Source organism: Hippopotamus amphibius, chromosome 8 (genome assembly GCF_030028045.1).
Source record: "Hippopotamus amphibius kiboko isolate mHipAmp2 chromosome 8, mHipAmp2.hap2, whole genome shotgun sequence".
Taxonomy (NCBI): domain Eukaryota; kingdom Metazoa; phylum Chordata; class Mammalia; order Artiodactyla; family Hippopotamidae; genus Hippopotamus; species Hippopotamus amphibius.
The window spans coordinates 97,502,975-97,775,480 of record NC_080193.1 but is presented as its reverse complement, the minus strand read 5'-3'; the positions used below and the strand labels follow the sequence as shown (position 1 = coordinate 97,775,480).

General features: G+C 41.9%; 1 protein-coding gene and 1 pseudogene across 4 annotated transcripts; both read right to left on the bottom strand.

Moving 5' to 3' along the window:
* Positions 1-29,068: 29,068 nt before the first annotated feature.
* On the bottom strand, positions 29,069-31,024 carry LOC130858639 (heat shock cognate 71 kDa protein-like; annotated as a pseudogene).
* Positions 31,025-45,666: 14,642 nt separating this feature from the next.
* PLEKHM3 (pleckstrin homology domain containing M3) lies at positions 45,667-243,689 on the bottom strand. Of its 4 annotated transcripts, none has more exons than XM_057745975.1 (8): positions 243,563-243,689; positions 204,755-205,674; positions 184,466-185,401; positions 149,211-149,356; positions 139,719-139,912; positions 123,515-123,578; positions 75,431-75,588; positions 45,667-50,925 (listed from the first exon to the last, which is right to left on the bottom strand). In XM_057745975.1, the coding sequence occupies exons 2-8, from the start codon at positions 205,353-205,355 to the stop codon at positions 50,748-50,750; spliced, it is 2,277 nt and encodes a 758-aa protein (XP_057601958.1). In that variant the 5' UTR covers positions 205,356-205,674; positions 243,563-243,689; the 3' UTR covers positions 45,667-50,747. The 4 variants fall into 4 exon arrangements, 3 of the variants coding, with proteins under 3 accessions (XP_057601958.1, XP_057601957.1, XP_057601959.1); XM_057745974.1 differs by lacking the exon at positions 243,563-243,689 and adding an exon at positions 228,651-228,795; XM_057745976.1 differs by lacking the exon at positions 243,563-243,689 and adding an exon at positions 228,651-228,795 and having other exon boundaries at positions 204,755-205,618.
* Positions 243,690-272,506: the final 28,817 nt, after the last annotated feature.

Here is a 272,506-nt window from a genome sequence, read left to right as displayed (position 1 = left end):
GATCATGCTAAACGTTCCGTCTGGTAAGTGTGTGACATTTCAAAAGTTTCAAAGGATTGCTTTTGGATTTTGTAATTAGGGAATACTTAATGCATTTTAAATCTTACTAGACGTGTTGATTATACATGTATGGTCTGTTGAGACACTTGTGAGTTCAATGCTATAGGAATGACTAGACAGGTAGTCTCTGTACACACTTCAACATCTTGATAATCAAGCCTGGAAGATTATGCTGCCCATAGAGGCCTTCAATAAATATTTGTGCAATAAATGGAAGAGTAAATGGCAACTGAGTTTAACTTTTTAAACTGTAGCAAGTGGCATTGAATCCTTGGATAAAGCTTACTTTATGAGCTATATACATCTCTGAGGTTGACCACACCCTGTTAAATGCAGCATGAGTCCAAACCTTGGCTCTTCCTTTACTAGCTGTGCCACTTTGGACAAGTCACCCAACAGCTCCAGGTCCTTTTTCCTTATCTGTAAAGTGGAGTTACCCCTCATAGAGTTGTAGTGAGGGGTAAATGAATTTATATAGTAAAGGATTTAAAATCATGTCTAACACCTCATAACTCTATTTAAGCCTGTTACTAGTTTCTACTGGGTTCATCCTATTTTTCTGTTTTCCCCCTCTATTTTCTTTTTTGTATCACTTTAATAATGGGGAAAAAGTTACATTCTTTAGATGTATAGGCATACCTCAGAGATATTGTGGGTTTGGTTCCAGACCACTGCAATAAAACAAGTATCACAATAAAGTGAGTCACATGGATGTTTTGGTTTTCCAGTAGTGTCTATAAAACTTATGTTTACACTATTCTTCATTCTATTAAGTGTGCAATAGCATTATGTCTTTAAAAATGTGCATATTGTAATTTAAAAATACTTTCTAAAAAATGCTAACCATCATCTGACAACTCACAAACCTTCAATTTGTGAAAAAGCAATGTCTGCAAAGCACAATAAAATGAGGTATGCCTGTACTTTATGTCTGAGCACACTCCCAGCTGTCACCAGCTATCTCTAGCATTTAGATATTAGCTAGATTTTATGCCAAAGCAGGGATCATTTCACTTGCCCCAGATCAAAGTGCATACACCTGACATCAGCAACCAGCCCACAAGTGTGCAAGCGTGCAAAGGGCTGGCACAGAACAGATAGCCACAAGCCAACGTGAAATCCCTCACAACTATTTCCAGACCAGCTTTTTCCATGTCCTAGAGCATTTCTGATCACTCCTCTTCTCATCAGATCAGACATCTCTAGATGAGAAACCAAGACGCTAACCAGAGGATTAACATGATGAGTCATTTATCCAGGTTCATAATAAGAATGCCTTGTTCACATTATAAGTGGAATCATTCAACTATAATCTTTAGTCCTCTCCCCTCCCCCACTGTGGTGGAGATTATAGAAAAGTAAGAGCTTCTTTCTTCTTTCCCAGAGGCGATGGACGATGGACGTACTCATCTTTCCCACACTGAGCAGTAGCTCTCAGCTGCACGTTACAGTCACCTGGGGAGCCTTAAGAGATACTGATGCTTGGGCCCTATTGAATCAGAACCTCTGGCTGATGGACCCAGACATTGTTTCTTAGTTTCATTTTGTTTATCTTTGTTGCCGTTTTGTTTTTAACTCTCCAGGTGCTCCTGATTTTTGGCTAGGGTCCAGAGCCACTGACATAGATGGTTTTGTTATTTACTCAACACAGCCCCAAACTTGGGCCTAGCTGAATCTTCTGCAAAAAAGGGTTAGTCACATCACCATGTAGAATGGAACACCTCTGGAGAAAGAATAGAGAAGTGCATTCTAGTCTAATTGCATGTGAGTCTGTTTGGGCTGAAGGAAAGTGTATGTTTATGAGGTAAAAACTATGTAACAGAATTGTGGTACAGTGATGGCACAGTCAACAACAACGGGGGCCATAACAGCAGCTGATGGGTACTGGGCACGTCCAATATGCATGCACTGTGCTGAGCATTTACATGTATAATCTCTTTTACTCCCAAGAATCCTGTGAGGTTGATATTGTCATCCCCATTTTATAGATGAAGAGTCTGAGGTTCAGACAAGTTAGATAACTTGCTACACACCTTCCAAGTTGGGTTTGCCTCACTCCAAAGCCTATGCTGCCATTGATTGTAGGCCTCGTTGTAGGCACAGCAATAGAGAGTTCTGAACACCACCAGATGGTTAACTCTTGAGATAAGCATCTTCCCTTGTTCCTTATCATCCCTTTCCCAGGACAAAAATTTTCAATTCTGCTGTGGCCTCTTATGTGGGGGGCTAAAGCATGGAAAAGCCTAGGGCTCTGCATTCATTTAGAATCCAGTATACGTCTAGAGCCAAGGTGTTCTTTGTGCTTTGCAGACCAGGCCTGAGGTGGGGCACCCTTTAAACTAGAATTCAGGACCTTCCTGTATCTTGGCAGAGGATGCTTCAGTTTGGTAAATATTGATGCTGCACATGCTGTGAGCCAAGCACTGGTGCCAGGGGTGCAAAGATGAAGAAGCATGGGCTTACCAGGCAGGACATGGTGGGAGCACAGAGGAGGCACCTGGCCTAACCTGGTGGTTCAGGGAAGATTCAGGCTGTGCCTGGAAAGCTGAATATGAATTAGGTGATCTATGAGTCAGGGTTTAGCACAGGAAATGCAAACCACTCTAGGTGTTTCAAATAGAGAAAGATTTAATGCTGAGAATCCAGCAGAGGCTTACAAAGTTGATGGGCTGGAGGGGCAGAGCTCAGGGGGGTACCTCTGAGCTATAGAGTTCAAGGACCCACCATAGTAGCTATGTTCCAGAAGTTGGGATGGTGCTGCTGCAGCAACAGCTCTTCACACCCATGAAACTGGTGACTAGACACTGACACAGGACATCCAGTCCAACAGCATTAAATGCCTCTTAACTTTATTGCTCAAACCTTGCTTGCCAACAGCAACAGCAACATTCTTCTCCTTCCATCTGCCTCCAAATCTCATACAAGTGCACCTGATTATTATAAGTGACTGAACTTATTTCAGATCAAGACCCTAGCTGCAAGGGAGTCTGAAAAAATAGTTCTGCAGTTCCCAATCTCTTCAAGTAAATTACTAGAAGGATAGAATGGAGGCTGGAGAGGCAATCCCTAGTATCCACTACAGGTAAGAAAACTGAGAAGGACTTCCTAGACCGAAGAATCAGCACAAGTAAAGGGCACAAGGCCATGAAAGAGCAGGATACAACTGATGAACAGCTGTGCATGGCCACATTGTCAGACGCATGTGAATCAAGGTTTTTACCTGAAAGTGCACTCACGTCTAATCAACATATTTTTGATTAATTAGATTCATATGTACACTCTACACATAACACTCTTTCCTATTGATATAGCACTTGATTCATTCAACTGACTACTAATGTAGAAGGAGAAAGGAAAGGAGCAAAAAGCATGAAAAAGAATAAATTAAAATGTTAGGTAATATTCATCCGCAAAGAAAACAGAACCTTAACCTTCTCCAAGCCTAATGTTGCAAACACTGTTGATTACCTGCTGAGGAGTCATCTTCCCTTTCTCCTTCCTAACAAAACCCCAGTTATTTGTTTTGTTTTGTTTTGTTTTGTTTTGTTTTGTTTTGTTTTGTTTGGGAGTCCACCTTTTTCTGCATAGCTCTGTGCTTCAGGAAAGGCAGGAGTTTCAGGTCAAGCCCCAAGGAGTAACATGTGATTAGTCCAACTTCTCGTGTTGTTTTCCTTCTTCTTAGCAGCGTTTAGGTTACATATGTGCATGGGACAGTTCTGGCCAATAAGGGGTGGCGTGAGGGCCAATGTGAGGTAAGTCTTTTGGGGGCTTATGGGAAAGATTTTGTTCCAAAGGAGAAACAGTCCTCTCCCCTGCTGGCTATTGTTTTGTCTGCCTGTGATGCCTACCACTGTGGGCGCCATCCTGCAACCACAAAAGAGCTAAGCTGACCCAGTGAGGAGGGATGGCACTGAGGCTGCCTGAACTGTCAGCCTCCAGACTTCTTGTTACACGATACAATACACTGCTTATTTTTTAATCCATCTGAGTCGCTGTTTTCTTTCACTTGCAACCAAGAACATTGTGACTACTACATGCAATGTGTACACTTAGGGTGAGGATCTGCCCACTTAAACTTGGCTAATGGAAGTCTCTGGAGGAGATTTAAGGAGAAAATTTTATTCCCCTTTATTTTCACCAGAAAAATTGTTCTTTATCCTTCAAGAGCATTCAAGACCCACTCAAATGTCATTTCCGTCAAGCTGAGATCTTTGGTATTGCCTGTACTCCCACAGCCCTTCCGCTACTTCTCTATTGCAGCACTTTACTCGCCTACTCTTTCAACAAATATTTATGGAGTACCTATGTTGGGCTTGGTAATGTTTTAGGCACAGGGGTTACAGTAGGAAACTAGATGCATGGAGATTCCACTCTAGCAGAAGACAGAACACGAATGAAAAAATTTAAATGTGATGACTCTTATCAAAGGGAAAGAGAATTTTTATAAAAGAGGGGGAAATAACTACCTTGAAACTTATTTTGTTGTACGGTGATTATCTGTTCATACATCAGTTTTTTTCCACTAGATTTTATGTTCTTGCAACCTCACATCACCCACCCCTTCCCTGGGAGATTTGCAGTTTCCAAAGGTGGCTGCGAAAACCTCTCCCATTCCACATGTTTTTCTGCAATGTGATCTTGCCATTCCCCATAGGAGAGGGGTGCAGGAAGTCCTAAGTCTCCTTCTCTTGAAACTCAGTGGGCTTCTGATGGTTTTGATGCATAGACTATGTTGGAAGTGATGCTATAAGACTTCCACGGATAGGTCATAAGGTCCGTGTAGCTTCTACCTGGTTCTCCTGGGACACTTGTTTTTTGGAAGTGATTTTTCTTGGGATACTCCCTCTTGACACCTATATATAGATACTCCAGTTGACAGTCCCAGCTGAGTGAGCCTTCAAGTCATCTCAGGGTAGGTGTCTGACACATGAGTAAAGAAGCTTCCAGATGATTCCAGCCTCCAATCTCAAGTCACCCCTAGCTGTTCACGTCTTCCCAGCTGAGGCCCCAGATATCATGAAGCAGAGACAAGCCACCGCTGCTGTGCTCTCTCCAAATTCCTGACCCACAGTCTCCACGTGTAATAAAATGCCTGTTGGTTTACACAGCTACTTTGGAGTAGCAATGACAGGAACTCCTCCAAATCTGCCTTTCTGTGGAATTCTAACCCAGTAGACAACTTTTTCTCTTTTCACCTGACCCAGCTGGTGATCAACTTATGCACTGAAGCTTGAGAACTTTCATCCATCTTACTTTCATCCCATTGAGTGTCCCTGTTGATGATATGCATGTGAAATGTCCAATCTTTTAAAACACAAATCTTCACCATTGATCTTAATATCCTGCTGCAGTGAGTTCCCCAGGTCAATTGTGTGTAGTGGGAGAAAAGTGTCTCCTTTTATCCATTTTAAACATGATTCCTTTTCATCTCATCTTGTCCTCTTGTTCTTCCCCAAGTAAAGCGATTTCCATTTTGTGAGTACCTAGACGCAGAGAACTGAGTTGAGACAATAACCTCTCTTTGGTCACCCGGAAGGCCCTCGGACGTACTGCAACAGGGAACGGTGTATTTTAGCTGGTGACTTAAAGGTGGTGGAACACTGTATTCTAGTTAGTCACAAGTTTGGTTCCAAGCTTTCAAAAAATAGTCTAGATTCTGCAAGATGCAATGGGTATCTTCTTATGGTACTGGGAAATGGAACAGAGTATAGAGGGAAAAGCACTGGCCTGTACATGGGCAATCCAGATTCAAGTGTCATCTTGTGAGCCAGCTGTGTGCCTTTGGGCATAACACGTAACCTCTCTGATCCTCATTTTCCTCAGCTCTAGAGTGAGGAGATTCAACCAGAGGGTTCTGGAGCGGCCTTTTGCCTCTAACAGGCTATGAATTCTATGTATTTGGCAGTCATTTTGAAACATCTACTACATAAATCCATGGGAAGAAAAAGTTTATACTCTAAACAGTTTGCCTTTTTAGCTCGAAAGTGGAGCTGGAGAGAACCCCTGTCCTTCCTAGAAAACTCTCTAGTGTTTAGAAAACAAATGTTATCATTTTCCAAAACCAGGACCCGCAGTAGGTTTCAATTACCAAAAGTGTATCCTGCTGTGAGTGTTAAGTGACGGGTCTTGCAACCTGAGTATTTTTAGTTTGGGGGTGCACCCCAGGGCTCCCATCAGGCTTGTTCTCATGAGCCTATCAGGTCTCACAGTGCCACTGCTGGATGTTTGCACAGGGACAACTCCATGCTAAGCGATGAGAATGAATGGATGGGGTGAACTTCTGCTGCATGGCCACCTCCGGGAGGAAAATGAATCTTGCCCCAGTAGCAACTATTCAAGTGAATCTCAAGAACTCTGAAATCTCTTCCGAATCCCTTTCCTCCATACAGGAAAACAAACAAAAAAAAACAGTTACCATGTGGGGCTTGGAGAAAGCATACAGTCTCACTCAACATGGACTCATTTTACTTATTTTCTGGTCCGCTTAATGTTTCTTCAACAGTTGCAGTTCCTAGAACTTCATGGGCTCTCACCCAGTTCTTAAACTCTGCATCCTGTTTTGCCTTATTAAGTTTTCCCTTTCCACTCCCAGGTGGGAGAAATGCTTCTCATCTCTGATTTTAAAATTCATTGCAGAACCTGCACGATTGCCGTGCTAACCATGCGTTGAGAGCACAGATTGCTTTCACTGTTGGGTTGACAAACGCTACCAACAGCAGCAAGCAGTGTGACAGGGTCCTACTCAACAGAGACTCATTTGTAACGTTAAAAAAAAGAAACCCCCAGGTCCTTAGGCAAAATCTGAGGTAACAAGTAGGAAAATAATAGCAAAGAAAGTCCTAAAAAATATGTCTGGTGCCTAGAAAAGTTTTTTGAAAATATTCTGAAGAAGAATCCTCCCACACTTTCTGTGCTAAGGTATCTCATATAGGATCACACACACCCACTTCCTTATCATCAGCATCATGTGCAAGAACGTTTTGACGTTTTTGTTAAGGCCTTCAAGGAAGGCTTGAAAACATCACAGCAGAATCTATAATGAACTATACTGTCCGTGGTATCAATAGGGAAACTGAAGATCATGTAGGATGAATCACTTGGTTGTTATTTGCTCATTTAGGTTATTTGGGTAAAACAAGTCAGAAGTGTGGCTTGTCTGTTAGAGCGGCGCTACCTCCGCTAGGCTGCCTTCGTGTGTTCGACGACTCCTTTGTTGTAGCTCAAAGGGGGACCCGGTGTCCCACACAGCACATTCTGATCCCCTTTCTGCTGTTCCTGCACACACTCTAGTGGGGGGATGATTGTGAAGGCTTGTTGGCTTCAAAACCTTCCTGCCTCTATGGGCTAGGCTGCATCATGGCCTGTTGCCCAAAGGCGCTCTGCAAAGAGAATTCACTGGCTAAGAAAGCGGTACATATGGACAAGCAATGGGTTGCACATTTAAAAAAATTAACAGGCAATGATTTAGAGCAGTTTTAGGTGTACAGAAAATTAAGCAGATAGTACAGAGGGTTCCTATATATCCTCTCCTTTTCCCACTCACAGCTTCTCCTGTTATTAACATCTTGCATTGGTATGGTTACAGTGTGTTACAATTGATGAACCAATATTGATATACTATTATTAACTGAAGTCCATAGTTTGCATTAGAATTCACTCTTTGTGTTATACAGTTACATGGGTTTTGACAAATAAAGTCATGTATTTATGAGTACAGTATCCCACAGAATAGTTTCACTGCCCTAAAATCTCCTGTGTTTCACCTAATCATCACTTCCCCATCCGTCCTTGACCCTTGACCCCTGACTATCACTGATCTTTTTACTCTTTGAATAGTTTTGCCTTTTCCAGGATGTCATTCAGTTGGAGTCATTCGGTATGTAGCCTTCTCAGATTGGCTTCTTTCACTTAGCCATATGCACTGAAGTTTCCTTCATGTCATTTCATGGCTTGATAGCTCATTTCTTTCTTTTTTTTAATATCCTCTTTTTTTTTAAGAACAAATTGCAGATAACAAAACATTAGCAAAAATGAGCAGAAAGTGCAGAGACACAGAGACTTCCCATATACTCCCCCTGCCCCCACACATGCACAACCTTCCCCCATTATCAACATCCTACATCAGAGTGGTACATCTGTTATGATAAATGGACCTACATTGACACATCATGATCACCAACGACCACAGATTACATTAGGGTTCACTTTTGGTATTGTACGCTGTGGGTTTTGACAAATGTATAATACCATGTATCCACCATTATAATATCATAAGAAATATTTTCACTGCCCTAAAAATCTTCCATGCTCCATCTATTAACCCCACCCTTCTCCCAACCCCTAGCAACAATTGCTTCACAGTTTTGCCTTTTCCAGGCTATCATATAGTTGGAATCATACAGTAAGTAGCCTTTTAAGATTGGCTTCTGTCACTTAGTGGTATGCATTTTATGGTTGCTCTATGTCTGTTCATGACTTGATGGCTCTTTTCTTTTTAGCACTGAATAATATTCCATTGTCTAGATGTACCAGAATTTATTTATCCTTTCACCTACTGAAGGACATTTTCATGGCTTCCAAGTTTTGATTATTATGAATAAAGCTGCTAAAAACATCTGTGGTTTTTTGTTTATTTTTTGGGTTTTTTTTCCACACTACATGGCATGTGGGGTCTTAGTTCCCCACCCAGGGATCAAACCCACACCCCCTGCAGTGAAAACCCAGAGTCTTAACCACTGGACCCCCAGGGAAGTCCCTGTGTTTGGGTTTTTGCAGAGTTTTCAACTCAGCATAAGTTTTCCACTCCTTTGGGTAAATGCCAAGGAGTGCTGGAATGTATGGTAAGAGTATGTTTAACTTTGTAAGGAACTTCCAGATTGTCTTCCAAAGTAGCTGTACCATTTTCTATTTCCACCAGCAATGAAGGGGAGTTTCTGTAGATCTACATCCTAGCTAACATTTGGTGTTGTCAGTGTTTTGGATTTTGGCCATTCTAATAGGCATGTAGTTTTTGGTGTTTGTTTGTTTTTTAAAGTAAATTTATTTATTTTATTTTTTAATTTATTGGCGGTGTAGGATCTTCATTACTGCGTCCAGGCTTTCTATAGTTGCAGAGAGCGGGGGCTACTCTCCAGTGCAAAGCACAGGCTCTTGGCATGTGGACTTCAGTAGTTGCAGTGCATGGGCTCAGTAGTTGTGGCTCCTGGCCTCTAGAGTGCAGACTCTGTAGTTGTGGCACAGGGGCTTAGTTGCTCCGAGGCAGGTGGGATCTTCCCAGACCAGGGCTTGAACCCATGTCCCCTGCATTGGAGGGTGGATTCTTAACCACTGCTCCACCAGCGAAGCCAAATAGGCATGTAGTCTTAATTTTGTTTTAATTGTTTTAATTTGCAGTTGCCTAATGACATATGATATGGAGCTTCTTTTTATGTGCTTATTTGTCATCCGTATGTCTTCCTTGGTGAGGTAAGCAGAAAGTGCAGACAAGAGAAATTAGGGTCTTCTCTCAAGGGATGCAAAGCTGGGTTGCCTTAGGTGAGCCCCAACAAGGGAATACACAGATACTAAAGGCAGGGGCAGGCCGCTGTCCCATCTATGTGCCTTTGAGTCTGTGTGGTTGCAAATCAATGTGCAATGAGCAAGTCATTGATTACAACAAAAACTAAAATCAGTATCTCTTCCTTCCTTATTGGTTCAATACAAGAGGGTGAGTGGTAGGAGCAACAGCAGTGAAAATGTAAAAATACTGCCTAGCAGCTCTGCAGGAAATCTGAGGCAAAGACAAAGTGCCTTCTTTTGGGTCCTTTGCAAATTTGCAACATCTTATAATAATTGCTCGTATTTGGAACCCTCGATGCATGGGAAGGAACATCCACCCAACTGAAGTGGAGTCCTAGTGCGAGCTCCAGTTAACAGATGAGAAGGCAGCAATTCTGTGAGGTTATCTATGTGACTAGTCTAAAGTCTCTCATGTCCAGAGTGACAGCCAGATATTAAACCCAGATTTCTATCCAGGTCCAAAGCTGTTGTCCCCATAATACTACCCAATGACCTTTGGATTCGGGACCTGCCTAAACAAACCCCAGGTCAGTCCCACTGACTCCTGGCTGCTCCAAAGGCCCTTGCTATGATTGGCTTGAATGTCAGTTCCAAGATCTGGGCCCACTGTGGCCAGAAGAACCTCTGCCGCAGCTCTCAACCTTGGCTACATGTTGCAATCACTAGGGAAGCTTTATAAAATTGTTGATGCCAGGGTCCCACCCATAAAGATTTTGATTTAATGGTTCTTCAGTGCAACTTCAGCATAAGAATTTGTGTTTAACTTTTCAGTGAAATGTATTACACACATAGAAATGAGCATATACCTAAGTATACATCACAATTAATTTTTAAAAACTGAAGGTACCTGTGTAACCACCACCCAGTTCAAGAATCAGAACTTCACGAGCACTCTAGATGTAGGCATCATGCTTCCTTTTAGCTGCTCCCCTTTCCCCCCCACCCCGCAACCACTGTCCTGACTTCTAACAGCATAGATAGTGTGGGCATAGAGATTTTTAAAGTTCCCAAATGATTCTACTGCACAGTCACCATTGAGAATCACTGTCTCACTGGTAGAAAGTATAGGAGTAGGATGAACCAAACTAAATGCATAGAAACACGTAAACCAAAACGTAAGCAAATAAAAAGAAACCCAAGTTACGCTATGCCTCAACTCAGACTGCTGCCTCCCATGTTGCATATGTAAATCTGATTTCACATCAGCAAGCCAACAAGGATGAAAAAAGTTTTGTTTTTTTAAACAAGATCTTTCATTTATAAGCAACTTTTCTCAGCATTCACATCTTAGTGAAAGAACACCAGCCATCCCAAGCGGTGCCAAAATCACATTTGCTGATAACAATAAAAAAATGTATGGAGTGCCATCTACGGATCAAGTCCTTCATTAATGCCTCACACATGACCTCATTCTGTCCGCACACCTCACAACACCCAATGCTTATGGGTTCTCTTCTTTCCTCCATTTTGCAGATGAGGAAACCTAGGCATAAAGAGATGCGGTAACTTGACCAAGGGCACTCAGTTTGTAACTGGGACAGCTTAACCTGAAGAGATTTTTCATGCTGTATCACCATGGTGCTTTTTATTTTAAATATGTGTGGGGACTTCCCTGGTGGTCCAGTGGGTAAGACTCCGTGCTCCTAATGCAGGGGTCCCAGGTTCATTCCCTGGTCGGGGAACTAGATCCACATGCTGCAGCTGAGAGCCCTCATGCTTCAGTGAAGATCCCGCATGCCACAACTAAGACCCGGAGCAGCCAAAATAAATAAATAAATATTTTAAAAATAAAAATAAATAAGTAAATAAATAAACGTGTGTCAACCCACTTCTGCTATTAAATACCTGGACAAAGATTAATGCCACACTGATTTCATTCTTTCAATGTACAGTGGAATGAGCTGAGATGGCAGTAGAGAAAAATCACAGAATTACCTAGGTGTGCTGGAGTGGACCTTGATGGTCATCTATTTTTATTTTCTTCTTTACCAGATGAGGAAATGGGCCAAGAAAGAAAATTTGGGATGACTTCACAACCTGAATGAGAGAAATTCAGAGAAAGGCCAGACATTCCTGGGGGAGGGACTAGGTATGGCTTTCATTGGGCAGTTGTGGGCATTGAGCTCTTCCTCTAGCCCACAGAAGCACGTGTGTGGCCTTGGTCAGTATCACTTTGTGGCTAGTGACATTACTAGTATTATTTAATTTAACAAATGTAGCATATTCACATGTGAATGTTGTTATTTGTATAATTATGAAAGTCTCTGTATAGTGAGCTTCTAAGCTAAACCAGAGAACTGATGATCACAACGTTACCTGAGCTGGAAACTGGATCTTCTCAGATTTCCCTGAGTTTGTTCAGTTTGTTTGGATTTCATGTCGTAAGCTATTGGCTTCCTAAAGTATCTATTCTGGCAACAGAATGCATAGCGTGTGCAAGAAATCTCGTGCAGACGTTTTCCTTAAAAATTTGGTGTTACACGTGGAAGTCTTCCTTCTTGAGCCCTTCCAGAAAGCAAAACAGAAAGCCTCTCAGAAACTCTGAGGCGTGTTGCTTTTACATATTTCTCCTCTACAATTATTTCAGACTTTCTTGGTACTGTTCATTGTTCTCCCTGGTTTTAGATCTCTCTCCCCCACCTCTTGCTTCCGCCTCCACAGGGCACACACCTACCCTTCCAGGTCGCGGCATCCCCTTTCCTGCTTTGTTCAGTTTCCCTGGACTTTTGGTATAAAACTTCCTTCAAGCCAGAGTGTTTGGTCTGTTGTGCTCTAATTTTTTTTTTCAGAGCAATTTTCCCAATATAAATTACACCCTTAACTACTTTTCTCTTCCTAGAGCAGTGAATCACATTCCAAGAAGCCATTGGGGTGGGGGCAGCTGGATACAGAGCCAGGAGGCTGAAGCCAGTGCCGGCTTGTCACCCTCATTCTCTGTTGACCCTGCTGCAGCAGGTCAAAGTGTGGCCTTGTGCTGAAGTTACCAGCAAAGGAAGTGCTGTCAGAACCCATTCTTGCTACACTCATGTACTCTGGTACCTATGAGAAGGACAGACCATGCTTTAGAGCATTGGCCTGTGCTTGGGGGTATGAAGAAAAATTAGCTTAACCTAGGACGGCTTGATATTTGAGAGCTGGGAGATTGTATTAATGCCCCCAATCTTCATCTCTCCCTATATTTCTACCCTCTGCCACGTGACTTTGTAGTTCTTCCCATCAAGAGATAAGTATATTCCCCAAACCACAGATTTTGACCATGACGCCAGCTTTGGCCAATAGAATATTAGGGGAGGCTTAAACGCGTGCTTGTGTCATTGGACTTGGCCACTTGCATCTTTACTATTTCCATGAGAAGACCGTGCCAGGGCTGGCCCACTGGTCCCAGGAGGGGGATGAGAGATATATGGGGCAGAGTTGCCCCAAGGACACTGCCCCAGCCCAACCCAGCCTAGAACAGAGCGGTCCAGCTGACCCAGAGATGCAGGAACAAACCCAGCCCAGTTCAGCAGGTCTGCCTAACCAACCTTCACATGAACTGCAAACACAGGAGCTGCAGTAGGAAGTGACTATTGTTTTAAGCCTGTGAATTTTGAGGTGGTTTGCTCCCCAGCAATTGCGATGAGGCCATGCCCTCTGAGACTATTATGATGATTACATGAGCAACTAGAAACAAAAGCACTTTGCTCACATAAAATTGTGGGGAGTGAGCATAAGGGAGTAGACTGTTGACCAAGCTCTGGACCTGGAAACGGAAAACTTGAGTTCAGGTCCACCCAGACCCCAATTCACTTTGTAAACTTAGGCAGATAATTTAAAATTTCTCTGTCTTACCATCAAATTACAGAGCTGGCTTGCAGACTCAAAACCATGAGAGCTTGAGATTATATAGGAAAATTAATATGGGTCCCAGAACTTCACTGGTGGAGAATTAAGAAAGGGATAGGGAAGGTGGGACAGAGGTCAGAGAATATTTTATTTGGGTATAAATATAGTATTAAACCCAAAGGAAAGGGTCAGATCCATTGAGTTGGGAACTGGATGATTTTAAAGAAAAGCTTTGATCTAAGGCTAAGAGGTAGAGTTGCAGCCAAGATACAAAATCAAATCTCACTTCTCGAGAGAAAAAAACACTGTCTTAAAAGTGTAGGGGGCTTCCCTGGTGGCTCAGTGGTTAGGAATCCACCTGCCAATGCAGGGGACACAGGTTCGAGCCCTGGGCTGGGAAGATCCCACATGCCGAGGAACAACTAGGCCAATGCGCCACGACTACTGAGCCTGTGCTCTAGAGCCCGTGAGCCACAACTATTGAGCCCACGTGCCACAACTACTGAAGCCTGCTTGCCTAGAGCCCGTGCACTGCAATGAAGAGTAAGCCCCCGTTCACCACAACTAGAGAAACCTGTGTGTAGCAACGAAGACCCAACAGAGCCAATAAATAAATAAATAAATAAAAATAAATTTTAACAAAAACCATTGAATTGTACACTTCACATCAGTAAATTATATCTCAATAAAGCTATTACCAAAAAACAGTTTAAAAAAAAGTGTAGGATACCTGAATAAGCAGGAGAGGCAAGTGACTGCAAAAAACCTTATAGAAGATGCCTTTCTGACAGCTCTTCACTTGGAATAAAGCAAAGCTGAGGACAATTATGAAGTCTTTGGTCAGATAGAAAGATAACAGTCAGCTGCACCTGTGTGAGCTCCTGCCATGGCTCCCTTCAAATTTTCTTGGTCATTTGTTATCTGACCTTGGACAGGTCACTTACCTATGGACAAATGGAAATATGCTTCATTTATCCACTACATATTGAGTAGATGCTACGTCCTAGGAAGTGCTCTGGACACAGAGGATGAAACAGTGAGTAAGACATGGTTCCTGAGCTGGCTATTGGCTCAGGTTAGACGGACTTTCCTTACTTTGTCATTCATGTCAAAACAAATAATACTAGATTCTTTTTCAGAGAGGCAAATTATAACTCAGGGAGATTAAGTGGCTTGTCCAAGATCATAAAACTTAGAAAGATGAAAAATTACTCCTTTGACCCTAAAATCTGTGTTGTTTCTACTGAATTATGCTGAATCTTCTTGTTAGTTATTTGATTTTATTTACCAAAAAAAATGTTATTATTACATATTGTTTTAGGAGGGCATCCCTGTATATAAAGTAGAGTTAGGTGCTTGGGTTTTTATTGTTCTCTGGAGAAGCTGTGTAATTTATAAGTCAAAGGATCAAGTTCTCAATTTCTAGGACTATGGAAGCAGGTCTCTCTATTGAATAGGTACAGAGCTTAAATGTACAGAAATAACGGAATGGCTTAATCAAGTATGATCTTCTGTTCAATACTTTGAAAACATTAAATACAATGACTCTCAAACTTTATAGGTGGGGGTATAGACTGTTATATCTCCTCAAGGAGGGCAATTTGAAAATACATTTCAAAACTACAAATGAACATGACTTTGTTTTAACAATTTTAATGTAAGGAACTTGTTCTGCAGAAATATTCACGGATTACAAAATTCTTCAGAACAGCATTTATTCCTAGTAAAATATTGGAAGTAATCTAAATGACTATCAATAAGAAACAGTTAAATAAATTACAGTACATCCTTAGGAGAGAATAGCATGCAACTATGAGAAAGGTAGAAGAGAAGAAGGGAGAGGAGGAGGAGGAGGGGGAGGAAGAAGAGGAGAAGGAACAAGAGAAGGGGGAGGAAGAGGCTCTTTAAGTATTCACATGGAACATTTCCAGATGTTCTGCTAAGTGATGATGGCATCACAGTGCCCATGGAGAGAACAGACAGAGTCTCTGAAATTCCAGGAAGAGACGATCACATGACTTGACTTACTGGATCAGAGGTTGTGGTTTTCCTCTTAATCAACCTGTGCTGACTTATATTGACTATGTATCGTATGAAAGTGCTCAGGGATATTCTATAGAAGATATAAAATGATATGTACTTTCATCTAGTAGAGTCTAGTTGGGGGGTACATGATCTTTATGTATAAAAGATAACTAACAATGGAAACTATCACATGATCAGAGAATGAACGTGGAATCAATCTTATGTGGGGACAAGGGAAAGGTTTGGGCTTGAGGGGATCAGGAGTCTTCAGGAGAATTTCATTTGAAGTAGGGAAGGATTTAGATAGAACAAGAGGATTATGGGAGCCAGGCAGGAGACTCAGCAGAGGTAGAGTCTGGAATGAGCTAGGTGAGTTGGGGGCAAAGAGGACCACTTTGGCTGGAGACGGGGGATGGGTTTAGAGAGCGACTCAGTGCTAAAACCAGAATAATAGGTTGAGGCAACACGAAGGAGGAACTTGGATGCCAAGATAAAGATCTGGAATTTTGTTCAGGTATTTGGGCCAGGGGCAGTGTTTGGGGGAGTATACTCTGGCCACCGTATGACAAGTGGATTGTAGCAGAGGCGGTCTGAGGTTAGGAGACTCCTGGAGACCTAGATAGGAGTCCAGGGACAAGGAGAAGAGGCCCAAGCTAGCTCAGTGGCTGGAAAAGTAGAAAAAGAAAGGCAGACTCTAAGCCACTATTCCTCAGCCTACCCTGCCTGGACATGACTTTGACATTCCCCTGGCAAATCCTAATTGCTCCGACAGTTATTATGTTGAGTTTTACAGGTGTATGACACTGTCAATTGTGTAAGTACATCGAGAGCCAATGACAATTGTGTTCCATTGCATCTCTTCATCTGCAGGCTGCTGCTGCAGATTGAAAACTGATGTGGAGTCTGTCTTCCAACACATCCAGTGCTGCACCCAGCCTGCTGCTGTGTCCACAGCGAAATCGTAAACATAAATCCATTTCCTGAAAACAAAGGCTACAGGGTAAAAGTGATTCTTAAAAGTTTTTTTTCTCGTATTTGGTCAGAACTTTAATTGATGCTTTCATTAAAAAGGGGTTATTAAAATAACATGCCGCTGTTAAAAAAAAACAAAACTAAGTAGATTATGAGTACTATCGTGTAAAGGGGTCCATGCTCTATTGTTAAGTGATAAAAGCAGGTCTCCTGACAGTATCATTATGCGCTGCGTCTGCTAAAAGCATTATATATGCTTTAAGTGTGAGGTCTGGGAGGCCACGCTCCAGCTGGGGCACAGGGCATGTGGGGAAGGAGGGTGCAAGGAATGGGAGAGATGCTTTTTGCTTTGGAATATTTGGAGAATTTTACCAGCAGGTTGATGCTTATAATGAAGAGATTCTTAAAGGCATTTAGCACATCTCAGAGAAGGAGAACACCCACACTGCCTTCCTCAGGCTCAAACCTTTTATAGGAAAACAGATGAAAATGTTAGTTAGAGAAATAAATAGAGGCAGGGAGAGCGATGATATAGGTCATCCAGATTGCTTCTCCAGGCTGACTCCCTGGAAGAGTCCAGTGTGGTTAAAAGCCTGCACGTGTTTCATTGAGCAAGTTACTTATGTCTCTAGCCTTCAGTTTCCTCAACTGTAAAATGAAAACGTTACATAAAATGAAATAAGATAAACAAAGCCTTACTTTGCATACGGTGGCCAACACCTACCAGGCATTTAGTAATCGCTGGCTATTATTATTGTTATTGTCCACTTGACATTCCAGCATCTAACAATGACCTTGTAGTTTTCCTTGACTCTTTAGTTATTTACTTGCTTGACCCCCTACGAGAATGTGTACCTCAAAAGAAGGTTTTTGAAGTTGTTTTAATTGTTTTTCTCCTCTGTTGACAAAAATACATTCTTACCCGAAAAAAAAAAATCTAAAAATCTGCTTTCATCTCAGTCCCTAAAGATAAACACTGTAGGTTGTGGTTTCTATAGATTCCTGTAGAATAAATGTTGGGGCAACTTTGAGACCCCTTTTCTGTTATGGGCCAGATAAGTAAATTTTTTTGGCTTTGCGGCCAGATGGTCCCTGTGACAGCTACTCAACTTTGTCTTTATAGCAGCGAAGTAGCCATAGACAGCACCTAAACAAATGGGCATGCCTGTGTCCGAATAATGCTTTCTTTACAAAAACAGGCTTCAGCCAGATTTGGCCGTGAGACCATTGCTTGCTGGCTCCTGACCTAGAATAGCGCTTGATGTCTAATAGAAGTATGATGTGAACCTTATGTAATCTTACATTTTATTGTAAATATACTAAAAAAAATCCAGTTTTTAAAAAAACTAAAATCAATTTCAACATTATTTTTTATTTGATTTGATATATCCAAATGTTATCATTTCAACATATAATCAAAATAAGTAATTATTGAAATATTTTCCATTCTTGTTTTCATACTAAATCTTTGAAATTCGCTGTGGATTTTGTACTGATAGATTAATTCAGATTAGCCACATTTCAAGTGTTTAACAGCCACCTGTGGCTACTGGCTACCATGTTTGACAGCTCAGCTTGTAGAATCTAGATGGACTTTGTATATGTATAATTACACAAATTTCATAAAACAAAAGTGGTATAATATACATGCTTTTTACTGAATAATCTTTCTTGGTTATCTTTCTTTATCATTCCATAAAATTTATCTTTTTTTTGACAGTTACAATATTTCATTGTTTAGATTTTTCACAATCAATTTTGTCAGTTCCCCATTGGTGGATGTTTGTATTGTTCCTAATTTTGAATTGTTATTTAAAATAGTTCAGGGATTATCTTTTTACATATAAGTGTTGGTACCTGTGGGTGTATGTCTTTAAAATATATTCTTGGCAGTTGTATTGCTTAATCTAAGACTGTGATGACATATAACTTTTTAATAACTATTGCCAGGCTAAAGAGCTGGAATTCTAACTTGTTTTCATCTCCAGCATGTTGGCACTCAATAGATAATTAATTGTTAAATGAATGGATACATACAAATCTCACATCATTGAGAGAGAGAGAGAGACAGAGACAAAGAGACAGAGGGAGAGAAATAATATGGAATAAAGTGGGAACAAGTAATTGCACATTGAGTCACAGATGGAAACACCTGGGTTAGTGTAGTGAAAGGTGTTTGTTTAATAATCAGTTAAGCTCCTTCTGAGCTCAGCCCAAACTCCTATCCCTCTCAGAAAGTCTCCAGGCCTTGGGTCTCGGGCTGTGGCATTTTGTGTTATGCTGGGAAATTGTTCTCTACATTTGCTGTGGGCAGGACAGTTTCTAATTAAGGTAGGGTTGGTGCTGCCTTCTCCCAGGGGCAATGGGAAGACCCGTGCTTTCCAGGTTCAGACCCAAGCTTCCAGAATTCCGGGTCCGTGGGGGTCTCTGACGCCAAACCTGCTGCCCTTCTGGAAGGAGAGGGGGCTTCTTCCTCCGGGCCAAGCAACCCTGTCACCATGGGGCAAATGAGATTCTATTTTCCCATGGCCAAGTACAGGGAGACAAAATCTGACAACAAAATTTGACTTTCTTCTAGGTCTTGCCTGTCACCCAACCTGCTGAGAGTTCTCCCCTGGCCTGTCTCCCGCACCAGTGCCTCTGGTGCTCTCGCAGCCCTGCCGGGTCCTGGCAGGCCTGCCTCCCATCCCCCAGGCTCCCTCATCCTTCTTCTCCAGTTCACCCAACCCTCCTCCCTGCCCCCCACCACCAGCTGGATCTGAAGCCCTGGCTTTTCTGTAGCCCTCTGGAGGGCAGAGCCTGGCTTCTTTTCTCCCCAGAGGCTACCTGGCATATAGTTGGCACTTAATACATGTTAGTTAAGTCAAAACACAAAATAATCCCCAGAGTTTTTAATTTGCCTTCCACGGCTCTCCATATGGAGTAACTCATTGGACAAACATCAATTTGGCGCCAACTATATGCCAGGCACCCTGTCAGGTAAATAAGACAGACGGGGTTCCTAATTTCACAGTAAGTCGCTCAGATCACAGAGCCGCAGTCGTGAGTGGGGCTGGCCTTCCACCCCAGGCCTGTCTACCCCCTGTTCATCTTGGAGCTCCAGGCCCTGGCCAGGAATCCTTCAACCGTACAGGATGAGGGAAGAGGATTCCAGACCAGGTGCACCGGGAGCCCAGTGGGAAATCACGGGATGTGAGTGAGTGTGTGTGTGTGTGTGTGTGTGTGTGTGTGTGGGTGTGTGTGTGTGTGTGTGTGTGTGTGTGGTCAAGGGGCTGTTCTGTTTGGCTGGGGAACCAGGAAGGCTGGTGAGAGAGAAGGTGGGAAGAGACAGGAAGTAGCAGGGTGCGGGGTTCTGTGAGTTGCTTTTCTCTGCGGCCCTGAGCCTCCGTCCTCAGCACCCCTTGCTGTGATTTCTGAGGACATGCTTCTCCATCTGTTATCTTGCTGCCGTCCCCGGGTTTCTGAAGGAAAGCTCCCTGCGGCGCCCGGACGTGAAGTGGCTTGTCCAGGCTCCCCCGGTTAGCGCTGGCCAGGACTGCAGTCCGAGGAACCTGAGCTTACTTTCCAGGCTATGCTGGTTTTTTCTTTTTTGAGACAAAATCTAAGTCCATGTTGTCATCGCTCCTTGGGGACTGCAATCAGAGGGGCCTCGGCGTCTGTGCAGGAGCTGCGGCCGGTGTTAGCATCAGGCTTTTGCCGTCCCTCCTGCTCCTGTGCTTTGCGCAGCTGCCAAACCGGCTCCCTCCCAAGGCCGTGCCTTCGGGAGCGAGGAAAGAAAAGCAGATCATTTTGACAAAATAAAAGTTAATAGATCCAGGAGAAATTACTGTGATCAGAGCCACCGACACTCCACCGGGCAAGTGGGGAAATGTGTAAAATCTCAACGCTCACATTCTCCTCCCTTTTCCCCGCCCCCCTGCCCTAAGGTCTGCTTTGAATGTGTACTTTTCTGCCCTGATGATGTTTAAGATCTTGCCAGAGGCAGGAAAACAGGGAAAATATTCTTGCCTGTAAACAAAGGGGAACATTTCATGGAAGAGACTTAGAACTTTGAGACTTACCTTGGAATGGGTGGCAGGAAAATCTAATGCTTGAGAAATAATGATCCCAACGTTAGGTCACTCAGGCAGGGCAGCCATCCTACATGGCCTTAAAAGTGTCGTGTCAGCACAAGGATGGTTCGTTCATTTATTCAATAGTCAATGGACGCTCACTATTTCCAGGGAACTTGATGAGATATGAAGTGCAAACACAGCTCTCCAGCCTGCTAGGAAATCGTAGTGCAGCGGGGAAGACCAAACACGTGCAGGACGTGGCAGGTAGTGATCGCTGACCCACCAGGGATCTTCTCACAGCTTCTGCTGTGCTGCCTGCCCCGGGTCCAGGGCTGAAGTCTCACCGGCAGCGCTCCCCTCGATAAGCACGAAAGGGCAACCCTGTACTTTCCTCACTCATCCACACAGCACGCCCCACTGCCATCAGCACCAAGTTCATCCCACTGGAGAATTTAGATATTGGCATGTGAAATCTGGGCTTGGACCCCCTGCTCTGTTGGAATGCCGGGGAAGGAAAAAGAGGTGCAGAAAACAGGAAACTGGCCTTGGGAAGCTGTGAGCTGGAGACCACGCAGGCTCATCACGCAGTCTTTCTTCCCCAGCCACATCCAGAAAGGCACGGTGCACGGCGTCTGTTCCTCACCTACATTCAGTGATGGGGATGCTGACCATGTTTTCCTACCTCAGAGAGCAAGAGGTCTGATCATGACCCCTCCCCACATTCTTGGTGTGTCCACCTGAAAATGTCCCCTCCTACCTTCCATCTCTAGCTTTATCACTCCTCTTTTCCAGATGAGAAACCCAGGACCCTGAGTAGTTGATTTTTTTTTTTTTTTTTTTGGCCCCACTGCAGGGATAGAACCCGTGCCCCCTGCAGTGGAAGCGTGGAGTCCTAACCATTGGACTGCCAGAGAATTCCCCCTGAGTAATTGATTTGCCCAAAGACAAAGAGCCAGTTTGAGGCTGAGGTCTCCCAAGTCACGTCTATGGCATCTTCTGCCTTAAAATGCCACATCGTCCTCATTCCAGATTTACTACTTCCCCCCTCTCTTTGCCTCCATTTCATCCTGGTAGTGGCTCATGAGGTCCTGAGGAGGAATGCCTAAAGCAGTCAGCTTTAATCCAGCAATTCCACTCCTAGATATTTGCCTAAGAGAAAGAAAAGGCTTCAAAAAGGCTTGGACGTGAAATATTTTTTGTGTCTTTATTCACAATAATAAAAAACTAAAAACAACCCAGGTGTCCAATGACAGATGGCTTCATAAACTGTGGTTTATGTCATGGAATATTACTCACCAATAAAAAGGAATAAAGTACTGATAAATGTGACCACACAGATGAATCTCACAGACATGATGAGTGAAAGAAGGCAGACATGAGTATGTACCATATGGTTCTGCTTATGTGAAGTTCTAGAACAGGCAAAACTAGAAATCAGACCAGCATTCTCTTACAGGGACTGGAAGAATGGAGGGACAGAAGGAGTGTAGGAGGAGAAGAGGATTAACTGGGGCAGGGTGTGAGGGAACCTTTTGGGGTCATGAAAATGTTCTGTATCTTGATGGGGTGTGGATTACATGGGTATATGCATTTGTTAGAACTGATCAGTCTATATAACCGTGCACTTTAATATTGTAAGTTATATCTAAATTTGAAAAATAGAAAAAAAAAGTAGTCCGTGATTGTTGTGAGACTTTATACTGAAGTAATGAAGTTAGCAAAAATTATTTTCTTACATCCAGATTCTGCACCTCTGAGCTAATCGCTATTCGCTGTTTCATGCAGTAACCTTCCAGAGACTGTTTCTAGGTGTACACTTCCACATAAATGCGCTCCCCCATGGGGCTGTACCCTGCTTCATGGCAACGCACAGAGCCAAAGGAAGGCTTTTTGTGCCTTAAACACCAAGATAGAGACGGCCGTTTCTGAGTGTCAACCATTTCCTGTTTTCATGTTAAATATTGTTTTTCCATGTTAGAGTGCTTAGAAAGATTTCGTGGACACCACTAAGGGGTAAAAGAATGCTCTGATGACATCATATTTTTCTAAATAGTTAGTTTTCTCTTAAGGGAGGTACACCTTCCCATTCTACCTCATCCCAGCCTCTCTCTCCTCGACATCTAAGGTCATGTTGTTTGATCCCTATTGCCTTTTTTCCCCATCTCAACTGTGTAAAACACTCACCTTTCATGGGCTCGAGCCCTCTTGAGGTACATGGAGAAAGTGCTGCTCTCTCAGAGGCTAGATCAGTGGTTCCCCAGGAATGGGGACCCCTTCTTAAAGTCTAAACACCTCAAAGACATTCCCTATGACATATTTAATATCTATTGAATGAGAAAGTACATGGAAAGGAAAAGCTACTCTTAATTAAATGTACTGTCTTTAAATGGATTTGCATTTTATTAACTATGACAGACTCTACAAGCATTAAAATAATAATAGCAGCTGCTACTTTTTCTTTTTGGCCGTGCCTCATGGCCTGCATGTTCCCAACCAGGGATTGAACCCATGCCCCTTGCAGGGGAAGCATGGAGTCTTTTTTTTTTTTAATTTATTTGTTTATTCGGCTGTGCTGGTTCTTAGTTGCGGCACACAATTGCTGTGTACGGGATCTTGGCTGTGGTGTGCGGGATCTTTAGCTGCTGGATGTGGGATCTAGTTCCCTCACCAGGGATTGAATCTGGGCCCCCTGCATTGGGAACACAGAGTCTTAACCACTGGACCACCAGGGAAGTCCCTAGCAGCTACAATTTATTGTGTACTTATTATGTGCCAGGTATTTTGCTAAGTGCTCTACACATATTCTCTTTCATTCACCCCACAACTCTATAGAGTGGAAACCGTTGTTATCCCCATTGTACAGATGAGGAAAAGGAGGCTCAGAGAGGTTCAATAACTTGTCCAAGCTCACACTGATAGGAAGTGGTGGCCTGAGAACTCCAGGTCTGACAGGCATGAAAGATTTAGTGCTACTCCATCCTGCCTCTTTTATTTACTTCTTCTGTGGACAGTGATGGGTGTGCCTGTGAACCCTCCACCCTTGGCTTAAACTCAGGCCCTCCTAGGAATCTGAGACCACCAGGAGGGGGCCACACGCCATTTAGGAACTAACATGGGCACCACGCCCTCAGCTTGGAGTTGAGCCTCAGCCTGTTGGTTAGCAATGGGCCCTCCTGGCTCCAGCCCCATTCGTTTAGCATCTCTCGAGCCCTGAGCCCCTGGTGCCTGTGTTTGCTACGGCCCAGTCCGGCTTGGCCCAGTGCCCCCAGAGGCTGGAGGGCTTAACAGTTGAGAACCTGTTTGCAGACCATTAGAAGCAATAATCACCTTGCTGCGTAACCTGATCTACCTCAAAAGAAGGGTCTTGATTTTAGCAAACAATTTAAGTGGCCTCTGTGTAAAGTGGAGGGGTGGAGCAGGCCTGAATCAGCTTGCCGAGAAAGTGCATTTCTTCCGGGCAGTTGGAATTTGTGTGGTGATCAAGGCAGGCCCAAGGGCTAATTTCTGGGCCTCAGTGGCTGAGCTGCCACCCTTCTGGCTGCTGCTTCCCCTGGAATTCTGAAAACAGCTCCCCTGTATCTAATGATCTGATACAAGCTCCACATTGCTGCCTTCCCTGCTCAGCCAGGGGGAGCAAGTAACTATTTGATGTCCACCCAACCAGGTACATACACTGAATCTTTACTGTGTGCTCAAGTGCACCATCTCCTTTCACCCTCACCACTAAGCGTTATTGCTATTCCATCTCCCATTTCACAGGTAAGAAAGATGAGGTTTAGAGACAGCTGTGTGCAAGAGCCAGCGCGGATTGGTAAACTTTCAGGAATTTGGCAAGCTAGTGGTTAAACACGACCATTATTAAAAATTAAATACGTAAATGTATAATTAAATTATATTAAAAACAAAGGTAATAAATACTCAAAATTCATTGCTTCCTAATTATTTTATTACTTTTCACTAGCATCTGTGCTTTGGAGGTAGCTGTGTCTGTTGTACCTACATGGTGGAAATGTTGTGCAACAATGTGCTGCTGTGGACTTCTCTTCCCAGCTCTCCATTCTGTGACTTAACGTTTGTGGCTTGAATTGGCCATGGTGGGGGCATTTACACCACAGAAATTGGCAAACGTACAAATTAGGGCTTGTACCCTACCACCTCGCCAGACTGGCTGTTAAACATTGACCAGTACCTCTGTGCCGATGGAGGCTGACTAACTTGGACAAGGTCACAAGGCTTGTGATGGAGCCAAAACTCCAGAGAGGTTACCACTATGTTCTTCTATCTCTTAAAAAATAATAGAGGTCCCTCCGCAACTTAATTGCAAGGAATAAAAGAGTTCAAGGAATGTTAATGGTTAAAGATTAAAAGAGAGTTAAAGACCTATCATACAGTCACAATACGTACACCTTATTTGGATTCTGATTGAGGTAAACAAACTAAAAAATAATTATGACATTTATGGCGTATTTAGAGATTTGAGCTCTTACTAAATACTTAATATATTAATGCGTTATTATTTTTCAGATGTGAGACTGGCATTGTTTTTTAGAGCACTGAATATTTCAGAGGAAATGATATGCTGTCCTAGATTGGTCTTAATATCAGAGGAAAAAGTGAGTAGGTATAGAGATCAGTGGTTCTCAAGATGTGCTTCCCTGACCAGCAGCATCAGCACACCTGGGAACTTGAAAATGCAAATTCTCAGGTCCCACCCCAGACCTACTGAATTAGAAATCCTGAGGGGTAGGGCCCAGCAATCAGTCGGTGGTTTAACAAGCCCCCCAGGTGATTCTGTTGCCCACTCAAGTTTAAGAACCACTGGTTTAGATGAAACAAGATTCACCATGAGTTCATAATTGTTGAGGTTGACATGGAGGGGTAGGGGTCATATGGATGCTTGAAATTTTCTGTAATAAAAAGTTTTTAAAAATAATCAAGCATATTGGATGAAGGGAGTGTAGGTGCGACGGGGGAGGGGTCATAGCTGCACGGACTCTGGATATAGAATGACACAAATGGATTCTCTTGGATGTTGTTCACAGGCCTTGTACTGCTGCATGTATCTTTCCTGTCTTTTGAATTAAAACTCCAGGTTAATGTCTCCCTTAGCTACTGACTTTAAGAGGCCCTCTTCCTCCTCCCTGCCAACCCCCAACCCCACCTCCTCACGTTTCTCTAATCAACCCGCCCCCTTCATTTGAAGCCCTAGTGTTAATAGGGTTTGCCTCTGGAACCTCAAATCTCCTGGAGAAGCAGCTATTTTAATTTTCAACTTTCACCTAAAGCTATGTGACTGTAAAATAGCCACCCACCAGACCTGCTTTATCAGCTACAGCCGTGACACAATTAATTAATTTTATGCAGCCTCTCGCCACACAAGCTGCTTAACTTCTAGCCTGTTGTAGTTCTAGTTTACTTAGCAGATAGGGCCTAAGAGCCTGTAACTGTTTACCTCGCTCTGGAGGGGCCGTCCTGGGCAGATGAAGTCATTAGTTGGTGTTTGCAGAGTGGTGGGAAACCAAAAAAAAAGCATTAGGTGAGTTTTTATTGTTATTTATTTATTTTCTGTTAAAAAGGTAGTGAAAAGGGCCTGAACTCACGTCCCAGTTATGTTGGTACGTCCTGCAGTCATCAGTTTCCTTCCCTCCCCATCCTGAGCCCCCGTCCTCCAGCCTGTTTTTTTTTTTTTTTTTCCTCTATTTCTCATTTCTGATATTTCTTGTAACTGGAAAACTCTGGTTTTTCTCTCAGGGGATGGAAACGTTCTGTCTGCCCATCAGATGGGACATTTAAGGATTTTTAGGGTTTTTGTTTTTTGTTTTGGTTTAAATGCCAAAAGCTTGGAAATCCTCTGCTTTCTTCTCCCAACCCCATCTCCAAGAAGCTATCCTTTTTCCCTTCCTTCCTTCTCCACTTCTCTTACCTCCCCTCCCTTTTCTTTTAAAAACTGTCCTGTTAAGACTTTGTCAAGAACTAGCAAGGGCATCTTTTCTGGAAACTGTACTTCCCAAAACTCTGGAGAAGGGAGAAGGAGTGACCATTTTGTTGTAGAGAAGGAGGGGAAGACAGAGTAGGGCAAAGAACATTTGGGTGGGGAACTCTGCCTCCCCTTTTTCAAATATTGCTCCCAGAACAGGGTTTCTCAGCTTCACTTTATACATCACCAAAGGTAAAACACAGATTCTGGGGTCACACTCCAACCCGAATGGATCACAATTTCTGAGTATGGACTCTGGGATATTTTTTTTTTTTTTTTTTTTTTTTTGCCGTGCGACATGTGGAATCTTAGTTCCCCAGACCAGGGAGTGAACCTGCGCCCTTGGCAGTGAAAGTGAGGCGTCCTAACCACTGGACCACCAGGGAATTCCCCTGGGAATCTGTATTTTTTTTTTAATATAAATTTATTTATTTATTTTATTGGCTGTGTTGGGTCTTTTTTTGCTGTGTGCAGGCATTCTTTTTTTTTAGTTGCGGTGAGTGGGGGCTACTCTTAATTGCGGTGCGCAGGCTTCTCACTGCCGTGGCTTCTCCCGTTGCGCAGCAAGGGCTCTAGGCGCATGGGCACATGGGCTCAATGTTTGTGGCGCACGGGCCTAGTTGCTCCACGGCATGTGGGATCTTCCCGGAGCAGGGATCGAACCCGTGTCCCCTGCATTGGCAGGCGGACCCCCAACCATTGCGCCACCTAGGAAGCCCCAGGGAATCTGTATCTTTAACAAGCTCCTCAGATCATTCGGATGCCCACTGAGGTGTGAGACACACGGATCCAGGGGGAAGGCCCCGGGTTCTACTTATTGACTGCCTTCTAAATGCCAGCTACTGTGCAAGGGAGAGAAATACAGTAATAGATTTGGCTTTGGTTTTTGAGAGGCCTTAACTCCAAGTACCCTTTTAAAGAAATGAGACTTCATTATTTTATATTAATGGTACTTACTGGGTGCTTGGTATACGCCAGATGCTTTATAATCCCCACCCCCTCCCCAAATCTGTATTTTTGTTATACCCATTTTACAGATGAAGAAACCAATGCTTGGGGAGGTTAAATAGTTTGTCTACTTCATACCAGTAAAATGTATATTTAGACTCCTATATTTCTGGCTCAAAGCTGAGCTGTTACCTCCCAAGTAGAACTGCGATGAATGTTCGCCACACTGAAAACTGAAATTGATGACTTCACAGATTTGCTTTTATTTTTATAGACAATGGTTCATGATATTTGCAATCAGAATGGTCTCCTTATATCCCCAGCATGCAGTAGCCTGTTTTGCACTTTGTGGGATGTTATGAAAGTCAGATGTGGCAGCCCGAGGCCTCACTTGCCAAGCCTACTGGTCAGAAGACCCCAGCCTTCTTCCCAAGTACTGGGAAATTATGGATCTATTTTAAATTATTCAACAATAAAGATAAATCAGGAGTTCCCATTTATCTCCCATTCTCCTCCTCAGAAGTAACTTTTTGTAACCAGTTTGGGGTGTTTTCTTGGAGACATTTCTCTATCCTTTTATACATATGATGTGTTTCTTTTCCTTAATATACATAGGGAAATACTATATATATCAAACTTGCAATCACCCTTTTTCACATAATGATTTACCTTAGACCTCTCTTTGTCTACCTTGTTCTTTGTTTCTTTCCTCTTGCATTTTTAATAGTAAAGGCTCACTGCAAAAGTTCAATGATGGGAGGGGAAGGAAGAATATCATGTAAGCCTAAGTAAAGATTAAACAAATATAGTTATTTTGGAATCCAAGTTTAGAAGTGCTTTTAAAACTGTGGTTGAATATCCATAACATAAAACTGACCATTGTAACCATTTTTAGTCAGTGACAGTAAGTCCATTCACATTATTGTACAGTCATCACCACCATCCACCTCCAGAACTTTCTCATTTTCCACTGAACTCCGCACCCATGAAACACCAGCCCCCCTGTTCCTTCCCCTTCAGCCCCTGGCAATCACTCTTCTACTTACTGTCTCTATGAATTTGACTGCTCTAGATGCCTCATGTAAGTGGAATCGTACAGTATTTGTCCCCTTGTGTCTGGCTTATTGCACTTAGCATCGTGTCTTCAAGGTTCATCCAAGTTGTAGCATGTGATAGAATTTCCTTCTTTTTAAAGGCTGAGTAACGTAGCCCATTGTGTGTATGTGCGTTTTGTTTACCTGTTCATCTGTTGATGGACCCTAGGGCTGTTTGTACCTTTTGGATGCTGAGAATAATGCTGCCATGAACATGGGTGTGCAGGTTTGAGTCCCTGCTTTAAATTCTTTTGTGTATATACCCAAAAGTGGAATTGCTGGATCATATGACAATTTTATGTTAACTCATTCTTTTTTTGTTTTTTGCCAATTTTAAATACAGTTTTATTTAAGACATTGCATTTTCCACTTACAATACAGTGCTTGTAAAGTGCAATGTTATTTCCTTCCCCTGTGCACACATTCCATGTTCAACTATCAAGAATGCCCAGTTTACTATAGCAGCTCAACTTTAAAACTGCCACGGAATTTGCTACAAATCCGGGTCCTTCAATGTTTTGTGCGGAACAATGCTAAATCTATGCTAGGTTGGCTTAATCAACCTCTTCAATGGTGGGTCCAGAGAAGGCACCACCAGATGGAGGAGCCCCACCACCAGGGAAGCCCCCGGGCATTCCTCCAGGCATTCCTCCTGGCATGCCTCCTGCACACTGGTACAGCTTGGTAATGATGGGGTTGCAGACTTTTTCCAGCTCCTTCTGCCGATGTTCAAATTCTTCCCTCTCCGCTGTTTGGTTCTTATCAAGCCAGTTGATTATTTCGTTACACTTATCAAGAATCTTCTGTTTGTCCTCATCAGAAATCTTGCCTTGAAGTTTCTCATCCTTGACAGTTGCTTTCATGTTGAGAGCATAGGATTCAAGCGAATTCTTAGAAGACACTTTATCCCGCTGCTTCTCATCCTCAGCTTGGTACATCTCTGCTTCCTGAACCATGCATTCAACGTCTTCCTTGCTCAAACGGCCCTTGTCATTAGTGATGGTAATCTTGTTCTCTTTCCCTGTGCTCTTATCCACAGCAGAGACATTGAGGATGCCGTTGGCATCAATATCAAAAGTGACTTCAATCTGAGGAGCACCACGGGGGGCAGGAGCAATGCCTGTGAGTTGAAGCTTGCCCAGCAGGTTGTTATCCCTGGTCATGGCATGCCCACCTTCATAAACCTGAATGAACACACCGGGCTGGTTGTCAGAGTAGGTGGTATAGGTTTGCGTCTGCTTGGTAGGAACGGTGGTGTTGCGCTTGATGAGGACAGTCATGACGCCACCGGCAGTTTCAATTCCAAGGGAGAGAGGGGTGACATCCAACAGCAGCAGGTCTTGAACATTTTCAGATTTGTCTCCAGATAAAAATGTCTGCCTGGACAGCTGCACCATAAGCAACAGCCTCATCAGGGTTGATGCTCGTATTCAGTTCTTTCCCACCGAAGAAGTCCTGTAGAAGTTTCTGAATCTTGGCCATGCGGGTTGAACCACCCACCAGGACGATATCTTGGATCTGAGGCTTTTCTAGCTTGGCATCCCGAAGGGCTTTCTCCACAGGGTCCAGGGTGCCACGGAACAGGTCAGCATTCAGTTCTTCAAATCGGGAGTGGGTAATAGAGGTATAGAAGCCGATTCCTTCACAGAGGAAATCAATCTCAATACTGGCCTGGGTGCTGGAAGAGAGAGTGCGCTTAGCACGCTCACAAGCAGCATGGCGGTGACGAACAGCCCTCTTGTTCTCACTGATGTCCTTCCTGTGCTTGTGCGTGAACTCTGCAATAAAATGGTTGGCCATTCGGTTGTCAAAGTCTTCTCCACCTAAGTGGGTATCTCCAGCTGTAGATTTGACCTCAACGATTCCATCCTCAATAGTGAGGATTGACACATCAGAAGTGCCACCACCTAAATCAAAGGTCAGCACACTTCTTTCTGCTCCAACCTTTGTGTCTAAGCCATAGGCAATAGCAGCGGCAGTTGGCTCACTGATGACTCTAAGCACATTGAGACCCGCAGTAGTTGCAGCATCTCTGGTAGCCTGACGCTGAGAGTCACATTAAAGTAAGCGGGGACTGTGACAACAGCATTGGTGACCGTCTTCCCAAAGTGGGCTTCTGCGGTTTCCTTCATCTTTGTCAAAACCATGGATGACACCTCCTCTGGTGTGAAACTTTTTGTCTCTCTCTTATATTCTACTTGAACCTTAGGCCTGCCTGCATCATTCACCACCATGAAGGGCCAATGCTTCACATCAGACGGCGCAACAGCATCATCAAATCTTCATCCAGTGAGGCGTTTGGCATCAAAAACCGTGTTGGTGGGATTCATTGCAACTTGGTTCTTTGCAGCATCACCGATCAATCGTTGGGTATCAGTAAAGGCGACATAGCTTGGGGTGGTCAGGTTCCCCTGATCATTGGCAATTATTTCCACCTTCCCATGCTGGAAGACACCCACACAAGAGTAGGTAGTGCCAAGATCAATGCCAGCTGCAGGTCCCTTAGACATGGTTGCTGGAGCGGAGGCCCCTCTAATGGAGGAGAAAACAGCCACCTGGTAAGGTGCCACTGCGTTCAATCAACTCATTCTTTTTAAATACTACATAATCTTCTATTGTATGTTTCATGTGTTTATCGGCAATTTAAGTTCTCTTTTCTGTAAATTATTCATTCTCTGGTATGATTTTAGTGGGATTTTAGATAATATTTATATACTCTGGATAGTCTTTTTTTTAATCTGTTGTATATTTTGCAAATTATACACATTTAAAAGTAAGTTTCTACATCACTCCAGATCCAAGACCTTGTCCTTATCTCTTTGATTATTTAAGCAATGATCATTGATAAGAGTTTTTATTATAAAAATAAAAGCACACAGGCAGGCAGCCATCTGTATGCAGCACAGGACCTCATAGTAGGTGCTGCATCAGCATTTACCGAATGACTAAATTCCTTTTGAATAGCACATAGTTTCATTAGTGTATCTTTTTAGGACTATGATCAGTCCGGTCCAGAAACTGAACGAAATTCTTCCTGTTACCTCCCAGCACAGTTTTCCCTAAGTTTAACCTGGTTGACCAGTCTCAGAAAAAAAATGAAGCCAAATTGCTCTGAAAATAGTAGATGATTCAAGTTTCTGCTATTTGAAAAGCACTCCAGGGAAACTGTACTGCAAGGGGTTTTGTCAAAATGAGAATAGTTAGTGATCAAATAACTCATAGACTAGAGAAAAGAGTAGAAAATGGACAGTGGTTCTTAACTTGGTCTTCCTACCTCTTGTCCAGGAAAGATAATGTCAATAGTAATTATAGGCTTTTTTTTTTTTTTTTTTTTTTAGTAATTATAGGTTTATAGGTTCAGTGTATATCAAATAATTTGCTGAACACTGTACATCTGTTATTTAACCTTACTTAGTTTTCATTGTAATCCTTCAAGGGAAACTTTATGATCCCATTTGACAGATGGGGAGGCTCAGGATGGTTAAGTCACTTGCTAGAGGTCACACAGCTCATGGTAACGAGCAGAGCTGGGAATGCATCCCTGTCCCTTCCGTGGCAGGCAAGGGCACTGAAATCTTCTTGACTGTTATCATGCTCTGTGTTCATGGTTCCCCAACACCAGATCAGGGTTACTAACAGGGACTGTGGCCAGGAACGGGTGGCTTTATCTGTATATGTGTGTGGAAGGGGGAGCAGGAAGGAATCAGGGTTTTGCTCAGTGTCCCAGGGTTGGTGTGAGGATCAGGTTGGAGTGACTGCATGTCCTTGAACCTCTGAGGTTTACAGCTTCACTGATCGAGCCCCTCCTCCTCCTGGGACTGCTTCCCTGAGGCGCTGCCAGGTCCTGGGGCTGAAGGAGCCTCCTAAGGCCTGTGTGACGGCTCCAATTTGTCATCCCTTGGGAATGATCCGCTTATCTCCTCGGGGTGCTGCCTCTTGACTGTAGCCCACAGAGATCGCTGCCTTTTCCAACTCTGACCACACGGGAGTTTGTGGCTCATAACTTCATATGGACTTATATTGGTATTGCTCTCTAAACTTTGTACCTTGTCACACCAGACAAATAGTGATGCCTCTGGGGTCAGAGGCCTGGGTGACTCTTTTTGTACACAACTCCCTTTAAATACAGCTCTAGAGCCAAATAGTGACTGATAAAGTAGATTTTTAGTGGATCATTTCAGAGTCTCTGTAACCTTAGAGTCAGCTGAGAATAATTACTATGAACAACTGTTCTCAGAGAGGAGAAGAAAGATGTGGAAGAACTTTTCAGATTGAATTTTATATTTCCGGGAAGAATGCTGTATATCTGTTTTTAAATGCAATCAGCAGAACTAAGGGGGAAAGCCCCACAGTATCAGCTATCATTTTCCCTGTTCTCATCCTAACTTCCCAGTCTTAGGTGTAGCTAATTTTCTAGAAATGTCTATTCTAGGGCCTGTGAGAATAGGGAGTGCCCCTAGGGAACCCGGAGGCTGTGGTGGTGGAGGTGGTTCAGTAAAGGTGAGGGGGAGGACCCAGGTGTTACTTGGAGGCCTGAAAGTTAATCTACAGTTTCTTTTTTTTTTTAATTTATTTTAAAATTTTATTTATTTTTTGGCTGCACTGTGTGGCTTCCGGAATCTTAGTTCCCCGACCAGGGATTGAACCCTGGGTCCTCAGGAGTGAAAGCACAGAGTCCTAACCACTGGACCGCCAGGGAATTCCCATAATCTATCCTTTGGATGATAATTTTTTTATTGAAGTATAGTTGACTTATAGTATTATATTAGTTTCAGGTATACAACATAGTGATTCAATATTTTTATACATTATGAAGTTATCACAATCCTATTGATGGTATTTCCCACGCTATACATCATATCCCCATGGCTTATTTATTTTGTAAGTGGTAGTTTGTACCTCTTAATCCTCTTCACCTATTTTGCCCATCCCTCTGCCCTCCTGGACGATAATAATTTAAAATAGCATTTGGAATTATGCTCCAAATCCTATAGGGGCTTTCTCTTTTCTGCAAGTTTGTGGGTCATTTTTAAATACCAAGAAGCCAAGGGGATTCCTCTTCTGCGATTTGCCTGTACCGTCCTGAATCTTGGTCATCTAGATTTGTTGTGAGTTCTACTCACCCAGCTGCTCTCATCTTTGAAATTGGCCCCCGTGATCTACTGTTACCTGTGTTGGTTACGGAAGTTCTCACTGAAGGAAACAATGCACCTTGAAAATGGAATCCTCTCCCTCTCTCTCTGCTTCACACGTAGTCTTTAACAACCCAGCATCCGGGTGACCCTCCACTGGCGGTGCCCAGAACTTGAAGACCCTGTAAAGACCCATAATTAGTGTGAAGAGGAATCTTTGACAACTTTGGAGAGAAGGAATGTAGACTAGTCTTATTGCTGTTGGCATGCAAAATAGAAACCCTTGACTCCAACACGTACTTCCTTCCCAGGTGTGGAAGGCTCTTTGTTCTCATTTCCCAGGTAAGACCAGGTGTGTCACCACCAGGGAGCCCCAAACTGTGGTCATCAGCAGAATGTGTGTGCAGAGAGGTTGCTGGTTTCAGTCACGGAAGCCAGAAAAGACTGGTTTCCCTGTCATTGAAAATCTTTCTCCTGAGGAGGAGCTCCAAGGCTTGTGATTTGCACAGAGGTCCTTCTGAAGCAACAGGGTTTGTAAGCAGACTTGCTCCCTGGCCTGTGGCAAAGATCAGTGACGTCACGGAGGCTTGCGCTGTCCAGCGTGGGGGCTTCAGTGTGGCTGTGAACATTCAGATGAGTTAAAGGGAAATAAAACAGCATTCAGGCTCTCAGGTGCATTAGCTGTGACGTTTCAGGTGCTCGGTAGCACGTGTGGCTGGTGGCTTCTGTACTGGACAATTCTGTCACTGTAGAAAGTTCTATTGGACAGCTTCCCTCTAAGACACACCACTTAACAGAGGCCACTTTGCTGGTCCCAGACAGTGGTGATCTGCCCTGTGGCCCTGAGGGACCCAAGTGAGGCTAAGGGAGGATATACAGTCGCAATAAATGTGCGCGCAGAGCACAGGTATGATGGGTCATTGGAAAACTTAATGATACTTTCAATAAACATTTCTTAAGCATTTGATTCAATGTCACTCAGACGAGCATTAGAAATCCTGGTATTTGTGCAAGGTGTCATCTTGGTGTTCCTAGCCTATAAGTTGAAGCAAGAAATAAATAAGAATAAGCTGTGATAAACTGAAAAGTGGACACTTGCAAAGAGGCACTACTTTCTTTGGAGAGGGGAATTCAGGAAAATTCTCAGAGAAGGGGACGTACAAGCAAAGTTTGATCGGTGACAAAAAGCTTGGCAAATAGACAAGGAGAACGTTCCAAACAGAAGAACTGCACCAAACTGGAAAACTGTGAAAAGTTTGCTGGCAGAGGAATGTGAAGGGGGAAGAGGGAGAGAAGTAGGACCCGTCACAATTTTGGGGCCCGGTGCAAAATGAAAACGTGAGACCCTCATTCAAAAATTCTCTAGAGGGGCTTCCTAGGTGGCGCAGTGGGTAAGAATCCGCCTGCCAATGCAGGGGACATGGGTTCGATCCCTGCCCCAGGAAGATACCACATGCCGCGGAGCAACTAAGCCCGTGCGCCACAACTATTGAGCCTGCTCTCTAGAGCCCGTGAGCCACAACTATTGAGCCCATGTGCTGCAACTACTGAAGCCCACGTGCATAGAGCCCATGCTCTGCAATGAGAGGCCATTGCAATGAGAAGCCTGCACACTACAATGAAGAATAGTCCCCTGTTCTCTGCAACTAGAGAAAGCCCGTGTTCAACAAAGAAGACCCAACACAGCCAATAAAATAAATAAATAAATACATTTATTAAAAAAAAAAACTAAAACAAATTCTCTAGAATTTCAAGACAGCAACAGCTGCGCATTAAATCCATAATGGGGCCCATGCAAAAGCACCGCTCAGGAGCCCACAAGGCCATCCCAATGGCAGGAGGTGAAGTTAAAGGGAAAGGCAGGACCATACCATCAAGGGTTTCTGGGTCATGCTTTGGTGTATGGACTGCATCCTGAAGGCAACTGAGAGCCTTAAGAGATTTTTAAGTGGGGCTGAGGCAAGATCAGGCTTGCATTTTTAAAATAATAAATTTAGGTATGTATTTATTTATTTTGGCTGTGTTGGATCTTCATTGCTGTGCGAGGGCTTTCCCTAGTTGTGGAGAGCGGGGGCTACTATACGTTGCAGTGCGCAGGCTTCTCACTGTGCTGGCTTCTCTTGTTGGGGAGTACAGGCTCTAGGCATGCAGGCTTCAGTAGTTGAGGCACATGGGCTCAATAGTTGTGGCTTGCGGGCTCTAGAGCTCAGAGCTCAGTAGTTGTGGCTCACAGGCTTAGTTGCTCCACAGCATGTGGGATCTTCCTGGACCAGGGCACAAACCCGTGTCCCCTGCACTGGTCGGTGGATTGCTAACCACTGTGCCGCCAGGGAAATCCCCAGGCTTGCATTTGATAAAGACCATGTTGAGGGCAGCACTGAAAGGCTTGGCTGGAAGTCTGGTTAAGAAGCAACTGAAATGGCCTGGAGAGAGAGGATGAGGACAGGAGACGTGACAGTGGCCAAAGGAAGTGACAGCAGGACAGAGAGGAGACAGGACTCTGAAAGGTGTGAACTTGATCACAGGACTTCAGGCTGGACGTCTCAAGCCGTGGCCCGGTGGGCTGCCCTGCACTGCAGTCTCGTGCGCCTCCCCCCTTTGCAGGTTGTGGAGGCTTTGGGTTCCCATGACCCCTCCCAGAACAAAAGGCTGTGGGTGGAGGAAAGTGGGAGGTACTGATGTCCCAAGTCATTCACCAAGAACCCTTTCCGGATCCACATCTCTGTCTTGCCACATGAAGCAGAGGTTCCCAGAACCCAGGTCTGGGGGGAGCCAAATAAACCCCCTCTCGACTCCAGTCCTGGAAACCCAGCCTTTAGCAGAAGTTCAACCAGCATTGTTTCAATACCACCTCCCTTGGATTTGCATTTCCTGATTTGGGTGTTTGTGACATTCCAGGGGCCATTATCAGAGAGTTTCACTATTTCCTGATGGAATCAGGACATGTTCTTTTTTGGGGGGGTGGGGTGGAGGTGGGAGTGAGGGAGCCAGTGTGTGACAGGGTGTCCACCACGAGCAGGCACAGTCCCACAGCACAGGAGGGAAGGAATGAAAAATGAACCCCTCAGTGGCCTCCTGACCGCAGATGACAAGGAAGGAAGCCGGCGTGTATTCAGTGCCAAGTGGTGTGTGCCAGAGCTCCTCCCTTTTCACAGGCTGTCTCTTCTCATCCTCATGACAATGCCTGAAGGTGAGCACAGGGCCCACCTTTTGCACGTCAACACCCAGCGGTCCTTGGCAGGATGTGGATTAGGACTCTGGTCTTCACATTGCTGGATGCCCACCCACATCCCTCTGGTCTCAGCGAAGGAACAAATGCCTGGGAACAGCCCCCAGTATCCTTCACTTCTATTCGACAGATGGAAAAACAAAACAGAGGAGGCACCACAGTGAGCCGGTCCTGGGTAAAGTCTGGGAAAATTGCTTCTAAGGTGAGGGTGGTTCTATGTAAACCTGGCGTGGAATGGATGTCTCCATTAATTAGCTTCTTTGTAAAAAACCAAACAACCAGAAATTGGGAGTCTGATCTGACTCAGAGAGAGGGAAAAGGGAGGCATATTTAATGCATTTGAAGGGAAATAAAAACTCCAAGTAGCAGAATGAAGTTGGTACAAGTTTTGAATTGGCGGCACTGGACGGGTTGTTTCCATGAAAAATTTTCAAAACAACAACACAGGAATATCCTTGTTTGGTGCCAAGTCTGACGTGGTGAGCACTTTCTAGAAATTGGAGGGTGTGGTGGGGCAGGTGGGAGGAGAGAGAGACTAGCCTAACTGCCAGGTGGCTTCTGGGCTCAGAGAGCATCCGTTGTAGCTGGAGCTCTAACAAGCAGGGAACACATCGATTGTGGGGGGGTCAATGAGGAGGACAGACGTGAAAACCTGGGGAGATGTGCTCCTAGCCCGAGAGCTCGCGGACGAATGCTCCGAATGAAAACCCGCTCAGCAGCCAAGGCTGCTTTTTCAGGCTGGTCGCGTGTTTAAACTGGAATATTAATTTTACGAGCAGGAGAAAGCTCTCCTGGACACGAACGTTTGGCTGACAGGAGAAGTCCACAACCCGTGGGCTCTGGATGAAAGGGCTGGGCCTCTGGGGGCATCTTCCGGGCTGCAAAAAGGGCCGGGCTGCTCGAAGGGTACTTGAAACAAATACAACACGGACTCTAAAACACACCAATATGTCCTGTTCTTCCAGAAAAATACCCTCTGTAATGAGTTACAAGCTGTAGAGACTAAAGCCAATTTACCTGTCAAAGAGAAAGGCGGAATCCCCCCAGGCCAGACTGCCGGGGCCGAGCGTGGCTGCCGGCCCCTTCCCTCCCCTGGCCCCACCTTTGTACCCGCACCTTCTTGATTGTGGAGGCTGCAGAAAAAAATAGAAAAGTTGGGAAAATCCTCTAAAGGCACACAGTGTTCCAAGCACAATCAGACCGCTAATTACTGTTAAGCCCGAGCCCCTTTTTGTGTTCTGAGGGGGACTTCAGTGTGTAGCGACCGCTTGGGTCTTTTCATGAGCTCAGACTGACTCTTGAATAGCAGATTTTTTTCTTCTTCTCCTTTTCAACATTTGCTTGCTGCCTGCCTTCTTTTCCTTCATCCGCATCTTTACCTTCTTTTTTTTTTCCTTTTTTTTTCCTCTGTTTTTTCTTTTTGCTTTTCTGATAGCATTTTTCCTCTGGCGTTGTGTTTTAAGTCTCTAAATGAAACTTGACTGCCCCCACGGCCGGCTGGAGAAGCACAAAGGCCTCCCATTCCACTGGCTACAGTAACGCCATTGTGTGTCCTAACAATGCACTAATTGGCGGTGACAATTGTGGAGCTGGGGAGGAAGAGGGGGGCCGCTCTTTTCCAATCAGTGAGCCACCGAAATAAAGGGAGAGGAGGAGGACGGGAGGCCCAGGTTCCTGGTGGAGAGGGGGGATAGACACACAGAGGGGGCACAGTGCTGGGGTTTGTGCTGGGCTTTCCAAATTAATAATAAAAACAAAGGGGAAAAGAATTAATGTGGAAAAAGAAATACAGACTTTGCTGCAGGCAACTTCAGGGTCCTGGCGGTGGGGGTGGGAGGAAGCCGAGGTGAGGTGTGGTGAGCGCCCTTCAGGAGGACCCTGTGAGGAGGGAAGCTTGAATTAGCTGACTTGCACATCCAACAAACTGATGCAAAGTGGGAGAGGCTGGTGAGAAAACGCTCTGAGGGAAGCTCCGGACAGGATGGTAGAGAGGCAGGTGCTGAGGCTGGTGCATGGTGAAGTCCTGGGTTCAACCACATTTCTCAAGGAGGGGAAGCCAGGAAGGGAGAAGGCTTACATTTGCTGGATGGTGGATTAGACTTTCACAAAGCCCAGGAGCTGCAGTAGGTGATTCTGACCTTTAAAGTGGTCCAGAAGGGGAGCTAGGCAGGGTGGCAGACAAGAACAAAACGATAGACAAATAATGTCGCTGGGCCCCCAGGGCCTGCTGGAGATGCCCCCCAAAACCACAGACCCCTAGTCGCCTGCAGCGGGTAGGACGCAGTCCCAGAGTCACCTGGCTCCAGCCCACATTCTGCTTTACACAAAATGACTCACCTTCCCAGACCAGCCTCAAAGGGGCCCTCTCCCCGGAAGGAGAAATTGACCCACAGCCTGTCCATGCTCTCCCCCTGCTCTCTGCAAGGAACCAGACTGGACATCTCTCTCTCTTCCTGTGTGCCAGGCCCAGTGCTGAGTGCCCTGTCCGCGCTAGTTCACTGCAATCTCATAACAGCCACATAACCTGATGACTATTATTATTCCCAGACAGAAGGAGATAACAACTTGCCCAAGGTCACTGAGCACCAAAGTGGAGGAGCCCAGAATCTAGCATTGGCAACAACAGCGCTGGTTAACCTCTCCCTCTTGGCTTCTGTACTCAGCTCTCTCTGTTCACTCTACATTTCCGGGTGGGGGTGAGGCGGGGCAGAGGCTGTGCCCCTGCAACCTCAGCATCTAACAGAACACGTGGCATATGGAAGGCCTTCAAAAGGGTTTGCTGACTGAAGGGGGAGGCGGGGAGGGATGGATTATTAGTGGACATCCTCTGTATTCTTGTGGGTCTTAGACTTCAGCCTGCATTAGAATCCCCCGTGGGGGACGTTGTTAAAATATAGGTCTGCCCTCTCGCCCCCGTCCCCTGGGCATGAATGAACTGAGGATGTGCACTTCTAACATATGCCTAGCCGATGCTGCTGATGCTGCTGTGGGGACCACAGGCTAAGAAGGGCTGCTCTGGTTCTAGCATAATGTTCACGTTGCACCTGGGATTGCATTCCTGCCATTATCTCTGGTGCGTTGTTGCTGTTGTTGTTGTTTGTTTTTGTGGTCTGAGGCCAGAAGTTTTATTAAGGAGAAATTAAAGTTGAAAAGTTTTGGCCATAATGATAGGTAATCTTAGGTTCCTTCCTGCTTTAAATAACAACGTTGAGCAAACAGCCATTTATATCCGATTAAAAAAATAAGATGATCAGTGATGTGCCCAGCCAACAACACTGCAAACATGACATGTTTTAGAAAATATCTGGAAGAGTCTTTTATTTGGGGAGACTCTCTTGGAGAACCCTTTTCTTGCATAGATTTTTGTGCCTTTTAATTTTGTGTCATGAATATCATCTACTTTAAAGTGAAATACTCATCCAGTGGAAGAAATGAATAAAGAGCACTTTAATGCTAAAGTCTTTTTGGTGAGGGCATCTTGGGGGATGGGTGAGAAATTGAGGAACACCCCCACCCCCACCCCAGGACTGGCACGTTGGCTCACGAGCCAATGCCTTGGGCCACAACCTGGTGCCAGGGAACAGACGGGACCCTCTGCACTGGGGGCAACTGCCATCCCTGCAAATAAAGTGTTCTGTCTCCACTCAATTCTGTAGGAACCAACCCTGTTTCTTGAGCTGGTCCTTTTAATTAGTCAAGTATTCAGCCTCCATTGACAAGTCACTATCATCAGGTTGCGGGTGCCACAAACTCCTGAAGTGTCCTCTCTTCTCAGTTAAAGAAAATTTTCCTCCCAGCCTTGGTACAGCTTTCTGAGTAGAGAGGCCAGGCATGATGCACCCTGGCAGGACGCACTCTTGGGTGTTCCCTCTGGAACATCTGTTGGCTGCGTGGACCAGCATGAATGGAGCAGGGGGTACTGTCCCCTAAAGGGTACTGGGACACCTGCTCCTTCAAGAAGGAGAAAGGGACGCTGGGGAAGCAACCATAGCCCTTTATCAAGCCTTCAGGCGGGGTACCTTGTATTTTTATTTTTATTTTGTAAAATCTTTACTGTTCGAAAAAACAAAACAAAAAATGATATTTGGGGGACAAAGAGATATATGGAACTGAGCAGCAGATGATAACAAGGAATTATTATTCCTTTTGTTCAGTGTGTAATGGCATTGTGACTATGTAGAAAAAAACTAAGCGTCTTTTTTAGATGTGTGCTAAAGCACATCGGCATAAAGTGTCCTTATGTCCAGGATTTGCTGTAGGATATTTTCTCAAAAAAAGTAAATGAAAAACAAGAGTAGGTGGAAAAACAAGGCAAAACTTCATAATTTTTATTTTTGAAAATGTTTATTTTTATCTTTGAAAATCCTCATTAGAAACACCCCGTGGTGGGCTGCATGTGAGCTGACTGTTGGGGTGCCAGGGGAACAGGTTTGGGGGCAATTTGGGCAGGATTAGTTTCCAGGGCTTTCTGGCTGTCGGACCACATGTTGACACACGTTTGCTATAAGCATTGGCACTTAGCAAAGTCTATCAGCCAGTGTCCGAACTCTGCTTTACCCTTTTCCCTTGGTGTGGAATTGAACTTGCATGAAGGAGAGGTACTTCCTGAGACATCTGTCATCAGGCATCTCCTCTGGGCACTGAGGCTGCCGGTGGCTGCTTCCTCAGTTGCCTCGCTCTTGGGCAGCAGTGAGAAAGCCATCTGGGGAGCTTGACCCAGTTTAGAATTCACATTCACTTCCTTGCCTATGCAATTGGAATTTATTTCCTCTGCAAAAGGCTTGAATCTCAGAGCAAAATACCTCCAGCTGGGCTTGAGTATGCATGCAGTGATCCTAATGGAGAAAGATTCTGGTTTATTTTCATAACAGCATGCACCTTGCGGTATCCTTGGAACCCGACGTTATTAAGAGTGTGTCATCACAATACAGCGCGGAAGCGAAGGCAATTTGGATGTCCTTGGGCCCCAAATTAATATGTGCTTTGTATAGTCTTGTAATTTGGAAGGCAATTTTCCATAACACAGTGAGAGATGTTCCTTTATACATTTGAGATAATTTAGCTCAATGTTCATTTGAAAAAATGACGGTGCTAATAGCAGCTCTTCAGCTTCAGAACTACAGACCATCCTGGGAGAGCACGGAAGCCACTGAAAGTGATTCTCATATCAGGCTGTCTGGGAGGGACTGGATAAAAGCTGGAGGAATTTCCCCCAGACCAACAGCTGCCTAAGGTCGTATGGCAGGGTCTGAAATATTGTATGAACCCATGAACTCTAGCCGATTGGCTTAAAACCAATAGCTCTCAGTGGAGGAGTATGAAATAGATTTGGGGGAATTATGAATTTCCCGATTGTCCAGGTAAATTGTAAGTCACTGCACATAAATCAGAATTTCTGTGTGCTTAGCTATGGGAACAATTTGTTCTTCCTACTAGAAATTTCTCTCCGAGCTATGAAGGATGCAAACAGGGGAGAATAAATGAACTTGCTGCCTGTGTTTTGCCTTGGGCTTCCTGAGTATTATATACCAGGGGCCATTGTTCTCCTGGGGAAGGAATCCTCTACCCTAACCAGAATCCAGTACAATCATAAAAATGCACTTTAAACACCTACCCCCCTCAAGTCAGGAATGTAGCTTTAATGATGCTGCTTTAGAACAAGTCTCAAGTTCATTTCTAGTTGCATTCCTGCCCCTTGGAAACACTACCTTCCTTCAATGATTCTCAGTAAAGTCTTTGCTGTGGGTGTTTCCCCCATGGTAAGCATTGTGGGAAGGGAGAAGATCACATCTTTTACAAGATTGAACCCTTTGTGCAAGTGCTCCATCAATGAGGAATACTTGTTGTCATCAAAGTTATTTTCATAAAAAGAGGGGAGGGTAAAAACTAAATTTCCATTCACCTGTAACATTCAATGTTCGTTGGGTGGGCCTGACCTGGGAGCAGACTGTCACATGCATACATTTGAGGACAATTGCAGCACAACCAGGAGAAATGAAAAAAACGAAAGGGAGGGTACAAGGCTCTCTTTGTAGGCTAGCTTAGTCACCTGTGGCCATGACTTGTTCACTTCTATTCACCCGGCTGTCTGGCAATGGTATATACTGGATAAATAGACGCTAACCACACCCCGGAAGAAAATGAAGGGGGTATAAAGTTAAGGTTTTATGAAAACAATGGCAATCCACGAGCAGAAGATTCAAAGTACTGTTCTGTGTCTGCTGGGAAGAAGGCAGACAACAGCTGTTAGCTGGAGAGCAACTGAGACCGATCAGTCCCTTTATATCCCTTTGACATCCTTCCCACTGTGGACCACCAGTATGCCAAGCAAATGTCTATTTCATTCAATGAAGCAACTTGCTTCCTTCAATCTAGTGGTTTTTAACTTTCGGAACGCACGGGAATCACCCAGGGAGCTTTTAAAAAATACAAATACTCAGGCCCCATCCAGAGAGATTCTGATTCAATGGTCTGTGAGGGGGTCCTGACATTCTGCTTGTGTTTTTGTGTTTCTAATGTGGGAACCACTGATTAAAGCCCTCATCTTTAGCCATCATCAAAGGACAGGACAGGGGAAACAATTAAGGGAGATTCAAATCACCATCTCCTGAGGGTGGGGAGAGAGGAACAAAATGGTGTCTCTTTCCACCCTCTGAAAACATCTCCTTTTGATAATGTGAAAACTTCCTGCCGCCATCTAGCCACACAGGTTTACCGCCACTGGGGGAAAGCTAACCCGTTCTATGAATCAGATGAATCGGGGCTCCAGTGGCATGGTGTCTGGTGTGGTTGAGTGAAACATTAACTTGTTTCTTTTTATTGTGGATTGTGGCAGGTTGCTTGTGAAGAGGAGGTCCAGTTGTTCCTTGGACAGAACGGGCGTGCGCCCCAGTTGGTTTCCTGAGGGCGGAGGCAGGGCAGCTTGGCATGAGCTTGTTTCGGTGTGGCTTAGAGAGTGCGGCTCAGAGGCCACCTGTGGTGAATGTTTAACCAGAAGCACCTCTTCTGGTCTCTTCAATGTCTTTCTTTGAGCAAGTGAGTTTAAATGGTGCTGTTGAAAGGTTCTAAGTGGCCCGTTGTGCCCGTGGCCTTTTTGGTGGCAGGGTGAGGGCCAGCCTGGGGAAGGTAGTGCAGATATTTCCAGGGACCTCTCAGCTCCCAGAGGGCTGCTGTCCTCACGTAGACAACGTCTCTCTACTTTCACTCTTTGCTCTCAAAGTATGGTCTTCAGGAATGACCAGTGGCCTTGCCTAGTGGCCTCTTGCCTGGCACTTGTCCCTCTAATTTGGAGAGTGCGGTGGCGAGATGAGACCAGGGCAAGAAGGCTTGGGGAAGAGTCGTGGCAGACACTCCATGCGGGAGCTTAGGCACATTTTTCTCAGACCCGAAAGAAATCACAGCCTGATTCGGCAAAATGAGGCCTATTACATCTGCAACTTAAAAGTGACACTATATTTTTCATAAGCGTAGGAATAGCTGATGAGAATATTGAGATTGGAGAATTTAGGAAAAAACCAAAGTCTATCTGTAAGATTAAGAGCTATATATATATAAAATAGCCCTTAATCACTGAGCTGAATCACTTTGTTGTACCCCTGAAACTGACACAGCATCGTAAACCAACTTTACTTCAATTAAAAAAAATATATATTAAGAGCTATTTTAAAGTCCCAGTAGCTCACTTCCAATACAGTTCAAATCTTGACTTTGCATTAACATCCAGGGCTCATCTTGGGCTTTCACCACCCCCGCCAAAACAGCATTTTAATGAAGTTGTTAGGAGAAGAGTAAGTACTTTCTGCATTGTTTATTGAGAGAGAGATAACTTTACACATTAGGAACTGGTGCGCTTAAATTATATGACAGATGACCATAAAAACTAGGGGTCTTGTCCACAACACAGCTTCATTTTATCTTATTACAGTTACTGATACTTAAAAAATGATGTAAACAAAAATATGGATGTTATGCCAAAACAAAAGGCAATAAAATCCAGAACACAGAAACAACACGTATATAAGTTACCACATTAGATATTACAAATAGCTCAACACAGAGTGACATAATAATAGCCCAAACCCCAAATTTTAGACAGTTCTGTACAGCATGAGCAGAAATAAGGGAAAATAACACCGATCTGACCCAGGAGCGTTAAGAACAAGTTGTGCAGAAGTCTTCCACACTCCGCGTTCAACACTCTTCATTTGCAGCCTACATATTTTCCCTCCTTTTACTGTTCCCTATGGACAGATCTTTTTCCTTAAATGTTCTAAGATAGGCTATTCACAATAAGATCCTGATAGGTGACCAAAATCAGAACCCAAGCCTCTGGTGATGAGAGTCTAACTTAATAGCTTGGTGAACTGCCCATGCCACACAGAAATGCTTTCACCACAATTCATCCAAGAGGCTTCTCGCTTCCCACTTGGAAAACAGGTGGCAAAATAAAAGAAAACCTTTGTACAGTAAAGGAAAAGAAAATCCTTGTGTTTGTGTAATTTTTTTTCACCTGAAAAAGGCTGAGTTCACTGACTTTACAGATTCGAATCTGAAAAACCGGTTTAATTTCTCTAACCATTGGCCTTGGTGACATCATGACATTCCCCTGAGTTTGGTAAATGGAAAGCAAGCAGGCAAGCAAAAAGAGTGATTCCAAAAACAGCATAAAACAGACTTAAAACAGTATGTGGTTGTATCTTGTGTATTTCTTGGTAAGTGTCAACGGCGCCAAGTAGCGTTGCCACCAGTCTGCTTTGACAATCAGGAATCCTTGTATGCATGAGGTTAAGGCACCAGGTTAAAAGAAGGTGAAAGGTCTGACATGCGTGTGGAATACGTAGGCTCTGAGTCTGCCTGTACAAAGAGCAGCCAGCAGGGAAGAAGCAAAGTGATCCATATTGAGGCAAAGGGTCCTGCGGGCTTCAAGGGGGTCAGATAGCCTAGATGCACTAGGCAGTACTGTCAGGTACTCCTACGGGGAAAAGAAACGAATGCGATGGCCACCATGGGCGGAAGCCACAGGCCCCAGTGGTCCACCAGCCAGTTTACCAGCCATGAGGCCTGAATCTGGGCTCCGGACTGGGGCAAGGAAGATCCAGGGAAGGGCAGAGAGGCTAGGCTGCAGCTCAGTGGCCTAGGAGGGAATCTTGCTGTGCTAACAGTTGCTGCAGGTGCCTGAATCTTCTACATGGGTAACAACTGGCTTCGCTCCAGACCTTTTTAGCAAGATGGCATCTCTCTGCACAGGCAGGAACCAAAGCCAAACAGCAGCTGTCTTTTCACTTGAGGTTAACAGCACCTTCCATCACGTCACTTGGATCCCATTTAAAATAAAAGCCCTGACAACTGTGGGTGTGCTTGGGAGGGTGTTTCCCACTTTTCTTTTGACTTCTGTCTAGAGTTTGACCATGACTTGGACTGCTGGGACTTAACTGTCGAAATACTGTCCCACATGATAGAAATCACATTTGTCTGTTTAGATGAACCGAGCAGGGCTTGTTCACCTTGCTCACGTAGTTACGCAGGGCAGTTAGTTCTCCTAGACCGAAGGCAGAAGAGTGGTGCAGGGTGCACAACACAGAGCTGTGCTGTTAACACCCGGTCATGAACAAGGCCCTGGGAAGGGAAAACGGACAGTGCTTCCGATGACTCAATTCAGGCCACCAAGGGCATGTTTGCTTCTTTAAGCTTTGTCCCCCATTCTCTACTTTTTCACATTATCTTAGAGGAAGGAAAGGATCGAGGCAGAAAACTCAAGAAATGAGGGGGAAAACTGCATGCATCGCTTTTTGCTGGGAGACGCAAAAAATAAAATAATAAAATCCAGGCAGTATTAGAATCAGGAGTTGAAGCTTTACTTCACAATCCAGTTATTTCAATCAAGTGCGGCAGATGAGTGGGGGTGAAGGATTCTGCCCAAACACAAGAGCAGCATGGGCTTCACCCTAAATTAGGTGCCGCGTGTACCTCGCCTCCCTCAGATGAATGCCTCTCTGCAGAAATGTTACCAAATATTTGCGGCCTCACTCAAGTCCTACCCTGATGTAGTGATTTATGTAAGGCCTTTTCTGGCTCATGGGTAGAGAACAAAGCCACGGGGTTGGAAGCCAAGGTTTTTCGAGAAGGCATGGGAAGAAACTATCCAGTGTCAGTGTTCAGTGTGTACAGATGTAGAGACAAAAACAGATGCCAGACTCCATGCAAGGGGACTCACTCCAGCTTAGCAAAGGCTGCCTACAGCAGCTGGAGCCATACGAACAGCTCAGCTATCACTGCGGCCAGAAGGAAATCACAGCAGTCCTCGGTGGGAGTCTGAAGGACACCACTGGGTTGGTTGGAAACCACAAATCCCAAGTCCTAGCGATACTCCCTTTACCGTAGGGGCCTATTCTAGAAGAATCCAAAAGTGACTGCCTTCTCAGCTAATCAAGTATTAAATCTCCTAAAAAGATTACCCTTTAGCACAACAAATACGAAGACAACTATAAGTCAGTCCCCTGAAAAGGCAATGAAGCAAAGGGGGAAGATGAGCGTTTACGTGGTTTTCTTATAAAGAGCTTTCAACTTCGAGAAAGAGCCGCCCTGGAAAGAACATGACTCCCATCCCAGTTGACTGCTTTTTAAGTACTTTGTGGCCTTCCTGCCGCGATGCAAACTGAGGTCTATTTTAGGAACTGGCTTCTTTACTGCAGGGTGAGATGCCAACATTTCACCAGGGTTGGACTGTCTCACACATGAGTTTCTGGCGCTGTGAGGAAGGATTTCCTCAAGTGATACACCAGGGAGTGGGCCTTTCAAGAGAAAAGAGGTTTGCCTGAGTTGGCTGCCAGCTCTAGATTAGTTGGCCATTTTCTCATGTGCTTTATGTGCATGATATTTAATATGGGATGAAAAACGGACCATGAGGGAAAGCAGATATTAGCTTGGTCCTAAGGAGGTGGTAATCCACAGATTTGCTTTTGTTTCAAGTTTCTGAGCAGTCGAACAATTACCTACAGTGCACTAAGTAATCTGTTAGCGTTGAAAACAGTAAGGGCGTTCATGTGCGCTAAGGTATTCTGGGCTGAAGAGGGCAATTTTGAATTTTCGTGGTGGGCCAAACTCCGAAGCCAGCTCTGCTCTGGCCTATCAGATTTGGGTGGTGGTGACTGAGGGTGTCATGTAGCCCTGTGGCTGGCACTGGGCAGGCTGTCGGGGCTCCACAAAGAGGAGACAGAATAGAAGCAGCTAGGGTACGGGTCCAGTTCTGGGTAGCTGATGGTGATAGCACATTCATTTTTTTTTTTTTCCCTTTTGAAAATAAGCAGAAAACAATGTGGGTGGAAAGTTCTCCTTACGAGTTTCCAGGGACTGCCAATATTCAGCAGCGCCTCTAAATGGGCCTGGTGAAAGCAAAGGCCTTGAGAACAAAGATCCAGAATGTCACCCTGACTGTCAGCGGGTCTGACCCTGGGTGCCTATGAGATAGGACAGGAAATTCTGTACATACAGCGAACATGCTAGAAGGGGAGGAGATGGCCCTGCACTTCAGGTCTTCAAGTGCAGTGTGCTGGGGGCGGCCTTGCTGACAGTCGGAATCACAGATCCATTAATTACGGCGAAGGCAGAAGTAAGCTACAGTGACGGAGCTGCGGGCGGAGGGAAAAGGCACTTTGCCATCGGAGCACATCTGTTTTATAATAAGCAGGTCTATAATTCTCTTGTGAAAGATCATGTTCTGCTATCTTCTCTGAGGCTGGAAAATATAAATACTGTATTTCACGAAAGAGAGGAGGAAAGGGGAGATGATCAAATTTGTTTGCCTGTTTGCCAAGCGCTTGAGATTTTCCACCCTTTTTCTTTTGCGTGCAACCGTCTCTATAACGTAGCGGGGTGGGGGTTGGGGGGCGTCAACTTGTTTTTCTAAGAGTGAAAGGCACCATAAGCCGTCTCATGAATGGGGTCCTGGCCTTCTAACAAGGTTTCATGCCTTGGTTACAGCTACTGTATAATCAGAAAAGAAATGCATGCCTGGTGCTGAGCTATTACACTGAAATGTGTGGTCTGGGGCCAAAGGAACTGGCATGGGTTGTGAGGTGAAATCCTCACATCTAACAGTCTGCGTAAATGGACAGAAGCATCATGAGTTGGGATCTGCAGGGAGCCAGGTGCGGTGGAAAGGAGCAGTGGGGTTAAATGTCCCATGGACTCTGTGAGCCACTGATTCTCCAGATTCTATTCGTAGTGAAACTACTAAACCATGAAGGCATTGAAGGCATCTGCTCAGTGGAAACATACAGAATCTTCTCATACAGCCTATTGAGAACTGTTTCAATATAAGCTTATTTTTCTGTTCTGGAAAGAGGGTGGGAGGAATGGGAGCCATGATTTCCAGTGCCATCCTATCTGCCTTGTGGGTCACAGTGGCTGCTACGCTGGCTCTTAGAAGGGCACTGCAGAGGCAGAACACCCCCCTGCCAAACGCCTAAGCAATTCATCCTACTTCTTATTCCTACGATATTATTCTAGCACTTTTCACTTCAGTTTATAGTGGCAATTGCATATATATATACTTATTTAAATAATATTAGATTCAATTCATTAATTATATTTGTAAGTTTGGTATGTTCTTAATAGTCTGAAGTTGATATTTTGAAGTTCCAAGCTTTTTCAAAACAAAAAAAATATGAAAGCTGGAGTGGTTACATGGACCAATTAAAAGTCAAAATGAAAGGGCAGTGAAGAACAATGAACAACAAATATGATGACTAGGTGGGAATCACCTACACCGGATTCTGCAAAAAGAAATTGCAGACCGTCTCTTGGAATGTGCGTGCTCTATATCTGACCTCCTGGTCTACAAACTGATGTATTTAACAACAATCCTAGGCAACTTCCTCAGGCCAGCACCATTAAAAATCATAACTGTTACCCATGAAACGCCTGGAAGACTGCTCTTAAGAAAGCCATGTTTTGTGCTTCCTAGGTGGCAGAGAGGTTAAGAATCTGCCTGCCAATGCATAGGTTCGATCCCTGCTCCAGGAAGACCCCACATGCCACGAAGCTACTAAGCCTGTGGGCCAAAAAAAAAAAAAGGAAGCCATGTTTCCAGCCTGGCAAATACCGTGGAGCACCACACCCCTGGGCAGGCATCGGATGCGTATCAGCAAACAGATCGACATGTAGGTTACTGAGGTGTCCTCTCAAGCAAAACCCTTTCTGAGATTAACTTCAAAACCAGCACTAGCTCCCCTGATAAATTAGGGACACGTGCTTTCTCTCACAGGGGGCTCGCACTCCTGATTTCCAAGCCATCAAACTCAGCTGAGGTGACTCCTGCCTCCGCGGAGACACCGAGGTGAGAGCCAGGGACACTGGGTTCTGGAAGGATCCAGGAGTCATTGCTGTGTTTCGAAGACTTTCTTATGAAATATGATGATGGGTGCTTGCCTCAGTTACTTCATCCTCTGTGAAGGCTAAAAATAAATAACACAAAAAGAACTCGAAGCACTGTTGTTCTGTAGGCAATGCTTTCTCCTGTGTCCTGTGTAATAAATGGCCCCTGAGAGCCCCCCCAAAAGTCTGAACCATAAAGCCTTGTGTGTAAACCACGTTTTGCTTGGGAGCGAGCAGCTGAGACTCATGGCTAAGTGTAATTCGGCTACTGGTAATTTTTTGAGCCACAAAGGTCCGTGGACCTTTAGGACAATGACTTATACAGAACATACGTACAGGACGTATAGGGGTGTGTGTGTACATTTATAAATATATTTCTACATCTAGCTGAGGATGAGACGTACTCTGCTCCCAGAGGGGTCTAACTGGCTAGTTAGGAAGCCACTGGGGCTGATGGATGGTTGAGAGGTCACTGCCCGGCCTTGGGCTCCCGCTGAGTCAGGTGTTCTGGTAGGACAGCTCAAACATGTTGCAAGCCTCCTCCAGGCTCTCGTCCATGTTCAGCCTCCGCCAGAAAGACTTCTGCTTCATCTGCAGCTCTCGGCGGACACACCTCGGGCAGGGGACAGACTTCTCTTTGCATTCAGAGTGGAAAACGGCTCCACAGCTTTCACACCTGCAAAAGTCAACCACAGAGATGATAAGCCAGGTTGAAATGAGCAGGGCAGGATGCCGGAAGTCCAGTGGCCTCTGTGTAGCTTGGGCCACAGCTTTTTATTCCGGCCAGCCCTGCCCCTGGGAAGAGACATGACTCATAGCAATGGGCTCTTCCCTTTTCCAAAATGCTCAAGGTTGAATTTCACTTGAGAAACAGTTATTTTTTCTCCCTGATTAGAACTAGCTGGGGGGAGGCTTATGGTTTCTGGGGGGAGGGGAGTCAGCAGTCAGGTAGCAACTTTGTGGTCATGGTGATGATGGACAGAGATGTAGAAGGTCCGTGTGTTAGCACCACTGAGAAAGAAGTGCGGGTAGTGACTGAAGGGTGAAGTGACAGAAAATATGAGTGAAGTGCCCTGCCAGCTGAAAACACTCCCAGCACCAGTGACAGCCCATGCGTGACAGCTGTGAAAATGTGACTCTCCACTTCTGCTAACAAGGGCCACGTGGTTCCCTGCCTTTATCTGACACTTCGCAAAGGTAAAATGACACATCTTCATGTTCTGAACGGTATCCTGTGGTGTGTTGCTCTTCTGAGATTTTTAAACATTAGGAACCCCCTCAACCTTTCTAAATCTACTTTCATAACACAAGTGGGAACAGTAAAGCATGAGAGAGTGGGGAAGAGAAGTTTTTTTAGGAAGAAAACAACAGCACAGAGATACTGTAATTTATAGAGAAGACACATTCCAGGTGGATGACTAGTTTGTTGTTTGGCTTGGTGGAAGCCTGTACAGGAGTCTAAATGGCTTGTTTTTACTGCGAAGTCTTTAATAATGAGTAACTGACAAGCACAACTATAGCTGCTCCAGGGGGTGGCTTGCCAACGTGGATTAAGTTCTCATCCTTCCACACATGAGTGACAACTGACCATGACCTCATCCCAGGAGCCCAGGGAATTGGGCCCACATGATTTTGTTCAAGCAGCAACATCCATGGAGGGTCGAGCACTGGACCGGGTCCAGAGATGGCTGTGAAGGAACCGGTCCTTAGGGCTCAGCCTTACGTCTCTTGCTTTTCTTTTAGTGTTTTGAGTTTCAGTCCTGGGTCACTGGGGCACCATCCCCTGGCCTGCTACTTACTTACTACTCTGGATTCAGAAAGTTTGGTCCAAGGAGGATCTTCCCATCCACCCTCGTACCCAGGAGAGAAGGTAGTGATGTAGAGGGAGAGACACGAGCGGGGAGGGGAGGGGCTGTATTTACCACCTGAGGGATCAAAGACAGAAGCTTCACTGCACCCAGCAGTCTCTACCCCCAGCTCAGCTCTCTGGGCCACATATAGCATCGTAGCGGTTAAGAGAGCAAGCAGAGTGCGATGGTCTGGTGTCAATCCCACCATCAAATTGCCTTCTGCCTGTAGGACTGCTATGGACTGAATTGTGCGCCTCCCAAATCCCTATACTGAAGCCCTAACCTTCAATGTCTCTGTATTTGGAGGTGGGGGTCCTCAGGAAGTAATTTAGCTTAAATGACATCAGAAGCGTGAGCCCTGATCTGACAGGATTCGTGTCCCTGTAAGAAGAGACAACGGAGAGCTCCTTCTCTTGTTCTGAGTGTACTCAGAGCAAAGGCTGTGTAAGGACGGGGACAGGAAGGCAGCAAGCCAGGAAGAGAGCTCTCCCCAGAAACCAAGCCCTGCTGAACCTTGATCTGGGACTTCCAGACTCCAGAACGGTGAGAAATAAACACCTGTAGTTTAAGCCACCCAGTCTGCGATATTCTGTATGACAGCCCGAGCTGACTAAGACAGTGACCTTGAGCGAGTTACTTCACTTCCCCGAGCTTCAACCTCCTTATCGGCTAAGTTGGATTTCCATGAACATGTACCTCATCCGGTGGTGTGAGGCTCAAATGAGATAATGCATAAGGCGTTTACACAGTTCCTGGCACCTGGTAAATGCTTAATAATATAGCCAAGAAGTCTCCCTCCTTGTAAGCAGCTACCTGCTGCCTTTCTGCAAGTCTTCATTACAGCCTGATTCCACTTATGTCACCATGGTGACCTGAGGACACCTTAATCAGCCCCCTCATTTCAGAGAGAAGAAAACTGAGGTTCTAAGAGGGCTAGTGGTTGTCTCATGAGGACACTGTGAGTAAAAGACAGAGTTGTGATTGGAAGCCAGGACTCCTGGCAGCTCAGCCAAGGCTGGTACTGAGGCCTGGTCATCTAAGTGAGAGCAGTGCCTCATCACCGAGGGAAATGCAGGGCTTCAACCTAGAATCCTTATGTTCAAATCTCAAATCTTCCTCTGAGTGATCTTGGGCATGGAATTTACGTTCTTGGTGCTCTGGCTTCCTCATTTGGAAAGTGCTGCTCACAATGACCTCCTTGCTACTCCCTGGGATTCTGAGAAAATGGATGGTGGTATGTGGAAGGGCCATTCAAATGGCAAGTGCTCTGAGGGGCCAGCAAGGGTGCCACCACCTCCCACGGTGACACAGGTACCTGCCTTCTTGACCGGAGCTGCGCTGGCTGGGCAGTCACCATGGTGGGGTCACCTCTATCGTCTCTGCCCTCAGTCCCTCCCTCCTTCCCAGGCAGAGTGGGGCTGAAGAGTGAAAGTCAGATGCCAGTGCCTCTCTGGTCTGGCTGGCTCCTCCCCGGTGGCAGTGGCTTTGTCCCTAGTGGGTCACACGTCTGTAACCTCCTACCACTGAAGTGATATGAATGGTAAGTTTATCAAATAAATTTCCTCCGTCCTGCCCTCTTTGCCCTGCTGAGTTAGTCAGTGACATCTACACCTAGGGATGTTGCCCTAGGGCAGTGATTGATAAGGAGAGAAGGCTGGGTTCCTTCAGTACCACTCCCTTATCTCTGCTGATACCCCCCTCACCCCTGTGAGTGAAGAGGTTGAGTCTTATCAGATATTTCTGGTGCAACAAACACCCATGGGGTGATGGAGGAACCAAGTACACCTGCTCTTTCCAGCCAAAGGTCAGTAACTGAAAAAAAAAAAGTCTGAGATAAAAAAATTAATGATTTCAAAATAGAACCAAGTCCTATTTTTTCTAACAATTTGTAACCCAGCAGGCATCTTTTGATCTGTATAGTAGACAGACTGATCAATGACTTCCAGAATTCAGAGACTGTATTGTTAACTTCCCCTCCAGTATTCTCTTTAAATGAAATGAAGGAGGGCAAGAAAGGGAAGGAGGAAGAGAAACTGTTTCTCACGTAGGAGTTATGGAGCTCTGTAATAAAAATGTAATCTGCAGGAAAAATATTTACATTAAAAAAGCAATATATAGGTATGCTCCTCTTTGAGAATAGGACTTTCTTAAAAAGAAATTTTCTTTAAAAAGATTCACTGGCTCCTTAGTGTTTACAGAATATCCTTACTGTATTTAAAATACAATTTAACACACATAACTTTCAGGAACACGTCTTTTATATATGGCAAATCTACCAATGTAATCATCTGTGCAGAAAATTGCCACAGATAATGAAAGAGCAATGTCCATTTGGCGCTCCTTAGTGATAAATCAAATGAAAACTAGCACCTTCATTTCTGAGTCATCCGGTTGAGCCGTCAGCAGTTTCACTGCTTTTTGGTTGTTGCTGTGCCCGTGGAGAATAAAGACGGTAAGGCCTCCCTTCCCAGTGCTGTGTCACACAGGGTGTGACTGCAAGGACACATGCTTGCTATTGACCAAGGCCATCCAGTGGGTTTTCCCATTTTTTCTTGAAAACATCCATTGCTTCATTTAATCCAGGGATCTCAACTCAACCTTGGCACCACTGAGAGTTTGGGATGGACAGCACTTTGTCGTGGGGGCTGTTCTGAGGACTGTAGGGTGTTGAGTAGCACCCCTGGCCTCCGGCCACGGGATGCTAGTGGCAAACCCCGTTCCTCCCCCGTCAGTGCCTCCAGACGCTGCCAAATGCCCCAAAGTCCCCTGGTGGGGCAGGGAGACCTTCCCAGTCGAGAACCATTGGCCTAACCTACCTGGACAAGGCATCCCAGAGCGGGTACCCAGGGAGTACTTCAACAGTGCCCTCCCAGGTGGAATCTGCAAGCGTCCCCTGTGGGATTATGCACCTACCAATCAGCATGCTCCAGTGTAGTGTATTTACTCATACCATTTTCACAAATACGTATTTTAATACATCACTTAATTAAAACTGCTGAAACTCACTAGCATTAACCATCCTGTGGTTTCTAAAATTAATTTAGGGCATCATTTAAGAAGTCAATACCCATGGCACAATTCTGTGCATTGACTAGTAACCCTCAACTTTCTGTCAGCTCGCTCTGATTTCCCCATCCTCCCCAAAGGCCATCTTGATGGTTGACCCTCCAACCCATTTATTTGCTCTTTGGTCAAGAACTTCTGGAGGGTTTCTCTGCGGAGTTCTTTGCTTCTTCATGCCCTATCTAGGCCATCTAGAGAACCCAAACCAAAAGCTTTTGTATTTGCCCCATAAAATAAATTGCTTTTACCTGATTGTGAAGCAGTTAGGTTTTAACAACTTCTACAATGGAAAGGAGACCAGTAAAATATCAGTGAGGCCACTTACTGCAGAGGGGAGTGCCAAGTTCTTCGCCCAGTAGCCCTAGCACTACTGGGATCTTGGGGAAGTTACTTCATCTCTGAACCTCACACTCCACACAAGTCAAAGGGAAAGTTGAATTAGATGGTATCTAAGGTTCCTTCCAACCTGCAGATTTTGTGCAGGGGGAAAAAAGCTACTCTGGGTTTTATCCTCCTCTTTCTAAAGCTTTCTTGCCGGAAGGCCTGTGGATGAATGAATGGGAATATAGCCTTGCTGACCCCTCCTCAGAAAATCTCAAACTGACAAGCTGGGGATGAATGAGGTGAGCTTTAAAGTGAAGAGCATTACTTTAAATTTTATTTATTTGCATTGATTAATCAAGCTATGAAATAGCTTATATGTACTAATACAGCTCTGATAATCAGGTTTTTGGTCAAAAGGAGCTAGCTCTGCCCCTTCAAATAAAATTTCAACTAAACATTAAGAACTCCTTTTTAAGCCTTCTCCCAATCTTCATCAGCATCCCTTTCCCCAAGAAAAAAACCCCAGAATTGTTAAATGTTGTAGAGTATTTATTTTTTAGGGATTGGCCACAGGCAGTAGTCATGTACCACCGTATATGGAAGTACTTTTGTGTTTTAAACACTGGGACAGACACACTGGTGTGGACCAGGGGCCTATCAGCACTGGATACACCAGAGGATGTGTGAGGAAAAGGAGTAACTCAAGGACTGCTTCTACAGAAGCTCTAGGAGGCAGTGCCATTTTTTAAAATAATTAATTAATTAATTACTTAATTTATGGCTGTGTTGGGTCTTTGTTGCTGCGTGTGGGCTTTCTCGAGCTGCGGCAAGTGGGGGCTACTCTTTGTTGAGGTGTACGGGCTTCTCATTGCAGTGGTTTCTCTTGTGGAGCACAGGCTCTAGGTACACTGGCTTCAGTGGTTGTGGGGTGTGGGCTCAGTAGTTGTGGCTTGTGGGCTCTAGAGCGCAGGCTCAGTAGTTGTGGCGCACGGGCTTAGTTGCTCTGCAGCATGTGGGATCTTCCCAGACTAGGGCTTGAACCCATGTCCTCTGCATTGGCAGGCGGATTCTTAACCACTGTGCCACCAGAGAAGTCCCGGCAATGCCACTAATGATCTGTGTGTGCCCCAGCAAACTGGTCCCCTTCCTTGGGACAAGGGCAGGGGAAAATCTCCACCATTTGGGGGCAACACAAATCTAATTCTTTGTCTTAATAAAGGCACCGTCGAACAAGACTCTATACATTTTATAAACAGTCTTTGACCTAAAACTTAGCTTACTGACCTAGGGCAAACGAAAGAGAGGTCCAGAACCTAGAAGTCGAATAGTCAATTGCCAAGAGATCAGACAGGATGTTCTTATTACAGCTATCAAACTCAAGAAAACTAACCTGTGACAAACTAACAGAACTAAATATGTTCAGGGAAAAAGGTTTGCTTCTCAAATACTAGGGCAAAGAAGCAAGAATTCCTGGCTGCAGAGAGTTTCCTGTTCTGGAATACTGATGATGTGAGACCAATTAGAGATAGGCTGAGGATGGCTTTGTCTGTGCCCTTCCAGATTCTAGCTGCACACAAGGAGATCACAGGAAGCTGCTAGAGGCCTCTGCCCCAGGTTGAGGTCACTGAGATGCTTCTGCTCTGTTCATGTTGGGTTCTTCCCCTGCTGCATTTTTATTTTTGGCTCAGGCAATGACCTCAGATATTTCACGAGGATTGAAATTCAGGCTTCGTTTGGTTGGATCTCTGACAAGTGAAAGACAGGCCCACAGAGCAGGGTAGAGCTTTGGCTGATTTCCACTTGGTAGAGCCCACAACGAAAAGGGTGGGGTGCGGAAATAAGTGCACATTACCAGGCATGCGAGTGCGGTCTAGTGTACGGCTACTATGTAAGACGCCCCACGGGGTCACTAGCTATTACTGGTTTTTCCAAGAAACCAAGATGATTATTTACATCTCCTAGCTAAGGGAGGTAGTTATTGGGGCCTGCTTATTTTAATGTCTTGGGTTGGTGTTTTCTTCTGTTCCTCAGTAAGTAAACGAATGTAAGCAAACAATTCATAATTTGCTTAAATAGGAAATCAGCCAGTATCATATACAGCATATGCCTACGTATGTGTGTATATGTGCTATGTATGTATTTACATGCATATATGTATGCTGTTTAGAAGAATACACAGACCATGTTACTAAACTTTCAAAGGTAAAATGAATTAAATACGACTGAAACAGATAGTAGAATCTAAGAGATTTATCCTTCCGCGGGAAATAGGAGGGTTGAAATCAAGAGACGTTAACACACAATTTCAGTAAGAAACTGATTTTGGTTGGTGTGGTAGGGTGGGGAGGGTCCAAGATTCACAGCCACTGCCTGCAGCACCACCTCCAGTCAAGCCTTGGGCCAGGAAATCCACACTCTCCAGATACCCCTCTATTTTGCCCCAGGAGAAGCAGGTGGGAAGGGGAGGAAATAGTACAGGGTCTGGAAACAGATTACAGAACTGTCCTGGCTCCTTGTAGAGCGAGGGATGAACTGCATTTGGGTCTATCATATTTAGGGCTGTTCACTATGATTTTTTTTTCTTTTTTTTTGGCTGGGGGCAGGGAGGTGGGGGCTGAAAAGGGATTCTTATGGTGTAATTGGAATTATACGAGACTAGAAAAGATCCAGCTCCTTTGGCCAAATGTCTGGCAGAGTAAGGCATGTATGTGCTAATCTGTAAATCTGTTCTAGTAGTTCTGCATTGTAAAATGCACATACAGTAAAATCAAATCAGATATTTAAATTAGGCAACATCTGTATGGCCCTTTGCCCCTATTTTTACATAAATTATCCTTATAATAGCTCTCCTATTTGTTTTCCTTTTTTCAATATGTCAGTCTGTCAGTAAATAAAAATGTAATGAAATAATAAAATAACTGGTGGCTTCTCTGGTCCCAGAACTAATAAACAGCGACCAACTTTGGACTTGATTCCCGTCTTCTGACTTAAATCTGGCCCTCCTCCCCCGTTACTAGCCATGTGGTCCTTTAAGTTATTCAGTATATCCCCAAATACCTGCTAAGACTCAAATCTGGGAAGAACAATTGGTATGCCCTGCAATGATCTTTTTATTTACCTTTTAATCCTTGGAGTTAATTAAGGGAGGTTTTTTCCCCTGATTGCAGCCCACAAAGCATTTGGCTTTCACAGGTCTTGCACTTACAGTTTGTAAACCAAGCTCAGCTAATACCTTTGACAAGTGCTTTACTTAAAATCTTGGCTTTGAAATAGAATGTAAACAAGGGTTAATTAATTCATTTGTTAATTTTGCTACCCTACTAGGGACCATAACTCACCATTATCTTTAGTGCAAATGCTTAATAATTGCTTCTTGCTAATTTGAGGGTGGTGACAGGATTTCTCAGTAGTACTCTATCTATGTAAAATCATAATAGATTTGACCTGAATGAAATAGTTTTTTGGGGATAGGGAAAAACTGGAATTTCTAACACGTCTAAGTTTTTTTTTTTTTTTCTTAATGGTTCACCTGGCAGTTAATATCATTCTCAACAGACAAATGTCCAACACTTTTTGGGATTACTTTAGGAAAATCTTGTTTAATATAAGAGAAAGTAAATAAACTGAAGGAGGATTTTAAAATTTTCTACAATTTCTGGAGAAAGCTAGATTATAATTGCAGCCATTAAAGAACTACAAATAAGAGCAATGACTTTCTATAAAAATCTCTAAAGTAGTTCACAACACCTAAGAGTCCAAGAAATGTTTAGAAATGTCTAGCTACATCTAAGACAAAGGCAGTGCGTATAAGAACATTACTAGGCTAATGCAGATTGAAAAAAATTACCTTGGCCTATATAGGGACTTCTGTTAAGTCACCAGCCTAACTTTTTAATGTGAAACTGAAAAATTTAACTGTCAAGTTTTTTGAAGTAAACCTCTTTAAAAGAAACAATTTGTAAGGATGGAATCTAATTCTCTGAATGGGATTTACTTGTATTTAACATATTACATTTCAGTTCCTCAAAGCACTAAGACACTTAATGGAACACGAATAAAAGAAACTGTCAAGCATAGGTACGTTAGAAAAATGCAGAAAAGTTCAGAAGGTAAATCTAGTTTTATAAATGGCATGATTAGTTGCTTAGGAATAAGTTAGTGATGTAAATTTAAAAGGAGAAAGGCATGCAAATAAAAGACCCAAAGTGTTTTGTCATTACTTTAAACTGTTTCCCTATTTGTCTCTTCTCACTAATACAATAATACAGTTCTCTACAAGATGGTATTACATCATTTCCTAATACTCAATGTGTTCTAGGCCAGTGGTTCTCAAAGTGTGGTCCCTGGACTAGCCAAACCAGCATCACCAAATAATTTGTTAGAAATGCAAATTATTGGGTTTCACGCCAGACTTGCTGAATCATAAACTACAGGGTGGGGCTTGTCAATCTCTGTTTTAATAAGCCCTCCAGAGAATTCTGATGACTAATAAAAGTTTCAAAACCACTGCTCTAGGGCAATCATTTCCAAAGACACCTCGGCCGTCGAATACATTAGACAGGGCTATTCTAAATACTTAGAACAAAAACATGGACTTCGCAAAATGAAACAGGAAGTGATATTAACTATAGGAAGTGATATTAACTACTGTTTATATAGGGCTTTACATTTCATATCTATTAATATTTTCCCATAGCTAATATGTAAGAACCTCATTTTATTTTGCTTTCCTTAATTACAAGATTGAGTTGTTCTTGTATTTATTGGCCATTTGCATATTTTTTCTGTATATTGGTTTGCGTCCTTTGCCCATTTTCTAATGACTTTTATAGATTTTTTTTATATTCAGGAAATTAATACTTTGTCACATGTGTGGAAAATATCTCTCCAAGTTTCCTGTTTACATTTGCCTTTATCTATAAAATTTTAGGCATTTAACATTAAAAAAAATGAACTTAAAAGCATTTTGCTTTCATGGCTTCTGCATTTATGTTAAGCTTAGAGAGACCTTCCCCACTTTAAGATGATAAAAATATTCACCCATCTTTTCTTCTAGTACTTTATGGTTTTTTTAACATTAAAATATTTGATTCATTTGGAATTTATCTTAATGTAATTCCAAGAATTACATGCTAAAATGGTAATTTTATGGTAAAATCCAGAATTATTTTTCTTTCTCCAAATGGCTATCTGATTCCCAGTACCTTTTATGGAATGATCCATTTTTGTTTCGCTAATTTGCTGTGCTACTTTTATTGTGTGCTAAACTCCCATATTACTTGGGTATATTTCCATGCTTTTTGAAATCCTATTCCACTGATCTGTTTTCCTATGCCAACACTGCACTGTTTTATAATGCATTTGTATATCTGGTAAAAATGTCTCCCTTCAAGTAAACAACTTCAGAATTGATAACTCTAGAGAGTTGTAACATTCTATGTTGAATATATTAGCAAAGTTTACTGCTGCCCATCTTTATGTTAAATGAAAGAATTTGAAATGTATATAATCAACCAACTACATTTATATTATAGTTTTATTTCCTAGGTTTATTAAAAAGAGATGCATCCGTATAAACATCTCAGGTGGTCAACGACCAATCCTGACTTTAGACATCTGACTTTTTGAACACCTCAGTTTTTTTTTTTTTCCATCTTTATATAGTGACAAAGGTATTGTTTAACCTTTGGTGGGTTAAACTAACAGACTGTGTACATGTTTATCAAATTAGGAAACATGGTTTAATTGTTCAATAATGTCTAAACTTTGACATTAAAAGTTTCCTAGTAATTAAATTTATCCTAGTGTGCTTGAACTAAGCAGGCATTGGAAAAATAATACAATAATGCTTAAAACCTGGTACTACATAGTAACACTGAATGAAGGGAAAGGCATGAACAAGAGTGCCTGTTTTAGCAGCCCCTATGAGTCAGTGAGAACATTATCTGGAACTTTTGCTTCCACTCTGCATATTGGTAAAAGCTGGATGGAACTGATAATCACGGTAATAAAAATAGTTATGAATAGCTATGCTATGTACACAAGCAATAAACAGACATGTAAGACACCTGGAAGTCACTAAAAATTTTATTTCTTTCAGCACAGCGTATATTCATAAGACGGGACTAGGATGGAGAAGGCTAGATGGTAGTATATCAGCAAAGGAAGCTCTCAGGGAGCAATGTGGTCACTCATTGGGGGAAGCCAGTGGGTGCCTTTTGCTTACGTCTAGTTAGCAACATGCTTGCTTCCTAATAACTAAGCCTTTTCTCTTTCATTGTCTCTGGGAGGTGGCTTGGGCAAGCTCTCTAGAACCCGCAGTGAGAAAAACTGAGGCAAGAAACTTCGGTGGGGCTAGGTGGGGAGGAGAATTAAGGACGGCTCTTGGGTACTTTCTAAGTATCAAGGTTCCCCTGATTAGGTCTCTCTTTTAAACAGTGGACCTTACATAGCCCCTCAGGAAAGCGGAAAGTGGAGGAAGGGAAAAGCCACCTTGCAAGCTTGCTGCTTTGACATACACATCCCTTCTGTCCCCGAGCTGGTGCCTCCTTCTGACACTGTATGAGAACCATGCTCCTCCCTCAGGTCATCTCAGGCCTCACTCGCCCACCCTGACTCCATCCTGTCCCTACTTCCCCGCCCCCGCCCCCCGGCCTTCCCTGCTGCTAAGGGAAAGTTGCCTGTCTCCTCAATTCTAGATTCTGAAATTTTCCTTTCCAATCACAGACGTAAGCTGCTTTCCTGCCTAAGTCTTTTGATTTCCTTTCTCTTCACCATCTCTTTCTAGAGAAGAAGTGTTAACTCCCCTCTTAAAGCATAGCTTTAAGGGACTTCCCTGGTGGTCTGGTGGTTAAGACTCCACGCTCCCAACGCAGGGGGCCTGGATTCAATCCCTGGTTAGGGAATTCCATCCTGCATGCAGCAGTTTAGATCCTGAGTGCCACAACTAACACCTGGCACAGCCAAATAAATAAGTAAATATTAAAAAAGAAAAAAGAAAAAAAAGAATAGCTTTAAGATACTTCAACATCCACACTCTCAAAGCCGAACTACATCTTTTAGTTTAAGTTATATCAGTTCAAGTTAGTGGCTTCCAATGAAGTCTTTAAACCAGCCACTAGTTCATTATTTGCAAGTTAGTCTAGTATGTTACCGGTTTTATAAAAGGCAATTCTCACATTTCTGTTTCTCACCTGAATTACCTCTTTTAATGTTCCCTGTTCTCTCATCAAAAGGTTACAACATTCTTCCCATTAATTTTGGTGAGAACACCCACCCACCCCCAACCATCACCAGAAGTAAGTGAAACTAGTTAAGGGTATGTAGTAGTCTTTTACCCTCCTAGGATGCTTTGTGTGTCCCTTAAATTGTAGGCTGGTGCTCTGACAACAGGGTGCGGCAGAAAGGGTGCTGCACTGGGGTGTGACAGCACGAATCTCCAACTAGCTGTGGGTGTGGTGTCGTCAGGGGATGCTGGCTTCTGTGGGGGCTGCAGGGGGGTGGGGAAGGGGTGTGTGTTGCAGGGTGCGAGGGTGATGGGCAAATGATTGCTAAGCTCCCCAAGCTCTGATAGAATTCAGTCTAACCAGCAACTTTTGAACAGAGTGTAAACATCTATGAACTGCGCCTTTATCTCTATTTTAAGTACTCTGAAAGAATCACGAGCCAAACATGATTCTTAATGGTAGCTACAGATGGCATAGGCACGTTTCCTGATGCAGCACTGAGTGGTTTAATATTCAGAATACTGAAGGGATTTAATAAAGATATGCTAATGCACATTAGATGCTGAAATAAAAACAAGACAACTTTAACAGGATACTATCTGTACTCCTATAATTAGTTGGATGAAAAAAGTCCCAAAATATCATAAACATATAGTGACAAAACCCAGACACTACTGAACCTCTTGTAATTCTAAAGCATAAAAACAGTTCATTTCAGAACATACTGCTCAGTCTGAAAAGTCAACATTTTTTGTATAGAAAGGTAAATACTCCTTCTCTTCCCTATTGTGTATTCAGGTTACTTATTTACAGCCCCACGGGGAAGGAAAAAGCACACACTAAGAAATGACCTAAAAGATGTTTTGAAAATTAACTTATCTGGGTGGCTTAGCAAAGCTCAAATTTTTGACAGTAAAGTCCCCAATGGGCCAATAAAACGTATCTGTCCCTAATACACAACAGAATGTTAACTATTACTCAAAGAAGTCTTGGCAATATCTTGGCAATATCTACATTTAACTAGGCAATTTCCCTGAAATTAGTTTAAAAGCTATTTAAAACAAAAGAAAAGGTTGATAAGTACAGATTTGAAAAACTAAAATAAAATAAACCATCCATTCATGAATTATTTATTGAGCATTTACTGTGTGCTATTCTAGATGTAGAGGATGGAGCAGTAAGCAAAACAGAAAAAGTCCATTTCCTCATGACTCTTACATCATTTCCAAATGGTGGACTGCATCACAATTTGAATTTATATCTTAATCCCGTTGGGTGAATTGTATCAAAAAAATTAGTCAACTTCACTGACAATCTCATGACAAACTACCAAACAGACTAATACAAAATGCTAAGCAATGGAGCTGACGTAAAGCTCTTACAAGCTCTTACTTCTTTGGTCAATAAGAGCTTAAAATAGTGTCACATGCTGGATATGTAGATGGAGAGGGTATGACTGTTAAAGGTCACACAGCACTTCAGTGGCAGAGTTAGGAATGACATCCAGGCTCTCGAATGCCCACTCCAATGATCTTTCTGTGGACTAGCCTGCCTCTACTTATTAAAAAGATCTTAATAATTTTAGAGCCAATTAAAAATTTTTTTTCCGTAAAACTACCCATCAGTAAAAGGGTATGGATTAAGTATGACTATTTTCCTGATTCTAATATGTGATTGAAACGACTGGATACAATCTGAAGTTTATTAAAAAACATATATGCATACATATGTATGGAGAATTTTCTTCTTTATGGTTTTATGTACTTTAAACAGTTTCTATAATGAACATCAATTAATTTTATAGTTGGAAAGTGAGAACAAGAGGTAAATAACTTTCCCTCCTCCAAACCACAAAAAATTAGGTTGGCTGAAATGGTTAGAGATAAGATGATTAACATAATATCAACCAGACACCTAGCTAGAAACTTGGTAAGAAATGTGTCTGGGGGAGACAAAAGCCATCTATTCAAGTGACCAAATGGCTTCAAAAAACAATGGCGGCCTCACCAGCTAGGACGGTGTTTATAATGCACAGTATTTATCAAGCGGCTTCATGGAATAAAGGCTCGGGCCAGCCCTTGAGGAGTTCACAGAAGTCTTGTCTGTGTTAGCAGACGTTCTGAAACAGACACGTGAATATAGGAGCCACCAGGCCAAGGTGAAATGTTATTTACCAAGTTACTCTTTGACCAAAGTTTAAAAGCCAAAAAAACTAGCACTGTGCTCGAGTTTTTATCGAGGAGAACCTTCACAGACTCAATAAATACATTTAAAAGCAGGCAGTCATGTGGCCTAAGGAGAGCAGAATTCCACCTTGTAGGTCCCCCCCCCCCCGCCCCCCCGCTTCTGCTGCTCACAAAATCTGTGCGCTCTCCAGGCTTCAGTTTTTCTATGCTAAAAATGCCCACGTGGTCTCCACAGGCCCTTCCATCTATGTTAGTTTTGATTCTAGAACACAGAAAGGAGCCTTGTCCTCCACCATCAGAATTAGAGAACCATGCAGAAAGCTCCTCAGTGTGCTCCTCTTCAACAACAGAGAGAGAGAGAGAGAGAGAGAGGGAGGGAGGGAGGACATTAAGCAGATGGAAACTACTGGTTCCTCAGCAAAGACACCTATGAAGAGGAGCCTAAATTCCCTCTAGCTGTTGGGAGGATCCCACACCTCATTACAATACTTGCTGAGTGGCTCTTTCCCAAGAAAAGCCACAGAGAGGAAATATCATTAAAAAAGCATATATGCATTGGGGGAAGCTTCTCCCTCCCTAAAGCCCAACCTAGCCAAAGCTGTTGTTCTCTATTGTTGAACAGGATGTAACAGGACTGCCAAGCACAGCCCGCAAACCTGCTAATTAGGTGCACCGACAGTGTTTGTTTTGGAACCATTTACCAACAGAGGAATGCGTCAGGCTGATTAGTGAAAAAGGGTATGTAATGTATGTGTATTCGGGTCCAGATGAGGGCATAATCCAGGTATTCAGTCTGTTTGTGCAAGGACTCACAGAAATGAAGGCTGAGCAAATAGGAAGCCACAAGGAAAGACCAGCTTCTGGGCAGTGTTCCTCTTTCCTCCTCTTCTGGAGTTTTCTTCTACTCCCCCCACTCCCATCAAAAAATTCCTGCCTCAACATGAAACTCTCTCTCAAAAATGACAAACTATTGTATAACAGGCTGCCCAGAAAAATGGAGGAGGCTTTCCCTTGTAAGGTTGCTGGCACATCTGCGGCTTACGGACTTTCTAGGCACGTAAGTCGCAACCTTAGGCAAAGCCATCTGCACACTTACCTTCCATGAACAAACCAAAGGAAACTAGGGAGATGGAAAACAGCTCTTAATGGACTGTTCAAGTTGTGCTGAGAACTGTGCATCTCTGCATCTTCTGTGTGAAGAAGTAATTCTATACTTCATAGTACAGCTGGGTTTTTTTTCACTTTTCAAACAAACCTTTTTAAGGTTTGACTACAATTAGTTATTTGAAGCTTCATGTGTACACGAAGCTTAAAGAAGGCCAGAAGGTGCCAAGACAAAGAACGAAGTCCATGCCCCAACAAGTTCAGGTCCTCAGGGGCATGGTGGTTTGAATAGCAATGAGATGCAAAGCGACAAAGGCCAGTTTCAGAGGTCAAGGTGTTGGGAGGAGTCTCCATGCTCTTCAGTACAAGGGAGACTTTTCTGGAGTTTAGCCAAGAGGGATGAACACGATGGGGCTTGAACTGAGTTCTTTGGGAGACCTTTTTTTTCTGTAAGCTAACCTGACAAAATAGATTTGAAAAGTGAAAAAGAGGATAAGCCCTCTCAGAAACTCACTTGCTATGGACTTCTCCATGAGGCCAGTGTTCGTTCTCAATAGAAAGATGTAGGAAATGCTCTGTGAACGTGTGCAGATTGGATGTGGTGTCAGAGTCTGTTAACTCAACCAGTAAGAGTTTGGTGTTGAAAAGTTCCAGGTCCTGTGTGCAATAGTGATTTCTTGAAGGAGGGGAGGAAGTGGTCGACTACTTCATACAAAGGAAAACTACCAAGCAATGCTCAGTCTGCTTCTCCAAACCCCCAGCGCTTTAAAAAACATGCAACTCTTTTAGAAGAGTAACCACTGAGCTGCAGACACCCTAACACAGGAAGAACACGTGCTCGGGGATGCCTTCCGAGGACAAGTGCGTGTCGTTGACTTCTGTAGACCAACACTCACGCCAGAGAAATACTTGAAACAGTGGGTCAGTTGCTTCAACCTTGCATATAAAGCTATAGTGTTACTTCAGACTTTTACTATGCTCCTCTATCTTCACAAGTATTTTTTTCCAGGTTTACTGAGGTAGAATTAACATATAACACTGCGCTAGTTTGAGGTGTACAACGTGATGATTTGATATATGTATATGTTGCAAAAGGATCACCACAATAAGCTTAGTTAACATCCATCACCTCACATAGTCACAAAAGTTTATTTTTCTTGTGATGAGAACTTTTAGGATATATTGTCTTAGCAACTTTCAAATATATGAAACAGTATTGTTACCTTTAGTCACCATGCTGTACATTATTCATCTTATAACTAGAATTCTGTACCTTTTGACCCTCTTCTCCCATTTTGCCCACTTCACACCCCCCTCCCACTACCTCTGGCAACTGCTAACCTGTCATCTGTATCCATGAGTTTGGTTTTTTTAGATTCCACATCCTAGGCGATATTATACAATATGTGTCTTCCCTTGTCTGATTTATTTCTTTTAGTGCAAGTATTTCAAATTCTCTTAACCAATTTTTTTAAAAAGCATTGTCAGTGTTCTTAATGAACGCAAATAACATACTTAGGAGAGCTGAACCAAATAGTAGTTACGGAATGCCTACTGTGTGAAACACACCACACTCAGTGTTCATGCATAATCTTCTCATAGTACTCCCACATCTAAACAGAGCCCCAAATGGGAGTGGGGTCATAAAGTCTTGAAGTGCAGTGTTTTCCACACTGGAAAACCTGTGGGGATGGCTTATATGTGGCATGAAAAATCAACACGGCCAAATGGATCAGACAGAAAGGATGGAACTGATTTATGATAGCTGGTATATTTTGTAAGGCCCATGTTAAAACACATGCTGAGTGTTTTTAAGATGAAGTATTTATGTACTTATGATCTAGAAACATTTCAAAATTCCGGACTGGCATCTTCACTGAATTGTGTGAAGCAGGATGGTCTTAGTAGCACTATGTCCTTAATAACAAAAGAAGATCAGTGATATGTAGAGATGTTGGAAAGAAAGCTGGATAGGAGGCCATTTTAGGATTAAAAAAAAACAAAAACAAAAAAATTAAGTCCTAGGTCCTTCTGTGGATTTATATGACATTTTTGCTTTCATATTGATTGTTTTCCCTTAAGTCTTAGGGCAGTATCAGTCTAATCTTCTGATTGGTAATTCTGAAAAGTCAGAGCCCTTATTTCTTATTCTCAATCAAGGAGGCATGTTTTGTCATTCCTGTTTCCTCAGGATGTGGAATTGGACCATTGTGTTAACAGAATGTTCCTCTCTCCTAGAGCTGACCTTTCCTTTTAGTCCCCGACAAGGACAAACACTGGATTAGGCTTAAGTAAAACAGTTTTGTGATTCTGGATCTTCCTATTGTATTTAAAATTTTGCAATTTGGATTTTAGTGTTTTCCTAATTAAAGGAGAGAGGTATGTATTTAATCTGGGGTTTGCCTTTGTAAACCTGATTAAGGCAGGTGCTCAGCTTCACAGGTACCCCTCGCCAACCTGGCCTGCCCGGGCTGCACAGAGGTAGAAGCCCAGCTGTGGTCTCCTTCCTCACTGTCCCTCACAACAGCCCTTCGGCCACTGCACAAAAGAAAGGCAGAACTAACTCCAGCTCACTGCTCCAAGTATAAAAACTCCCAGGTTGGCAAATAAAGGGAAAATTGTAAATAACAGTTTTGGGGTAGGCTTCTTTAATAACAGAGGTGCATACAATTTTCAAATTTCTTTTGGGGGTATGCTGCAAAAACAGTTTGAAGAAAAAAAAACCAGAAAAAACAGTGATGTATAATGAAAAAAGCATAGATTTTGGAATCAGATATATTTGGATTCAAGTTTTGGCTTTTTCTCTCGGACCAAGTTAACTACCTTGTCTGAACCTAGCTTTCCTCATTATTAAAATGGAGGTAACAATACTCCCTCAGAGAACTGGCATAAGAATTCAATGATGAGATGTAAGCTGCTGGCACTAGTAAATATTAGTGCCAGTCCCCTACAGTCCCAGAACATTCGCTATGTCTGCCAGAGGTGGTATTCTAAAAATTAATACTAAGGCTATATTTCTAAATTGCACATTCATGAAGTTTCCTCCTGCAAAACAATTCATTGAATAAGGAAAAGAATGTCTCAAGAGTTGACCAATGTTTGATATATGGTCTTAATCAAATAAGCATGTTAAAACCAAGTGTGTTCTAATACTGAAGTGCAACAATCAGTGCTTTAGAGCTCAACATGGCGCTCTGTCATACGTTTAGAAACTGTGGAACATCTTTCTACCCACAACATACGTCATTCCCCTTCTTGGAGCCCCAGGTCCACCCCCTCTACACACGTTAAGGCTCCTCCCACACTTTGACACAACTGCCTAATGGCTTGTCTGTTTCTTACTAGAGACTGTCAACTATTTGTGAGCAAGGAGCATGCCGGGTTCACTGTGTGTCTCTAGAAACCAGCCCAGTGCACAAACATAATATGTTCAGTGAATCATTTATTGAAAGAATGAATAGTTCTAATGCTTGTGGAATGTTCTTTACTGAATTGTAATTATGCTATTCACATGATAGTTGGATCTGAAAGGATATTAAATATAGTTCTGAGGATGCAGAGGTACTGAATTTAGCAAGACGGTCAAGGATATGTATGTGGTAACAAATTCACTAAATAGTAGATTTCTAGGATTTTTACATATCGTTTTTTTTTTACATATAGATTTTTAAAACATGTTTTATTATGGAAAATTTCAAACATATTCAAGTAGAGAGGATAGTATAATAAACTCCTGTGTACAGAGCACCTAGCTTCAACAATTAGCTATCTCTTTCATCTGTATTTATCCCCTCTCTCCCACAATCAGATTATTTTAAAGTAAATCTGATATATCATCACTTCATCCATAAAGATTTCAATTACACATAGATTTTAAAATTTATCCCACTATTCAAATTTATTTTTATTTACCCACATTTATTTATTCAGTACATTTTTACAGATGTGTTGAATCTGCAAGTCTATTTCTGATTAAAGTTTTCCTTCAGTAAATCTTTCATTACTGTTTCTTTTTGTCCTTTTCCATGGATGTGTACAAGCCACTCCCAGTGTTTAACTGGAAACTGAACACCATGAGAAAGCACAACAGGCTCCTGGAAAGTATTATCCACCTGGAATTCCAGGAAGGCAGGTCAGGGCTCCTTCAGACTCAGACATTTGTACAAGCCTGTAGAATTGCATCTGAGCAAGGGAGAAACAGAGGATTCTAACTAGCGACGTATTCTTTCACACTGGGTAAAGGCCCTGTGAGTCTACAGACAGCTAATGTAGTCATTTTGGTTGTGAGAATCCAACACCTCTGATCATGACCACAGGTGTCTTAGAGGAGGGATTTTTTCCTTCTGCATGTGGCTTAGAATCACATGGGGAGTCTTTGAAGATACAGATTCTGGGGATTTAAAGAAGCCAAGTCTCACAGGAAATTCTAATATGCAGTGGGAGGGGAGCACCTCTGTCCCTGCAAGGGACAAGTCCTGGGCCTGAGGGCTTTAAAAATGTGTGCATCGCAGCACCCTGATCTTGGTTTCTAATATTCTCTGTTAAAAGGAGCCAGGGCTCCTTGGAGAAGTGGCTGCTTCTAGGATTAGGGGAGGAATTATATAAGATGAGCCTGGAGTATCTGGCAGTGCCAGAAAGTAAGGAAATGCTCAAAACCAAAAACCCCATAATCACTGGGATGTGCCAAAGGGACACAGGAGCCAACTGAAAGAGTTATGAAGTGGCTAAAACCAGAACAGTCTGAGTAACAAAATAAAGTGGTATTGGATTATAACTCAAAGTATAAAATAAATATGCGTGAGTCCATACTGATATGAATAATTGAAAAAATAAATGGGAAAGAAACAAAGCTCTCATACAGAACAATTCCAAATAATCTTGTACATACTCCGCTCACGAAGGGGTGGGTTATAACTCCCCACTGCTTAAGTGTGAGCTGAACATACTGACTTCCTTCCAGAAGGAAAGTATGGAAAGGGGATGGGAGTGAGTGGGGGGAAGAAGAGTCACTTTAAAGTGGAGACACTTGACACAAAGACTATAGTGACCAGTCACTTTCATAGTATGTACCCATGATATGATATGATGAAAATGACACTACCTCTGTGTTCTTCCTCCCAAACCCATAGAACCCAGTGTAATCATAAGAAAAACATCAAGTATATCTCAATAGAGGGATTCTACAAAATGCCTGACAAGTACCCCTCAGAACTGTCAAGATCATAAAAAGAAAGTCTGAGAAATGGTCAACGCCAAGGAGCCTAGGATGATGTGGCAAGTAAATGTATTGTGATACTCCGGAACAGAAAAGGACACGAGGTTAAAAACTAAGGAAATCGGAAAAAAACTATGGACTTAAGCTAATAATAATGTATCAATATTAGTTCATGAATTGTAACAAAGGTACCAGACTAACATAACCGGGTGTGAGGTTTAAAAGAACTCTCTGTATTATCTTTGTGATTTTTCTGTAAATCTAAAATTGTTCTAATAAAGTTTATTAGAACTTTTCAGCTTCGATCTTTGAGTCAAACGTTCAGCTAAATGAATTGTTTTAGTTTAACAGATTTTATTTACAGAAAAGCTGACCAGATAGTTCCCGTATTACCCATCTCCCCCAGTTTTCCCTATTATCAACATCTTGCATTAGTGTGGTATGTTAGTTACAATGAAAGAACCAATATTGATATACTATGAACTGAAGTCTGCAGTTTAAATAAAGGTTCATTTTGTGTTGTACAGTTCTGTGAGTTTTGACAAATGTATAATGTCATGTATGCACTATTACAGAATCATATCGAATAATCTCACTACCCTCAAAATTTCTTGTGCTTCAGCTATTTGTCCCTCCCTCTCCCTCTCAAATCCCTGGTAATCACTGATTTTCATATTGTCTGTATAGTTTTGCCTTTTCCAGAATGTCACATAGCTGGAATCATATAGTAAGTAACCTTTTCAGATTGGCTTCTTTTACTCAATAATATGCATTTAAGTTTCCTCCATGTCCTTCTGCGGCATAATAGCTCATTTCTTTTACCTCTGAATAATACTGCACTGTATGGATATACTACAGTTTATTTATTGATCCACCTTTTAAAGGACAACTTGGTTGTTTCCAATTTTGGGTGATTAGGAATAAAGCTGCTATAAATAGCCATGTGCAGGTTTTTACATGAACATGTCATATACTCATCTGTTATTTAAAGGTATATTGTTAATCCTCAAATATTTGGGTGTTTTCCAGGTATATTTCTGTTATAGATTACTAGTTTAATTTCATTATGGTCTGAGAACATACTCTGCATAATTTCTACTCTTTAAAAAAATTTGTCCAGATGTGTCCTAAGGCCCAGAATGTGGTCTCTCTTGGTAAATATTCCATGTAAGCCTGAGAAGAATGTATATTTTGTTGTTGTTGTACCACACGAACTGACATGGATGTCAGTCAGATTCAGTTGGTTGACAGTGCTTTTCAGTTTAACTATATGCTCACTGATTTTCTGCCTACAGATCTGTCAGTTACTGACAGAGGGGTATTCAAGTCTCTAACTATAATAGTGGATATATCTAAATATAATAGTGGATTCATCTGTTTCTCCATGTAATCTATCAGTTTTTGCCTCATGTATTTTGACTCTGTTCATACACACTAAGGACTGTTATGTCTTTTTGAAGACTCGACCCCATTATCATTACGTAGTGCTGCTCTTTATCATCATGTAGAGGATTGGTATTATTTCTTTAAATATTCAACAAAATTCATCAGCGAAGCCATCTGACTACTTCATGGGGAGATTTAAAAATTACTATTTCAATTTCTCGTTGTAGGTCTATTCATATTTCTATTTCTTTTTAAGTCAGTTTGGTAATTTGTCTTTCTAGAAATTTATCTATTTTATCTGAGTTGTCTAACTTGCTGGCATGAAGTTGTTTATACTACCTCTTTAAAATTTTGTTAATTGCTGTACCCTTTTTCATTCCTGATTTTGGCAATCTGTGTCTTCTCTCTTAATTTCTTGGTTAGCCTACCTAAAGGATTATCCAGTTTGCTGATCTTTTCAAAGAACTAATCTGTGGTTTCATTGAGCTATGGTTTTTCTGTTTTTCATTTGATTGATATCTGCTCTAATCTTTATTCTTTCCTTCCTCCTGCTTGCTTTGGATTTGTTTTGCTCTTCATTTTCTAGTTTCTTAAAGTGGAATTTTAAGTTATTAATTTGAGACCTTCTTTCTTCTTTTCTAATATAGGTGTATAACTATAAATTTCACTCAAAGCACTACTTTAGCTGCATTCCATACATTTTGATATTTTGTATTTCATTTTCATTCATTTAAAAATATTTTTAAAATTTCTCTTGTGGTGGATTTCTTCTTTGACCCAAGAGTTTTTAGAATGTATTTATTCCTAAATATTTTGGGGTTTCCCAGATTTTTTTTTCTACTGGATATCTTAATTCCATGTGTCAGGGAACATACTTGGTATGGTTTCAATCCTTTTAAGTTTATTGAGACTTCTTTTATGGCCCGTAATATATGGTTTATTCAGTTGGAAGCATTTTTTAAATTTTTTATTTTTTCATTAAACATTTTTATTGCACTCTTTTAAAGCATAAAATTCACTGCTTTTTGGTGTATTCAAAAGACTGTGTAACCATCACCACTATCTAAGTCTAGGACATTTTCATCACCCCCAAAAGAAACCCATACCCATTAGTAGTTACTCCCTTTTCCCCTTCCCCCAAGCTCTAGGCAACTAGTAATCTAATTTCTGGCCCTATGAATTTGCCTATTTGGGACATTTCATATAAATAGAATATATGTGGCCTTTTGTGTCTGGTTTCTTGCACTCGGCGTAATGTTTTCAAGGTTCATCCACATTTCAGCATATACTTCATTCCTTTTTTTTTTTTAAGATTTATTTTATTATTTATTTACTTATTTTTTTATTTTTGGTTGCATTGGGTCTCTGTTGCTGCACCTGGGCTTTCTCTAGTTTTGGTGAGTGGGGGCTACTCTTTGTTGCGGTGCATGGGTTTCGGTGGCTTCTCTTGTTGTGGCATACGGGCCCTAGGCGCACAGGCTTTAGTAGCTGCAGCACATGGGCTCAGCAGCTGTGGCTTGCTGGCTCTAGAGCACAGGCTCAGTAGCTGTGGCACATGGGCTTAGTTGCTCCACGGCATGAGGGATCTTCCTGGCCCAGGGATTGAACCCGTGTCCCCTGCATTGGCGGGCAGATTCTTAACCACTGCACCATCAGGGAAGCCCACTTTATTCCTTTTTAGGCTGACTAATATGCCACTATGTGGATATATCACATTTTGTTTATCCAGTCATCAGCTGATAGGTATTTACATTGTTTCTACTTTTTGGTTATTATCAATATTGTTGCTATGAACATTTGTATACAAGTTTTTGTGTGGTATACATTTTTAAGAAGTATATAATCTTTAGGTTATGAGCTAAATACCTGTACTCAGGAAACCGGAGGCTGCAGTGTGTGTATGTGTACGGGTCTTGTGTTTACGTGTCTGTCCTTCTGTGTGTGGGCCTGGATGTTTACAAACAGTTTTTGGGTTTAAGAAGAGGCCAGAAGGGCTGAGTCAACTCTTAATATCTTAGCTCTACCACACATGCTTCAATCCTCCCTGGCTATGTGCCTCACCTTCTATTCTGAACCACAGAGTAAGTGAGCCCAGCAGGGTGGGAAATGAGCCATGACATTCATGCCCAGAGAAGCCAGTGCACATACACACAATGTATATTCCTGTTATACTTTTGGGATGAAAGGAAAAGTGATATGTATCATTTTATTACTCAAGAAGAGCAACATGAAAAATCCTGCTCTTAAGTTGGGGAATAAATCAGCCATCAGTCAATGGAAGTGATGACACCCAAATATTACTTTGGTTAGAAAAATAATCCCACGTGAGCTCCCACTTTTCTCTCCTTTGGGTCCTAAAACTTTCATCACTACACTGCAGTGCATCTACGGAGGAGCATGTGGTGAGCCAGACAGCTGTTCACCAGTGTGCTCCGGTTTTCTTCCTAGTGGCCAATCTGGTTTTGGTCTTCCTCTGAGACTGTGATTTCCATTGCCTATCACTTGACCCCGGGATGGTTGTGAGGATTCTTTCTCCCCCATCTTCATTCTAAACATGAATCTGAACACTCTTTGTTACCTAGTAAGGCAGAGCTAAGCTACCTCTCTTTGCAACCTTGTTATCTCATTCTGGATAAAGGTAGCAAGGTGAGTTGGAAATAAATTACAGGAAAGCAAAGGGTAAAACATGTTCTCCAGGAATAAGGGAAATCCGATACAGAGGAAGAGACAGAGATACAGTACTTGACTAAAAGTTGGCCAGCTCTGGCCTAATAACACTGCATGTGACATATTCAGGTATACTTTTAAAAGACAAGAGATTCTGTACCTGCTTGTTGAAATATCTTCAAAAGGGTAGAGGATCTCTCCATTGTTACAGATTTCACAGATGAACCCCTTCTGGCTACAAAGACTGCAGCTGTACACATGTGAGGTGGCAAATTTAATGACCTTGCCCAAGAATGGAGCCAGCTTTCCCTCTATCACCTGCAGAAAGAGAAATGGAACAGGGAAGAAGCAAATTTGTTGAGAACATAAGTCTTGCAGATGCAGGAGGACTGGAATTCCTTTCCTTTACACAACAGGAAAACCTCTAATTACAATTTCTCAGCAACTCTGAGAAAGAAAAGACATAGTATTTTTGCTCCAAAAGAACTCTCTGGCTTACACCACTGGAGGTTGGAAAATGAAGATGTTGAAACGTCTTTTGTATTTCTCTTTTTTTTTGTACTGTGCTGTAGAGGACTGAAGACCAACAAATGGGGAACCCTTCTTTCATAGACTAACTTGACAGTTATGATGCAGTACAAGAGGAATGTGGTGGATTTCCCTAAATAGATTGAAAACATCCAGGGTAAGTACTTATATAGAATTTTATGTTGTACATTCAATAATACCTGTTTTCTGATGAGTTACTAGAGTAGTTTTTTCTCCCCTAAGATCATGCAACAAATGTGGAAAAATAGGTTTCTCTTGCTGCTGCTAAGTATAATAATATACAGAAGTCACAACTTGGCAGTATAAGGGTTATATTTACCTTGAAGATTTTTTAAAAATATTAGTGTTTAAAAAAAAAAAAGGAGCCAATTTAATAATTGGGGGGTTTCACATGAAAATCCAAATTTTTGGCTTCTTTTGAAAAATCATTAGATCTGGCAAAACTAGGCCTGAATTCCAACATGATGATGATCCTGGCTGTGAGTGGAGGCTGCTTGCTCCTGCTGAGGCACGGGCTCTTCAACTGACACTTGTCCCCCCGCGGCCCCAGGGTCTTGAGTCTGCCTGCCCCCCACAGTCCCCTCAGTTGCTGGTCTGCAAACATCCATAAGTTTGGAGCCAGTGGTCCATCAGAGCCCTCCTCACTTAACTAATACTGCACAGGATTCAAAGACTCCAGTGGTTCATAACTAACAAGGTAAAAATCTGCCTTTATTTCTCTCTCATTGATGCACGTGCATATACATGATTTTGATATATGAAAAAAATGAAGATTAAATTTAATTTGGAAATAGCTGGAAATAGTTGGATGCTTTCAAGTGAATCATAGTTAAAATGATAATTTTACATGAAAATAACACCTGAGAGCAATAAATCATACTTAAAGAGATATTACAAGGCCAAGGTGAACAAATAATAGTAGCCAGTAATACAAAAATAAAAGACTACAAGAAATATAATGATGTGTTTTGCAATTTCTTTACACTAACAATGAAATATCAGAAAGAGAATGTAAACAAACAATCCCTTTTAAAATCACATCAAAAAATAAAATAAAATACTTAGGAATAAATCCCACCAAGGAGGTGAAAGACATATACTGAGAACTACAAAATATTAATAAAGGAAATTGAAGATGATTCCAGGAAATGGAAAGATATCCCATGCTCTTGGATTGGAAGAATTAATATTGTTAAAATGGCAATACCACCCAAAGCAATCTGCAAATTTAAGGCAATCTCTATCAAATTACCCATGACATTTTTCACAGAACTAGAACAAATAATCCTAAAATTTATATGGAACCATAAAAGACCCAGAATTGCCCAAGCAATCCTGAGGGAAAAGAACAAAGCAAGAGGCGTAACCTTCCCAGATTTCAGACAATACTACAAAGCTACAGTAATCAAAACAGCTGGTATTGGCACAAAAACAGACATATGGATCAACGGAAGAGAATAGAGAGCCCAGAAATAAACCCACACACCTATGGTCAATTAATCTTCAACAAAGGAGGCAAGAATATACAATGGAGAAAAGACAGTCTCTTCAACAAGTGGTGTTGGGAAAGTTGGACAGCGGCATGCAAATCAATTACATTAGAACACACCCTCACATCATACACAAAAATAAACTCAAAATGGCTTGAAGACTTAGATATAAGACATGATACCATAAAACTCCTATAAGAGAACATAGGCAAAACATTCTCTGACATAAATTGTACCAATGTTTTCTTAGGTCAGATTCCCAAGGCAACAGAAATAAAAGCAAAAATAAACAAATGGGACCTAATCAAACTCATAAGCTTCTGCACAGCAAACAAAACCATAAACAAAACGAAAAGACAACCTACGGACTGGGAGAAAATATTTGTAAATGATGTTACTGACAAGGGCTTAATTTCCAAAATATATAAACAGCTTATACAGCTTGATAACAAAAAACCAAACAACTCAATCGAAAAATGGCCAGAACATCTAAATAGATATTTCTCCAAAGAAGACATACAGATGGCCAATAGGCCCATGAAAAGATGCTCAACATTACTAATTATTAGAGAAATGCAATCAAGCCAAAACTACAATGAGGTACCACCTCACACCAGTCAGAATGGCCATCATTAAAAACTCTACAGATATCAAATGCTGGAGGGGGTGTGGAGAGAAATGTCCTGGGATAAACCATAATGGAAAAGAATATGAGAAAGAGTGTGTACATGTAAAACTGAATTAACACAACATTGCAAGTCAACTACACTGCAACAAAATTAATAGAAATATTAATAACGTATTTTGCAAAAAATGAAGCTATACAGAATACTGGAGATAAAAACTAAAGTGATGTTTTATGAACATCACTATTGAATAATCTCATGTTTTAAAAATGAATATAAGAGTGGTTAAATCTAGGGAAAGGAACATGTTGGAAAAGCAAGTCTTTCACTTTGTATATGGTTGTTTTCGGCATTTATAAAAACAATGGATATTATTTTTGCATTGGTGTAGAAACTGAACAGAAAAATCAGGTTTACTGCCTTCTAAGAGTGGTGTGTTTTTTGTTTCATTTTGTTTTGTTCCTAATAAAGGGGGTAGAAATTATGCTGGCTCTTTTTTTTTTTTTTTTTTTGAGTCAAGCAAGTACATTTTCTACCATTTTAAAATTTATTCTCCTCCCCATTACCTGTAGGAAGCCATAGATAAGATCTCCTTTTATTTATGTTTTCTCAAGGACCATTAACTCTGATAAGCCCCAGGAAAATGTGCTCATAATACCAACACATGATACGCACTTTCTAAGAAATAACCACTACCAACTCATATACCAACATTAGTAAACACTTCACAGTGTATCACGGGGTTAACTGTAAACTATGGTAACAATATTTCAGCTGAGTATGGTTTTACTTATTTTACTCTTTTCTAAACAACCAAAGATAATGACACATTTAAAGAGAGGCACTAACAAACTACAGTCCATTTAGGGGAAAACATCAGGATATAGGACAGTCTGGAAACCAGGTGAGTAAACGTTGTTTGAAGGAACTGAGGATGAGAAGAGAACACCATAAGGAAGACATGAGAGTCATCATCTAGGATCTACAGGAGAAGATTAGTGTATCTTGTACATAAAGCTTTTTCTTTGTCTAGAAGATTTTCTTGGGACAAAGGGTAAAGGGTATGACCATTTTGAAGGCTTTTGAAATACCAAATTTACAAATTTACACTGCCAGCAATTTATATTTATTCCTATCTGGGATTTTAATAAGCTTTAAAAAATTAGTTTGGGAACCACTATCTTTACAATATTTAGTCTCCCTATCACCATTTTATTAAATCTTCATTTATTATTTTATTCCTTTGTATAAACCACTCACATTTGTTATTTAAGTTATTTTAAGGTTAAACTCTTTTATATACTATTTTTCTTATCAGCTATTGCTGGTGTATTAGAATATATTGACATTTCTGTACATGTTATATATCACTATACTACTGATTGTTTATGAACGTCTATCATTTTTAGGTGATTCTTTTGGGTTTTCTGAAAGTTATAATCTGGTCCCTTCCTTTCATGTTTCATGTCTTATTGCATCATGTAGTGCTCCTAAAACAATATTAAATAATAATGGTGTTAGTGGACAGTCTTGTTATTTTAATGAAATCAAACTATATAGAGTCTACAGTGAATGGTTCATTTTCTCCATCAAACACACATATCTTGTCATGCGCCACAGTTTATTGATTCCCTTTCACTTGTTAAATAACAGCTTTATTGATATATATATATGGTTCACATGTCATGTAATTAACCTAATTAGAGTCTATAGTTTTGAGTAGGTTTTAGTTTATTCAGAGTTGTGTACTATTACCACAATCAATTTTATAGCATTTCATCAACTCTCCCCCAAATCCCCATACCCATTAGCAGTCACTAGTCTTTTCTCCCTAACCCGTCCCCCAAGCCCTAGGCAGCAAATAACCTATTTTCTGTCTCTATAGGTTTTACCTACTCTGGATATTTCATGTAAATAGAATAATATAACATGTGGTCTTTTATGACTGGCTTCTTTCACTTAGCATAATGTTTTAAAGTTCATGTTGATTCTCTTTTAAATGTCTCTAGTGTAAGTCTTTTTCCCATCCTACCCCAGGCTTTTATCACCCCTCTCTAGATTAATGAAATAAACTTCTGGTTTTATTTCTGGATGATAGTCTTTTTCTTTTGATCCATTCAGCATATATATTAATCAGTTTTGGACATTACTTTCATTATGTGTCATCTCGCCCCTCAAACCTTTGGTTGAATTCTTATTTTATTACTAGTAAAACTCTTCATTCATTCATTTCAGGAATTTGCACTGAGTTATTATACTCAGTTACTGATACAAGTGAGAACTAGGCAAAACTGGAGCTTACATTTTGCCTGGTGTACAAGTGTCTCCATAAACTGATTCCATACTACCCAAATTCATTTTCCATTTCTTTTCCTTTTAAAAAAAATTTATTTATTTATTTATTTTGGCTGCACTGGGTCTTAGTTGTGGCACACAGGATCTTCGTTGTGGCATGTGGGATTGTTAGTTGAGGGATGCGTGATCTTTTAGTTGTGGTGTGCTGAATCTTTTTTTAGTTGCAGCATGTGGGCTCTTAGTTGTGGCATGTGGGCTTCTTAGCTACAGCATGCACATGGGATCTAGTTCCCTGACCAGGGATCGAACCTGAACCCCCTGCATTGGGAGCTCAGAGTCTTACCCACTGGACCACCAGGGAAGTCCCCATTTTCCATTTCTTAATATGTATGTTCTGTTGTGAGGAAACTTTTCCCTGTGTAGAATATGCTTGTTCTTGCTTCTGTGCCTTCACTCATGTATTTCCTCTATCTAGAGTTTCACTTCCCCTCTTACCTCTCTTAACACTAATTTGAATGTCACCGAAGTTTCACGGCTCAGATATATTCTGACTTGATTTGGAGAGCCATCTTTGGCTACTTCACCTGCCATGGATCTCCTGTGCTTCATATAATTGATTTTTATATCACATAATTTAATATAGAAATTGATGTTCTTTTGTGTTTTTTGCTATTGTTTAATGTGATTTTTTAACATATTTATTTATTTATTGACTGTGTTGGGTCTTGTTGCTGCACATGGGCGAGCGGGGGCTACTCTTCATTGAGGTGTGTGGGCTCCTCATTTTGGTGGCTCCTCTTGTTGCGGAGCATGGGCTCTAGGTGCACGGACTTCAGTAGTTGCAGCACACAGGCTCAATAGTTGTGGCTCATGGGCTCTAGAGCGCAGGCTCAGTAGTTGTGGCACATGGGCTTAGTTGCTCTGTGGCATGTGGGATCCTCCCAGAGCAGGGATCAAACCCATGTCTGCACTGGCAGGCAGATTCTTAACCACTGCACCACCAGGGAAGTTCCTAATGTGATTGTTTTGCTTATCCAACTGTAGATTGAAAATATAAAAATGGAGATACTAACTACAAAATGATGATTTTACCTATAAAGGTGGCAATTTTATATGGATCAACCTAAGAGAATGTAAACTGCTTAAAAGCAAAGACTGTCTCATGCTAGTCTTAAATATCCCCTCTCTGTTAGGCACCTAAGTTCTTGTTGACTAATTGCAGATGCTTTTCAGTCTTTTTCCTTGGCTGTAGCAGTCATATCTTTGTGCTATTTTTGTGTCACAACATTTTGAATCATTCTGCTGTGTGATTTAGGGAGGAGAATGAAGAGCACATGGACTTGCTGGCAGCTCAGCTATCAGAGACCAGTTTTGCTTCCTTACACTTGAGTAATTCCTCTTCCTATTTGTCAGCTGAGGTTCAGGGCCATGTTCCAAAGGGCTGAAGCTGCTGGAAGCTTTTCCTCCAGAAAAGTGAGGTAATATTCCATACGTTTATTTTAGAATTGACAAATATTTCTTTAATATTATATAAAGAAAAACTTTATAGTGATACAATTAAAGGGGTAAAGGTATATTTAGGAGGTTTAAATCTTTGAATATAACAACTAGCAGCACTGGGAAGCTATTCTGGCTTCTGGTCTAGAGGTTTCATCACTAAGAGAAGCAGGCTCCAGGTGTGACATCTCCTACATGTCTTTTTAAAAAGCAGATATATCTTTACTTGGAATAATTGCTTAAAAAGAAATCGAATGTCCTGCCTCCCACCATCTCCTCCTGCCCTCAAGAATCCTGCTTTTCACTTCCACTTACTAGCCATCTTGGTGAGGACTTAGGACCATATTCCACAAACAATAGGAAGACGGCAGCCTCAAAGAAGACCAAGGCTCAAGGAGCCTTTCTTTTCCACTCTTTTCCTGGTCACAGGTTAATATAACTTTGTATCAGTCCATCACAATTCACAAGGCCAATCATCTTTAGCATTAGAAGGCTGATGGTTTCAGTTAACCAGGTGGTCATCTGGATATGTCGCAAGTGCTGGTGAAATAGACTACTGAGATAAGGTTTAGTTATCCCAGGTTTAGATATTTTCGCCAAAGTGCCTGTCTATGTGAACAAAATCATGCCAAAGTAATTAGCAGAAAACATATATAGCTCTTTGTCCATCTCCTCAATCTCCCTCATCTTCTCCATATACCAAATTGCCCCATCTCCTTGAGGAAAGGCATATGTCCAAAATAGGGTGAAAGAGTTTGTTTCTGTTTTCCATTAAACTTAATCTTTTATACTAAGGAAAGTCCTAGTCTGATTCATTTAATTTGGGAGTATTGTGTATATGACTATTCCAGAGGTATCATACTGACCTCGTGTTCAAAGAATATATACTTCCATTTGTAACTTAAAATTATGTGTCCTTTTATTGCACTGTAAGGATAAAAACAAAATGCAATATTAAGCCTATACCTTCAAGATTTTTCTATTTTTGACTTTTGCAGTCTCTCTACAAATTCTTTTCACTCTGTCATTTCAGGTACTTTTAGAACTCAAGGAATAGTCAAATATCACTTTCTACAATCCAGCTAACTGACAAATATACCAAATATGCTTACCCTTCTGTGTGACTGCCTGGTTGAACTTCCAGCTCGGGGATACACACACTTTCCCCCCTCTTTTATTCTGGTCAAGACGGTCAGCATTGGAATTTGAGGCCTATGGCTTTCTTGCAGACTAAGACAACAGACTTTATTTGATTTGCTTTCTTGCAAACCAATCAAAAATTACAATTAAGTTAAAAAATAACCTAGTGCTGCCTTCTCCAAACCACAGTTTCAGAAAACAGCTGCTTGTTACTCATGTGTGGCACCAGGAAATTGCAGTGTCATGTTCAAGGTCTGCAGCCAATAGAGATCTGTGGGATTGGGAAAAGGGTACAAATGATTCTTTTATGTCCGTTACCTTCACTCCCTTGGCACCACCACAAAATTCAAAATCTACAAGGGGAGAGGGACAGAGCACTGGGGACTTGGACAAGAACAAGAAAGAAAAAGCTCTTTCTCGTTGAATTTATGCATCGACGAATTCCTTCCCCCTGATTTGTCAAGTTACCTTCCATTTCAATACAGGCATTCCTCAGCTATTGTGTAACATCTAGATTCTGGACAACTGTTGGGAATACTTTGATGAAGAGGGCTGCTGCACTTGACAAATGGCCCCTCCTCTGAAAGTCTAACCAAAAGACCCCATTCATGTTAAACAAAGCCACCTGCCACTCACTAGTAACAAGCTAGCTTGGTGAAATGGAAGAATCAAAACTGTCATGCATTGTAAAATGATTTCAGATATAATTTAGTTTGCATTTGCGTGGCCAGAGGACTATGAAAGGCGGCTCTACTCACTGTTTTCTCTCTGAGTGACATTTCTCAGCATTAACAGGTGGGGACAGTGACGTCTAGTGATCTAGGCCAGGTGAGTTCCTGGAGAGGTAGGAAAAACAGCCTATGGGGTCTGCTCAAGTTTGAAAACCTAACACACAGCGAGAATATTCTGAATTCTCATTTAATTCTAAATTTTACTCCTCTTTTTTTTTTTTTCATTTAATTGACATATAACATTATATTAGTTTTAGGTGTACAATGTAATAATTTGATATTTGTATATATTGCAAAATGATCACCACAGTAAGTCTAGTTAATGAAAATTTACTCCTGTGAATAATAAATCTGTAAAAATAGAAAACTGAAAGCATACTACCATATCATTTTTCTTAAAAATAGAAAATAAAAAGCATAGGGGCTTTTCCTATTTCAAAAAGTTTGTTAAAACCCCATTTCCCCATGATTAGCCTTTGAGCTCCTTATCATGGCTCAGTGCTGGGATGTTTGTATATAAACAGAACACTGTGTCTTCTCTAATTAGCTGCTCCACACTCCTCTTTATCCATTATGGGACTGTTCTAACAGGACTAAGATTTTGGCTAATCAAATACTTCACTGAGGGTGGATTATGATGTCACCAATTAGCTCTTATCTGATCCCCTCCCAAAGGTGACAATTTCTACTTAGATGCTGGAAACTATGTGATAATTTAATCTGGGTTATCTGGGTTGGTGTAACTGGGTAGATTTGTGAGTGGTCATCACCATTCCTATCAAATTATATTTTGCTTCCTGCTAGAAACTATCCCAGTGAATAAAAGATAAAGGAATTCCAATTCTCCCCAATGGTTTAATGGTGGAGCTGAGCCCAAGAACATAAATTTCTTATTCACAAAAATATATGGGATGGGGCCTACTTCAGTTTTTCTGCACTATAGAAAGTGCCTCAAGGGGTGCAGCCTCATGAAGCCACAACCTCATGGAACTTATGTAGAAGCATTTGCAAAGAGTAAGTATAATTATGGGGTCCACATATTCTGAGCCCCAAAGCAGGGCACATGGTCTCATATAAGTGTATGTGTATTATTTATGGGGCAAATAGAGTAAAATATTTTAAATTGAGATAGTTCCAAAAAATTCTCATGGTAGGGTCAGCAGAACCTTACTTCTCTATTGAGTTAATTAGCTACATGTCTAAAATAAATCTGATTTAGGTCTCTACTATTCATTTTGGCCCTAGTTACGCCATTACTACTCATTGAATAGTAAATAAGGAAAGGCTCTAAGTGGTTTAACTCAGCTTCCATACTTAATATATGAGAACACTAAGGCCCAGAGAGGTGATGTAAACTGTCCAAGATCACCCAGCTGGGTTATGTCAGACTTTGACTGCCCCCCCCCCAACCAAGTACCCTTCACTACTCTAGGAAGGGGACTTTCTAAGGGCATCTATGGTTAAGAGTGCCTCAGGGTTTGGTTCAGCCTGAGAATCTTGAGGTCACTGAATGCTCACTGAGCCACCATATAGAAATGGAGGGTTGGGCTTCCCTGGTGGCGCAGTGGTTAAGAATCCGCCTGTCAACTGCAGGGAACGTGGGTTCGAGCCCTGGTCCAGGAAGATCCCACATGCTGCAGAGCAACTAAGCCCATGCGCCACAACTACTGAGCCTGTGTGCCGCAACTGCTGAAGCCCAAGTGCCTGGAGCCTGCGTTCTGCAAAAAGAGAAGCCACAACAATGAGAAGCCTGTGCACCATGACGAAGAGTAGCCCCTGCTCACCGCAACTAGAGAAAGCCTGTGCACAGCAATGAAGACCCAACAGCCAATACATAAATAAATGAATAAATAAATTTATATAAAAAAAAATGGAGGATTTCTAAACTCACTCAGTCCCTGCATGGAAATAAGATGCACAGTCTAGATTGGGCCAGGTTTACTCCCACAGTTTTGATCTGAACTGGATCTGTCACTGGCTTATGTAAAGATTTATTGTCCAACACACTTACTCCTTGTACAAAAATTCTCTTAAGTGGTCACATCTTGTGTGAATTTCTGAACATGGAGTATGATTCTTATTATTGAGTGAATGACTGGGAAATTTATCAAAGTAACATGAAATTCTGTGATGAAAATGGACTCAACATCAACTTAAATGGCTATTTACCAAAACTAGAGAAGTAACTTTACTAAAGGAAGAAGCAACTATACCTGGAAAAAACCAAAGCAAAACAAAGCAACTCCCCGAATGCATGTATGTGGGAGAAATTAAAGAAACACAGCTATTCAGAGAGGATCTGAGTAGAGGCCAATGGAGGACATCTTAACAGAAAAACAACAAAAGATCCCATCTTTCAAGACATAGAGAAATAGAGGAGAAATAAAAGCAACATTACCTGGTCATGTAAGGGAATGACCCACTAAGGGTTAGGAGAGACATAAAAGGCAGAAAGGAAGGAAGGGAAGAAAAAGTAGGGAAAGGATGGAGTTAAAAAAAAAAGAAAGTTAAAAAAAAAAGAGAAAGGCAATTCAGATGCTCACAAAGATAAAAAAGAGGATTGAAGCTTATTGAGATCTGAAATGGGAGCTAGACATCTTGGCTTCTATTCCCAGTTTTGTCCCCACTAAGCTGTCTGACCTTTTTAATAAGTCACTTAACTTCTCCATGCCTCAGTTTCCTCATCTACAAAATAAAGTGATCGTACTAAGTCATTCAAAACTAGATGATCAATAAGGATTTCTCTCAGCTTGAAGATTCTATGATTTTGTGATTAACAGACACAGAAAACATCAAAAGAAGCTTCTTGAATACCCCCAGGAATGTAGAAAGGAAATATCTGGGGAGATAGATAAAAGGTGAGTTTAACCAGACTAATTAGAAGATACCCAAGGAAATTTTCAAAAGAAGTGAAATAATGTCACCAGCTTTTTATTCCTTTGCTTGCTGAGCGCCATTCAAAGAGGGAGTTAATGCTTTTTAGGAATCATCCCCTCCCAGGTGTGCAACCAGATATCAGTTTTCCTGAAGAAGTCTGCAAATCCCTTTCTTTCATCAATGCATTTAATTAGTTAATGTTTAGATAGCACTTAGGGATGAAAAGTACAAGTGCTCAATATTATTATTCCTTAACAGCTTTATGAGACCAGCAATGCCTAAGATTAAATGAGAAACCAAAATGAGTTCCTGGCTAGAAGGTTGTGATCTAATCAATTGCTGGGTCACTGATGTGAGGAAAAACAAACCCTGTGTATAAATTGAAATAGGTGCTCTTTATTAGCTTGCATGCCATTGTCTTAAGAATGTGGGTAGTTTTTATTCTTTGCCTCAAGGTGTCAACAAGTAGCAAACCACCAGTCAGTACTGGTTATGACTTCACACAACCTGTTTTTCAGGATAATCTGCTATGTTTGTGGTGTTTATGCTGGGTGTCTGTATACCCAGGATATAGATTCAAATACATATGGGAGTTTAGTATACAATAAAAGTGAGGAGAGATAAATTATTTAATAAATGATGTTGGGGCAACTGGTTAGCCATTAGAGGAAAAAATAAAGCTGAACCCATTTATTAAAAATTGTAACTCCAGATAAATGGAAGATTTAACTATAAGACGTAAACCATAAAACTATTTTTTAAATTATCAAAGTATTAAAGAAAAATGTCAGAAAAACATTTATGTGGAGTAAATATTTTATAATCTTAGAAACCATAAAGTGATAAATCTGAATATATGAAATTAAAAATTAGTACAGTACAAAATATCATTTACAAAATCACATAAAAAATTGGGGAAAACATTTCCTATTTATATAAAAAGAATGCCAATTTCCTTAATATAATTTAATTACAAGTTAATGAAATAACAAGGCAATTCACATGGCCAATATAATATAAAAGGGTACTCAACCTTAGTTACAGTGAAAAAAACACAAATCAAAATCATAGTGTAAAGTTACTTTTTATTTATCAGAATGGCTAGGATTAAAAATATTGTTAACATAGAAAGTTAATGTGGGGTATAGGAAAACAGTCATTCTCAAGACACTGAATGGAAGCAAAAATTGGTTCCACCTTTTCAGAAGGCAAGTAGCAATATATACCTAACTGCAAAGCATGCATACCCTTTGACCTGGTGGTCTCATGTTAATGAACTTACCCTCAGACCCATTCACACAAGTGTACAGGAAAATGTATGAGGGTGTTCACTGCAGTATTGGTTCTAATAGAGAAAAACAGCACAGGTTAAAAACCAAGGTAACTCCATACTATGCAGCTAATAAAAAAATAAGGTATGTATACTGAATGTGCACATTTGCCCAGATGTCCACAGTATACTCTTAAGTGGAAAAGGCAAGATGCAGAAAGGTAATATGGTTTGATCCCATGTGCAAAAAAATAAAATAAAAATATTCACATTTGTGTATAGAAATGTCTGGAAGAAGACAGACTGGCTATAGTTAAACAAAAGCTACCTCTGCAGAGTGGGATGTGAGGGAGAGAAAGGCAGATGTTAAAAGTAAAATTCTGCAACTATCAGAGAAATTAAGATAATAATCCCATTTACAATTGCATCAAAAAGAATAAAATACCTAAGAATATATTTAGCCAAGGAGGTGAAAGACCTGTACACTGAAAACTATAAGACATTAATGAAAGAAATTGAAGGAGGTACAGATAGCTATTTTATGCCCATAGACTGGAAGAATCAAATTGTTAAAATGTCCATACTATACCCCAAACAATATACATATTCATTGCTATCCCTATCAAAATTCCAATGGCATTCCAATGGCTTAACAAAACAGAACAATCCAAATATTTGTATGGAACCACAAAAGACCCTGAATAGCCAAAGTAATCCTGAGAAAGCTGGAAGCATCATATGCTCTGATTTCAAACTATGTTACAGAGCTACAGAAATCAAAACAGTATGGTATTGGCATAAAAGTAGATACATAGATCAATGGAACAGAAATAAACCCATGCATATATGGTGAATTAATTTAAGACAAAGGAGCCCGGAATATACAATGGGGAAAGGGAAGCCTCTTCAGTAAATGGTGCCGGGGAATGCAACACATGCAACAAATGAAACTGGTCCACAATCTTACAGCATTTACAAAACTAAAATGTATTAAAGACTTGAATGGAAGGCCTGAAATCATAAAATTCCTAGAAGAAAACATAGGCAGTAAGCTCCTTGACATCAATCTTAATGATTTTTTTCAATCTGATACCAAAAGTAAAGGTAAAAAGCAAAACTAAAGTGAGACTATATCAAACCAAAAAGCAAAGAAAACCATCAACAGATAAAAATGCAACCCCGCAAATGAGAGAAAATAATTACAAATTATATATCTGATAAGGGGTTAATATCCAAAACATATAAAGAACACATACAATTCAATAGCAAAAAGAAAAAATCTGATTTAAAAATGTGCAGAGGATTTGAAGAAACATTTTTCCAAAGAAGTCATACAGATGGCTAACAGTTACATGAAAAGGTGATCAATGTCACTAATCATCAGGGAGATGTGAATCAAAACCACAATGAGATACCACCTGACACCTGTTAGAATGGCTATTATCAAAAAGACACATAAGTGTTGATAAGAATGTGGAGAAAAAGGAACCCTTGTGAACTGTGGGTGGGAATGTAAATTGGTACAACTATTATAAAAAATGGTATGGAGGCTCCTCAAAAAATTAAAAATAGAATTACCATATGATACAGTAGTTCCAATTCTGGGTATTTATCTAAAGAAAACAAAAACACTCACTTGAAAAGACATATGTACTCCCCATGTTCACTGCAGCATTATTTACAATAGCCAAGATATGGAAGCAACCTAAGTGTCCACTGATAGATGAATGGATAAAGATGTGGGGTGTGTGTGTGTGTGTGAGTGTGTATGTGTGTGTATACACATATAGTGTGTATACACATATATAATGTGTATGTGTATATATATATACACGCACACACACAATGGTATATTACTCAGCCATAAAAAAGAACGAAACCTTGTCATTTGCAGCAACACAGATGGACCTTGAGAGCATTATGCTAACTGAAATAAGTCAGACAGAGAAAGACAAGTATAGTATGAGCTCACTCATATTTGGAATCTAAAACAAAACAAACCGGCTTATAGATACATAGCGCAGATGGGTGGTTGCCAGAGGCAATGGGTGGGGCCAGGAAGCGAAATAGGTGAAGGGAGTTAGAAGGTACAGACTTTCATTTACAAAATAAATAAGTCACGTGGATGTAATTTACACCATCATGACTATAGTTAATGGCACTGTACTGCATATTTGAAAGTTGCTAAGAGAGTAGATCTTAAAATTTCTTATGGGGACTTTCCTGGTGGTGCCGTGGTTAAGAATCCACCTGCCAATGCAGCGGACAGGGTTTCCATCCCTGGTCTGGGAAGATCCCACATGCCTCAGAGTAACTAAGCCCACGTGCCACAACTACTGAGCCCACGCACCTAGAGCCCATGCTCCCAACAAAGAGAAGCCACTGCAATGAGAAGCCCACGTACCTAAATGAAGAGTAGCCCCCATTCGCTGCAACTAGAGAAAGCCCGTGCACAGCAACGAAGACCCAATGCAGTGAAAATAAACAAATAAATAAAAATTTTAAAAAATTCTTATGACAAAAAAATTTCATAACTATTGTGGTGATCATTTTGCAATATATACAAATAGTGACTATTATGTGGAGCACCTGAAACTAACATAATGTTATATGTCAATTATACCTCAATTAAAAAAAACTATCACAGAGACTCAGGCAAAGATGATAACTTCTTAAAATTAAAGGACTACTAGTAAGAGTGCAGAGGGAAGAAAAACTTAAAGAAAAAATTGGGCGGTAACACTGGAAGAGCATGTTGGTGATTGTGTGAATGTTTGTGATAAAGAGTTAAACTCTTTTGATCTTTGACTGCAAACAGCTTTTAAGCCTCACACCTGCCTCTTCTTGTGCCCCACACCTAGGCAAGCTGATAAGGAAGCCCAGGCACCTACAGGAGATTCAAATCGCCCAATCTCCTGCCTTCCTATGGCAATTCTCACCCAGGCCTACCCCCTAACCACAATAAAAGCCTCAAGCCAGTCTGCTTTCCTTGCTCTCTCCAGCCATTTTGAACCAGCTTGAGACTGCTTTACTCATCCCAGAGACCTCAATTATGTAAGTAATAAACCTTTTTCTACCTTCAAAAATATATATGTATATAATTCTATATTTTTTAATGGTTAAATGAATATTAATTGCAACTTTTCTAATAAATGCTTCAATTGTTAAAAAAAATAATGACAGTGCTACAAAGCATGGCTTTAGCACAGCGAAAGAAACCATAAACAAGATAAGAAGGCAACCCTCAGAATGGGAGAAAATACTTGCCAATGAAGCAATGGACAAAGGATTAATCTCCAAAATATACAAGCAGCTCATGCAGCTTAATACCAAAAAAGCAAATAACCCAATCCACAAATGGGCAGAAAACCTAAATAGACATTTCTCCAAAGAAGACATACAGATGGCTAACAAACACATGAAAAGATGCTCAACATCACTAATCATCAGAGAAATGCAAGTCAAAACCACAATGAGGTATCACCTCACACTGGTCAGAACGGGCCATCATCAAAAAATCTAGAAACAACAAATGTTGGAGAGGGCGTGGAGAAAAGGGAACTCTCCTGCACTGTTGGTGGGAATGTAAGTTGGTACAGCCACCATGGAAAACAGTTTGGAGGTTCCTTAAAAAACTACAAATAGAACTACCATATGATCCAGTAATCCCACTACTGGGCATATATCCAAAGAAAACCATCATCCCAAAAGAAACATGAACCATAATGTTTATTGCAGCACTATTTACAATAGCCAGGACGTGGAAGCAACCTAAATGCCCATCAACAAATGAATGGATAAAGAAGATGTGGCATATATACACAATGGAATATTACTCAGCCATAAAAAGGAATGAAATGGAGCTATATGTAATGAGGTGGATAGACCTAGAGTCTGTTACACAGAGTGAAGTAAGCCATTAATAGAAAAACAAGTAGTATTGTATGCTAACTCATATATACGGAATCTAAAAAAAAAAAAAAAAAATGGTACTGATAAACCCAGTGACAAGACAAGAATAAGGATGCAGATGCAGAAAATGGACTGGAGGACACGAGGTTGGGGGGGTGGGGGCGAAGGGGAAGCTGGGACGAAGTGAGAGAGTAGCATAGACAGATTTACATTACCAACTGTAAAACAGATAGCCAGTGGCAAGTTGCTGTACAACAAAGGGAGATCAACACGATGATGGGTGATGCCTTAGAGGGTCGGGATGGGGGGGGGGGGGAGTCGCAGGAGGGAGGGGATATGGGGATATGTGTATAAATACAGCTGATTCACTTTAGTGTACCTCATAAGCTGGTACGAGAGTACAAAGCAATTATATTCCAATAAAGAGCTTAAAAAATATAAAATTAAAAAAAAGAAATATATGCATGTAATTTGCATATGCATGTGTATAAGCATTATGAAAATGTAGACAACCTTCAGTTTTTTGGTTTTATATGACCTGTGTTTTCACTTATCTTCATGTTTATTTTCACAACAGTTCTTGAAAATTGCCTATCAGTGAACCTGTCATGGCCACATCAGACTCGATGCCTGTATCCAAGGAGACCTGTCTGTCTAATCAGAATGTTCCCTGACTTATGAGTTTTTTAGGTTTTGGAAGTTAACACTGCCCCATTCAATTAGAAATGATTTATAAGATATGCATAGTGTCAATACCCATATCTAATACTAGGCAATTTAAGGTTGGTTTTTGTTTACATAATTATCACTGAATTCTAGACATTTAATCTTATCTCTTTAAATACCTAACTAGGAGTTAGTAAGTAAGCAATTAGTTAGGATGAATATTGTATTTTTTACAAATCTCACTTAAATGTTTTAAATGCCCTTCTCCAGCTTTGCTGGGCCAGGGCTTTTCCCCTTCCTGCCCTATCAGAAATGACCTTCTCCTAACTGTTCCATTCCCTGAGGCACATTATTTGATCTTGATCACCTGGCTGGTCTCGAAATTCCAATTGTTTTAGATTGTGTTTTTGTAATCAACAGGAGGAGAAACAGAATTGGCATCAGATTTAAAAAATCCATTCCCCATCTATTGAGAGGTCACAATCATTTCACATCACCCAGGGCTCTATGCAGGGGAAGCATGTTGCCCAGTCTGAGCACTTTTACCACTTAGTTTGGTGTCAATCCAAGAAAAGGTCAGCATACTTACTGACCTGCCTTAGACCTGGCCTTAAGAAAGAAATGAAAATGGTGGTTTTACAACAGGAGGAATTCAAAGATAAGATTAGGTTCAAAGAGAAAAGGATTCTGAATAGTATTCCTACCTGTGACACGTTTGGAGGTTCAGTAAAATCTAAATAGAAAACTGCCCTAAGGTGGGAAGCCCTGTAAACAGTCAACTTTCCAGAGGGCCAAGGGTGGAGAGTCTGTCAACTGGTCCAGCATCTAACACCCTTAACCACACCACCCCAATGGCCTGCCTTTCTTGGTTCTAGCACCTCTGTACCACTGGGCTGGAAGAAGAGAGACTCTCCTCTAGGTTCATTTGCTACTGCTGGCAAGCAGCTCTAGCAAAGGGAAACTATCCACTAGGTCAGAATTTTGTATGAGTTGTAGAGGTGTTGTATGAGTTGTAGAGGTTTCCTTGGGCTTCCCGTCCTTCAGGAGCATGGTTCACTGAAAAAGGATTTCACTTAGTTCCTCACAATACTGCCCCCTCTTTCTTTTTTTTTAAGTGAAGAGAGCTCAACTAATTGAAACTCCAAGCAGTTGTAGAATAGCACATGTAAACTGGAAGAAGAGGTTTCACTGGTTCTCTCTTTTATTATATTTCTTTAAACTGAGGTATAACATAAACAAGGTAAGATGCACAAATCTGAAGAATACAGTTCAATGACCTTTTAAACGTGTGTCATCAGACCTGTTCTCTTGGCTTCCAGCCCAACCATTCCAGCCCATTCTCTACGCCATCACCAGAAGGATCTTACTAAAATACAGATTTGACCAAACAATAAAGATAATGACCTTAGCTGTTGTACCACTCCCACAGCAGTGATTAACTTAATATGTGCCAGTCACTGCCCTAAGCTTTTAAATTCATGACCTCCTTTAAGAAATGCAAGTCAAGCACTTAGAACAGTGAGTGTTAAATAAATAACTATTACTACTCGCAAGAGCCCTAAAAGGTCAGTATTTTTATCGTTTCCAATTTATAGGTGATAGAACTGAGGCTTAGAAGGCTTGAGTCATTTGCCCAAGGTTACCCAGCTTGGATGTGTAGAGTAGGGGGTTGGACTCCCAGAGCCCAAGTACTAACCACTAGGCTTTTGCGCCATCCTAGAGCTGGCATTTCTTTAATGAAAACTCCCAAAGCCTCTTGAACCCCTATGGGATGAGGTCTCAACTCCTTAGCAAGCCCTACAAGGGCTTCCCACAAGCTATGTACAGCCTGTCTTTCCACACTTGTTTCTGGTTTTTATCTGCCACACATCCATCTTCTGCTCTCAGATGCCTGCCTACTCATTATTCCCTGAAAAAGTTTTGATTTTAATAACTCCCATTCATTGCTATCATCATATGAGTTCTGGGTGCTTCTGTACTATTTCTAATTCTCACTGCAACTGTCCAAAACAGTATCATACTCATTTTACATATAAGTAAACTAAGACATAGGAAGATTACAGGACGTGTTTTATGGTCAGAGAGCGCATCAAAGTCTGAACTCGGGCCATTCAGTTGCAGTGTGTGGTCATTCCTACTTGGCTGGCATTCCCTTCAAGTCACATGCTCTCATACCTGGCTCAAGTGCCACCTAGTTTCTAAGGCATTTTTTGTTTTGTTTTTTTTAAAAGGTTGTTTTATTTTAATATAAATTTATATATTTGTTGGCTGTGTTGGGTCTTTGTTGCTGCACACGGGCTTTTTCTAGTTGCAGTGAGCAGAGGCTACTCTTCGTTGTGGTGCACGGGCTCCTCATTGCCATGGCTTCTCTTGTTGCGAAGCATGGGCTTTAGGCACATGGGCTTCAATGTTGCGGCACACAGGCTCTGTAGTTGTGGCTCACGGGCTCTAAAGTGCAGGCTCAATAGTTGTGGCACACAGGTTTAGTTGCTCCACGGCATGTGGTATCTTCCTGGAGCAGGGATCAAACCTGTGTTCCTTGCATTGGTGGGTGGATTCTTAACCACTGTGCCACCTAGGAAGCCCTCTAAGGCATTTTTGACTCTGGCCACCAATTTACCCCTCCTGCTCTGCTGCTTTCCACAGGTATAAACAGACGACTAGTAAAGGAAGAATGGCTCTTGCTCCATTTCTATTCTGGGCTCTTCCAAGTGCATTCGACCTCTGCATTAAAAAAGCTGAAACTGAGTATTTCTGGAATATTCCTAGTGCAGGCCCCAGAATCAAACATTTAGATGGCAACTCTGACCAAACAAAACGGTAGGTCTTTGGCCAGACGGGGTTATGGTCTAATGGCATGAACGCAGAGGGCAAGCGGAGAAGTTGCTGCCAGTTAAACACCACGTGTACTTTAGCAGAACCTCTCGGGGCTATGTGATTCATGCACTCCTGGGACAGGGATAATTCCTGAGGGCTGAGCTAGCCAGCTCCTCAAGCATGAGGACAATTGGCGGATGAATGCTGTGGGCAGCTGGAAAGGCTGCAGTGGGCAATTTCTGAACTGATCTTGACAAGCATTTTATCACTGGAATAGCTGACATTCTTGCTGATTATGCAGGATGAAAAACACCACAGCATTTAACATTTGGGACATGTTCCGTTCCTTCTGTACCTCAGAAGTGAATATTAATGTGCAATCTGTAAAAGCCTCACAGCTCGACAGGAAGCGGCTGGCTCTGCGACGGCCTCCTGACAAGCCGCGGCAGCACTGCGCTGTGCTCACCCAATCACACTCGTAGTTAGCGCGGTGAAGTCAGTCACTGGATTCTTTAGCACATTATTCTTCCATAAATTTAAACTACATACATGTTTTAAGTCCCAAGCTAAAAATTCTCATGTTAAGAAAAAGTACAGAAATCCAACTCAGAATCAGCACAATTATTAAAAGAATTTGCAAAGTATATTGGGTGGATAAGGTGATTCCAAAGCTGATCTAGAAGAATAAAAAGGCAGGCATAATAAATAAGTCAGTTTTGTAAAATGAGAATATGAGATTGTATCTATGCTACCAGACATCAAAATATACAATTCAAATAATTGGTGCTGGCATCAGAATTGCTGTTGAGGAAACAGAAGTGACTGCTCAGAAACAGATCCCAGAACACGCATGTAATTAGATCATGATACATATGGAATAAAAAGTAGCACAGGAAGGATGGGTTATTTAAAAAACGGCGCTGAAATGGCTGCTTAACCATTTGGGGGAAAATCAAAGTATATCCTCACTTTGTATCATGAAGTAGAATAAATCCCAGGCATTTATTAAATTATTAAACATATAAAATTATTTTTAAAAGACAAGAAAATGCAAATGATTATTATCTGATCTGAGCATGGTGAAAGGCTTTTCAGGCTTTAAAGCCATGGAAAAAAAAAATCTCACAATGAGAAAAATGGACAGATCTGAACACATAAGAATTAAGCTTCTATTTACCAAAAACAAACATATATAAAATTCAAGGGCAAACAACCAAACTAGGGAAAATATCACAGATAAAGTGTTAACAGCCTAATATAGAAGGAACTCACATAAACTGAAAAAATAGCCTACCCCCAAATGGGCAAAAGATATAATCAAACAACTCATAAAAAAATAGAATTAGCAATGAATTTATAAAAATGTTTAGCCTCACAAATAGTAAAAAGTAGATATGCAAAGTCAAACAAGGAGAAATTTTTTTTTGCCTCTAATATTACCAAAGATTTGCAGTTTTTAAATGACAATGGCTAACGCTCCCGTGATATAGAGAATCTGCTTACACTGTTGCTTGCTGTATAGATTCAGTAAATTGTATTTAGAGCTTTTAAAAAGTTCAAACGCTCTACTCTAGTAGTTCCTCTTGTGAATTTATCTTAAACAGGCAGAAGCTAAATGATTTTGGCACAAGGATGTATATCATAGTACTATTTATAATACAAAATTGGAAACCCCAAAACGTCCAATAAAAAGGAGGTTAAACTAACTCCAGCAATGGGATCGTAACATAGGAATTAACTATCTTCAGAAGCACTGGGTATTTTTAAGTTGAAAGCAAGATAAAAATGTACATTCTGTAAAGAATGACCATGTTTGAAACCTATGCAGGCATAGAAAAGAGCTCACTGGATGTGTATGCCAATGTTACCTGTGGTTGGGGGGCTTACAGTCACAGCCACAGCAGCTAGCCCTGGCCAGGCCTGTGATCTCCTTTAATCCTCGCACCACCACTGTAGGGATCTCACCACCCCGTTTTTTATAGATGAGGACACTGAGTAGTGGGACTCAAACTTGGGTCTTCAAGGGCTGGGATCTGAACCTCTCTGCCTTGCTGCCAGGATGGTTATTTTCTCTTCAGTAACTGCCTGTACTTCCCACATTTCTCTGCAATGAGTGTACTTTTATAATCTGGGAGAAAACCATCACTTTTTAAAAAGTGAATTGGGGCCAAGAGGCCCCTGGAAGTGTTGTGTTCTGTCCCCCGACAGCCTGCAGTATGAGAGACTGTTCTGCCACTGAGTCCTTGCACTCTTCCCCCGGCTCTGGGTTCTCCTTCAATTTCCATTTCCATTCCCTTTCTCACACTCATTCCAGTGTAAATCACGGAGCCACTTGGCCTAGTGAGGGAGCGATGCCCTTGGTGCATGGCAGAGATGTTACAGGGCCAGTCTGGCCTACTCATTTTCTTTCCTCTGCCTCCCTCTTTTCCTTCCCTCCTGCCTACGCTTAGCCTTTCCAGCACCCCCTGAGAATAAGCCTGGTTCAAAGTTCTGGTTTAAGAAAACAAAACAGGGCATCCTGGGGTTAATTCTGGGCTGGCCTTTCACAGTTCTATGATTAAATTGCATTTTTCAGTGGTTCTGCCTTTAAACTCAAACTCTTTTAAAGAGAAATTTAAGGAGAGCAAAACATAGGAAACAGTGCCAAATGCCAATAACATATTTTAGTCGTTTGGGGAATGGGCAGCTTTAGAAACCGCAAATTCCCACTTACGCAAGGGCTACTTGAGCTTTTTCTTTATTGCTTAGTGATAGAAGGCTGGCTTTAGACCATGGTCAGAGTTGTTCTCTTGTTTTCTTTTCTTTCCCTCTGAAAACAGTTATAAAAGGCCTGAGCTATCACAATGAGAGCTGGCTAATCCTACAGCTCTAAACAAATGACAAAAATCATTTTCTACTGATGTAGTTAGTTCAGATTAAAAGGCAGATCCAAGTCTATGTCTCAGTACCTGCTACACCTGCTCAACAAGCTCAATTACGTGGAAACACACAAAACTTGGTAGGCTCCACCCATGTGACTTCACCACCAATTGGCAAGGCTTTGGTACCATGTGTTTAGCTAGGTGTTCTGTCTCCTTTCTCCCAAAGAAAATAACTGAAAAGGGAAGATAAGATGTGAGTACTGTTTTGTGACTATGCTTTCTAAAACAATGGCTGGCACAACACAAAATGGAAAGAATCCCAGAGAGCTCTCTTTTGTGGCCTTAGATCTATTCTGACCATCAGGGACTATGAACCCTAATGCCAGAATCTGATGATGAGGTTCTTCTAAGCCCCCACCATCAGAGCTAGATTAAGGTGTGGCCCACCCAGTCCTGAGGCATGAACTGGTAAACTGTACCACATTCTAACCAAATAAAGTGCCAGTAAGGTTGGGTTTCCACAGCCACTCCTTAAATTATTGGCAAATGTGAACTAGTCCCACTTGAGGATAAGAAGATAGCAATGAAATTTTAAAACAATTTCTTCACATAGAGTACTGAGCATTTTGGTAGTAAGCATGTGTAAGGTGTACAGAGCAACTACAAGCCAGGGAAATAGTCCTGGAATGAAGCAGCTGACAGTCATCTGAAGTACCAATCAACTAACATTGGTGCAAGAGATTAATTTTATTAAATAAAGGCTAAACTCAAATGATTCCATAAAAATTGCAAACAAAAAACCCAGAGAAAATAAGAACTATAGAAAAGTTGGGGAAAGATGCAAATATACTCAATAAAATACCAGCAAATTGAATCCAGCAACATATAGAAAGAATTATATACTATGACCAATTGGGATTTACCCCAGGAATGCAAGGTTGGTTTAACATCTGAATATCAAACAACATTTGATTACACTAAATTACCACATTAATAGAATAAAGGACAAAAACCACATAATGATCTCAATAGATGCAGAAAAAGTATTTGACAAAATCCAACACCTCTCCATGATAAAAAAAAAACACTCAACAAACTAGGAAAAGAAGCCTGTATCAGGCTGAGGGAATCACCTACCTATGAAAAAGTCAGTTCATCCTGCATGGTGAAAAACTAAATGTTTTCTCCTCTAAGATCAGGAACAGATTCACCACATCTATTCAACATTGTGCTAGAGGTTCTAGCCAGGATAATTAGGCAAGAAAAAGAAATTTAAAACTCCAGATTGAAAACAAAGATGTGAAACCATCCCTAGTCTCAGATGATAAGATCTGTTATATAGAAAAGCTAGAAACATTTTGCTGACATGAAAACCATTAAAAAAAAAAAACTTTTATATTTTTGAACAAGACTTTGTAACTATATCCATATATGTTGCTTATACTCTTGGAGAGTCTGAGTGATTAACACTATCCAGTTCAGAGTTATGGAAACACTTATTAGAAATTCCATTCAATAAGCTAAAAAGGTAATGTTACTGTCAGAGCATGTAATAAATTCCTCATTTTTAACATAAAAAGGTATATATGCATTTTTATTAGTAGAAAATCAGTTTCTCTTCCCCTATGTACTAAACATATTAAATACTATTTAAGTACATATTGAAAATAGGGTTAAAGAGCATTAATAAGTAGGATGCCAAATTATTAGCCTGCCTGGGTATCCACATATTACAGTCTAGCCCTGTCTCCTGCAAATACTCTGGGTCATGGCTACTCCCAAGGGAACAAAGATGACATTAGTGTAATAAGCCTGTTCCAGCTTCCCTTGTACTAAATCATGAAAGACTCCACATGGACATGGAGCTTAGAGTCAACTAGAAACAACCCATTGCCATCTGCTGCTAAAACTGAGGCCAAAGGGTAGATGAGGATGAAAACCTATGTCTCCCTAAAAAGATCCTTTAAGGCACAGGGGAAAGCCATGTAAGGGAGAAGGCTACTCAGACATCTTACAGTTAGTAAAATAAAAGCTCCATGCAAGCCAGTAATATCCACTGTTTAAAGAGTGATCCAGGTGTTTGGGAATGTCTTGGTCTGAGCCTAGTTCATATTCTTTGCCTTAGAGCGGTGACAATGGCAGTGACCCTGTTGCTTTGGGTTTGCTGGCCAATGTTAGTCTTGAATTTGTTAGATCTTCCCTGGCTAACTTGTACGTACTCTGAAAAATCACCTTAAATCTTGCTGGAGTCTTTGAACTTTGCTTCTTGTTTGTGCTTTGGCCCTATAGTTAACCCTTCCAAATCTGGTCTCCTTAACTTTGGGCATTTTGGGTCTCCTGCTTTCCCTTTCACAAATCTTTCTGTATCTCCAAATGGCCTCTTTCTAGACTAACTCTGAAATCTCATGTAAAATACTAATGTGTTGGTCAAAACAATAAAGAAACAGAGACAGAAAAATAACAACCTTCAAAAATTTTCTTAAATCTGTCCCATTCTTTTAGCTTCTCTTTCTCTTGAGTCCCAGAAACAACAGAAGCAACGTTAAAGAAAAACAAAACAAGACAAAAGCAATAATTACTTAAGTATTTCTCAACTATGCTCTCTGAACTTTCCGTTTTGGAAGTGAAAATGAAATAAGTATTTCAATGGATTGGTTGCTCATAATTGTTATTTCAGATACCTCATCTTTCAACAACTATTTTATTAATAATTAGCACTGCAGTCCTGATAGGAAAACTATAAACCTAGAGAACAGACATAAGAGAATTCCATAAGCAGGAGCTATTTAATAATTTTCCTGAAGAAAATGCCTGAATGCACTTTAGAAAGAGGGGCTGGCATGAATCCATATCACCCTTCCTGAAGTACTCAAGGCTGCTGGGCCACCGAGAGGAATCCTACCATGACTAGAGAGTGACTGAGCCACGGCACCCAGATTTCATGCTTTCCAGATCAGTACAATTTTTAAAAAGTGTCCGGTTTTTAATTTTGCCTAGTAAGGACGTTAAGAACAAAACAAAACCTTTCAGCTTCTATCACCACCATTTCAGAAGACAGGAAGGGAATTTTAACACCAAAAAAGTACAAACAGTATGATTTCAGAAAAATATTTTCAACTGAATATATGTTGTATTATTAAAAATTCACCACATGATACTTCTCTCCCCTCTGCATGATCTGGTGGAAACTCTATCCCAGAAGAGTCCTCGACCCACAGAGGGAAGTTGGGATTTTTTTGTGATAAGAGAACAAGGATCTCACTATTTGCCAAAACGATTGCTTTAAAGTGAATTTCAAAATAGAAGAATCGGGAAAGTGTTTCCCAAACTTCAATCATGTGAAAACAACTTCACAAACATTTTCAGAGCTGCATTCTACTTGCTAATTAATTTCAATTGTCATTTGTTTGCTTAAATAAATTTATTTAAAAATGGAAGTTTTATATGAATACCATCAATGGAAAGCCAGTATCCCTGGCCATGAAATCAAGATAACCCAACTGCTGCAAGGCCCTGAGCCTACAGCTAACACTGCTGAAAAGGGAGATTCGCAGGTGTTGGGGGTTCAAGTCACACCAGCACCAGAATGAAACTCTGCTTGATATAACCTCAAGGACAGGAAGAGAACTGAAGAGAATAACTTTCTCATTAAGTAATTAAATGTCATTTAATGCCATGACCACATACTGCCTAAAAGCATCTCTTATACCAACTAACATCATTTTGGTAGACAGTCCATGAAATCAGAGGTATCCTCACAGTAATTAAGAGCAATGGAGAACTCAGTTCAAATTCTGAGACTTTCCCACATACCAGCTGGTGACCTTGAGCAAGTCATTTACCTTCTCTGCTTAAGGTTTTCATCTATGAAACAGGGATAACAGTAATACTTCATTGTGAGAATCAAATGAGTAGATACAGGTAAAGCTCTTAGAACTGGTAAGCGACAGTTATTAAGAGCTTAAAAATGTTAATATTTTTACTATCTCACACTCTGAGGAACCCCAAAAGGTCTAGGCATCTGTTAGACTATATCAGGCATAGAGTGATACAGTTACATATTTCTGGAGAGAACATGTAGTGACAGAATAGGAATGATAATTCCTTTGCTAATTTGAATTAAAATGAATAATTTGGTACACATGCATCTAAGGCAATTTATTGTTCATTTAGTTTGTTTCCTTCCATGGCCCATTTTCTAGGTCAAGAGCAAGTGTGAATGATACATTTTTGTCTTTAAGACATAGTACACAATGTGTTTGGATCTTAACTGCAAGTCACTACTTAGGTAAACAAGGCCATCTAAATATATTAGGCTTTTCATTATGAAATTAATGTCTCCTCAATTTAGAGTAAACAATAGAATTAACATAGGATTTAACCCTCAGAGTGGGAGGATTTAACCCTCACATGTTGTGATTTAATTTATATTATGAAACACAGTACAGGAGGACTTATCACCAAATCATGAAATAAATAAGCTAACATCAAAAAGCAGTAGTTCTAGTGGGCTCCTGAGATGGATTAGTTGGTCTTGAACAAGAAAGACATATATTAACATATCCTAAGCTGTTGCCTTTCATGTGTCTCATCCCTTTTGTCCCTGGAACTATATTTAGTGCAGTGAGAACAGCAGCGCTGCCAGGGCAGTCAAGTAGAAAGAGAGGGTATTAATTTAGTAGATCTTGGTCAAGGTTAGGGCAAGAGATAGTGGACAAGTACATATTTAGTTTATTAAACTACAAGAGAGGGTCAGATTGAAAATTTATAGTAATCTCTAGAACCTATAATGAGTCTACGTTTTGATGGTGGACTCATTCAAAGGATCTGGGTTTCAAAACTATCTATCTTCTCCAGTCTCTGTCTGTTTACTGTAGGGCAGTTTCTTCCATCGCTACAACATGCTTCTTGGTAGCATCCTTTTTTTTCCTCCTCTTCCTCTCCACTCAACTTTGGTTTTTTCTTCCTCTAGTGTCAAAAGTTGAACATTTCAGCTTTTCCTTTTTGCTGTCGTGATCCCCCATTTATTACTTGCCTCCCTTTTCTCTACAGCCCTCTTCATTGCTAGGCTTCTCTTCTCATGAGACTAAGTTATCATCCTCAATTTTCCTTGCTCTTTCAGGCAGGTCTCCCAACTTTACTAGTGAAATTGGCATGAAACATTAACTATTCTTTCTTTAAAAATGGTATCTGTCCTTTCCTACTTCTTTTCCTCCTCCCACACAGTCAAGGATAATTTTGGGGAAAATTTCTTCACTCTACTCTTATGTCTATAAGTAATAGAATGTTCCAAATCCTGGAAGTGGAATTAGGTCACATCTTTTAATTTTCCTTTGCACCTTTTCCCTAGGACTTACTTCTTTTAAAAGGCTTAGCTTGAGCACTGTAAAAAACAAAAAAGAGCAGAACGAGCTCACAAGCAAGGCAGTGAACTCCCTTTCTCTTTCTTTACTGAGTTTGCATCTGGTCTGGGTATCTAATTAAAAAGAGTGCCCAGGGTTGGACTCAATAAGCCTTAACTACTAACAGTGGTTCTAGCTTTTAGTGAGCCCTACACCCTACCTATAAACGGCCTCTATGCTCTGGGGTAAATTAAATTAACTCTTTTGGACCTGTCCGATTCCTTTACAATGATCTGAATGGGTCATTTATGAAAGTATAATAGTGCCCTAGAAATGTCACTCTACCACCAAAATAAGGAACAACATCTTCATATACATTCACGGGGAGTCTGCAGTATGCTGGGCACTGTTCCAGGGGCTGGGGTTATAGAAGGACAACCCGACAGGCCCTGCTCTCCTGTAGCAATGACTTCCTGGGAGTATTTAAAGGCCAAGGAAAATGATCACAGTCACACTGGTCAAGGAAACCAGGTTAAAACCATCCTATTAAGGAAGAAGGGAGCAATTCGTTGGTGGATGGGCCACTGTTAAGAAAAGCTCCACCTCCCTGAACTAGGATACACATTTAAGAGTGGGCAGGAGACTTAAAAAAAAAAAAAAATCCTAACCCAACCCAAAAGATAATGGGAATCATCTGTTCTGCTCTCATGTGCAAACCTATAATTTATGGAAAGATGGGAAAGAGAAAGTCCCTGAGGAGACCCAGCCAAGTTCTGCGGTGAAAATTCAACTGTACACAAAGCTCAGACTGGAAGAGGTGGGGGTGGAGAGAAGCAAGAAGCCACAGGAAAAATAACACATCCTGAGGCAGCCAGCTCCCTCTCCTTTCCCACTTCCAATGCCATTCCTGGGCCAAGCGGCCTTCCTCCCTTCTCCTGCCACCCCCGGCCCCTCCCCATTCATGGTTATTGCTTTTTTCTCTTTATTTTTCATTCATTTTTTAAGAATTCCAAACTGGGTGTAGTGCTCATAATTCCTGTCACAAGGTAATGTCAACAGTATAAATTATAGGGCATCCTAGGAAGCAGGTAGTTAAGATCAAGTGAGAATGTATGTTATTAAATTAAAATGGAGTTACCAGGAATCTTCAGATTATGGAGAAGAGACCATTTCCTTAAACACATGATTGTGTATACTATGTATTTGCATAATTTGTGCACACTTACATATAAAATAATTTCCTACTAGAGAATGTGCTACAAGACCTGACAGTAGCAAAGACCATCATTAAATGCAATGTCACTGGCAATACCACCCTAGCTAACTCTGACTTGGAATTTCTGCTCTATAGCAAGATGGCTACATGGTCTTTTTTTCCCCCTTCTTCTGTTGGTGTATTGCTACTTAGCTTTATAATATTGCTTTTCAAGAGTATGGTTATTAACAAGTCAACTACTATTTTCAATGCATTTTTTAAAATACCAGTATTAGTGCTGGGCCATGTGAAAACATCTTTATTACATTTAATAATTTGCTAAGGTACTCTGATAAAATTTCAATGTATATTTTATTAGTTTCCTTATGAGTCATGTAAGGTAAATTATTATCCATGCCAGAGATGGAGAAACTGAAGCCATCTAAACTACAAAAGATTGGCAGTAGAGGTAGAAGTAGGATGTGAAATAAATGTCAAATTGTCCAGGGAGGGAATTCCCTTTTGTAACACTTCAGAGTTTCTAATGTCAGTTAAGGTGTCCTTCCTATTCACAGATAGCTAACTGCTAGTCAGAATAAAAAATACAGAGATAGGAACCACCTGTGCTTACAGGGCACATGTGAAAGCCTCATTAGTGCTGTAAATCAGCTGAACCTTGTTAATATTATGATGAGGGACTTTCAACAGCAGCATTCACTGTATGCCAGGCATTCTTCTAAGCACTTTATGTATTTATAACTTGCTTAACTTCACTATCTTGTGAGGTAGGTACTTTAATTATCCCCATTTTACAGATAAGGAAACTGAGGCATAACAGTTTAAGTGACTTGCTCAAGGTCACACAGCTGGTAAGGAGTGCAGCTAAGATGCCAACCCAGGCTGTCTGGCTCCAGACTCTATACCCTCAACTACTGTGCTAAACTGCCTTTCGGAGGGTAGGCTGGAGCCACAGAACAGACCATGGATATTTAAAGGTTTACTGGAAAGTCAGGAGTTTGAGCTCAGGACCAAATAGTACTAAAACAAAAAACAACAAAAGACAAATGTTGGCGAGGTCTTCAGTTAACAAATGCTCATTTACACAACAACAGAGCTTGGAGTAATGCACAGCCCCTTTCGAGTTCATTCTCATTCCTGTCTTCCTCTTCTAATAACTGATTCATTCCTTCACCCCATGTTTATTGGGCACTTCCTCTTGCCCAGGCACTGTTCTTAGTAGCAGGATGGATAAGATAAAGACTTGCATTCAAGGTGGACTCTTTCACTTATGGATTGTTTTAAAAAGCTCTTGTGAACCGGCCTAAGAACTAAGCAACTCAGGTGACATTTTATTTGGGGAATGCGTAACAGTCTTGGCGAGAATCATAAAACCACCCTTTCTGCTCCTAGCCTGGGAATTGAGGACACCCCACTGGGCCGGCCCCTCTGGATCCTGGATGTGAGGGGCTGGTCTGTCCTCCTAAATGTACTTCTCCTCCCAGTTCAGAGGACTCTCTCAGCACACTGCCCACTAGCATGTGTGTCTTGTCTTACATGCATTTTTAATTCACTGCATCACAGTACCTAGCAGTTAACAAATACATGAAAGTCTGTACAGTCTGTGAGTCAAAGAGTAATTTTCTGAGGGGCTCATGATCATTTAAGAGTATTCTTTTCCTTTTTTTTTAAATTGTGGTAAATACACATAGCATAAAACTTACCACAGTAACATTTTTAGGTATATCTCATCACTTTTGATTAGTTATACTTCATGGATTGCTTTTCTAAATACTATGAATACTACAGCTTACCCATTTCATGGGTAATAAAGTCACCATTCAGATAATGAGCTGGTTTTCCTAATGAGCACGCTGCCCATAGTAGTGTCTCAAAGACCAGCTTCTCTCCCAGATAGGGTGGACTTCAGTCCCTGGGGCACCCCTTCCCTCCCCACCCTCAGTGGACTCAGAAGCTAGCTCCGAGGTCTGAAGTTTCTTCGCCTCCCTCATCCTAAGCAGCTGAATCAACTTTTCTCTCCACCCCTTTCATTATCCCATTCCATCCACCCCATTGCCATCAGTGGGGTGGAGACTCAGCTTATAAGTGTGCAGAAGAAAACCCCAGAAGCAAGAAACTAGAATAACTTGCTCCTGCTAACAAAACAAACCAGAAAACACAGTAGGGGCCAAGACCTCACAGTCGCTGAGTTCCAAATCCTTCCTTATCCCAAGGAGACAGACTGCCTGCCTCTCTATTCTGAGCTCAGGCAATGTGGCTTAAGCAAACTCATAGGAGGAATTCAAGCCTCAAGATCCATTTTCAGCTTCCCCCAGATCCCCATGTGCCTTTTTATCCTTCCTCCATCTTGCCCAGCCAGATGTGAAAGCCTGTGTAAAGACCATTGCATGTCTCACTTTGAAAGGACTTTAATGCCCTTATGAACTAACTCCTGGCTGAGATCTTTGGTCCCATGGAGACAGAGAAAGCAGCAGCCAGTTGGAAAACAAAAAAAGAGTTGTTATCTCTACATTAAATTAAACTCAGATCTGCTTAATATCTTGGCCAACTTATGCCACAACTATTTTGGCCCTTTCTGCCACCCCAAAGTCTTCTGTGGCCGACATGTACCATTGTGTGCAGTCTGACCCTGTGCCAGCAGGCCTGTGCCGAAGCCAAGCAACACCCTTCCTTCTTGGGGTTTTGGGGTAGCAGGGGAGGGTTACTAATTCCTTTCGTGACCACTGACTAAGAGCTGAGTGGTCAACAATTTGGTAAATTATATACACACCTAAAATGTCAGCTGCATCAGAGATTTTTGCTCTCTATCTTTCCAGTAGCCGGAGGGAACCTTTAGGCTGAAGGCAATTCTAGAAGAGTTGGGTTTCCTAACCGCATTCTGTGGGAGGGATGCTAGCAGAACTCCAGGCATGCAGGATCGCGAGCAGCAAAGAAGCATCTTTGATAAGTGTATATGCCAGCGATTCAAACCGATGGAAAGGGATGGGAATCAGAATGAGCCACAGTTATGAAAACACACACAACACGAAAGAGGAGAGAGAGAAGCTCTACCACAAAAGTCCTTTTCGGAATCAGACTAGCTATAAATACAAAAACACACACAGACACAGGTGAGCCACGGCTGTGCGTGTAGAATGTGTTAACTCCAGACTTGTGAAACACAAAAAGTGAATTCATAGCATCACAAATCCATATGTACTTAGCCTGCATTCCCTTTTGGACTGTAAGTTAATATATTCTGTGGGTTACCCAGTTCTTTGTTCTAGAAGTTCGCTGTTTTTGACAACTATAGGTCAATGGGTTGGACAGAATGAAAACATTCTGACTACCACGGCAGTGGTCAAGACGGATCTGTAAGAATTCTACGGGCTGTGGCCTGTGTGGGGGAGCTGGGCAGGGGGATGGGCCCGACCACTATGATCACAGCGGCTACGCCAAGTGTCCTGGGCTCGGGGATTCGCACCACGTGTGGTGCTGGCCTTCTGGCTAGTGACGGGTGCACGCACCTCCCTCTGGTCCCCTCTTTGCCCAAGTATTCCCTCCCTCCACCCAGTGGGAAGACTTGGTGGGGCTGCAGCAATGGTGGGGCTGGGCCTTGCCGCCACGTGGATCTCGCTACCAGCTGGCCTCTAGAAATAGAGAATGTCAGTGCTGGAAGCAGTGCTGGTACAGTGTAGTGGCTTGGGGTGCATGCCCACTGGCGAAGGGACTCCTGCAGCTGCAGTGGTAATCAGGCAGCAGGTAGTAGCTGATAAGTCTGAAAAATTTCATCCAAAATTGAAAAAGCAAACGAGTGTGCATTAGAACAGGACAGCCTGGGATGGAACCCTGGCTCCTCCACTTTAGCTAGATGACTTTGGGCAAGTTCATCCCACTGGCAAAAGGTGGATGATCACAGTGCCATTTTAGAGGGCTGCTGTGAGGATTAAATGAGATAACCCATGTAGATTTCGAACAGGATCTGGCCTAAAGGAAGCACTCAATAACACAAGTAACAAACGCTTCTTCAGCATATAATAAAAAGTAGCCATTTTTAATCTAATTATTAGCACGATCTTCTCATTTTAGAAACACAGATTTTAAGTGCCAGAGATAGCATGTGACTTGGTAAGAGATACACTGCTATTGTTACCTGGGGTAGTGGGTTTCCCGAATGTTCCCCTCTCTCTCCTTGACCACGCGCTGTGACAAGAGAGTGCAGTGAGCAGGCCCCGGGCCTTCACTGAGACCGTGCCTTAACCCCTCGGGCGGGAAGCCCACAGGCTGAGAATCCTGGCCCTTTCCAGCCCCTTCTGCCTGCCTGTCAGGTGATGAGTCCCTGCCCCCAGCAGGCAGTAGGCAAGGAAAGGAGAAAAAGGTGAAACTCCAATCAGTAGTTTTATTACCCGCCATTGCCTAGACTTTCTCTGCACCCTTGACCTCTGCTCCAGCCAAGAATCCATTCACAATATCCTTCCCTGGATTTCCTTTCCTCGTCAGGTCTACACCTTCCCTTATGAATGCCCCGTCCTTCTATTGTCTGAGCTGCCATGGGCTCTCTGCTGTTAGCCCAACAAATACCAACCCACAGGTCACCAGATGACCTGAGCGACGCTGCCCATGTTAGTGGCAAGTCCACTAAATGGCATATTCTCTTCTGCATGTTTTTATTGACCAACTTTTGTTTGCTGGGCATTAATTCTAACTGCCACTGGGTTGTAAGGTATTAGGAAGACAATTTGTCTTTAAGGAATATGTGAAATCAGTATATTTGACTTGTTTTTGTAAGCTGTCTTTGAGGTTGTATTTGTGAAAACGTTTCAAACTTCTATTTAATGACAAGTTGAAATACCAGTTGACCTTTGGCAAACGGAAATCTTGCCATTTGTCACTTCGAACTGAAGGGGCTGAGCTCTGGCTCCCCTCCCAGGTTCCTGGCTGTGCCCAGAGCTTGGCCGCTTTATGCAAACTGGCTGGGAAACCCCAGAAAGCAGACACAGGCAGAGTGGCCTCCACAACTTAATCACTTTTCAAGGATTTTAAAATCATGGAACCAAGGTCCTAGAGCTCGAAGGGGCTGTAGAGATTGCCTAATTCCACCTTTTCAGGTCACAAATGAGGAAACTCAGGACCTAAGAAGTGAAGTGATAAAGGCGGTTTTTATCCAAATACACCTGCGATTCTCCTCTTGGGACAGTGCCAAAGCCAGAGAAGACAGTGGTCCAGAGTTGGATGTACTATATGAAACTGTCATTTAAAGATGCCATATGGCTTTAACCACATGGGTTAACAGGGCTGAGAATAATCCCTATGAGGGGTTAAGTTAAAAATCCATTTAGGAAAACAACAACAACAACAACAACAAAACCCATCTTGGCTTTTATAAGCTATTAGAAGTGATAGGGATGGGATATTTTCAGAGGCAAGCGGTGTTTCCATGCTTGACTGAGACTTAATGGAACACATGGACTCAGGGAGATGCGTGGGATTTTAACACAATTCAACATCAGTTAATTCTAAAAGTAAAGGCCCTTCAGTCCAGCTCCCTTCCACCTCAACGTTAAAGGAAGCTAGAAAGCCAATTACACTCGCAGCAGGGCCTCTCCCCAATTGCAAGGGAAGAATGTATTGCAAATCTATGTGTGCTTTACAAGCTAGTAAAACTATAATGCAGGTGGGAAGGAACATGAGTTCTTTGTCTCTGCCAACATTTCAGTCTGGTAAGCTCCTCCCTTCTATAACTGCAGAAATAGTGCAGACGCAATATTTTTTTGAGCACACAAAATATGTATTCTATGGTTCTATAAAACTTACAGAGTGCTTTTTGTTAAAACTGAAAAGATATCTGTGCGCAACCTACCAAAAGGGCATGCATTCTTGAGACAGGTGCTGAATGTGCCTACCTTTATCTGGAAGCCAAAACCCACCTTCTGGTTCAAGCTCTGAAGGTCTCTCAGCAAGACTAACGAAGGTGGCGAGGCTGGGAGGGTAATACCTGACTTGCTCTAGCAGAGCCCTAGGGAGTTCTTGTTGCCTGGGAGGAAGGGGTGAGGTGGGCGGCTCTCCAGGTGCAATTCCCCTGTGAGTCACTGGGGAGGTCTGGTCTAGGACCACCCTGGAGGCAGGAGGAAGCTTTCCTACCAAGGTGCTGCTCCCTATGGTGACTGTGCAGCTGCTGCTACAGCAGGATCTTGTGGTCTAAACACCCTTGCAGAATCAGAGAGGCAGAACTGGGGTGTAGCCAGCATTACTTCTGTGGTGACAACTGCAGTCTAGTGTCCATAGATGCAGAGTCTTGGTATTGCTGAAGCAAGCTACAGGGAGCCATTTATGGGGTCCACATCTCCTAGCAACACTATACCAGTACTTGTACCATTGGTACGCTCCTATCTCCTAAGCCCTACGTGTTAAGCAGAGTTCTAAGTGTCGTACATGTTAACTCCTCTAAGTCTCATAAACACATTTTGGAGCAGGTACTATTATTAACCCCACTTCAGAAATGAAGTGCTTCTTGAGGCACCAAGTGAATTGACTCACCCAAGGTCACCTAGTAAGTCTGGGGCGAGCATTTGAATGTGGGCAGCTGGTCTCCAAGGCTCCAGTGCATAACCACTGAGCTATTCAGCCCCTCTGAGATGCCCAAGGTTGGGTATTATCACCCCTTTGGAGACCTTTGCTCCAGGCAGAAACTTCATCCCATGTTGGCCTCACACTGGCCTGCTGGTCTCCTAAAAGCTCCTGACAGCCATCTTAGTTTTGATTTCTATTTCATGTTCCACCTCACAAAACAGTGCCAGGGAGGGGTAATCTGGGGATACCTTTTGATTATGATTTATTAACCAGCAGCTCGAGGAAATACAGGGCTTCCTTGCTGCCACCTGACCTCTGTCTTCGGCCTTCCTAATGTTTGCATTACTGGCTTGACCTTGCGAAGTGACCTGGAATAGCTTGCTTGTTTCCTTGTGTGTGTCCACTTTCAGAGCCCAGCTGTCAGCCTATGCAAGTCTGTCAGTTAGCATCTCAAGGGTTTGGAATGGGGTCTGCCTTTTGAGGAGCACAATCTAACACTAACCACCAAATTCCTTCCCGTAATTGAGCATTCGTTAGTTTGACGGAACAAAAGCAGGCATTCTTTTTTATAAAGCAGAGGTCAAAACCAGTAGCTGTGTTTTGTTTGGCCTGCAGAGTGTTTAAATATTGAGAAATTTCACATAAAAATACGGATTTCCGGCTTCTCTTAGAAAAACGGGAAAGGATGACAACTCTGGGGCTCTTGAGTACCAGCTGTCCCCTTCAGCGGGGGACGCTCTCTGCGGCGTCTCATCGTGCCCTGAAGTCTCACCTTAGGCCTGCTTTCGGCATGGGTGCCACTTTCCTGGCCTCTGCAGGAACTGGAGTCAACAGAACCTTGTTCTGAAGCCATATTTCCCTCCTCTAAAATGTGGGCTGGCTTGGTTAGGCTGGTGGACCAGGACAGAACTGGGAGAGCCGGTGCTCCCAGACGGCAGGTGCTGTGCCTTTTCTCTCCCGTCTGTGCACTTGGCATGGTAAGTGTCTGGTACCTAATAGATGCTTATCACTTTCTTCTCACAGATGAACAAGTGAGTGACTAGCTCTCTGGAAGAGAGTGAGTTTCTGAGTGACAGACATCTGCTCCCCAGCTACAGAAGTCCAGGTTTATGAATGCTTCAGTAGCTTCTTGAAAGATCGAGGCTGCACCTATATCTTTTTAAAATTTGTTGTGCTATAATATAGCTCTTTCCTGCCATCACAAGTGATATTGAATCTTGTTTAAAATTCCAGAAGCAAGTGTGTTGATGGTTTACTAGAATTTAGCCAGAAATTGAAATAAAAAACAAAGAACAATATGAAGAACTGCCCCCATCAACCTTCCAATTTTTCCTCAGAAAGATGGGAGTGATATAACTGAAAAGCAGCAAGTTCCAAATGTAGCTGGAACTGCAGGCCACTAGCACACGCAGCCAATGGTTTCAGCTAAGATGCACACGCTAATGCCATCCTGTGAGGCTGCCATGCTCCCTGGCTCCATCTCTGGAGCATCAAGAGAGTGAATTTCGTCTCCCTCTTTTTTTAAGTTTACTGAAATAGAGCTGATTTACAATGTTGTGTTAATTTCTGCTGTAGAGCAAAGTGACTCAGTTGCATGTGCAGTGTGTATGTGTGTATATATATATTTGTTTCCATTATGGTTCATCACAGGATATTGAATATAGTTCCCTGTGCTATCCAGTAGGACCTTGTTGTTTATCCCCTATATATAATAGTTTGTGACTGCTGATTCCAAACTCCCAATCTTCCCCCCCACACACACCTCCTTCCCCCTTGGCAACCACAAGTCTCTTCTCTATGTCTGTGAGTCTGTTCCTGTTTTGCAGATATATTCACTTGTGTTGTACTTCAGATTCCACATAGAAGTGATATCATATGGAATTTGTCTTTTTTTGATTTACTTCATTTAGTATGATAATCTCTAGGTCCACCCATGTTGCTGCAAATGGCATGTGTATATGTGCCACATCTTCTTTATCCATTCATCTGTAGATGGACATTTAGGTTGCTTCCATGTCCTGGCTATTGTAAATAGTGCTGCTATGAACATAGGGGTGCATATATCTTTTCTAATTATAGTTTCATCTGGATGTATGCTCAGGAATAGGAATTGTTGGATCATACGGTAGTTCTATTTTTAGTTTTTGAGGAACCTCCATACTGTTTTCCATAGCAGCAGCACCAATTTACATTCCTACCAACAGTGCGGGGGCTTCTCTTTTCTCCACACCCTCTCCAGCATTTGTTATTTGTAGACTTTTTAATGATGGCCGAGCGAATGAACTTTAAAAGTGCTAGAAACGTCCTCTGCCCTCAACACCTGACTAGATAGAGCCTTCTTATGATCCCTCTGGCCCTTTGAAGATCAACCACAAATGTGGTAGAACGGCTGGCATGAGGCATGATGGGGTAAACCCCCACCAGATGTCACTAGGTCGAAGCAGAATTATAGGTAGCTTCTACTAATTCTTGGCACCCAGGCGGAATACAGAGGTTTGACCATAACCATCAAGAAACACTCGTCCTTTTCTGAGAAAATGAGCCCTCTCAACTTCAGGGCCAGCATGGCTCCAGGCATGTAGTATGTGCTTAATAAATATTTGCTGAATGAAAAAATGAATAGAGAGAACACCCAGCCAGGGGTTTGACAGAGAACTGAACTCATGTTTCAGATGTGCAGGTGGGATGGAAGATTATAAACTCTACACTCTTTGCTGCTCTAGGCACATCACAGACTCATTTCTGAGGAAAGTGACATGATACCATCAAACTTATCCCATGAATGTTTTGAGACAAGCTATCAAAATCCTGAAGCATGCACACAGAACTGTCAAAATCAGTAATGACAATTACTCTTGAGAAATGTCCACGTCAGTAATGAAAATTTTCTTCTGCTCGCCTCCATGCCAGAAACACCATGGGTTAGGTCATTGAGGGGTCTGAAGCTACCAAGGCCTGGAAGTCCTCTTCCCATTGCCCTCTGCCTGACTCATGTCTATAGAACCTCACATCTTAACTTAGAATCACAGCCACTAGGAAGCTTTCCCTGACAGCCAAGTTACTGGGTGTTCCGGTTACTATTGCTGTAAAACAAATTATCCCAAAACCTAGTGGTGTCAAACAATCATTATGTTTAGATTCTGTAGGTCAGGATTTCAGACAAGATACAGTAGAGATGGCTTGTCTCTCTTCCATGATATCTGTAGCCTCATCGTAGCCTTTGCTGAAAAGACCTGAAGGCTAGGGGTGGGAGTCATTGGCAGGTATGTTTACTCACATGTCTGGTGCTTGATGATGGCTGTCAGCTGGAATGACTACATGTAGCCTCTCCCTGTGGGACCTCTGCATGGGCTAGCACGGGCTTCCTTACAACGTGGCGGCTGGTTTACAAGAATGAGCGTTCCCAAAGAGTGACAGGTTGAAGCTGTACACATTTTATGACCTAGCCTTGGAAGTCACACAGCATCACTTCCATGATCACAGGCCCACCTAAATTCAGAAAAAAATGATGCCACTTCTCAATGGGAAGAATGTCAAAGTCACAGTGTAAGAAGGGCATGTGGGATGGGAGATACTGTTGTGGATATCTTTGTGAAATCTGAGCTTCCACACTGGGTTAGATGTGTTTCCTGAGTTCAACTCCCCCTGGCTCAAAAAAAAAAAAGAAAGAAAAAGAAAAAGAAAAAGAAAAGCCTGTGTGCCTCCTTCCCTAGACTGTGAGCTCAGTGAGGCAAGGCACTGTGACTTACCCACCTTTGCCTCCTCTGTTCCTAGGACAGTGCCTGGCACACAGAAGGCAGTTCACACATATCTATTGAATTGAACCAAACAGAAAGGAAGAATCAGAAGGATTCTTTGGGCCCCCTTTCATGCTGGCTTTTGGTGGCATAAGGGAAGTTTGACCAGGGCAATAATAGAAATGTGAGAGAAAAGTACCTAAACACTTTTCTGGGGCCCAAGGCTATTCCCTGTGACTATATCATGTATGATAAGGGATTTTTTGCTTCCTTATGTTTCTCAGGCTGTATATAGGAAATAACTACAAGAATGATAACTGACTTCATGTATTCTTCTTCTTGAGTTTTTTGGAAATATATTTTTCCTCTTTATATCTCTGTGCCATAAAAATGGCAAGAATGAGAAGAGATTACCCAAGCGGCTGCCTTTTTTTATACACATACATACATTCATGGTACAGCAGAAAGAACAAGGAAGGAATCAGAAAACCTGAGCAGAAGCTGTGTAGCTTTGGTATGCCGACTAATTTTTCTAAATATCAGTTTTCTTGCCTATAAAGCGGGTATAAAAAAGATAGTAACACAATATATAAAAACAAGATGCTATTACAAAATATGGTGGTTTTAAAATACGTTCACACATTCTTTGACATGCCTCCTTTTAGAAGGTGGAGTCTAATTGGCCCCATAAACGTGGACCCGAGTTAGCGATTATTTCAAATGAACAGAATGTGGCAAAAGTGATGCTGACTTCCGAGGCAAGGTCACCTGGCTTTTATTCTTCCAGGTCACTCACAGGCCAGCCATCACCTCATGAGGACACTTAAGCAGCTCATGGAAAGGCCTGTGTGGGGAGGAGCAGGGGCCTCCCACCAGCAACCAGCACCAGTTACCAGCTAGGGGAGTAACCCACCTCAGAAGCAGATGCTCTAGCCCCAGTCAAGGCTTCTTCAGATGACACGGTCCTGACCGACAAACATCGGGACAGCAGCCTCCTAACAGCTTCCGCACCCACACTGCCCTACGAAACTGCTCCCCAATTCCTGACCCACAGGAACCGTGGGAGGCAGTAAATGTTTATTTTTGTTTTAGGTTACGAAGTCTTAGGGTAATGTGTTACACAGAACTAGATAACTAACACACAGAACTATGCCCCACTAACCAACCAAAGTGATGGTAGGCATGTGTTTCTCTGATCACATGATGGGTTAGTTTTGGGCAAACCCTTTCTTGCCCCCTCCCCGTGACTCAAAACATATTTATGTGTGAGGGGGAAGGCTGAGGGGTCAGGCAGGGGGAGAGTTTCATTCCACCTTTCGTAAGAGCGACACTAACCTTACTTTCTATCTTTAAGTAAACTGTCTTTGAAACCAGACCCTCACCTAGTCAGTATTACCATGCTTTTCAATAAGTGGGAAACAACAATAACACAAACCCCAAATCAATAACAAAACCCAACGGTTAGAAGCCAAAGCAGACGTGGGGGCCAGGCAACCAGACTCCAGGAAAGAGATTTCAGTGCTAACCGAGCACCATCCAGGGGCGCATCTGCATCCTCATCTGCTAGCAGGCTGTTTAGGATCGAGGCTTGCGGTTGGCTTCTGGAATCCTAATCTCTGAACTCTTTCTCACCTGGACAACAAGCCTCTCCACCCTACACTCACCACCCAAGGCCATCTTGCTGACCTGGTTTCCCAAAAAGAGCAGGAACTGTGCCCTTGGCTGGCCACGTTGTGGGCGGCAGTCCCTGCCCGCCTTCCCCCGTCCCTCACGGCGTCTGTGGGCCAGGTGTGTGGGTGTGGTCAGGCGTGGGGCCTAGATCTGCAGGCAGGCAAAGTTTTCTCTGGGCGAAGACGAACCAGCTGGCATAAGGAACCATCTGCGAAACCACCTTACTAATCATCTGTATGAACCCATGTGGCTAACTGGCCCGGCCAGCAGTCATGCCCCGCAGGCCTCCGAGGCCTGAAGGCCTTGGGGAAGGAGTCAGAAGACCCAGGCTCCAGTCCTGACACGCGTCACGTCTCCCTCTCTCCTGCCGCCAAGATCTGAAACCCCCTGGGAGACCAAACATGAGGTGGGAACGGTTCCCACCTGCTCTCCTGAGAAATAGCGACTTTCCACTTGCCCTGCTGCCCACCTGCCAACCCTTCAAAGAGCGACATTCAGTCCCTTCCTTCACCCGGAAACACCCACATTCACTCTTTACACCCCCTCTTATTTTAAACGGCCTGATTTATCCCCCAAATAACTTACGGTCCTCTTTCTTAACTCATTCACTGGCTGGACTGACCCTGATGAAAGCCGCTAACAGAGATTTAGTGATGTTTTAATGGAGGCCTCACTCCTGTCTCGTCCCAGATTACGCTCGGGGGTTTCTGAAGGCTGTGCCAGCTGCAGGGGACACAGGCTCTGCCATGGAGCAACACAGGCGAGCTGTCACGCTTTGTTTTTCTGCTGGTTAAATCCAAATGCTCCTAATTAGTTATCCTGCCCGCTAATGCCTCGGTGGACAATGGCGTGGGGATCAGGGGTGCTGAGAGGCTATGAATACAAGTTCCTCGGGCTCCTGAGGCCGGGGGACCAGTCACTTGGTTGTGGGCACCGAGGTGCTGTGTCCCTGGGGGCTGCAGATTCAAAGACATCAGCCCCTGCGTGAACAAAGGTCATCACCTGTTACTTCTTCGGTGAAAGGGCAGCTGTGCTGGGTGCCCACTTAGGCTCAGCTTTTGTCTGCTGACTCTGAATAGCGCCCACAGGGAATAACATTCCCTGATTCTGTGTGTGCTTGGTGGGGCAGAGCCATGCAAAATAACTCACATAACTTCCTCGAAGAAGAATTCAGCCAACTATGTTTTTAAAAAGTGGCCTCAAAATGCCTTAAACGTCACCTTCTGGTGATCGTGCTCACTAGCTAGACCACACTAGAAAGTCTTCACGGTAGGGCCACCAATTCGCATTATTTCTTCAGGAGGCAATTCTGACAAACGTTTAGGCCACAAGGATGACAATTCCTGAGCTCTGTGGGTGTGGCGGACTAGAGAAAAAGCTAACTGAAAAGCCAGCTAGCAGTTCAGCAAGGTTTAAAGTTCAGAAAGTTTGCTCCGATATGTAAAAAGCGGAGATTTTATTTGGTTTTAGAATTCTGTGCATTATTTTCCAATGAAGGACTTCTAATACTGTCTGGTTTAGGGGCTTATGTTAAACTAATTTGTTTGCTCTTCCTTTAGGGGAAGAGAGTGCTAATGCGTTCAGGATAGTGCATGCATGTGTGTGTGTTCATCCACCCATCCGTCCGTCCACCGATGCACTGAACATTTACCTGCCCGGTTGCTTAGTGTAAATGCTCATTGCTTTAGCATAAAGCAAACAATTCAGACCATTCTAGGCCCCTCTAGAAAGGCAGAATGCAGCTGATTTACTCCTCTCTTTTCATGGCTCATGAGGGCTACAGGCCCTCCCCTCTGGCACCCTTCGCACTGCACATCTCTTTAGTAAGTACTCCAAATTTCAGACCCTTCCACCTTTTTTAAATATTTAAAACTTATCTATTGAAATCTATCTCCCCTCAGATATAATCCTGTGCTTTCAACTTATTAATAAGACAAATGAATTTGTGCCAAAATAATAATTTACTCTTCCCGGGTAATATACAGACATACCTCAGAGATACCATGGCTTCAGTTACAGACCACCAAGATATAGCAAATACCACCAGAAAGTGAGTCACATGAATTTTTGGTTTCCCAGTGCATGTGAAAGTTGTTTCCACTACACTGCAGTCTATTAAGTGTATAAGCATTATGTCTAAAAAAAAAGGTACATACCTTAATTAAAGAATACTTTATTGCTAAAAAATGCTGACCATTATCTGACAACACAGGGTTGCCACGAACGTTCAATTGATGAAAAACACAGTATCTGCAAAGTGCAATAAAGTGCAATAAAATGAGGTCTGCCTGTGTGTCATATTAACTAGAATTGAACTACCTTAACCAGGAGGTAGGGGCTAGTTTGAAAAGTTAGGGCCCACGGAAGGTGAACAATGGGGAAATCAGCTGCTGAGATTGCCCCACAAGAGGTGTGTGTGTGTTGGCAGGTGAGGTGGTGAGCAGTGGAGGGAGTGGGTGGGGAGAGGCTACTTTAACCAACCGCCTCACCCCTGGGATCATCCAGTATCCTTTCTCATGAATTGTGTACAAATAGAATCATTCATTGCTTAACTTACATACGTCCCAAAGGTGAGTAACACCAGAAGAGTTAGTCAGTTATATACATTTTAGGTTTTTGTCACAAGAGCACAGGTAGCCAACATTTAGAAGTCAAGTCTGACCTTTCCTTTCAGCAAGTAGAAGGAACTTTAGAAGAAGCCTCCTATCACTTACATGGTCTGAGGAATGACATATTAAACCACGGTTCTGATTTGCTTCTTAATGGCAACTAGGATCTCTTGAACGCTAACTTACACATACTAATGTATTCTACTGATAAAATGTGGGACTTTCTTATCAGTGTTAATAGAGCCAAAGGGATCTGAGTAAGGAGATGGTTTGTCACACATTCAACAGGGAGAGGGGAGAATGAATACAAAAAGCTATGCACTGAGGGTTATGGTCTTGTTTCAGTGTCCCCCTGGAGCATTTTTTTTTATTGTATTCCTGTTGTGAAGCCTTCCCATGAATTCCTGATAATGCTGGGTAGCCTGAAAATAATGAAACACAAATTCTATTCCACTTTCCCTTCTCAAAGTATCAAACTGGGAAAAGAGCTCTTAAAAGGCAGCCTCATCTCCCCATTAAAAACACGCACTGACACCTGTCCACTCATCCACGTATGCTTAGCCATTGCCTGCCAAATCCTTTCTGAGGAGCTGTTCTGTCATTTCAAAACACCACTATGCATTCAAACCTCCTGAAAGTTCATTTATAAGATTTTACCTAAAAAAAAAAGTATATTCTGTCAGATTTACATTAAAAGAGCACACACTAAATGTTTTTCTAACAATATCTACTTTGCTGAACAGAAATTCATCTGAAATTCCAAACTTAAAATGAATAACTCAAGCTGGTGTACCCCACCCCTGCCCCGCCAGCTCCTGGGCTTTGGAGAGTCTCTGCCCCTGACTTCTGTGTCCTTCCTTGGTCTTGCTACTAGGACAGGAAAAGTATTGATACTTGCTCTATCTTACATGTTATAATGCCGCCACTGATGAGGTAATGACTATGTGGGGGTCAACTACTACCTTTGCCGTGTGCTAGTAAAACCCAGTGAGCTTACTGGTGACATAAAAAGACAATTAGGGACTCGGCATAAGCTACAAGTGTTGCCAATAACTAGCAACACTGAGCCCTCACTGGCCCATGGGCAGGTGACTGCCGCTCCCACAACTACCAGAAGGAGTCCCCTGGGCTAAGCAGCGTCAGTCTGGACTATTTATTTCCCGTGTTCAAGTGTATAAAAGTAGAGACAGTGTATGCAAAGAGGCCAGTGAATTCAGATACTAAGAGGGGAAAAAACTGTCTTGAATGTAATATCAGAGGCATTAAGAGAGTTTGAAATCTTCTGCCAATTTGCTGAACTGAGTCAATCTGCTAAAACTTTTGGGATTCTTACTTATAAAAACGAAAACAGAGAGGGAGAAAGGGTTGTACATTTTTTTGGCACCAGAATTCATTTGGCATCTTTATTTAGGGTGGTATTAGTGTTTTGTGTACTACGTTATAAGATTTTTGTACATATACTTAAATTAAAAACCCCCTTTTACCATGCTTATTAAATTTTTACCTTTTTTTTTCTTTCTGGAGAGGAAGATATCTGCATTTTGTGTTTTAAATCAAAGCTAATGGGAAAACTCAAATTCACTTGAGGGAAATTTGTAGAACAGAATCGAGGCCTTCAGGAAAGATATTATTCGAGGTTAATTCTTCAGTCACTTGCTTGAGTTTCTTCCTCTCCCCTGCAAAATTTATAAACCGAAATTCATGTTTCTACAGTTATTTCATATAATAGAAGAGATGCTTTTATAGAGACCTCTATTTTAGGAGTGGGGACAGGAATCAAATGGGGGAAATAACTTACTCTAAAACTCTGGAAGCTGACTTGAAACAGGGTGACGTAGCATCCAGACAGAGCTGAAAGGGTACTGGCTGACCTGAGGCTGGCGGCTGGGTCAGGTAAGCTGGGTTTCCTGCTACCCCTGACGTGCTCTGTCACAAAGCAACAGCATTTTTTCCCCCTTCTTGTGTTCCCTTCTCTTACCTATTTGCAAGAACAGTTCGGATGCGGAAAACACGCCAGAAATTTACTCTGAAACCAAGGGAAGATGGGGCCGAGGTGCCCTCACTGATAACCTAGATGTAGACAGATCAAAAGCTAAATCCAATTTAACCCACCTCAGGCAGAAAAAGTAATTGAATTACACTTCCTCTAAATATGATAGGTTTGGGGATCTTAAAACCAGGCACAAAGAACCAGGTTAGAGTGAACCGTGCTGTAAATGGATGCGTGGATACGTGGAGCTCTGGCCGCCCCCGCCCACAGGGAGTTTGATAAGCTGTTGATTGCCTGTATCGCTGAGGCTGAAAACTGATTAAGCCGCTTGTGGGCCTCCGAGACTAATGGTCTGGCCCACCAAGAATACCACTGCCACTGAGTTAGGTAAGCTGCTTGGCATATATGGTTTGATTATTACAATGGGGGGAAAGAGAAAAGAAAAAAAGACAGCAGGGTATAGGAAAGCTTTAAAAAAGGCTTTATTATACCAAATTGCTACACTACTTTGATATCCTAAAATGAATATGGAATTACTGACTCTCTTCATCTGGTATCGAAACTCATTTTTGAAAGGCTTCCTCAAAAAGTACTCACTTTGGAGCCCGCCCTTTCTATTTTAAACCACCATTACAAGAATATACTGCTGGTGCCTTTAAACACACTTCTCCAGTGATAAAAGAGTCTGGGTCCTCAGATACTGAGATCAGGTAGAATCCTAGAAAATACATAAATGTATACTGGGTCTTGTAACTGATTCTTCCGCTTGAACACCACTGGGCACAAAACTGTACCTCTTTCCACTCCAGCCAGCAGATCACTGTTGCTTGATTACATAGCAGAGGGCAGCAGGACTGAAGGAGTGCAAATAGGTTTTAACTGGATGCACCAGTGGCAATTAAAACCCTAGTATTCTCTCAGCCCTCTCCAACTAAATGCTCTACAACTATTTCTACCATTTAAAGTAACTTGCCTACCTCTGGGGGGATAAAGAGAACACAAAACTCTTAAGTTTAAGTGAATTTTCAAGGTTTTATTTTTTAAGTCTTGAAAAAATGAGTGAAGGATCTGAATACAGATTAAACTGACCTCATTTCTTCTGGGCAAAACAACAACAAAAAAAGAACTGAATCACAGCAGTCTGAGACGTTCTGAAAGTTGTCACAATTATTATTATTATTTTTTTTTTTTTTTTGTAATTGACTCGAAAGAATCCACAATATATGGAAAAGAAAGTAATGCTTTCATGTAGTGTCTAAAAGCTTCTTAGGGAGTGAGCTGTTGATTTAAATGATTAACCAAAGCTTAACATATTCAGAACTTTGGGTTGAACAGAGAAAATGTTGGTTTTCTTCCTGGCTGCTAACCTGATCAATCATTAAAAAGATACACATACACTAATAAAAGTATAAAAAGATGATTTTAACTCTTACATGCTCTGCTGTGTTTTACTAAATTTAATGTCATCCAACTGTTTGGCTTGAACACAAGTCAAAGAGTTTAATATATTCTATGTCTTCTTCTTCCTTGTACAACTTTTTTTATTGATATAATTCACATACCATAAAATTCACTCTTTTCAAGCACACAATTCACCGGCTTTTAGTACAGCTGCAAAGTTGTGCAGCCATCACCACTAACTCCAGAACACTGTCATCAGCCTCAAAGGGAAGCTACACCATCAGCAGCCACTCCTCACCCTCCGGCTCTCGCCAGGCCCCGGTCACCACTCACCTGCTCTGTCTCTGTGGATTGGCCTATCTTGGACAGTCTAAGAAAAGTCCACATAAAATAAAAACCACAAAATATGTATTCTTTTCTATCTGGCTTCTTTCAGCATGATGTTCTCAAGGTTCATCCATGTTGCAGCATGCATCAGGATGTCATTGCTTTTTATGGCCGAATACTATTCCATTGCGTAGATATACAGCATTTTGTTTATCCATTCGTTGGCTGATGAACATTTGGGTTGCTGCCACTCTTTAGCTATTATGAATAATGCTGCTCTGAACATCCCTGTACAGGTTTCGATGTGGACATATGTTTTCAATTCCCTAGGGCCTATGCCTAGAAGTGGAATTGCTGGGTCATAGGGTAACTCTATGTGTAACTTTTTGAGGGACTGCCAAACTATTTCCCTAAGGGGCCGCACCACTTTCAGTTCCCACCAGCAGTGTATGAGAGTTGCAGTTTTTCTGTAGCCTTGCCAGCATTTCGTACTGTCCTACAATATCTTTTTATACTAAGTTTTCTTATCTCATTCTGAATAGAAAATAATTGATTATTAGGGCTTGTGAATAAAACTACTCCAATGATGGCAGAAATCAATTCCAAGACCATAATCAACAAAAACACTTGCCCAGGGAGAAAACAGAAATGAAATGGCCCCTCTATGTGCTTACCTGCTGCAGATCAGCGAGGGAATACAGGTGGATCTGTTGAAGGAGGTATTCTCTGGGGAAAATTCTGAAAACAAGGACAGAAACACAAATAAATTGTGATGCTGCCACAAAACACACTTTTTCTGATAAGTTTCAAAGTTTCATTTAAGAATCCCTTTCCACCTAATACTCCTCTTCCCCACATCCTCTGAGAAACCTGTAATAATACCTTTTTTCCAGATATTTTTCTTTCTAACACAGATACCAAAAAGGGATTAAAAGTTTGATCTTTGATTTCTGATATACTCCAAGGTGTGAGGAGTACAGTGCAGTGGTCCAGGCCTGAGGACCAGAGCTCCAGGTTTCTTGTACCAGCTGCGTCCCTAACAAGCTTTGTCATCTCAGGCAAGTCCTTAAACCCATCTAGTTTCAGATCCTTCACTGTTTAATGAAGGTGACTGAACTTGGTGTCTTAAATCTCTTTCCAGTTCTATTGGTCTATGTCTAGATGAATAGATTTTGGAGTTGAGAAAATCAATTGGAGGGGCAACCTGTGTGTCTTTGTCTAGAGGCTTCAAAGGCTTTTCATTAACTGGGATGGTGGTGCCAAACATCATTTAATGAACTATCTTCTTACATGTACAGTGATGAATTTTGGAACCCAGGTACAGATGGGAATAATGGGACAAAATATTTCAAATTGAGACTCCCTGACAAAGTCCAATATCTTGGTTGCTGTCAGCTCATAGCATCTAGATAAATGACAATGAGTAAGCAGGAAAAAAGAAAATCAATAAGGGACAAGCAAATAGGTACCAAAGCATAGATGGTTAGAAAACACCATAAACCCCCCCCCCCCCCCAAACTCATGGTGCTAGCATTTTTTCTTTGTCTTAGGATACAAGAAAATCACATAGTACCACCTAAATGAAAGAAGCCACCAACTCAATTAACATTTATGACTATCTATTATATGCCAAGCACTGTACCAGGCACTAGGAAGACAATTCTGAACGAGACAGTCCCAGTATCTGAGCATATCAGAGCATATCAAAGAGTATAAAGTCAAGCACAGGAAAGATACATAAACTGACAATTACAACACAACATGGTAACTGAAAACAAAGGTTATGCACGGGGTGCATATTTTAGATGGGTCTAGCGTGGTTGGTTCCAATCTTGGCTGTCTAGTTGAATCACTTGGGGAGCTTCTGAAAACAAAAGGGTATAAGCATGGCTAGAACCCAGGATTCAGCCTTAAAACAAAACCTCTCCTGGTGATTAGTGCAGCCAAGGTTTGGAACCACTGGCCTATCTCCTAGCTTACTGGGGAATTCATTATTCAGTCTTTCAATTAAGTATGCCTCACTGGACAAATCCTAGCGATTAAGTCCTTCATCCTTCCATTCATCTTTCTATCCATCCAATTCTGATTAAATGCAACTGTGAGCCAGCTACTGTACTAGGCCACTGAAGAAAGGGCACTGAACCAATTAGACAAAATTCATCCCCCATGGAGGTTGGGACAGGCATATTCTAGTTTGGAGCACTCCTGTTAAATATGTTAGGTTGTGAAGAAGTCTGCTGAAAATCCCTGTTTCATCCACAAGAGTGAGAACAGACCAAGTGAGAGACAAGGTCCTTATACTCTGAGGAATAAAATCCAGGTCCTGAGGCTGGGCTCCCTTCAACTCTAACGGCTTGGGGCCGCACCGATGGCAGGAAGCAGCACACAGTCCCAGCCCAGCTGGGGAGGGTGTAGGGAAAGTGCTCAATCCCTCCACGTGGGATGAAGCTTCCCTACAGAGAAGCCCCCTGTTGTAGAAGGCAGACCACGGTCCCGGGAGGGACCATGAGACAAAGCGAACTTCCATTTTCAGTAACACACAACGTGACAGACGATCAAGAGGCCTACTCCTCACAACCCCCTACAGGGTTAACAGGAAGAGAAGCATGCTTCAGGTGTGGCCCCTGACATACATCATTTCACTTAATTTTCATAACAACTCCACATGGTAAGTACAACCTCCATTTTACACAAGAGGAAACTGAGGCTCAGAGACAAAGACTAATGTGCCCAGGGTCACAAGCTGGGATTCAAGGCCAAGGGCTTCCTGACTCCAAAGGCCTATGCTTCTTCTACTTTCTGGGAGATGAGGGTGGAGGAAGGAGGGAGGTGGGTTTGAGCTGGCCATCTCACATAGCTATATAAACATCTCTCTTTCAGGTAGGTGTTTATTATTGTTTAGGCCAGTAGCAATATAGAGCCAGTGATGCTTTTTAAAGAAGAAAAGTGACCCCGATGCGCTTGGTCCTGCCCACTTCCTGAAGGCAGGTGGGAGGGTGCAGAGACTGCAGGCAGGGACAGTCCTGACCAGGTACCCAAGGGTCTATTCCAGGGTAACCACAAGGCGAAAATGAAAGGGGTGAGTGTGTAGATACAGGAGACCTTCTGGAAGAATTGACAACATTTAGAATGTGTGAAGGAGGAGAAAGGAATTGAAGGTGGCTCTGAAGTCCTGGCTTGGGTGACAGGATGGTGATGTCATTGGCCAACACAGGGCAGGCTGCAGGGGGAGGGGATAAAGCATTGAGACTTATTTGTGCTGAATATCAAGTGCTTGTGTGGAGGGTGGCACGTGTGGCCCTTGGGGATGTGGGGCTGAGTGATGGGGAAGAGCCAGGGGCACTTCTGACATCGGCACAGAGGGGACAGCTGAAGCTGTGGAAATGGAGGGAACAGACCTCGGAGGAAACTGAACAGGACGGGGGCTGAGTGTGAACAGGGGTTGTTTTCACTTTCTTTACCTTACAAAGCCTAGGATTATCTGAAGTACACTTTGATAGTCTGCAGTGTTTCTCATGCTTGAAAAATTATTTTGAAAATAACCAGGATGTTCACATGTACTTGAGTTCCCAACATTTCCTCTATTTGTGAAATGTCTGTGCCCTTACACCCTTTACACGGCTTCACCTTACCCAACCATGGTGCATTGATCAAAACTAAGAAATGAACTATCATGTAAATTAGACCTTATTCAGATTACCCAAACTGTTTCACTACTGTCCTTTTTCTGCTCAAGGATCCAATCTAGAATAGGAGATGGCATTTTATAGATTTTAAAATACATATAAGTATTTGCAAGATGACCTGAGACCCAAACATGATGTGCAGAAAAGCAAACTTAGGACGCAGTCTTTCAGTGGAGCCACTAGGGGAGCAAAATATGATAATCTAATACGGAGACAGAGGATGTTAAAGTATGGCTGGATGGGAGAAATAACCTTTTTCAGAGGCGACTGCTTCATAATGAAATCCCTTAAATAAAGTAAAACGAAAGCCATGTGGCAGCCAGAGACGGACTGAGCCAAACAAGCAGGCTGGAAAATCCCTTCAAGATGAGCTCTTCCTTTTCCATTGGTTTAGACACACGCAGGTCAGCTGGAGAAAGAGTCAGGAGGAAGGTGACTGAAATGACCTCCAGCAGGGACAAGTGCCGGGTAGCATATCATTAATGTTTTGCTACTTAGAGTTCTTCTCTAAAATCCTAAAACTTCCATGACTGAGAGTATACAGGATATGAGTTAATTACAAATTTACAAACGGAATCATACTGGTATACCTTTACTAGAGTACTACAGCCAGTCAGTTAGTTATCCAGTCAACAAACACTATGGAGTGCCTTAAGTGAGCCAGGTGTTGTGCTGAGGGCTGGAGACGGATACGTTCAATGAACATGGTTGCTGAGCAACAAAGAGAATTTCCAATTTCTCCTCTCTAGGCTGGGTCCTCTTTGCCTCCAAACACTGTTCATTATTTTTCTCAAAATAATTAACCAACTTTGGGCACAGTCATCTCTAATACTCCTTTAACGTTATTTGCAAAGTGAGCTGTGTATTTAGTGTTTCTATGTGTAAATATATGTCACATATTTATTTTCTCTTCCCCTCTGGAAAAGATACTAAGCCCCTCCAGAAGCACCGTATCTGCTGTCTCCTCTCGGGCACTCTTCAATGTCTAATACTATAATTTACAAGAGGTCAGTCCAAACGGCACAAAGAACTGGAAAATGCAATATATGCAGGAAAAATAAAGGAACTGAGCTTATTGTGTTTGGAGAAGATGTTGTGTCCAGGAGATTTACTGGTGGCCATAAAAAATACAGACTTTCAAGACAGATAATGCCAATCAGCTTTTCTTCTCCCTGAGGACAGAAACTATATCAAGAAAGCACTGAAGTCAAATATGAGAATAAATTTCCTGAGAGGGGAGACTGAGCAGCATTAAAATGTCTCTTATAAGGGTGCCTTTTAATGTAAATAAAAGAAGAAAAGCTTTGTTGCAGTTACTTAGAGGTAGGGACTTGCTCTTCTGCTTAGAGGAGGAAAGGGCTTCAGAGGCGGGGCCAGATGACCCTGTCTGTTTGTTCTTCTTTCTCGTTGCCTGCGTCGTCGACACAGACTGAACTGGCAAGACATTCTCTGAAGAGCTCCTTTTTTAAAATTCTATTTTTTAAATAAAAAAAATTTTTATACAGTTTTTAAAAGTTGCAGTCCATTTACAGTTATTATAAAATACTGGCCACATTCCCCGTGTTGTACAGACATCCTTGCAGCCCATCTCACACCCACTAGCTTGTACCTCCCACACCCCACCCTATCTTGTGTCCCCCTCCACCACTGGTAACTACTAGTTTGCTCTCTGTATCTGTGAGTCTGCTTCTTTTTTGTTATATTCACTAGTTTGTTGTATTGTTCAGATTCCACATATAAGTGATATCATACAGTATTTGTCTTTCTCTTTAGGCTGATTTCCACAGGGGAAATGTAGGGCAAATAATGACATGAAAGCCAAGCCCAGGAAAGCATGGGCAACTTCCCATCTGGGTGATGCCCAGGGCTCCCCACCGCTGTGGCTTAGGTGTACAAGGAGCTGGCCTTGTGCCTGGCCTGTCTGACAGGAGCTCTTTAGGAAATACGCTGCAGGGCAACTAAACCTGAGTGCTGCAACTACTAAGCCCACGTGCCACAACTAGAGAAGCCTGCACCCCGCAACTAGAGAGAAGCCCACAACGAAGAGTCTGCACATCGCAATGAAGACCCGGTGCAGCCAAAGGAAAAAAAAAAAGAGAGAGAGAGATGATTGACAGCAGAAGGGGGAAGAGACTGAAGAGATGGATAATTCTAAAGGTGAACTAGGTGAGAAACAGTGTGGTCCTGATGAGAATTTAAATGGTTGCCCTGGGGTTGGAGAGAAAGGGCCCACCGCAGACAGATTTCTGCAGCACTATGCACAGGTCATGAAGACTAACAGGAAGCGGAGGCCAGGAAGGAGCTTGGCATTGCTCATGGTTTTCCAGCTGGGCCAGCAGGGAAACGGAAGTTCCATCTGCTGACACAGGCAATAAGGAAGAGGAGTCACCTTTGAGGAGAAAGGGTAGTTCAGCTGTCAGGGCAGAGGTCTGGAACTGTCTGTGGAATAGCCAAGTGGAGTCATCTGTGTGAGTCCAGGGAGGAGAGCTGTGTGCCTACAGGTGAAGACATGAAAACAAGGAACAGCCTGGGACAGCACACATTAGAGCAACAGAAAAGACTGGATGCCAGCAAAACAGTACTATTGGAGGAATGGCTGCAGGAAGAAAGCTGGGAAGGAACAGTTTGATAGGAGAAAAAGAAAACAGCCAGCAACCAGGAAGCCAAGGAAGGAGAGAAGTTCAAGGACGAGGAGGGTCAATGGCATCAGAGGCAGAGGAGAGGTCAAATAATCCAAGGAAGACTCTCACAAGGCCTGAAAAGTGCCTGCTGGGCTTGGCAAAGAGGAATTCATTAGTGACCTCGGACAGGACAGTATCCGGGAGAAAGAGGGACGCCAGACTGCGGAGGGGTGAAGGACCGTGGATTATTCTTTTAAGAAACTAACTTTAAAGGAGAGAAACTGGGCCATAGCTACAGAAGGATGCAGGGCTAAGAAAGGATTCTTTTCTTAGAGATGGGAGCCACTTGGGCATATCTATATGCTGAAATGAAGAAGCTCGTACAGAGGCAGAAGCTGCAGATAGAAAAGTGAGGAAAGTGACAGAGCCTGAGCCTGGAAAGGCCTAGAGGAAATGGGATGTGGACCCTGCTAGGAGCTCTTTCACATACACATTTGCCTGTGTGACACTGCATGTACATACACACACACTCTGCGTTTTCTTAATTGAAATGCTTCAAGTTTCTACTAAAATGTTATGTAAAAGGTAATTACTAATTTCTCCAATGTTCCTTCCAAACTTCAACATATTAGGAACAGAAAGCTACAAATTAACTGAAGGTTGTCTGACGTGGCAAATCTTTGGTAAATGGCCTCTTTTTTTTGTTTCTGGTGAGGAGGCTGTGTTTAGGGTTTTCTATGCAGTAAGTGACCTCACTGTACTACAGGCCAACCATGAGGACAGCCCTGCTCATGCCAGTGCAACTTCTTCTGGTTGGCCCTGACAGCAGAGCCAGAGAACAAATGTGATAAGGAGAGTCAACTCCATACTTCACTCACCCATCAAGGGAGACTGCATAGCTGGCAGGTGGCACTGTCAAGTTCTCTGATACCAAAGAACAGGGAAGAAACTTGCTAAAAGATCATGAAAACCAACCAGCACAACTATTTCTAGTGCCAACATTTTCTATTTTATCACCTTCAGAATTTCCTGACATACTGAGAAGGTAACTTAGGCTTCATTTATAGATTGTTCCAATGAGAGAGGTGAGAAAAGATGAAAATTAAAAGGGAGAAAGGTCATATAGGATTCAGATCTCTTACATTATCAGCTGGTACTTGGGGTTAAAAATGCAGAAATAATGGCCTATGAAATCAAAGGCAGTAGTCCATGTAAAACAGGTAGGGGGTCCTCTTCTATTTTGTACCAGGACTGAGTCAAATACATCAAGAATCATTTAACCTGACTAATTTCTGAGGACTTCAACTCAGTTCCCACCAAGCCCTGATGCTCATGAGAGAAAAGGGATTAAGCCAGGCTCTGAAGTAGGCACACCCTTTGCAGGATTTTGGTAGATTTAGTAACATTACCATTTCCTTGAAGCTCAGTTCTTTGAGCTGCATAACTGGCATGAAAAAACCCAATGATTAAAATGAAAAAAAGTTCGTAATGAAAATATCTCAGCACATGTAATAGATAGGCTTTAAAGAAAAGACTCATCTCCCTCCCTTCCCGTGTGTCTCTGTCCATCTCTCTGTCTCTTTATCTCTCTCTCTCTCACATACACATATACACACAAAATTAAAAAAGATAACACCAAAGGAAAACCTCCAATTCTGATTCTAAATCATAAGGATCTAGAGGAAGAATATGGGTAGAAGTGCATAAGGAATAATTTAGAAAGGAAAACCATTTATTTACGAAGTATTACTGTTTTCCAAGAATACGTGCCTCAGGTTAGGTAATTTGTACAGAATTGAGAGGGCTGTGGTATATTTCCTTTGGAGGGCACACACACCCACACTGAAATCAGCAAAAAGCACTGTGAAGCATCCCTACGGAGATGCAATTTGGTGTTTTTGATATGAGCTGCAAACGCTTCCTGAAACAGTTACATTAGACTGGATGTGGACAGGACTCACATGTCCAACCATGCTCCCAGCTAATGGAAAAACAATTTAAAATCAAAGGCAGATATTGCGATAGCAAACCATGTGGAAGAAACAAGCTTCAATCATTTCTCTAGATATACCTCATCTTGCTAATCTCATTGGCTGAAAAAGTGGCAAGATTGCATCAGATATTATATCTTGGCAGACAGGTATGGGAAATAAGGGTCTCTTTTACCGGCTCATTCAGAAATTGTGCTCAGGTTTCTTAGCAACAATCTAAAGCCTGGAGCAGAAATACTTGGGAAGTAATTTGGATTGTGGTTATTCTGGGGTCTGATTATAAAAGTAACATACTATATCACATGATAGATCCTAGCTCAAATTCTTATGCTATTCAAAGTTTCCAAGAACATAACACTTTTCCTGCCATGAATTTATTTTTTTGTTGTCTCCTAGAAAATGATTTTAGATAATTTGTAGATTTCATTTAATCTTAGAATAAGATACGATCACTTTTTAACTTTCTGAAGGACTTCTTGGTAAATAAAAGAGTACATGTACATTATAGTAAAATTAATATATAACTTGCTAGAGGTTCTTTTCCAAAGTTTATGAATCTGCTTAGTTTTGAATGACACTTTTGCAGATAGTCTATAGCTCCTTTTTAGAGTGTTGATATCAGCATATATTATCTATATATGTAATTTGCTGAATGAGTCCTCTGGAGAAAATGAAGGAAGGGGGAGGGGCTATCAGGAGATTAGGAGGTTAGATGACTTGAAAACCTTAGTTCTAGAAGTCATCCAAGGGGAAAGGAATTCTTGAAGGAGACTGAGAACAGTTGCTTTCAAAAACTATCAAAATAACATCCTGTGTTTTAGTAGTTTCTGAGTCCTGATAAATTCATGCAGCTAACCTGTTGAGAGTAAACCCCCAATGACACTTTTAATTAGCTAACTTGAAAACTAGCCACAAAGTCTAGCTAATATTAAGTCTTACAGAGAACATAAAGGGCCGTGTTCATTTACTGAGCTTAAAGAAGTGTTATCTATATACTTGAAGTGCTAATAATCACCAGTCTTTAATGAGACTACTTTAGTGATAATACTGTGGCTAAAATGGGCTTATTCTCCTACAATTCAATATTAACCAGACTTTGGCTAATGATCAACTGCACATTTCGATCTTAGATTTTGGTTATATGACATTCCTCATCTGCAGTTCAGGGACACAGCAAGTCAAGTCTGTGCAGATTGTATTTTAAGAAACAGGCTGTTTGAGGAGATATGCTCTCAATAAGCTAGCCTCCTACCTTAAGTGTATTTGAGTCACAAGGGCATGTAATTTTTTCTCTCTGTAACAGATAATCCCTCTACCTAATACGTCTGACTTATTGGGAGGTAGGGAGAAGAGGAGGTGTTGCTATGATCGCTCCCAGCTCATGCAAGCTTTTGTTAAGTACATTGAATAATACCCTCATTTACTTCTTCCGAGATCAAGGGCATATCAGGATGCTCATGCATCAAAACACCATTTTCACTCAGTGATTCATGATGCTTTAGACAAATGTTTACCGGCATGAAAAGATGTTCACAATATACTAAGTGAAATGACTGGGTTAAAAGCAGTATGCACAGTATAAAACCATTTGTGTGGGGAAAACATAATCTGCAGAGGAAACAGTATGAAAGGATGTGCACCAAAGTGGTAAGATAATGGATGACTTTCTTATTTTTGTTTTCTGTGATGAACAGTACCTTTTGTAACATGAAAAAATTATTTGACCCAATTAAGTGGGTGGAATGTTGGTAACAGTACTTTATTTAATTAATTTGTTCAGTAAATATTTATTCACCTCCACTCTATGTCAGGTATGGTTCTAGACCCTGGGGATAGCAGTGAGCAAAACAGATAAAAAGCCATGACCTTTTGTAGCTGACATCTAGTGGAGAGAGCAGGGCCTCTGTGCACACAGCTGCTCCCGCTGGGCAAAGTGTGAGCTCCAGAGCCATACTTGATGGCACCAGAGAGGGAGACAGACAAAGCCAAACATCATGCTATGTGGTAATAAGCAGAGAACGGAAAGAGGAAGTGTGGGGACAGGGGGAGGGCAGTGGGCCCAATTTTAAATAAAGTGGTCAAGGATGCTTCATTAATGTGACAGCTGCATACACATCTAAAGGAGGTAAGGAAGCCAGCTACACAGTTATCTGGGGAAGAGGAAAACAAGCATAGATACTCACGTGGGAGCCTGCTTGGTGTGCTCAAGGACCAAAACAAGGCTGGAATGGCTGGAACAGAGTAAAGGAGGGGGAACGTACTGGGGAAATGAGGGCAGAGAAGTGACAGGGAACCAGCCTCATACATTCTTGGCTTTTACTTGGATTGAGAGATGAAGCTATTAGATAGTTTGAATCAGGGGTGACATCATCTACTATACACATTAACTCTAGCTGTAGCCTTAAGAACAGACTGAAGGGGGATATCAGTTACCCCAATAATCCAGGGGAAGGATGACAGTGGCTTGGACCCAGGTGGTAGCAGTGGAAGTGATGATTTTGTGGTGATTTTGATTTGAGTGGATATATTTTGAAGGTGAAGCTGATAGGATTTGCTGATAGGTTGGTATGGAATGTGAGAGAAAGGTGTTTGACCTGAACAACTGGGTGGGTGGAGGTGCCGGTAAGGCAGATGCGGGTCCTGCAGCAGCAGAAGCTTTCAGCAGGAGTGGGGGAGGGGCTACTAGCTCAGTTTTAGACATATCACGCTTGAGATGCTAGTGGACATCCAAAGGAGGTTTCGGCCTTTGGACTTAGCCTCCTGTCCAGTGAACTCACTAGTCAGACAGACAGCTTTCCCTGGGGGTAACGAGCGAAGGAGTGGGAAAGGAATCTTGGTGAATCAGGTGACATTTCTAGGGACTATTCCTAAGAGCTGAGCAAGCTGCTAAATTTTGCTTAAAGGAAGAGGAGGCAAGGAGCGTCTGGCAGGATACACGCACACACACACACTCACTCATTTTTTTCGGCTCTCACTAGGATAAATAATATTAATAAAAAAGACTGTTTTTATGATAGAAATTTCTCACTGTTCAGTAAAGCTGATATTTCAGTGAGAACTAATTCTGAATATAATTATAATTTCAAATAAAATGTAAGACCAAAGACAGGAAAGGGTAGAAGAATCACGTTTGGTACTGTCTAGAGATTCCCAATTCAAGCTGTTAAATTGTTCTAAGCCAAGAATTAAACAAACAAATAGGACTGCCTGTTCCCCCAGAACCATCACAATTGTGCTCTAAGTAACTGGGAGGACAAGTGAATATTGCTTACTGGCCTCAACTAGTGTTGGAGAGAAACTAATTTTAAATATACATCGCAATAGGAACTCTGGATTCACCAGGTACCCAATCCCCAAATCATTTGTTAAAGATATAGAGAATTGGAAACACTCAGGTATCTGCTAATTAATTTCTATACTGTCTTTCTTTGGACTAGATGATTTTACTTCAGCATTCAGAAGAGGAAATATGACGTAAACCAGGATTTCTGAAAGGCTAGTCCAAACAGCTGGTGTTGGCCTGGTGATGTTTTAGCAATCCAAGGCAAAATGAGAGAGAGAAAAAAAAAGAATAGTAGAATGAATCTTAAATTGATTTGACTTTTAAAAGCTGTTTGATTGCATTTTTTTTTTAGCATTACTAGGTTCTTTTATGAAATGATGGTGAAAAATAGGTGGTAATATTTGTTTCAGCGAAAGACATGGATAAGAAAACCCTACAGATGCCTCTACATTTACAGGTCTATTGAATGGAAAGGTCTGGTAAACACAGACCTAGAGAAAAAGGTGCTTATTAGCACTAAGCTGATTGCCCAGGCTTGTCCTCCAAGGCTGGCACCGGCAGTGAGCACGTGAGCACCCGAGTGCCTGTGTCAGCAATCACACCTTTCCACTCAAGGGACATTACTGTCTGCCGCCTCCCTGCCTTCCTCCACACTGTCCCAGATGACCTCAGTCAAGGCTTCAGGAGACATAAAAGCAGTTCCTTCCTCTGAAGAGTCTAGAAACTTCTTGACATCACTGCCATCAGCAAATGCGCTGGGGAAAGCAGCAGCAATCCGAGCATCAGAAAACCTGGTTCCAAGTGTGGACTCCGCTCCTTACCAGCTCTGTCACCGCAGGTAAGTCACGTAGCATCTCCGAGTCACAGCTCTTTCCTTTCTCTCTAAATGTCGTCTGTCTAACCCATCTGAAGGGCTATTGTAAAGAGCAAATAACATATCAACATTTACGGGAAAGTACTTTTTAAATTGATTAAACCATGATTATCTTACATGGGTCCGGGTACCATCATAAACAAATGAAAGGGGCTGAGGATAAGAAAAGCAGGGCAGCAATACATTATGTACCAAATGCCAGTGGGTCTGGGGCGACGACGGGAAGGGTAGAGACTATGGGAAAGCGGAGAGTCCAGTATGTAAAGCCGACTGCTGCATCCAGGAATGAGGGAAGCCTTGTGTCATCAGAGCTTACGATTTCTTAAGAGAAACCAGAGAGCTTTATTTTGTGTGAACATGAAAACTCCTATTTATTTAAATGTTAGCTACTATTTTGCAACTTTAAAACCTGGTGGGGGCCATCCCTGAAAGGCCAAACAAAACACGTCTGAGGGCCAAATGTGGCCCTGAGGTGCCCGTTTATGACTTCTGATTTACGCACACATCCCACTCTTCCTGTGTTCAGCAACACAGGCAGGGCTGAGGCCCTTCCCGGCTTTTCCAAGGCCCCTCCTGGAGACATCCTTAATGGCTGCTATCCGGATGTGTCCTGACAGTGCGAAGATTTTCCGCAGAGTACTTCATGCACCTTCGCATGTGGACGCTGTAAATAATTCTGCTCATGAAACGTTAACTAGGCCTTGAACCAGTCCAGCAGGGTCGCCATCTGGGAGTCCTCAGAAACGGTGAATTGTCAGCACTGTAAACATTTTAGACTTCACGGAAGACACTGACTTTTTCTAAACTGATCACCCCTGCCAGTCAAGGTTTGCAGGACGGGTTCAAGAACAAGGCGTTCATTTAACAACAATAACAAAAACAGTGAGGATAAAAACCGGACGGTCATCGTAATGATAGGTCTAAAAGCCAACTGTGACTTCCCTAATAAGGCGACGACCAACGCTGGCTCCCTGGCGGTCGAGCGCCGATACGATTAATCAGTCTGTTTCCAGTTTCCTCGCGACAGCAATATTAACAGTTTGCTTTACTCTGTTTACATGGCGCTGACAGGTCTTCAGCACGTTGGGCCTACTTCCTGGAGATTAATGGCAACTTTTATATGGAGGCAAAAACCAGGCAGGGTGAGAATGCCTTTTACGACTAGATAAGAACTGGATTCTCTTGCTCTATTTTTGTTCCCCTGTTGCTCATCACACACCCCCCCCCCCCACCGCCTTTTAACTTCTATCAAAGATATGTGTGGTTAGCTGTGCCCAGCAGGTCCTTCTCACTGTTTAACAACCCCCCCACTCCAGATGTGGTACCCCAGGTGAAACAAAGGGAACCTTAAGTACTGCTTTTCAACAAGCTTCTCATCGCTAAAGCTACTGTTGGCTAACTTTGTTTTTAAAAAGTCAGATTCCATATAAAAATGAAAGGCAAGAGATGGCTTCTGCTGACAGGAAGTTTAGCCTATAGAGGTGGGCAATGCTTCCCCTTTGCAGCTATGGTTATTTTTACAGACACTGAAGAAGGTGGAATTAATAAGCATGGCCCAGCCGTAAGAAGTATGGACATCCCAGAAAAATCTTTTAGACATATTTCATTAAATAGTCATATTTCAAAATAAATCGAAAAGATTTCTATTCTCCCCCAAATTTTCCCCCCTCCCCCCAAAAGCTATGAGTACTGCTTGCTACGAGTATACTTTACTCTGTGCCAGATTGGAGAGCGTGGTAACCCCAAACATTATTTTAACAGTATATAAATTCAAAGGAACTAAAATAACATTTAAAACAATCAATGCACCTCCTCTAGGGCTCTGTAGGAATCATCCTCTCATTCTTTGCTCTTAGGGAGCCTTAGGGAGCCTCCAGCTCCACCTATTTTTATGCAACAAATGCAGAGATAAGTACGCACCTCATACTCTGGGAACCACAGGCCCTGTGCCCGGCTAGCTCTCCAGCCCACTTCCTCTTGCTCACCCCTCTCCTGATACAGTGAGTAGAAGGAGAAGGGGCCTGATTCCAGTAGACAGAGCATCAGGGGTAGCTTTTAAGTGGAATCTTTTAACAAAGATTTTTAAAGCTAGAGACAAGAACAGTCTAGAATAAGAAAGCAGTGTTAATAATAATAGTATTTACTGAATGTTTACTATGTACAAGCACCACTGTCAGCCCTTCAGTTGTAAAAAGCCATTTAATTTCCACAACAGAATGCACTGCAGGAAGAGTTAAATAATTATTTGTGTTTGAAGTGCACGGTGTTTGAGAGAGTAGAATAATACACTGAATTAGATTGAGGGAAATCTTTAATTCCATACTTGTGCTTTAATAATTTGTCTGATGCAAAGGTTCAATCAGAGAGGAGAGAAACCCAAGTGAGACAGACTAGTTAGAAGGATACTGAAAGAGTCCTGAGACTGAACCAGGGGAGTGCACTGGAAGTGAATAGGAAAGGGAAGACTTGAGACTTATCCCAGAAACAGAACCAACTAAATCTTTTTTTGGCTGATTTGATTTGTTCTTTAGTTGATTTGTTCGTTCATTCAACAATACTTGAAGGTTTCAGATGGGTCAAACACTGTGCTAAGTGACACAGGGAAGTAAGAAAAAGAAGAATTTGAAGATGACTCCTTCCTCAAAACTGGGCTACCAGCCATTGCTCGGTGGTCTAAAGTGACACTGTAACAGACATCCATCCATCACCCATCCCTCCTTCCATCCATCCATTCAGTACTTACTGAACACCTTCCTTACGCCAGGCACTACACTACGTAATGGTCATGAACAAGTCCAGGAAAGAGAAATGAAGGAAAAGGAAAAGCAAGAAAAGACTCCTATTTTCATTCACAGCCCTTGGGATGCCTTTTTTTCTAGAATTTCCATTCCTTTCCTGGTGGTCTGGCCATGAGGCACAGTACATGGTGGTAAACCAACAAATTGCTGGAGCAGCATAGGTATTCTTAGTCATCCATATGAAGAGAGGAGCTGCTATTTAATTTCTAAATGTGTGCCCAGATTTGGCATCTTTAACCAAAGTAAAACATTATATCATAAAGGTATCTAACATGATTCCCATGTGTAGATTTTAATATCATTTAAAAATATAGGCACAAGAAAAACCAGCTCTGAGCAAAGCCAAAAGGTACTGAAAGTAATAGAACAAAGATAATTCGAATGTTAAAAAGCTTGTATCTGGTTTAGTTGGTGAATTAGTTTGAGACATATAATTTTATTGCCTTTCAGGCAAAGCCCTAATCTTTTAAAATTAAGATTTGCCTAGACTTCACAAGAGTAAATCCTGACCACTTTCAGTGCTTTCTGAAAAACAACTAGGTAATAGAATGACTACCACTGAGGAGTATTTTGTTTTATGGCAGCTGTCTTTTCATTATTATTTTATGAGAGCTTGTCTAGATATTATGTATCCTTTACTATCTACATGTAGTTCTTTTCAAAACTCTTCTTCAGATGCCTGGGGTTTTGTCAGTTTCTTTGGATCTTAATTGGATTTCAAATAACAAACGATATCACTTTCCAAAGGTTCTTATTCACATAGGCTTGCCTCCAAAAATCATGACTAATGTGTATGCCTTTAAATTACTATTAAAAAAAAATTAAAAGGTATGTTTAGGGACTTGTGAACACCATAAACAATTATTTCAAGTATAAGCTAGTTCATATATGCCAAGGTTGAGAATTTAAATGCCAATAAAACCTAACTGTAAAAGAAGGAATTTGATGAGAGTAGGCACATTTTAACTTCAATTTCACATTGAGGATCTGAGCCTGGTATGAACTTGTGTGTTCCCTAAACTCTGAGATAACCAAGCTATGGAAAAGCAGCCTATGCCAATGGTTAACATGAAAAGACAGAATCCTGGGCCTTTTCATATTTTTGTTTGTTTGTTTTTGTTTTCTTAATACATTTTAACTCCAGCTCTAGAGCCTGCATCTTTTACCAAGTTTGTTTCTGTCTGCAAAATAAGCTCTGAACAACCACCCGCTAATTTCCCATTGAAAAAAATATTTTTAAGTTATGAACTATTTCAAGCATGCTTATTTTTTCCTGATGATAACAGAAAGTGAAAATTGAGGGAAATATAAAACACTACATAAGTGATCAATGAAGACACTCCCATGAATATTATAAGTGAACCTATAGGTAAAGAGAGGTCTTCACCGTCATGGGAAGTCGATCCATGGGTTAAAAGTCTTCAGTTATGTTGAGATATTATTTTCATTGTGCTTGGCTCAACCGGATAGAGGCCCTCGGAGGGAAAAGTCACAGATGAGCCTAGAGGGAGAGCCACAGAATTCGAGACGCTCTGCGTCGTAAAGGCCCTTGGAGATCATCTAACCACCCTCCCGAGGCGGGAAAGAAAAACAAACCGGAGCCGTCTGACATTTATGACTCTTACCTGCGGCGCAGATCCTCGGCCACCGCTGCCCGGCAGCTGAACAAATAGGCTCGCAGCGATTTCAGCCGCTGCCGCAGCCGCACCACGGTGGCCAGCGGCTCGGCGTGTCCGTACAGCATGGGGTTCTCCTGCTGGATGTCGATCAGGGGCTCTTCGTACACGTACTCCAGAAACTCTTTGGCCTGCTTAGACACCTACAAAAGAAACTTGTCTCCATCAGCGCTGGCGAATCACCCGGCTTTCCACACCTCCTCCAACTAGGAACCATAGCTTAAATACCAAAGTAACATCATTTTCTGAACACAGCCAAATGAAAAAGCCCACAGTGGAACCAGGTATAAAATGTAGCTTTTCTTTCTCTCTTCCAGAAACTCAATTGGTAAACGCAACCTGGGTATTGAAAGGAACTCATTAACTCTGTATGTTGAGCATGTGATTACACAAATCTACACGTGATAAAATGACACAGAACTTACAGACCCAGCATACCAATGTCAACTTCCTGTTCCGTTTTGTTTTATATTGTACTATAGTTATTTAAGACATAACCAGTGGGAAAAGCGGGTGAAAGATACACAGGACCTCTCTGTACTGTATTATCTATGCAACTTCCTGTGAATCCATAATTATTTCAAAATAAAAAGTTTTAAGACACTTTCAACAGCAATGTTGATTTTAAAAATTAAAACTATGTGCACATATATGTATATATATTCTATAACACTTCTTATAAAGTAGCCACTTTAGAAAGATAGGTAAACCATGCATATATTACAAAATTCAAAGGGAATAAAAGGATATCTCCCCAAAAGGGGGGGATAAGGATATTATATCACAACAATGTGTATAGAAAACGGGCTAAAACACAAACTTTAGTAAGCAGAAAAGAGTTGCTGTTATAAGAACAGCACTGAGCTTAGGCTGACTCTGGCCAATAGATCCATCCAACTCTATATCCACTTCTGGTAGTAAATGTCAAGAGTATGAAAGCTGATTTTAAAACGTCATTGTCATCAGCAGAAATAAACAGAAGAAACACAATGCATCAAAGATACAGAGGGAGTAGCTTAAATAATGCATAACCCATGGGTAGTTTGAGGGAAACTTTACATTACAATTCACTGATACTAAGGATGCGGACCTCTCCACAAAGTTTCCACCAAAACCTCTCTAGTACTGGCAGTAAGACTAGAATTCAACATAAAACGAACAACTCTGCTTATTAAAAAAACTGAAAATCCACTGTTCCACACTTTAGGCTAGAAGAATACTGATGAAGAAAAATAGGATAGAGTCCCTACCCTCATGAGATTCACTGTTGAGTATAATAGACAAATAATTAAAACAAAAAATACATGTATCACGTAGCCTGTCATCCACCACAAAAGGAATATGGATGAGGTCCACTGGGAGTTTAAAGGAGGGAGACCTCAACTCTGCTGCTGAGAAGGAAGCTAGGAGCCAGGGGCTGGCAAAGCAGGTCTGGACAGGTCTGGCTCAAGGGCTAGAAAGATAAACAGAAATTCACTTGGTGGGTAAGGATGGGACAGAGGACAACAAGCAGATACAACCACGAAATCTATCAATACGTACATGTGATAACTAAATGTATGGCTATTGTATGTTGATTAAAAACACGTTTATGAAATTCAGTATTATTTTCTTTATTGTAAAGCTCATAGAAATGTCTATGTTCCCACACAGAGGCAAAAAAAGTGGATTTTTTTTCCCCTAATAAAAGTCATTTCTTCCCCTTATAAATGATTATTTTTGAGGTGCCTGTTTTGTTGTGTGATCCTTTGGGGTCCTACAGAGTTAGCGTTAGAGTTAGTGAAGTTTACAGTCTCTGCAAACCCAGCTCACAAAGAGGAGCCAAGAATCAGCCAAAACCTTTGACTATTTAAGCAGAATGGGAGTAACAGTTGACAGGGCTAAATAATGCCTATTTTGAGGTCTAGAGACACAGGTACACACACGGGAGACACTATAGCAGGCACCCGGCACTCAGAGGAGACCACAACAGGCAGGGCCCTGTCCTCACGCAGCTCACAGTTCAGTGGGGAAAGACAGAACTGGGTTCAAGTATTTTGTTTATCATGGTGAAATATTTGCTATATTTAAAACTCTTAAATGAGGGAAAAAACGGATGGTGTTCTGGAGAATGAAGTACAGTCCACTTGAAACTGTTGCTGAAGAATGATGTATTGTACAATTCAATTAGTCTTTCTGGCTCTGCTGAGCAGTGTTTATACTGAGCCAGGGCCCTGCTGAATTAGGTTAACAATGCTACCTTTTAGTAGGTGAACACAAGGACAAAGGGCACCGGCCAGTCTCCCAGGCCTTAAAAGGCTTCTCTCTTCAGGTGGTACTTAAGCCCGAATGGAGGAAAAGAGTCTTTTACAGAGACAGTAAAAGCAGTGAGACAAATGGGATGGCAGCTACTGACATCAGCATTCATACACCGAAATTACTAAAAACAAAAACAGAGCTGGTTTCAATAAGGTCTGAGGCACTGCTTCCTGACGTTCTTAGCTAGTGTTCAGAATACAGAGCATATTGTGACCTTGGCTGCCTGAGTACGTGAACAAATAAAGCCCTGCCATGTTGAGCCGTTTTGGGCAGCAAGGTACATGCTCATTTTTTTCCTGAGAAACAACCATTTACATCGGTGAAGGAATTTTTGAGAAAACTCAAAATTCGGCATGAAATGCTGTTTTTGCAAAACAGGACATCATTGGGGATACAGTGCTCTAAGTTCGAAACCACCCTCCATTTACTGGTATGAGCATTCTACTTTCAAACTCAACTGTGATTAAAAAGCTTTTTAAAAAAATATACAGTTACTCGAAGGAAGCCAATGATATTCTTAAGTGACAAAGTTTATGTGAGAGAAAGTTTCTTTCTTATTAATAGAAATATTTCATGAGTTATATGTGAACATGAAATATATTCTACCTAAAAGCCAAGAGCTACTGTCCTACTTCTTGCCTACCAAATTATGAAAAACATCAAAAGCCTGAGTGCTGTTTCTGATATGAAAATTTAGCTCATAGGTACAGACGGATAAGTCCGCTAGTCTTTCCTTTAAAAAGGTGAATGGTTTAAGCTGGCATTCTTTTCCATGATCCTGCTTCACTCACATTAGAAGCAATTTTTATAGGGTTGATAGTTCCTTTTTCCAACCTACTGGCCTGTTAGTATTTTACTAAATCATATTTATTAATGATATTAGTATTATTAATATAAAACAGTTTCTTCCCATTGGTCTTTTAACTTAGAATAGTTTAAGCTATAAGAACTCCATTCTGTGACTGTGGTTTTCTTGCAGTTTGTGAACTGGTTCTCTTTCCACAGCTCTGCAGTCAACACGACTCAAGACGGTTGAGGACGAGGAGTCCAGGTAGAAACAGGTCTCCTCCCCATCTCACACTCAGGAGGAATCAGGTTATAATTACCCATAAACTAGTAATGACAAATCTGCGAGATACATATATGTATTTATAAATACGCATACTTGTCACTTGATTTTAACATTAAGCATCACTGGTATAGATTTGAACATAACATATCTTTTGTTACGCTGGGGACAGCGACCTCTGAAAAACACAATTCTCCCATGTTGTTCAGGTTTACATAATTCTGCGAGGTTCGGAACTGGTGTCCTGGTGTGCTTCTCCACAGAAACAGCCCTGGGCAGTAAAGCAGTGGGGCAAGGGCAACGTGGTGACCAGAGATGGCGATTTCGAGAGGACAATGATGTGGCGGAAAACGTATCGGAATAAGACAGATGAGAACATTATCTCAGAGTAACAAGAACGGGTACAGGTAGTCGAGTTCAGTTTTTTCTCAACCTGTGTCCCAAGGAATGCTAGTCAACAGAAAAGACGAACTGAGGTCCAACAAGAAATATGCCACAGGCCACATTCTTCTCTTGGTGATTCAAAGTGCAGCATGTTAGCGTATTAAAGCTCTGGGACGTGGAGTACCAGAGAAAAGCTGCTTAACCCAGCCACTTCCCAACCAATCTGACTACAGACAGGGGGGCCGGTTAACGTCACGCAGGCTGTACGGAGGGGGCAGTGGGAGATGAAAGTTAGCCTAGGCCCCGCTCACCAACCGGAGGAAGGGACATCTTTCTCTAGCATTACCTATACTCAATAGAAGAGAAAACTGAGTCCAAAGAACTTAAATGACTTATCTGTGGTCATCTCGTGGCAGAAATCAAGCCAACACTCAGATGTCGAGATACACTGCTCTGTGCTGTTTAGCAGTGTTTACAGTCACAGTTCCTTTTATTTTTTTAATAACTCTACCAAAAACTATCTGTTCATCACTCTTTAAAAGAGGAGATCCCTGTCCCTGTTCTGTCCTTCCCTCCTCCCGAGTCAAAGAGAAAGCAAGTGGGCCACCAATGGAGATGAACCCATAATTTACAGAGGCAGTATACTGGTGTGTGGGTTCCCATTTGTCTAACTCTGAAAAACTAAAGTCCAATAACGCTTATCTAGAAGTCACTTGTTTGTGTATTTGTTTACTACCGTTCTCCCTCACGAGAAATTCACAACACAGAGGCTTTGTCCCAACACCTAGAACGGTGAGCATAGTAAGTGTTCAATAAACACTTGCTGAACAGATGAATGAGTACTTTACAATGCTCTGGCCATGACTCAGAACCACACACTTCTAACAGTTTGATTTGTTTCTAAGTTCACAACATATTTAGAATTAATAAAGCAGAAAAGGGGAAGGACAGCTAGAGGCAGCACACTGACAACAGAGGTGACAGCTGACATCCTGGTACTAAGGGAAGAAAGGCACCTGCAAGAAGATATAAGGTAAAAGTTTAGCATCCAACCCCGACAGAGGGCAATTTGGCAACATCCTTCAAACTCACAGGTGCACACAACCTGCATCTAGGAAGTTACCTACAGGTAGTCTCACTCATGAATGAAAGAACTTACATTCAAAATGATGTATAAAGTTATTCACGAAATCAGTGTCTATACTAGAAAGACTGGAAAAATCTTAATGTCCATCAAAACAAGGATAAATTGGTGTGTGTGTGGGTGTGTGTGTGTGTGTGAAATTCATGATGTAATATGGAATGGCTGTTTAAAAAAGCCCAAGGAAGAGTTTTATGATCTGAATGGAATATTTTCTAAGAGCAGCATGTATACTATATTGTCTATTGCCATTTTTGTGTAAAGCACATGCATGTAAAATATCTCTGGAAGGAGTAATTTGCTTGCCTGTGGAAGAACAGAGTGGGTGAAAAGAAGAGGAGGGAGGGAGATTATCTATGTGTATATGCCCTTCGTACTTTCAAACCTCGAAATGTGAAAGTATATTATGTTCAAAAAAGAAGAATGAAAGTATAGTGGTACAAGGCAATTTCCTTACAGAAAAAAACAGACTCCCATACAATATTAAACCACATTGAAGTTATTGATCACAAGATAGAATACTCATAATTAAAATTCTGAGGCATTAAAAAAATGTTGATTTCTAGTACATGTTTTCTGAATATATGAGCTATGTGACAGTTAAAATTTATAAAATAATAAAAATAATGTAATCACATTGCTGAAAATTTGGAGAATACAGATTAGGAGAGAAAAAAAAATCATCCATAATCTTACCACAGTAAAATAACCACTGATTGCTTTGGTATAATGTTTCCTTCCAGTATTTTTTCCCATCTCTACTATGAAAAATCATGGCAAAAGTTTTAATAAGATCAATCCCAACCATAATACTTCTTGTCTTATTAAAACAGGCACTGTGGGCTAATGGAGGAGGAATCAGGAGATCTTAAGTTTAATTACAACTTGTTTTCAGAATCTCCAAATGACACCGAACAAGTGGTTTTTCCCATCAGCGAGCTACTCTCCAGCTCTGCAAGGGCAACAGAGCTTGCCTTGAATGCCTCTCAAGATGAAGAGACAGGAAATGGTTTATGTAACATGGAAAACCCCTAGCTAAATGGAATGTGAATATTCAGGCTAGGATACAAAAATGTTTTTTAAAAGCACAATTTAGGAAGAGTTCAGGCTAAGTGTGAGTTCCTTACCACCTCTTTGTCATGCTGGATACTGCTGAGCTGTGGGGGTGGTGGGTAGAGGGAAAGTTATCTGCAAAAACAATTTCATTAGAAAATGGCTATAGAACTGGAGGATGGGGTTTAGCTGCTAGGTAATCCTGGATCTCAATTCAATCTGCAGGATGTACACTGGAAAACAGATGAAATCCTGCTTTAAAAATAATTAGGATTATTATTACTCTGGAGGGCAGACAAGGAAACGCTTAAGATGACAGATTTCATTCTGCTCTGTGAAACCATTTTTTCACTCTTTTAAATGGATATTCAAGCCAGTCACGTACTTGCAATTAAGGAAAGCAGGCAGAGCGAACAGAACGATGTCTGGTCTTGGAAACAGGTCTGAATTGATCCTCACAATTAGGGACATTAAGTTAAATCCTGGCATCTGAGCAAAGACAGACAGACACTGGACTAAATGGAATATAGTTACTTAATGCCAGTGAGAGATGATCCAGATAAAATCGACCAGCTCTGTTCCTGCTTTAAAATCTTCCTTGGTTCACTGAAATCCTAGGAGGGAATGGTCTGACAAGGACATTTTCTTCATGGATGACGTGAGGGCACCTAGTATCTTTATTACTTACCTATCCTCTCAAAATCAGACCCTGTCACTTGAATAACCACCACCACAAAAATATCTGCTTTACAGAAAGACTACAAGCATTAGCGATGGCTAGATTGATGGTTTGGGTGGCCTTTAGCCACCACTGCAAACAGACCTGGATCTCCTCTGTTTCATGGCTTCATAAACCATGCCCGAGTCTTTTGCTTTCCTCATTCAGTGCCACCTTTTCTGCTTTAGGTCCACTGATGGGCATGTATTCTCTGGACAGGTGCCACCAGCCTAAGCCCTCAACAATCACGGGGCTGGGGCTGCTTCGCTCAGTCACTCTCTACACACCTCTCAGCTGTCAAAGCCCGGCTTCAAGTACGTTACTTTAAACAGTTCAAACCAAACTCAACTAGTGTTCTTTCCCTCTAAATAAGTTTTTATCTAACACACACAAGGCAAATATATTTATAGCCTATATTCAGAGTGTCAAGTACAAAATGCAGAGGAGAGAATGATAACTGTCTGGCAGAGGGGAAGGAAAGAATCAGGAAAGGAAATGAGGTTTAAGCTGGGTTTAGGATTTGAATGAGGGCAAGAGGAAGACAAGAGGTGTGCAACAGCCTGGCAGGACTGGGCAATGGGAAGGAGTGTGATCTTCCTGAAGAGACTCATGGGGACAGGAAAGCACTGGATAAAAGGGCTAGAAAGGCCAGGACTAGAGATCACAAAAGGTCTTTATGTCAAGCTAAGAGATTTGGATTTATCTTACATTCAATCATAAGCTAATTAAATAGCTGGCATTAATTGAGCACTTATTATTTTCCAGATACTGCACTAGGTGCTTCCTATGAATTATTCATTCAAGCAAAGAGCAATCTTATGAAGTAGGTACTGCCACTACTACCACCTTTTTGCTAACTGATTAGGCAGGGCCGGTGTGGCAGAGGGAAGCATCCAGGATATCTCCCAGCACTGGCGGTGGGACTGGTGGAGCCCTGCGTACTCGGAAGGCGGTGGGGGAGGTGTGGACATCTAGTGAGGGTGGGGAAGCCAATTCGGGGCATACTGAGTTTGAGGCACCCATAGGACAGGCTTGACTCTTCCTGCTTACCTACTATGTACCAGGAACTGCACTAAGACAGGTCCCCAGCATCCAGGGAGCTCACCTTTAGCAAGAAGACAGATAAGCAGCTGGCTGGTATATAAACGGGAGGGTGAGGAAAATAACCACTTCCATTCGTTAAGTGCTCACCACAGTCAGTCAAAGAGTGCTTTCCTTATATTATTCCAATTCACACACACCTTTTAGGTAAGTGTATGAATTGGAGTGAGAACAGATGCTTATCTGCACACACTATATGTGCAAGGTACTTTGAACGCATGAACCCTTCTAACCGTCAGTAACCTTATGAGTTACTATTGTCCTCATTTTACAGATGAGGAAACTGAAACACAAAGAGACTAAATAACTCACCCAGGTTAAAGAGCTAGTAAGTGACAAAGCTAAGACTTGAACCCAGTTAGTCTGGGTTCATTTTACAGATTACGAAATGGAGGCTCAGGGAAGTTCAAGTAATTTGCCCCAACCAATCGAGCACCTAGTTAGAGGTGGAGGGAGGATTTGGACAAAGGCTTGTTGAACAACAAGCTCCTGCTATTAATCCTTAAATAAGTGTAATTCTAGAAACCCACGCATGCGTGATGGTGGCACAGGGAGAACCAACAAGGCACAAATGGGGAAGGTGGGGAGCATCTGATGTTTCACCAAGGCGGACATGCTTTTATCAGCTCGGGAACAAAGAACAGGGATTCCCCAAATGGGTAAAAAATATCTGGAACACATGTGGAAGGACGATCTCTAAACAAGAGAAAAAGCTCTTCTTCCTCCCAATACAGGATGGGAAGCAGTAAGGATAGGTACAAATGTAGATAAATTTACAGGTATTCATATTCAAATCTCCTAGTTTCAATTTTCTCAAAGTAGGAAGCAAGGTCATATGCTGAGAAGGACTGAGATGGGGTATCTTGCAGACAGTGAAGATGTGGATGATTATTGGGTAGAACAGAAGACAGAGCTGCTCAGGGATGCAGAAAAGGATCTAAGCCAACTGGCCACTCACAATTGTCATGTTCATTTTAAACTTCAAAGGTTACAGGTAGGTGACAGCTACAGGTTCCTTCCCCGTCTCCCTTGCTCCCAAGGTATACAGTTACAATGAAAGCAAGTCTCAGACACCTACTAGCAAGGAGGTATAAAAACCATCATACAGCCTGTTTTTACGTAGCACCTTGCATGGAAGGTTCATTCAAGGCAGATGTGACAATATTCTGGCAGAAGGATCAGGAAAGCTTCTAGTCAGATCAGATAATAGAATCTCTATTAGGTGGCAGGGCCCAGGGCCACAAAAAAATCCTAAGCCTAGTGTATGGCTCCCATGGGGGTTAGATTCCTCAACTTGCCAAATTCTATTACCTCGTTTAGGCAAGGGTGGAAATGCTATGTAATGGAGCTAACCAGTTCATGTATTTTGAGGACTACTAGGTTGAAAACTACAGTTGAGATAAATGCCATCTGACAATCAAGTCCACAGATCTCACTTTCAGTAGCAAAAGTGGAGCTGGAGGTAAATGTAGGAATCGTCAGCGTATGAGCCCTGGCAGTTAAAACCACAGGCAACGGCAAGAGTATACAGTGGGAACAGAGCATGAAGTTGTAGCTTCTATGAGACTACTGAATCAAGTCTGCCTCAAGTTCTTATATCATTATCTTTAGAATCCACGTGAGAGCATGTAAACACCCAAATCGCTATTAGGGAGTGAACCCAGTTTCAGTACCTACCTTATATTTTGAAGTATCCCAGTTGTGGACGATGCGGGCCGGGATGAGGAAACTGTCGTCCACGTGGCAGCTGCTGCAGTAATACCACCCGCTGTAATTGCACACCTTGGCTTTCCCGCTGGAAAGGCCTATGGATCGCTGGCATCCTGTTCAGGGCAAAAGAAAGAGTCTGTGATTGTTGTACTTCTAATACCACAGAATGAAGTTACACAATCCTCAAGTGAAACAAAGGTCTATGACAGGAAAGAAACTGCAGAGAATACGTATACAGACATGTCCCCTTTCCTAGCCTGGCAGCTCCCATCCCCCTTCGTCTCCTGGGGGATTGCTGACATTGGTACCGTTTCTGGTCTCTTCTGATTCCACAGTGGCCAGAGACCAGTCTCTCTACAACCAACCCCCTTTCATCTCCTCACTTCCTCCTGAGAAACCCTCCTTCCACCAGGCACTTGGCTGGGGGCTTCTCATACAGGATCTTACTTAACCCATGCAACATCTCTATGAGGAAGATATTATCAACTCTGTTTTACAGATGAATAAATTAAGGTTTTAGCCACGTTAAGCATTTTGTCTTGAGATCACTCAGCCAGTAAGAGATGGACTTTAGGTTTGGCTCTAAACTTGTCTGATTCTAAGATGATCCTAAAACCTGATGTGTAGCCTTGCTTTGCTGACAAAATCGGTGAAAGGAATGTGTCCCTTGATTGGTCCCCATCTCTCCTTTCCAGCCACCTACTCCTACTACTCTCCAATGGGAACAGAACCTCTCTGCTAAAGTCAGAGGACTCTCCTGTTTCCCAAATGAACACAGTGTGCTCACTCCACCATCCACATCTTGGCACGATCTATTTCTCCTTTCATGATGCCCTTTTCTCTGATCTCTACTTTGCCAAATCCCGCCCACCAGTGAAGACCATTGACTGCCTGCAAGTGACTGCCAAGGCCCCTTTCATGTCTAAGGAAGTCAAGGAAGTCCATGATTCTGTGAGTACCGTCCTGGTACTGTCAGGGGACCTGGTAATAATCATGGCCTGCTAGAAAGAAGCCATCATTTTCCTTTAGCTAGGAGGAACTACATTCTACTGATAACAGAAATTCTGTCACAGCCAACCCAAAGGACAACATCCAGAACAGGGAATCAGGATTATACCAACAGCACCGATTTTTCTGACGTTCCTCATCTACAGCTTTTATTTTAGAAATACTTCCTCATGGCCCATTTCACGGTTAGGTGCCAAGACCTATACTTATCAAAGAAACCTCACATGAAGCCTATTTCATAAAATGGGGTACAGAATAGATTACTCTTAATAATAACAGTAACAATAACATGATCAGTATTGCACCCCATTTCCATTAGAAGGAGCTCAAACACGTTTATTTAACAAACTGCCAACCTAAGAAGACACTTAATCACATGAGCTTCATGAAGGAAAGTATCATAAAATTCCTAGCGCTTACACTTTCATCACAAATAAAATGGCATCAGTCATGAAGCAGTTTCACAGGGTACCCTCCAGAAAGAGAATTAGATCCTATTGTTTTTAAATACAAGATGTATTGAAAGACGGGGAGTACATGTATTGGAATTATGCTTCCAGAGCTTAATGCTCTTTCTTCCCAGGTAGCTATTTCTTTACTGCTGAGTAGCAACAAAATCATAACAAGCTCCTGTTTTTCCCACTGGCTGAGGACTGAGATATGCGTGAAAGATGAGGAAGAACCAAACACACCTGCTGCTTCTGTTGGGCGTGGGAGGCGCTGTCACAGTCGCTAGGCTACGGACACTGGAATGCAGTCTGCTGCACCCCTGACCACTCTGCTCGTTTGGCGTGTGGTGCATGCCTCCTTAAACGACTGTGCTTTTTGATGTGCCTGTAAGCCAGAACCACACTACAAACTGCTCAGATCTAAGGATCTCTCATCCTTAGCACTTAACATAGACCTTTACACGTGACAGACCAGCAACAAATGTTTATATTGAAGAGACGATAAACTGAATATTATTTGGCATATAAACACCCTCATGCATATAAAGAGATTTTAATTTCCCAGAGCTATTCTGGAATTGATCCTCCTAACCTGGTCACCTGCCTCCTGGAAACAGCCTACTTTGGTGAATATCCCTGAGCAAATACGTTGCCCATTCTAAGAATTACACATTAAACACGTTCATATGTGAACTGTGAAATAGGGTTGATTAGAACTGGACGCATTCTAGAGACTGTGGCACTATTTCCGAAAATTAGTAGACAGTCAAACTGGCTTAACACTGAAATGGCAATGAATAGAATTCAATCTTCCCTAATAATTCAGAAAGTGGGCATGATCTTGTAGAAATTCAGGATCATCATTTTAGCTGAAACTCTCACCATAAAACACTGCAAAAATAAATTTGTTATATTAGTTTTTTGCTTGTTTGAATTTTGGATATAATAAACACCAGTAAGCATTTGCTGAATGTTTATATATGCTTAAGTAGGTCCTACTGGGTTTATTATTCTATAATTTTAAGTGACTTTATTATAACCTCCTAGATGCAATATATATAGGCAATATTAAAATACACAAATGTGCATTTTAAAAAAGCATATAAGCCTACAAATGTGTGTATCAACTGGGCACACAGTCCAAAACCTAACATGGTGAAAGTTCAACTAAATAAACTAAACAGCCTCACTACTTTGCACAGGTCTCCAGGCTCATAAAAGAGAGAAAGGCTGAGAGAACATAGCTAGGGTTCATGCCCATTTTAGCTGAGACAGAAGCAGCAGCACATAAAGTTGTACCTGCAGTCCTTGGTGTCTCTACCTTTACAACTTATTTAGAACTATGCTCTCCTACTCTTATACTGAACGCACCCTATGAAAATGAATAAATGAAAACCTTATTCAAAATGGAGGCAGGAAGCCCTGAAAGGGGAGGCCTTAGTAGTAGGCACATTTCACTTGTGGCAGCTTACTTTACATAGCCTAGCACCAAGAAGGAAGATTTTCTCCTTGCCCAGCAACAACCTAGCCAATGAGAAGCCACCACAACCCCAAATACTCACAGGCGTCCAAAGAACTTGTCTTCAAAACAGCCCCTCCCAACGTCCCCTTTCCTCTATAATAGAACTGCTCCTCTCCTTTGTTCTCCAGACTTGCCTATGGGTCACAGTATTCTGCCTGTCCTGAACTGCAATTCTTCTGCTATTTCCAAATAAACTCAATTTTGCTCACTAAACTGTTTACTTTTTTTTGTTTTAAAGCTTGATAGCTCCTCATGATCCAGAGGTTTCAACCTATCCCCATTCTTAGGAGTGTTTTGGATATACGGTGCAGAGATAAGCACAGCCTAGAGTCAGGAAGCTCGCTCTTTCCTAGGGAACGTGGTGAGGCTGGCCCATCAAACTCTCCAGGCCTGCTCATCAAACTCTCCAGGCCTGCTGTGCTCACCTCAAAATAAAGGGTTAGTCTAAGTCAGTGGTTTGCGGGACTTCCCTGGTGGTCCAGCTGTTAAGACTCCACGCTCCTGAGGTAGGGGGCCCAGGTTCGATCCCTGGTCAGGGAACTAGGTCCCACATACCTGCTGCAACTAAGGGTTCTCATGCCACAACTAAGGAGCCTGCAAGCCACAACTAAGACCCAGCGCAACCAAATAAATAAATATTTTTTAAAAAAATGTTCTCTTTAGGACTTCCTAGTTGGCGCAGTGATTAAGAATCCGCCTGCCAACGCAGGGACATGGGTTCAATCCCTGCCCCAGGAAGATCCCACATGCCACGGAGCAACTAAGCCCACGAGCCACAACTACTGAGGCTGCGCTCTAGAGTCCGTGAGCCACAACTATTGAGCTTATGTGCCACAACTACTGAGGCCCATGTGACTAGAGCCTGTGCTCCACAACAAGAGAAGCTACCACAATGAGAAGCCCGTGAACCACAATGAAGAGTAGCCCCCGCTCGCCGCAACTAGAGAAAGCCCATGTGCCTCAACAAAGACCCAATACAGCCAATAAATAAATCAATTTATTTTTAAAAAAGGTTCCCTTTAAATCAGTGGTTTGCCAATAAATTCAGTGAGCATTAGAATTTTCTGGAGATGTTTATGAAAAATGTAGTCCCCCCACCCCCAACTTGGGCCCAGAGATTTTGATCTGGGGTAGGGCCCAGGAAGCTGCATTTCTACCCAACCAACCACCACCAGGGACTGTGGTGGGTAAAAGCTGAGGATTGTTCCCTGATTTGTAGGTGACTCCAAAGGTCCCTCCAAGCTCTAAAATTCTGATTCTATTTAAGTAAAGTGCAGAGAGTGGGCAGGCTGCTAAGTGAGAAGTTCATAATTTGTCACACAGTTTAATTTCTAGGCTTCCAAAGTCAACATTTCAAGTTCTTAGTCAATTTTCAAAAATTTACTATGTAGAAACAACAGTTCATTTTATTTACCAGCGTTTTTTCCAGAGTATTCACTGTCCCCACTGAGAAGCATCTTATTCGACTTAGAAAGAATTAAAACTTTTAATCTCCAAATCCAATGTATCTGTCATTGAAAGAACATAGGATGGTCAGGAAAGAAAATTAGAGGCCAGTTAGTGGCCTGGTGTAGACTCATTTTCTAAAAAACAACACATACTGTTTATTTGAAGAAGGAGATACCCGTTCATTCAATTAACTGCAAAATTTCCTTCTTTAATATCCTACTACCAAATCATGGACTAAAACTGAAACAATTCCCCATAAAGATACACAACGTGCGATTTTACTTTATCACTGTGACGTTTTCAACCAGAGGGGGAAAAAATGTGTTTTCTTAATAATGACCCTTAGAAAAACACATTTTTTTTGGAGGAGGCCAAAGTTGGACTCTGACAAGTGACATTATGAGGAGAAAATAGAGCTGCAAAGCAGAGACAAAAAATAATTAACTGAAATAACTAATTAGAACTTATTTACATATTATATTTTCATGTACTTTCAAACAGACTTTTCAACAATGTTTCTAAATTAAAAGGCATTTGTAGTAGGGAACACTCCACATGCAGGATCAAAGCAAATAAATTCTTCCCAGTCTCTTTTTGAAACTTTTCAGAGAGTGTATTCAATTCATAGGAACAAAAAACTATCTCACAAGAGAACCCACTGGCCTTTTTTTTTTTTTTTATTGCTTCCCACCCCACTTCAAATCTTTAATGAACACATGCTCTGAAGAGCTTAGCTTCCCTTCTGATACACTTTGGGAAACAAATGTCACCATTTAACCAAAATCCTATTTGCTGCTTGTATAGTCCATTTCCCAAGGGGCCTTTCATTATAGACACCCAAAAGAATCTGTTGCTGGGGGTTGAAGCAGAAATGTTGGCATAATTCTCCAAGAGGGCACAGTCTTTCTTCTAACAAGGGCACCTAGTTAGTTCAACTGGCTGCAATGAGGTGTTACTGAGGCGGAGATCTTGAGGAGAAGCCAACCACCATTCTCTGCTTCCTGGCTCCCAACTGCAGCCCCTCTGCCCCCGGCCAGCAGGAGGAAAACTCCCGGGCACAGGAGAAAAGTAACAAGAGCTGCGTCTGGATCCAGGTGATTCTCTCTCACTAGGACAAGAGCACAGCCAATGCGTTCTACGTGTGGCCAGCCACGCTACCTGCTCCCCCTTGTTTGGTAAGGGAAATCCAGGACTCTGGAAGGAAGAAATGGTCTAAGAGGAGAAAAGGGGCAAATAGAAGAGAAGGTGCCTTTATAAAAGAGAGGAAAGAAGAGGAAGACAGTGAGAGGACAAATTTTCATTTGCTCTATTAAAATAGAAAAAATAAAACTGGCAAGTTTCGATCCCTCTTCCACTGTGCACACCTGTAAGGGGGGGGGGTGGCCACAGCAGGGTGGGCACGCCTGTCCCGGCCTCCTCCCTCCCACCCAGCGTTCCAGCGGGAGACAGTGAGCTGCGGGAAACACTGCACAAACGCTGACTGAAGGCCTGGAGCCTGATCACGTGCCCTAGGGATCGGATTTTCCAAAATAAAGGAAAACAGAAATGGGGATTTCAATGGCTTGTTTTACAAGAATTAGGGGGACAAGTCATAGAGAGCTTAGCTTTCCTAGCTTACAGTCTATTACCACTGGCTCATTAAGTAAAAGTTGAATATGTACTTTTTAAAATAAGGTGTCACATTGGGTCTACAGCAGAAAATTCTGCTTAATGAGCCTAGGATTAGCACAAAGCTGGGCACGGTGTTTAAACAAAGGATTACTGGATACAGGGCAGAAGCGATTTTTGCAAGGTAGCTTTGGTATCCACTAAGGGAAGTTGAAGCGAAGCAAACCTGGGCCCCAGACTTGCATCCTCCACTACAGGAGGGGATAGAGCTGGCAGGTGAGACTGGTCACACAGGTGTTCACAAGTTAACACAGGTGGAACCGAGGCTACACAATTCTACATAATTGTAACAGCAAGAGGGCAAGGGTGAGGGACGCTGAGAAATAATATAATAATAATATATAATAATACTTAGAAATAAGGGATCCAAAACTTTTTCCTGTCTCAAGCGTCCAAGTTACTCGACACCTTTGGGACCAGGTGGTGGCCCATAAAGCAGGAGACATCTACGTAGTGATAAAATCAATTAAGACATGAAGTGTTTAGATTGGAGAATCGGCACACGAAAACAAATGCCTCTGAGCATGCATTTTGTCTGTTATAAGGAAAACAGTAACCACAAGCACCTCAAATGAAACTAAAGGAAGAAAACAGGAAATCAAGAAAAATCAATTGTGTTCACCCTCCAATTGCTCATGTGACTAGGATGGCACGCTGCTGGTAGTCCCTTCGGTAGGTGGTCTCAACTTCAGATGGCAATACTTCAAAATTATTTTCTCCATAAGCTTTTAAGTTCTCTGGTAGGGACTTCTCTTCCCAGGGGATGAAAACTTCATGGTTGGGAGGTTGCTTCCAAAGATATACTGAAATTCACTTATGTTCATCAGAAAAGAATTTTCTTCTTGTGGGCTTCATTTTAAGTTTGTCTATAAATGACTTTCATGGCAGTGAGATTGTAAAGACAAATTGTCACTCATTGTTGGTCAAAAGTTTGACTCAAAAATTTGGGCTACACATTCAGACGGCTGACACACATTAAAAGGTAAAAGCAACACTTGGAAGGAAACTGTTCCTACTGTGGCTGACACACATTTAGGGTAACTTAAGCTGGCACTTATAGAATGGACCGTAGCTGTTGCTAGGACAGCAATGTCCTTAAGAACATAACAGAAGTAAATACAAAATGGATGTACCTAATTAAGGAATTTTCCTTTCAGCACAGCAAGATGGCAAATGTTATGCTTGTAAAGTATGAGCGCTGTGCCTGGACACAGTGCTTACTCAGTGGCACATTACACCTAGAGAGACAGACAGAGGCAACTGAGACAAACAGACATCAATTTCCAAGACAGAAGTCATCTACAAGTATAATCACATGTTGCTTGACTATACTTGCAGGACTACGGCAACCAAAGAAAGATCTTTAAAAAAATCTAATCTGTATACTAATGGGTTTAAAATTTAAAAGTATTCTACAAGCTGTTAGTTGAGGCTTTTTTCTTTTTTCCGCAATAAATATTTAAATTGCTGTCAGTTTTGATTTGCATGTTGTATTAACAGAGCTAGAGGTACTATATATTTTTTAAGCTCTTTATTGGAATATAATTGCTTTACACTCTTGTACCAGCTTCTGAGGTACACCAAAGTGAATCAGCTGTATTTAGACATATATCCCCATATCCCCTCCCACCCGCGACTCCCTTGCACCCTCCCTGTCCTAGCCCTCTAACGCGTCACCCATCATCGAATTGATATCCCTTTGTTATACAGCAACTTCCCACTAGCTATCTATTTTACAGTTGGTAGTGTATCTATCTCTATGCTACTCTCTCACTTCATCCCAGCTTCCCCTTCGCCCCCCACCCCCAGACCCCAGCCCCATGTCCTCAAGTCCATTCTCTACAGCTGCATCTCCACTCTTGCCCTGTCACTGGGTTCATCAGTACCATTTCTTCAGATTCCATATATATGAATTACCATACGGTATTTGCTTTCCTCTTTCTGGCTTACTTCACTCTGTATGACAGTCTCTAGGTCTATCCACCTCATTACATATACTTCAATTTTGTTCCTTTTTATGGCTGAGTAATATTCCATTGTATATATGTGCTACATCTTCTTTATCCATTCATCTGTTGATGGGCATTTAGGTTGCTTCCATGTCCTGGCTATTGTAAATAGTGCTGCAATAAACATGACGGTACATGTTTTTTTTGGATTCTGGTCATCTCTGGGTATATGCCCAGTACTGGGATTGCTGGGTCATATGGTAGTTCCATTTTTAGTTTTTTAAGGAACCTCCAAACTGTTTTCCATAGTAGCTGTACCAGCTTACATTCCCAGCAACAGTGCAGGAGAGTTCCCTTTTCTCCACACCCTCTCCAACATTTATTGTTTCTAGATTTTTTGATGATGGCTATTCTGACTGGTGTGAGGTGATACCTCATTGTGGCTTTGACTTGCATTTCTATAATGATTAGTGATCTTAAACATCTTTTCATGTGTTTGTTAGCCATCTGCATGTCTTCTTTGGAGAAATGTCTCTTTAGGTCTTCTGCCCAGTTGTGGACAGTTATTTGCTTTTTTGGTATTAAGCTGCATGAGCTGCTTATATATTTTGGAGATTAATCCTTTGTCCGTTGCTTCGTTGGCAAGTATTTTCTCCCATTCTGAGGGTTGTCTTCTTGTCTTGCCTATGGTTTCTTTTGCTATGCAAAAGCTTTTCAGTTTCATGAGGACCCATTTGTTTATTCTTGATTTTATTTCCATGATTCTAGGAGGTGGGTCAAAAAGGATCTTGCTTTGATGGATGTCCTAGAGTGTTCTGCCTATGTTTTCCTCTAGGAGTTTGATACTGTCTGGCCTTACATGTAGGTCTTTAATCCATTTGGAGTTTATTTTTGTGTATGGTGTTAGGAAGTGTTCTAATTTCATTCTTTGATGTGTAGCTGTCCAATTTTCCGAGCACCACTTACTGAAGAAGATATCTTTTTTCCATTGTATATTCTTGCCTCCTTTGTCAAAGATAAGGTGCTCATATGTGTGCGGGTTTACCTCTGGGTTCTCTATTCTGTTCCATTGATCTACCTCTCTGTTTTTGTGCCAGTACCATACTGTCTTGATCACTGCGGCCTTGTCATATAGTTTGAAGTCAGGAAGCCTGATTCTACCAACTCCATCTTTCCTTCTCAAGATTGCTTTGGCTATTTGGGGTTTTTTACATTTCCATAAAAATCCTAAGATTTCTTGTTCTAGTTCTGTGAAAAATTCCATTGGTAATTTGATAGGGATTGCATTGAATCTGTACATTGTTTTGGGTAGTACAGTCATTTTCACAATATTGATTCTTCCAATCCAAGAACATGGTAAGTCCCTCCATCTGTTTGTATCGTCTTTGACGTCTTTCATCACTGTCCTATAGTTTTCTGCATACAGGTTTTTTGCCTCCTTAGGCAGGTTTATAGCTAGGTATTTTATTCTATTTGTTGCAATAGTAAATGGGAGAGTTTCCTTAATTTCTCTTTCTGCTCTTTTGTTGTTAGCGTATAGGAATGCAAGAGATTTCTGAGCATTAATTTTGTATCCTGCTACTTTACTAAATTCATCAATTAGTGCTAGCAGTTTTCTGGTAGAATCTTTAGGGTTTTCTATGTATAATATCATGTCATCTGCAAAGAGTGACAGTTTTACTTCTTCTTTTCCAATTTGGATTCCTTTTATTTCTTTTTCTTCTCTGATTGCTGTGGCTAAAACTTCCAAAATTATGTTGAATAATAATAGTGAGAGGGGAGACCCTTGTCTTGTTCCCATCCTTAGAGGGAATGCTTTCAGTTTTTCACCATTTAGAACAATGTTGCCTGTTGGTTTGTCATATATGGCTTTTATTATGTTGAGGTAATTTCCTTCTATGCCCATTTTCTGGAGAGTTTTTATCATAAATGGATGTTGAATTGTGTCAAAAGCTTTTTCTGCATCTACTGAGATGATCATATGGTTTTTATCCTTCAATTTGTTGATATGATGTATCACACTGATTTGCATATATAGAAGAATCCTTGCTTTCCAGGGACAAATCCTACTTGATCATGGTGTATGACCTTTTTAATGTGCTGCTGGATTCTGTTAGCTAGTATTTTGTTGAGGATGTCTGCATCTATATTCATCAGTGATATTGGCCTGTTATTTTCTTTTTTTGTGACTTCTTTCTCTGGTTTTGGTATCAGGGTGATGGTGGCCTCATAGAATGAGTTTGGGAGTGTTTCTTGTTCTGCTATATTTTGGAAGAGTTTGAGAAATATAGGTGTTAGCTCTTCTCGAAATGTTTGATAGAATTCGCCTGTGAAGCCATCTGGCCCTGTGCTTTTGTTTGTAGGGAGGTTTTATTTTATTTATTTTATTTTTATTTTATTTTATTTATTTTATTAGCTGTGTTGGGTCTTTTTTGTTGTGCGTGGGCTTTCTTTAAGGTGCAGTGAGTGGGGGCTGCTCTTCGTTGTGGTGCACGGGCTCCTCATTGCTGTGGCCTCTCTTGTTGAGGAGCATGGGCTCTAGGCGCATGGGCTTCAGTAGTTGCAGCACATGGGCTCATAGTTGTGGCTCATGGGCTCTAAAGCACAGGCTCAGTAGTTGTGGTGCATGGGCTTAGTTGCTCCACGGCATGTGGGATCTTCCTGGGTCAGGCATAGAACCCATGTCCCCTGCATTGGCAGGCAGATTCTCAACCACTGCACCACCTAGGAAGCCCCTGTAGGGAGATTTTAAATCACAGTCTCAATTTCCGTACTTGTGATTGGTCTATACATATTTTCTATTTCTTCCTGGTTCAGTCTTGGAAGATTGTACTTTTCTAAGAATTTATCCATTTCTTCCAGGTTATCCAATTTATTGGCATATAGTTGCTGGTAGTAGTCTCTCACGATCCTTTGTATTTCTGCGGTGTCTGTTGTTACTTCTTTTTCATTTCTAATTCTGTTGATTTGCATCTTCTCCCTTTTTTTCTTGATGAGTCTGGCTAATGGTTTATCAATTTTGTTTATCCTATCAAAGAACCAGCTTTTAGTTTCATTGATATTTGCTATTGTTTCCTTCCTTTCTTTTTCATTTATTGCTCATCTGATCTTGATGATTTCTTTCCTTCTGCTCACTTTGGGGTTTTTTTGTTCTTCTTTCTCTAATTGTTTCAGGTGTAAGGTTAGGTTGTTTATTCGATATCTTTCTTGTCTCTTGAGGTAGGACTGTATTGCTATAAACTTCCCTCTTAGAACTGCTTTTGCTGCATCCCATAGGTTTTGGGTCATTGTGTTTTCATTGCTATTTGTTTCTAGGTATTTTTTGATTTCCTCTTTGATTTCTTCAGTGATTTCTTGGTTGTTTAATGGCATATTGTTTAGACTCCATGTGTTTGTATTTTTTACAGTTTTTTTCAGGTAACTGATATCTAGTCTCATGGCATAGTGGTCAGAGAAAACAGCTGATACGATTTCAATTTTTTTGAATTTACCGAGGCTTGACTTGTGACCCAAGATGTGATCTATCCTGGAGAATGTTCCATGTGCACTTGAGAAGAAAGTGTATTCTGTAGTTTTTGGATGGAATGTCCTATAAATATCAATTAAATCGAGATGGTCTAATGTGTCATTTAAAGCTTGAGTTTCCTTATTTATTTTCTGTTTGGATGATCTGTCCATTGATATAAGTGAGGTCTTAAAGTCTCCTACTATTATTGTGTTACTGTCAATTTCCTCTTTTACAGCTGTTAGCATTTGCCTTATGTATTGAGGTGCCCCTATGTTGGGGGCACAGATATTTACAACTGTTATATGTTCTTCTTGGATGGATCCCTTGATCATTATGTAGTGTCCCTCCTTGTCTCTTTTAATGGTCTTTCTAAGTCTAATTTGTCTGCTATGAGCATTGCTACTCCAGCTTTCTTTTGACTTCCATTTGCATGGAATATCTTTTTCCATCCCCTTACTTTCAGTCTATATGTGTCCCTTGGTCTGAAGTGGGTTTCTTGTAGACAGCATATGTAAGGGTCTTGTTTTTGTATCCATTCAACTAGTCTGTGTCTTTTGGTTGGAGCATTTAATCCATTTACATTTAAGGCGATTATTGACATGTATATTCCTATTACCATTTTCTTAATTGTTTTGGGTTTTTTTTTTTGTTGTTGTTGTAGGTCTTTTCCTTCTCTTGTGTTTCCTGATTAGAAAAGTTCCTTTACCAATTGCTGTAAGGCTGGTTTGTGGTGCTAAATTCTCCTAACTTTGGCTTGTCTGTAAAGCTTTTGATTTCTCTGTCAAATCTGAATGAGATTCCTGCTGGGTAGAGTATTCTTGGCTGTAGGTTTTTCTCTTTCAGGGCTTTCAGTATATCCTGCCACTCCCTTCTGGCCTGCAGATTTCTGCAGAAAGAGCAGCTGTTACCCTTATGGGTTTTCCCTTATATGTTATTTGTTGCTTTTCTCTTGCTGCTTTTAATATTGTTTCTTTGTGTTTAATTTTCGTTAGTTTGATTAATATGTGCCTCTGTGTATTTCTCCTTGGGTTTATTCTGTACAGGACTCTCTGCACTTCTTGGACTTGATTATTTCCTTTCCCATGTTGGGAAAGTTTTCCACTATAACCTCTTCAAATATTTTCTCAGATCCTTTCTTTTGTTCTTCTTCTTCTGGGATGCCTATGATTCAAATGTTGGTGCACTTATTGTTGTTACCAAGGTCTCTGAGACTGTCTTCTATTCTTTTTATTCTTTTTTCTTTTTCCTGCTCTGTGGCAGTTATTTCCCCCATTCTATCTTCCAACTCACTTATTCGTTCTTCTGCCTCGGTTATTCTGCTGTTTATCCCATCTAGAGTATTTTTAATTTCAGTTATTTTGTTACCTATTACTGTTTGTTTGTTCTTTAGTTCTTCTGAGTCCTTATTAACTGTTTCTTGTATTTTCTGTATTTTGTTATCGAGATTTTGGATCATCTTTACTATCATTACTCTGAATTCTTTTTCAGGCAATTTTCCTATTTCCTCTTCATTTATTTGGTCTTGTGTATTTTTAGCTTGTTCCTTCATCTGTGACATATATTTTTGTCGTCTCATCTTCCCCCCTCTTTGGATGGGTGGGATTGTGTTCCTGTCCCACTGGGTGTTTGGCCTGAGGTTTCAAGCACTGGAGTTTGTAGGCTGTTGAGTATAGCTGGGTCTTGGTGTTGAGGTGAGAACCTCTGGGAGACCTCACTCTGATGAATATTCCCTGGGAACTGAGTCTCCCTGTTAGTTTAATGTTTTGGACTCAGAGCTCCCACCTCAGGACCTCAGGCCTGACCCTGGGCTTGTGAATCAAGATCCCACAAGCCATGTGGAGCAGGATAATGAAAAAATTAAAAAAAAAAAAAAAGATAGAGCAACAACTGGAAGGTAAAACAACTGCAACAGCCAAAGTGAGGAGGTGGGGGAAAAAAAAAAAAAAGCCAGAAAAGGCATTGGCTGTGGGGGTGGGGCTTAGACAAGGGGGGTGGGGTTAGGCAATGGGCAGGGCCTACACTTAGAAAAGGTCCTGGGGGTGGTGGGGAATGGGGCTTAGGCCCAATGAGGCAGAGGGGCCCAGGAATGCCTCTGGTCCTGGGAGCAAAGGATCAGGTCCAGGTACCCAGTGGGCTCCCTGGGCCCGAGTTGATGGGAGAAATGCTAGGCACCTCCCCTAGTCCTCCAATCTCAGAGGGTCCCTCCCCCTTGGGTTCTCTTCTTCCTCACCCCCTCCCTCTTATTCCCCGAGGACCCTCACAGCTGAAGGCGGCACTGGAAGACAGGACACCAGACTCTGACGCCCAACAGGCTTCCCAGGGCCAGCTGGGCTAGGGTAACGCCTGCGGCACTTCTCCAGATCTCCAAGTCTCATAGGGTCCCTGTCTGCCTCTCCTCCTCTCCCCTGCCCCCCACTCTCCTAGGTCCCAAGCAGCTGGAGGGGGCCCTGGAGTGTGAAAGACCAGGTCCATGAGCCTAGCAGGCATCCCAGAGCTAGTGGGCAGGGGAAATACCTTCCCCACCTCCCTTGAGCCTCCAATCCCAGAAGGCCCCCTTCCCCGCCCGCCTCTCCTCTTCTCCTCTGCTTTCCTTCTACACCCCCAGGTCCAGTGAGACCTAGAGGGGCCCCTGGAGGACCAAAGACCAGGCCTGGGGGCACAACAGGCCTCGCGATGCCAAGTGGGTAGGGAGATTTCCTGCAGCATCCCCCATTATCCCCTGGTCCTGCGAGGTTCCCCCCCACCAGTCTGCTTCTCTTCCTCTTCTCCTCTCCTCCCTCCCTCCCACACCTGTACGACTCACTCAGACGGAGAGACTGAAGGACCAGACTCGGGAGCCCAGCAGGCCCGCCGGGCCCTAGTGGGCAGGGGAAAGGTCCTCTGCACCTCCCCTGGTCCTCTGCTCCTGGAATGTCCCACCACCAATCTGCCTCTCTTCCTCTTCTCCTGCCACGCTCCAACGTCCCTGGGACCAACGCATCTGGGAAGGGGCCCTGGAGAGTTGGAGACCAGGCCCGGGAGCCCAGCAGGCTTCCCAGGCCAGTGGGCAGCAGAAATGCCTTCCGCTCCTCCCCTGATCCTCTGATCTCAGAGGGTCCCTCCCCCCTTCTGCCTCTCTTCTTTTCCCACCGCTTCCCCCCTGTCCTTCTAGGACCAACGGCTGGGAAGAGCCTTGGAAGGTGGAGGACCCGCCCAGAAGAAATACCCGCCGGCACCTCCCCTATTCTTCTGACCTGGAGAGATCCTTTCCCACCCCCACTGTCTGCCTCTCTCCCTCCCCCCCTGCCCCCCACGCCCCCAGGACCCTCGCGCCAGAGCATGAAGGACCAGGCCCGGGAGCCCAGTCAGCCTCCCTGGCCAAGAGGGCAGGCGAAACGCCCTCTCGCCTCCCCGTCCCCCAATCTCAAAGCGCCCACCCCCTCCTGTCTGCCTCTCCACCTCCTCGCCCCTCCTCCCTCCCTCCCACACCCCCAGGACCCAGGCAGCCCAGCAGGGGCCTTGGAGGGTGGAGGACCCTGCTGGGGAGCCCAGCAGGCCCCCAAGCGAGGGAGCTCAGCAGGCGTCCTGGCCTCCCAGGCAGGAGAAACCCAGTTGCGGTTTTGGATCTCCCCAGCCCCCTACGGTCTCTCCAGGCAGGAACCTCCCCCCTCACCCGGCCATCCCCCTGGGCGCCGGTCCTGTCCGGCTTCCCCTTCCCCGCTCCCCTGACGTCCCCCAAGTCCTACCCGGTTGCTCCGGAGTTCCTGAGGTCTGCTTGGGCCTCAGGTCCCCCACTGGCCTCTGGCAACCTATCTATTTGTGGAGAGATGCTATCTCCATGTCTTCCCACGCCCGAGGTACTATATTTAAGTAAGAAGTGAAGTGAAAAATCATGCCAGGTAATTAGTGTTGATTGAAAATACAGGCAGCCACCTGGTGGTCTCACGATCTGTCTAGTTTCAACAGTGTTTGGATGGAACAAACTTGGGTTTGTTCTTCTTCCTGCCTCTGACCACCCTCCAACCTCCTTTCTAGTCGAAATCCCTGGAACCCTAGCCATCCTCTGCCTCCAAGACCAGCCAACACCGTTTTTATGGTTAGAACTTTCTGTTCTTGCTAAACCCCTTACTGCCAACCAGATTCATCAGAATTATTCCAGCGAGGTTGAGGCCACTGTCAACTGACTGGTTAGCCATCTGCAGGCCTCCTGCGCCCACCTCTCTCTGGGCATCTAGGTCCACTGCAACGCTGTGGCTCTGGAGGGTGTGAGCCACTTCTTCTGTGAGTTGGCTCAGGAGAAGCACGAGGGGTGCTGAGCATCTCTGGAAGATGCAAAATTAGTGTGGCAGCTGCACCCTCTTCCAGGACATGCGAAAGCCCTCCCAAGATGAGTGCAGTGAAACCCTGGAAAAGACCCTGAACTAGGTCCTGGGTTCTGCTTGCACAGACCTCCACCTCTGTGACATCCCGGAGAACCACTTCCTAGATGAGGAGGTGAAACTCATCAAGGAGATGCGGTGCACGTGACTAACCTCCGCAGGCGGGGCTGGCCGAGCATCTCTTAGAAGGCTCGCCCTCCTTGCAGATGCAGAGAATGGACTGGAGGACATGGGGTCGGGGAGGGGTCGGCGAAGGGAAACCTGGGACGAAGTGCAAGAACAGCATAGACATATATACACTACCAACTGTAAAATAAATAGCTAGTGGGAGGTTCCTGTATAACAAAGGGAGATCAACTCGATGATGGGTGATTCCTTAGAGGGCCAGGACAGGGAGGGTGGGAGGGAGTCTCAGGAGGGAGGGGATATGGGTGTATATGTCAAATACAGCTGATTCATTTTGGTGTACCTTAAAAAAAAAAAAAAAAACCGTCAATGAATCATAAAAAGAAGCCTCACCCTCCAGCAGGACTAGGAGTCTCCAGAGCCCAATGGACTTTGAAGGACCCCTCTGCATGCTCCTGGTGTCAGAACTTCTGCCCCCTACAACCCTAAGCAATTTTTTTAACTACCCTGGAGCCCTCTCCCGAGTTATGAACCAAATGGAAATAATAAAGGTTTTGCAGGAAAAAAAAAGAAAAAAAAAATAGAAACTAAAGACCTTCTGTTCTTGCTAAACTCTATAATGTTTATTTGTTTAATCTCATGGAATGTTGTTATTAAGATTATAAATCGTATGAAATAAATGAATAAACACCAAGTAGACTCCAACTCAAGTTGAGAAGTGTCAAGATTTATTGGTCTTTCAGGTAAACAATGATTGAGAACCTAGAGTCAATATTTAGTCAAAATTTATCTTGAAAGGCAATAAATCTTGATTTTTGCTAAGGCAAGTAAGCAAACATGTGCACTGTTTGAGAGATTCTGACTGCTTTTCTATCTACTAAACAGCTACTTTGAGTTATAATGATCTGTGACACAGATTTTCATTTCCAAAGAAATATTTTAAATTGTTGACTTACTCTTAATCTTTCTTATAAGATGCTTCAATACCAGTATTTAGAGTAGTGTAAGATAAGTTTAATAATGAAATGTTATAAATTCCATATCCAGTATATTTAAATCAGTCTAAACTTAGTATTTTTTCATACTTATTTTCCCCTTAGAGTTTCTCATTAACTTCTATGTCCGTCTGCTCTTTCCCTAAAGACTTTCAAGAAAATGATAAGAAACTTAAAATGGAAATAATAAATAGGCAAGTGGATAAACAAATACTGACACGGTGCTTACTATATGCCAGATTCTGTTATAAGCAGTTTACATACACACACATTCGTTTAATTCTCTCATCATTTTCTGAGGTAGATATTATACCCATTTTATATATGAAGAAACTGAGACAAAGGGTGATACAGTAATTGTGTCCACGGTTGTACATCTAGTGAAAAAGGCAGGACCTAGATGAAGTGCCTGGTATGGCACTTTATGAGCAACACCAATGAGCTATATAAGTGAATTTCTACATAGCTATCTCCATAGGGAAGATATCACATAAATTGTCTCCTTGTGGATGACAATAAGACAAGCACAGAAAATGTGAGTCAATTATACAAAAGAACACAATTTAGTTCATCAATACATTCAGCCTTGGACCTCATAAGCATTAGCATCGCCTCTGAAATATGGAGAGTGAAGGGGGCCAAGAATACGAATCTGGAGGGCTTCCCTGGTGGCGCAGTGGTTAAGAATCCACCTGCCAGTGCAGGGGACACAGGTTCGATCCCTGGTCCGGGAAGATCCCACATGCCACGGAGCAACGAAGCCCATGCACCACAACTACCGAGTCCATGTACCGCAACTACTGAAGCCTATGTGCCTAGAGCCTGTGCTCTGCAACAAAGAGAAGCCACCGCAACAAGAAGCCCGAGCACCACAATGAAGAGTAGCCCCTGCTCGCAGCAACAAAGACCCAATGTAGCCAAAAATAAATAAATAAATCATAAAAAGTTATTAAAAAAAAAGAGTACCATCTGTAAGATGGTAAGCAGAAGACAGTAAGAGGTGAGCAAAGGCGGAAGTGATCACTCTAACTGTGGAGACTGAGGGAGGCTGTGTAGACATCGGGGCGTTTAAGTTGGGCCTTGAAGAAAAAAGAAAAAGATTTTGGAAAAAGAAGGCTCAAGTCAGAAAAATGGAAGCTTGAATGGAAAACATTGATGATTCCAGTTGTCTGAAGCTCACTGTAACTAGAGGGGTGCTGGGAAAAGATCTTGGAACGGTAAACTGAACATAAGACTCCCGAATGCTCAGGGCCAAAGTCCTTACTAATCAATGCGGGATGAGTATTGATGAGTAAGATACAGGAGCAGCTAGAGTTGTTAGAAGAACAGCAATCTGAGCTTTGGAAAGATTAACTGGCAACAAAACCCTGGGAGGGGAGAGAACCAGTCGCTAAGTTACTGCCCCAGCCTGAGCCTGGGTATGCAGTGAGCTCTGGAGCAGGAAGGGGGATAAAGAAGGCGATACTGCGAGATAAAGTGCAAACGATTTGGTAGGCGATTCTTGGGGAGAGCATGGCAAGGGGACCGTGACCGTGGCCCATGACATTTTCAGCCTGTGACCATCATATGAGAAATCTATCAGTCAGAAGGGGTGCGTGGTTTAGGTGAGAAAATGCCGTTTGAAGCATTAAATTAAAAACAGTTCACAAATTTGAACTGGCAGATCAAATGATAACCTAAAACTCAGCTGGCTGAAAATAATTCACCTTTACTGTACAAATCAATTTGAATTCGACCTTCGGTTACTTGAGACTGAAAGCATCTGATATGTTTATATTGAGGGTGAGGGTTCTATTTCTATAACCTACTACTTTTACTTCAATCTACCCATTAAGAGGCTGAGGTCTCATTGCAAACCACTAAGTGGTATGAAATAATCAACATGCATTTCAGTAGAAGACACTACTTTGTAAAGAAGGGAGGAAGAGCAGCGTGAGGAAGAGGAGACATAGTTGGTCACCCTTGTTTCTTGATAGCACAGTGGTTCTCAACCAAGGGAGGTGTTTGTCCCAACAGCGGACATTGGCAATGTCGAAAGACATTTTTGGTTGCCACAATAGGGTGTGGGGGTAGCTACTGGCATATAATGGATGGAGGCCAGGGATGTTGCTAAACATCCCTGAATGCACAGGACAGCCTCCCACAACAAAGAATCATCTGGCCCCAAAGGTCAATAGTGCCACTGTTGAGAAACCCTGCAACAGCACAAGGACAAGAGGGCAATATAAAAGGTCTGTGTGCTGACCCTACTTAGTCACTTTTTTCTGCAAGCGATGGCTACACCATGTATTGCGGGGAGGAGGGAAAGTCCTTTCACCAGCTCTGCTTTCTTATCCAAAGAAAATGATTCATGCTGCCAGGTTAGTTTAGATGAAAGAGGTGCCATCAAAGAGAGGCCTTGTCCACACTGCACCACCATCTACTAGACTACCTGCGGGTAACATCTGCTCCAAGCCTCTTCATAAATTCATTTTCTCTTCATAAATTAATCCTTCTGGTGAAACACTTGCTACCAATAACTCTTACTTGAAAAACAAGGACAGACACAGAAGAGACCTAACTAAGCTGATTATTTTAGACATGCAGGCTGCTAGTGGTGAAGTAATGCTCCTCTGTCACAGTTTACACACCACCCCCTTCAGTTCTATCTTACACATGGAGGCATCAGGATTCCCCACCTGGCACCCCTGCAATCCTAGACAGAGGCCAGCCTCAGCATCCTCAACATTAGCAAGGCGAATGTTGGGCTGGGCTACTTGGAACTTACACACTGAAAGCTTTGGGGGAAGATGTCTCCTTAAGTAAACTATCCTACTGGAATGTTCCTCTGACCCATGTTAGAACCTGAGGCAGAAGGAAAAAGTCATTATACTGACCCTATTTCTAGTAAAGATTTTTTATTTTGTTCATCATGGGTTTTTTGGTATTAACTTTGATTTTTAAATATTACATTAAAATAACATTTATCTTGGTTACTGAGGGTTTTGTTTGGCATTCCTTTAAATTTTGTGCCCAAAACAAGCACCTCACTCCCTTCACCCTAATCTCAGCCCTACTCCGAACTCTTTTTCCTCACAGAGGATCCATCATGTGCCCCAATTATGTTCTTTCTACAGTGATTTCCCTTGGCATTTAACATTATCTTAAACCACAACTAACTCTTTTTGTGATTCCCCAGTTACATCTCTATTATGATTGCTTTGAAAGGTCAATAACTTCTTACTGGCTTAGAAGTTCAGATTATCTTTTTGATTTACCTGAAATGCACCCAGTCTTTCCTGACTCGTTCTGGAACTTACACTTCCTTCCAGCGTGTTTACAGAAGGCTTCACGTACATCAGCCTCATCCGGCCTGTAGCTTTGGTCACATACACTGTCCCACCAAGGGTCCCCTCTGACTTGTCTTACACATCACTCTCCATTCTGAATGGCTGTTTTTCTTCCCTTATTTTGTGAGAGCCTCATCTCTTTGAACTTTACAATATCTTGAAAATACAACCTTTCCTCTTCTTTGCTGAAACCTCCGAAGAAACCCTGACAGCATCTCTTAGAGTAATTTCTACTTGAGCTATTTTAGTAATGACAACAATTTGATAAAATTAAAGTCATGAGAGTGGATCCAAGCAGTACTAGGAACAGCCTCAAAGTGAAAAAAAAATCACTTTCATCAGCCTCCTTTAAGTCCATGCTTGAATTCCTCCATTTTTACCCCACACCAAATTCTTTACGTGCTACAAGAGTTAGGAACAGCCTTGGTCTACTTTTTTCCTTTATTCTTTTTTCCCTTATGCCTTCCTTGGCCTGCTTTCCAAGCTTTTCTGTCTCTCTAAAAACAGAGGTTTGCAACCACCGCGAAGGCTAATCTTTTAATTATATGTTTAGTATCTGAAGAAGATAGGCTGTTTGTGTCAGGATATTTAGAGTTGGTAGGCAAGACACACAAAAAACCTAAAACAGAAGCAACCACAGACAAAACATAAATGAATGAGCATGGATGTGTGCCAATAAAACTTTTCTTTATGGACACTGGGAAAAAAACTGCACCTACAAAGTAGGAAACACTTGTAGGTCTTCATGTTGCCATTTGAAAGGAATTCCCTAGAGTAATATTCCCAGCTTCTCTCCCCATTGCTTACCCAGCCCTCATCAAAGATAAAGAAATGAGGTGTCTGAGGGGGGAGTTTAGAAGAATGACCTTGGCGTGCTCAGCTGGCCTTCAGGGAGCAGTTTTTCTGTCTGCTGTGGCAAGAGGACATGGCCTTAGGGACTCCAGTTGTGACCACATGAATAAGTCTATCTAATTTAAGGGTCCATTATCTACTACTACATGTGATCTATGAGCAACGCATGCAGTATCTTGATCTCCATCCTCCTGACCCCTAGAAGCAGAATGAAGAGGAATGATTTACTAACCCCGTAAAGCCTGTAAAGCCTCTATACAGATGATGGCTCAGGCAGGGAGCATCCAGTGATGGGAGTGGGAAGGAAAGAGGCAGGTAATCAGGAAACCAGAGCACGCCTGTTGGTGGGTGAAAACCACTGAGAGGAGGGTCATACAGGACAGCTGGGCTCAAGGGGTAGCCAGGAACCCCCCCCACACTACTGGACACCTTTTACTCAGTTAAAATTCTTCATTCTAACAATGGATGAGAAATACCATTTTCCTAAAGGTTTCCCATCCATTTTTAGGTCACAAGACCCCTCTTCATCCAAGAGAGAACCGCCTCCCCTACATTTTCGGCCGGGGGTGGGGGTGGGGGAATGCAGTGATATACAATATTTGGCACTTTGGGTGCAACTGACATTTTGTAACATTTGAATTCTACATAGCCGAGACAGTTTAATCTTCCCTCAAGTCATAGCGTGGAAGATGCTGACCTGCAAGAAAAGGCTAGCTTGAGGCTGTATAATAAATCAGTGGCAGGGCTGTAAACAGAAGACTGAGCTCTTGTGCTCTTAATTTATTACTTACCCTACTGAGTCTGCATGCTTCCCAGCTACCAAGTCATGTGTGTCTATTATTTTGTCTAGTCTCTAAAAGTCTGGGGGTCGAGAACATCTTTATTGGTAAAGGAAGAAAGAGACCTAGGCTTTCAAACTAAGTCTATCCTCTGTGTCAGAGGTACAGGCCTGGTGATTTAAGGGGGAAGTGATTTTTAGCAAAGCTTTTGGTTCAGCCCTGCATGATTTATTTACATTACTGAAAAAATATGGGCAAGATACAACTCCTGGTATAGCAGTACAGACCTGGTTAGAATGATGACTATAGTTAATAACACTGTACTGTATACTTGAAAGCTGCTAAAAGAGTAATGTTAAAAGTTCTCACCACCAAAAAAAAAAAAGGGTAACTATGTGAGGTGATAGATATGTTAACTAACCTTTTTGTGGCAATCATTTCACAATATACACATACATCAAATCATCACATTGTACACCTTAACATTATACACTGTTACTTGTGAATTATGTCTCAACAAAGCTGGAAATAGAATGTGATTTTCACTCTTTTGAAAACTGATATAAGCTTACACATCTTTGGTTTTGGAATCCTAGCTCCCCTGACTAAAAGGGGTGTATAGCATATACTAGATTATTTTCAGTTAAACACAATATATAAAATTAATTTTGCTGATCACATTTATAGCCATTTAAAAAGGAAACACTCTAGGGCTTCCTAGGTGGCGCAGTGGTTAAGAATCTGCCTGCCAATGCAGGGGACACGGGTTCGATCTCTGCCCCAGGAAGATCCCACATGCCGTGGAGCAACTAAGCCCGTGCGCCACAACTATTGAGCCTGTGCTTTAGAGCCCGTGAGCCACAACTACTGAGCCCATGTGCTGCAACGACTGAAGCCCATGCGCCTAGAGCCCGTGCTCTGCAACAAGAGAAGCCACGGCCATGAGGAGCCCGCGCACCACAACGAAGAGTAGCCCCCACTCACCGCAACTAAAAAGAAAGCCCACGCACAGCAAAAATGACCCAACACAGCCAATAAAATAAATAAATAAATTTATTTAAAAAAAAAAAGGAAACACTCTATTTTAAACCAAGATATGAGAGTGATGCCTGGGTGAGAGGGCAGGGATCACAAAGTCGCTGCACGTGTCCATCACCCCACCACCCTGAGCGGGGGCTCTGGGAGGGCTGTAGCCAGGCTGCGCAGCCCAGGCTGACCAGTCTCTCATCTGTTTCAGTCCCAGAGAGACCCAGGAAGATATCATCAGAAACCTCCCCTCCCCAGGCAGATGCAGTCAGTGCTGGAAGGCACCCACCAGCAGCTCACCAGAAATGAGACAACAGGGTGAGGAGGCCACACCTTCCTCACGCTCTGAGAGCAACCACACACATCACTCACCCTCCTTTCATCCAGGTCCCATATTTGCTGTGGAAATGGCCCACTCAACATCCTGAGCTGTTGTATAATAAAGAATTATCTGGTCTTTCTCCTAGTTGCTGGCAGGGAGCTTCTAAAACCCTTGGAATTTCCTGAGTGACACAAGTATCTTTATTATTCATGAGCCCCTTGGAGCACAGCTGAGTTAACGCTAATGAGGTAAGTCCTGGTGGGCCACTAAATAGCTTCTGGAAGGGGGGTGGTCAGCAGAAGGATCAACCACAGGATTAGAGGCTTGGAACTATGAGGCAGCCTGACCTCCGGGGGAGGGAATGGGAGCTAAAGAGTGAGTTCAGTCACAAAATCAATGATTCAATCAATCATGCCTATAGAATGACACCCCAACAAAAACTCTGGAAGCTGAAGCTTTGTGGAACATCCTGGTTGATGAGCACATTGGTGTGCTGAGAGCGTGATGTGCCCTGATTCCACAGCGAGGGCACAGATGCTCTGTGTCTGGAACCCTCCCCCACCTTGCCCTCCGGGTCTCTTCATGTGGTTGTTCCCGATTTGTATCCTTTCGAATACAACTGGCATCATAAATATAGTCATTCCTTAGTATCCATGGGGTGTTGGTTCCAGAATTCCCCTGTGGGTAACAAAATCCACAGATGCTCACGTCTCCCTTATATAAAAGGGTGCAGTATTTGCACATAACCTGCACACATTCTCCCATATACTTTAAATCATCTCTAGGTTACTTATAATCTCTAATACAATGTAAATGCTGTGCAAATAGTTGCTGATACCCAGCAAGTTCAAGTTTTGCCTTTTGGAATGTTTCTGGAGATATTAGATAGCGTGACAGCAGAGGGAACTAAAAATGTCCTAAGTCAGTCTGAGGGCTTGCGTGGAGAAGGTGTTCTTGAGAAAAGAGTATTTAAGTAGTGACCTGAAGAATGAGTTGGGGGTAGTGGTGAGGGTGGCAATATTCCAGGGAGAGGCAACCGCACATGGGAAGGCTCTGAGGCAAGTGGGAAGGAAGTGGTACATCTGAGGAACAGAGTGAAGTCAGTGTGGCTTGGACTCAGTGTGGGAGAGAGTGACAAGAGGGCAAGAGTTGAAGGTTAGTAGGTGGGCAGGGGCCAAATCATGGGGGTGGAGATCACTGTAAAGATGCTGGTCTTCATGTCAAAAGAAGTGGGAAACCACTGAAAAATGGTCAAGAAAGATCTACCAGGGTCAATCTGAATTTTAATAAGATCATACTCACTGTAGTTAAGACAAGATTTGGAAAAGGTTAGAATGGAAGCAGCAAGGCTGGTTAGGATGTCATTGTAGCCATCTATGTGAACGATGATGACCAGGCTGGGAGCAAAGAGGGTAAGGGAGGTAAAAGCCATTTTCAAAATTCGAACACTAAATATACTTATCAAATATAAAATATAAATATATCATTAGGATGTTTTAAAAAAAGAAGCCAAAATGTGGGTCAAGAACTTGAGCTAATTGCTTCCTTCATTTGCATTCACCACTGGGTAAAACTCTAATAGAACATCATCGTAGTTTCCAGAATATAATGAGGATATGGAAACCTAGAGATTACCAGCAGATTGATACTGCTATGGTTAAAACGTTGGACATATGTAGAAGAAACAGTTAAAGGAAACGCACTTACAAAACCTAGAGAAAACTGAAATATGGCTTGATCCAGTCTCTAAGGACATTCTATGGGCTAGGCTGGTGGCTTCTCAAATTTTGTATGGGTGCAAATCAACTGGAAAGTTCATGAAATCTCTAGGTCTGATCCTAGAGATCCTGACTTCAACTGGTCTAGGGAAGCGTCCAACCAAGGCTCCCCACATCACGCTCACGATTCTGATGCAAACAGTGCTCCAACCACAGTCGGAGAGGTGCTGGGTCCTGCCCTCAAAAAAGTGAGACACAAGCCATAGGCCCATGAGTCCAAAAGAGTGGAAGTGGATGGAGTCAAGCAGGAGGAAGGCTCAGATTTACCTGGGGAATTGGAGTCGGGTTTGGGGAGAGTGGTCAAGGAAGGCTTGGAAGTAACCCTTTAAGGGCATAAAGGATTTTTTACACTTAGGAGTCTTCAACAAAGCACAATACAACTGTACCCGGAACACTGGCTGTCACCCCTGATTTCAGGGCACACTGTTTTGCAGGTCTGCACCACTTTTCATCTGAAACATGTAAAGGAGTTTCATGTTGTTTTTTGTTAATATAATTTAATTAAAACATTTTCTATATTAGTGTATTTCAAGGTATAAAGATCTGTATACAGTCATATTTTTTAAGGCTAAAATGAAAATGAACTTTTAGTTTACCCCCACACTTCAATTTCTGGGACTGTATGTGGCCCATGTCTGTTGAATGAATGAAGGAAGGAATGACTGGGTGAAAATATTAATGCAAGAAATAAGTTGGTACTACATCACCAGATTTCCTTATCTAGAGATTTTTAAATGGCAAGCTTTTCATTTAAGTATGTTTCTGCTTTTAAGCAGTATAATGGATTTTAGAAAACCTCTCCAGTAGCTCTTACTCTTAGGACTTCATGAAAAGCTTAGTTTTTCAAGGAACTTAGCCAGAAATTAAGAGAACCTACCCCAGTCTGTCCTAAAACCACACCTAGATCAATTTCCCTCCCAATGAAAGGTCAGTAAATAGAAACTTTTAAGGCAACGTAGAGCCCAATAGCATATTAACACTTCCTTTAGAAGTTTAGCCGGAAATGAACACGATGAGAACAATGTTAACCATAAAGGAAGCTACAAAAAGGGACAAGAACTTTCCAGACCAAAGTATAGCAACAAAGACTAGGGGAAATGAACAGCTTTAAAAAAAAAAAGATAGCACAGCTATGGCCTATGAAGTTCAGGAAGGTCTATCAAAAGATCCCTATCTTCTGAAATTCAAAATGATTTTATTCTTCTGAAACATATCAAAGACCAACATGTGACTTCTATGATGAGAATACCAGGAATAAATCAAAAAAGCAAATTTATATCCTATAAAATCAAACGGCCTACTTATATAAAGTGATCAAATCTCTCTGAATTTTAGGATGTGAAATAGTTCAAAACCCAAATTATATAACATTCTTCTTCTTCCATAGACTCATAGTACTATTTCAGTGTGTATTCACATTCTTAATATACATTTATTTTTACTTAAAATGAATTTCCTGGACCTAGAAACTTAGACTGCAAAAAAGTAATTTATCCAATGACAGACATTAATCAACAAAAAAAAATTCCCATCTTCTATCTTCTTAGTCAAGTGATATTTCTACTGGTTTAACTTCTCTTACCCAGAGGAAAAAGGTATTACTTATTAAAAGGTATAAAAGGAGGACCACATTAATCTAATTTTCTCTAATTTTCTATAGACATTCAAAGACTCACAGCCTGAGAGATAAAGGGACCATACAGAGAAAGACCGTCCCCTCTAAACTACCCCAGACAGATGGAAGTATTCGAAGGAAACTCAAAGACCTTCGTTTGCTATAGTTACTTATTTAATTGGCTTCCAATTTTTAAGTTCTGTGAGGACACGTAACGGGATTATCTTGCTCACTACACATCAAGCATAGTGCTTAGAACTTAGTAGAACTTCAGTAAATATTTGCAGAAGGGCTGAATGAATAATTCTCTTCACCCTGCAGAGGAGAAGCACGTAGCTCAGTTAGGTGACTGGCCTTGAGGTCAAAATTTCAATTCGTCTGGTCTCACTGGCTAGTGCTCTTGCCACTCTACTCATTTTCACCCATGGCCATCAAACCCTCTAGAATAAGGGAAATCCATTCTACTCTGCGCATTTCTGTTACTTTGATCCAATGGAATTACACAAAGTCAGCCTATTCTCTCTTCTAAATGGCAGCCTTCAAATGATGTGGAGACAAGACTTGTGTCCTCCCTATTCTAGGTTACATTTGTGTGGCATGGTTTTTAGTCCCTTCACTTTATCAAGAGTCAACAGATGTGGTGGTTGTTCCTCCAGAGCAGCATCCATAACTGAGACTTGCAGGTGTGGTCTGGCCACAGTGAGGATACGCTCTCTTCTTTCTGGACCTGTTTTGCGAATGCACGTGGTGTAGCCACAACAGCACAAATGCCGGCTTCCCCGTGGCCTCATTTGTATGCCCACATGAGCTGCTATTAGATCAAGTTTCTCCTTCCTTCCATATTTGCAGTTAATTTTCTGAATATAAGTATAGGACTATCTGTTAATCCCTACTAAAAATCACCTTATTTGGTCCACTCCTCTAGGTGTTTCAGAATCTCAACTCTGTCATTCAACATACTAGCTGTCCAATCTAGTGTTGCGATAGCTGCAAATTTGATAAATATGCCTACGATATCTTTATCCAGGTAATTATTGTTCTATGTGGGCAAACAATAAAAATAGCTAATCCTTATATAGCACTTACTATGTGCCAGGCACTGTTCCAAGCTCTTTTAACCCATTTTATTCTTACTGCAAATTTATGGGATAGATGTGATTACTTTCTCACATCTGAGATTTTTAAAATGGAGGTACAGAAAGGTTGCCATTTACCCAAAGTCACAGAGTTAGTGGGTAGCAGATCTAGAAACTTAGCCAGTCTGATTTCAGAGTCCTCACTCTTAATTACTAAAGTATGCTGCTTCTCGTTGTTATCATGTACCTTTACTGCCAATGTTCTAGGCCGAAAGGAATCCATTAGTCAATAATCCTTGGGTAAAGCTGCCGATCATTCACCGTTCACAACATGATGTAACTAAAATCTTTGATAACCCAAGTTTCTCTGTCTTGAGGATTTTGCCAAATGCTTTTCTGAACACTAAATATGGATCTGACTTAACTGCCTAGCAATCCCTCATTTTCCTCTGTGCATCCTCAACCAGACTATAAAGTCCTGGGGGTCCAGGCCACATTTATGCTTCTCTTGTATCTCCCATTGCACCTACTATATAATGAGCACATAACAGAAATTCAAGTTTTATCTTTGACAGATGGTAGTAAAAGCTGAGATGATGTTCCCCTGAGATTAATTCTACAGGAAGTAGGAGGACAAAGTTTAAAATGGGAGAGTGAAGAGAGACACCTTTTAGCACTTTAGCTTTCCAGTTCACTACAAGGATTCTCTGACATGAACTCAGACATGGATGTATGGGTCTCCAAACCAGTGGCCATGACTGCTTGATGCCTTTGTCTCCCAGTCCCATCCAGCCCCCCATAATCTTCTTGAGTGGTAAGTGTTCTAAATGTCTCTTCAAAGACATCTGCACAGACAGAGACAGCCTGCACCTCACTCCTACTTGTAGACCCTGAGGTGTCTGGTAAAGCATGTGTGTGGTGTACATGAGGGGTTTAATAAATGCTTGTTGAAATAAACCCTCCACTAAAACTCCACTTAAGGATTTTATTATCAGCAACCCTTCCATGGTAATATTCAAGGTTGGGGAAATAAAACTTAGCCCTCCAGCACGTACCAAAAACTAACTAACTAACTAGAAATTTCTTCTCTGGGATAGCAACCAAATACACTCAAAAACAAAACACCTGAGACAATACAAAGTGAGAAGGCAACGACGGACTAAATAATTCTCATTTATCCAAGCTATTTATATGTTTTCAGGGCCATAGCTGAGTCTTCCTTAACTGTTTTCTCCTCCAACTGGCTACCTGCTTACTCCTTAAGTCAAATGAATCTTCACTGTATTACCATTCCTAATAAGTGGGAGACAAATTTGAAAATAATAGTAATGATAGGAATTGGAGATATCAAGGAAAGTCAATTTCTTTTTATTTCTGTCTCTCATTTCCTCAGGAGATCTGGCACTTTGGCTACTAGAGGATCCCCTAATTTTTCACATGGAGATCAAAACAGAATTTTGGCTATGCTAGAATTTGCTTTTTCAAGAGCGTAAGTTATAAGTTGTACAACCTTCCTTTTTGGCACTTAAAAACCTACAGACCTTTCTTTACCTAGACTCACATGCATAATCAGCTCCCAAATTCAATTTCTCTTTTTCTTAAGAATTGCCATTCTGCACGATTTACTCTGAGGCCAATAAGTAACTAACTATGCCCAACTCAGAAATATTGCTTACTTCCAGACTGGCAGCTATTTAATGAATAATTAACCACTCCATACTTTCTATCAGGGATGCTTGTATTACCAGGGTAAAGGTATCCTTTATGTCTAAACGATGTCATAAAACAGGCCTTTGCCAGAAAGACGCCCTCATTTATCACATGAAATGCCATGTGGTATTAACAAGGTCGATACTGTTTGTTTAATATATTTTGCTTTCATAGGGGCTTGAAATGATTTGTTTTTGCAGCTGTAACAGAGTTAAATTAGGGATTTAGCTTTCAGTTTAGCTAGCTGAGCATATATAACCAGGGGCTATTAATTATCTGCCTAGAGGCCTTTGGTCATCTTCCCACAATTTACAGCAATCTTGGGGTGCTGAGTTACACCACAAACAGCCAGGTCCTATCCTAAAATAACCAATCCTGGCTTCTCAGAAACTTAGAGGAGATTAAATAATTCAAATTTTTATTTCTTATTCAACAACACCCCCCAAACACACATATGTAAATGTTATTAGTGCACAGCTTCTTAGTTGAAAGACTAACTTCAGACATCTGTTCCCACAAATGAGAAACTAAAAAAACAAAACCAAAACCAAAAAGCAAAAACACTTGTCTGACCTTAAAGCATCAACAATCAGCCTTCCCCTTTTCCCTCTTCTCATACTGCTGTTCTGCCTTCAATGGACCAGGGGGAGAGGAGGAAGTGTGCTGCAAAGATAAACTTGTCAAAAGCCTGCACTACAATCCTAATTCCTCACTACCTGTTTGTGAATGTCAGCTGAGAGCAACTGCTGAAAAGCTTTTTGTTGGGGGGGGGGGGAAGGGAACGCGGGGGGGACGCGGGAAGCAAGGGGAGAGAAGAAGGGGGAAGAAGGGGTGGGGCAAAGAAAAACTAGAGTGCAACTCAAACAAAAATGAAATCACACACACTCACACACACACACACACACACTCTCAGACACACACACACACACACACACACAAAGAGAAGGAAAAAAGGCTCCCCCCACCTCAGGTCCTAACAACATACTTCTTTATCAGAGGTTCATTGTCAATCAATTAGCCGAGGCAGCAGGGGTCTGTGAGGTGGGGGCACCCGGGGAAACAATCGGCAGCCCTGTTGTATTACTGTTTAATCACTTTCGCTAAATAAATAGAGCAGCCCCAAGGTGCTGTCATGTCAAGGGAATTTATAACAAAAAAAACTTCATTTTTCATTGGTCATTCCTTTTTTCCCTTCAGGACAAGAGAGGGTTATTACTGTAGCCTTAAGTTCCATCTTTGTGTTTCTTGCCTTTGATTCCCACTCGGACCCTGCCACTTTCTGGCACTAATTTGTCAGGCTGAACAAAGAGAGGATTTGTACCTCCTGTAAGGTCTCAATTAGGAATGGCTTCTGCTGTATTATGTGCCATTCAGAGAGGACACAATGCCGGTAATTACAGGAATTTGCACTAAATGGCTGAAGAATTCACAGCAAAACTCCACCCCACCCCACCCCCCCTTGGACTTACCCCTCCCAAGAGCTGGGGGGAAAAAAGGAAAGCAAAAAGCTCTTAAAGCCGGAGAGATGTAATTACCAACAGCAGTCCCAAGAGGTTAAACAGCAGCCAAAGGAGTAAAACCATAAAAACCCACAGTGCGAAATGGTGGAGGGGATCCCCTCCGCTCACTGTTTTTCTTGCTGTCTCTTCTGTTAACGTTTTCAATTTCAGTTCAGAATCAGGAACACTGCCCCACAGTGGGCTGTCCAATTTCACCTCCAGATTAAAAAGCAGTAAGACACTTCAAGACATGAGCTTTGCATCTCCTGTTGCATCTATAAACAAGGCCCTGGGCCCTTTTATCATGATACTCAATTGCCAGGTTTCTTGATTGTTGGGAAATTACAGGAAAAATACCTGTATGTATTAGTGTCAAGAAAACCATGCATCTATTGAGGGGAAATAAATACGTACACATGTCTAGTTCCGGAAGAAAACCAGGCTACTGCCTTATAATCAAATTTATACAGCATTTTGTGAATGACCTCATTTAGAACCACTTACAGGTACATACCCCATATGTATTTTAATAAGCTGCACAGTCATTTGTTTTAGCATTCATATTTTAACACTACAGATGCCCCATTGCCAAGCATAATTTTGAATCCCAACCAGTGACTTCATTAAAGAAGCAGTCCTCATTTTCTGCTACAGATGTGTTTCTGTAAAGCTGTAGTAAAGCATCAGCAAATTAATTGTTCTTAAATACCACTTTCCTCATGTGCTCCTCTGCTCAGGAACATTCTGGGACTTCAGGGTCAAACATGAAGCTCAACCTTATCAAACTGCCCTTTTTTTTTGCAGGTCAGAAATGACTGAATGTCTGCAATTTCAAAGACTTCCACTTGGCACCACCTCTGACAGCTCTCTGAGCCCGTGGGCCTCACTTTCGCAGCTCTGCTCACAGTTGCCATTTGGCATTGGTGATGTGAGTATCTGATGAATGTGTTTCCTCAGGGGACTGTAAGTTCCATGAGGGCAGTGACCACATTTGTTTTCTCACAGCACTGATTTGTCCAGGTGCACCTGAGTTTCAGGCATGTGGTCAGAAACTCGGCACACAATAAATGGTAGAATGAATGCAAGAACTTAATTTTCAAAGGCATGTTCCCCGGAAGAAGCAGCAGCAAACATAAAGGCCCTGGAGGCATGAATGACCAAAGCAGGTTCCACAACAGCAAGAAGACCACTGTAGCTGGGTTTCCTAGCACAGGGCAGCCATGGGCTGGAGAGGAAGCCATGGAACAAACCACACATAACCAAATACAACTATAAAAAGTTCAAGCACATGTTAAGAAATATACAGTTAGGCACAAGCGTGTATTTTTAAAACCATAACCTCAGGCATTTGGGGACGGTCAGGGTCCATTTTCTCTGCAGAGGCTCTTTAAGTTTCAAAAAAGGATATAGAAAATTCTTCACCTACAGAAAGAATTTAGTGAAATGAGGCCAACTGCACTATTTTATAGATTTAAAAGCCAACATTTGTGGCTCCCCCAAATAGCGACTGAATGACATCATGATAAAGAGCTTCTCAGTGCAATCTTCCACTTTTAAAGTTTATTCATCAAAAAATTTAAAGGCAGAGGGACTAAGTGGACATAAATACTTGTAGTCTAAAGAGGCTCACTTAAATAGTGAAATACCGCAAATTAGCTTCCCCCTAAAATGACAGATAAAGCCAAAAGATTGAACTGAAAACAATTTACTGGATTTTTTGACAGTTTGGAAGGCAAACATGCTATGCAACCAGCTTTTTCACTGACTGCTTGTTTTTGAGGATGAAAAGTAAGGGGACACAAGTACTAAATGAATATACAGCTGGTTTAAATTAACTGTGTTTGTGAGAAACATTGATCAATTTTTAAAGTTCCATCTGCTATAACCATCTTTGATATAATGAACAGCCTCCCAAGTAGTCTGGAAAACATTCAGAGGTTTGCTTATCAAGTTTTGGCATTTTTCTTTTGAGACTCTGCCCCCTACAGGAGATGAAGTATTCCTACCTGAGGTAGGAAACCAGTATTCTAGACATGCTAATCAAGGAAAATGGAAAGCCACTTGTAACCCATGTGTACTACAAAGCAACTGAGTGTAGCAGTTCCTGATGGAAGGGGGACACTGAAGTAAAACTAAAAATTTCTACTTGAGAATCAGCCACACTGTACAAATTAGGACTGACTTCTCCCCACGCCAAATGAGAAATCTACCTGTGCCCCATTAGAACTCCAAACCAAAGCATGAAGGTGAAAGTTGAACAGAGCAAAGGAGTTTTATACTACATTACTCCTGCCTCCTGGGTTCCCTATTACTACCCATCCCCAACATATCCTCCAGCCAGCCACTCAGTGAGCACCCAATTCACACAGCAAAGGGCGGCATCCTAAAACACGGACCAGAAAACAGCTGCCACAAGTTCCAACCCAGCCGTTACGTGATCCTTTTCCACTTAGCTTCCTTCTCCCTGTCTCTTCTACTCATCTTTCTGTGTCTTTTTCCTGTTTTCATTTCTCTTCCAGTTGTGGTGGACCTGCTGAACGGTGCCCTCTCCCTGCATTTCTCCTTCCTCTGAGTGTCAGAAATGCTACTCAGGTGGTACAGAATGTGGGCAGGGCACACTCCATCAGGAAGCAAACTCAGGAGAGGAAGATGAAGTAGGGGGGGACAAAGGGACCATCTTTGTGTAACACCTGAGGCTTTTCTTGCCTCTTTTACTGGAAAGTTTCCTGATTCATACTCTGGTCTCTATCTTGAAAATTAAGCTGAGCTGTTCTCCCCGATTCCAATAACACAGCAGATTTGCTGCCCCTCTCAGCAGCCTAAAGCCACAGGACTATACCACAATTCAAGCATGTCCACAGGGTAAGCACTTATAAATTATTGTTGAATGGCTGAACTTTGAAATATAATATATGCACTAGTATAATAAGACACTGAAATGTCAATAATTTCTTCAAACCGTGTTAAAACCAGCAACTCCTTATTTCAAAAGCATTTTCCAAAAGTAGCTGGCTGACAACATAAGGTCACACATGCCGGCGCACATGTGCCCCTCACCTAGCACGGCTTCTTTATCAGCTGTGGGTTGCTGGTCTCTCCCATCTCACCCTGCAAGCGTCTGCTTCCCAGTTACTGAGGCCCTCCAGACAAAGCAGGGATGATTCACTCAATCCCCGCTTTGGGTAATTTATTTTTCAGTAGAAAAGGCGATCATCATAACTAACCTAGATTCAAAGCTTCACTGTGCCACCACTATTTGGCTTTCAGTGCAGGAACAAGCACGAAATTGAAAATCTGGTCTTGACTGGTAGTGAGTTTCCTGTTCATTTTTAAACAACATACTTAAATCTGATACACTTGAAATTTTCCAAATCAGGCTTCCAATTAAAGCTACCTTCATGGTAAATTTCTGGTGACAAATTGTGGGGTTTACTGAAAGGGAAATAACTTGATTTCATTTATAGGAGATACATAGACTTGGTTTAGCGAGGGTTGTTTTCTTTCTGGTTTACCGTCCGGAGGAAGGTGAGAGGAATGGTGAGTGGGGGAGAGAAGCCGTAATAGGGTTTTAAGAACCAACAGATGACTGGCCTTGGCCTCCACCTTGTGTCTCACCCTCCACAGCAGGTCCCGCAGCCCCAGACTTCCCCAGGATGAGGCACTGGTCCATCGTGACTCAGAGGTCATCTGCTGAATCATCATCACCCTGCTCTTAGCCACCCCCAGATCTTCCGTCAAGGCTGACTTTCTGGATTCTACCTTTACAGGATTTGACAAGGTCATGATCAATGACAGTTACCGACTACAGACATTTTCCTCGCCTTAAGGAATGCTAGTAGTCAGCTTTGGGCTTGAATGTCTCTTACGAGACAATCTGTGACATCCACATTCCCAGTGACCTTTATTTAAGAAGGCAGAGGAAACGGAATCACAGCAGACTCAGAAAGCCTAAATTCTAGCCTGGTTATACTTTAGCCAAGTCATTTTGATTCAGTGGGCAGATCAGAGCTACTTCCACTTACTTCACCAGCATGGCATGAAGATGGACATATGGTTTAATACAGCAAACTCCTTAAAGGAGAGATGCTTTTTAAACAAGGGGTAGCCAGGACTGGCCTTTTGAGGGGATTTTTTAAAGTGAATTCCAATTGTGAGATTCAGAATTGTTCTTTAATGAGCTTTAGGCTGAAAATTTGTTTCATACCTGCACATTTGAAACTCTGAGCAGTGAGTCCTCGTTCCAAAGACAAAGTTGTCAGGATGCTGAGGAAGCTGGTGGTCACAGACTGGCGTTTGTTCTTCCTGAGCTCGTGCCCACCCATCTGATCCTTGGGTTTGGTCCTCAGCATGACTTGCAGGTTTTTTTCTGAACTCCTCGCCGCATTGGCAGCTGTTTTCAGAGCCTCCATCCACTCCTGCGCCCTCTGCCGGGTCTCAGCACGGAGGCGGAGGACATCTTGGGGGAAAATGACTTGAAAGCAAGAGTCACAGTCGTCCAGGTTGTCCATCTGGACGGCCAGACACACGTCCACGTTGTAGCTCAGCAGGGGATCCTCGTCCAGCTTCCCAGGCTGAAAAGCCATCAGGTAGGCCCTGCTCAGCACAAACATAAACGCCTTCCAGTTGTTTTGGACAGTCAGCCTGTACAGCATCCCTGATCTGAGGATGTTCTGGTACTGTCTGGGGCTATCTAAGACAGGGGATGGCACGAGCAGCTCGCTGGATTTCTTCTGTAAACAATGATTCTGTGGACAGTCGACGTGATGACCGAGCCCCGGCGAGTTGGCCAGCTCCTCTGGCCGTCCCACGTAAGCAGGTGCGGCAGCGTGCACGCCTTCCCAAAGCTTCTGCCCCCAGTCCAAAGCCTCCCAGGGCGACTCTGCCTTTAGCTGCAGCTGAGTGTTGTCATACAGAACAGTATCCACCAGCCTGGCCTCGAGGTTGCCTAGAACAGATATGCTCTGGAAGTGGGACAGCTGGTACGTGGCATAGAGGTTTTGATTCCCACTGCTGTCGAGGCTGTAGAAGTATAAGCTGTAGGGGGAGAGTTCTGCATAACAGCTTTGCCAGTAACTGTCATGGTCCTTCCGAATCTCCAGGTAACCCTTCTTCAGGATGTTTGGGAACGCCTGCTTGTGCTCTAGAAAGAAAGGAAAACAAATAAAAAGAAGCAACGTATTAATCCATGAATGTGAATGAACTGAATGAGATGAAAGGCGGATGCCAGAAACCAAACAGACCAGGGGTTGACATCCTTCTGGCTTAAACTAAACACAGTAGAAGTAGTAAAATTCCAAGACAGTATCTAATCAACAGGATGTAATTGGGGTAAACTCTCACATCTGAAAAACTTAATAGGGTCGACTTCTGAATGCAAGAGTAAATACTGCGGAGGGGGTGTTGGGGGTTCACTGTCAATGTGACATGCAGAAGTCTGTTTGGAAAGCAGAAACACCGGAAGGACTGGGACTATGCCCCCACTGGCCCACGAAACAACTGTGCTTTGCCAGGATTTCTTGTTTCTTGTTTCTACATTCTACTGAGCACCAAATACAAGAGAGAGAATGTTCCTCCTGCCATGAGACCTAACTCCCTAATACTCATCCTTCTCTAGTTTGGCAAAGCCAGGAAGGGCCAATGGAAAGAAGAGAGCATGAAGTACGCTGCTCACAAACTCCTATTTCTCGGACACCCCCACCAGTCTTCAAGGCCAGGCCATGAGTCTTCTGGCTCGTAGCCAGTTCTCCGGATGCGACTCGACTAGCTCGCTTCTCAGGTCTCTGCTTGAATAGCGGTTCTCGCTCACCTCTGAGCCTGCTTACTCTGTTCCCTCCAGGTGCAATGCCCCTTCCCACCACTTCCACCAGCTGCCACACTCCTACCCTTTGCTCAGTCATCCTCTCTTCCAGAAAGGGAGTTCGTCCTGACTCCCCCAACCCCACTCACTCGCACATACACACACCCCTAGGTGAGTATCAGGGATCCTTACTATATGATTCCTCTTTACTAGGCTCTTATCAGGCTGTAGTATAATAATTTACTTAAATAGCTGAACAAACAAAATAAATTTTGAAGTTTTTAAAGAAGTATGTCTTCCCTACTGGACTGTAAGCACCACTGAGGACAGGGGCAAGGTCTGTCCTGTCATCCTCATATCACAGCACACATTGCAATGCCTGGTACATAGTAGGTACTTAGTACTTGTTGAATCAGAATAGAAATACAGCTTCTAGAATAATGCCCAGCATACAGTAGGTTTAATTTCCTTCCCTTTTCTTCCCCTCTGTTTCACAAGTTCATCTGGTCATGCCATCTTTAATCAATGATTAGCTGCAACAGATACAAATATCATACTTTAATAAAAGGGGAGTGTCCCTTGGGAGATGTCCTGATACCTCCATCAGGCATGAAAATGAGGGAGCTCTCCTCCCTAGTAGAGCTTTTCATTTCTGAGATGTTTCTCAATCTTTTTGCTGACACACGTCGGAGACGGTCATAAACTAATTGAGTCACTCCCTAAAGAAGACAAATCACATTCTCAAAGGGTATGATTTCTAATCTTGGCTGCAGAGAAAAAAGAGAGCAACACAGATCTAGATCTCAAAATAGCAAAACAAAAGAGAAAAGGAGAGAAATACGGCAGAGAAAAGCCAATTTTACCTGCTTTACATTTCTGGTCCTGACATTCATTAGTATTTCTATGGTAACTCAAAAGCCATTAATTTCTTGCAACCCACACTAATCCCTTTGTGGAGAGAGATAATGGATGCCTATTCTCAGGTTATCTTTCTTTTCTGATAATGCAATAAGAGAGGCAGTGCTGTGAGAGACACTGCTGCCACCTCTCCCCCTCTCATTTCCATCAGGTGCCGATGACAGTTCAACCTTTTCCATAATAAGACCCATAAACACGTGTCCCTCCATCCCCATCCCTCCTGTGACCCAACAGCTCAGGTATGCATCCCTGAGCAAAATAAAAACCACCCCACTTGCTTTTACCTAGGAATTTTCCTCTCCTTTTCTTTCCTCCCTGAGAGCTTTTTACAACAGCTACCATGAATTAGAAATTCTAACTTTAATTGGACCCAAACCAGAAGCCAACCTCACTCCTTTCTGACTGTATACTCTAGGGTAGCAGATGCCAGCTTGGATGGACTGAATAGAAGTCTAGTAGGGAGTCTCAGAAGTCCCCCCACCTTCTTGCCCCAGAATAAGGAAAAGAATATGCACTGTGTTTCCGTATTTTCTCCCCACCTCGGCTCAGCCCTCTCTAAATAGGTACGTTAAATTGAGACAGAAAAGAGGGGTAGAAATCACAGAAAATGACCCATTCTTATAGGCTGCAGTTTGTAGTGTAATTTCTTGAAAAAGAAGAGAAGAAGATGTGATCAGGAAACTGTTCTCTGTGTATTCCTTTCTGGAGGGTCCGTTTATATCAAACCTTATTCATGTGTTGTGTGTGAAGTATTAATTACCTTTGACTGTAGAGGGCTGGAGAACTACCATTTCCCTTTAATTTCTAGCTGTTACTTTCTACTGAATCTGAAGTTTATTTTGAATATTTCTGCTATTGACAAATCAGAAGTTATAAACTTAAATCTAAGCTTCATTAATTTACTATAGTTCAATTTTTGTTTCCCCAGTCCCTATCATTTCATCACATGCATTCTTCTGAAGTGTTCCATTTCACAGATGAACAATATTATCTCTGTCTTAACTAATATCGTAAATGATTCCAGTAGAACTACTGACAAACATCATCGCTGTTTACCCAATGAAAATAGAGAAAGGTGATCAAGATGAATCGTATCTACAAATTTCATATTGAAACTGTAAGAGTAATTCCCTCACAGGAAAAGAGCAAGAGACAAAAACAAAAACATAGACAAAAAGAACCTGAGATCTCTTTGTTTGCCCACTGCTTTCCACTGCGGCTAGTTACAAAGACCTGGGTCAGTTCCACCTCGTCAGAGACCCCTTCCCCCTCTCCTCGTGTCACAGTACCCAGCACATGGCTTAAGGACAAAAACTGCCACTGACTGAAGAAGAGGGGATTCTCCCTGCTCATGCACCTGCTTCACGTCTGTACTGCCAACCCACCGGAGTTCCTCTTTTGCCATTATTTCCTCTTTCTGTTCTCAAAAAAGTTTCCATTCTCACGGCCACCATCTTAATCAAGACCTTCAATGGGCTCCCATTTCGAGTCCTCCTCCCCACCCCACCATGTCACACTCAGTTACCAGGGTCACCTTTCCAGGTCACTTATAACCTCTCCCATGCCCTCCCCCCACCCCCCCTACACTGGCCCAAAACCCTGCACAAGTTTCCTGGTGCACAATAAAGTCCAAAATCCTCAGGCTGGCCTTAACACATTTTCTTATGGAAAATTTCAAACACGGTCAAAGGCATGTAGAAGAGTAAAATGGACACCTGTGGACTCATCCCTCAGCCTTAAAGGTCATCAAGTTTCTGCTATTCTTGTTTCTTCTCTCCCACTGCTCTCCAACTCTTGCTTTTTGTTTTTTGTTTCTTTCTTGTTTTTGCTGGAATACTTGAAAGCAAATTACAGACCTTTTATCATTTCTACTGTAAATACTTCAGGCTGTAACTCTAACAGATAAAATTATATATATATAGACAGAGTGAGAGAACCATTTTTACACCCAAAACATGAATAATTCCTTATCTAATACCCAGTCTGTATTTCATTTTCCCAGATTCACTCAAAAAATTTCTTTATATAGATGGTTTGCTAGATTTAGGTTCACACCTTGATTTGGTTGATAGGTCTTTTAAGCCTCTTTAAATCTATAAAAATGCCCTCTCCTTTTTTTTCATGCCATGTATTTACTGAAGAAATTTGTTCCTTTGTCCTGTAGAATTTCTTACATTCTGCATTTGGCTGAGTGTGTCCTCACGGAATCATTCAAATGCTCCCTGGATTCCCAGGTTTTCCATCAAATGCTATTTAGCTCTCAAGGTCCAGTTAGGTTTTTTTGTTTGTTTTTTGGTTTGTCTGTTTGTTTGTTTTGCAAGAATATGTTACAGGCGGTTGTCCTACTTGTAGGGATATGGAGATTGACTAGGAGGTTCAGAGGATGTTAGCCTGATCACTCCATTTTGAATTTCCACAGGGACCTTTCTCACAATGCAGCTGCTCTCCTCCAGCCGCCACACCCCAGCCAGGGGACCTGCTGTGGCTTCTATTACTGGCCCCTCCCGACCTTCATGCATTTTTCTCTCACCGTTCTCCCTATCTAGATTTCCCTGCATCTCTGCTTGTCCATGCTTTCCTCATACGTGAGAGCTAGTATAAAATCTCACCTCTTCCTGAAGCCTTTCTTTGTCCCCTCTAGTTGAACACAACTCTCCTCCTCTGGAGCACCATGGCTCTATGGCTACACCACCCTGATGACTCATATTTCAGGTACTATTTCACATTCATCAAATATGTATTAAATTATATAATAAAAGTACTCCAAGAAAATCAATAAGAAATGTTAAAAAAAGAAAGTTTCTACCTCCACAACTCAGCACCCACAATCCTTCTGCCCAGACTGTAGAGTGTTTGATAGGAAGCCTTCAGACATTATATACATGTAATAATAATAATATAAATAATAATTAGCCATGTGTACATACATTAGCATGTGTAATCAAACAAAATGCCCTTCCATTTGGTTACTTTATGCAATTTTGTTTTTTTTTTAAAAACTACCATGTCCCAGATCACAATAAATGAAACATTTTAGGGAAACATTTAGTTTACCGAGGAAGTCTGAAGTGCCTGAGTCAGCACCAGGAATGAAGTCATAAGAATAGGCCCTCAAAGATCAGGCAATAGTTTAGAATGAAAGACAAAGAGCAATGGTTTAACGTTTTAACATTTTCAAAGAACTCAAAAGCCTAGGTGGTATCAATATTCCAAATTAAAATTACCTAGGCAAATTTAAAGGAAACATTTAAGTTCTTATAATGAGATGAATACACGTGAAAGAAAGCCGAAGTAGAGACTGAACGGAGTACGCCTAATGCTACAGAATCACACCCTGTCCTAGACAAGCCCCAAAGGACTGCCTCTCCAAGTTCGACTCATACATTGCATCTCCTCTGCTCTTCACCTTCTTTCCTTTCAATTTCTCTGTAGGTCATCTAGGCTACAGTTAGCTAAAGTGATAGAAGATTTTAAGATCTGAAAGCCTACGACACAGGATTTACAACTGTTACATGGGCTCAAAACTAAGCTTTACTGGAGACCCAAAGATGACAGACATCCCCAAGGTGCTTACAATTCAGTTTTGGCAAATGATACTAATAGGAGACTTCCAGATCAGAGATAAAGGAGAAACCATAGCCTCACTTGAGAAAAAAGACACTTCTACTGTTTGGCTCTTCTTCATGAATGGCCAGTGCCAATGACCTGTACTCAACTGTTACTGTCTCTTGACTTCCAGATCCCATCCCCAGCCTCCCAGGCTACAGGGCCACTTGGTTCAATCTCACCTCACAGCTCTGACCCAGGTGCTGCCAGCACTACATGACAGCCTAGAGCATGGGAGAACGTGACTAGACTTCCTCAGATACAGACTCCATGAGAACTGTCCATCCACTGGCCGGCCCACTTCCTCCTCCAAGACTGCACGCTTCTCTGGGGTTAGTTACAACCTCTAGGCTTCAGGACTCGACTCCAGTTCCAGGACTTCACCTCTTACTGACTGCCCTGATCTCAGCTCCACACACCCTTGGCCTAGAGTCACAGCCCCTTCTAGCCCTGTCTGATGCAGAGACAGGAGGCAACTTTCACTGATTGCTACTGACTGCCTGGAACCCTGTACTGAGAAAGATGCTGGGGCCACCTCCAGAGTCAGTGGGGGGAAAGCACCATGATGTCACTGAGGTGGGAAAAAAACATACGTTATGTATTTGCCATCTGGTTTTAGGGTCTTTATCAACACAGGTCCTCCCCCTCCTTGACTCCAGAAACCTAACTCTCTCTTCCACGACAGTTACAGCCTGGACCTCTTAGACCTCTTCACCACAAAATACACTGCAATTTCCAATGGGGTACTCCTTCATTTTTCTCACTCCCCCACCTCACCTGCCTTCTACTCCATCCTTATAAGGGCCTTTAAACATGAAGCCCTTCCACCTCACCCCTTATAGTCTCTTCCTCGTTTCACTGGACTCCTTCCTCCTTTAGGCTCTTCAGTCAATAGTGAAAACTTGTTTTCTCAGACTTCCCAGATTTAATCACCAACTCCGGATTGTCACCATCACCTATTTAAACCTAGCATGCTCGAGGAAGACGCACAAGTATTAACACAGGTATGTTAGTTCATTTCAGCTGCTGTAACAAAATACCATAACCTGGGTAGCTTGTAAACAACAAAAATTTGTGTCTCACAGCAATGGAGACCAAAAGTACCAGCTTTGGTACTGGTGAGATCAAGCTTCCTGGCGGATAGAAGGCTGTCTTTTTGCTGTAACTTCACATGACGGAAGGGGCTAGGGAGCTCTGTGGGGGTCTCTCTTAGAAAAGCACTGATCCCATTCACAAGGGCCCCACCCTCATGACCTAAGCACCCCTAAAGCCCCTCTTAATTCTATCACTTCAGGGGTCAGAAGTTTAACATATGAATTTGGGGGGGACACAGACCAGAGCACCAGTCAAAGATAGATTCACGTTGTTCAAGTTTTATAGCTTTGATCCTGACAATTCATTCTTTTTATTTTTAATTAATTAATTAATTTACTGGCTGTGTTGGGTCTTCATTGCTGTGTGCAGACTTTCTCTAGTTGCAGAGAGCAGGGGCTACTCTTCATTGCGGTGCCCAGGCTTCTCATTGTGGTGGCTTCTCTTGTTGCAGAGCATGGGCTCCAAGTGCATGGGCTTCAGTGGTTGTGGCGCATCAGCTCAACAGTTGTGGCTCACGGGCTCTAGAGCGCAGACAGTAGTTGTGGCACACGGGCTTAGTTGCTCCGCAGCACGTGTGATCTTCCTGGACCAGGGCTCAAACCCGTGTTCCCTGCATTGGCAGGTGGATTCTCAACCACTGCGCCACCAGGGAAGTCCATCAATTCATTCTTTTATTCATCTCGTGGGTCCCAAACACAATCCCAGAACAATTTTCCCACACATTCTTTAGTCTTTCCAAACTCCAAATTCCACCATCTCTGTCTCTGTGTACCATAGGGAGCTCCTTGATGTATACTATACTTGGCTTCACTTCAATATTACACTAACTGATGTCCTATACAAGTGCAACAGAGCACAGTGGTTAAGACCACAGGTACTGGAGCCAACTGCCCTAAGTTTAAATCATAATCCTGACCTTACTGGCTGGGTGACCCTGGACAAATTACTTAACCCAAGTCTCAGTTTTATCATCTTTAAAATAGGGCTATATTAGCACCTGCCTCATTGTACTATTATGAGGAAGAAATGAGTAACTCTCAGAAAGATGCCTGACACATCTTAAGTATTCAATAGATGTTTCCTATTTTAGCTTCTGGTCTCCTTGTTAAAGCTAACCCTTCCACCACCACTCTGTACCTAATCCCTTCCCTCTTCTTCAGAATCTCTTCCTCAATAACATCTGAAAACTACCCCTCCTCAGATCTCTCCTCCCCTTGTCTTCTAATATCCTAAGGTTTGTTGTGTCTATTCAAAGCTATTCACTTGAACCTACATCTCCTATGGCTCAATCGATCTCCTTCCTTCAGATTCCAGATTCTTCCAATGCCTCTACTTTCTGTTCCACACAATCTGGCCTCTGATTATTGCTCTGACCTCACATCACATCATCTCACATTTCTTCTCTCACTCCAGCCAAAAGCCTCTCATGTTTTTTGAACAAGCCAAGCACTTTCTGGCCTCAAGGACTCTGAAGCTGCTGTACCCTCTGTTTGGAACATCTACATCTCCCCCCAGCTCCACTGACTTATTCATCTCCCTCAGCTTTTCACCTCAAAGGTGCCATCCTCAATGAGGCCATCATCCCTCAGCACCTCAGTTAAAGAGCCCCCCTCAGTCCCTCTCTATCTCATGACCTTGCTTTAATTCTTTCAAAGAAGACAGCAACTGAATGTCTCCCTTACTCCGTGTTTCCATGGCTGGCTCCACATGTATTTGTCGAATGTCTGCACAAAGGACTAAGCTAGAATCTGTGGAAATGCCAAGTGAACCAGACAGATCCTGTCAACAGTTTATAGCCCAATGACAGCCCTTCCTTCTCTTTTCACAAGCCCCACTTTCTCTTGTGCCACACTCACCCTAACTCGAGTCCTCATCACCTCACATCTTGACGACTGGCAGAGCCCTCTCATTTCCACCCTTTCAAGTCTTTCCATCTACCAACCCAGCCCATGTACTAGTAGGGCCTGAGGGGAGCCAATAAACAGCATCCCTTTTATTCACCCAATTTCTAAACCAACTGAGATTCACAAGGGGTAGTCAGATGCGTAGGAATCAAAACATGAGCCAGTTGGAGGACACAGCTTAGGTGTGCAGCAACAAACTGAACCCCAGAATTACACAGACCTACCTACGAGTCACCAGCAGCACTGGATCAGCACAGGCTTCCCCTCCTGGGGACTGCCCATGAAAGGCTGATGGGTGGCAGAGCAGGTCTAGAGGAGCGGAGCAGAGTTAGTGCTTCCTGTAGAAGCTGAGTTACACATGCCTGGCTTCTCTCCTAAAGTTGCCACCCCAGGAGTGGAGTGTGCAAAGGGACGGAGAGGGGCCAAGAGTGCTATTCTAACTGATGCTCATTTACATGGACACAAAAGCTACAGGGAACGAGATTCCCTGCTACCCACCCCTCACTGCCCTTGGCCCCTGCCAGCTTCCAGACTTTCTGTAAAATATCCTTTTAATCGTGACTCTCAAGAAATTTTCAAATGCATCTTGCTAAACATATTATGTTAATTCTCTCTGTCTGGCTTTGAAGGGCCTCCATACTCTCGGCCCACTGCTCTCCAAAATGCAGTCCTGTTTTGGCTTAGCCTCTGACCACCCCAAAGACAGGCTGTGTTCATCTCCACCTCGGCTGTGTGCTCAACCCTCAATGCTCAGCAGGAACATCCTTTCCTCGAGGAAGACCTCTGACGTTCTAGGCCACAATCAAGTGTCTTTTCTTTACATTCCTGGTTAACAAAACATAGTTTTCCAAGTCTATTTGTTTCATGTTATTATTCAACCATGTTTAAGCCAGAGACTAGGGGGAAATTAACTAATTTTAGGTCTTTGTTCTCATTAGTGGCACACGAAAGAAGTGAAACAGGATGCACATCAGTCGTGACACTGACACAAATGTCCATAGCAAAGAACACGAAGAGAATGACGCCTCAGGAACCAAAGAGGGACTGTGTTTTGTCCATTTTAAATATGGTATATAAACCCTCACATAGTGTAGTGCTCACAGATATGTGTTAACAAACTTACTCTGGTAGAAATGAACTAGGTTCAAGTGATAGCTCTTCTGTCAGTTACTTTGGAGATCTTTCTTTATGGGTAAAAGAGAATGTCCCATTTGTTTTCCCTTCATAAACTTAGGGGAAAAGACATATCTATGTAGGTTCTAGAAGAAACAGACTCGTAACATATCTAGCTACACATTAATTAGCTAGACACACCAGCGGGGGATGTTTTCCATCGAAGTTTCTTGTGCCATGAGCAGCAGTGATAGTGCATAAGTCAATACAGACCTGATCAACTTCACTTCTCAAGTGTGAACCTGACCAGGAGACCACAGACCCAACCTCTTAAATTCAGAGGTTCTCTGCCTTCTGTGATAAGGGTAATTTCTAGTGCTTATAGAATTTTTGACCCAGAAAACATTTCCAAACATCAGTTTTCAAATGATGCTCGCTCTTGGCCATGGCGAGCTTTTCATTCTGTTTTGTTTATCTATACGAATCAAGTATAAAAGAATCTCCCATACTTAGGCCACCAGATTTTCAGAGAAGTGGCGTTCCATTGCTATATCTTTGGCTAACATAGAATCATAGAAACTCAGAGCCAGAAGGGACTAGAAATCTCTTCAGCCCAGCTCTATGTGACACAGAACCTGTTAGGTACCGACCCACCCTGTCAAGGGTCTCCCCCTTCTTAACCAATAGAACCCTAATTTTGTTCAGGTGTGGAGATGGCCTCTCCTCTGCCCCACAAAAAGAATCGTGATTTGTTTAATCCAATCAGTAACCCCATTCTCCTTTGCCAGAGATTGCTTTAGGGGTAGGCATGCAACCCAGTTCTGGCTACTGATGAAGTGCTATTGGGGTCCTCTCGGAAGAGACCCAGAGGAAGTGCCCTGCTTTCCCTTCCTGACTTTGGCGGCTGATATACATCTTTGGGGCTCCTGTAGCCATCTTGCATCAATGAGAGAGAGAAGAGACACCACCAATATACTGAGGATAGCAGAGAAAAAAGATAAAAAGTGCCTGGATCCTTGATGAACCTGGGGCCACCAGAGGTAGGTGTCCTTAAGTGTTTATTGCATAGAGTGTTTGATATTCACTATGTGTCCAATAGCTATCTGTTAGATGAAAAAATAAGATGATAAATGGCCTCATTGCTTATGCCACTTTCAGTTGAGTATTCTATTACTTGCTTCTAAAAGCATTCTAACTGATTTAACAGATTTGGAATGAGGTTCCAGGAAAAAAAATGACTTGGCCAAGGTTACACCACAGAGTGTTTAAGTTGAGAGTGGAACTCCAACCTCCAGACTTTCAATCCAGATCACACTGTGCTTTATTTGTGGTAGAGGAAATGAGTCCTAAGCCTCCTCAGACTTGAGAGGCAGTGTTATAGCGTGGTTATGTGTGGCCTCCAGACTGGGCCTGGATTGGGATCCTAGCTCTACCACATACTGGCCACATGGCCTTGGCTGAGGTTATCTTCTCCAAGGCTCAGCTTCCTCAAATGTAAAATCAGGACAATATTATCTAACACATTAAACTATTATTAATATTAAATAAGATAATGGATTAACACTTCTTAGCACAGGTCTGGGTATAAAGTTAACTCTCTAAATGATAGTTCTTATTGACAGTATTAATAATAACAAACTTCATTCAACTTGCCTCAAGCTTTAGGTAAGGAAAAATGAAAGAGAGGCCATTTTCATTCTGGAAACAAACAAACAAAACTGCGCTGTCCTGATTTTCCAAGCACCAATAAATAGACTTCAACCAAACATCTTGTAAATGCTGATACTTGATATGACAGAAAGTGGTCTAAAACACAATTCATTTCATCAAAGAACTGACAACCTAGTGTGGGAGATGAATATATAAGCAATTATCTATAATGCATGGCAGAATAAAATGTACTATGGAAACATAAAATAACAGAAAAAATAATTTTAATTAAAAAAAACACACAGAAACAGAGAACAAACTAGTGGTTATCAGAGGGGAAAGGGGTCAGGGGAGGAGCAAGATAGGTGAATTAGGAGGATTAGGAGGTATGAACTACCACGTATAAAATAAGTTTCAAGAATGTGATGCACAGTACAGGAGATATAGCCAACATTTTATAATAATTTTGTATACAGTATAATCCATAAAAATAGAAAATCACTATGCTGTATACCTCAAATTAATATAATACTGTAAGTCACTTATACTTCAACTTAAAAAAAATGGAAAAATATGGAAAGATCTCAGGGAGGATGTGGCATTTGAACTGGTCCTTGAAAGATAATAGAGGATTGTGAAAAGTGAAGAAGGCAGGGAAGGTATTGTGGGTGAAGAGACATCATGAGCAAAGGCCTAGGAGCTTGAATGCACACAGCACACTCAAAATTAGCACACAGATAAGGTGATAAACTTGGAAAGACAGAAAAGATATCTGGATGCTTTAGAAAATTTACACTTGATTTTTGTAAAGAACAGGGAGCCATGATTCATTTTTGAGAACAGAGTAACATGAAAAGATCTGTGTTTTAAGAAAGTAACTCTAGCAGTTTGTGAAATTAGTAACTATAGTTCTCCTTAGCCAAGAAAGATAAAATACATTAACAGGACAACCGCAAAAAAATGCCAGACATTTCATTTTCAGAGTTCCCATATAGATTTGTTAGGAATCAGGATGCGGGCTGGCGATGAGGCATGTTGGGTTTCCGAAAAATATAACCAATGGAAACTATACAACCATATAAAATCTACTTTCTGTGACCTATTTTAGCAACTTCTTTGCACTGACTAATCTTGCTGAAGGGTGAATCACAAATTCAGCAGAGCCCATGTCCTGGTGACCTCACTTGTTCTAAGCCCGCAGGAATAGTCCCACCTCTACTGGCTCCAAGGCTTTTGAGAAACATCATAATTGAAAAAGCAGTCATTTTAGTGTAAGTCCCAAATTTGGCTTTTTTCTTTTTCTTTAAGTGAAAGATGGGGAAAAAGGGAATCGAAACAGAGTAACACAGAACTCAGCATAAAGAAACCATACTGCCATGGTTTTTCTAGCCCTACAGAAAAACTCTGCTTGAGACCTTCTCCTAAAGTACTCAGCACAAGAAAAACAGGCAGAGGAACAGTACTAGGTCACCAGAGAATGAGACGGACTGAAACAAAAGCCCAGCTGACCACTGCCCTTGCCAAGCAGATGAAAATGTGAACACAGGAAGGGAAGAGTCAGTCAGATTTGGGCAGTCTGCTGAGTTTCAGAGCTTCAGAGCTAACACCAAGGATTTCTTTCAAGGTTTTTTATTTTAAAAATTGCAACAGCCGTTCATCCAGAAGTAGAGTTACAAGGCACATGGAAAGCCTCCATGTTAAATAATTTCAACCATACCTATACTCCCATCACAACCCTCCATTACCTGTCTGACTATAGTCATTGGCTCCCACACAACCGTGAGTCAAGGTCAGTTCAACTGCATTCTAGAATAATATCATTTTAGAGTTGAGAAAGATTATAGAGATAATTTAATCTGCTTTACTAGTTTATAAACCAAAGGCAACAGACAAGTGATTTTTCCAAATCTACATGGAGAGTTGGGGTAGAGCTACATAAAAAGTCCTAGATGAGTGTTCCTTCCATATAGCCTCACCTTCCTCTACCATGTGTATATACTTAGAGGAATAAGAGTGTGTGTGTGTGCGCGCGCGCATGTGTGTATACACCTGTTTTTCATATTGATAACATATCTAGCGTCCACATGTTCCTGTGACTTTTTATGTTCTTGCCTTAATATACGTTCATATTTGGATTGTAATTCTATGGTGTTAGGACCCCATCTTCTTTATCCCACAGGAAATTCCCTGCTGCTTACGGCTGTATCATTACTCAGTGAACAAGAACAGGATGACAGTGGTGCAAAGGGGGAAAGGGTTAAGGAGCATGTCTGCGTAGAATGAAGATTAGTGCTAGGACTAAAAAGGAGCCATTCCGGTGGTGGCATCAGGGCCCTCCCTCGGGGCTAGTTCCCAGTCACACCTTGCTACAGCTGCCCAAGGCATGGCAGACCCTGGGATGGCAGGAGGAAGGGAGCTGGACCTGAGGAAGCCTTGGTGTCCACCACCTTCCTTGAGGTTCTTTTGAAATAACTGCCTTTGAAATAGAGACACAGATGTAGAGAACAAACATATGGACACCAAGTGGGGAAAGTGGGGGGTTGGGATGGAATGAATTGGGAGAGTGGGACTGCCATATCTACATTACTAATAAGAAAAAAAATATCAAATTGTACACTTTAAATATATGCAGTTTATTGTAAAAAAAAAAGAAATAACTGCCTTTGATGTGAGGTGACAGACGTGTTATTTAATGGCTGGATACATCCTTTCACAATGTATATGTACATCAAACCATCATGATGTACATCTAAAATATCTTACAATTTTGTCAATTATACTTCAATAAAGCTGAAAAAAATTTAAAAAGAACCGCTGTTGCCATCTCACCTTAGATCTATTCCGTCCCATCAGTTTATGACCTAACCCCTTTGTTACGACGATTTCACCCTCAGATAATGCAGGCACTCTTAACTATGCTGGATTCAAGCTATACTCCATCCACTTAGTAGGATTCACTGGCAGTACCCTAGCACTTAGCAGTCTGTCTCAGGTCTGCCTCTACCTGAGGCAATGAAATCTCTAGAATGCACTGAGTAAGGCTTCTGAGTAAGACTGAAAAAGGAAGCCAAAGATGGGGCAAAACTCAGAAGAAGCCCTCTTTCCACGGTCACAAACTCAGGGAGGTCGGTTCATTTAGGCTTTTCTGCATGGCTAACAGTCAAGAGTGTGAAAGGCAAAGCTACAGTCTTCCTTTTGTGAATCATTGGTCCACTAAAGGACTGTGAGCAGCTCTGCACTGTTCACGTAGTAAATATGTTAAAGGCAGGAAACAATCCTTGCTTAGCTAGACTGCTTTGGTGTGTCCCAGTTTTTCCTAATCTGTGATTCTCCAAGGGATTAGTTTTAGTTGATGAACATTATCCAGATCTCTTTCTTCCACACCACTACCTACCCTTTACCCCGACAGGGACTGATTGCCAACAAGACTTCTGTAGCGGAGGGCTCTGGAGACCGAGAACTACTGGCTTCCAAAGTAGGGTTCCAGCTCCAGTTTAGTGCTTAAGAGCATCAACTCTGAAGAAAGAGTGCTCAGGTTCAAATTGATGATCCACTTGTTACTAGCTGGGGGACTGTAAGCATGTTACTTAAGCTCTCTGTACCTCAACGTCCTCATCCTTAAAATGGGCTCAATAAAAATAGCTATATCACAGGAGTGTTACATGAATTAAATAAGCTGTTATTTGCAAAGCACTTAAAATAGTGAACAAAATAAGGGTTTGCTGCTGTTATTATTATTTTTTTCCCTTCTCTTTCCATCTGGGCTCTCTCACTTACACTGAGAATGTTGGCTTTGACAGTAACAAGTTGGCTGTTAATCTGTTTGATGTGTTTTGCTCTCATATATACCAAAAATCTAGGAAAGAAGTGACCTTCAACTCCAAAGCAATAGTCTCATGTAAAGAAATACTATGAGGGAACAGGGAAAAGTTGAGGAATGATGCAAAAAATTACCTCACACGACTGCCAACTTCAGAAAGACTAAAGGGCAAACCACAATTATCTCCCCAGGCTTTGTGCTCACCAAACAGCAGTCAGATTCCTCTACAAAGGGTAATCGGAACTGTGCCTGTGTGACCCCGGAGTCTGAGATGGTATCTGGAGACTCCTCCAAGGCCAGGGTGCCATTCTTCCAAAGCTAGGGGCTGCTTTATAAGCCACATCTGTTTGATTCTCTCTTATCGCAAGGATAGTGCACAGCGGCCTTTGAGATGAAAGCAAATCTTCATTTTTCACTGCTGCTAAAGAACTTCACAGAGAGGATGTGCAATGTATGAGACGCTACATGATGGTGCGAGGCCCTCAGAAAAGAGGGTGGAGTTGTTCTTTTTCTAGAAAGACATAAACCAGCTAAAGGAGTTAATGTTCTTAATTTATCAGCTTGATTTCTACCAGAATTATATTCATCTCACATGTAAAAAAATGTTTTGAGCACCTATTATATTCAGAGCCCTATATTTGGTAGTGAGGATAAAACAACGCATAGGAAACAATCCCTTCCTCGGTGATCATAAACTCTGGCGCGGAAGCCAGTAAACAGTTGATAACAAGTCAGTATGAGAGCGGGAATGGTTTATTTCCCATGAACAAGCCAGTTAATAGCTATGAGAAAGTACAATGCAGGGAGGGCAATTCAAGAAATATTTATTGCGAGGCCATTTTAGGAAACTGACTATGCCAAGGAAAACCAGGATGTTGGTAGTAACACTGATTCTCATTGATGAGTTTCAAACTCAATTAGTAATAGTAATAATAATATTATTAAATGTTTAACACATTTATTAAGTGTTTACTATGTGCCAAACATGGTTCTAAGAAGCACTTGAGATCTTTTAACCCTTTTAATGCCCACAAGATACTGAGGTAAGTACTACTATTATCCCACGCTTTATGGCCAAGAAAAAAAAATTTAAAGCTCAGAGAGATTAAGAAACCTGCCTTGTGTTACACAGCTAGTAAGTACTGAAACAAGGACTGAAACTCTTAACAGTCTAGGTTTAGCATCATTTTTTAACCAATACGCCACTTTGACCAGAAGGCCTTCTTCAGATAGGCCTGCCCATTACCCGAATAGCTGTGACTGCCCTCAATATGCCAAAATCTGATTTGCTTTATATCCGAAGCAGCATTTATCCTCAGTAAGGCTCAAAAGCCCAGTTAATCATTGCCAAATGAGGCAGAAGACACAGAGGCCTTACCTAAAGAAGAAGACCTTTGGGCGCATTGTTGTGGAAGGAAAGAGAGGGAATGAGGGAGGCAAAAGAAGAGGAAAGGGTAGTTGAGGAGAAGAACCACTCCCGGAAAATCTTTAAGCTACTCAGGTGAGCTCAGAAAAGGATCCAGATAAAAATAAAAAATCAACTGGAGAAAACACAAGACTACAAAGTAATAAAGCCCATAAGCAAGAGACTGACAGGGCTAGACACAAAACCAAGTTGCCCTCATCAAAGGAAACCCATATGACTAAATTTTATTCCTTCCGAGGAGTCCTCAACTTCTCACTAACCCCTGTTAATTTTCAGAACGGCTGGAGTAGAGGATGTGAGGATGATGGACCCTTTCTGGACACTGAATTTGAAGTCCCTGTGGGACGTTCCAGCAGAGATGTTCACCACACAGCGGGATATGCGAGTCTGAAGCTCAAGGAAGAGGTCTGGCCTGACCCCAAACCTCCTGGGTCCTCAGATCCAGCTCTGACCTCCCATACTGCCTCCCTCTGCTTTGGACATATCCCTTCAGGAGAGATAATAAGCCCCTCTTCAATTTGGATGGCTACTTTCAAAGGTTTTAAAGTGAACTTCACTCAGAGATCTCGGCTGATTTTGACTAGCATGCACTTGGGTGTTGGCACATCCCCGCGCCTTCCAAACACTGTGAGAATTACAGCTGGCAGAGTGGGTGACCAGCCACGAATCTAGAGAACTCCCCTCCACCCCCAGCTCAAGAATGGGTGGCCAGGGGGCCCTGCTTACCCCTGCCCTTTACCTAGTGAGCAGTGAAAACAAGATTTCTCTCTCCTGCTGTCCAGAGTACGCCAGACAGAACAGGTGTCAGAATCTGGGGAGGCCATTTCCCCAAGTTTACTTATTCCTGATAGGATGTGTATCCCACGGATGACCAAAAGGTGGCCAGGTTATATTACATCGATACTTGCAAAGGACATTTGTTAGTTTACCTTTTAAAATACCATTCACTACTTATATTTTAACATAATATTCAAAATTTTTTAAATTGAGAATTAAAAAGTAACAATCATGGTCTGTCATATCCTCAAGAGAGAAGCTAAGGAAGGTTCTCTCTTTAGGTTCCTTTAGAGAACCTGAGAAAGGCCAGTTCTTGCATTTACAATCCAAACAAGATAGGAAAAAATAAAATTGGAAATAATGACATCCTCTTAACTTGGGTTATGCCAGGGATTTAGAATGGTCACAGTGGTTTAGTGACTTAAAAAAAAAAAATCTATGTAAACTCCAAGAAAGCAAATAAGAACTGAGGCTGTTTGCTCATCAATGAGTACAACTGTTTGTATGTGAGTCCAAGGCAAAGCTCTCATTCTGCCAGGCACTGGGCTCACAGCAACTTGTTTACTCCTAATATCTAACCAGTTACCAAGCACTGTGCTTTATAATGTCCTTTTCTTTTTACTCCCAAGGTCACCACCTTTGGATAGATGTTACAGAGCACTGGTGAAAGTCTAGGAAGGAAGATAAGGAATTGTGAGTCATAAATTTGAGTGGGAGAAAAAATATATTTTAAAAGGATAGATTTGAAGTGGATGTTAAAATAACACAATATCTCATAGACAGGAAGACTGCACTTCCTTAATGGACATACTAAACCATATCCTAGCCTTGAGTTACACTTACAAACAAAATGTTATTAATTAAAATTTAATGTAAAGTAAGTAAATAAAATACAATGTTAAGTGTATCAGTGGAGTAGCAAGCAATGATAGAGATTGAAATAACACTAAAATAGCAGTTAAGTACATAAAATAGTCTCCCCAGTTAATTGAGCAGAAGCCATCTAAATGAAGAGTTAAGCAGGGTAACTGAAGAATCATCAGTAATGAAAATGGATAGCCTGTATAAATGAGGTTATAGTGAAGAAAAATGCTGGGGGAAATGGAGAGATGGTTTGTCATGTCTCACAGAAGGGGAAGTTCACATGTGAGTACACAAGTATGTATTCATATGCACGAGTGTGTGTATAAAGTACAAGGAAAACAAATTCAGGGCCCTGCACCATGAGGTCCTAACCAACCTCTCCAAACTTTTCCTCCCACTACTGCCATGAGATCTTTTGGTCTCCTCAAGGGTCAGCCTGCTCTTCTTGTCTCTCCCTTTATTCACACCATAATCCTGACCTCCACCTGTGACTCTCTTTCTGCAACTTAGTGTCCTTCAAGGTCCAGCTCAAGTTCCACCATGTCCCACAAGCCCTTCCTGCCAAGCCCAGCCCAGAGTGTCTTCCCCTTCCTCTATCCTCTGACAATCGCTGCCACGCACTCATTTGAAAAAAAAAAAAAATCCTGGGACTTCCCTGGCAGTGCAGTGGTTAAGAATCTGCCTGCCAATGCAGAGGACATGGGTTCAAGCCCTGGTCCAGGAAGATCCCACATGCCACAGAACAACTAAGCCTGTGTGCCACAACTACTGAGCCCATGTGCTACAACTACTGAAGCCCACTCACCTAGAGCCCGTGCTCCACAACAAGAGAAGCCACCGCCCTGAGAAGCCTGCGCATCGCAACAGAGTAGCCCCCAGCTCTCTGCAACTAGAGAAAGCCCGTGTGCAGCAACGAAGACCCAATGCAGCCATAAATAAGTAAATAAATAAATAAATAAAGCCACCCTATAAGAGGGTGCATACTGTATAAAAAAAAAAAAATCCTAATAATATACAGTAAAACAAAAGTTCCCTCCCAGGCATTTCAGTTGAGCATCTCCTTTCTCTCACCACTGGGTGCCTTCCTGCATCTTTGGGAGTGTCTGATCCCCCAGCCTAATGAGAAGTTCTTTAGGGCAGAGGCTGTCTTCACACATTTTATAATCCTTCACAGCGCAAGACTATGGCCAATGCATGATCCAATCAACATCTACCAATGTGAATTAGTGATATCATACAATGTTCAAAGGAAATTACTACATTAATTATGAGAATATTCTGATGCTAACATACCAGATTAGGAAGGGAGAATTAACTGTAGTGATCTTTGCGCTCAGTATCTCCTAGGACAATAAGAAGACTGTAGACTTCAGGGAAGGTACGTGTGAAAGTAACTGTAAGAGGGGCTTAAGCAGGCAAAGCCAGACCCAGACAGCGGAGAGTAACACTCTCATGAGGTAGATGCAAGAGAGACAAAAGCAAATCAACAATTGTTTAGTAGCAGTCAGCTATAAAACACATACCCATGTTTCCTTGAGCATCTTCTACCTTGTTTGATGAGGACAACAGCAACGACGGCCTGGTGAAGTGAGGGCCCTGAAGAGACGGTTGCTGCTGCTGCTGCAGAGGCGTGGTTTTAAGGATCACCCTCCAGTCCACCTGGGTAATATCTGACCTTGATCGAGCATGGCCGGGCTTAAAAGTAGAGGTCTCATCCAGCAAGTCATTCACAGAACGAGGTCTGTCCCTCCGTCGCTGACAGATGTTGAAAAAATTAAAGGTTGAAGCTTCCTTTTGCTCCATCCAGGACAGGTTATCTGGGGTTGTCCCTTTCTGGACCATAAACTGTTCTTTGGCAGGGAAGACATTTTGAGCTTTGGTTTCTAAGAGCCTGGTCTTACAGTGGTCCCAGATCATGCCTCCCTTGCCCAGGGAGGCGACATTTCTGATAGCACCATTGTCTATGTTACTGAGGACCTCACGCCCCACCAGTTCAGGGACTTCCTGAATTCCGTAAACCTCTGCTTGCTGCACGGCCTTTTCCAGCTTACTATCGAAGGTACTAAAGAAATCCTCAGTAACTTCCAAGGCTGGGCTGATATCATCCACTTCCAAAGCTTCCATGTCACAGGCTCCAAGAGGCCTAAGCCTCCTAGGCTGGTTCAGGAAAGGGCTTCATGAACATTCACCCGACGAAGAGAGGTGCTTTGGGCAACAGAGTTCTGGAAACAACTGGAAGGACCTTTCATACAGCTGCCCAGAGCAGGCCAAGCACAAGGGTGGTTGATGTCTTCCGGGACATTAAAAGCATCTGCTAGATGATAACAGCCATCAACAAAGGTACTGGGAGACAAACATTCCTTTGAGATTATCCTTCAATGAGACCTCTGTAAAGACAACAGGAAGTGCTTGTCAAGGCAATGCCATGACCATCTTTAATTTCCTGAAAGAAAATAAACAGAACAACATTGGCACATGTTTCATTGTATTCTACACACACGGATCTGCCCCATTACTTCCTCATATTTACATCTCTTCCACGGCAGTCATGCCCAAACATGGACAATACCTACACAGATGTTTCACCGTCAAGAGTACACATCACTACTTTGTATTAGAACTTACACAGAGCAGGGTGGGACTCTTGATAAAGGGAACTAAGGTCAATAGCATTTACTCACACAGACAAGCCTTTGAGAGCAGTTGTGAAAAGACTGCCCAGGCAAACCTCTGTGACATGCTGATCTAAAATAGTAAACAAAAGAGACTAGGAATTCTGTGACTGGGCCTATACTGTAATTAGTCTGAAAGTCATAATTGCATGAGTCCTTTCACAAACCCTGAAAGCACTGGTGGTTTGTTGGGCTCAAAGGTGCAAGAGGGAAGTAGAGAGGAAGAATGGCCCTTTTATTAACCTGAATGTTACCGTGCTGTGCTTCCTAGGTTTAGATTAGGTAATGCCAGATGATGACTCTGGACTTCACAATCCTTCCAGTTATGCAAAAAGGCTTGCAAAAAGCCTTCAGGCGCCAAACTCCCTGAGGCTTTGAGGATTGGCCTACGAGTAGGTCCGGCCTTGGGGCTGGGCAAAAAGAATCCTAATACTAACCACACTCTCTGGGAAATGCCAGATCTCCAAGGTCAGGCCAAACGAGAACAGTGATGCTGTCTGACAGGGTAGGCACTAGCCATACGTGGCTGTTTAAATTTATTAAAAATCAAATAAAGTTCCTCAGTCACAGTAGCCACATTTCACGTGCTCAACATACACCTTTGTATCTTTACCAACAAACAAACAAACAAACAAAACAACTAGGTAAGCTTTGTTTTCCTTAGCTACTTACAAGTAGGTAAAACTAGGCAATTAGCAACACCTTTGTAAGTTACTGCAAAGGTACATAAATGTGCTTTCTTTTTTAAAACTGCACAATTTCTGTGGCTCATTAAAATAATTTTTAGAACTTAGGCCATTAAATCATTACATTTAAGTCAACAGCACCAATCTACATTGCTTAATGTGTGTAAGTAAAACTGGTACATACAGCCCTTTATTTCAGATGTATCAAGAAGGTTTGCAGGTCACAGGAACCTGGTGGCTAACCTCTTGTAAAATGATAATGACTGTGAATTGGTCTACTTTTTATATTTTCATATTTATTACGTTAGCATTCATGAAGGAAGGTACAGATTGCTTTTTAGAGATAAAATCAGTAATAATATTTTTCTAGCTGCAAACAGGGTTTTGTTTGCTGTGTCCATGCTAAGCCTTGAGTCTTCTGAATCGTGTAGCAGTTTCACTATTTCTGTAATTTTGAAACTTGGAATTTTTCAGTTTTATCTTGCACACCATACATTAAGAAAAAGAAATACATAATAAATCTTAAAACTTTTAGTTCTTTACCAAAATTTTAAATGAACATAATAAAATACGAGTTTCCCATTTTACAGAAGAAGCACTGAGGTGCAGAGCACTAAGTTATTCATCTAAGATTCTATTATAAATATTCCTTTTCTTATCTGGTGCTTAAAATTCAGTGTTTAATCATACCAGAGAGTAAATACCTTCAAATCCATTATTTCTTTCTTTTTTTTTTTTAATCAAAATGTCTAGGAATATACTCTTTGTGCTCCCTGCTTTGGTATCCGCAAGCTGGTTAGGGGCATATAACCACTGACCGCCAGCACTGCTGGCTTGTGGAACACTCCATGCCAACATGTGCTAAAACTGTAGACTGTTAGACAGGGATGGGACCTTTGAGATCACCCTTTCACAGAAGGGGACACTGAGGCCCAGAGAAAGTAAGAGAAGTCCTAGGGACACTTCCGTATACAATGCCTCGTTTAATACTCATTAAGGGCAGGAACAATTCAACTTGAGAACCGTTTCAGTGCTGTTTAGCAAGGGATTCTGGAAACCACTCATCTACCATCCACTCATCACTTATTAAGGTCACGACAGGTCCAAGACGCTGAAGATGGAAGGATGAATAAGATACAGCTCTTGCCCTAAAGAGGCTCACAGTCTATCATGATGAGCCTAAGAAAGTAAGTCCAAAAAACTGCCTTGATAGAGGGTGCAAACGGGTCTGGTGGAGGAAGGAGGGAGGGGTCACTTGCCAGCAAAGGTGAGGGAGAGATTAAGAAGGCCTTCAAAAGGAGGTGCCCTTTGAGTTGCGCCTAGAAAACTTAGAAGTATTTGCCTGGGTGGCTTAGAAGAAATTAGGAAGAGTAAATCACCTTTTGGTTGGCAAGGGATTTTCAAGTTTATTACATAAAACGACTTTCCACAGGCAACATGGTGAGCAACGCAGCAGAGAAACAGCAAGCAATCTGGTGGATGTAGAGTCAGATCTAGGTCCACATCCTAACTCTGTCTCATACTAGCTATGTAATTTGGGGTAAGATTCCCCTGACCCACCCCCAAGTACACCCCAAGTCCTCTGGGCTAATCTGTTCTTCCTATTCTAGGAATTTCACTACTAATGCTTTCCATTGCTTCTGTCTGAAACCTACACAGCTATTCTCTTTGCCTTCTGATGTAAAAATGCGTTTACCCTTCAAAATCATACTCTATGCTTCACTGTGTGCCCCAGCATTTCCATGCCACTCTTCCTCTGCTCATTCCTCCACTTAGTCACACAGGCCTTTCAGTTTCTCCCATCAGGTTTACCTTTTTGATCTCCACGCCTGCCCACAGGCAGGCTGGAGGGGTTACTCCCTCCCTCCTGGACTCTTCTGCCCATCACATCAATGCCTAATCATTCTTCAGGGTCCAACCTAACATCAAGTGACAGACCTGTATTCTCTAAAGAGGGCCACAACAATATCTCCTATCCCATGTGCTTTTCTGCAATAAGAACTTGCTACTTCCCCATTAAGAATTGAGTTTACTTTTCCACTGCCATGAATCCAGACAAGGCTTGTGATGTTTTGATCACTCGAGTGTGGCAGAAATGATGCTGTGCCCACTGGAGGTATAGCCCTTAACTGGCCTGGTGGCCTCCTCTTTCCTATCTCTTGGAGCTCTAAGCCAATTATATAGAAAGTCCAGGCTACTCTGCTGGAGGGAAAGGCCACATGTTAGAGCACAGAGGTACCAGACATGTGGGGGGAGAAGCCATCTTGAAATGACAGCCCAGTTGAGCTCTCTGATGGTTCCAGCTCCAGTCAGTATCATAAGAGATCCCAAGTGAGAATTTTCCAGCTGAGCTCAGTTAGCCCAGAACCATGAGACATGATAAGCTGTTTTAAGACACTAAATTTCGGAGTAGTTTGCCCCATAGCAAACAATAATCAGGACTCATCACTTCCTTAGGGAAGCATTCTTTGGTGTCCCAGACTAAGTTAAATGTCCTTGTTTAAAGACAGATGGGCCGGGATTCCTAGGTGGTGCAGTGGTTAAGAATCCGCCTGCCAATGCAGGGGACACAGGTTCGATCCCTGCTCCAGGAAGATCCCACATGCCACGGAGCAACTAAGCCCGCGTGCCAAAAAAACAAACAAACAAACAAAAAAAAAAAAAAAAAAAAAAGACAGATGGGCCTTGGTTCAGAAGGGCACCAGCACTTCTGTAAGTTACACACATCACATTTGTAATTACTAGTTTCAATGTCAATATCCCTTCAGGCAGCAATTGTCAATTTTGTTCGCCCATGAACCCCCTAAACACAGCTGCACTTCAATAAATATTTGTTGAATAGATGAATGAATTGTTTCTGAGTGGCTATCTTTAGAATCTTGACATTGCTTTCTTTTTCCCCTTTTTCTTTTGTTGCCAGTACCTCTGACTTACAGCCCTCTCACCATGTAATGATTATCTCTAGCAATAAACAGAGGTACTGCTTTAACAGCTGCCAAAAAAAATTACTTTTTAGTGTAATAAATGAATTAACAGACCAATGTGAGAGATCCAGCCCTTTGCCTGTATTTGCACAGTACAAATTAAATAGCTAAAAAGAATTTGAGAGCTCCAGAGATTTATTCATTCCATATTTACTGAAGCAGCTACTGTGTTCTAGGCATTGGTGATACGACAGTGAACAAGGCACACATAAATCCTACCCTTGTGGAACTTACATTCTAGTGGAGCACTTACTACTTAGACCCTGCTCTGAATGCCTTCAATGTCTTACCTCATCTGTTAAGCTGTGGTGAGAAGGCTCATGTACTCCTCAACATCCTACGGCGATCCGATCCATCCCATCCCAAACCCCAACTCTCTATGAAGTCTTTCCTGAGACTCAATCCTTTCAGATCTCTCCCTTCCCCAAATATCTAAAGCATCACTAAACAAGTCAACTTTGCAAACTGTCTTCTCCCCTCAATTAGACTATAAGCTTCTCAAGGACAAGTCCCATATCTATATCTGTATCCTCCAACAAAGGCAGCAGGGTCTTCCTGCCTCTTGTCTTCCTCCTTCGAGAGCAGCCTCCACATCACTTCCCTTAATCCTCAGTCTCCCCAGTAAAACAGGGCTCAGCAAACATTGTCTGTAAAGAGCCAGCAATAAATAGTTTAGGCTTCGTGGGCCATACAGTCACTTTTGCAACTACTCAAGCCTACAGCTATAGTGGGATAAATAGCCACAGACAACGTGGAAATGGATGGACATGTCTGTGATTTGATAAAACTTTATTTACAAAATAGGCAGATAACCAAAATGTGGTATATCATACAATGGAACATTATTCAGCCTTTGAAAGGAAGGAAATCCTGTCACATGCCACAACATGAAGGAACCTTGACGACATCATACTAAGTAAAATAAGCCAGTTACAAAAAGAAATACTATGTGATTCAATGTATATTAAGAAGTCACATTCATGGAAATAAAAAGGTAGAATGGGGGTTATCAGGGGCTGGGGGGGGAAGGGAGTCATTGTTTAATGGGTATAGAGTTTCAGATTTGCAAGATGAAAAGTTCTGGAGATCTGTTTCACAGCAATGTACATATAAACACGACTGACCTTAAAACGATTAGATGGTAAATTTTATGTTTCTTACCATGACTTAAAACAAACAAACAAAAAACAAGCAGAGGGCCAGATTTTCCAGTGGGCTGTAGTTTGCCAATTCCTGGCCTAGAAGATCTAGTCCAGTCCCATGAGGAGAGGAGGCAGAAGTCAGCAGTGACAACTTTGGGTCTCAGGAAGAAGAAAGGAACTGCAGCCCCATCAACTACCAGGAATGGGACTTCAGTAAGTTACTTCACCTTCCTACTCTCAGTTTTCACATCTGCAAAATCAGCAAGTTAATAATACCTCTCTCCTCAAATAGCTGAGAGAATTAAATAGGACTATGCATGGCATGGTTCCCAGCACACAGCACAGCACATGAGTAACAACAGCCTAAAAGCCTTGCCTGACGGGTCCCATCACCTCTCCTCTATGACCTCATACTCTCCCCATGCCCAGCCTCCCTTCCACACGGGCCTCCCTGCTGGTTCTCCCACGTGCAGACATGGTGTCACCTCAGGGTCTTTGCATTGGTTGTCCCCCCCCCAACACCTACATGATCAACTCTTTCTTTAAGTGACTGTTCATGTCACCTTCTCAATGAGGTCTCCCCTGACCACACTATTTTAAATTATAACATGTGTCTCTGCCCTGGACTTCGGATCCCCTTTACTCTGTTTTATTTTATTTTTTAATAACTTTTTAATTTTAAAAGTTTTAGATTTACAGACTTATTGCAAAGACAGTACAATGAGTTCCCATATACCCCCCACCCAGTTTTCTCCATGTAACACCTTGCATTAATGTAGTACATCTGTCACAATTAATGAACCAATAGTGATATATTATTGTTAACTAAAGTGCATATTTTATTCGGATTTCCTCAATTTTTCCCAGTATCCGTTTTCTGTTCCAGGATCCTATCCAGGATACCACACGACATTTAGTTGTCAAGTCTCTTTAGCCTCATCTTGGCTGTGACGGTTTCTCAGACTTTACTTGCTTTTGATGGCTTTGACAGTTTTGATGAGTACTGGTCAGGTGTTTTATAGACTGTCCCCCAACTGGGATTTGCTTAATGTTTTTCTCATGATGAGAATAGAGCTATATGTTCTGGGGACAAAAACTACAGAGATAAAGTGCCATTCTCATCATATCATAACCAGAGTAGATACTATCAACATGACTTACTAATGCTCATGTTAACCTTGATCACCTGGCTGGACTCTTCTTCCTTATACATCTACCATCTTCTAACAAACCACTCAATTTACTTATTATTTACTGTCTAGAGTTTCTCTCTCCCCACTAAAGCATAAGCTCCTCGAGTGCAGGAATTGATGCTTATTTTGTTCACTAGTGTATCCCAAGGACACAGAGAAAGCCGGACACACACACAAAGGCACTAGATAGATACGCGTTGAATGAAGGCATTGTTACTCCTTCACATGACATTCATCGCCCTTCATGACCTATCCACCTCTCCAGTTTGTCGTTCCTGACCAACACTTGCCCTGCTGTTTTACTCCTCCATGCTTTGGCCCAAGCTGGGGAGCCGTCCGAATTGCTCAGGCTCTCAGAATACCCTGGGTTTGCCACAATGTACTGCAATGATCAACAATCTCTTCCGATCCCAGTCCACACTTCAAGTTACCAGACAGCAGAAGGATGCCTTACTGACCCTCCTGTATGAGCTCTATGTCTTCATCCTTTTCCCTAGGGTGAACAGTCCTCAAATTCACTATAATCTAAGGGTCTAATGAGAAGTTTAGTCTCCATAAATGAACACCTCTTACTAGCTTGCCTCATTTGGCTTTGAAATTAATTAATTAAGAAATAATAACAACACATTCAGATAGGTCAAAATACGAACAGTTCTTTCCTCTGACAAAGTGAACTGAGTGAAATCACCGCGTGGGTGTAGTATGACTTCCCTCCACACAAAAACTGGAAATCGGGAGCTAACTGGAACTGTGTTCTAAATCTGGCTCAACCACACACGTGCTGGGTGGCCTCCAGCAAACCATGAAACCTCTGTATGCCTTACTCAGCTACCTGTACCCAACAACACTGCCAATATCAAATTGCTTCACATGTGGATCACTCACTTGGTAGCTGTTCCAACACGCCTTTAAAATATGTAAACTGCTGTATAATTATGGAGCCCTCTACTGGACCTCACCCACTCAACAACCACGTGCTCCTGTCTTTCCCTGGAAAGACACATCAGCCCAACAACAGCAAAGTCAGCAGCCAACTATTTATAACACCCTACTCTTCAGCCAAACTCAATCATCTACAGACACTTTATCTTATTTTTATAAAGAATACCCTTTCTGTAAAAAGGGTTATTTCCCCAATGTAACAGACTGAGAAACTGAGGTCCATTTGTCAGTGTGGTCATAAAAGCTCAACTCGAAGAACCCCACGCATGCATCAAAATGTAACAGGATGCAGATCGGTGTATTGCTATTTCCTAACAAGGAAATCTGCTGTTTACATGCTCATTAGGCAAGGCTAATTAGCAGGATGAACACAGCAGTCCTCCCACACAGAGGTGGAAGCACATATGAGTAATAATACCAGCCTGGCCCACAGAGAGATGGCACGTTCTCCCAAGCTGGAGGGTAAAAACGCTGAGTTCCTCCCACTTGACTAAATGGCTTGTATTCAGAATGTAATGAGTGCTCAAGAGGGTGTCTGGGGCCATGCAGTTTTAGAAGCAGCTGGACTGCAGAGAAAAATGCAATGCCCAAGACACCTAGGATAAACAGTTTCTGCCACTCTATTTTCAAACATGAGAACCAAGGGTGATTAGAAGAATGGTCAGCATATGTGGCTCTCACACGGTCTTCACTTTGGTTAAAGCCACAGCTGACTGTAAATTTTCTGAGAGTTGCATAATGTAAAGGCTCCACCACAAGAGGATCTGGCCCTAGTAAGGATGTTTCTGGAATAGCAGGCTACAAGACGTTATGCTTTGTCACGGTGCTTTGTCATGAAGACATGTTGTGATGTAGGCATGTTGCTGGGCACAGGCAAGCCGTGAGCAGCAGAGAAGGAAATGGTGCTGCTGTGGACATCATGAGAAGAGTTCAGGGGGTCTTTCAGAGGAGAAAGATGGCTAGAAACACAGATGGAAACCCATCTTCACAGACCTGGAGGGAACATTAGATAGCTACATTTATATAATTTTCAATAAATGAGAAGTGTATTGCCAGGCAGTAATAAGGAACATGCCATTTAAAAACAATTTTATAATGTTTTCCCCAGCTCTGAAGGTAATAAACACTTATAAAAACTCTGGAAAATACTCACAAATATGGAAGATTAAATAAAAATGAGATCTCAGAACTAAATAAATAGGTGTGTTTTTATCTAACATTTTATTGGAATCAGATTATATACAGTACACAATTTGGGCATACTGTCTGTTTAAATAAATGCTCAAAAAGCAAATACAAGTAATTATTAACCTTGAAAAGAAAAAAGAAATGTCCCAGAGTGTGCTGTGCCCACCGATTCCTTACAGCCTGGCACAAGGCCCCACTCGACTGAACTCTTTTCCACCGCATCCAGGGACCTCCTCACTACACCGCCTCTAGTGCACTGCAAAGCCCTGACCCGCCTTGAGCCTGTCAACCAGCCCTTCCTCATAGCTTTCCTCCCTGAGGTTTCACAGGCACCGCGCTCTCTGTTTTCCTCTCATTTCTACCCTCTCCTTCTCTGTTCCATCTTCCTGCTTTCCCTACTGGTCTCTTCATCAAACAGGGGCATCACTCAACTCTCTTCTCTGACTATGGCCACAGGTACTTCTTGGGTCAGTTTAGCCACACAATTACCTCCATGTTCACTCCTCCCAGATTTCCACCTTCAGTCTCCATGGGGCTCTGCTCCCATGTTCCCAACTTTTTGTCGGACATTTCTACCTGGCTTATCTTGTGGCAAAATGAAGCTCAACTTGTGTAAAGCCACACTCGGCTACTCATCATTCAATCATTATTTGCTGACTGCTCACTATGGGCTGGGTGCTGTTTGAGGTACTGGGAGACCATAGCAAATAAAACCCTTCAATGCAGCTTCCACTGATGACAAGGCCCAACTCTCTAACCCGACACTCTAGGCCTTTCACAGTCTTGGACTAGCTTGCCTGTCCAGCCTGCTACTTCCCTTCCATAAGACATTGTTTTCCTCCAAACTGGAATGCTGCTGCTCAAATTTTAGGCTTTCCCAACTCCAAAGTTTTGCTCACAGTTCCCTCTGAGGTACCGTCTCCCCACCTCTATCTACTGAAATTCTATCCACTCTTCAAGATCCATTGCCACCCCTTCCACAAGTTTTGTCGATTCCCCATCCTAAAACGGTCTGCTCTTTCTTTAAGTGTTCAGAGACCGTCTTTGGTGCCGCCCCGCAGCTTGCCCTGCCTGCTGCCTCTTCTTTCTGAAATGATGATGGCAATTATAAACCATCACAAGCGTAGTCTGTGCCAGGCACACTGCTTGGTCCTTTACATCTCTAAGCCTCACCATGTACAAAGTGGGTACCATTATTTCTGTTTTTACAGAGGAGGAAACTGAGGCGAAAAGATATCCAGTAACTTTCCTGAGGTCACACGCCTATGCTACTGGACTTACAGCAACTTGAGAACTGCAATTCTACCCCATTTCATTTTTACAACCCTCGTTGGGCCTAAAACACTATGACGAGTACACGACGGGGGCTCAGTAAATACTGGTTGAATGAACATGAGCATGAAGACTATGTTTGCAAAGTACTGACATCTGTAAATATAAACACCACTTGTTTTCTGGCAAAAGTATATTTGAATTCATCATAAGCTCATTTAAGTAAAATATGACATGCTTTCCAAAATGTTATGTTGACGTGAGTGTTTACATTTTTTCTTGGTTAGAAGCAGCCTCCAAGCTATTGAAACTGGATTTAAAAATAACATGGCAAAGATCAGGTAGCAAAGACCTAACTCAGACCTTTTTTAGAAACAAAAGCACCTATGCAGCACTTGGGAATAATTCTGCAAACCACTCCAAATCCAGAGCTTGGCTGGTCTAATTTTCCAGTGACTCAAGCTCTTTCTAATACCAGAAAAGACATGTTCCCTTTGAAACATCCCCAGGCAATCAACCTAAAGCATTTTTCTGTCCATCTCTGTGCTATTGTTTGCCACTTGCAAAAATCATTGAGACACTTAATGCCCCAAGATGTTTTCCCAGAAACCAAACTAAATATAAGTACGGCACTTCAAATCTCTGATTGCTCTTCTATTGAAGGCAGTAATGTTATTATGCCCCTATGTCGACCACTGGATTGGAAAGCCAAGGCTTCTGATTGGGAAGCCCATTTTCATAAAACCACCAGCGTTCCAAAATGTCCTGGTTTTAGAAACAAAATAGACAGACACAAACTTCAGTTAATTAAGTGTCTAAAAATGCAGACTCAATGTTTTCCATTCCCCTTTACCTCCATGTCAGGAAACAGTGATTGAAAAACAAACAAAAGAACCACTCGAACTATCTTCATCCTAGGACTGAGGTGAAGAAGGTGAAAAGTTCCGTCATAAAAACCATGTGCAGGCTTCCCTGGTGGCGTAGTGGTTAAGAATCTGCCTGCCAATACAGGGGACATGGGTTCAATCCCTGGGCCGGGAAGATCCCACATGTCGTGGAGCAACCAAGCCTGTGCGCCACAACTATTGAGCCCATGCACCACAACTACTGAACCCCCTGCATCTAGAGCCCGTGCTCCACAATGAGAAGCACACCACAACGAACAGTAGCCTCTGCTATCTGCAACTACAGAAAGCCCACGCACAGCAATGAAGACCCAACACAGCCAGTAAGTAAAATAAATAAAATTAAAAAACAAACAAACAAACACGTGTGCTAGTCACCCTCCAACTGCAACAGGGAATAACTGACTGGTACATGGAGATGCCATCTAACCCAGCTGGTGTGAGACCTCAATAACGCAGGTAATGGCCAGCCCAAGGAGGTACACTGAGACCTAGCCATGCACAATACTCAAAAAGCTAAAGAAGTAGCTTTTTAGATTAGCATTTTTAGATTCAAAGATGTCATCAGCTCATATAACTATTTGCCTTTATTGAGAATAATCATCTTCACATGCATACAGTTTATAAAGTGCTTGATAAGTTTCTTGATTAAAATTTGTCGTAATCTCAACAGAGAGAAGTAAGTAAAGTAGAAGGATTATTTTAGAGATGATGAAAAAGAGACCAAGATGACTCATCTCTTGTGAGTCAAAGGTCCCATGGGGAAGAAAAAGAAGTTCCTGGAATCCCTGTCAAATTACTGAGTCCAAGTTCAATTACCTTTTAAATCACCTTATATCACTCAGGGGCCCTGATGCTAGAAGGACTCTAAACAAGGAGTAAGTAAGTTGAATTCAATCCATGAGCCACCCAGTTTTGAGTTTGTCTGATGGGACAGAGATGTGGCAATGGGAAGAACACACATTTCTGACACCAAGAAAGGGTTCATGTCCCAACACTGGTTTCTAAGCTGAACGACCTCCAGCAAGTCAGGCGGACTCAGGACTTCTTGACCCTTCTTATCTGCAAAATGGTAATCCTTCCAATGCCTGTCTCCATTAGAGAGCTGTAATGCACAATGCAGATAACATATGTGAAATTTTTGTAAAATCTAAAACAATTACTATTACTATTAAAAGATAGTTGATTTCTAACCACACAACCATTTATACTCAATAAGCACTCACAGAGGCTGGACCAAGCACCCAAACACTATGTTAGATGATGCTACGGGCACAAAACACAGCTTCTGCCCTCAAAGAGCTTACTAATAGCTAGTGGGGAAACATCACAAAACCAAGTATAAAAAAGCACCTTAACAGAAGTACACAAAAGGTAAATTAGGAGTCATTACTAATCAAGGGACAATAAAAAGTCTTAAGTGATGACAGAATACAATTAAATGACATAATAACATGTATATAGTGATGACTTCAGTTGAAGGAAACCAAAGACAAAGGAAACAAATGTACAAACAAAACCAATCAGACCTGCTCTAGAAATGATGCTGCTTCTGGCACGAAGCTGTCAACCTACAGGAATATCTTTAAAGGTCCCACCAAAGGCTGAGCTCAAAGTGAACTAACAACTGCACGAATGGGAGGCACGAGGGCAGGGAGCTTCCTCACAAAGCTGCCCAAGTCTATCAGACCCACAGAATCTATCTGACACACAGAAACATCCCTGGTCAACAGAAGACTTTGCTGGGTGGCTGAGATGTCATGAGAAATGAATCCTTGCCTCACTTCCTGTGAACTTTAATTCCTTAGGTCACCACAGCTGATTAGCAGAACAGAGAGTACTTACCACTTTAACCTTCAAAGCAACAACCAGCTTATGGGTGAGCACATATTCACAAAACTGGTCCCCCTGGGCATTTAGAGTGAACGTTCGTGAGAAGTAATTCACTGATTTTTTCTTTCCTGGCTACACTTGAACCTGCTAAAAAAAATGAGCCTGGGTCTTTGTTAAATGGCACCCAGAGAGTACCAGACCCATGATAAGGTCTAAGCAGAAGGTGACTCACTTCTTACTTGAAAGGAGAGACATACCTAGTGGTGATGGGCTGCATTCACGACCCCTCCCTCCCTTTTGGACTCAATCTGCAACAATGACCTTCGTTGGCTACCAAGCAGCCTCTTACCAATTCTGTCAGGAAACGAGCAGGGCTGCCAAAAGCAGACAAAACATTGTCTTTGACCCTCAAAGATAAGGACAAGGCAAGGTAAAATAAGAGGAAGAGTCTTTGTTATTTTACTACGTACAATATGAAGGCCAGAAATCTCTCTGCCCGTCATAGAGGACAAAGGAAAAGTTTACAAAGTATGAAGAAGAACAGTGAGAACTACATTTTCACCTCTAAATCTGGGTTGAAATTTCTTTTACTATGGACTATTATCATTAGTAACACACGGATTTTTACAAAACAATTCTGCAACTTGTAAACATTCTGAAGTTGAATTCTGGAGCTCTGATTGGTCCTATTTCTTTGACTGTTTTGATCTGACATTAGGATGACAGGCATATGGCAGCTGGGACTCAGTGGCCCAGCATCAGAGACAACTACTATCATATTAAACTCTTCAAAAATGCCCTGCGGAGGACTCCTTCAATGTGGATGGACAGATGTTAAATGTAGAATAGTGTATTTAATGAAACATTTAAAAACAGAGTTCTTACAATTCCTACACCAAGACCAAGATTTAAGAGTCATGGCTAACATTTATTGAGCACTTACTAAAGTCATTATGTGAAGCTCTTTATCTTCATTATGTTCTTAAATCCTCACAGCAACCCTATTGGAGAGCTGCTATTATCATTACTACTTTACAGATAAGGAAATTGAGATTTAAAGAAATGCAGTACCTTCTCCGAGTTATATGGCCAATAACTGAGTGGAAACAAGCCTCTAAAATGTGCATACCATCCTGTATGACAATTAACAGCAAACTAATTACCCTGAGATAATATAGCTAGAATTTTACACATGAGGCACTTTGAATTTCAGTGTCAAACATCAGCAACTTTAATATTTATTTTTAAATCTTTCTGTTTGTTAATCCCACAACTTAGAAAGTTAATTGCTAAATATCATCTTTATACTAGGGAAACAGTTTATTCTTAACTTACAAAAAAAAAAAAATCACCTCTATACTATTTCTGTGTCATAAATTCTCTAAGGGAATAGCGGATGCTAGGCTAGGTGCCTGAACAAACAGAATAAAAGACTGTTCTCTAACTAAATAGCTAACCTCAATTTTCTCAGTGACCTTGGACATATTGCTTGGAATGTCTGCAAGAGTATAATAACTGTGACTCCATTTAGGCCAAACAAGTGCTTTTGCAAATGTTTACATAGTCCTAATTACCCAAACCTTTTACTAATGTTTCCCAAAGACATCATTTTTCATTTAGCCAATAAATAGAAACACTTGTAAAAATGTTTGCTTTTAAAAAAAAACAAAAAAACACCCTGCAAATGTGTTCCTGTCAAAAGAATTAAAAGGAATATTTTCAAATTAGATGTGACTATAGATAATTCAAACATGCTTTAACAATTAAGGCATGTCCACTCTTCAATAAGTGATGCTGGGAAAACTGGACAGCTACATGTAAAAGGATGAAATTAGAACACTTCCTAACACCATACACAAAAATAAACTCAAAATGGATTAAAGACCTAAATGTAAGGCCAGATGCTATAAAACTCCTAGAGGAAAACATAGGAAGAACACTCTTTGACAGAAATCACAGCAAGATCTTTTTTGACCCACCTCCTAGAGTAATGGAAATAAAAACAAAAATAAATAAGTGGGACCTAATGAAACTTAAAAACTTCTGCATAGCAAAGGAAACTATAAGCAAGACGAAAAGACAACCCTCAGAATGGGAGAAAATATTTGCCAATGAATCAACATAAAGGATTAATCCCCCAAATATATAAACAGTTCATGAAGCTCAATATCAAAATAGCAAACAACCCAATCCAAAAATGGGCAGAAGACCTAAATAGGCACTTCTCCAAAGAAGATATGCAGATGGCCAAAGGCACGTGAAAAGCTGCTCAACATCACTAATTATTAAAGAAATGCAAATAAAAAAAATACAATGAGGTATCACCTCACATTAGTCAGAATGCCCATCATCAGAAAATCTACAAACAGTAAATGCTGGAGAGGGTGTGGAGAAAAGAAAAGGGAACCCTCTTGCACTTTTGGTGGGATTATAAATTGAAACTGCCACTATGGAAAACAGTATGGAGTTTCCTTGAAAAACTAAAAATAGAGTTACCATATGACCCAACAATCCCACTACTGGGCATATACCCAGAGAACACCATAATTTAAAAAGACACATGCACCCCAATATTCACTGAAGCACTATTTACAATAGCCAGGACATGGAAGCAACCTAAATGTTCATCAACAGATGAGTGGACAAAGAAGACATGGTACACATGTACAGTGGAATATTACTCAGCTGTAAAAAGGAACGAAATTGGGACATTTGTGGAGACATAGATCTACCAAGAGACTGTCATACAGAGTGAAGTGAGTCAGAAAGAGAAAAACAAATACCGTATATTAACACATATATGCAAAATATAGAAAAATGGTGAAAATCAACCAGTTTGCAAAGCAGAAATAGAGACACAGAGGTAGAGAGCAAACATATGGACACCAAGTGGGGAAAGTGGGGGGGGGGGGGGGGTGCGGGGGATGAATTGGGAGATTGGGATTGCCATACATACATTACTACTAAGAAAAAAAAATGAAATTGTACACTTTAAATATATGCAGTTTATTGTATGTCAATTGTATCTCAATAAAAGTTCTTAAAGAAAAAAGTAAAATGAAATAAAATAGTATATAACACACACACACACACACAACAATTAAGGCATGTCCAAATAAACTGTCTCCTCCTAAAACCAACTTAACTTTTTCAGGGGGCAGTGGGGGGGGGGCAGGTAGGGGGACAAATATCAATGTATATGGGATTCAAACAAAATAACAAAGTTGACCCACAACCTTCAGTCTTGTTTCCTAAGTGTACTAAAAGATGATATTACGCCCAGGTTTCATATGACCACACTGAAGTGAAAATACAGACATCATATCTAACCTTTCAGGGAAGGGTAATTACTTTTGGACCATAAGATCTGGAATTAGAAGATCTGAGTTTGAACTGTCCATGCACTACTACCAGATGTGTGAGTCTGGGCTAGTCATTTGAACCTGAATTCCAGTTATTTCAATGCAGGTCAATTACGGATCCCTGTCCTACCTTCTCCAAAGGTTGTTTTGGAGGGTAAATCAAATGACACCACATAGCGCTTTGTGAACTCAAAGGCAGGGTACAGGATGCCAACAGGGGTCATCCACATGGTACCAGGGAAAGTGTCACCACAGTCTCTTTGAGCTCCTCCCATTATAAACCAACAAGCTGGTGGAGAGTGGTGACAGCAATCAGTTTAGAGGCTCTGAGATAAGGTTTTCATTTACTCGAGGGTGCCTCCTGCACTGTTCAGGCAGCGTGAGCTGCTGTGCATCAGGCTTTCCAGTGGTCTTGGAACGGAAGGATTCAGTAGTGCAAGATTCAGGGTGACTCGAAAGGAATGTCTCTTCTCGAAGAAAAACCAAATAAGTAAACTGCTCCCTTGTCCCCCGAGTTCCTGTACAGCTAGGATACTTCGTCCCTCCTCCTTTCTTCTACCAAGTTTCTTAAAGAAATTTGTTTTTTTATACTTTCTGACTCCACTTCTCACCACCCATTCATTTCTCCCTGCAGAAGCACTGATTCTGCCCCAGGTGAAACTGCACAGGCAGAGGTCACCAACAATTTCCTTTTGTCTACACCCAGGAGGCTTTTCACGCCACATCCGACTCTCAGCAGCAACTGACCTACTGAACACCCACTCTCTGCACTGCTCTCATGAATGCATTGACCACAGTCTCTGCCAATATTTCTCCTTTACCTCTGGGTGCTCCTTTCAGTTCCCCGTATGAGCTCCCCTTCCTATGCCCATTTCATAATGTAGGCGTTCCTCCGTTCTCCCCATAACCCTCTTACTTAGTTCCTCTTCTTGCCTGGGTGTTTCTTCATCTCTGTGGCTTCAGAAGCAATCCATGTGACAGATGAGAAACACTGTTCTTCTGAGCTCTAGACCCACACATGCAACCGCCTTTTGGACATCCCCTAACTCCTAACATGCACAAAACCAAACTCCTCATCTTACCCTCAAGCTGCCCCTCCTCCTGGCATTCTTCATATAGTGAAGGATATCATTATCCTTGACCCTGCTGGCTCCCTCCCCACAAATCACTCCAAATCAGCAAGTCAGGTTAATTCCACCTCTACGCAATCTGCCAAATTTACCCATTTCTCTCCTTCTTTCTGCCTTAGTTCAGACACCACCATCCAGTTTCCTCCCTTCAGTCTTTCCCTCCACTAATCCACTCTCCATACTGCAGTCAGAGAGGGCTAAGTTAAAACCCTGTTATCTTCTGGATAAACTGTATACTCCTGAACACTGCCTATAAGAGCTCAAGTCCACTTACTTTCCTGGGCTTACCTCTTCAATCTCCATTGTCTCCCCCCCGCACCCCCACAACACACAGGCACACAACTTGGCTAATTCTCATTCAGCCTTCAGGTCTTTGCTGAGGTTATCATCTCTTCAGTGACCTCCCACGTCCATTCTGAACATCCCTCTTGTGTGTTCCCATAGCAAACTGATTTCCTCAATTATAATGCTTTTCACTTTGTGTAAAAATAGCCTGTGAACTTGAGTGTCTCTCCCACCAGACTGTAACCTTCACGAAGGTAAGATTGTGCTTGTTTTCTTCAAGACTGTATTCCTGGCTCCAAGTACAAGAGGTATGTGTCATGACACAAAATAAGTGCTCAATTCTTACCTGTTTAATTAACAAACCAATGAATCCCTGAGGGTGGAAGAGAAGTTGTTCTGGAAAAGTTCATGGGAAAAGATCAATTAGCTAATTTTCTGGAGCATAAAAAGTGCTGGTTACATTTCCAATCTTTTCTAACCTATAATATATGCTCCTTGTTCTATGAAAATCTACATTTATAGTCACATCTACAGACTACCAGGTGAAATGGATATTTAGCAATTTCCCAGTTAGGTAAATGTCCACAAGTAAACTGAATAATGCAGAACAGGGCAGCTTCAGCTTTTGCACTGAATTATAAATTGGTTACACTAATCACGTTAACTGGACAAATAAATCTCTAACACACTCATAAATGTGGCATATAATCGGAAAATCCAATTTAAAACACATAATTCAAATGGACAGTTAATGAGTGTATGAAAAACAAGGTGTTAATGAAAATAGCATGCCTGACATCTCATACAATGTCCTCTATATTTTGACTTTGGTTTTTGCTCATAACTCATGTTGCCATTAACATTAATTACACTCATGGAGCAAATAAACTTCATACCTTATTGCCAGTATACAGGTGAACTATGTGGGCTTGTCACTGCTGTCTGGTAATACCTACAACAGCCAATGAGACAGAGCAAACACAATATGTGGAATTTACTACCGGTGGTTATTCTTATCACACTCTCACTCAGTACTCAGTTCTCTGAATTATTTAGCTTGCACCAGAAACGCCAAGCTAGAATACAGTTCAGCTACTTATGAACCAAATACAAAATCCATTCTAAAAGAAAAAAATAATTTCCTTGCTAGATATCCTTCTACACAGTTTCTTTTCAGGGGTTAACACTCCCCATGAAGAAAATCAGCATTGGGCTGACAGCCAGTGGAGCAACAGACCCTTTCTGTACTTTTCTACAGATGTGGGAGAAGAGGGTAAAGTGAAAACAGCAAAGGGAGCTGGTGGGAAAAAAAGTGGCAGCAGCAGTGGTCTGGGGCTCCTGCAAACTGTTCGAGATGGAGAACCCTGAAAATTCTGCCCACATGGTCTAAGCTTTTCAAGTTTCTATTAAAATCAGGTTTCTGAAACCAGTAATTAAAGTAGTACCCCTCTACCTGACTGCTTCTTAAGTATGTAAATGTATAACTTGACTTCAAGTATTACGGGAAGGTTGCACACATGATTAAACTGGAATAGAGTATATTAAGTATCTGATAAACATAAGCTTTGGACTTTTTTAATGCAGATGTTACCAGTCTACATCCAGTTTGGTTTTCCTAGTAATAATGTGCAGAGGGCTTTTTCTTTTTCTTTCTTTTTTTTCTAATGGTTATATATCCATCACAGTTCTTGGTTTTCCACTTGTATAATTAACCTGAGTCTATAGCCCAAAGCCTAAAATCCATCAATCTATGCGAAAACAAGGACAATGAAAATTCAAACATGAGCCTCCTTTTTCTATCATTTCAGTATGATATTCTGCCATCCTTCCACCATAAAACTTTCACTGATTACCCTTATCAAGAAATAAGTTATCCAATTTTATTTTCAATCTTTCCAACCATATTTATCATTTCCTATCTCCTAGTCTTTCTTTAAAACATCACTTCCTGTCATATGGATTTTATGTTATTTATGGATTTTTATTTTCTCCATTATTTGACTGGACAATGTCTTAGATTCATTGCATTCCCCACTGCATAGAGCTTTAACAGCTTTTAAAATAATGTTTCTTGACTATTACGGTTATAAACAATTACTATTTACTTATTGCTAAACATTTTGAAAATACAGAAAGTATAAAAGGGAAAATAAATAATGCCTATTCACCCTCCAATGAGAAAAAAAGCACTGCCCCATTTTGGCCCTTTCAGCCCCTTTCCTTATGTAGGTAGATCTTCCTGTTTTTTTAAACATAGTTGAGAGTTGACTGCACATACAGTTCTCTAGCCTATCTTCCCGCATTTAGCAAAAACTGATAAATACAGGACTTCCCTGGTGGCACAGTGATGAAGAATCTGCCTGCCAATGCAGGGGACACGGGTTCGATCTCTGGTCCAGGAAGATCCCACATGCTGCAGAGCAACTAAGCCCATGCGCCACAACCACTGAGCCTGTGCTGTAGAGCCCTCAAGCCACAACTACTGAGCCCATGTGCCACAACTACTGAAGCCCACGTGGCTAGAGCCGTGCTGCACAAGAGAAGCCACCACAGTGAGAAGCCCGAGCACCACAAGGAAGTGTAGTCCTGCTCGCCACAACTAGAAAAAGCCTGCATGCAGCAACGAAGAGCAAATGCAGCCAATAAATAAATTAATTAATTTTAAAAAATGATAAATACCTTTCCACACTTAAAACTCTTCATAAATATCCTTTTAAAAATTTGTATAACACTATGTCTTTTGACAATACCATAATTTATTTAAACAGTTCCCCTCTTGTTGGGCATTTAGACTATTGCCAATATCTGACTTTTCCAACCAAAGCCATAGTAAGCAACTGTGAACATTAACTTTTAAAATATTTCTCATAAGTTCCTTTGGACAGACCGCTAGAAGTGGAACTACTGGATCAAGGAGTGGACACATTAGTGAGACTTTTCATACATTCAGCTAATGAGTTTTTCAGAAAGGTTTAACATCTGCGCACCCCTCACAGCATCTGAGAGTGTCTGCTCCACTGCACACTAACTGATTGTGGAGAATTAGAATTTTTAAAAATCTATGTAAATTTGAGCGCTGAAAAAACAGTCCCTTGCTGTTGTTTCAATTTCCTTTCTTTGATTAGTGGAAAGAGAAAGCATTTTCATATGACTATTAGCCACTTAGTTTTCTCTTGCATGGGTCGTCCGTTCCTGTCTTCTTAGTTTTAGTTTTCTCTTGCATGGGTCGGCCGTTCCTGTCTTCTTAGTTTTCTATTGCTGTGTAACAAATTCCCACAAAAACAGTACCTTAAAACAACACCCACTTCTTACTTCAGAATTCTGAAGATCAGAGTCTAGGTAGGGTTGGCTGGGTTCTCTGCTCAGGCTCTCTTTCACAAGGCTGAAATCAAGGCATTGCCTAGGCTGTGTTCTTAACTAAAGGCTCTGGTAAAGAATCCAGTTCTGAGCTCTGTTGGCCCTCGGTCTGAGGTTCCAGTTTCCACGCTGGGTCACCCTCAGGAAATCTAGGGCTCCCACATTTCTCAAGGCTGCCCCCATTCCTTCTCAAGTGTCCCATCCCTCTTCAAATCAGCAACAGCATGTTCAGTCCTTCCCAGGCTTCAGATCTCTCTGATTTCCCCAGCCAGAGAAGGCTCTCCTCTCTTATAGGTCCCTTTCACTAGATCTGGCCCACTAGCTAATTTCTCTATTTAAATTCAACTGTGCCACATAACATCACATGATCACGGGAGCAATACTGCATCATGCTTACAGGTTCTGGGGATTAGGGCATGCGATCTTGGTGGAGGGGCACTTTCAGAACTGTCTTAGGTGTTGTTTCTTATCATTTGTTTGTGCTCTTTAAGATATCTTAATTGCATCAATTTACCAAAAAAGTGAATCCTACTGATGACTGTCAGAAGTTGCACTTTCACAATGGCAAAGATAACTGTGGATGGGGCTGCTATGTGCTAATAAAGACTCTGAACACAGTCCGTCCTCCATACCCTTGGGTTCCACATCTGCAAATTTAACCAACCCAGATCGAAAATATTTGGGGAAAAAACTCCAGAAAGTTCCAAAAGCAAACCTTGAATTTGCTGGGTGCCAGGCAACTATTTACATATCATTTACATTGAATTTACAACTATTTACATAGAATTTACATTATATGAGGTATTATAAGTAATCTAGAGATGATTTAAATTATACCAGAGGATGTGCGTAGGTTATATGCAAGCACTACGCCATTTTACATAAGGGACTTGAGCATTCTTGAATTTTGATATCTGAGGGGGGTCTTTCAACCAATTCCCCTTGTATGCAGAGGAATGATTGTACATAACTTTGCTAATACTGGTATTTTAAAAAGATTTAACTGTGGGAAAAAGTACATTATATAAAATTTACTATCTTAACTATTTTTAAGTGTACAGTTCCATACCATTAAGTACATTCACAGTGTTTTGCAACTTATCTTTAGAACTCTTCACCTTGCAAAACTGAAACTCTATGCCCACTGAACAACTCTCCATTTCGCCCCTCCCCCAGCTCCTGGCAACCACCATTTTACTTTCAACATTGGTATATATTTTATGTATTTATTAACAAATGTATATCACAATTACTACATGCACTGTTCTAAGAACTTTAAAAATATTAACTTATTTAATCCTCATAACAACCCTATGAGAGCAGTACTGCTATGATTCCCATACTACAGATTAAGAAACATAGCAAATAACTGCCCAAGGTTACACAATAGGAAGTGACCAAGCAGGAATTCAAACACAGAATGGCTTTATAGTTCTTGCTATGAACTATTACATTGTGAAAATACTCACTGAAAGGCAAACTCATCAGGCATTACTATTATTTCCCTGATGTTCATGACTTTAAAACACTTCCCTATGTGCAATCTAATAAAATATTCTTCTAGTAACTGAAAGTTAGACTATGTGACCAAGGTGACACATGCCTACTGATCTTTCAGCCCAATTTTGGTTAAGGCATTTTTTTTGAGGTTAATGATACAAAAATTGCCTGGTATGTTAAAGTGAACCAATTATACTTACGTGTGGTATTTTATAATAAAGTATCTCATGAATGAATATAAATTGCAATTTACTAACTACTGAAATTAAAACATTAAAGGAAAAAACCCCACGTATTTCTCTTTTGCAAGAAGAAAAAAAACTTCCAAATGAGTTTACAACAGCATAGCTCAATCTCAGTTTAACCTGGTCAATTCAAATCTGTCCTGCTTTGCAAGCTATAAATCTAGGCCAGTCTCCATGTGTCATTCATTTGTATATCTCAGCAGTAACTTATTTTATTTTAGGAGTGGGTCTAAAATGTCCTCATCTCGATCTTTTAGCTTAGTAACCCTTTCATAGAAGACCAAATGATGCTTCTCAGCAGTCACATGGTGTCATTTACTATACACTAAAAATGAGCAAGGTCAACAGAAGGGACAATCGTTGTAATCTGGGAGCCCCAGTTAGACCTGAGTTAAAAGCTCTGCTGAGGCTTGGTGTCTAGGACCCAGGAGGGGCGGGGGAGGACTAAAAACAACGCACAAAACAGGACCAGCTATTTCAACTGCTTTCTACTTATATACGTGATTCATAAAAATAAACAGACAAAGCATCATATAATCTCCCCTCACCTATTATCCACTGTATTGCTGTGAAGTTTCCCGGATGACATAAAAAACCAGAGCATGGAAGAAACAGCTAAATCACCGCTACCCGAGGGAGCTTCTTGGCTCTTTACAATGCTGTCATCCCCACACCCTTCCCCCAGTGGCCAACCAGGCAGTGCATAAGCAGGCAGATGCTCACCTGGCCGCCGGCTGCTTCTCTCCCTTCACCTGCGGGGCCTGCAGCTTACTCCTGGCTGGGGTTCGGCTTCAGCAGCCCGCCCGCCACACGGTGACGGCAGGTTTCACCACCGACCATCCAGGCCCGGCTCTGTTTACAAGCGCTTCTTGCGGTCCCACACTTAAATGCTTCCTTCCAGCAGCCGGGAAGCGAGACTCGGACACACAAGGTTCCAAGCCGCAAGGACTCGTCTTTCCTGCCCTAGGGACCCAAGCGCCAGGCAGGGCCTGACCGCACCCTCCTGGCCTCCTTATTTCTTTGTTTTCTTACATACAGTTTTCATCACACACTTTTTGGAAACAATGAAACGTGCTGCAGAGTCTCCTACTGCTCCTCCCAACGCCCAAATGGATGTTTGCAATTGGAAAATTTCACTTGGAACATATGAGGAACCAGACTTGTTTTTAGCAGCTCCCTTGTCTAAGAGAATTACTCGGAGTGATTTAGTTCTTTCTGAAAATAGGACTAGAAGAACCTAGAGATTGCTTCACATTTCAGGTTTGGAGCTGCGATGAAAATCAATTTTCACTGCCCTTGCATGTTGTAGCCCGCAGGTTGAAAGAGGATGGCTTTGAGGGGTGGGGTCTTCTTTCAACCCTCATTCGGATTCCCAGCAAAATAGAAAGCGTGTGTGTATGTGTGACCTGAGCGCTCCTTCCTGAAACACCCCTCCCCCCCCCCCCCCCCCCCCCCCCCAGTGATTATGGCCACTTTGCAAGAGGATAGGGTGCTCTGGCTGGAAGCCCTTCCTTGACGTTTCCTGCTTTACTCTCTATCATAGCACAGCCATTTTCTCGATTTATAGTTCCACGTTTCTTAAATTACCTGTTTTGTCTTCTCCACCCCCACCCCAGCTTCACCTATAAACTCCCTGAAGGCAGGAACTATTTGGCTTTCACTCACCACCACATAATAGATTCAAAAGCACAGTGAGAAATGTATATATGTTTGAATGAATGAAGAAATGGATGCAAAAAAAAAAAAATTGTCAAAGGAAGCCAGAAAAAGTGACATGATAGGAATCGAAAACTCTGATTCCCGCATTCCCTGAAGATTAAGAAGAAAATCTTTAACCATTGAATCTTTAAAAAAATATCTCCTTTGGTTGGTGTTTAGAGTTTAAATAAGTTTGTTTAAAAACTTCTACTGCAATTTGAGATACCTCTTTTTCCCTAAACATGCAGTGTTCTCTTTTGCCTCAGGACTTTTGACACTTGGTTTCCTCTGAAGAGAGCTCTCACCTCTGCCCCATCCCTTTAGCCTGGCCAACTCCTTGCTCTTTAAGAAGCAAGTGTCATCACACCTCTCCTGGAAATCTCCGACAGAGGAACCTGATCCTTTTAGCCATGCCCAGAGGAACTCACATGTTCCTCTATAAATGCACTCATCACATTGTGCCAAATTCATCCAAATACTCATTAGTCTTCTCAGGCCGTTGATTCTCAAACTTCATCATGTAGCAGAATCTTCTGGAACAGCACTTCTCAAACTTTAATGCATGGAGATCCTGTTAAAATGAAGGTCACGATTCAAGAGGTCTATGGTGGGGCCTTTGCACCTCTAGTGAACTCCCACGTGATGCCGCCTTTGGAGTGTCAAGGCTCTTGAATGCTTGTTAAAAATGCAGATTCCTGGGTCACACACCCATTGTTGGGCTGCACCCCCACAGGGCTACAAGGCCTGCACTTGCCCAGTTTTAGGACCAAGGAAAGCGTGGAATCAGCAACAGACATCAGTGGTTTAATGGATGGGGGAATCTTACATGTCTGAAGCAAGATCCTGAAGTGACACTTGGACAGCAGGCAGGACATAGTGGCAGTCTTTACTGGGGGGTGGGGGTGGGGAGTTGGGGGGGAGAGTGCCAGTTATGGGGGAATTGATGTGACTGGCTCATGGGTTACCAGGGAAACCAGCAGAGGGGCACGCCTCTCACTGCCCCTTTGATAAGAACAACCACCAGCTGGGGCCTGGGGCAAGTATGTAGGAAGGTCAGTCACAAGAGTAGGGCATAGGTGAAGCAGGCCCTGGTCCAGCAGGTAGTGTACAGAGAGCAAGAGAACAGCCATCTTGAATGGCCTGACCATACATCTATAGATAAAAATCTATTCTGAAAGTCTACAGTAAGGTCCTGAATTCTGTGATTTTAACAAGTGCCTGCAAGTTTCCCAATGTAAGTGATCATTGGACTACTCTTTGAGGAAAACTATACCAGTCTATGAAGCTGGAGGGCACGGCTGATGCTTTGTTATTTTTTTCCCACTGTGCATTAAGCACAGGGTCTGGCACATAAAATGCCTTAAAAAGCCACATTTACAGAATAACTAGGTTTACTCATTATCACTACTACAGATCCTCAGCACTGAAACAAGGGGGTGATCTCAGAAAAGGGATGAGAATTCAAAGGCTGAGAACAACCTCAGCTGGGCACCTGCTGGCTCTCAAGCCTCCATTTGGTCAGTAGGGGTCATTTTGATCCTTTAAATTTAAATATCTAAATTCATGTCTCCATTGAAACGGCTGCTGCAAAAGAATGCCAATATATGTATAGCTGAGTCATTTTCCTGTACAGCAGAGATTGGCACAACATTGTAAATCAACTATACTTCAATTAAAAAATAATAAAATTTTAAAAGGCTGGCTGCTAACAGCAGCCCCAGCTGCTGTTCTTTTTGGGTTTGTTTTTTTTTTCAATAGATTTTATTTTGTAGAGCGGTTTTGGGTTCAGAGCAAAACTAAGCAGAAAGTACAGAGTTCCTCGATACCCACAGCCACAACACATGCACAACCTCCCCTACTATCAACATCCTGCACTAGGGCTGGTACATTTGTTACAATTAATGAGCTACATTGACACATCATTATTACCCTAAATGCATAGGGCCACCTATGTATACCTTCTAGGCCGTGCCGTTATACTGCCAACTGAATCCCTGTTTGCTCAAGGTAGTCTGCGTTGGTCTCTGTCATTTACAACGGTTAGCACCCTAACACGCCACCTTTCCAGACTTATCTCCAGAGTACTTCCTTCCTCCCACTCTATACTCCAAACTCATTTTTTTTTTTTAACCACTCCTGGATACTCTTCCATTCATTCCCATTATCCTGCTACAGGCTCTCCCATTATATCCCCTCTGCACGTCCTGAAGGGCAGGGAGTTTGCCTTATTCATCTTCACGTTTCCCACAACACTTATGGTACGTACTAAATGATCTTAATAAATGTGCGTTAAAACAAAGTGAAATACCAAATAACACGTAAGGAGATTTTATTATTGCATCCCTTCATTAAATTTTTTTTCCTCTTAGCTTTCCTTTATAAAGTAATGGTCAAGCCAGGATTCAATAAAGTAATACTGTCGTCCAAGAAGTAAAACAAAAACCTCATCAAAAATGTTGGTGCTGTTTATAGCCTAGAATTTGCAAGCCAAGTATACCTCACCCCATGTGCACAAATATGCCCAAGTAAAAATAATTAGGATCGGACTTTCCTGGTGGCACAGTAGTTAAGAATCCACCTGCCAATGCAGGGGACGCGGGTTTGATCCCTGGGCGGGGAAGATCCCACGTGCCTTGGAGCAACTAAGCCTGTATGCCACAACTACTGAGCCCACATGCCAAAACTACTGAGCCCACAGGCCTAGAGCCCATGCCCCACAGCAAGAGAAGCCCTGCACCACAACGAAGAGAAACCCCCACTCACCACAACTAGAGAAAGCCTGTGCACAGCAATGAAGACCCAATGCAGCCAAAAAAAAAAAAAATGATTAGGATATTCATTGAGAGCAATATAATGTAATTTGTCTCGTTAGGTAAATTAAAAGCATTTGAGATATAGAATACTAAAGTCATAAATGGAGCTGCTTAAAAGTACAAACAAGCTTGCTATTCAGCTGGGAGGCACCCACAAGGCCATCGCTTTGTTAAAATATTGAAACAGTTGCATACAGGCTGGTAACTAGCTTCTGTCCCTAAGCTTCCTAAGTGTCCCAAGGCTCTTTCCAAGGAATTCCCTCCCCACCTGTCCTAAGATTCAACACCCAAAGGATTGATGCCTGATCCTTGTTTTCCATTAAAGGCAGGATTCTTTCTGATTAGTTGATGGCCAGGCCACATATGTTTTTGAGTCTTTTGCTATCACTTCTACAAATAGGTAAACAGAAAAAAAAAAAAAGTGAAAAGCCTTCAACATAGAAAAATATTCAATAAGTCCCCACTCTACTACCACATACTTTGTCTTTTTTTAATCAGAAAGATCAAGAATAAGTGATAGAATCTTACAGAAAAACTTCTTTAATTGGGCAATCTGAATGTGGTTCATTTTATTCATTGTACTACAGGAATTCATTGTTCTCTGGGTGGGGGATTCATGGGCTCCTGGTGGCTTCTATGATGGTTAGTACTAATCAGGGGCCTCCATTAAGAGCTTACCTGCTGATAGAGTAGTCCAGAAAGTTAAAACCTTGTAAAAGGAAAACTTTTCCAATCTTTTTTTTTAATTTATTTATTGGCTGTGTTGGGTCTTCCCTGCTGCCCACAGACCCTCCCCAGTTGCTGCGAGCGGGGGGCCACTCTCATCGAGCTGCATGGGCTTCTCACCTTGGTGGCCTCTCCGGCTGCGGAGAACCAGCTCCAGGCATGCAGGCCTCAGCAGGTGCCACACGCAAGCTCAGCCAGTTGTGGCTTACGGGATCCAGAGCACAGGCTCAGTAGTCGTGGCGCACGGGCGCAGTTGCTCCTTGGCATCTGGGATCTTCCCCGGACCAGGGCTCGAACCTGCGTCCCCTGCATTGGCAGGCGGATTCTTCACCACTGCGCCACCAGGGAAGTCCCAAAATTTATTCAATCTTGATGCGGGACAGAACCTTTTTGTATGATATACTCTCAACTTCCCTCTGGGAAAACCTAGCACTCCTGATAAAATGCCCAAGCGATCTGCAAAGTTAGGTAAACTTTAACAACACGAAGAGTTGTAGGTTGAGGTCCCAGGAATCAGGCTCAGAGAGAGTTCAGCGTGCAGGGATGCCGTGGGGTCAGCATGTGTATGTGGGGGCAACGAGCGCTACACTGTGCAGCGGGAGAGGGAGGTTGTGTGGCCCAGCAGCCGCCCCGCCCCGCCCCCCACGAAGACCTCCGAGACAGAGTGGCCTGTCAGAGGCTTCCCAACAGTCCTGATATGGGCCAAGAACAAGTGGTGCACTGGCACATTGACGCAGAAAAAACAAAAGTCCTGATTTGTTAGTGTTTGCCAGTTTCCAGGGTGTAAATACCACACCATGCCTAATTTCAAGCTCTGGCTGTCCTATTGCTGAACATGGAATTGGAGATGTGCACAGTCAGGCCTCAAGAGCCAGCAGACCACTGACCAAGATGGCCAGCGCGTTCCACGTCCACATCCATCAGTCAATGGATGTGGGCTATTTCTGAGAGGCAGCGTGGCCTTGGTCAAGGTGGCCCTCTGCAGTTGATGCCGTCCCTGAAGGGTCTGACCACTGCAGGCAATCTGCTGACACCACTCCCGGCAGCTGGGGCAATGAGTCTTTTTTTTTTTTTTTTTAATTTATTTATTTTTTGATGGAGGATCTGGGCAGCCCAACACAGAGTCCACCATACTTGTTCTGGAAAATACATCACCTGTCTACTCAACTAACTGTCAGTCAAGAGTCTAGTCATCTTTCCCCTCTAGATGGAAAGATGTCCAGCGGTCCCAAACAGTAAATACCCAGAGAGTGATAAAGGCAAAAGAAACTCCAGAAGTTCAGAAAGGGAGGGAGGATGGAGCCACTCAGACAGGCCTCTACAGAAAAGTAAGGTAGGCTTGAGCCTACCTTGAAGGATAAGTAGAGTTGTGATAGAAAAGCAGAGGAGGACTTCCCTGGTGGCGCAGTGGTTGAGACTCCACCTGCCAATGCAGGGAACACGGGTTCCATCCCTGGGCCAGGAAGATCCCATATGCTGCGGAACAACTAAGCCTGTGCGCCACAGCTACTGAGCCTGTGCTCTAGAGCCCGCGAGCCACAACTACTGAGCCCACGTGCCACAACTACTGAAGCCTGCATGCCCAAAACCCGTGCTCTGCAACAAGAGAAGTCGCTGCAATGAGAAGCCCACACACCGCAAGGAAGAGTAGCCCACACTCGCCACAACTAGAGAAAGCCCACGCGCAGCAACCAAGACCCAATGCAACCTAAAAATAAATAAATTAATTAAAAAAAAAAGAAAAGCAGAGGAGACTGAATAGAAGCTGCATTGCCTTGTAATTAGAACCCTGGCTCTGGCCCTTATTAATCCTCAGGCCTTGCACAAATTATTTTACTTCTCTATGCCTTAGTTTCCCCAGGGATAAAATGGGGGGCGGTGATGATAATAATGTAATAATTGTAATAATAGGACCTCAAAGTATTGTTAGAGTAAGTTACTTCACTGTAAGAGCTTGTATTGGTGCTTGGCAATATTAGGTCCCCAATAAGTGGGCTGTTATTGCATGGAGCTACATGTGAAGATGTTACACTGCAGAGTAGTGTCAAAAAATTTTATACACACACACATATACTTACATGCAAAGTTCATTTCACCGGACCCGATTGCTGAGCAGGTGTATCCTGACATTTACAAGAGCCAGGGCAAGAAAACAGAGGATGCCCTCAGCTTCCCAGCCCGGACCCTGTCCTGCACCACAAAGCCCTACATGTGTGCATGCAGACATCTCAGCTGCCTTTTCTAACTCCATTTATTGCTTCCCCAGCTGTAATCACGCCTCACGCTTTTGAAGACACACTTGCAGCTGGATTAGCCCCTAGGCAGGCAAGCCCTGGGGAAAAAGCCTGTGTGTCCAGGGAGACAGACTCCTGGCTTTGGTTCAGGGAATTCTGAGGCTCCAGGAACCTGGTCTAGGAGGAGGGGGCTCCAAGCAGTCACTCTCCTGGCCAGAGAGAGATGCAGTCAGAGGAGGACCTGAACCACAGAGTATAGGGCAGCAGCCCAGCCGCCCAGATCTAAGGATAGTACTTGGTAGTTCTACTGGGGATCAACCCTTCTCATGCAGTATTCCATCTTTAGTCCTCATGGGATTAGGAGAAAGTAATCATGTCATAAGAGAGGCTTTGCTGTACTGGAAAAGGCACTGGATTGGGGATCGGGACCTCTGAATTATGATCCTAGCCACAAAGTCTAGGATCGTGGATGGTATTTATTATACTTGTTAGAACTCACAGCACCAAACACCATGAGAGTCCATAGTAAGATCTAATGAAAATTTTATATTTGTAATATCGAAGACTACTAAGTTCCAGAATTCAATCTGGTTTTAAGAGTACTTTTTAAGAAGGTTGTTTTTTTTTTTTTTTTTTAAATCTAATGCAAGTTTCAAGCCTATCCCTAAGAGCTGGATCCTCTTTTCCTTTCTTATCTGTTCTAAAAGTTCACCCTCCTTCCCCACACACCCAAATGAACTTTCACACTATTCAGTCCTTTTCACCAGAATGGGAATCACTGATAAAAAAGAGCCCCAAGGCCCAAAACACTGTCTTCAGTTCCTGCAGAAGGAGTCCTTATTTCACACATTTTAACTAATTATTATGCAAATGAAAGTTGTTACCCAACAGGTAGATTGTTAATGGTGCATGTACAAGAAACCAACATCTCTCAGATTGATAGCTGTTTGTAAATTCACGCTTTTGAAAGTAAATAATATCAGAAATTAAATTATACGGAAGGAACCCTATACATAAGCTATTCACAGTCACTAAAATGAAAGGTAGATGTTAAAAAGAACGAGAATGGAATGGAACATCCTCTTACTTTTACCCAGTAGACTATTTCCCGGCCTATGGTGTCTTTCTAGAATCCAGAATCAGAAACTAGCTTTTATCCTGTTGGCTGCAGTGTAATTATTTTTCCTAGAAGTTGTCAAATGTGTGTGTGAGGGGTGAGGTGTGGGGGTGTGTGTGGGTGTGTGTGTTGGGAATGCTGTGGGAGACTCACTGAGCTGCACATAACTCACTCCCATGTATTTGTGTAACTGGAGTCATCCCACTTTATTATTCTGGCCTGTTTTCACACTCTGTTCAAAAACTGTTGAATTAGACCATTCTGGAACCCCTGAAAAAGTCCTCCAGACAAAGATGGGCAAGAGCAGGTTCCAGCCAGACTTGACTCCCTTCAGTGTATCTGAATGTTGCTTTAAACATTTTTACTACGAAGTTGTTCATGACTGGACTCATTCACCCTTTCACGTTGGAGCAACTGACCCTTCCCAAATAAATTGTTTGCCCTTTTTCTACATTCTCTGCCCGAGATATAATTTGTTTTTAAATATAACTACATAGTTGTGAAATAGCATTCATATTTTAGGTCAAGACAAGAAAAATTTAAACATAAAAAATTCTTCTCTGCCCTTTGGCCTCTCCTCTCCCCTACCGTGCACCGTGTATCTGCTTTATGTGTCGACCTCCCCTCCCCCACCTGCATGAATACCTGCTCAACCATAAAGAGCGACATTCTCCCAGCACCAACGAGACTACTCCTTAAAGATAACATTCCTTCCCGATCTTGTAAGGGGTCACATGACCCACCACAGTGATGCTTAAATCTGGATTATGTAAACTGTCAATAATACAGCCCGGTCTCAAAAAACTTATGTAATTGTGCCTTCTAATGGTGGAACAGTTCTCAGAACTTTCTTGAGATACTCTTCCCAGGTTATAATCCTCAAATTTGGCTCAAAGAAAATTTTGCATTTCTTTCTTAGATTGACAGATTAATTATTTGTCAACATAGCCTAATTATTAGAAAAAAGAGTTGCAAGCATCAAGAGAGAGGGCCACTGGGGAAAATATTCCAAGGATCTCGATGTTTCCTCCTGCTACTTTGGTCTCCTACTCTTTTTCTTCCACATTTATGAAGCTTTTCAGCTTTGAACAGTAGACATGTATTGGTGTGGCTATATTCTTTGCATGATTGTGGTTAGGGACTTGAAGGTTTTAGAGGGCAGAGATAAGTTGAAAATCACATCCTACAGAGAAGTGCTTAGTAAATAAGAATGAGAGGCACCTTCTACAAGCATTTGAGGGGGTCCCTTGCCACTTTCAGGAATAGATTTTCACCCAATAGGTGACCCAGTAAACACAGTGATACCTTTGATTCCTGGGAGGGATGGGTTTATAAAGGAAGGGAGAAAAAGAGGAAGAAAGCAACATTTAAATCTGATCTCTACCATAAGCTGAGCTCCTCAACACACACACACACACACACACACACACGTACACACTCACTCATTGGCACAGAGACACACACAGAGTTTGCTATTCTTCAGCTAATGGGATTGGCACCGCTTAAAGCGGATTGCTAGGTCATTGTCTGTGACCACAGCAAGAGAAACATTATTTAAAGGCCATTCAGACCCGAAAAGAAGCGGCTGAGCAGAGTAATTATCGGAGACTCTCCATTAACTAGGGCATCTTTGCTTTTTGTCTGAGTTGGTTTAATAAGGCCCACTAATGGGGCTGTGGGAAAGGGGGCCCGCTAATGGTTCTAAAACAGCCCCTTCTTGGCCCCTTTATTTCTGGGGACTGTCTTTAGAGATGCCGACAATAAAGCCAGAAGTCACCATACTGCAAAATGACCTTCACAAAAACTGGGTGTGGACCCCCACTGCTCAGGACTCTGGTTTTCAAAAATGAGGAAATGTCTTTGTCTTTTTTATTTGAAGGTGATTTCCCCCACTTCCTCTTACTGGTTTTTGGCCCTTTGGGTTTTGGGGAACTTGTCGTTGGAAACAGCAGCACTCAGTGAGAAATAAAGCAGATGACACCCCGAGCAGTTTCCCCTTTAAGCTTGCTGCTTCCACTCATCTTCCAGGGGTCTACTTCTCCAGAAAAGCCACTTGTCCCCTTATTCCTTTGAAGTCTGTCATGAACTTGCATGTCAAACTTAGGATGGCCACCTGGATTCAAACTGCCGTGTTGTATAATCAGCCAGCTTTATGACAAAGGCCCCGGACACCCAGCTTCCGTAGAGGCTCGTATCTCATAAGGGGGCTCTTGCACATTATTTATAGTTTTAGCGGGGAAGCGGCCTGAGCTGTCCATTTCTCAGGTCCCCAGTTCCAACCCTAAACCAAGCTTGTGTCTTTTCTCCACTGGATGACTGTAATACTCCCCTAGCTGGTCTCCCAGCAGAACTACTGGCTTTCCAATTCATTCTCCCTACAACAGCCAGAGCAACCCTTTCAAAACAGAAATCTAATTAAACACCTCAGTGGCTTCCTGTTCCCTGTAAGAATTCTTGATATTATCTATAAGACCCGACATGGTCTGGCCCTTTCTTCCTCTCCAGCAACATCTTGCATCATGCTGCTTCTAGGTATTTGCTCCAGCCACTGGGGCCTTTTTCAGTGATTGATCATGTCCTACTCATTCCTGCCACAGGGCCTTTGCACATCTTTCTGCCTAGTATACTTTTTGCCTGGTACCCTTCACTCATCCTCCAGCTCTCAGCTCAGTAGTCAGATCTTAAGGAAAGTCTTCGCTTACTACCCTTTCTAGGTTGACAACTTTTGTTTCAAGCATTTATAACACCATATACTCCTCTTTCATGGCACTTACTGTAATTAAACTTTTACATTTATTTGAATGGTTTATATATTTATAATTATCTCCTTGAGAGACTGTAAATGTCGTGAGAATAATCATAAGCAATAAGGATGTCTGGGGGACTTCCCTAGTGGTGCACTGGTTAAGAATCTGCCTGCCAATGGAGGGGACACAGGTTCGATCCCTGGTCCGGGAAGATCCCACATGCCACAGAGCAACTAAGCCCGTGTACCACAACTACTGAGCCCATGTGCCACAACTACTGAAGCCCACACGCCTAGAGTCTATGCTCCACAACAGGAGAAGCCATGAGAAGCAATAAGAAGCCCATGCACCGCAAGGAAGAGTAGCCCCCGCTCACTGCAACTAGAGAAAGCCTGCTTGCAGCAACAAAGACATAATGCAACCAAAATAAATAAATAAAAACAAATAAATTAATTTAAAAAATAACTTTGGTATTATATATCGTTATATCCTCAGTGCTCAGAGCAATGTCTGTGACCTGAGTGCTTGCCTATTTTCGATTTTTCAACCAAAATTTGTTCCCTGAGAGGTTCCCATGACTATTACATTTGGGAATTACCAATATCTCCGTATTTTCCCATATCAGTGTGGAGGCCTGTTCTCCTTTCCTATGAGATTAAAGACTAATTTTCTAATTTCAGGGGTAAAACTAAAAGCACATTCTTATTCCCCTGATGAGTAGACCTTTACACAGTAATATAGATTCACAAGGCACAAATCAACACACACAAGCTTTAATGATGCCTCCTGTCTCAAGACTGAGTGGGAAAGGGAATGGGGTATATAGCCCAAGAGGGGAGTCAAGGATTAGAGATTCTCAGCACTCCAGACATATTGGCACAGAGATGGCTGGGTGGGATTGTTCCAATTGTCCTTGGTCCCCATGAAAACAGGGGACTTTCTCTGCTGGTTGGAGAAAGAAGGGTGGACCTTGGCAGATGCAGAGTAACAGCACAGATGGGTGTATATTCTGTTGCTTGGGCTGTTCTGCAGAGATGGCCACCAAGGCTGGCCTATATGGGGCCAGCTTAGTGTCTCCTGACTTGCATTGAGTGGCATCAGGCATTCAGACAGTGGGCTGACCAAGCCCATGTAGTCCATCACTCCTTTTAAAAACTAAGGCTAGGGCTTCCTAGGTGGAGCAATGGATGAGAATCTGCCTGCCAATGCAGGGGACACGGGTTTGATCCCTGCTCCAGGAAGATCCCACACGCTGCGGAGCAACTAAGCCTGTGCGCCACAACTATTGAGCCTGCGCTTTAGAGCCCGTGAGCCACAACTATTGAGCCCATGTGCTGCAACTACTGAAGCCCACGCGCCTAGAGCCTGTGCTCCACAACAAGAGAAGCCACGGCCATGAGAAGCCCGTGCATCACAACGAAGAGTAGCCCCCACTCACCGCAACTAAAAAGAAAGCCTGCGCACAGCAAAAAAAAGACCCAACACAGCCAATAAAATTAATTCATTAATTAATTAATTTAAAAAAAAACTAAGGCTAGAAGTCAATTGCACCCTTGCAATTTTCACACTTAGTTATAGTCACCTAAATTTGGACTGCTCTATTATAGTCAAGTTGCATTAGCCAGCCTCAGGATTCCACTAAATAAGAATAGTTTGGAAATTAAACAAAGTCTTATTATAAAGTTGCATTTTCAGAGAATCTGAGGCTCCATAAAGAAACTGTCCTCTTGAGGATGGCATATCTGTTGTCCCTTAATCTATGTAAAGTCACATGGTCACATGCATGGATTCCAAATGCGTTCAAAAGCAGAACCAGGACCAGAAAGTTTTCTGGAGCTGATAATAGTGCAAATTGTTACATAATCTCTACCCCTGTCTAAATTACTGAGAATACCTGCAGACCTCAGGTTAACATATATGTTGTGAATATCTCTTGGCTCTCAAACTGCAAAGGATACAGAAGAATGTAAAACAAGGTGCCTACTATCACAGGGAACTGACAATCTATAGAAAAAAATACATGTTTTATAAAATAAATGGGGCAACCGATATAATGAGTCTTAAATTGTTGGGTTCTAGTCCAGTGTCTATATATATATAAATGTGGTCCACAACCTATAGCATCAACATCACTTGGGAGTATCGTTAGAAATGCACACTGCATTGGAATCTCTGGGGGTGGGGAAACAGGAGGTTGACAGTCTCTCCAGGGGATTCTTATACACACTGAAGTTTGAAAGGCATTATAAAAGGCCAGGAAAGAAGTCTGAATGAACTGAGAGCTGGGGGAAGAGTTTTAAGGAAACCCTTGAATTTGATCTGAGCCATCCTTGAAGGACAGGTGAGTAGAATTTAGAATAATGAAGGGCTCAGGGGAGGGCATTCCAAGCAGAAGGAATAACAGGAGTAAAGGAGTGGAGGAGAAAATGAACATGGCATGGAAAGGGCTGAGTGAAGCTGAAGGTCTGCGGGCGGTATGAAGGCAGAGCCAGATCTTATAAGGAAGTGAGTTTTAGAAAACACGTCACACACAAAATATGAATGTATGTATGCATATATATCATCTGGTTTTTTTCTGCTTTCAAAGGTACTTTTTTTGTTTAAAAACAAAGGACATTAGAGAAGCATGTAAGATAGAAAAAATAGAATGTTTCCCCATGACCTCCTTAAAAGGAAAAAAAAGGTAATATTTTGATGTAGATTCCCTTAGAATTGTTTTTGCGCATAGTCTAATGACCTCTCCCCCACAAAAAAAAACAACAAATAAAAGTCTCTTTTCACAGCTATGCAACTTCCTTTGTTCACTTCACAACACAATTGTCTACATCTGTGTCAGGCTTTCTCCGTTAGTGCTAAAGGTCTACCTCATTCTTTTTAAGGGTCCCATAGTATTCACTGTATAATGAGGTAGCGCTTAATGAAGCACCATACTTTATCACCGCTGGTTCTTATGCTGGGAAGAATCTGATGAGAGGGGTGTTTTAGGATACAGTTGTGTAAACGGCTGTGCTAGGTGATGGGCACCAGCTTTGAGAAGATCAGCTGGAGTGGAGGCCTGGGTGTTCAAAGCCAGCTCTTTACTGGAGTAACCATACTCTGCTATATCTATTATATCCACATCTATATCTATTTGTATATGTGTATTGATATATGTATATTGATATATGTATGTGTATGTATATATCTTATACATATATGTATATCTATATGTACATGATATGCATGTCTATAATATATCAACATATGTATATCTTATATGTATATGTATATCTACATATCTATATATGTATATATGTCATACGTATGTGTATATGTATACGTATTGTATATGTATATCTATCTAGCATTAAATTCCATATAAAAGCAAAATGGGGACCCTCACCCAGAGTTTTTGAAAGTGTCTTTTTAAGAGAGACCATTCTCAGCTCCACAAATTTGTCTCCAACAAGTGGCGGTTTCTTGAGCTTGGTGGTGGAGACTTTCTGTCCCTGCCTGCTCCCTCCCTGGAAGTTTGGAAGTCTTTATAATCAGAAACTTCTTTCAGTCTCTATTGCTGCAGCCCGTGAGGCTTTTCCTCTAGCATCATTTTTCCTGAATTCATCCTTCATGCCATTTTCCGAGGTGGGAGACATTAAGAAGAGATATCTGACCATGCAGATTTTCACCAAAAGATATGTTCTTTACCTCACTGAGGGCAAAACAAGAAAACATGGGCTTAATACTGAAAAGGAAAGCCCTAGACTGAAGAACATCCTCAATATTAGGGAGCTCTGGCATTAAAAACACCATCCAAAGAACGACCATTACTTCTCTCCTTACCTTCGTCCCATGAGTCGCTTTGCAGGTAGGACCAATGACTCATAAGTGAATGGCAAGTAGTAAATAGCACTACCAGGGCCACAGCTGCTTTTAACTCTTAGCAAATTCAAGAACTTGAAAGATGAGTGGACAGAAAAAGAAGTGTCAATATTTACCTTCTCAGTAGTCTGCTTCTGGTTTTAACAGTCTCTAGAACTTATATTCATAATGATTGAATATGGCAATATAATATTTTATTTTTTCTTGGTCACAAAAAAGGAAAGTGACAAGTGGAAAAATATTAAAATACAAAGTGTATTAAAATATGTTTTTTAAAAGTAGAAACATGAAATAATGTGACCCAGAGCAATTCTAGTCTCTACTACAACAGAGTTAAGCATCTCTCGAAAAATGATTTGTTTCAATGGATGGTCCATTCAGACTATTATAATAAAATGCCACAGCCCAAGTAGCTTTTAAATGACAGAAATTTGTTTCTTACCATTCTGGAGGTGGGGAAGTCCAAGATCTTGGCACCCCCAGATTTGGAGTCTGGTTAGGGCCCGCTTCCTCATAGAAGGCACCTTCTCCCTGTGTCCTCACATGGTGCAAGGGGCAAGGGAGCTCTCTTGGGTGCCTTTTATAAGGGCACTAATCCCTTCACTCATGGAGGCTCCACCCTCATGACCTAATTACCTCCCAAAGGCCCCACCTCCTAATACCGGCATCTTTGAGGTTGGGATTTCAACATATGAATTTGAAGGGACACAAGCATTCAGAACATAGCATGGATCTTTCTCCTGCTATAGCACTGGAACTATGTATTAAAATTATAGTGGTTCTTAACCACAGGTTTCTCCCTATGCGAAATTCAAGTATACCCCAGGTTTATTTCAGTACTTTTTCAGCAAGAAAAGAATTTAATAGCTAGCACTTAATCTCCAGACAGATTACCTAAATGATATCCATTCTTCCCTCCCCAAACAACCCCAATTTTATTTGGGATGGCAATGCGCCCAGCTAAAAACAAAAAGAAAAACTTTATTTCCCACCCTTTCTTGCAGTTAGGATAACAAGTTCTGGCCAATGAGAGGTAAACAGAAACCTGATGAATGAGTTGTGAGCATTTTGCCTATGCTTTTCCTGTTGCCTCTTGAGGGGGATGTCAGCGCAGGATCTTGAGGTTTAGCAGCTACTTTGTGAGCTTAAGGGAAAAAGACAGAAGTGAAGGATGTCAACACAAAAAAGCATGCATCACCAACGGCAGTGCGGAGATGCTCTACAGCCCTGCACTGTCCATTACGAGAAAAAATATTCCCCTCACTTGCTCAAACCACCGTACTGGCTTCCCGATACAAGGAGTGAGAGCATAATCCTAACTGATTAAACCACAGTCCTTTCTCTGGAGGATGATTTGCAAGAGAGAGACCTGGGGTCTGGCATTAAGTTTTACCCCCAGATTTACCAGAGTTATTACAACCAGCTGTCGCCCAAGGGCAGGGCAGTGGGAGCATAATGAAACCAACCCAAAGTCGTCTGCTCTGTATTATCACCATGTTCCAGCAACTGTCAACAACCAGCGATAAAGTACTCCTCCCTGAAAACCTCTTTGGCCAAAATCCTAAACAATTGCTGAGGTTACTGAATTTTAATAAGACTAATGTAGACTTCAACTTAGCACATTTTATTACTTGTCCTTTAGTAAACATTGTATTCTCCATGGGCATTAATTACAAGAATTCTCAGTTATGTGCTGGGCTTCCAACCCATGGGCACGCACACAAGCTCATTTCACAGGTAATTTTATAATGGTTCAGGATTGTTGCAACTCACTTTACGGACTGAGTTTATGTTTCCACCCCTGTGGTATCACAAATGCCTGTGTTTAAGCAATGGATTTGACATAAATATCACAGTGATTGCAAAGACAAAGAATCAGAACATGGATTGACTTCTGTCATTGTTTGTGACTATTTGAACTTTTGGTATTTAAAATAGAAAAGAGTGAAACAGTGCAAACTGCAAGGTGAATATTTCTGATTTTCAAGTGCGAAATTTAGTTTATACATGAAATGTTTTACTAAATCCTAAAATTATCTTTAAAATAGAACTTTCTTCTTGTTTTTAACCTTGTTAGTCTTTTGCAATTATTGTTAAATTGTAATGTTTTAATTCATTACCATGACCGACCAATATGTAGGTACAAGTTTTTTCCTCTTGACAAAAAAGCACACATCATTGTAATTTAAAAGTATTAATCCATATTTCTCTTTGTAATGTAATTTTTTTACTAGTATAATTATATATACAAAATTTAATAAACGATCTTTGCTGCCTACATTTCTTTTCTGGCCAGTATTATTTGTTTTATTTAATTAATATTACTAAAATTAATTTTGTCATATAGAGGATGGAGATGTTAAAAAATAAACTACACTGCCACTGGTCAAAATGATCTCAATTTTAATTGATTTTAGCACTCACCACCAATCATTTCATTCCATGGCTTACCAGTTCAAAAGTTTGTTAGAGTCCATCTTACGGAATTTTTTTAAAGGGTACATAGGTGGCATCGTTTCTGAGTGCTTGTGAACTGGAATCTTTGTATTGCCTTTTCCTGAGTGACAACAGAGTTAAGTGCTATTGGATTTCAACCTCATTCCTTAGCATTCTGAAAGCATTGCTTCACTGTTGCAGGAATTTCATGTGGCAGAAAAAGAAGGGTTGTGAGAAGTCTGATATTCTAACTTGTTTGTTTTAGGTAGTTTTTCTTTTCTTTTTTAAAAAAATGTTTTTTTAAGGGAAGAAAGTGAATGTGGTAGCATTTTCTTTTCTCTTAATCTTGTGGTATGAAAGTTTTGTCCAAATGTGCCTAAGTGTGGATTTCTCTCTCTCTTTTTTTTTAATTGAAGTATAGTTGATTTACAATATTGTGTTAGTTTCGGGTCACAACAAAGTGTTTCCGTTATATATATATATTTTTTCAGATTATTTTCCATTATAGGTTATTACAAGATATTGAATATTGTTCCCTGTGTTATACAGTAAATCCTTATTACTTATCTATATATATTAGTGTATATGTTAATCCTATGCTCCTAATTTATCCCTCCCCTACTCCCTTTCCCCTTTGGTAAACGTTTGTTTTCTAAGTATGTGAGTCTGTTTCCGTTTTGTAAATAGATTCATTTGTATTATCTTTTAGATTCCGCAAAGATATTATATAATATTTGTCTTTGTCTGACTTACTTCGCTTAGTATGATATTCTCTAGGTCCATCCATGTTGCTGCAATCAGTAAATTTTCATTCTTTTTTTGGTTGAGTAATACACCACTGTGTATACACATATAGCACATCTTTTTCCACTCATCTGTTAGTGACCACTTAAGTTTCATCCATGTCTTGGCTATTGTAGAGAGAGCTGCTATGAACATCACTCATCTGTTAGTGACCACTTAAGTTTCTTCCATGTCTTGGCTATTGTAAAGAGTGCTGCTATGAACATTGGGGTGCATGAATCTTTTCAAAGTAAAGTGTTTGTCTTTTCCAGATATATGCCCAGGAATGGGGTAGCTGGATCATATGGTAGCTAAATTTTTAGTTTTTTAAAGGAAACTCCATACTGTTTTCCATAGTGTTTGTACTAATTTACATTCCCATCTACAGTGTAAGAGGGTTCCCTTTTCTCAAGTGTGGATTTCTCTTGATTGATTTTATGTGGAATGTGGTTTAGCACTTGTAAGTCTAAACATCTTTATTCATTCATTCATGTATTATCTTATCTCAGATCTATTTCATAATGACTCTGACATTTTTTTCCTAACACAACTGAGGGATACAAAACAGCCTGACCAGCAGTCACTCATTACTATAATTTAAAAATATACCACTTCTACCTGGAGGATATCATGCTTACTGAAATAAATCAGAGAATGACAAATGCTGTATGTTATCACTTATATGTGGAATCTAAAGGACAAAAAAACTAGAGAATATAAGAAAAAAGAAACAGTCTCACGTATATAGAGAACAAACTAATGATTACCAGCGGGGAGAGGGAAAGTGGGATGATAGGGGTAGGGGATTAAGATTTATAAACTACTACATATAAAATAAATAAGCTACAAGAATTTATTGTACAGCTCAGGGAATATAGCCAGTATTTTATAATAACTATAAATGCAGTATAACCTATAAAAATTTTGATCACAATGTTGTACACCTGAAACTAATATAATATTGTAAATCAACTATACCTCAATATAATACATACATACATATATACATAAAAGCACACCTCTCCTCCCCTGGCAATTCCAGTCATGTGTCCACCAGGCTGTGCCATGCATCCTCATCCCCACCCTCCCGTGGGGAATCACTCTCGTATTTCTGGCAATTGTGTCTTTCCATTCTGAGTTCTTCTTTTTTTTTTTAAGCTCTTTATTGGAATATAATTGCTTTACACTCTTGTAACAGCTTTTGAGGTACACCAAAGTGAATCAGGTGTATTTATACATATATCCCCATATCCCCTCCCTCCCGCGACTCCCTCCCACCATCCCTGTCCTGGCCCTCTAACGCATCACCCATCATCGAGTTGATCTCCCTTTGTTATACAGCAACTTCCCACTAGCTATCTATTTTACAGTTGGTAGTGTATATACGTCTATGCTACTCTCTCACTTCATCCCAGCTTCCCCTTTGGCCCCCTCCCCAATCCCCGTGTCCTCTAGTCCATTCTCTGTATCTGCATCCTTATTCTTGCCCTGTTACTGGATTCAACAGATTCCATATATATGAGTTAGCATATGGTATTTGTTTTTCTCTTTCTGGCTTATTTCGCTCTGTATGACAGTCTCTAGGTCTATCCACCTCATTACATACAGTTCGATTTCATTCCTTTTTATGGCTAATATTACAGTGTATATATGTGCCACATCTTCTTTATCCATTCATCTGTTGATGGGCATTTAGGTTGCTTCCATGTCCTGGTTATTGTAAATAGTGCTGCAGTGAACATTATGGTACATATTTCTTTTTGGATTCTGGTTTTCTCTGGGTATATGCCCAGTAGTGGGATTGCTGGGTCATATGGTAGTTCTATTTTTAGATTTTTAAGGAACCTCCAAACTGATTTCCACAGTGGCTGTACCAACTTACATTCCCACCAACAGTGCAGGAGGGTTCTGTTTTCTCCACACCCTCTCCAGCATGTATTTCTTCTAGATTTTTTGATGATGGCTATTCTGACTGGTGTGAGGTGATACCTCATTGTGGCTTTGACTTGCATTTCTTTAATGATTAGTGATGTTGAGCATCTTTTCATGTGTTTGTTGGCCATCTGTATGTCTTCTTTGGAGAAATGTCTCTTTAGGTCTTCTGCCCAGTTGTGGATTGGGTTATTTGCTTTTTTGGTATTAAGCTGCATGAGCTGCTTATATATTTTGGAGATTAATCCTTTGTCCGTTGCTTCATTGGCAAGTATTTTCTCCCATTCTGAGGGTTGTCTTCTTGTCTTGTTTATGGTTTCTTTGGCTGTGCAAAAGCTTTTAAGTTTCATGAGGTCCCATCTGTTTATTCTTTTTTTTTTATTTTTTTTATTTTTGGGGGGGTACACCAAGTTCAATCATCTGTTTTTATACACATATCCCCGTATTCCCTCCCTCTCTTGACTCCCCCCCCCACCCTCCCCGTCCCACTCCTCTAAGGCATCTTCCATCCTTGAGTTGAACTCCCTTGTTATACAACAACTTCCCACTGGCTATCTATTTTACAGTTAGTAGTATATATATGTCTGTTCTACTCTCTCAGCTTCCCCTTCACCCCCCGCCCCCTCCCAAACCTCGAGTTCTCCAGTCCATTCTCTGCACCTGCATCCTTGTTCTTGTCACTGAGTTCATCAGTACCATTTTTAGATTCTGTATATGTGAGTTAGCATACAATATTTGTCTTTCTCTTTCTGACTTACTTCACTCTGTATGACAGACTGTAGGTCTATCCACCTCATGACATATAGCTCCATCTCATCCCTTTTTATAGCTGAGTAATATTCCATTGTATATATATGCCACATCTTCTCTATCCATTCATTTGTTGATGGGCATTTAGGTTGCTTCCATGTCCTGGCTATTGTAAATAGTGCTGCAATAAACATTATGGTACATGTTTCTTTTGGGATTATGGTTTTCTTTGGGTATATGCCCAGGAGTGGGATTACTGGATCATATGGTAGTTCTATTTGTAGTTTTTTAAGGAACCTCCAAATTGTTTTCCATAGTGGCTGTACCAACTTACAGTCCCACCAACAGTGCAGGAGGGTTCTGTTTTCTCCACACCCTCTCCAACATTTGTGGTTTCCAGATTTTGTGATGATGGCCATTCTGATCAGTGTGAGGCGATACCTCATTGTGGCTTTGACTTGGCATTTCTCTGATGATTAGTGATGTTGAGCATCTTTTCATGTGTTTGTTGGCCATCTGTATGTCTTCTTTGGAGAAATGTCTATTTAGGTCTTCCGCCCATTTGTGGATTGGGTTATTTGCTTTTTTGGTATTAAGCTGCATGAGCTGCTTGTATGTTTTGGAGGTTAATCCTTTGTCCGTTGTTTCATAGGCAACTATTTTTTCCCATTCTGAGGGTTGCCTTTTAGTCTTGTTTATGGTTTCTTTGGCTGTGCAAAAGCTTTTAAGTTTCATGAGGTCCCATTTGTTTATTCTTGGTTTTATTTCCATGATTCTAGGAGGTGGGTCAAAAAGGATCTTGCTTTGATGTATGTCATAGAGGGTTCTGCCTATGTTTTCCTCTAGGAGTTTTATCGTGTCTGACCTTACATTTAGGTCTTTAATCCATTTTGAGTTTCTTTTTGTGTATGGTGTTAGGAAGTGTTCTAATTTCATTCTTTTACATGTAGCTGTCCAATTTTCCCAGCACCACTTATTGAAGTGGATGTCTTTTTTCCATCGTATATTCGTGCCTCGTTTGTCAAAGATAAGGTGCCCATATGTGTGTGGGTTTACCTCTGGGTTCTCTATTCTGTTCCATTGATCTACCTTTCTAGTTTTGTGCCAGTACCATACTGTCTTGATCACTGTGGCCTTGTAGTATAGTTTGAAGTCAGGAAGCCTGATTCCACCAACTTCATCTTTCCTTTTCAAGATTGCTTTGGCTATGCGGGATCTTTTGCGTTTCCATACAAATTGTAAGATTTCTTGTTCTAGTTCTGTGAAAAATGCCCTTGGTAATTTGATAGAGATTGCTTTGAATCTGTAAATTGCTTTGGGTAGCACAGTCATTTTCTCAATATTGATTCTTCCAATCCAAGAACATGGTATGTCCCTCCATCTGTTTGTATCATCTTTGATATCTTTCATCAGTGTCTTATAGTTTTCTGCATACAGGTCTTTTGCCTCTGTAGGCAGGTTTATTCCTAGGTATTTTATTCTTTTTGTTGCAATGGTAAATGGGGGAGTTTTCCTAATTTCTCTTTCTTCTCTTTTGTCATTAGCGTATAGGAATGCAAGAGATATCTGCGCATAAATTTTGTATCCTGCTACTTTACTGAATTCATCAATTAGTGCTAGCAGTTTTCTGGTAGAATCTTTAGGGTTTTCTGTGTATAATATCATGTCATCTGCAAAGAGCGACAGTTTTACTTCTTTTCCAATTTGGATGCCTTTTATTTCATTTTCTTCTCTGATTGCTGTGGCTAAAATTTCCATAACTATGTTGAATAATAATAGTGAGAGTGGAGACCCTTGTCTTGTTCCCATCCTTAGAGGGAATGCTTTCAGTTTTTCACCATTTAGAACAATGTTGCCTGTTGGTTTGTCATATATGGCTTTTATTATGTTGAGGTAATTTCCTTCTATGCCCATTTTCTGAAGAGTTTTTACAATAAATGGATGTTGAATTTTGTCAAAAGATTTTCTGCATCTATTGAGATGATCATATGGGTTTTATCCTTCAATTTGTTGATATGATGTATCACATTGATTGATTTGCATACATTGAAGAATCCTTGCATTCCAGGGATAAACCCCACTTGATCATGGTGTATGATCTTTTTAATGTGCTGTTGGATTCTGTTAGCTAGTATTTTGTTGAGGATGTCTGCATCTATATTCATCAGTGATATTGGCCTGTAATTTTCTTTTTTTGTGATGTCTTTGCCTGGTTTTGGTATCAGGGTGATGGTGGCCTCGTAGAATGAGTTTGGGAGTGTTCCTCCTTCTGCTATATTTTGGAAGAGTTTGAGAAATATAGGTGTTAGCTCCTCTCAAAGAGTTTGATAGAATTCGCCTGTGAAGCCATCTGGCCCTGGGCTTTTGTTTGTAGGGAGGTTTTATTTTATTTTTTTATTTTTATTTTATTTATTTATCTATTTATTTATTTATTTTATTGGCTGTGTTGGGTATTTCTTTTAGTTGCAGTGAGTGGGGGCTGCTCTTTGTTGTAGTGCACGGGCTCCTCATTGCTGTGGCCTCTCTTGTTGTGGAGCACGGGCTCTAGGTGCATGGGCTTCAGTAGTTGCAGCACATGGGCTCAATAGTTGTGGCTCATGGGCTCTAGAGCACAGGCTCAGTAGTTGTGGTGCATGGGCTTAGTTGCTCCACGGCATGTGGGATCTTCCTGGGTCAGGCATAGAACCCATGTCGCCTGCATTGGGAGGCAGATTCTCAACCACTGCGCCACCTAGGAAGCCCCTGTAGGGAGATTTTAAATCACAGTCTCAATTTCCGTACTTGTGATTGGTCTATTCATATTTTCTATTTCTTCCTGGTTCAGTCTTGGAAGATTGTACTTTTCTAAGAATTTATCCATTTCTTCCAGGTTATCCAATTTATTGGCATATAGTTGCTGGTAGTAGTCTCTCATGATCTTTTGTATTTCTGCGGTGTCTGTTGTTACTTCTCCTTTTTCATTTCTAATTCTGTTGATTTGCATCTTCTCCCTTTTTTTCCTGATGAGTCTGGCTAATTGTTTATCAATTTTGTTTATCCTATCAAAGAACCAGCTTTTAGTTTCATTGATCTTTGCTATTGTTTCCTTCCTTTCTTTTTCATTTATTGCTCATCTGATCTTGATGATTTCTTTCCTTCTGCTCACTTTGGGGTTTTTTTGTTCTTCTTTCTCTAATTGTTTCAGGTGTAAGATTAGGTTGTTTACTCGATATCTTTCTTGTCTCTTGAGGTAGGACTGTATTGCTATAAACTTCCCTCTTAGAACTGCTTTTGCTGCATCCCATAGGTTTTGGGTCATTGTGTTTTCATTGTCATTTGTTTCTAGGTATTTTTTGATTTCCTCTTTGATTTCTTCAGTGATTTCTTGGTTGTTTAATAGCATATTGTTTAGACTCCATGTGTTTGTATTTTTTACAGTTTTTTTCAGGTAATTGATATCTAGTCTCATGCCATAGTGGTCAGAGAAAATGGTTGATATGATTTCAATTTTTTTGAATTTACTGAGGCTTTATTTGTGACCCAAGATGTGATCTATCCTGGAGAATGTTCCATGTGCACTTGAGAAGAAAGTGTATTCTGTAGTTTTTGGATGGAATGTCCTATAAATATCAATTAAATCGAGATGGTCTAATGTGTCATTTAAAGCTTGAGTTTCCTTATTTATTTTCTGTTTGGATGATCTGTCCATTGATATAAGTGGGTCTTAAAGTCTCCTACTATTATTGTGTTACTGTCAATTTCCCCTTTTATGGCTGTTAGCATTTGCCTTATGTATTGAGGTGCTCCTATGTTGGGTGCACAGATATTTACAATTGTTATATGTTCTTCTTGGATTGATCCCTTGATCATTATGTAGTGTCCCTTCTTGTCTCTTATAATGGTCTTTACTAAGTCTAATTTGTCTGCTATGAGTATTGCTACTCCAGCTTTCTTTTGACTTCCATTTGCATGGAATATCTTTTTCCATCCCCTTACTTTCAGTCTATATGTGTCCCTTGGTCTGAAGTGGGTTTCTTGTAGACAGCATATGTAAGGGTCTTGTTTTTGTATCCATTCAACCAGTCTGTGTCTTTTGGTTGGAGCATTTAATCCATTTACATTTAAGGTGATTATTGACATGTATGTTTCCGATTACCATTTTCTTAATTGTTTTGGGTTTGTTTTTGTAGGTGTTTTCCTTCTCTTGTGTTTCCTGCTTAGAAAAGCTCCTTTAGCAATTGCTGTAAGGCTGGTTTGTGGTGCTGAATTCTCTTAACTTTTGCTTGTTTGTACAGCTTTTGATTTCTCTGTCAAATCTGAATGAGATTCTTGCTGGGTAGAGTATTCTTGGCTGTAGGTTTTTCTCTTTCATGGCTTTCAGTATATCCTACCACTCCCTTCTGGCCTGCAGAGTTTCTGAAGAAAGATGAGCTGTTATCCTTATGGGTTTTCCCTTATGTGTTGTTTGTTGCTTTTCTCTTGCTGCTTTTAATATTTTTTTCTTTGTGTTTAATTTTCATTAGTTTGATTAATATATGCCTCGGTGTATCTCTCCTTGGGTTTATTCTGTATGGGACTGTCTGCACTTCTTGGACTTGATTAATTATTTCCTTTTCCATGTTGGGAAAGTTTTCTACTATAACTTCTTCAAATATTTTCTCAGATCCTTTCTTTTGTTCTTCTTCTTCTGGGATGCCTATGATTCAAATGTTGGTGTGCTTATTATTGTCACCAAGATCTCTGAGACTGTCTTCCATTCTTTTTATTCTTTTTTCTTTTTCCTGCTCAGTTATTTCCCCAATTCTATCTTCCAAGTCACTTATTCGTTCTTCTGCCTCGGTTATTCTGCTGTTTATGCCATCTAGAGTACTTTTAATTTCAGTTATTTTGTTATCTATTACTGTTTGTTTGTTCTTTAGTTCTTCTGAATCCTTATTAGCTGTTTCTTGTATTTTCTGTATTTTCTTATCAAGATTTTGGATCATTTTTACTATCATTACTCTGAATTCTTTTTCAGGCAATTTTCCTATTTCCTCTTCATTTATTTGTTCTTGTGTATTTTTACCTTGTTCCTTCATCTGTGACATTTTTTTTGTCGTCTCATTTTCCCCCCACTTTGGATGGGCAGGATTGTGTTCCTGTCCCACTGAATGTTTGGCCTGAGGTTTCAAGCACTGGAGTTTGTAGGCTGTTGAGTATAGCTGGGTCTTGGTGTTGAGGTGAGAACCTCTGGGAGACTTCACTCTGATGAATATTCCCTGGGAACTGAGTTTCCCTGTTAGTTTAATGTTTTGGACTCAGAGCTCCTACTTCAGGACCTCAGGCCTGACCCTGGGCTTGTGAATCAAGATCCCACAAGCCGTGTGGAGCAGGAAAACGAAAAAGTTTAAAAAGAAAAGAAAAAAAAAAAGATGGAGCAACAACTGGAAAGTAACACAACTGCAATAGCCGAAGTGAGGAGGTGGGAAGAAAAAAAAAGCCAGAAAAGGCATTGGCTGTGGGGGTGGGGCTTAGACAAGGGATGGGGGACAGGGGGAGTTAGGCAATGGGCAGGGCCTATACTTAGAAAAGGCCCTGGGGGTGGTGGGGAATGGGCCTTAGGCCCAATGAGGCAGCAAGGCCCAGGAATGCCTCTGGTCCTGGGGATAAAGGACTAGGTCGAGGTACCCAGCAGGCTCCCCTGGCCTGAGGTGGTGGGAGAAATGCTAGGCACCTCCCCTAGTCCTCCAATCTCAGAGGGTCCCTCCCTCTTGGGTTCTCTTCTTCCTCACCCCCTCTCTCCCATTGCCCTAGGACCCTCACAGCTGGAGGGGGCACTGGAAGGCAGGAGACCAGACTCTGATGCCCAACAGGCTTCCCAGGGCCAACTGGGCTAGGGTAATGCCTGCAGCACTTCCCCAGATCTCCCAGTCTCGTAGGGTCCCTGTCTGTCTCTCTTCCTCTTCCCCGCCCCAAGCAGCTGGAGGGGGCCCTGGAGTGTGAAAGACCAGGTCCGTGAGCCTAGCAGGCGTCCCAGAGCTAGTGGGCAGGGGAAATACCTTCCCCACCTCCCTTGAGCCTCCAATCCCAGAAGGCCCCCTTCCCCACCCGTCTCTCCTCTTCTCCCCTGCTTTTCTTCTACACCCCCAGGACCAGTGAGACCTAGAGGGGCCCCTGGAGGACCAAAGACCAGGTCTGGGGGCACAACATGCCCCCGGTGCCAAGTGGGTAGGGAAATTTCCCACAGTGTCTCCCCTGATCCTCTGGTCCTGCAAGGTCCCCCCCACCGCTGTCTGCCTCTCTTCCTCTTCTCCTCTCCTTCCTCCCTCCCACACCTGTACGACCCACTCAGACGGAGAGACTGAGGGACCAGACTCGGGAGCCCAGCAGGCCCGCCGGGCCCTAGTGGGCAGGGGAAAGGTCCTCTGCACCTCCCCTGGTCCTCTGCTCCTGGAACGTCCCACCACCAGTCTGCCTCTCTTCCTCTTCTCCTGCCACGCTCCAACGTCCCTGGGACCAACGCATCTGGGAAGGGGCCCTGGAGAGTTGGAGACCAGGCCCGGGAGCCCAGCAGGCTTCCCGGGCCAGTGGGCAGCGTAAATGCCTTCTGCTCCTCCCCCGATCCTCTGATTTCAGAGTCCCTCCCCCCTTCTGCCTCTCTTCTTTTTCCCCCACTGCTTCCCCCCTGTACTTCTAGGACCAACGGCCAGGAGGAGCCTTGGAAGGTGGAGGACCTGCCCAGAAGAAATACCCGCCGGCACCTCCCCTATTCTTCTGACCTGGAGAGATCCCTTCCCACCCCCAATGTCTGCCTCTCTCCCCCACCCCCCAGTCCTCCCCTCCCCCATGCCCCCAGGATCCTCATTCCGGAGGGGCGCCTGGAGAGTGAAGGACCAGGCCTGGGAGCCCAGTCAGCCTCCCTGGCCAAGAGGGCAGGCGAAACGCCCTCTGGCCTCCCCATCTGGCAATCTCAAAGCCCCCACCCCCACCTCTCCACCTCTCCACCTCCTCGCCCCTCCTCCCTCCTTCCCACACCTCCAGGACCCAGGCAGCCTAGAGGGGGCCTTGGAGGGTGGAGGACCCCTCTGGGGAGCCCAGCAGGCCCCCAAGCAGGGGAGGTCAGCAGGCCTCCTGGCCTCCTGGGTGGGAGAAACCCAGCTGCAGTTTCGGATCTCCCCAGCCCCCAACGGCCCCTCCAGGCGGGAACCTCCCCCCTCACCCAGCCACCCCTCTGGGGCTGCTTCCCCTTCCCCGCCCCCCTGACTTCCCCCAGGTCCTATCAGGTTTCTCCGAGGTTAGCTTCAGTCTGCTTGGGCCTCAGGTCCCCTGCCGGCCTCTGGCAACTGATCTATTTGTGGGAAGACACAATCTCCCCATCTTCCCACGCCACCGTCTTGACTCCGCCCTCTGAGTCCTTCTTAAGGAACATCAGTTCACTCTCTTCTTCGCTCTCTATCCTTTGCTTCTGTCATCTTAACTTTTTCATTTCTCTCTCCTTTTCTCTGTATTTTGGAAGTTATTTAATTTGTCCTCCATATCACAATAGCATGAATTTTGCTGCACCTCCAGTGCAGCTTTTCTTTTTTAAAATTCCAGGATTCAGTTTTAATTTCCTTCCAATCTTATCACATCATTCCTCCTTTAAAAAAACCCTTGTTGCATTTTAATTTCATCCCTATGTCTTCTTATGTTATTCCCGCTTTTTAATAACTCGTAATCTTTCCCTTTTAAAAGTCCATTTGGATAACGTAAGGAGGATTAAATGATATAAAGCATATAAGGTTATCAGCATAGTCAGAGGCATAGCCAGCATTTGATAAATGATACCTTTTATTTTAATATAAAAGTGAACCATTCAATGCATTTATTTCAGAAATGAGGAAAGTGAAGCTCAGAGAGGCTAAATAATTTGCCCAAGTTCTATGCAACTAGCAAACAGCACATCTAGGATGCAAATCCTGGTATGACCTATACTAAAAGCTGCGCTGCTTCTTACTATCTTATCTCCTTTAAGTTAATGATGACTTTTTAGGGCATTAAAAATGTAGATTGTGTTTTTAAAAAAAGACCTAAAATTCCACTTGAATTACGAGCTAGCTGGGCCTGTTCAAGTTTTGAGGAAAACCGTGGTTGTCCTCTGTAGTAGATGAGAGTGCCTCACCAAGGTTCTATAAAGACTACACTATTGCAGAATGTATATCCAATAAATGTACTGGCTGTGTGCTGCTATAATAAATATCAATTCTAATACCAGTTTATTGTAAAATATAAATAATAATGTATTTAATAAATGCACAATAAAGATTATCACCATAAAAAAGAAATTCCATTTGGGACCTACTAAGGCTATCAGTTTCCTGAAGTTTTCAGTAGTCTACAGTGGATCAATTTCTGGAGTAAGCTCTTGTCAGGAGGCTCCTGGAAGATGCTTCCTTTCTTCTCGTCTGCAAAAGCTTTTTTCCTAGGCTGCTATGTTTTGTTCTCTTTACTCATCCTTGAATAAGGTAAGCGATACCCAGACTGAAACTTTATCACCAGACATGTTCTTGAATCCATTTCTCGTCAAGTGGAATAAAGCTGAATCCTCTTCTCAGACACGTCTAGAGAAGAGGTCGCATGCAGCTCTCAGATCTGTTTCCAGGGTTTTGACTGTTTCGACCTGTGTTCTCCTGCAGTAGCATCTGTCACTGGTGCTCCATTCTCCTTTTTTTCCTTTTTTCTTTCTGGCCGCACCCACGGCACGTGGAACTTCCCCAACCAGGGATGGAACCCGTGCCCCCTGCAGTGGAAGCACCGAGTCCTAACCAGTGGACCACCAGGGAAGCTGGTGCTCCCTTTTTAATTGTGCCTCAGCTTATCCCGCTCTTTCCTTCCCTCTAAGAACTAACACTGCGCCAACACTTGTAATCATCCTTTCCTTGCTTTTATTTTATGGTTTTATCACCTATGTGGCAACGCATCCCTAAATAATTTAACTAGTATTGACTTTTATTAAGGGCAATTAAAAGCAAGTTTATATCTTTTTGTGACTTGCTTCTCTCACTTAGTTTAATGCATCAGTGCCCTCCAGTCAAACAGGCATGCTCCCGCAGTTAAGGAAGTTGGATTTATTACTGGTTGCAGTGTAGGAGAACGCACAGCATGAGGAAGCAGGGGCACGTCAGTAAGAAAGCGATTGGATTTATTATAGGATTTCATCTTGTGTTAGGTGATTTGAGAGAGAGAGTTTAGGGAAGCAGAGCTTTGCTCTGGTTGCAATCCCCCTGGTCGGGAAGTGGGGTAATTCTGTGATTGGATATTACACCAAACCTTACCTAGAATGAAGGAAGGCTTGAGAGAGATTGATGGCATTTGCGCAAGGAAGTGATACGAGATGATGAAACAAACCAATATTTAATGAATGTTGAACCAACAGTGTTTCGAGCTACTCTGCACGAGGGCCTGGGCATGAGCAAGCCACGCACAACTGAGTTAGAAAGAAAAAGAAGGGTCAGGTCTTAGACACACCAAGACAGGAAAATTAGACCTGTAGACTGGCTACTTCATTTAAGGAAGAGACCAAAAGAAGGAAGATTAGTCATTCAGTTAAATATGCTGAATTGAACTTTGATTTGTCATATCTAAAAATGTCAGACAAATCCTGTTTGTGTTTTACTGGATTATGGCTTCGGTAAACTGGTTCAAATCAGTAATGGAGACACGAGACCATAAGACATGCAAACTAACCAAACATTAACTACCCCCCTTTCTCCCCCCCAAACCATCTCATTCTGTAGGAGTTTTTGTCAACTTGCCTTCTAGTAAACAATCAAGAGGCAGTTTTAGTGTGGTGCAAAGAACATTTTTTTTTTTTTAGAAAAATTAAAACCTTCAAACATATGGAAAAAATACGAGTAATATAGCAAATTTATTTGTACCCACTATCAGAATTAACAAATGCTAATATTTTGTGACATCTGCCTTTGATATTTTATTAAGAAAAAATTATAGATTCAACCCAGTTCCATTCTCCTTCTTCCATCCTTACAGGCAAACATGATCACATTTTTGTTGTTTACTCTTTGCTGCTTATGATATTTTTAAATTAAAAGTTGTATGTATTTAATGTGTACCACATGATGATTTGAAGTATATGTATCCATCGTAAAATGATTACTGTAGTCAGGTTAATTAACATATTATTTCTTCACATAGTTACCATTTTTTGGTGTGTGATGAGGGCACCTGAAATCTACTTTCTTTGCAAATTTCTAGTATTCAATACAGTATTATTAACTACAGTCATTATGCTGTACATTCTATGATTTTTATACTGCTACTGTATATATGGGTCCCTATCCAATATATAATATTATTCAGTACGTCTTAAAAGTTTATAGGAGGGAGTTCCCTAGAGAGGCCAGTGGTTAGGACTCAGCATTTCACTGCCGTGGCCCTGGGTTCAGTCCCTAGATAGGGGACTAAGATTCTGCAAGCCATGTGCCGTGGCCAAAATAAAGGTTACAGGAATGTAACTTACGTAAAATGTATATTGTAGTTACTACATGTATCATATAATTAATGTCATTACAATTTCTCAATTTTATATTTTTATTATTTTCCATGTTGTTACATATAAATTTGGTTCATTTGTTTTAATTTTTATTATGTGAATTTTTATAGAAGCATAATGTACAGAAAAGTATACACATTTTAAGCATATAACTTGATGAATTTTCATAAAGTGAAAATAGCTGTGTAATCAGAAGCTAGATCAGGGAACAGAACATTAACAGCCCTCAAAATACCCTTTTGTGAGTGAAATAATGCCATTTGCAGCAACATGCATGGACTTAGAGATTATCGTACTGAGTGAAGTGAGTCAGAAAGAGAAAGATAAATACCATGTGATATCACTTATATGTGGAATATAAAATATGACACAAATGAAACAGAAACAGACCCACGACATAGAGAACAGATTTGTTGTTGCCAAGGGAAAGGTGGGGTGAGGGAAAGGTGGATTGGGAGTTTGGGATTAGCAGATGCAAACTATTATATATAGAATGGATAAACAACAAGGTCCTACTGTATAGTACAGGGAACTATATTCAATATCCAGTGATAAACCATAATGGAAAAGAATATAAAAAAGAATTATACATATGTATAACTGAATCACTTTGCTGTACAACAGGAACTAATACAACATTGTAAATCAACTGTACTTCAATTAAAAATATTTTTTTAAAAATACCCTTTTGTACTCTTCTGTTCACCATGTTCCTCCTCCAGAGTAATCACCCCATCAACATAGACTTATTTTATCTCTGTTTAAGCTTTTTAGAAATGTAATTAAAGCGAGTACTTTTCCTGTATCTGACTTCTTTTGCTCAATATTACGTTTGTGGGATGTGTCTATATTGGTATTTGTAGGTATAGTTCATATCTTTCCATTGCTTTATGAATAAACTCTATATCATTGCTTTATCTACTGTTTGAATATACCACATTTCATTTATTTATTCTAACTGTTGATGGGCATTTGAGCTGTTTCAAAATTTTGGCCACTATAAATAATGCTGCTATGAACATGGTTTTTGGTGAATAGATGCATGCATTTCTGTCAGGTATATAGGAGTAGAATTGTTGAGTCCACCTTTAACAGATACTGCCAAACAGTTCTCTAAAGTGGGTGTACCAATTTACAATCAGTACAATTCTAACATTCATGTATGAGGGTTCCAGTTGCTCCATATTCACCAGTACATGGCATGGTCAGTCCTTTTCTTTTTAGTTGCTCTGGTGATAGGTAGGGGTGCCTTGTTTTAATTTGTATTTGCTTGTTGACTGGTGAGTTTTAATACATTTTCCTGTGTTTATTGGTCATTTTGATTCCTCCTTTGAGAAGTTCCTGTTCAAATCTTTTGTCTGTTTTGTATTTTGTTGTCTTTTTAAAAAAAATGATTTGTAGGATAAATGCATTGCTGATAATTTCATTTATTTGTATTTTATCTTTTCACTGTCCTAGGGATGTCTTTTAATGAATAGCAGTTCTTAATTTTAATATAGCTCTATTTATTAGGTTTTTCCCTCTTTATGGTTCATTTTCTGTGTGTCCTATTTAAGAAATCTTTTCTTATCTCAAGGTCATAAAGAGACTTTATTTTAAACTAGGGTTATTTTTTCAAACTGATGTATCATATTCCATCTGGCAATGGATATTTACATTGTATCCAGTTTCTTGCTGGGGTACATATATTTATAAGAGTATAGCCTTCAGACTCAGATTTGGGTTTAGATCCCATAGTGTCTTTCACTGTTGTGTAATATTAAGAAATTCACTTAAGCTTTCTGACATCTTTTACCTCATCTGAAAAAGAGATAAAAATGGAGATAATAGACCCTATTGCCTATTGTAGGCAAATCATATTACTTTTTGAAGACAGAAATAGCCCTCTTACTTCATTTCTTTGATGTTTCCAAGAATCTTTAGATATTAGAATACAAATTCTCTGGGCTTGTGGCTTTAAAATTTCTTTATTGAAATAAAGTAAATATCACATGATAAATTATTTAAGCAATACAAAAATATAGAAAATACAGAGCAGAAGCTTTCTCTTTTCTATTCAGTCGTTATCTCTTCAATGGTTACTTAGGTATGCTTCTAGAAGGAGAAATTAACTATAAATCCATATTGCTATAGATCTATAGATAGCTACCTTAAAAATTTATGCAAATGAGTTTGAATTCTGTTCTACCATGGAGTAGCTCTGTAATCTTGGGCAAGTTACTTAAACTCACCTGTGCTTTTCTAGTATTGTCATCTGTAAAATGGAGGTAATAATAATATTAAAAATATAGGATTGCAAAAAGGGTTCAGTGGGTTATTGCATGTAAAGCACTCAAGAGAATTTGACACATAGCCAGCACTCAATAAATATTAGTTATTTTTATTGTTTTCTTGGAGATATTTCCATATAAGTCCATACAACTCCATGACATTTTGAGTTTTAGTTATTTTTTTAATTTATTTTTAAAATAAATTTATTTATTGGCTGCATTGGGGTTTCATTGTTGCATGAGGGCTTTCTCTAGTTGTGGAGAGCAGGGGCTATGCTTCATTGCGGTGTGTGAGCTTCTTATTCTGGTGACTTCCCTTGTTGCAGAGCACAGGTTCTGGGCGTGTGGACTTCAGTTGTTGTGGCACATGGGCTCAATAGTTGTTGGCTCATGGGCTCTAGAACAGAGGCTCAGTAGTTGTGGTGCATGGGCTTAGTTGCTCCACAGCATGTGGGATCTTCCCTGACCAGGGCTCAAACCCATGTCCCCTGCATTGGCAGGTAGATTCTTTTTTTTTTTTGGCACACGGGCTTAGTTGCTCCGTGGCATGTGGGATCTTCCTGGAGCGGGGATTGAACCTATGCCCCCTGCATTGGCAGACAGATTCTTAACCACACTGCCACCTAGGAAGCCCGGCAGATAGATTCTTAATCACTGTGCCACCAGGGAAGTTCCTCAATTTACATTCTTGATGAACTTTAATATTAGTCAAGTTAAAAAAAAAAAACTTCATGTTTTATTTGTCTTTGCGTTGAATTTGTAGATCAATTAAAAAACTAATGCTTTATAATTGCAAATAATCTTCTCTCTCAATCTTATAAGCAAAGAGGGGAAATCTGAAGTGGAAAAGGAAGAGGAAGAAGAAGATGAGGAAGATAAGGAAGAAAAGACAATTTTTCTCATAAATCACATCTTAAAATAGAATGTGAAATGCATTCTTCCCCCTAAATAGCACAAAACACCTTAAAAATATGACCTCAATCTCTAAAACATCCCAACATTATGCAATCACTATTTCTTTCTCTTTCTTCCTTTCTTCTCTTTTCTCTCTTTGTCTCTCTTTCTTTCTCTGCTTCTTTCCTTTCCTTTTTCCTTCCTTCCTTCCTCCCTTTCCCTCCCTCCCTCTCTCTCTCTTTCTTTCTTTCTGGCTTGCGGAGTCTTACTTCCCTGACCAGGGACTGAATTGGGGCCCTGGAGTGAAAGCATCAAGTCCTGACCATTGGACCACCAGGGAATTCCCTGCAATTACTATTTCTAATTTATAGACTGAAAATACAAGGCAGAATCGTGACCAAGTTATTTAACTTTTATATATTTATTCTTTTTTAAATATATTTATTCTTAAATGATTTCCTTTCTTTTGAGTGCATATGAAGAACTGAATATAAATCTTTCCTGCCTTTAGGCTTTTTGCAGCTCTGCCAGAGTAAAATGAAATAATAGATGAGGTTAAGAGAAAAACTATCATCGATCTATCTATGGATAGATAGATAGAGATGGAGATGGAGATATAGTTGATAGTGATTTTATTCTGATACAAGCCACTTTACGTAAATTTGACTCATCCCAATTTTGACCCTTATGCCACTGTCGAAATTATTTCCAGGTTATCCCAAGTGATAGGTAATAAACAGAAAAATAAATTAGCTCTTTTTTTAGCTTCTCATACCTCTTCCTTTTGAACAGTTTCTTTTGGAGAATCATGAAATTAAAGGTTATTTTTCTCCTCCTAAATATTTGGATACCATACTGGGCTGACTAAATGGATAGTTCTCATCTACCACGAAGACAGCCAATCTGTAAAGAAAAGCTAAGAGAACAGGGAGTCCAAATGCACTTGGAGTACCTGGAAATTACACCTGGCAGCCAGCAACCTTTTGTGCTTCTTTGTTGTACTGTATTTTCTGGCAGCGGGCTTTCAAGGGTACCTTTATTTCACTGATTACTAAATTAGTGTTGAATTTAATGAGAGAGATCTGTCCTTTTATTTGTACCTTTTTTCCTTCTTCTTACTTAAAAAAAAAAAAGAAGGATCAGCATCACAAAAGCTTTGTACATTTCTAGTTTGCTTTTGATGATGTGACCATTTGCTCCCATCTATCTCCATGGTAATAAGCTTCTTCCACCTCCACTTTTCGAAGCCTCAGATACTTAGGAAGCTTCAGTACCGAAATAGAGTTGCATGCTAAAATAATGCAGAGAAACAAATTGGTCTCTGTAAATAGGCCCCATCTTCAAAGCACTCCAATATTCTTCAAAATGTGATCCAATTTTCTTTGCTTGAAAACAGGTATATTTTAGATAAAATATTGTAAAGTAAAATTTGGCATCTCAGGAAATGCATCTTAATAAGTGCCGTATTCCAAAACAAGACTTAGGATTTTAAAATTAGGAGAGGCCTCAGACTTTATCTAGTCCAAGATTTTTAGTGTACACTTGAGGAAACTGAGGCTTAACAAAGTTCATTGTCTTTTTCTGATCATAACTTGGGGCTGGGACTTATGTCTCCCAGCAAGGTATTCTCTCCTCTGTTACCAATATTTCAACAATAGTAATAATAATTATTAATGATATTAATAACAATCACTACTATTAGTAATAATAAGAGATAATGCAAAGAATATGTTCTATAAAATGCAAATTATTATAGCTATGCTAGACAAATTTTCACTATAACTTGAAGTTCTTTAGAAGTTGATCTTTCAGTTTTCAAATCATATTCTCAAAGAATATACTCATAGAAGTCAATATTCCTAAAAGATTATATGTATATGTATACATATATATACACATATATATATTTATAGTATGTAAATAAAATATTAACAGTGGTAATCTCTGAGTAGTGTTTACAGTTGTTTTCTTTTTTATAATTTTCTGTATTAAAATATATTATTTTTCTTGTAAGAAAAGAAAGCCTTTTTAATTTTTGAAAACAAATTTGCACATTCATTGCTTAAGATGTAAATCATTTATATTTGGCCCATGCAACAACTGTTCTTTTCCCACAAAAACCAAAATAATTTATAGTTCACAATAGCTACAGATATTCTGCTCTGCTCAACCTACTAAGCCTCAGTGCTGGGGCCTGGAATGACTGCACTTCTTCACAATTCACAAAATATTCAGGATTCTCACTTAGCCAGGAAAGAACTGATTGCAAAACAAAGGTCTTTATAAAGAATATTCCTTTCACAGCTTTTTTTTTTTTGACTCACATTTGCTTATTGTTTTCTTGATGAGCTACTTTTAAGGTAAAGATAATATTAAATGGTACTTCTATTTGCTTTTCGACCCCTCAAAGTACTTCACATACCTTAATCCTTTGATGGTCTCATTAAGTTATGTGTTTGGTCTTGGAGACTCATCACAGTTCCACAAACAAAATGCAATGATCATTTGTATCTTGGAAATCATGGGAAACACTCTGGGAACAAAGAGGTGTCCAAGAATAACAATAGATGGGCCACAGTATCCGACATGGTGACAATCTCCAGCACAGCACCCTGCCTATGGCAGATGCTGAGAAAATGTTCTGTGACTAAGAGACTCCAATTCAGAGATCACATCAGCACACGGTTATCATTTAAATTATCTGCCCCCAGTTAACCAACACCCCATGGGCCTGAGCCAGTTGTAAGTTATAAGTTCATCTCTGCTCTTGGCCATGTAAAACATTGCAAACAACTGAGTTTAACTTCCATTTATTTTTTTCCTGCTTGATCACAACTGAAATCAACTAGATCCAAACAGCTTTTATTATCAACAGTAATATTGATTTAATCCTTTTTGTAGAAGGATAATGCTTCAGATCTTGAGAAATGATCAAATGATCGTTTATCTTCTTTTATACCTGGCTTAAACATCTTCTTGGGAACAACTCCAATTGGAGACTACAGAAGAATAGAAAAGAAACATGTAACTTATGCTGGGATATTAAAAATTAATGGGAAGGGACTTCCCTGGTGGCACAGTGGTTAAGGATCCTCCCGCCAATGTGGGGGACACGGGTTTGAACCCTGGTCCTGGAAGATCCCACATGCCGCAGGGCTACTAAGCCCGTGCGCCACAACTACTGAGCCTGCCCTCTGGAGCCCACGAGCCTCAACTATTGAGCCCATGTGCCACAATTACTGAAGACTGCGTGCTTAGAACCTGTGCTCCACAACAAGATAAGCCACTGCAATGAGAAGCCTGTGCACTGCAACAGAGTAGCCCGTTTGCCGCAACTAGAGAAAGCCCACGTGCAGCAACAAAGACCCAATGCAGCCAATAAATAAATAATTTCTAAAAAAAATTAATGGGAAGTAACCAAATATCTTGAAACAAAGTGTCCTATATAGATCTCTAGATTTTTGCCCTTCTTCATATGTGGTACTGTTAGTCACCTGATTAAGTCCAAAATCACAGAGACATCCTTGGCCCCTGTCTTTCCTTCACCCCAAATTCAGTCCATCAGCAAGTCCTGTTGGCTTGACTTCCAAAAAATTCCCACATTCCTCTGCTTCTCCACTTCTTTTCCCCTCCACAGCTGTCCGCCGCTCCATGCTCTTGTCATCTCTCACATGAACCACACAACGACTCCTAACTAGTTCCCTGTTTTGACCCTCACTACAATCTATTCTCCACACAGCAGCCAGATTTAGCACATAAATCGGATCATGCCTGTCATGTCATGCCAAAAGCATCCCGTCTCCTGGAACAAAATCCAAGCTCCTTTTTGCCTAGAGTTCCCATCTGATCTCCATCACCCACCTCAAGCCTTTTGGCCCAGTCTCTCCCTTGCTCTCTCCTCTGGCTGTGTTGGCCCTCATGTTCTCCCTAGTTCTGCAGTTGCTCCCATGTGCACAGAAGGTTCATCTCCAAGGACCTTCACGTGATTTCCCCATTCATGTCATTCAAGACTATGCCCAACTGCTTCCTCCTCCCAAGGATGGCTTTCCCTCACCGTCTTATCTAAGATGGTACCTTACTCTTCCTCATAGCTCCTACCACGACTTGACATTATTATATCCTCAATGTTTGTTTTCTGCCTCTGCCTCTAGGATACAATCGTCACAGGAGGGGTGAGGTCTTTCTTGTTCTGTACTATGATCTCAGCGCCACGAGCAGTTCCTCACATGTAGAAGGCACTCAATTAGTACCTGCAGGATGAATGAATGGCCTCGTCTTAATTCTTCTCCTATGAAAGGGACCATTATGGGGATGAAGGTCAGCGTTAGGAGGTGATCAGGACACCTGGAGAACACGAAATCAGCATGCAGCCTGTACAATAACAAACAAATTGCATTTCTACCATAGGTCACTGTAGATAGATGTACGCACTTCACATGGATATTTGGGCTGTAGATTTCTGCGGCTCAGAGAGGTGCTAACCAAACCCATATACTGTATTAAATGCTATGTAAGGCTCACTGCCGTCTTTTATATAAGTGTTTATCGCCCCCTTCAGGTGGTTTTATTCTTGAGGGTAGAGACCTATTTTTTTTTTTTTGCAAATAGTAGGTAATATGTAAATACTTGCTGATCTGAATGAAAAATTTTCCTTTCCATATCTGCCATAAGTTCTTAGAGACCTGCATGTCTCCCAAGTCTGATCACTTTTTAGATTCTGGTGTGTGTGTGTGTGTGTGTGTGTACACATTCAAAACAAAAATACCTATTTTGAAGTGATCAGACATTTTAATAAATGGTGCTGGGACTATTTGGAAAAATATAAAGTTAAACCCATACCTCACACCAGAGTCCAGAATCAATTCAAAATGGTCAGAGATCTAAATGTAAAATACTAAATTATACAAGTACGAGAAGACAATAGGAGTGATTTCTTCAACTTTGGTGTAAGACTGAAAATCTAAAAGCAATGAAGGAGTACATTTAAATATATTTGATTACATAAAACATTAAAAAATGTTTTTGCAAGGCTAACACAAACAGCTAACAAACTGGGAGAAAATATTTGTAAGATATATTACAGATAATGGGCTAATATTCTTAACATGTAAAGAACTCTAAAAAATGAGGGACAAAAGACTGAAAACCTGACAGCAAAATGGGAAAAATACATTGATAGACAAGTCTGGTAAGAAAGGGTGGGGGAGTTTTAATTTATTAGTTATAGAAGAAATAGACCATGTGTATCAGTCTCCATCAGTAAACAGAAGACCCAAATAGAATAATGGAGGAGAATTTAATGAAGAGTCAGATGAAGGGAAACTAAAACCAAATGATGCAGTACCTGGAACTAAGAGCCAGGAAGCCGTTACTACCCTAGGTCAGCTGAATGGAGGAGGCTGCCTGGGGAGTCACAGAACTGAACACAATGACTCAACGGGGATGGAGCTGGAGGAATACATACTGTGACATCATTCACCACCCCCACCCCAGCCATCGATCTCCTGCTGTTATCACCTAGTGCCTCAAAACTCAACCAGAAGCCTCCTGGGGCACAGAGCAAGTGAAGAAAGGTGAAGATATTATCTGGAGAGAGGAATGGGGAATGCTCAGAACATCAATTATTTCAAGCATAGTATGTACCACATACAGAACTAAGAGTCTCGAATGCTCACAGGACGATCCTCTGTAGAATATAAGAACCTGAGGCTACTCGCCTTTAAGAACATGGACCGGGCAGGAGTTAAGTTATACCTATCATCATGAAGTCTTGACTATATTATTATCACCTGAGGAATAAAAGTGTGGTACATGGAACATAAGTAGAGATTTTTGATACTACTCCCATTGAGAAATGGGACCTATGTCTCCTCCCCTTGATTTTGGGTGAGTTCTGCCTGCTTTGATCAGTGGAGTATTGTGGAAATGGCAGTTTCCAGCTTTGCTCTTAAGAGACTGGCAATGTCCCTTCCTGTCTCTTGGGACATTGAATGGAGCCCTGAGCTGCTGTGTGAGAAGACTGACTACCCAGAGGCTCTTTCAAGTAAGGAAGCCTAAGCTAGCCACACAAAGAAACTCCCTGGAGAGGGAGAGAGGGGTCATGAGAGAAAAAGAGATACCCAGTCAGCTTCCAGTTGCTCTTGCCTCCCAGATATTCAACTCACTGCAGGTGAAGGCCCAGGCATTCTGGAGCAGAAATGGGCTGTCACTTGCTGTGCCCTGTCCAAATATAGTAATAATAAGTTGTTTCAACCACTAAGCTTATTGTGTAGCAGTAGATAACTTGAACAGATTTTGGTCCTTGGGGGACTCCCCTGGTGGTCCAGTGGTTAGGACTCTGCACTTCCACTGCTGGGGGGGGCGGGGCCCAGGTTTGATCCCTGGTTGGAGAACTAAGATCCTATAAGCTGTGTGCTAAAGCAAAAAAAAGAAAAAGAAAAAAAAAAAGGAAAAGGAAAAAAGAAAGAAAAAGAAAAAGGAAGAGAAAAAGAAAAAGAATTTGGTCCTGGGAAGTGGATGCTGCCTTAACAAATACCTAAACCATATGACACTGGCTTTGGGACAGGATGGCAGGAAGAAGCAGAAAAGGCCATGAGGAGACTGGTAAGAGGGTAAAGAACCGTGGAGGCTGGAAAACAGAGGACCATTTATATGTAGTGGCAGAAATTGTGGCAACCCTGTCACGTGTAGGAAGGTGACAAATAGGAAGTCTGCTTAATTAACCCATGGGGTCGCCTGGGGAGATGTCCAAGCAGAATGTAGAAAGCGCCAACTAGCTTTTCTTAGTGGCCTATGATAAAATACAAGACGGGAGAGATGATCTAATGAAGAAATCATTCATGTTTTTGGCAGAACTGGAAGGAAACACAAACAAAAATTTACTGGGTTCTGAAATACAACTGTCGCTCATCCCCAGTCACTTCCATTAGAAGATTCTTAAACAAGAAATGGCTTCAGGGCTAAGATCAAATCCAGAGTGTGGCTATAAGATGTTTTGTCAGAGAAATTCAGGGCAGGCCTGGGAGTACTTCTAAGAATCTTAAGAGCATGTCTCATAGGCTGTCTCAATAAACCACGGAGCTGTCAGGAATCTTAAGGGTGTTGTCCCACACCAGTCTCAAAGGAGGCTCCGGATTTCTAGAGTGTAAATGGATACATTCTACCTCACAGGACTGCTGGGACTATTGAACAAACTAACATTCATTCATTTGAAATGTGCACTGATGTCTACTCTGTGCCAGGCACTGTACTAGGGTTTGCAAATTCCTGATAGATACTAACCTTCAGGATTCTGGAAGAAGAAATTGGAATTCCCAGGAATTCTTGGGAATTCTCGAAATCATAAATTATTCTGTATTTTTCCACAATACCTTCTTTACACATTTTAAAATAATAACTGACCCTAATTGTAAATGGTGAACCATTTTTCTGTGAGAGGGTTACACTAAAAGTTTCTGAAGTTTTCTGCAAAAAAGAAAAAGGTAATAATAAATGCATGGTTTATTTTTTTATCTTTATTGGAGTATAATTGCTTTACAGTATTGTGTTAGTTTCTGCTGGACAACAAAGTGAATCAGCTATATGTATACATATATCCCCATATCCCTTCCCTCTTGAGCCTTCCTCCCATCCTCCCTATCCCACCCCTTTAGGTCTTCACAAAACATTGAGCTGATCTCCCTGTGCTCTGTAGCAGCTTCCCACTAGCTATCTCTTTTATATTTGGTAGTGTGTATATGTCAATGCTATTTTCTCACTAAGTCCCAGCTTCCCCCCACCTCCCATGTCCTCAAGTCCATTCTCTACATCTGCATCTCTATCCCTGTCCTACCACTGGGTTCATCAGTACCATTTTTCTAGATTCCATGTATATGCATTAGCATACGGTATTTGTTTTTCTCTTTCTAATTTACTTCACTCTGTATGACAGAATCTAAGTCCAGCCACCTCACTACAAAACAGCTCAATTTTGTTCCTTTTTATTGTTGAGTAATATTCCATTGTATATATATATGCCACATCTTCTCCATCCATTCATCTGTCAATGGACATTTAGGTTGCTTCCATGTCCTGGCTATTGCAAATAGTGCTACAATGAACATTATGGTAAATGTTCCTTTTTCGATTATGGTTTTCTCTGGGTATATGCCCAGTAGTGGGATTGCTGGGTCATATGGTAGTTCTATTTTTAGTTTTTTAAGGAACCTCCATACTGTTCTCCATAGTGGCTATATCAATTTACATTACCACCAACAGTGAAGCGGGGTTCCCTTTTCTACACACCCTCTCCAGCATTTATTGTTTCTAGATTTTTTGATGACGGCCATTCTGACGCGTATGAGGTGATATCTCATTGTTGTCTTGATTTGCATTTCTCTATTGATTAGTAATGTTGAGCATCTTTTCATGTGTTTCTTGGCCATCTGTATGTCTTCCTTGGAGAAATGTCTATTTAGGTCTTCCGCCCATTTTTGGATTCGGTTGTTATTGAGCTGCATGGACATATTATTATGGACGTATATATTGATGCAAGATTACACTACATTTTGTAAAAAAAAATTAATAAACAGAAATCTCAATGAAAATAGAGTCAAGAGACCAGAAGGAAGAGCTGTCATGCTATAGATGATAGGTGACCCCAACAAGAGGAAGAAAGACTCCTCTTTCTTTCCTAGAGAGAGCTCAGCCAATGAGAGACTGTCACAACTTGGCCAATGAAAAACCACTAGACTTCAAACTCTCAATTTCTCCAGTGAACCCTTGTTTACTATCACCATCCCTTCCTTTTCCCTCTTTAAAACAATTCTCTCCACTCTTGCCCGGTGTGTGCATCATGGTGGCAGACCCCAAACTGCAATTCTTTGCTGATTTCAAATGAAGCCATTTTTTGCTGGAGGAATAGCTGTAATCTATTTGTTTTAGGTCAACAGTTTCAGTGGCATGTAAAAATGATCTCTACCGATATAGACATTTGATAATATAAAACATAAAAGGGAATGTCAAAAAAACAAATTGTCAAATAAAGTGATTTTAGAAAAATAATACTAAAAACATTTAAATATTAAGAATTGCCATTCTTTTTTTAAATTGAAGCATAGTTGATGTACAATATTGTCTTAGTTTGAAGTGTACAGCAAAGGGATTCAGTTATACATGTATATACTCTTTTTCATATTCTTTTCCATTGTGGTTTATAGTAAGGTATTGAATACAGTTCCCTGTGCTATACAGTAGGACCATATTGTTTACCTACTTTATATACAATAGTGTATATCTACTAATCCCAAACTCCTAATTTATCTCTCCCTCCACCCTCTTCTGCCTTCGGTAACTGTAAGTTTGTTTTCTAAGTCTGTGAGTCCATTTTGTTAAAAATTATCATTCTTAAAATGAAATTTTAAAAACACATAAAGCATGAATTGCCCTGATTGTCTTGATCTTTGTTTTATGACAAATATTCCATACATTGAATGTTCTTTAATTTTGTGTTGACAGTTGAATTGTTGAGAGTATGTCTAGAAGAGTCTTCAAGTTGGTTGTTAAGGTACACCTTGTTTGTTTACTATAAGTTCATTTCCTTTTTTAAGTGACTGAAATATTGTCTTTCTCTGATTTTGATTTTGCCTTTGAAGTTCACATTATTTTTGCTAATTCAGATTTTAGACCAGTTTCAGACTTCACAATGGATAGTCCACAAAAATATTTACTCCTCTTTGCACTTCTTCTGATAAAGCATATTTTCCTTCACAAAAGTCTTTCCAGTAATGATTTTGCTAATTGAGCGATTTCGTTCTTGTTTGCCAAAGCAAAA

What these genes read in the sequence shown, in the direction of transcription:
- PLEKHM3 (XM_057745975.1), bottom strand. Translation starts at nt 205,355, where the DNA reads ATGGAAGCTTTGGAAGTGGATGATATCAGCCCAGCCTTGGAAGTTACT. An exon ending in AGATGCTCAAGGAAACATGG is followed by an intron (nt 185,402 to 204,754) that starts GTATGTGTTTTA and finishes CTTTCTTTCTAG; the next exon opens with AGCACAAGCAGGCGTTCCCA. An exon ending in TCAGAGTTTCAAATGTGCAG is followed by an intron (nt 149,357 to 184,465) that starts GTATGAAACAAA and finishes TGCCCTGAACAG; the next exon opens with GATGCCAGCGATCCATAGGC.